Here is a 288,358-nt window from a genome sequence, read left to right on the forward strand (position 1 = left end):
TGTTAGAGAAATATATGTTTCAAATTTCCTGACTCTAAGAGGAGTCCTGGAGGTGTCCCCTGCAGTTACTTTGATAACAGTTTCTCTTTACAAATGATAATTGCACGATTCGAGCTTTTGTACAGTGTGGCCCTGTGAACTCTTCTCTCGTATCAAAGAACAATTTTCAGATCATTTCCATAGCAAAAAGAAAGTGATTATGGAGATAATCTGTTGGAAACACACATGCTGGATTTCAGTTTAAAACAATAAAATGCAGTCATGGAATGAGAAATCAAGTGTTACCTAGCTGACAATATACAGAGAATAAATTGCCTAAGCATTTTAGTTTACTGAGCTGTTAGGAGTTGAAAATTGGTCCCTATATTAGTCTGATTATCAGGATGCCTCTAGCAACAGGCACCGAAGGGGGAAGGGAATACTTTTCTACCCTGAATCTATGAAGAAATGTAAGAAGATTGAACAATGTCATTAACTGAGGGGGGTCTTTACAGTTCTTACAAAAAACTTCCATAAATGAATATCGCTTACATGTGTGCAGATGATCTGTCTGTGTGTGCCGCACTCCTCGAGCAGCATCCATCACAGAATCTCTCAGAGCCTTATAAGCTTTAATATATTTGTCTACTCATGAGGAGACTAATAACAGAAAAGCCCCAGATATTTTAGTCACATTAAATGTGTACTTAGGTGGCAAGTCGAACTTTTAATGGGATTGATGGTACAGTCACCCCCCTGCTTCATTTCCTGAATAGTTTGTCTTCACAACCCTGGAAAATGTCAGTTCGCCAACGCTCCCACTTTTCAAGTGGCCATGGGGGTGTTGGGGCGTGGGGGGAGAAAGTCAGAGAGAGTTACTGCCAGCACCTGTAATTTGTGAAGTGAGAAGCTCATGTTCAGTTGAAGCTCTACTGGCCAGTCGCGTTCCTGCCCATACTCTATTCATTTCTAACATGTTTTTACCTACAAAGAGAAGTCAGAAGCAAACGTACCCTGCTTTAAGTAGGCACACCTCCATTGAAGCCAACGGTATGACTGTAAGAAGTATGTAAATTGTGTGTTAAGTGATACATGTGGCTGGCGTGTGAAAGGTGTTCTGCCTTTCCCGGTGGAGTAATACTCATTCTCACCGTCTGACGAGTTTGATTTTTGTCTTTATCTGTGCACATCCTGGAAAGCCATTTCAGTGTATTGCACCTAATGTAGCAAAGGATTCCAGTGTCCTCCAGCATCATCTGAGAGCAGTGGAGGATTGTAGTGGGGTGCTACAAATGCTGTCTTCTTTCTTGCAAACTGGAAAGCTTGAGAAAGGACTGCCTTAACCGATGAGATTTCTTTGGGCTTAGGTTGGGGGTTTGGACAGTGAACTGGCCTGGAGACTAAGAAGGAAACTTTCAGATACAACCAGGAAAAAAGCCCTTTTCCACAGCAGGCCTGTCAGCACCTAAAAAGTGTCACCCAGAACTGTCACTCTGAGGGAAAAGAATCTTGGTTTGCCTCTCTGAGCTGGAGATACACAAACGCATGATGGTACCCGAGTTCTCCTGTTTGTTCCTAACTGGGGTCTGTTGCCTGTAGTGTTAGGAAAGCCCTGGTAATGGTACACAGAAGGACCATAGCCCTACTATCCTAGCTATTCCTCTCTAGAATAGCTGGCAGAAGTTCAGCCTTAAAAATAATTAACTGATTGGAAAAATATTTCTGCTGGAACATGTCAACTGAACAAAAAATAAAAGCATTTTCTTAAAAGGCTCGATTTTGGTGCTGTTCTTTCAGAAATCATTACGTTCTTCCAGAAAGCTGCCTGCGTGCCTCTGAGCCATGGACCCCCAGGCTTGTCCTGGTCCCCACTCCGGCTCTGCCAGCCACTGCAGTGCTCCAGAGCGGGGGAAACGAGCATCGCTGCTTCCCATTCATGGTGTCTTTTGAGATGGTGTCACCTTTCCGCACGCGGTGTTGCAGTTATTGCCAGAGGTAAGGAGGGATTTCTGCTGGAGCCAGGGGAGACGACACACATAGCTGACTGATCATTAAAGCTGGCTTTTTTTCTGCGGCCCTGATTTCTCCATGGTGCAATCATCATGCAGAAACAGCTTTCCTGACTGGCGGTCTGTCTGTAGTCCCCAGAGCACGAGCTTGTCACTCACAGGATTAGGGCTTGCGCCTGTAGTTGGGAGCGGCTGGATCTGATGCCTGACCCAAATGCTTGGGGGGCAAAACTGCAGACTGCAACGTGGAAACATGCTTCTCCAAAACACAGGCTGGTCTACTACGTGCTTCACTTTCTTTTGCTTCGATCCTCAGAAACTTACTCATTTAAGCTACTGCTAGCCCAGACACTAATGCCAACCTCCTCAAGCCTAATGTGAAATCAGGTTTTCTATCTTTCTGGTTTTTTCCTCTATTACATGGATTGTGTTCCCCAATACTGAATTGTACTCTCAAATTATTTCTGCACTTCAACCTCTAATTGCCTACAAAAGCAGTTTACAGCCTCTTACTCTTCTGCCATGAAAATTATCCCTTTAATTAATGGGACAATAAAAAGCAACTGTAAAACGCACCAAACTGCATCATCTTTAGTGTCTGAACTGGATTTCTGCAGCAGTCATGGAAGAGTCTTCGGATGGGTGGATTTTTGACACTTCACCCAAGAATTTCTTGACTCAAAGCTCTAAAAATAGTAAGGGCTGTGGTAAGGAACTTAGTTTTTCTGTTTCAAAAGCTTCCGAAGAAACATGTTCTCCCCCTGCTTCATCTGCCAGCGTTGTCTTTTTTATTTCCTATGTATTTGCCACCCCTTCAAAGCTGCATCCTCTGCCTATTGCCATTTACATCCCTCTTCATCTGCAGTCTGTCAGCAGTCTGCATAAGTTGGGGGATGGAGTTCACGCTCATGCACACACCCCCCACCGCGTTTTTGCGGGGATAGGAATGGTCTGAGGCTCTCGTGGCCGTTCTGCAGCTGGATAAAGTGAACTGGAACCACAAGAGGTTTGGTTCTGCGGCGAAGTTTCAGATTGCAATGTTGAGTGAGTGAAATTGCCCAAATCATGTTTCCCCCATCTCTGAAGCAGAAAGATGGTTATGCTTTTGATAACTAGATTGAGCTTTTATATCTAATAACCCAACACTTGTGATGAAGGGGAAAAGAAATTAGGAAGATCTTTTCCTTTCCCTATTTCCCACCACTCCCAGCCTTCCTCATCAGCCTCTATCTTTTGAAAAACTTACTATACTGGTGCATACATGCAGTGCAGCCACAGCTGATGTCCAGTAAAGCTAATACTGTATTTAATAACCATGCCCAGAATAGAAACAGCATCTCATCAGGCTGCGTAGCTCTCCACTCTGAACACGTGCATAGAGCTGAGCAAGGCACGGGCCGGTGTCGGTGTCTGCCTTGTTCCATGTTAGGGGTCGTAGAGAGGACTTGCTTCCCTCCTCCTGTTCCCTCTTGTACAGAAGCTCCCTCACACCCACTGGGCTACCAAACAGCAGCAGCCACTAGGCCCCAGATGCTTTCATCTCCATCTGCATGGAGTACTTGATGCTGCTGCGAAACAACAACACAAACAAGATGTCGAACTATCACAAACCACTTCCACCTTTGCAGAAGGATTAGCAGACCTACATTCTATTCCCATCCCCAGATTCTATTCTGAAGCTTGAATAAACCTCTTTTTTTCCTTATCTTTGGCTTGTGGCTGACCTCCCAAGCAATACTGCGGCGAAAATCCTTCCAGGGTCCAGAGTGCTGGACCCTGCCAGCCCTGATGGGTAAGTGGCCATGGCACAAGGACAAAACAAATCCATTCCATTACAAAATAACATTAAAATTCAGTAAGATAATATCACTATCTTCTGCACCAAAATAGCTTTTACAAAATAGTACGAATGAGACGATGAAAATAATGAGAGGCTTTGTAGAGCTTGCTCACAAGCCCTGACACCCGGCATGCTCCTGCCGGGAAGGCAATAAACACCCCATTCTCTGCATGTCACAGGATCACAACTTCTCTGTGTAAGTACTACTTGAAAGTTAATGGTCTCTGCTCCCAGTGTGACAGCTGTATTTTCTACAGTCGCTGCATGTCCTGTGTCCACGGCCGTCACTGGGGACCCAGCTGTGGAAGCACCATCTTGGAGGACGAGTTGGTTGAGGCTGCCCCAGAAATCAAGCAATTTCCCTATAGGAAACCCCGTTGCACCGAGGCACTGAAGATGATGGATAGTGCAGAGACGGAGAGGTGGTTCCTGCCCCTCGCAGGAGTCGTGATGGAAATGAAAAGCAGGAAAGGATGGGAGGGATAAGGAAACCAAAGCTACCCAGCTAACATCACAACCGGGGTGATAAACAAAACCAGTGGCAAACCCCTCAACCTCCTGAAACTCAGCCCAGCACCTCTTCACTGCTCTGTGCAGCTAACCACAGGCACTGACACCTTTCTGGTTCTTCTAAACAACCGATGTTTTGGTTGATAGGTACAGTGAAAACAAAATAAAGTGGTACATGCTGGCCAATGCAGATTACAGCAGGCCAGATACCGGTCTCTTAATGACCCTTTAATTCAGCCTTACCACAACTGCTGGAAAAATGCATTTTGGCCTAAGAATTGTTTTGAACGCCCTTGTGTGTCCAACTAAATTTAACAAAATGCAGTAAAATTGTATATGAGAAATGCCACCTGAAAAGTCATCACAGCAGTCATCAGATGGAGGATGAGGCATCGACACTGATGAAATGCGGTACCACAGGAGTGGATTGCTTTGGTGGGGTTGCCTGGGTGTCTGCTCCTGGTTAGCCTGGTAAATCAGACGGAGCTGATGTCTGTCACACACTGCTTATGCTCTGTGATCCCAGCGGTTTGGGTTGGGGAAGTTTTAGACTAAACATGATCTGGACAGAAAGCATTTCAACAGTAATACATTAAATCATTCTTAACCTGTTTAAATACGATTATTAGACTGAGTATCTGGATCGGTCTAAGTGGCCGTCTGCCACAGCAGACAGCCAAAGCTGCTCTGCTAGAATTGACTGTTGCCAAATCTGAGAACTGACTGTGTGTCAAGTATTAGTGGGTTGACGTTAGCTGTGGTATGTCAAGCTCTTCATACGCACATCTTGCATCACACCTCTTTTGGTCTTTCCATTAGGGGGTCCCAAAGTTGAACAGCAGAAGAAAAGACACCATTAAGCTAATGATGTGTATCAGAAGACGTACCATACACTTTTATACACCCAACACTTATGTCTTGGGCACATTCCTTTTGTCTTTGCGCACATGAGTATAGCCAAACGCAAATTAACTGTTCATTTGATTATCATGAGCGAATGATCAGCTGCTGGGAAGGATTTTTCAAAGGCACTTCTGCTTGTCCTTCATGTCAGCGAACTTCTCCATCTACCTGTAAGAGGTTTGCAGTGCCCTGCCCTGCCTCTTGCCAGTGAGAGCCCCGAAACTGGCCACAGGCTGTGCTTGCTGCTCACAGCCCCAGGCTGCTTCAACTTCTTAAGGAGAGGAGAAGGTGAGGTGGGAAAGGGAAAGCACCTGGACAGACGCATTTCTGGTGAATACACACTAAATGCTGTGAGTGGTAAACGTAACCATTTTATGACAGCTGGTTAGGTGTCTCCACCTGTGCTGTGCCAGATTTGGTCCCCTGCACACTAGCGCTTCCTGCTTTTGCCTTCATCGCAAGCATCCAACCAACCTCCTCCTCATGAAGCCAGCCTTGGTCTTTAAACCAGGCACTTTGTCTGAGCCTAGTCCCGTTTGCTCCACTCTTTGTCCATGGAGAGCAGGGCTGGCTGATAAGCTAATATCAGCACATTGGGAAATTTTTCATTCCCACATCTTCCCTTGCCCAGGACTTTGACAATCATTTTATTTGCCAAAGACTTCCTCCTTTATGTTATACAGAGAGAAATTAAAAGGATGACTGAAAATACCCAGAACTCATCTAGTAAAGAGAGTCAAATTAATTATTTTTAAAAAATTGAATTCCCTTTGTGGCTGGTTTTTCTCCGGCTGCACTATCAAAAATGAGCTATCAGAGGAAACTATCATTAGTTTTTAATTCAGGATGACTTCAGAGAGCGGCTCCAGCACAGCAGCTGATGGCTGCCTGAGAGCCTTCTCATCTCCGCCAGCTGCCGATGGGCACGGCAGCGGCGGCGGCTCAGCCTGGTGGTGCCCCCGCTCGCCAGCTGCAAGCACCCGGGGCAGCGGCACCACCTGCCCACCACAGGTACGCCTGTGCCCGCAGCCCCCGGGGGCTGGGGCCAGGGCTCTATTGTGCACTGGGAGCAGGGCTCAGAGCCAGGGCGGCAGTGCCTTGGGAAAGGACTGCTGCAAAATGGTGAGATACTTTCTCTGCACGGTTATTTAGGGGAGAGGGAGAGGCTGTGACAGGAGGGTCCCCAGTACATCCATCTTCACCAGGAGCCCTGAAGCCCTCCCGGCACAAGGTCCCTCCACCAGCCCAGCCTTGTGTACAGCCGCTGCCGACAGCAGGATGGTGCCGGCAGCCAAAGGGCATGACTCAAATCTCGCCTCCAACTGGGATTATCTGAACTCGGTGCCCAGAATTTAATATTTATTACATAGGAACAACTGAGATAAAACAACAGCCTAGCAGCTCGGGCCGGCACCTATGAGACAAGACCCACACCCACATGCACTGCTTAAATGCTTAATTTCTCCCTGGGCCTGGGAGGGGGCAGGGGACAAACATCGGAGCAAAGCTTTATGGACACAACAGGCATCTGCCTGGCAAAAATCCTTCTGTGCCACGGCCGTGGTGCCTAGCCAGCTGGCCAGGCTTGAACGGGCATTTCTCAGGCTGAAACGTCTGGTGTTAGCAGAGGGTGGCTTTGGTACTACACCGAGAGAGTCGATTAGTTACGCCTGCGGGCACAGGCGTACCTGTGGTGGGCAGGTGGTGCCGCTGCCCCGGGTGCTTGCAGCTGGCGAGCGGGGGCACCACCAGGCTGAGCCGCCGCTGCCACCGTGCCCATCGGCAGCCGGCAGAGATGAGAAGGCTCTCAGGCAGCCATCAGCTGCTGTGCTGGAGCCGCTCTCTGAAGTCATCCTCGATTGACCTAAGGGTCAATCCTGTCTCTGCCAGCACCAGTCCCAGGGTAACACTGGGGAGTCCTTGCACCCCTAGTATCTGCTGACCATATCACAATGCATACACCAAAGGAAACCAGGGCTTAAGCAGGTAAATTTATTTTTAGCTGTGATGTAATCATGATGATTTGGGGGCAATGATTTCTTTTTGTCTGGGCAGAGAAAAGCAAGTCTATGCCCTTTCTGTAGCTTTCCCCAGAGGTCCAAGTGTCTGCCCAGAGCTGCTAAAGGAGAAGCATAAAGCTCTCATGACCTCCTCCAACGCATGGCTGGGCATACCCAGCTCCTGGCACCGAAGCGTAGTGCTCTGTTGGTTGGGTTGTAATAAGGTTGATGCGTTCCTCCAGCTGTGCTAACAGCTGGCGAACGGGTCTTGATAGTTCAAGAAGAGTCAACTTCAGTCTTGGTGCTTCAAAACCTACCTGAATCAAAAATTCTGATGTTCATCATGAGCTTAGAGCAGCAGGGATGTGGGGAGATGCCACTGCTGGGAAGCACCACCAAAAACAGGGAGCAGCACCCTAAAAGCAGGGCTTTTAGGTTAGCACTCAATTATTTTCTGCACTATTTTCTTTGAAGATGCAAGTCTGTGGCACTGCTAGCATCGTTATTGTTGTTGTTGTTGTTGTTGTTGTTGTTGTTGTTATTATGCCCTGACAACACGTGAGATGTTGCTTTTTCTTTTCTTTTTGTAGAGTGCAGTTTATTTTTTCTAGGCTGTTAGCTGAGCTCAGAAACAAGGTCTGTCCAACCTGCCCCTGGCTGATACCCTTCAGGCTGGCACCATGTGGCCCCCTCATAGTATCACTGCAGAGAAACAACCCAGCTGGACTGCTGCTGGTGGCCGAGGAGTTATACCAGTGACCCAGCACTGCCCCATGCAACCTCATCTTCCGAAATTCAGGATAGTAAAGCCCCGTGGTGTGTTCTCGGCTCTCCTTGCAGCTGTGGGGAGTCCCACCACGATTCGGGCATCTCCTAGGGGCTGCGGCAGCTGGCGGTGGGTGAACCAGTGGCCCAGCTCCGGCGAGGGATGGAGGAAGACCCCCTTCTGCCCACTGGTCAGGGAAGCATGTTGGGCCATCCGTCCGTCTGTCCTCAGCCCTTTCTGCTCCCGGGGAGACCCCAATTACTTACAGACAGGCCAGCACTAGCATCTCTATGACATGACCTTTTCATATTCACGCTAACAACCTACTCACACATCAACACCCCCGTGCAGGTTGAGAGCCGCAGACATTCGGCGTCGCCACAGCAGCTCCTGCTCCTCTGGGCACATGCTGTTTTCATGCTCCCTGATGACGCTGTTGTGTTGACATGGTGACGCTGGTGGCAGAGGCCACCAGTCCAGCCTGCCGAGCCAGGACGAGCCTGGGGGATTTAAGGGGAAATGTCCCAAATTCAGGGTACCACCCCAGGTGACCTGCCCTTGCCCTGCTCCCAGCCGGCCCTTGCAATGCCAGTTCCGATAAACTATTACTTGTGTCTCTCCTTAAGTGAGCTTTTGACCGAGGAAGGCAATTCGATGACCAGAGGGGTAAAAGAGAAAACCAGACAAACCACCTCACATGAAAGCCCAGCAATCCCCACCTTCAACTCTGGAGAAAAAGGGACTAATGCAGGCTGAGCTCCAGCAGGAGTGGGTGCCCAGCCCACAGCACGGTGGGGCTGGGAGCACATTTTATTTAAAAACCTTGCGAACTCACTCCTGCCTAATATACAGCCCAAAAAGGAAGGCTTGTGCTAGCATTTTACCATGGAAATAAACGTTTATGTTACTTGATAATACTTCATCTTACCAGTACGCGGAGGCTTGATGGCATTTGCACAGGGATTTATTTGTATTTACAATTGTACAGCACTGAATCGGCGCTGGAAAGCCTTACCCAGCTCCACGGTGCTTTTAAATTTTGGCATGTGGTTTCACCACAGCAAAACCCAACAGTACTTTTACACCATAGGTCTCCGGTTTTGAAGGCAAATTTGTGGAGTGAATGCAAATTGGGAACCGCCAAGTTGAGACCCCTGGAGGCAGTGACATCTGCCTGTCTTTGATAAGAATTTCTGAGAGTGAGAGTAAAGTACTTAGAGTGAAATTAAAAGCTTTGATCTGGTTTTTTGTTTCATTATTATTTCATGTCTGAGGCCTTTACATGTGCCTTTCAATTCTTATTAGGCTGCGGTGTTTAGTTACTGCTCTGGCACTACGTGGGCAGGGCAGGAGCCAGCGGCTGCCTGGCAGGTGACGGGCATTGCCGGGGCTCACCTCCCAGCTCTGGTCTGAGCCCGGTTGAATGAAACAGGTCACAGACAGACACCCAGAGCAGCATTGCCTCAAAAAAAGTGCCCCTCTGGCCCCAGCACATTGGGTACCGCTGTGCGAGGCAGCCCCGTGGCAGCCCCGAATGCCCAGGGTGCAGGGGAGAGGTGATGATAGAATCACAGAATAATTTAGGTTGGAAAAGACCCTTAAGATCATCAAGTCCAACCGTAAACCTAGCACTGCAAAGTCCACCACTAAACCATGTCCAAAAAGCACCATATCTACACGTCTTTTAAATACCTCCAGGGATGGCGACTCAACCACTTCCCTGGGCAGCCTGTTCCAGTGCTTGACAACGCTTTCGGTGAAGAAACTATCGCTAGTTACTTGGGAGAAGAGACCAACCCCCACCTCGCTACAACCTCCTTTCAGGTAGTTGTAGAAAGTGATAAGGTCTCCCCTGAGCCTCCTTTTCTCCAAGCTAAACAACCCCAGTTCCTTCAGCTGCTCCTCATCAGAGTGGCTTTTTGGGTGAAAGCACAAAACCGTGGTGTAATGCTTGAGTATGGGAAGGTAACCCTGGGGGGTAAGGATTTTGGTGTTCCTGCCTCCTTGCCTGTAGCTTTTTCAGGAAGGGGATGGAGAGAAGCAGGTTGTGTGGTTGTTGAGCTGTCGGGGAGCAACGCGTTGGCAGTTCCCCTGTGGAGCCTGCAGAAGAGTCCCTTGTTGTGCTTGGGTATGCAGGCTGGCTGTCGTGATCCCCCAGTCAAGGGGGATCCAAAGGGTCCAAAGCAAGGGATCCAAGGGATCCAAAGCAAGGGCTTTTCCAAAGGCTTATAGCAAGAGCCAGCAATGTCTCTAAAACTGAGTACGGGATTTGATGGAGGATGGCAGCGTAGGGAAATTTGTGTGATAAAACTCAGTGTGACATTTTACGGAAGGGGAAGGTAATGCTGCTTTACCATAATCTCTCATCAGTTTTGTTTCATGCACTCGTGTGTTAGGCTCCCATAGTCAGTGGCACTGTGGCCGAGGCAGGGATCACTTGTGTGTGACACAGAGGAGAAGGGATGCCACCTGCCAGGTCCTTCCCTTGTCTCTTGACTGGTGAGGCAGGACTAGCTTTTGGGGAATCGGGCTTGTGGGTACTTTGTGTTTGTTTTTCCAGGTGGATTCTGTGGATTGTAAAGGTGAGTTCAAGCTTCATCCTGGCCGTGCACCAGAGGCCTTGAACAGAGAGTTCCTTCGTTGCCCCTCTGTTTCCGTGGTGCTTCCGGGTAGGCGTTGGCCGTGGGCCTTCCCTTCCCCGGCCAGACGTGGTTGGAACGGGCCCAGTGTTCAGAAGGAGCCGGGGGGGTTATGGTGGGAGATGTGTGCTCCTGGGAGCCTGTCTGGGGGCCGTGGAAGCAGAGGGCTCTGCAAGGAGAGGCCGTGGAGAAGGGGCCGGCTGGCGGCCTTGGGGCCCCGTGCCCAGGGCCTGAGGCCATGCCGGTGGCCGGTGTCACCGTGCCCATTTGCATGTGGAAGCCCATTGGCTGCTTGCGGCATTGCCCAGGAGCCTTTGCTCCCTGGCGCATCATCGGCGGGGCTGGTGTGTCACAGGGGCCTGGGCTGGCAGTTGTCCGCCCTCCTGGAGCGACCGCGGAGGTGGGAGGAGGCGGGAGAGGCAGCTCTCCGGTTCCCCCACCCCAGGAGCTGGAGGAGCACTTCCACGCCTTCCACGCGTCCTGTGGCATGGCATCTGCGTCTCCGAGTGGCCTTGGTAGGCATGCTGCGTAGGGAAGGGCAGAGGAACAGCCGCCCCAAGCAAGTCCGGTTCCAGCTCCCCACCAAGGACTGGCGGGAGGAGCGCGAGTGGGAGAGGAGAGAGGCTGCTGCCACCGAGCTCTCAGCCCCAGTGGGTCAGTTGACTGCTTCCCCGTGTGTCTTGGTGGAGCATGGGTGGATTGGCAAGGATGGCCGGCCACCCGTCAGGTGGAGTTGGAGGAGGAGGCGGCTTCTCGCTCGTCTGCATGGATGGGATGAACCCTGTAGAGCAAAGGCAGATCCCCCGACGCAGGCAGATCCCCAGGCAAAGGAAACGCCGCTTGCATAGCCTGTTAATTCTTACTTTGTTTTGACACCCCTACCCATGCTTGACAGATTGGGACATGGTTCCCAACTGGGGCCCTTTTGCTTTCGCTTAGGCAGGTGTTGGGCGCTGCCATGTGTCTCGGCCATGGGTGAAATAAGAAAGCACGGTTTGCATCAGTGAATCTGCAGGGCACAGCCGGAGAGCTGCCAGCAGCCATTGTACCGCGCCAGAGCATTTGGTAAGGGTTGTTCACATCCCACCATGAGTGTCCTCACCACGATCTTTCATTCCCCACCCAGCACAACCCAGTGGGAATCCCACCGGGTTAAGTGGCTTTGAGCTGTTTGTGCAACTTGGGGAGTAGGAGAGAGCTCACAGAGACTGAAGCACTTTTCCCCCTTCCCATGAGGTGTTAAGCCCATCCCAGGCAAGAGCTCAAAGACGGAGGTGACCATCCTGTGCAGGGGCTGCTCTGTGTGTGTGTCTGTTTGTCCCTTCTTCTGTCCAAAGCACCAACGCAAAACAAACTTCACCTTGTAGTGCCAGACACTGCCCTGCCTGGTCAGGGGCAGACACCTTTGCAGAGAGATCAGGTTGATGCATTGCTGCTTGTACACTTACTAATCCCGCCACTCTGAAAGCTGGTGGCCTTCAAAGAGCCCTTCATGCTCTGGGTTTGTAGATGGGGCTTGTTTTGTGGCTAATCAAACACTTTTTATTCTTAGTTAACCCAAGAATAAAAACAAAAGACTTGGCTTAATGTCCTTCAGCTATTAAAAAAGTGAGCGGTGGGGAAGGGATCCTGAGCTATCAAATAGATATTCCTAAGGGCCTGACAGCCTAAAGCATCTGAGATGCTTCTGCCTTGCATGGACTGCGTGGAGTGGAGGGACTGCCCGGAGACTGCCCGTTACAAACTTGGAGCCTGCCCAGAGCCAGGAGGGTTAGCATCCACAGACCATCACAATTTTGTTTAATTTTCTGCTGATTCCCCTTGCCCCTGCTCTCATCCCCCACCCCACCATGCTGGCACCTGCTGGTTTCTTCCCCTTGTTGCTATTTCTTGAAAGTGGACCTTCACCCCTGAAGTTTATGCCCCAGCCTGACTTAAAGATCAACACCCCTCGCACCAGGTCTGAACCCAGAAATCCCTCGTTCCCTGGGCCAACTCCAGGCTTTTCAATAAAGAGGGGAAAGAGGAGGAGATGGAGAGAGACCGCAAATGTTTGCTGGAAGCAACAGCCCTGACTCCCTGTACTGGAGTTAATGCTAGACATAAGGGATTTATAAAGCAAATTTCCTTTTGCCCAAGGGCCAAATCCTGCTGTCGCTCAGCCTCTTCCAACCCAATTGACTCAAGGAGGAGTGGGGAGAAGCAGGAGGTGGCTGTGCACCAGAGGGGCCTCTCCTTTCCTTTAAATATGTCATATTTGACCATGACAGTGGCTGGTTTTGCTTTGGAAAAAAATCAGTCAAACCAGTGTTGCCACCCCAGCCTTTTCTAGCCCCATTTCAACACTGCGCAGCGTGAAGCCACCAGATGGCTGACATCAAATCAAATCTCAGCCCAGGCGAATTTATGCAACCTGCGCTTGGCCGGTCGTGTCTCTCTCTTCCCCCCCCCGATGCTGGCTGGCTGAGGTGCCTGGAGCTCCTCAGCAGAGGGAGAGGGGAAGGGCAGCTGGGGCAGCGGTGCCCAGTGCGGTCCCAACTCTTCCCCACCTGCTTGGAGACCCTGAGACAAATTTCACTGGGAGGACAAAAAAACCATGTAGAAATATGTTGTGTGAAAAGTTCTTGGAATCAACCATTTCCATCAGGCTGGAGCCTCCCAGAGCTGAGCAGGGTCGGATAAATGAGCCTTGCCACTGGATATGGCCAATGGGGCTTGGTCACATCCCTATGTGGGCAAACCATCCCCACAGGTGATGGTGATGGAGCTACTGCTGCTTCTGTCAGTGTCCGTGAGGAAGAAAGGATGTGTTGGGCTCTCCCTTCCCCTCCCAGCTCAACACCTTGGCTTCAATGACAGAAAATAAACTTTACTCTTTCAAAGCACGATGGGGATGTCAGTTTGTAAGAATGGGCTGGGCTGGGCAAGTAAACTGGGGAACCCCTTGGGACCCCTGTGGTGAGTATAGTCCTTTTTAGAAAAACTTCTCAAGGTCAGCATTACACTGCGGTCCTGGGTAGCATTCAAAGCCATGTGCGAGGTAGAGCTTTAAAAAAACCCAAACAAACCAAGGAAGTAGAGACTTAAACCCGTTGGGAGCTCTTCCAAGGTGTCATCAGACCATCAGCTGGGAAGCCATTAAATGTTCCCTTGTCTAGCCATGAGCTTAAGAGAAGCCAGCTAAAACAGAGGAGCCATCATAGGTAAAGTACAAACACACGGATGTAAGCAAAAGCTCTCACTGGGATGGCTTAGAAGTACTTACCAGCATCATGTGGCAATAGCACAAGGATTAGCTCCTGAGCTGGTAAGACTCATGCTGACGTTCCCTAACACAGCTCTCTCTTCTGCGCCCACCGCCCAGCACAGACATGGAGTCCAGCCTTCAGCTGGCAACAGGGACGTGCTGCAGTGGCTGTCGCCCATCATCAGTCCCATGGCAAGGAACCTCCCCAGCCACAGAGAAGCTGGGTATTTAGTTTGCCTCAGAAAGTTTGCAGCTAGAGGTGATGCACCATCGACCTCCTCCACAGTCTAAGAACGGGACCCAGGAATAATGCTGCGATGATCCAGGTGGCACCCACAGATGAAGTGAACTATGTGAGTGGGACTTGGTTTATTTTTTGCAGTCGTGACATAATTGAGGAAGATAAGAAGAATGTAACACATAATCAGTGGCTCAACGCATATTTTTTTATGATGCAATTTCAAACCATTAGAAAATTTCTGAGTTATGCAAGTGCACTTTAAACAATAACATAATATCCACACCAGAATTTAGTTTTTTCTCAATTTGCTGCTTTGTGCACTTATTTCCAATGCCACTCCTTCTTAATTCTCCTTGGGTTTTTAACTAAGACAAAGCAATAATATTTCCATGGCCAAACAAAGCAGAAGTGGCCTCAAGAAGCAGATTAAGACAACTGGGAAGGGCTGCTGTGAAGGGACACGAAAGCCCTTCAGGGTGAAGGATGCTCATGTCCACATCCGACAATGGCATGACCACTTCTTATTCAGCAGCTACAGCTTAAAGCACAACCCTGGGTTTCAATAAAGTAGAGCATAATGGCAGTGGGACAAAGACATGCCGTGGATGACGGGGAGAGAGGGATTTGGGGTTTTTTCTCTTAAAGATCTCTTAACTCCTCTGGTACCTTAGAGGTTGCCTGTGCTTGGCTACCAAGGGAGGAGGGCTCACCACTGGTGCTGCCCAGCGCCTGTTGCTCACAGGCTTGGAGCTTTGCTCACCCGTGTGCAGGGACACAAAGTCCCTCCCCCGGGCTGCGCACGTCTCTCGTTCTCCCTTGTGCTGCTGCAGCAAACCTCCCCACTTCAGAAAATGAGGAGTGTGTGTAGAAGGGGGGGAGATGTAATTTTTAAAGAGATGTTGGACTCACTCATGAAATTATTGTTTCAAGCCTCCTCAAATGGAAAATAGTGAACCTAGCAACACACTGATTTTCAGGGCAATGCCTTAAGCCATGATTCTCGCTCGGCACCCTGGGCTCTCCTTACATTTCCCTTCGGCTTCCTGAGAGGGATGTAAGTGTGCGGGAGTTCAAGAGTGCAATGAGTGAGCCAGACCACCCACTTGCCGGGCCAGCCCACCTCCCCGGCAGGCGATGGAGAGCTGCAATCACGGGAGCACTTCTGCTCTGCAGTCTAGCCACAACTGTAGCAGCGGGCAGGAGTACACATGATCAACGAAATAGCACCGTTCCCACACGGAACGGACAAAGCACAAGCACCGAGATGTTCGCGGCGAAGTTTACATCTCAGCAACTGGAAGATTGCTTTGTCAACAGCAACTGGACTGCCAGTCAGCTATGTTTCCAGCATGAAAGTTGAGGGGAAAGGCTATTTAATGCTGCAGCTCAAGCCCAAAGATTAAATGCAAAAGTGAATTAAAATTTCTGTGGTAACTGCTTAATGAGCGAGGCTGATAATCAAAGGTTGGGGTGTAGCATTTCTGCTGCATTTAAACAGCACAGAAGTCATCTGCCATCCGCCGGTACAAATGCAAACAACAACTTCAAAGAGCAATGGCATCTTTTTTTTTTTCTTCTACCTGGCTAGAATCTCTATATGCCTGTGTACGCTTTGTAGTATTTTTTCTACCATGACAATTTAATTTTTTGTTTGCTTTTTTAAGGGAGGAAAAAAAAACCTTTTGCTTTAATGATATTCACCGTGGTGAACTTAAAAGTGGCTTACAGAAGCGGAGTCTGGCATTTTTCTGTTTGCACCAGTCAGTTGCTAGTGATTGATCTCAGAAGCCAGGTTTCATTTTCTAAGCAAAATAAGCTGCCGTTGGCAAAACCTGATTAAAGTGAGTGGAGTTTTATCTGATGTGGCTGTTGCCACTCATTTCAGTGTAATGTCTCTCTTTTCAACTACAGAGGACCTGCAGAACACAGAACAAAAAGTACACATCAGTTTATAATGCACTCTTCTAAAAGTTTAAGTGCTCCTAATAGGCCACCAAACTGCTAGGAAACCAGCATGCGATGGGTACATCGGCATGTAGGATAAACTCCTAATACAGCTGTTGTATTAGCCGTCATCCTTACATAGAGGTCTACCACAAGAGAAGCCGCTAGCTGGACTGACGCTACCATTAAATCCATTGCGCAAAAATTGCTGCCAGTGATCATGAACTAAACGTAAAAAAAAGTGAGGGGTCTTGACTTTGGTTCCTGATTTTTGAGCCTTTAGGGCATAATGGATCCATTGTGGCTTCTCCCTCAAAGAGTACGAAGCCCGAAAACATCTGAGGTCCTGACACAAACAAGCCATGCCAGCGTTCCTCATTCTGCTTGCTGGGAAGGGCTGGCATCGCCCCGTGTTACTTCCCAACAGACAGAAGAGTTCCCTTTCCTCTCATTTCTGAGGAAGGGGAGACAGTGAGAGAAGGAAGAGTAGGCGAAATTACATTTGAAGAGGTGCAAATATAAAACTGACAGGCTTGGAGACAAGACGTTTCATTCGAATGGCTATTTGCAGAGCAGCTCCTCTGCGAGATAACTAATGGCATGTGAAAAGGTCCTATGCACAGAAAACAGTCTGTCATGTTAAAATAAAGAGGTCTGAAGCTGTGAAGTCTGGCATAGCTGTAAAAATAACTTTCGCTTGGGAGGGGAGGCTGGGAACCCCGCAGCTCGCAATTCTTTTCAAAGGCAATGCCCGGTGCCACAGCAAGGAACACGGGAGGCTACCGTGGCTCCTACAAATCTCCACCAAAACCTTAATTTAAACTACTATCGAAGATTAAAGGCTAGCATAAGCCTACGCTTCCTTGCAACTGCATTAATTATTAAGGCAACACGCAGAGCTCTGTAATTGGCTCCTGTCTGTTAGCACAGTGCTGAGTTTATAGGTTAGGGTGGTGGCAGAACGATGATGATTACATACGATTTCTGGGTTTGCTGGTTTGGGGGAGAGGTGTCTTCTAAAATTGGAAGCAATGTTAGGAAAAATCAGGGTGCCCTTCCCGTAGCAGAGGCCAGGAGGGAGGAGGGGGCAGCCCAGCTGCAGGGGAAGCAAGGACGCAGTGCTGAGCTCCCCCTGCTAACTGCAGCCCGAAATTAAACAGTGACACTGCCAGGAGGTGAAGACAGGGCAACCCCTGCCCCCCGCCAACCAAACGAAAAAATACCCTTTCTCCCTACCCCCGGCACAAAAAAACCAACCCTGCTTCTGCTCTCCATAAGCATTAGCCACTGTGGTAGGTTTTATGCAGCTGTAACATTGTTTTGCTTTCATTCGGTTTGTTTTATTGGGAAGTTCTGTCCCTTCCACTGGCCAGAAATCAGACAACTCCTGCGAGGGACCTATCTCTCATTCTTTAATTACTAGACTTATACAGTGAGTTATAAACAACTTAACAAAATGGGCCCACCACACGTTTGAAGGGCACCTGAAAATGTGGGTCTGCCGGCAGATCTGCTGCAGCCAACTGTGTGTCCTCGGTCTACAGCATGTCTCTCTCCAGTAACCCACCGTAAGGAAAGCCCACGCTGCCTGCAATGTGCCCAAAGGATGTAAGGAGCACGCGCAGACAGCTTGTGGTAACCTGGGGTTACCCTGGGGTAACCTTTTTTCCACCTCAGAACCCTAGGCTTGCTCCCGAGCTGACTCAATTCATCTCCGTTTGGGCCAAGGCCACTGCAGTGTTTAAATCCTGGTGAACGCTTTAAAAAACGCAACCCATGAGAGATGCAAGAGGAAAAGGGAGAGATCGGCGGTACCGCCAACATCTCTGCGTACAGATCTGGGGAAGAGCGGGATGGGAAATTATTCCAAGAGGCGGGAAGCCAAGAAAGGGAGTGGACAAGATATCCCTGCCTGGGAGACGTGATGGCCTCAGGGAAGAGGCCATCTTCCTGGAAGAAGGAAAGCAGAAAGTATTGTAGTCATTCTGGCATCGTTTAAATCTGAAAATTGAAGACAGCGGTGGAGAAATCAGCACTGGTCACTTCCACCCCTCAGCCGGAGTCTGTCCTGGGAAGGGGTCACAGCAGTGCGCCCCGGGCAGGCCATGCTGCATCCCCTCAGCAGCGGGTATCACAACAATGACAACGCCATTAAATTGTCAATCAAGTTTAATGCATCATAAGAAGTAAAACTACATTGGCATATTTAAGACAAACACTTTTTTTTTTCTATGCACACTATCCACTGGACAGTTCCCTTTTCAAAATAACTACTTTTAACAGTCCAAGACACTTCTTCAGAAATTCTTCACATATTCAACCTTCCACGCTTTTCCTTTTTTTTTATTTGTCTGAGAAGGAAAAAAAATCATTAAATCTGAAAACATTTACATTGCAAGCCACGTTAGAATGCATAATTGGCATACAATAACCAATGTATAACAATTGTGTTTTACTTAGTTCACTTTGTTCATCAATAAAAGAATATAAAAATCTTGTTCAACCGAGTGTTGTGTATTAAAATAGATTTGTATAGTACTGCACAGTTTCTCCCGGAGTTGTGAAAATGGTTGAAGGGACCATGTGCTGCCTAGTGATGGGCGATGGAAAAAGCCAGTCCCTCATGGGTTATTTTATTTAAAAAAAAAAAAAGATATTCGGCACCATGTGATATGCTGATGTGAGAGACTAGCCTTGTGTCGTGCTCTGGCGGCTTCTTGCTTTCCTTAAGTACCTGTTGTGCTAATTGACGGAGAACTCATAAACGACAGAGACGATGGCGTCTGGTGTGTGTGTGTGTGACGTTGAGAAAAACCGGGGTGCCCATCACTACCTTCCCGGGCAGGCCGCAGGGTGACAGGGGGGCCTGTGGCCTACGGGGGGCCAGACGGACCCTTGCAGTATCAGGAAGACTAGCTAGCGAAACAAGCAGGTGCACTGGGGTTTTCTCAGGCTAACGCTAAACACTTCCCAAATGTGCTAAAATCCAACAAAATCTTAAAAAGGAATCAAGTTTCCAAAAATAAACCAACAAACCCTTAAAATTTTCCATTGCCTGTCCCTCCCCCAGAACTCTTGATATTATCCAGTATGAGAAACAACCCCTTGAGGCAGGTGGTTTTTTTCCTGTACCATTTCAGCAGATATTTCTGCAAGCAAAAAATAAAAATAAAAACAATAATAATAACAATAAAATCACGTTACATATTTTTAACAATAAAAATGCAGTACAAAAATGTAAAGTTATCTTTTTGGCATATTATCTGTACTGGCAAGAAACAAAAAACAGAATATTTATTTGCTTTTTTTCTTTAAAAAAAATCCAAAATTAACAAAAAAGAAAACCCCCAAAATAATCTCTCTAAAAAACGAAACCCAACCTGCCAAAGATAGCCACTATTATGGTTTATGCTAAATCTTGCACAAAAACTCCATGAGAAAAATACACGATAGCAAAATAAGTAAAAAGGACCTGCAAAAAAGTAAGGAGTTTTACAGTCATACTTTTTTAAATACTTCGGAACGCATATACAGAAGCATCAGCATGAAAATACTTCAATATTTTACTAGAAACGCTAACTTCATACAGTTTCTTTATTTAAATATCTGCAATTCTCAACTCTAATAATACTGAAAAAAAATGATCTTTTGTTTCGAAGGCTCTGTGAGTGTCCGTGACGCCGTTCTGGTCAAAACAGCCCCATCTCCAGGTCACCTGAATCAACGGGGCCAACTTTGTTCCTCTGATAAGAATCCATGTTGAGTCCTAAGTAGTTCAGTTTCTGGTTATATCTCAGCAATTTCCCTCCCACAAATAGCTTTCAGCCCAACTACTTCTCTACTAGCTCACTAACTCTTTGCATTGAAAATTTTCCCCTTAAAGCAGAACTGGAAACCTGTCTGCCCCCACAAAAGGATATCCCGCTCCCTATCGGCCGTACTTTTCCTCGTCATCCTTAGTCATAAATACATTAAGGCCAACATAACAAAAAAAATCTCATAAGCACTGAAGGTCTCGGCAAATACAAAACCGCAGCACGACCCGCTCCGTGGGAACCTGCTGCCACAGTGACCTACAAACTGGACAGATTGGTTTGCAAGTTTCTACGCGTATCAAAACTGAGATTGTTCCTTCTCTCCTTTGTTTCAGTTTAATCTCTCCTCTGCGCATGTGTATAAAGTTTTTTTCCCCCCCTTCCTTCGCTCTCTCGCAGCCGGCTCTGTCAGTTGTTACCCTGTGATTGCTGCAAGGCTTTGTGCATGGCAGCGGAGGCAGAGGAGGGTTTGATCCAGGGGACAGTTAGCAGGGAGGAGGTGGTGGTGGTCGTCATGGTAACCTGAATCATCTGCTCGTTTTGTATCAGTCTAATGAGGGTTTTGAGACGTTCCAGTGATGACTGAGTCCCTTTCTGCTGGGCCAACAGGCTGGTTTTTAGCTCTAAGCATTTCTGTCAAATAAAGAGAAGGGGAGAGAGAAGGAAAGACTGAGAATACATTCAAATTGGTGTCAAATATCTCTCCAAACATCCTTTTGTGTCTTGAGTGCACGTCCTGCTCAAATGAAGTATATTCTCCTTTGGGGATAGCAAAACCACAGCTTAACGAATGGAGTAATCACCAGTGCCGCATACACTGCAGCAGCTGTCTAAGGTAACAATCCAAATGCATTCAGAGGACGTTTCCGACCTCATCCTGTAGACAGCCTGGCAGAAATGCCTTCTGCGCTCCAAAGAGATTACTGGCACGGGATTGTAATAGCTGTATTAGCTGTGTTAGAAAGTACCGAAGCCACCAGTGAGGTCTCTAAATCTTACCAAACGGCACTGATAAACGCTTGAGGGATAAACCTCACCATGATGCATTTTGTACGTGCCACCAATTTTAGGGAGCTAGTACTGTGAAGATAAGTTGATCTCTCTGAACATGATGTCAATATCTTTCTGGCAGAAAACTTGATCTAGGACACTACTGTTATACCACTGCAGTCACAAGAAAGTCTTTTTCCTACGGGGTGGCCAAACTGCACCCCACAATCACTCGAAATGTTTCATACAAACCTACATGAAAATGACCGTGGCAGCAGGAGCCAAATGAAGGCATCCCAAATCTCCTTCTTAGAATCACAGAATCATTTAGGTTGGAAAAGACCTTTAAGATCATCGAGTCCAACCGTAAAATTAATACTGCCAAGTCCACCAGTAAACCATGTCCCTAAGTGCCACATCTACACCTCTTTTAAATACCTCCTCTTCTCCAAGAAGAGATAAGGAAGATTCGGTAATTCTCCTTTCCCTCCCCAACCCCGTACCGCTGCAGCTAACATCCCATCCTTTACACTATCAACGGGTCTGAGAGGGACTATGCGACAGACCAAAACCCTGAGCCTGCCTGCTAGACGGAAAGGGATGGTGTCCTCTCTAATATCTGAAACCTCCTGTTTCCTTTCTCACAGTGGGCCCAGGGGTCTGGCAAAACTGGTTACTTGTCTGCAGATTGCTCTTCTTTGGCTACGGTCTAGACTACCCGGGGTAGGGGGGTAGTCTCAAGTCCTGGGAAGGGGGAAACGCTCACTTGAAAGTCAAGTTGTCTGAAAAGCAACTGTGTGGAGCCGGGCAGAGGTTGGTTTAGACAGGCGAAATCTCAGAGGAAGGGTAAATCACATTCTGTTTTTCCAAATAATAGCATTCCCCCTGTAGTGTGTATGAAAGTTTTCTCTTTAATGTAAGTCTTTGTTAAGGCAAATGTCAGAAATGAAATTGCTCTGTGCTGGAATACCCTTAATTGCTATCCTCCTTTCAAGTGGATATATCTCCAACAAATATAATCATCAGCTGATATTACCATTTAAATAAGACAGTGTTGCCCACTGAAAGAACCTGGTTCTGCTTAGGTAGAAATATTACTGATTTTGACAGCTCTGACATACACCTGATAGCTGACTGCACCCCCAAAGGCTTTTCTTTTTCTGAACACCTCATCCCACTGCACTCTCCTACCGACTGAAGATATTCTGTACCCCAGAGTCACTTCTTCATACATATTTGTGTTTCCATTAGTGCTGATGGTGGCTATACACACTTACAGGGAATATTCCCCACTGTGATGTCTTTTAATAAGTTATTCCTTTTCCTTCCACTCTATTTTAAATGTGATAAATATTTTAACATGCCTCCTCTGGATAACTGTAGTGGTAAAACAACTAGTGACCAGTTACTCCTGTAGCTGCCACTTTGATTTTTCCAGGGTAAGGAAGTTTCAAATATTTATTGAGACTGCCATGCCAGCTACCCCGTAAGAGTGGGCCTGAGGTGAGGTAGCCCTAAGTAAGTTCCTTCACCCATGAAGGACAGGAATTACGGCTTTGAACTCAGCCCACTCATTACTGCCAGAGACTCGTCCTCATAGCACAGTATGTGTGGGAGACATCTCCAGCCAACATTTAACTTTGAAATGAGTTCACGGAGAAAAGGATTGCGAATCCGTTTCCAGTCATGAGGAGGTTACAACATTCAGCCTCTAAGACAACTAAAGATGGTTATTTCTACCTAATCTCAAGAGTTTTGAGCGAATGGACAAGCAGCTACCACTGGAGGACACGCTTGTGACTAAACTTTTCACCTGGAGAATGGAAGTGCCTTAAAGTCACTGGACAGGTGAGAGCTGTGTATGGCACTACAAGGAAGGCAGGCACAGCTATGTTGGGGGGGGGTTGCGAGCAACAGGAATTCAGTCACTGGTGATTTCTCCTCCTCAGCCTGCCAAAGCAGCTTGCTTTTGTGCATAAAGAGAACCCATGTTGTTTTCCTTGGAGAGAAACACACTCACACTTGAACATCTGTAGCTTGGGAGTATAAATCATTTTCTAGCCACAAAATATCAGGTTTTCAAGCATAAATTCTTTATAAGCACCTCTGCAGGAGACTCTGTGTCCCCAGTCAGGTGTCCTACCTTCACTGCATTGTTGAGAAGACGATCTTTTTCTTCTAGCTGTCTATGCTCACTCTTCAGCTCACTGCTTCTCTTTAATAACTTTCGCTTCTCTTCTTCTTTGACTGCAGAACAATAAGATTAAGGATGCAGAAGATAAGCAAAGGACATGCGGCAAAACTGTGCGTTTGACAACAGAAAGCAGAAACGTATTTTGAATGGTGAGTTTCAGGTCTCATTAGCCTTTTTTCAGCAGGTACAGCCAAATAAATCTGGAGTTTCTGCTTGCATGCATGCGTCTACGTCAACAGCTAGAACACAGGACAACCCAAAAGCTGTAGTGCACCTTTGAGATGAATTAAAATTAATCCTTGGACCACACATGGTCCTGAAGGTCTCCAAGAAAGAGGTGACTGGTATTTAAGGACAGGTCAGCCACCTGGAATGGCAATAGTTCAGCAACCTTCTGAAAAGCACAATCATAACAGTACCAGACCTCTGCAAAGCTCCTTACAAATATGATCTAATGCCCCAAACAGCCCATTCTAAGAGTGCAACAGGGAACTGAAAAAGAGTAACGGTCAATGCACAGATATCATACGACATCTGATGCTAATGACTGTGATATCAAATAACATCAAAACAATTAGGAGCTGATATTACTGTAGTATCTGAGACACCAGTCTGGCATCGTTCTACATACCCAATTACATGGCTCTGCCTAGCCTGTTTCTCTCTGCCTCCCAGCCTGATATGATTCTGCCTCAAAATCCCATTTTCAGCCCTGTTTTCAGGAAGGCACCACTTTGATGATAGCCACCTCCACAGACTAAAGTTCCTGAGAGATCAATCTCAGCTTCCTTAAAGAGAGAAGATCGTGAAGTAACAGACAGAGGGGAAGGGGAGAGAAAGTGACCTGCTGTTCGCAGCCACAGGCCCTTATGGCCCTTTGCTTAACAATGTCATGATACCTGGTGGCATTACACCACCACTTTAATATTAGTGCCATAAAGGACTCAAATGGCATTGCCCGTCATGAGCAGAGAATCCCTTGTCATTAGCTGTGTTAATTCCTACCTGTTTTATGAGTAACATAGGAGTGAACAATAGCCAGAGTTCCAGTCCATGGCACATTGTCATCTTTCTTTAACACCTATAAGCCCAGGAAACAATAAAAAGTTAGGACTCCACCAAGACAGACATTAATGTTTTTCTTCCTCCAGCCTCACAGCTCTGCAGGACCAGATCTAGGGTCCTTGTCTCAGAATTTGCAAGCTGAAAAGTAACAAGACAATAATTTGAGTAGCAATCTCCATTGGGGCTTACTCCTTTACACATGACTATAAACAGCACTGCCAAACAGTGCTAAAAGGGGGTTACAAATTCTCTGGTTCTTGTCGCCATGGCTGGAAGACATTTTTCAGCCCGACAAGCAGACCTCCACACTGTCAGGAGTGTTGTCTTCTCAGCGTGGGAGAAGTTGCTGGTCCATATGAAAACATGACTACGCAGATCTAATCCTGGGCTGCTCTGCTCTCTGCAACTGCGTGCTAGAATTTCCCCTTGACATTTTCAAAGGAATGTAACAGTGATCTCAATGCTAAACACGAAGAACTCTAAGACACAAAATCTAAGCCTCCACTCTACTATTTAGTGACACTGTACTGTTTTAGTAATTGTTTTCCTGTTCATGCAATCAGCATTATACACAGCAACTAGACAAATTAGCATTTCTGACATGACTATGATCAATAGCTGTGTGTAATAAACATGATTTAAAGAAAAGGAAGTGTTCTCCTCACAGCTTTCAGATCCACTGGTGAACAGTGTCTCCTTCTGACACTGTCGCCCTCATCTGTAAGATTTACATTACTTGTCTGGCAACCCTACGTGCTGGTGGCTTTATTGTAAAGAAGGGAAACAAAGGAAATGAAGAGACATTTTAAAAGTACAAATCTCAGCAGATGCGATTACAGGGAAGCTAAGGCACTCAGTGTATGTTCTAACTCCAGGACGATGAAAATACCAGAAACAAATGCTGCAAACTGTACTAAAAGCCTCTCAGTATTACTTTAGCTAATGTAGTCCCCTAAGCTGTGACCATAGGTTACATTAGTTTAGTGGTACACAAATTCGAGGTTTCTCCCATTTTCTTTTCTTTTCTTGGCGTGCTATGGTCCAGGTAGCTTACCTTCTGTTGGCACTTTGGACAGACCCAAACCCCCTTGGGGGCAGTTTTGAGGGGTGGGTCCAAGCAGTTGAGGTGATATGCTCTGGGACACGTGCCACAGGGCTGCAAGTTAACGCCACGCTTGCAAGCAGTGCAGTATTCATCGTGGTGGATCTCATTCTGCAAGAGAAGAAGGAGGATGGCTTGGGTAAAGTCAATCCATTGAGAACGCCTCTCTATACAGCATTCGAAGCCTCTATTGCAGCAGACAGGCTCATTCAAACGCAAAATCTAACTGTCAAAAGGACCCTGGCCGCTGTAGGAGAAGACAGAAATAATGATGTATGAGAGCAACAAATACAAACTAACAAACAAAAGAGCCAGAAGCAAGTTCCATAAATTGAAACAGATAGAAAAATAAAAACCAACTAATCAAACACAGGAGGGAGTCGACTAATATAGCCAGCTTGTGATGTAGGAATTATTTCACTTGTTTTTGATAATGTGTCACTCCAACACATGTATCACCATGCACAGCTCTATTCTGAAGCATGGGTCAAAGTCAACATGTGGATCACTTGTCCTTCAAGTCCAAAGCAGAAGGAAGCAAGCAAGGAAAAGTTTCTGAGGAAAAAGCACAGTTCCATGTTTTATGCCCATTGCCTCAAAGAGCAGCTAGGAAAACAGTACGCTTGAGTACAACCTTTTGCTACGTACCCTCTTTTGTGAACTCCTCTAGAGGGCTCCTCTGTCCCTCTATTCTCCCTAGCACTAATTGTTCTCTGTTCAGACTTGCTCTGACAACCTCTCTCCAACAAGACTGATTAGTACTTTGTCTGTAGCAATATATAAAATGAACTAAGACTCATCAACAAAGTTACAATGTCATGTAGTAAATTGCTATGCTAATCTGGTGGCAACGTTAATTACTCTTTGTATAATTAAGTGCATTTTAATAAAGGAGATACTGATTTTGAAACTCTCATGGCTTGTGAATCATTATAAAACCCCTAAATTTTCCTAGTGCTTTTCCACGAAGGAGAATAATAATTTTGTACCTTTGTTAATTCCAAAAGCATATTTTCATTTTTAGGGATATTAATTATAATGTTTCATGATAGTTTTAGTCAGGCTTGTATCTTGAATTCTAACTCAGTCCTGTCAAAAAATCGCTCTCGAAAATATTACTCTTTAGAAATTACCTGCTCAAAAAGTCTCAATTTTAACCTCAGTGTGAAGAGATCTAATCTATACAAACTAGAATGGTTACTCATTTTTCTTAAAATTTTCGTTAAAACCACAAATCCGGACTAGCAATTTCTCAATCAGTGGATTCTACAAAGGGATTAAACTCAAGCCCTGCCTATGAAAGCCCAAGAGTTCATCTCTCTGAAATTCTAACTTAGAGGCTCAAAGATTCAGTTAAGTGGGAAATGTTTCACACAAGCAGTATGAAAGGCGAAGAGCATACTGCAATTTTGTACCTTGATAGAGACTACAATAACCAGAAGCAAGCACTGAATTACACAGTGATGAGAAAGATACTGGTAATACACAAATTTTGCTACACATACCTTCCAGAATGGATCCTCATTTGCTAGCGTATGAAAGAAGGGCAGAGAACAGATTAGTGGGAAATACATTGCCGCAATGAATGCTAGTTCTCAGCTATGGGAGTAATTTTAGTCAAGCTGTGACACAGGAGATCAGGACATTGCCAAAATTAATGTGGGCAGGAAAGAATGCAACAGCAAGCAGTGGAATTAGCATGTGAGATTTAAAAATGTACGTTGTAGGAATCCTCTGTCTGAAGATCTGATGCTAAAAAGTCATAGTATGAGAAGCACAGACTCCATTTCAAATTTTCAAAAATTTTCATGAGGACCTCCTCTCTGTATGTCACTAGTCCAAAAGTCTTTCTTAAGGACTTCAGCCTGCTGGATGATGAACAGTCTGGCCATGAACCAGCAAGGCACTTAAGCAGGTGCTTAACTTGGAGTATGAAAGCGGTGCCACTGACTTACCGTTAAACACGTTTAAATGTTCAGCTGATTCATGGCCAAAATGGTCAGCTACTTGTGCAACTGAGCTTTATGTTATCATCAATTCTTTATCATCAAACTACTCCCACCTAAACCGCCAAGATTTTCTGACCTTCTGATGAACCGAGTCTGTAGTGATGGCATTCACAGCCTGGCAAGAACAAGCACCACCAGAGCTCACTGGAAAGCAGGCCAAGCCGTTCATAAAAGTATTTGTGAAATTCATCACGCTTTGGTCCAAAAATAAAAAGCCAGAAAATTTTAACAGCTTTATGGAAACCACACAGTGCGTTGCAATTTTTGCTGCTGATTTGTAAGGGGCTGGTGCACACTGTCTGAGTGACAAACAGCTGATGGAGAGGCCTTTCTTTGGACTAAAGCGGAGACAAACAAACTGATATTTCTGTCCTTCTTCAGCTCCCCCTCTGATCACAAATGGGAATATAGCTGCCACAGTGTGATCTCTCATACACAGACCAACCTGGGAGCTGCTTCCTGCTGTTACACATTCGTTTTATACACTGATGTACGCATACATGTGAAGATGCAGACACATTTGCACCACACACACATGTAAGAAGAGGAGAATAGGAATGAAGGAACAGCTTCACCTAAGTTAGACCAAAGGCTATAAAGCCCGGGGTCCTTTGCTAGCAGCACCCCGCGCTGCCATTCATGCACAGAGTGCAAGAACAGGGCAAGCACAGAGCAAATTTTTCTACTCCAGAATTATCCTTCCAGATGCTAGCAGTTTATGGGCTTCCCTAACCTGGAGTTCACATCTTCATTTTTATATTTAACATCCTTAGATAGATTTTTCTTCCATAAATTTGCCTACTTTTTCCAACAATTGTAGCATCCCTTGGCAATGAGTTCCATAAATAACCACAGACTTGTAAAATCTGTAGATGTCACTTCATATACACAAATACACACACACAGAGATCTACCGCGATATGACACTGTGATTACTCAGGGGATATAAATGTTATTCAGATAAACAGGGGCTTGATAATTGAAGAGTCTTTTCTACAAATGATACATGTCAGGGGATGTGACCTCATTTCAGGTAAGACATTTTCAGATAAATGAATCCTGATTAATTGACATTTTGCTGAAAATTTACAAGAATTGTTCTCTTCTGCATTTCTGGAAATGACAGTTATTTCCTGTACTTCATAGGGATTTTTTTAGTTTATTTCTCTTTTCAGCTCACTTTACAGTAAAAGTTTTAAACATTTTAAAATACGTCTACTTCTGCCTTCTAGTTGCTGAAAAATTAAACTGAAGACAATTTTTTTTAAACAAGCATTTTATAGGAGAAGGGGCCGTCAGCTCTGCACTGAAGGTGGACAACTACATCACTGCAGTGCCAAGCTGTCTGGGACAGCGTCCGCCTTCAGTTCAGAGCTTGCACAGCATCTAGCCCAATGGCACCTGGCGCACGTAGCTAATAAACCCCTACAGAGGTGGGGAGTTCTGCTATGAAGAAGTCCAGATTAAAATTGACAGAATATGCAGAATCCCAGCACAGATTCTGGATGCTGGAAAAACCAAAGATACAGGACTCAAAGAGTAATTAACAATTAAGGAGAGAGACTGCTGATTTCCAAGTGGTTCCGAGACAGCCGCGTTACTGAAACTCTGTCACCTGCCTACTTCCTTGCAAATAAAATGGGAAACACGTGGCGGAAAGAAGGTCAGAGATATCAAACCTGCACTTAAACAAAATCCACTGAGGGGCTAACAGCGCGGCTTGCTAACATTGCCATTCTCTCCTGTTTTTCCCATGTGTTTACATGGGAAAAACAAGTGCTATGATAAGACAAATAATAAATTACAATTTTAATTTTGAAGATAAAACTAAGCCAGGAATAATGTTCTTTCCACTGGGGCTCACATGAGCATGGGCTCCTGCTAAGAGGCATGTCATCATAGCTGTTTACCGTGTAATAACCTCTCATGTCCTCTGAGACCCTATGCATTAGAGGCATATGGTAAGTAGGCCAATTGTCTGCATCTAGCACATGAAGTTTTGAAAGTAGAGAGAAGCACCACTGCATTCCAGTTGGTGATCCTGTGGCGCAGGAATTCAAGGCAGGGCCAGAAAGGTGAATCTCAAGCACTAAACATGACACTTGACAGGGATATCAAGCAAACACTGAAAAACAGCCAAAACTTCATGTCTTAATTGAAATTACCCCTGTAAATGCTCCTAATACTGAAATAATATTTGGCGTAGAGAAAGGCCTGTCTTTCCTTACCTCTAACGCACCACAGTAGAGCCTAAGTTATAAAGGAAACACGAGGGCAGGGACATAATCACATTTCCTTACTGGCTTTCTCTCCTCTCCTGAAATGCAACTCAAGCTTCTTGCTTTCTCTCTTAAAATCCTATATGGGCCTCGTCTGAAGAATTAAACTGTACTCAGTGTTCTCCTTGTTTCATCTCCCACCTCCCAACTCTTTGCCTTCTTTATATGTTGCATGTTTTTCCTGGAATGGGCTTCTTCACATGAGCTAATCATCATCATCCCCAAATGGCTCCTCTGAGTTGTTCATTCTCGAGGCTTTTACCATGAAATTTTCAGCATTTGAAGTTCTTATAAATACAAGATTGGAAGGCATCTTCAAGGCCATCAAATCTAGATTTATGGCTCCAGCTCCTGGAGTCAGAAAAATCGTGTGGTTTTCAGCCATTGTTTTTAAAGCAAAAGGTATGGTAAAGTTGTAGCCCTTGAGGATGAACAGCAGTTTCTTAAAGCTGATGAAAAGAGGCAAATGAAAAGCCCAGAATAGTAATTATTTTTTAAATCCCAATTTTTCAATATATATTTTTAAGCACTTGAGGTTGGCAACACTGCCTTCTTCAATCAGTCCTCTCACTGCATGGTGCTTACGATACTAGAGATTGGATTTTCCACTGATTGCAGAGACTTTGGATCCGCTTCTACACAGTTTTGACCTTTAGCCTTATCCTTCAATTGGTTTTGCAGGAAAACCATCTGTTTTCACTGCACACTAAAAAGTGCAGGGAACTTACACAAAGTAATGCCCTATGGTACCCTAGCAGTAATTCATATGAAATCGTACTAATAAATATTTAACATGTCATTAGAATGGTAGTATATTCATTTTAAAATATGCTTACCTCTTGTTGAAAGGAACAAGGGGTTATTCAAATAATTTGATGCAAGGCGTTTCCGCTACAAGGGAAAAGAATGCAACCACAGTGTCATTGAAAAGTGCTCTGGTTGTCTCTTACCATTTCATATTAACAACCTCCATGAGTTTCCCTCATACATAACCAGCCATCCAGAAGCCAGTTCTGTGACTTAGAATATTCGTTGCTAACCCCTGAGACAGTCATACAAACAGCTGTATTATTTACCTTTCTAACAAGTTCTTCACAGAGCAGTTAGATGTGCATTAGATTTTATTAACAAGAGAGAAACGCAAATTGCAAATGTTATTGACTGAGTTTCAGGAGATGTTCCAGAGGTCAGTAAGAGCAAGGTAACAGCAACAGTAACTCCAAACCTAGCAGATAAACCACGTCCATAATGGAAAATTGGCATAGTAAATTGTTGCTGTGAGATGACATCTTTATTTGCGTATATAGAAATGGTGATGGACTTCCCACCTGCAGGAAAACATCCCTACCTTCTGTGACGCTTGCCTACAGTTCATAGGAACATACTTCATTTGCAAGCAATGTATTAGGGCCTAAGCAAAATATTTCTCGTTCAGAAGTTAATGTGTACGACCTCTAGGAGCTGGCAGTGATTTCAATCTTCTGAGGTCGCCAAAGATTTTCAAACTTGCAAACAGACCATTGGAAACCTGACTGAGATGTTTAACTAATTTAATGCAGCCCATCGCCGACTTGTCAGATGGTAAAAGCTGTTGGTCAATAGCAAGCCGGGCTTCATTAGCAGTCTATAGAACCCCTAATTGTTTCTCTGAGCCATCCAATACTTGTATAGCAGGACTGGAAACAGTACTATTTTCCTCCATTAGATGTTGTTAGGCTCTGCTTGGAGGAAAATTAGAGGGGTTTTGCTAATAAATGATTTATTCTGTGGTGAGTAAACTGTTCTTTTATACACGGGTGCCTGCCAGTCTGTTAATGAATTTTGAATAGATGTTTCTTCCTTCAAAAAATACCCAGCCTGAAACTTAACCCTTTCCTATGCAAACAAAAAAAAAAAAAAAAAAGAAAAAAGAAAAAAAAGCTACTGAGGGTGGGAAAACAGAATGGTATCTCAATTTTTTTTAAAGAAAAAAGCTTTGAAAAGCAAAAGCACAACATTCAAGTGAAGACATAAAACTGTGATCACATTTTTGTAATCAAGGAAGTTAGCATCACCACTACAGATGCTGAGCTCCTGCCGTTTTGAGGGGCGTTGGCAAATGAAAAGTCTAATTTATATGCAATTTCAATTTAAACAATCATGAATTAAAGATCATTCAGTAGACTAACCGTAAATTAAACTGCACCAAAATGCCTGAAATGCCACAAAATACCTCAACTCACTGATTAGCAAATCAATCTGAGCAGCTAATTGATCAGAGAAAAACCATCTGCCTCCATTTTACTTGAAAGGCATTCCCCATGGTCAGCACTTAATGACAACTCCTAATGAGGACACAGCTGATCAGCCACAGGACTCTTTCACAGACATTTCTTTCTCCATGCCATCTTTCACTTCAGGATATGCTTTTGAGAATAGATATAATGAGAAGTATGAACTAGGGGTGCAGCAGACCTCCACCATCACCTCTTCCATCCCTACTCAAAGATAATTGAGTTTCTCACGAACACCGATAAGACTACAGCCACAAAACTCTGCTGTAAGTATTTTAATAAACTCATCAGGATAAAAAGGTCTAAGAGAAGACACTACAAATTTAATGCTAGCAAGGCTAAGGTTCCTACTGTGTTAAATATTGGACGTATGGACATCAGTATTTGCTCTGAAGAGGTCGCTGGAGAAAAGTTGAGGAGTTCTGAAGAATTCAAGTGCCCAGAGCTGCTCTGGAGTATAAAAATCTCCAGTACTTTCAAAAAAAGAACAATCAAGCCACTAAGCAGCTTGACTACAGTGATGGGTTTCTTCTTAGCCTCATCTGTCTGCTGTCTGCCAACAAACACAGAAATCTGAAATATTGGCATACCAAAAATTCTGCATCGCTTGTACCTAAATAAAGAAAAATCACTTCCTTTAGGCTTAAAGAACTCAGAACACAGAGAAATCTTGCTTAAATGGAGAGCTGGCTGCAAATCAGTTTCATTCCTGTAGGAAGTTCAAATAGTAACCCTAAACTGTGGTGAAATTTTTAAGGTGGAATTTTAATAAGCCGAATAAATGCATATGTCAGTTCAGAAACAAAGTAACAAACAATCTCAGAAAAAGTTAAGTCTATTTATACGCTGCTTTTACACCAGGTTTGCAATCCAATATTATGTAGGACCAAATTTTGCTACTACTATAAATGTAACAGCATAAGTGTAACAGACAAACAGAGATTATCCAGAGCATTTTATTTTTAATTATGCATTATTGTATTTATTATGCAGGCTTCCATACCCCCTGCAGAGCACACTGATTCTTAAACCAACGCATCCCTTTTATGAATGTCACTAATAAAAAAAGCAAAGTTCTCCATTTATTATTTGGCACATAGGAAAAGAGAAATAGCAATGCAAGTTTGAACATAATGCAGCACTGCTGTTCTTCAGTTCTGACCTAAAGGGACTGTCTGCGTGGGTGAGAGAGTAATTAGGTCCCACATTAATTTCGTCCTTTTGGCCTTTATTAAAACTAAGGCGAATTCTAGTTTGAAGCAAGTGATATTGTGGGGTGAAAACCTGTTGCTTAGCTACTGAGATGAGATCTTTTCTTTTCCACATCAATATCTCTTTACAAGTAAATGTGTGGTTCTGCATTCATAGATACTTTTGTAATAAGAAGCACTTAAACCTTTTATTGACACAAAATAGAACTGTGGTAAAAAAAGTGAATGATAAAGTACCTCTGTTTCCAAGAGTCCACTGTAGGCTGGATTTGCTGTGCTTCTTCTCTTTCTTTCCTGACGCTTGCTCTGGATTTCTGTAACCATAGAAAGAAACATGAATTGTGCATTTCTCATTCATCAGGGAAAAATGTGGATCTAACTTGTTAAGCAAGATGCTCTTACCCTCAACCCCTTGGGCTTTGTGTTCAGTTTCAGTTTCTAAAGTATAATTGGGTTGCATCAGCATTGATATTTGCTGCAGTTCAAGGTTTGACATTAATAAGCTTTTCCTCGTAAGATTCAGAACACAGGCAATTTTTATTTTTTCCTTCCTACAAGGTGGACTTCTGCTGCCCTACAAGATTTTTATTATGATCCCTTCAGACACATATTCAGCAAGCATCAACAGAGAGCTTTCAAAATACTATCCATGCCTGCTATGAACAAAAATGAAGCATTTAAAGCAGTTAAGCCTTGCAATTCGTATCAGATGAAAGCATAGAGATCCTTTTAAATTTAATTTACATTACTTTTCCTCTGCGGAAGTTAGAAAAAGCATGGTCAGAATGGCATGGCTAGATTCAGTTCTAACTAGGGCGTGATAATTTATCCATCCAAAAATATACAACTTCACAATGCTGAGCATGCAAAATGTTGTTATGAGCCATACATGTACTTGTGTCACTGGAAACAGCAGCGCAAAGATAGGCTTATCAAATTGCAGTCCTGTTCGGAAAAGGGTGAAACACAAGAGAACTCCCTTCCACTAAATGCTAACACCTATTCAAGATGGTGCTTGCTGAGGACTTGCATTTAGCAACAATTAGCCATGTGCATACTTCCATAAACACACGCAGAAAGAGTGAGCGGATTCCTCAACCACTGAAATCTGCAGGTTTAATGCTACTTTTATCTGAGCTGGGATTTCATTTCTGTCATATGGAATTTCTTTTTCCAGCTCTTGACGTCAGTTCAGAATGGTGAGATTATTACAACCATGTATTTTAGAGCCTACTTTTTATTTTGATAATAAAGTAAGAGCAGACATACTTTAGCAAGGAGAACCACCCAGCATCCATCCCATGGCATGAAGTGTGCACAGCTGGGCTGATGCTCTGTTCCAAAATGTTTCCTACATGAATATTTTAAGGCAAAGTTTAGACTCTGCACTGAGGTGCCAGAGGAATCTTGTTAGTCAAAATGCCCCCACGATGGTGATACCTCCGTTCTGCCTTGCTCTAAGTAAATCTCTCAGAACAAGAGGAACTGGCAGGAGCACTAGCTCTTCAGCCCAGAGGACCAGGAGTACACCCAACAGAAACTCAGGACACCATCTGGTTCTGCAGAAGGTCTGGCATCTTTCATCAATGTCTGAGCTAAAGAGGTCTATCTCAGAGCACCCTCAGCACCAGAAAATCACCTTCAGGATATCGAGCACTATCTCCCACTTGCAATCCAACAGTAAGGTACAGTCCAGCATTCAGGATGTTTACAATACATGGGAATTGGCTTCCCAGGACATAGTTCTGGTTTCCAGGCACCCTTTCCAGATGTTGATCACTTCCCCACAGAGTACAAGGGGCCACGTACCACTTTAAGCATTGCTACAGTAAATGGTATTAGCATTGTCAGTCATGTCTTGGACACGATGTGCCTAGAGACGAGGCCAACACTTTGCACGGATTTTGTACTGGCCCGAGTTCCAAGATACTGATTTGAAACTTTTCATTCACAAAAGACTATCGGCTAAGCCGCCACTCTTGGGGTGATGGATGTATCGGAAGGAAACTGGATAGACAAGAAAAACAGAAGAGCAACTACTTGCATATTCTGGCTGGGTTTTCCCACTGGCACAGGAACATGACACCTCTCACGCTCAGAGGGTGTCTTCTCCTAGGGCAATTCAAAGAGTACAGGCAGGTCTGCATTCACAGTCTGACATGAGCTAGACATATGCTGCCATGTGACTCAGGGAGCTATACAGAATCTCACTACCAAGAAACGTGTGATCCGAGGCTGCACCGAGACGTGCGATAAACGCCATGGCTGCAACCACTGCCAGCATGTTGTTAACATCCTCGCTGCTACGCAGACTCCAAACCGGAGGATCTTGTATGGGTAACAGTTCTGTCCCAGTGTGAAAGTACTTCCTATGAAACGCTCGTCTGGCTATGCTGAAATCTCCATCCTGAAGCTTCCAGACCCTTTGGCATCCTCTAAAGGGAACTGGGCCTCAGCAGCAGGGTAAGTGCTAGACGCAGATCCAGTAGCCTGCCACAGAGCCGCCGGAAGAGTTGGTTGTTCTTGATGTCAGCATCAGTTCTTGTAAGGGAAGCGCTCTCAAGGCCAAAAGGTGACAGAGATGTCACAACAGAGGAACCACGTGCCTTGATGCTGGCAAAGAAATGGAGGAAGTGGCCCTCCACTGACTCTTTACTTTGGTCTCAACAGTGTGAGCTGGAGCCGTGGTTCTTGCAGCCAGGCTCAGTAACCCGCACTACGTGGTCAGTGAATCCAGGGCTTGCAGCATCTCGGCACCCTTGTGGCAGCGTAGTAAAAAGCTGGAGTTAGGGCAGCCCAGGCTTACTCTTTCAGAAGTGGTCACAGGGATACAAGATCATGACTTTTCACTGGCACAGAAAAAGAAACAAAGAATTCGACACAGCAGAGCTTTCTGTGTCCAAAACTGGGCCGAGTGTCTTCGCAAGAGGACTGTGATGGATCTGTAGCTCTCTGCCCTTTTAGGTCCCAGGTTTAAGAGAGAATTTGTTCGGTACATGCTCTCACCAAGGCAACAGAAATATTTGATGGAGTCTGAATCACACATGTGGTAGATACCTGGAATGCAGCTTTGGAAGAGGCATTGCTATGGTACAGATATAAAAGCTGGCTGGGGGGAAAAGTAATAGCAGTGGGAATAGATGGAAATAAAAAGAGAGAGAGAGAGAGTAATGAACTGAAACAGCTCTAGATGTACTCCACCCTACGCAGCCACCAGGGAGGGAGAGCACAATGTCAGCACTTTATTTATGGAAACTGTGAACAAAAAATACCCATGCTTGTGACATAAGGAGTATGTACATTAAAGAGTGTATCTGTCAATAATCACACCAAGATAGAACAAAAGCATACGCTGGTATACTACCTTTTGTTGTTGCTTCTGCTAAAAAGTATTGTGTACGTTTCAAAACAGGGCTTAATAAAGTAAAAATAAATAATTTGTTTTAACTGATTAAAACATTCCAGTCACCTAGATGGAAATATTTCAGAGTTTTTAAACTCTGAAACGGCAAAACAAGATGCGCATTTTTAGAATGACCCGAACTAAAGAATTCTTTTAAAGTTTTGCTTTCTATCTACTTTTTTTTTTTTTACACAATGGTAATGCTAAAAGGTGTTCTAATAGCCTAGAGAAAGAGATTTAATATGTTACAACCATGCACTGCATCACAGAATTGGGCTATCTTATTCCTTAGTTTATTAATTTAAAAAATATAACCCAAACAGAAAAAAACCCTCTAAACTGTAATACATTTGACAGATGAACAAATTTGAAGATAGCTTTATGTTGGAGGCAAAGCTTCAACAAGCTGCTGCTTTCATCAATAAACACTCTGTATGGTCATTCTATGAAGCCTGTAATGACAATTTATCTTCAGGGAAAGCCGCACCTTGCAGAATGTCAGTCAGTGGAAGCGGCTGTGTTCATTTACTGGTAAAGGCCTCAAAAGACGCTTCACACTCGGGCTCTGCAGAACAGAGCTCTTTTCCCAGTAAGGGGAAAGATGCTCCTCTGGACGTTAGGTGGAAAGGCTGCTAGGCTGATAGAGAAATCCATAGAGAAGTGGATCCATAGCCCTTCACCCCAAAATTAATGAATAAAATGAAGAAAAGCGGTAACACTGTGAATTAATGATACTGAGTGAATAAGCTTTTAATGACCCAATCTTGATACAGTTTAATTCCAAAAATGTGAAATTGAGAAATACATTAGAAGTACTAAAATAAACTGAACTGTGTAATGACCACTGCTTCCTGATAAATAGCAATGGCTGATAACCGTAAATATGACATAGCACTAAAATAATAACCTTTAGCATGTGAAAGCTATACGGGTATTTTTGACAGTTGTAATCACCAATATTCATGAAGAAATACCCCTTCCATAGTAAATAGCTCTTGGTGGGAGCCATTTATTTAAAGCTAGTAGGAATATAAAAAGTGAATTTGTCTGAAAGAATTGATTCTGCAGGATTAGTATTGTAGCAGTTTGGTTCAAAATGTGCGTCTCCGCACTTACTGTAGAACAAACAGAGCAGAGCGGTACTTGGCGTTTTGAACATAAGCGTTAAATCCACACAAACAATTTATTAGTTCCAATAAAATCAAAGGGTAAAGAATTATTCAAAATTAAGTTCGCTCTGTTGTAAGCATAATTTGCACTTCAGCATAATTTCAAATGTTGTCCTATTTTCCTTAGACAAAGAAAACAAGAACCAGTCATCATTTGCACTTTTTGGATTATAAATCTTCTCCCAAAATTGCTGTAGCTTTTTAATTTCCATTTCAATCCATTACCATTAAGGGATTAAAAAGGCCGATGGCTTAAAGTTTCTTTAAACTGCTTTCAAATTCTCAGTCACTGGGATATTAAATGATTTTCTAAAATGCAGATTTAAAGAGGAAAGACACTGAAAAAAGGCAATAAGACCCACAGAAAACCTGCTGCATATATTGAGGAGACCTTACAATTAAGATGCTATTTTCTCCCTAATTCACAACCTCTTTTAAAACCGAGGAACAGAAGAACAGGGAATCTCACTAAAAAGAAATCAAGCTGTAAAATGGTAGATACCTCTTGAGTCAGCAAGGTGTCTAAGCATGTGCCTAACTCTAAAGCACCTAAAACTTAAACTCAGTGCACTGGAAATTCCTAAGTATTTTGCTGATGATGGTCCATGGGATGGGTGGTAAATGTCAATTATCATTAACATTTTTTGTGATCAAGAATCATTGTCGGCTGACACAGGTACCAGATTTTTCTCCTTATACCGGTGGAACCACACCAACTTCTATTAGCTGAGCATGTAAGTAAAACACATCAAGCTGTAGACTTTTTCTTAAAAATAGCTGTATCTTCTCTGTCCACGAGAACTAACCCATTCTGCCAAGAAACCCCCAACTCATCTCACACCACTGGCAAATTTGCTGAACAAACTCATGTATGTTTTCAGAAAGACAAAGCTGAGGCAAAGAAAGGTTCAAATCTGCTAACTCTTGCAAGGTATTTTTGGAAGGTTGGAAAAGTAAACTGAACACTATGCGATACTGCATTTAGTTTACGTGCAATATTTGTTTGAACTCATACTCAGAAGCCTAGGAAGGCATGCTAGCAGCTCTCACACAAAAGCAGGATCAGACTGGAAGTTTATTTATTTTTTGGCTAAATGGGGGGAAATGGAGGGAAGGAAGTCTTTGCCAGAGGTAATTTTCTAATTTGCTTAAAATCTTATAAAGCAAATGCCAGATTTTCACCACTATTTTACACATTATTCTGTGAAACTCTAGAGATGACAGATGATTCATGCAAAAAAAGAAAGTCCGTCTCACATGGGGAAAGAGGAGAGGGCATGCTTGCTACAGAAGATCTGGGTAAACATCTTTGAACCTCGCTGATTCTTCAACCAGATCAGTGGTGGTCAGAGCTTTTGCAGGCTTTTTGCTTCATTATCGTCCTCCAGTTGTTAATGTCCTTTAAAGGACCATGATGACTCAGTGAGCCCAAATGCCAGCTTATGCCAAGCCTGCTGGTGCTGGCTGCAGAGCCAGTTCTCATGCCCCTTGAGCTGTGCAGTGGGGTGGGAGGCAGAGCAAAGTAAGGTCACCCATTATTTTGAGGTTGAAAAGCACAACTGTGCATAGATAACATTTCATCTGATTTTTCATTGCCCTTCAGAGGACAGAATCACCAATTCCTCTTGGCTGCAGAGCCAAGAGAAAAGATTTCACTCAAAAACTGAACTGTAAAACAACACATCTCATCTTACCTTCCAAATGTTCTGTTGTAACCAGTCCTAATGCTACCATGAAGGCAATTTTCTAAGGAAAAAATAAACAGGTGTTAGATTTTCTACTACAACAATCATGGTAGAAGTAAGTAAATAAATAAATCTAGCATTGACAGAATAAACCTGGTAAAGGTCTTTTAGAAAGGTATCTTATTTGAATGCATAGTAATATGAAGAACTTTAATTGAAGATATGCTTCAGATACGCCTGGTCAGTCACGTCCCACTTGTATGACTTTAGCAGTTCAGAGACTTATGAAGCCAGTGTTGTATGACTACTGATTTTATACAGCGCATGATCAAAATTCAGTCAATCCAATCAATTCAATTTCATATTACTAGCTGCTTTGTTACTCCACTCTTTAGAGAAGTAATTGCGTATTATTATTACTAACTGGACATGGCACTGCTTTTATTGAATGTGAGCAAGCTGTATGAAGTAAAACAAGATATGATACACTTCCACTGAACTTTACAACACTAAACAAGACATCCGAAGCATATTGAAAGTCCCCTCCCCCCAAAAAAACTTTCAGAAATTTCTCTTCCCAAGTTACAGAAAGAATATCGTGCATGAATTACGAAAAAGTACACTGAACCAGTATTTTCCCTCAATGGGGAGTGAACAAACATCTCCCACCGACAAACTCATTTTGCAGTGAGGAATCTGATCTAAAATATTACTCAGAACTCTTGTACACTACATATGCACAAAACACATCTTCATACTAACAAATCTTCAAAACACGCTGATGCGGTAATAGGGCAAGTACTAGAGCAGATTCTAAATTTTCTGTCAGTGATTTTTCATCGGGAAATTTTCCCTTGTGGAAGAAGTTTTGCTGAAGCTTTTATTCCATCTTTCTGATGGAAAAATGAAATTCTGCTGTGTTGTTCCAAGCCCAAACTGAACGGAACTCCTTGGTTTTGAGTTACATCTGTGATACTTTGGGGCCTCAGGGATCTCTTCCTCTTTCTGCTGTGCTGAACAATCTTGTTGGATCCTGTTACCCAAGTGGCATTTTCACGAGGTGCAATTCCACAGAAGAGACAACCTGACTACGAAATCCAAGCTATTAGGAAATCCAAGCGAGCAAAGCCCACAATCCAACTCTGATAAAGCATCCAAAGACCATAGGAAGATGCAATTATCATACTCATCCAAAATAAAATGTGTAGATTTAGGTCAAACTAAAATACAGTGTTTAAGTGGTAGAAGGTCAAAACATTCTGTTTCAATCAAAGATGTGTCAGGAGAACACGTTTCAACACTTCCAAGTCAAAATTAGTTTGACCTTCTTGTTTCGTGAAAAGCCTTTTCATTGTGAAATTTTGTGAAAAAACTTTTCATTTCAGTTCAGGATAAAATCAACTAGTCAGTCACCAGAATTACCATTTCCTTTGCAATTCTGACTTTCACACAGTGAAATTGGGAAAGCAAGCACATCCTCATTTTGTAGATGAAAAGATCTGTCTATGGGGTGGGTTCTTCAAAACCTGAGGGTCAGGACTGGACACCTATATCCCTCTTACATATGTGAAAATATCTCTGTCAAACAGGTGAACTAACAACATCACAGGACAGGAATATTTTCTTTCCACTATCTCCTAGTACGTAATTCTCTCTGTACATTAAAAAATGGACATGTCAAACCTCAACACTGGCAATTTAGATATATTCATGCTATGTTTCTGCCTTCCATAACTGTGGTAATGACAAGCACATGTGTTCATTTGCATGTCAGACCTTGATTTCAATAATATTCACTCCTTACATGTCTAAAACACCAGCTAGACACAGTGGGGGCTCCAAACCTGAAGGGAAAGATGAATATTTGATCCGAGATCCACTGTGCAGATCTGAGAAGAAAATTAGTCAATTGAGTAGAATTACAAGCTTCATCTCACCCCCACCAAAAAGCAACTTTGTGGCAGGATACGTCTTGGCGCTCTGAGCAGAGGTAATAACAACATTTAGGTATAGAATCAGAAAGCTGGAACGGTTCACGTGCGATTGTATTTTCCCAATGGAGCGCAGAATGCCTGTATTACCCAAAGATTAAACTGTAGGGGGAGCATACATTTTCTGACATCTAAACTAAAATTATTTGAGTACTGGAATGCTCGCTAAACAATTTCCTCTCTTCATACTAAAATTATTTGAATACATATCTAATTAAATGCAATGACAGCGTACTTGCTTAACATATGAAGAGCCTTCATAAATGGACTTGATAATTATCTCACTATTAAACACAGGAAGGGTTAGCTTTCATAGATATTTGAAAGATGGTTTCTTTTTAAAAAATCCCAGAAGAAGCTGTATTCTTTTTAACAAGCATATTATATTAACAGCATATTTGGTTTTATGGGTTTTGCTATTTCACACTCATGTAGCTTGTTGGATTCAACTCAAAATACTACTTCCACTGCAATGCTTTTCTTTCAAATACCGCAGAGTATATTGTTTCTCCTCCGTGCAGGAATCCACAAAACTGAGGCTTCAGTTTCTCCAGATTTTCAATCCAGGCCTAACACTAGCATTCGGTTCACAATTGCAATGTGTCTCTCTTGTCCTTCTTAGGCGGGATTAAAAACACTGTTAGCTAAATAACCAGCATTTATGGCAGTAATTTTTGTTTCAAATAAAAAACTGCTAGAATGTCCTGGAAAACGTTGCCAGAAATATGAAATTTTACTAATCTAAAATTTTAAAAAGGCAAAAAGTTTTGGGCAGAATTCTGTTTCTTTCTGTGCTGAAGTCAGGTCCTTTTAAGAAGAAAACAAAACAAAAAACCCCACCCCAAACCCCATGGCACTTGCTCCCCAGAGGAGCAGCTCCCTTGCGTAATCCCTTCATTTCTTTGCAGAAGTCATTCTGGTGGGTGGGAGAAGGCCCATCATTAGACGGGCAGTTATTGGCCTCCATCCCCAGCAGAGCCCCGCAGACAGCAGGGAGCGGGTGGCCCACTCCTCCAGACCCTCCTCAGCCCCGGAGGGGACTGAACCCTCATGGCTCATATCCCAGGAGAGGGCTCTGACCACTGGACCTGGGACACCCTGGGTGGCCGAGACCCTCCATCCCGCTTCTGGGAAAGCCGCTCCACAGCCAGGCGTCCAGGCATCCTGGCTGCAAGACAGTGGACGCAGGGAGGTTTGCTTTAGTCTAATGATGGCGTACTTGGGAACGGAGAGATCTTCGGGTTATGCAAAAGGCATATGTATTGCAGGGGGCTGTGTCCAGGATCGGCTTCACGGCTTCCCAGCAGAATGACCCAGCCAGGAACAAAAGACAGTAATTATCCTCAGTCTTTTCTGTTCGTTCAGGTACGATCAGTAACTGCATGTGGGGTTCCTGGCTACTGGTAAGTCTGGTGATTTCTGGTTTATTTGTTTTAAATTTTCAGTTTAATTTGTGAAATCCCAGTCTGTCACGACTAACGTTTATGTAGAGCCGTATTGGAGTTCCTGCCTCAGTTTTGTGCTTTGAAGATAAATAAAGGTGTGGAGAGACGTGCCTAGAGTGCTTTTTTTCTTTTTTAAAAAATCACGGTATCTTTGTTACTCTTTGCCTTAAATTTAATCACCTGTTTAAAAGCCATGAATGCTTTTAGAAATGCGCAGTATGTCTTTTCATGAAGCAAAACAAAAATTTTTACAAAACCATTTCATTTTGTAATTACATGTTCTATTTATGTCATTACATGTATTTACACTAATTATGCTGTTAGTTCTAATTACACTAATTGCATAAATACATGATAATCATCTAAAGTTTACTTTCAAAGAACAAAAGAAATTAACTCTAAACCTACATATTTACGGCCATGAAACAAATCTATGAAAAGAAAAGAACCGTCATACTTAAGGGCATAGCTTCAGCATCCTACCCAGAAAATTGTGCTTGCCGAGACCTCCAGTATACACGGTAGGAACAATATTCTTGGTTACAAAAAAGGTAGTCAGAATATTCTAGTTAGCAATTTAATGAAAATCACATTAAATTTATGAATGCTATACCAAAAAATGTGCCCAGTCCCATGGTCTCTTCCTGCATTTCTCTGGAAGATTTTTGCTCAATATTCTTTCCGTGGGGATAAGCTACAGGCAAAGAAAAATGGATGTTTCTTCTAGCATTCTGTTTTTAAGCAAGATCTACTAGCCTTTCTGCCCATGAAGTGCTACACAATAAATAATCTTTCGGAAATACCTCCCTAAACAAAACAGGACCCTACAGTCCCATCATTCAGTGGCAATGAAAATTCATATGAGGGTCAGATTTTAAACTTGGGAGGTTTCCTAAGTGTAGTTCTGCAGAGCTTCTGCATAAAGCTGTGATATTCTAGGCTAAAAGCCACTATTTATCCTTAACACTGTTTTAACTATAGGAACCTTTTAAAATGGTAAAACAAATGACCACCCACATGCCTCAAGTAACATTATAAATTTATATTGCAATAATCCTCTTAAACCTACAGCTCCAAGGATGCTTTCATGTTACACATTTATTAGACTAGTAAGGTTAAGACTTCACGAGCTGAGCATTTCCACAACAGAAGCAGATTCCATTTGTATAACTTCTCAAATCACCTCAAAAGTACACACAATCCAATGTGAATATGCCTAGTCAAAAACCAAAACGCTTGTTAAAGAGAGACCCCATTTCTACAAGGACTTCTGATTTATATTTTTAGTTTACATTGCAAATATAGTTCATGAAAGAGATTTAATCTTATAACCTGCTTTCTACTCTCCTACTCAATTTGAAGGATTTTAATGTATTTCAGACTAGAAAGAATCTGTGTACATGTGCGAAGACATGTACACAGCAAATGCAAGAAACTGTATTGTTAAATACAATCTAAAAATTGCAAGATTCATTACAAAGAAGATGTAAAAGCTCAGCTTACAAAGGAAATGTTAATTCAACCTCATAGGCAGCCTGTAAACCCAATGTTATGTATTTGATAACATAAAAGAAAATATCTTAAGCTTGTATACACCTTTCACAAGAAATACAACTATACCCACGCAAGGTGCCTAGATGATTATGAGACCTACAATTCTTACATTTTGTGACACTGGAAAATTCGAATGATGCAAACCAAATTTGTCAGAGCACCTCACTGGCGAGGAAATCACCCCGATTGCAGTGATCGGGTAGAGAGATGAACAGCTGGCAGAACCATGAGCACAAATGCAGTAACTACGTATGGACACAGAAGAATGTTTAGAATTGGCCCCCATAACTTAAGCATACTGTAGCTCACTTATTAAAAAAAAAAAAAAAGAAAAAAAGATCACCTCTGGATTTTCCTCCTTTTTCTTTTTGGTAGCAGGGGGTCCCTGAGCTGACTCTTCAGGAGGTTTCTTTGTCTCCACTTTACTTTCTGTCTGGGTTTGGACTTGAGGCTGAATAATGATAACCTAAAAGACAACGTACAAGTAAAAGAAGAGAATTCACTATATGAAACTGGATTTTTCTGCCTGAAACCTTTGATTCTTCTTTGAAGGATTACTTGATACCCCTACAGACAACAAATGCAAGTCACAAGCCAAAAATACAAAAAACTGGATACCTAGGTTAGGCTTCTAAATCCATACTTAAGTTTCTAAAAATTCATTTCTATTGGTGCATTATAAACCTACTGCAGCCTAAGGGAGCCACTTGATCAGTGCCTCTGAAAATTAGGGCACTTTCTATTTAGAGGACTTCTGAAGCTGACTCAGCAGCCTAGCTTTAGCGCTCGTGTTGTCAGTGATTTTAAGGTCTTTCCTTTGATTTTATTTTGCATACAGGTAAAAGAGATGGGATTACTACACATTCAAAACCACAGTCTGATCTCAGTCATACCAGTGTTATTTCAGAGTAAGCACATGTGGATGAGAAGGAAGATACTCCTCAGTACTGCTCATGTAACTGCGATCAGAGATCAGTCCTCAGCATTTATGTGTTATGAGCAGCGGATGTCTACTTTTGCATAAACAAAATAAACTATATGTGTTTTAAATTAAAATTAATTCTGGTTTAGAACCTATAGGAATTACTACACAGATCTCTTACATATGCATGTATGTTAGTATATCCAGCTGCTCATATTTGAATTACCACATGAAGATTTACACAGTGCAGATAACATTATCTCAGAAGCTATTAAATTAAAAGGAACGAAGGACAATTTCTGACCACAGAACTACACATGTGACTTTATACCCATAATCAAAGCTTCATGAAGGACTATGGAAGACCTTCCCAAGCTCACCTTCTTGATGAAGGGTATTGGATTTGAACGCTGGGCCTTTTCCATCTATTTCATTGCTAACTTTCAATCAATGTTATTTAATTGTTAGATCCTTTATCTCAACTCAGTCACTCCATGAGATTCAAGAGCATAAAAAGGGACTGTTTTCTTAAGCAGTAGCCGGTTTAAGTAAGAGAAAAATAAATTATGTTAGTGTCCTGGTTTCGGCAGGGATAGAGTTAATTTCCTTCCTAGTAGCTGGTACAGTGCTCTGTTTTGGATTTAGGGTGAGAACAAAGTTGATAATGCACTGATGTTTTAGTTGTTGCTGAGCAGTGCTTACACTAGCCAAGGACTTTTCAGCTTCCCACACTCTGCCGACTGAGAAGGCTGGAGGTGCACAAGAAGCTGGGAGGGGGCACAGCCAGGACAGCTGACCCAAACTGGCCAAAGGGATATTCCACACCATATGACGTCATGCTCAGTACATAAACTGGGGAAAGCTGGCCGGGGGGGCCGCTGCTCGGGGACTGGCTGGGCATCGGTCGGTGGGTGGTGAGCAATTGTACTGTGCAACACTTGTTTTGTGTATTATTATTATTATTATTATCATATTATTATTATTATCATTTTATTTCAATTATTAAACTGTTTTTATCTCAACCCACGAGTTTTTCTAACTTGTGCTCTTCCAATTCTCTCGCCCATCCCACCGGGTGGGGGGGAGTGAGCGAGCGGCTGCGTGGTGCTTAGTTGCCGACTGAAATTAAACCATGACAGTTAGAGAAGTGGGGAAGAGATGCCTGCTTTTGTTTACCTCAAAAGCCATCCTACACCCTGTATTCTTTTTTAGCACTGTGTGAGAACCTGTGCTGCCAACAAGACCCAAAGTAGCAGGATCCCAGTAGCAAATTACAGCAAATGTCTGCTGGGTACATTGGCAGCCTTTATTGAATCCGCTTCTGGTATAAGAGTGGTGCAGTTCTTTCATTTCAAAGCTGAAAAGTACAAAGAGGAAACAAGTAATTCATAATTTGATTTTTTCCTACTGGTTCATCTGCTGATCAGTTTTGAAACCCTGAGCTCTCATTTCATTTGGTCTTCCCCTGAAAGTGTAGAAGGGAATGCCTGATTATTTGATACACTCCCCTGGGGTCAGTCGATATAACTAGTATCACTGTATAATTGAAGAGGGAGTCCATAGGAAATTTGAGCCTGCACAGAATTAAGGGATATTATTAGTGAGGATTGGTTTAAGGAAATGGAAGATCATATGGTCCCATTAATGTCAGGCTACATAATGATGCATTTTGTTCCCACCAAAAAATATGCTTGTACACAGATAAATGTCTACCAGCGTCCATGTGTCCCCTTAAGAATTTTCCCATTGCTTTCTGATTATTTTCTTCAAAAGGAACCACTGACACCACTCTGCACAGGGCTGTGCACTCCCAGGGGAATGTTCTGCTTACATCTGCAATGTAATTCCTGTGTTTGATAACCAAAAAAAAATGCCGTGAAAAAAAAGAACCTACCTTGCTGTCGGCACTAATGAGGAGTGGTTGCACTTTAATGCTATCGTTGACCACAGAGACAGTCGTGCTGGTGCTGATAGGAGTTGCATTGTTGGGGGAGGTGGAAATGATGGCGTACGCCACACCTGCACTGCTCAGAGGTGACGAAATAGCTGTAGACTCGGTGACACTTTGTGACTGGCTGTTAGGCGGCTGTACATGGCTGACGGTGTTATTGGCAGTCGGGAGGGCAGGGCTGGGGTTTTTGATGCTGACTACGGTTGCCTTCTGGAAGGTAGGAGGCTGCTTGGAAGGTTGGTCTCTGCACGGGGAGATAGGGAGGCTGTCTGGAATCAGGGTCTTTGGCCTAACCTACAAACAGAGAGTTAGATGTCATCAGACACAGCCTCACACTGTAATGAACAAACACTGCATACCTGCACTCTCCCGGTAGAATCTCTAATTGTATTAACCACGGAACAGGAACATCTAGAAAAACATAATGTAGCAACTTGAAGTAGCCAGCCACTCATTTACTTGTAGACATATTCCCAGCACTCCTCAGTTGGGTCATTTTGGAGTCCTTAACTCATTGCAATGCTGAACAAGAAGGGAGGAAAAAGTCAATTCCTCACTTTTATTAGCACACATCCATACAAATGCTACTCAAGTCACATCCAGTTCTCAGTAGGGATGTTGAAGCCAAAGCCTTTGCAAAGAAAGGAAACCCCAGATGCAATAATTTCCTGTTCTGAAGGACACAACACTCTTGCTATGAATTAAGGAGTGGGAACTGAATCATTAAGGGAGCTGTGGGAAAGCATTTACAGGAAGAGTAAGCATATGCATTTATACTGGTGGATCAGTGAATGAAGATCCTCACATTTTTAAGATGTGCCGTGTCTAACGGAGAGGAGACCAATCACACAATCGCTCAGCTCACCAGAAAAAAAGAAGAGAGGGGAAGAAAAGAAACCCCCAACCATTGAACTTCATATTTTGTTGCTGTAAGTAAAGAGCTAGTTTGCAGTTGCAGGTGGATGCAGAAGGAGCTTCCACAGATGGAGGGGGAAAACTGTTTGCCAAGATGTGCAAAGGCTGCGGCTTTACCCAGAGCCATGAATGATAGCTGCAAACAATTGTTTCCAGCTAATGTGGTGTGTTTCCAGTGGGTAATTAACGTCACCCTGTCAACACGGCTCTGCCTGAACAACGTGTTAAGTACAGTTCCAGGATTGAAAATAAATAATTTAAACTGTTTCACATGAAGTTAACTTCACTCCCAGCTTATTCGTTAACACGGCCAGACAAAACAGTCGGTTCCCTCTGTGCTTATTTAGTCCTGTCACTTCTCGCACCTTCCATACTGTGAAACAAAATGACAAGTTGTACCAGACAGACGTGGGAAACAGCTGCCTGTGTCACCGCACCGTAGTCGACCGGAGCCCTTCCAATGATGCCGACTTTAATCTTGAGCCTAAGTAAGCAATTTAATGAAAACGCGGGGATTTACTGATATGCAGAAAATCATCTCTCAAGGCTGGCCATCATCCTCTGTCGCGTCAAGGAGGAGCCGTACCCATTTGTCCCCGCAGCGAATATGAAGCGCAGCAACACCCGTATTGTGAGTTCTTCGTGTTTTGATAACTCGGCCCTCAATTGCCGATAGGATCCTAACACCTACGAGCAGTGCAAACATGTATGAGGCACAGTCCTGCTCGGAAGTGTCTAAATTGTCAGTAGATGGAAAATTAAAGAGGAGCCACAGCCGAAGAAGAGCAAAGAGGAAGGTTCGCCTGAGGTCCTGCAGCAGACTTGTGACAAAGCCAGAAAGCCGCTGTGTTCGGCTCATGACTTCGGGGTAACACTGAAGGCCTCATAGGCCCACTGTGAAATGATGCAAAACTATGCTAAACCATGACTAACCGTATTCAAGATACACTGACGGTAACTGAAGGGTTTTTTGCTCTTTTTCCTCTATCCAATCATTTTATGTAATGATTATTTGATTGATTTAGTTAAGATACCAGACAAATACCCTGGCCAAGTTGCTTAAGAGAGGAGTCTATAATTAGCTTCATATCCGTAATTAGTTAATGGTCTTATTTTCAAAAGTAGTGCACAGAGGATTGGTTTAAACCTATCTTGGTCCAGGCATTCTGCAAAACTAAGGCTTCTAACATAAACAACAGCTCAGTGCAATGAGGAGACGTGATACTTAAAGCAACCCGTTCATGTCTGTATCAGAGTCAGTTATACAAGCAGATCTTGTAATATCTACCTTTATATTTTCATAATGCTATCCTTTCCCTCCAATGTTATATCTTATATATGTCTCTCATATGTAAGCCTGTAACAAATTGCTCATGCTCATGTGCTCAGAGACACGTTCACAGAAATAGTATCATTATTCAGAAAATAAAGTCTGAGAAGCTTGGCAAAATACAGTTAAAATGTAATACCATGGCTAAAAAATCCAAATTTAATTCTTAGCTGTTTGGCTAACATCTAAATTTTACCATCTCTCCTTAAAAAGAAATAATTTTCCTGTAAATTAATATAACATCTGTTACCAACAGAAATACTGTAAACACACAGATCAGCACATATATACAGGGAAAGAGAGAGAGCGAGAATAAGGAGTAGTTCAGATCAAAGACTCAATAGAACAGTCACTGAGATCTTTAGAAAAAATCAAGTCTGACAAAAAATCAGCTCAGGAGTTTTTCTAGCCAAATACTGTCATGCAGTCTATGAGGATCTACTGTATCTGTCACTCTTAATTGCACTTTTATATTTAATCAAAAGCCTAATTAAAACTAAATGCCTATATATATTCCAGCTATATAATTATCTTTTCTACACTATTACATATATATATGGACTGTCAGATGTAATACTCAGTGAATCCTATACACACCCTTAATACACATTCTGCAAGTTGTGGATGAATGTGTATTATTTCGCTATAAAATAAGCCCTTCCTGCACAGACAATTAAACAGACTTAATTTTCCAAAGTAACATATTCTCTATAAAGTTCTGCATACTGAAATAGCTGATACGATTTACCAGACTGGTGCAGCACAAGAACATATGCTGGGCGTTTTCTGCCACCGTGTGATACAAAGGAGGTATAGCGGTCTTCATAGTCAGCCTCTGCAAATTCCCTGGCAAGTTCAGCTAACGTTGTGAGAGCATTTTTATTTGCAATTATGGAATAATAAAAAGGGTTGACTACAGAAAAAGCTTCAGCTGCTCCTGAGTTAAGGCTAAAATAGGTTCAAGTTAAAATAACATTTATTTCTGCATCCCGCAGGCATGAATCCAGAACAGAAAGCAAGCATAGAAGCCCCTTGTGCTCTAACACCTATGAACCTTCCCCCCTTGAATATAAACACTAAGCGTAAGCACTTAATGAACAGCTAAGTGAAAGACCTTTAGCAGAGTTTCACATTAAAAACCAAACTGCTACAGTAATCTGTCAGAATAAATAGCGTCAGCTGGGAAGAAAAAAAATGAAGGAAAGAGCTAGTGTAAATTCCCTTTCCTCACGGCAAAACTGTAGCTTAAATTTGGGAGATGAAAGGAGGACAGTGGCACTAGCAGATGCTTGGCAGTTGACAGTCAGCGAAGAAGAACTGGAGAAAAACTAGGGCAGGGCACGGACTGCATTTCACATGCAAGGTATCAAGGAGACGTTTTCTACTGAAAGTAGCACAGGTTGGATGGCACCGGTCCCCATTACAAGAGCCACAGAAATAAAAGGCGCAAAAGTTTAGCAAAGGAGAAGAAAAGAGAAAGAATAACAGACAGCATGTATGTTACCAAGCGAAAACTGCAACTGTTGGCGAGCACTGCAAATAACAATTCTCCTGTAGCTCAACCCTCCTCTCCCCAAATATCTTTCATTTAACTTCTGACAGCTGTCAAAACAGAATGTGATACTACCAGGGCTCTAAATGCAGGAGAAGAGACAACTGCTTCTTGAATATAATGATTTCACAAACCCGTGTTGTTCTTGAGTTTCCTCAATACCCACAATAACAGAAACATTTGATTTTAGGCAGCAATATTCAGACACCCCTGGTACTTCTCAAATTGCCTGCAGGTGAGCACGCTGTTCCAGAAGATATTCCCAGACCTGAGAATTCACTAGGTGGGGGCTGTCTGCTTTTCAGACAGGGAAATAACAGGGAGCCCAATCCTGTGAGATGTGCAGAGGGCTCTTTTGTTCAGCAACCTCGAATTTCATATATTTTAAAGAGTTTCAGATCAGGAGGGAATCAGCTCCTGTGACCAATATGACTTCTTGCATATCCCATATCATTAAGCTCCATCCAGATGTCCCTCTATGAAGCCCAAAGGCTTCCATTACACCGAAACATCATTCCAGCTCTCAAGAGCACAAATTGTTGAATACTGCGGAGGTGAACGAACTGCTGAGTGGTGGAGGTGGGAGAGCCTGATGTGTGTCGCTATTGACAAAGGCAACTGTGATCATGGGCAATCTATTTCCTGAGCTACATCCCGTCAGGTGAGCCACTCCCATGCTGTAGTAAAGAAAAAGAAGGTAAAAAAGAAAAACTCTTACAAAATAAGCCTTCAAGATCCAACCCAAACAAGTACGGGGGAAAAGGAGGAGAAGGGAAGGAAAGCACGCAATTCCTCCCATCCCTGTGGGCAAGCCTATGTAGTCCTAAAGGACAGGATTTAATTAGAACAGTTACCTCTGTGCAGATCTGCAGGTGCTATGAGAATTGTTAAGGGCAATTCTGTAAATGTGTTCTCCTTACAGCCTAGCGAAGAAGGGACGTTAACAAGTGCACTTCAATTACAAAACCAAAAGGGATCACCATGATCCTCCAGCTCACAGACTGGCCATAGAACTTCTCCCAGAAACTGAAAACTGATTCTAAAAGAAAATACTAAAGACTTCTTAACGATGAATTTATCACGAGCCCCAATAAACTGTTATAATATTTTATTATGCTCGTGACTGGCATTTTATCGCGAGGTTGCATTTGCCTAACTTCAGCTTCCAGTCCGTGGATCTTGTTATAGCTTTGTCAGCAGCACCGAAGAGCCCTCCCCCTCCCCAATATCAGATATCAGCTGGATCGTGCTCAGCATCAATCAGCCCTTCATACTGGCAGGGCCGATCTGTATGAGAGTAAATTTTTCAGCTCAATGCAATATCACATTGCCTTTGAGAGAAAGACCATTATTCACACTTTATTTTCACTTCACCCTTGTACTCAGAGCTTAAAAACAAAAACTCAGAATGGATTTGGCACAATTCATATGTCACAGAGGCAAAGTGCTGGGAGCAGCAGACAGAGCTTTCATTCTTGAAAAGCTTTAGAGGATCACACAGAAAACATTAGCAATGGCTGATAAAATGAGTGCAATATGGGGTAATTATATCCTTCACCAGAATGAACAGATGCACACTGACTTCAGTAAAGCTGTGTCTATTTATGCCACCTGAGGACCGACTCTCTCCCTCTTCTTTTTTTAATCAATAAAAACTACGCAAAAGAAAAGGTTCTAAGTAACTGTACAGCAATGACACACCCTAAAATCCAGGTTGCCCAACTGACCTGGATACAAGTGTTTCCAGCTTGGTTGATTTTTGGTTCCTTTCCTGATAAGCTCCTATTATCTTCAGCCTGGTCTGAGACCACAGTCAAAATAAACACAGTTTTATTTTCTTGCCACAGGGGGAAGATTTAAAACCACACGTGACTATGGATGCGCATATACTTTTCTTCCTTCCCCTTGATGGGGCTACACAAAAAGGAAGTTACTCTTCAGTGTGTACCACGAGGAAACCCCAGGCGAGATGACCCGGCTCGGTGAATCCTGTGTTCACATACAACGTAAGCCTCTCCTTAGCGTCTACCTGGAATATCAGTCTGAGAAGCCACAGAAGAATGATATGAAATGCAGGGCAAAACCCAAGCAACTTCTCCAGCCCACGTTTCCGATCCTGCTGCTCTGGACAGTGAGGACCAGGGAAGTAATCTTAATCTGACTGAAACCAACAGCAAATTTGAATAGACTTCAGTAAGGCCAGAACTGCAACTAGCACCTCGACACAAGCCCTGGTCTCTCATTTTACATGCCATGCAACCCAAGAATCACTCCGTGGTATTTTCACACGTATTCAAATTACGTGCACTATATCAAACGTTTTCCACTGGACTGTATACCTACTGTGCTTTGGCATTTCAATTTGTTAGTCATGGACAGCCAACTTTAGTGTAAAGGTGACACACAGATAATATAACCCCTGTGCAATTTTTAAGAAGACAAAGCTATTTCATTTAGTTTTTCTTCTCCTTCAGCTTTGCTTGATGCTACAGCAATGGAAGTTTTGCCGAGAGGGGTGTTTGTGTGGGAATCCGCCAGCTCTGCTTTGTGTGGATGTTGGCATAAGGCAGTCAGGTGGGAGTTCTTCATTAAAAATGTTATCAGTGTTTTGAACACAAAACTGTATTTTCACAGGAACTTGACTGACTTTTGCTAATGAAACGTACATTTTCTCCTCAGCTATACTGCCTCTATTTTCTGGTTTGGCATTGCTGCTGTTGAGTTGATGATTCATTAAGTGGCTCTTTTCCATTTGCAGAGAGGAAAACTATCATTAAACTAGCAAATTAAAATCAATATTATTCCAAAAAATAACGAGTAGGGGTTGAAGTTGACAAGGATTTCTGGTTTTTTTCCTTCTGCACAATGATTCTGTCCTTGAATATGCAGTTATCTATGTGCCTCTGAGGAAAGAATTTAATCCTTATTGCTTAGGATTACAATAGAAATATAAAAGCTAGACTGTGATTATACACACCAGTCAATAACTTACTTCCCTTTCTACTCTTTTCAGCATTACAAGTCAGCTTGCTTCTCTCACAGATACTCATCTATGATTAACTTACTTCAATTTAAATATAAAGTGTCCATGAAGCCTTTAGGCACAAACGAGTGAACATCTGTCTGCTTTCCTCCTATCTGTATACTTTCATAGGTGGGCTCTCGGCTAATCCACGCAGCTGGGCATTCACTGGACTCCAACTCTGGTGTCACTTTAAAGACTGTGGATGTCACTGCTTTGTACTGTCCATCACTTTAAGAGCTCTTCCTGCTTCTAGACAACAATAACGGCACATTACAATAATTTGACCAGCCTCAACTCATTTACTAGCCAAAATCAAAAAACTTGGAAGACAAAATAATACTGAAAATAATGACAAAAATCATTTCTATCCGCTGACAGCCTGAGCAAGATGGAAGCACACAAAAAGCTCAGACATCAGGAGATGAAAATGAAGGTTTTTAGGGACAGGAAGCAGTACAGTGAATTCCTCCAAGTCTCTGCTGAGGTACTGCAGGCAGAGAAAACCTTCCTATCCGCCTGTCATTCAGCCAGAGGCCTACCGCAAGCTTGTACAACTGGCACGGAGGCTCGGAGACACAGCACAGTCCAGATCCAGTCCAGACATGGATCTGAAGCCACATCATTCGCATGGATGCAAATGGCATCAGTGGAGAGAGGGGACATTTCTTCTCATCTTACTGATATTCTGGAAAGCAGCATTTGACATGGAGAAACATGAGAGTTTTCACCTGGGAAAAAGGTACCATGTCAGGTGTTAAAATGGCTTGAATCTTTCCTGGGGGTTGTATGGATACTTTAGGCTCCTACGTGCAGACTGTCATGGAGATCTGACTTCCATGGAGGTCCTTTGCAAAATGTTCACGATACTGATTGGATCTGAAGGTCTTAAGCATCAGTAACAGCCAGTTGTGCTTCTCCTTCCCCACCACCCTGGATCAGTTCTCTCACTAAGAACAGACAACTGACACTGAAACTCAGAAAGGCAGAGGTAACAGAGGGAGGTACTCTGGAAAATTTGCATCTGGGTGTAGTCCCCCTTGATACACCATATGCGTTCATCTTTGTCCATACTGCAGAAGACGGGATTCCTCGTCACTGCCAACCTCTGGCATACCACCATCCACAAGGAACAGTTCTTATCGCAACACCTTAGTCATACCTTCATCTGTCTTGGCTGCACTACAGCAGTGTAAAATACATACCATGGAGCACTCCAGATGCTCCAACAAGCCCGTGCCTCTCTCAGCAACACAGGCTACCTACCCCACCTATCCACTAGTGCGTAACTGAGATTCCCACAGACTTTTCAATAAAGTACCGTGTTTTCATCCCAATCTTCAAAGCTCTCCCTGTAAAGACTTAGTATGAAAGGCCAAGGTGGCCACGTGTCTCTGGTGCAGGGATTCTCTACAGCGAGGCTGATGCTCATACAGGCAGGCGTCTCAACCTTCTTCTCTACGAATTAAGGGCAGAAACATCATCACTTTCTACAATAAACATTTTCTACGTTATACTCCTCTGACAAATATATAGTGGCATGCAATTAATAGTAGCATGCCTATTAAAAATAAGCAAACTGATAAAAAGGAACCCTAATCAGAACTTTCAGCTGCATACACTTCTTCCCAAAGGGCAAGGATGAGAGAAGAAATAGCTTACAACAGATGTTAATCTTTGTGCTTAGCACATTACCAGAAGGTGCTTCAAATACAGTGACAAGCACAGTATAAAAGCTTATATAGAATAAAACAGATTAACAACTATATTTATTAAGGGCTACATTTTCAGCTAGGCCTCTGCAAACCTTTCTTTTGAAAAAGCAATTTTGTTTCTGTTTTCTGCACGCATACAGCCAATGAATATTAAATACTGCTGCAAAACCCTTAGCTTGGTTATATACCATGCTGATTAAGTTACCTTGAATTAGATTATCTCTCTTCTCCTCCACTAGCATTCCAACACATCCCCCTGGAAGCGCTGAGGGTTATATACCAGAAAGGTGCATGACATCCCTTAGGGGATTATAGTCCTTTTCTCCTCTGATATTGTAATAACGACTTTACCCAATTCAATTATTCCTTACTCAAACAAACAATAAAGTGCTCTTGTCTCTCCATTGCACAATTCTGTGTAACTTTTTATACAAACATGTATACCTGCTAGCTTCTTTTCTAGTTTCACAAAAGGCTGACTTGCATTTAGTAATCTTTTTCCACTTTCTAATGGCTATGCTCAGTCTTAACACACTACCTTAAAAATAATGAATTTTTTTTTTTTTTTTTAAGACTTATGATGCAAACAGAGAGAGGCTTGGCCACAGACCAGTCTGTTAATACATTTCTTCTACAGTACACAGTGGCATCACACAACTTGGGTTCTGCCTATAGGAGTCGTTTTCCTTTCAAGAAATCTTCCAGAAGCCCTATCACCGGGGAAGCCAGAAGCAGTGGTTGGGTTTGGTACACAGGTGAAGAGAAGCAGCAGCTATCAGTGGAACTGTGCTCATGAGAACTATGACAAGGAATTTTAAAAATGAGAACGTGCGTTTAAGTTTTGGGAACATCTGGAGACCACAGCCCCTGGCTGGGCTCACACGGTACCCAGTGATGAACAAACACGCGGCAACAAAACAGCCTCCGTCCCAAAGCAGCCTGCAGCCCAGTGACCGAATTCAGACCCTACCGAATTATGCATATTAAAATCACTACAGAAGATAAAAAATAAGCAGCACTTGACAGCAGAACTGTCCAGAGTCGATTGAAAAACACGCACGTTTCATCTAAAGCGGTTGCGCGTACCTGTTTCTTTTCACCACTCACCTGCGCGATAGCTCCACCGCAGGCGTCTGCTACGCGACTCTGCTCTACTCTAATCGGCAGTGGCATGAGCAAAGTCATCTCAAACCCTGCCTTCAACCAGGACCGGAAAAATAGGTCAGGGAAATAGCATTATAATCTGATTTAACTGCTAGTCAAATCATCACAGTCTCTCCATTAATTTGAATGAGAATTGGATTGAGCCCAAATTACTGACAACAAAATGGGAGGTTTGTTTTAATATCTTCACCGTTTCATTTAAAATCTTCCATTCAAAGAACAGAAAATAAGATTTCCCACGTGCTGTCAGGTGGGTACAGCGTGACTTAAATTTTTATGTAAACCAGTTCAAAATAGACAGACTGTCTGCACTGCAGCTGGAAATTGGAGCCCCAACCTGACGTAAGGCCACCCCTTCCTTACAGCTGATGGGTGCCATAAAGCAGAGGAACAGCTCAAGAGTAAGAGAGTGCATCACCCATGTGTTTGAGTAGAAGACCTCCAGGATTTGCTTCTCAGAGTGCAGTGGAGAGTCTGCAGTTTCCAAACATCTCACCCAGCTGGAAACATCAAAGGCCAAAGTAAGAAGAGAAAGACTATCTGGAATTAACTTCCCAAACATCACAGCTCATAGCAGAAATTTTATTTATTTGATGAAAGCAAAAATAACTTCATATTCTGTAAAAAAAATTTTAAAAAAGAAAAGAAAAAAGGTCTGCCAAAGAGGCTTGTTTTGGCAAATAATGAATGCCTAAAGAAATATTGTTTGTATTATGCAATGAACTTGTAATTAATGTTTGTTTGCTCACCATTTAATAGCAGTTCAGCACTAAGTGATGGGATTTTGCTGCCTTTTGTGAATGTGCAGATTTTAAAACTTCATTCCCCATATGGAAGAGCTCCCAGGAGGTCATATCATAAACCCATTCAAATGAACAAAATAAATGACAGGTATCTGTATAAATGTGGAAAATGAGAAAGCTATATGTATTATTTTCCATAAGTATTGTTAAGTGCCTCAGTTTACTTGTGTGGTATTTTCCTGCTTGACTGCATAGAGGTAAATCAAAAAATGTCTAGATGAGGAGAACGAAAGCATCAAAAATATAAAACTCCTTTAGATGCGATGAGGGGCCCTTAAATGGAGGAGTCCCCTGTTTCTTTCCAGCCAGCCTTGCAACGTTTATGCCTCTCATGCCTACATCTAAATCTCAAGGGAGTCTGAAATCCCAAAGAAATGATGAGACTGGCCAAAAGGAGAAATGTCAGGTAGCAATCGGTGTGCTGGTCAAGAATGCAGACACTGACCTGGACTAATCCCACTTATCTACGTGCACCTGAAACCAAAGTGCAATCTGTCTGGCTAAGAGTGAAGCCACTTCCAGAGGGCAACTCGGAGACAAGTAGGCTCCTAACACGGCAGGGATCCCAGAAGGGATCCATCCAGGCTTTCCACCCCTCCATAGACAAGAAGAGAGGCGGCAGCACGTACAGACAAGATTAAGACAGCTTAGGTGATTGCCACTGTGCCTGCCACTGCACTTGCACAAACTACACCTAGACTTAGCTGCTTGAGTAAATAGGCAGGCATGCAGGTGGGCTTATTGAAGCCTTTGCTGCCATGGTTTCATTGCTATTAGGGCTCTACACAATTCACTGTTAAAGCTGGACTTCGCAGAGACAGAGGTCGGGGAAGGTGCAATACCTTGCAGAACAAGATTCAACTATAGCTAACATGCATGAGTACAGACATTGTACTGCTTTAATTCTTTGTGTGAAATACTATGGACTTCTTGGTAGAGGAGTGATGAATATTGTTTTGTTTTGAAAAAGCTGTCCCTTTAATTTGCTGCTACACAGGCACCCAAAGTAAAGGTTTTAGCAGATGCCAAACTTAGCTGGACCCTGCTTGTTAGTATTCTTGGGAGACGGTGGCAAAGCTGCCTCTCAGAAAGTCAGTCCTAGAACGGTAGGATTGTGCCGCTAACTCAGAGCAAGGTACAGGAGCCATGCCTGCCACCCAGGGGGGACAAAAGGGGGTTAGTAGCCAGCCTGCTCTGGAACCAAGTCTGATGCATAACAGCTGAGAGGACATGGACTGTGATAGGATTTAATTCTGCACATTTTCCAGCTCCTACTGGAAGATACTACAAGCCCCTTAATTTCCAAAATCATTTTTAATTTGGTGCTTGTTTTCTCAGAGCTATGAGGGAGAAGAGGGAAGGGATGTCCTTTACCATAATACCTTCCTTTTGTGGTATTACATGGCCTTGCTTCCTGGCATTTTTATATTTCCATCTGAAGATTCCAGCTCTCCTGGACCACAGATTCCTATCGACCCTCAAAGTTTGCCAGAGATGACTATGCACTCACCTACACTTATTACAAAGGAGAGCTTTCACAGTGATACAGTGCTGCAGCTCACTTACAGCGGCCTCCCAGATCACCTGTATCCAGCTGTATCTGGGGAATGACAGCTTTACATCACTCTGATTTACGGCTATATTAAATATATTTTGAAAGCATTTGACTATTTAGTTAGAAGCCAAACTTTCCACTTGTAGATGAAAACTTGATCTCTCTTAAGACGTCAAGCAGAAAGCTTTGATGGGTGGAGGGAGTTTCCCACTAGGAAACAATATGGAAATTTTAAATTTCACTGTAAGCTTTGAGTGGGAGAGGAACATCATGAGATGGTCTCATCATGAACTGCAAAGGAGGACACAGTCTGTAAATGGGGCAGGCTGTTGCTGAAGAAGGAGGTATTGGCCTGTGAAAAATCCAGAAAAAACTCAGAACATAAGACATACCTCTGATAATGAGGTCTCACATACAGCCGCCTACTTCATTTTCAGTTTTGACGAAAATGAGATTGCTATGTGGTTATTTCCCATGCTATCTACATGAAATAGAAAATTTAGTGAACTATGGCTTAGGGCTGCTGAGGAAGGGTTGGTGTTTCATTAGTATTAAGTATGATTGCATAAACAGGTCTGAAATTGAAGGCTGTGCTAGGAAAGGAGTGAAACAAAGTGAAATACGAACAAAAATATTGCCATGAGCTAAACAGCAAGACAGAAAGGATATGTGTTCTTTTCAAAAAGTTGATGCAATCAGCTTCCTCCACTTTTTCCAATTCTTCAAATTTGAATCTAACACTGAATGAAAATTTTTCTACTTAACAGAAGTGTAGAACATTGATGCTTCTTTAAGTGCAGCATTTGCAATGCCATCATCATTGCTGAAACATAACCTTAATGATAATTTAAGCCCCTGCTACAGGTCTTTCAGCTGCTCTTGAACCTCATCTACTTTCAGGAGCAATCTGCTCATCTTTGACACCCCAAAATGGCAGAAAACAATGTGTTATTATGCTGTAAGAACAACTGAAAAGCAAAGTCTTGAACTTGATAAGAAAACTATAACCTTCCTTTATGTTCACAACTTTGCCTTCCACAAAATGTAATTTAAAGAGAGAATTTAAGAACTTTATCTTGGAAATACTCCTTCCTCCGGGCAGATTTAGCTCACAGATCTTCTACTAGATTCTGCCACTAAGAAAATATTAGGAAAAAAATTAAGGAACAATAGGAAGACCCAACATCGACTTCAATGCTAGAAAAGACCTCTAAGGGCCACACAGGGAGACATATATTTATACTTAATAATCACGAATCCAAAAAGCAAACCATAGAACTGCAGCAAAACACTGGTTGAAAATGACATCTTCTGAGAAAGAGGGTTGAAATGGTTAATAAAGTGTATGGTTAGGGAAACAGTGATGGATATTCAGAAAAGAAAACACAGTTTGAAAAGATTTTAAAAATCTGTGAGTGTAACTCTCCTTTCACTCCTACCCAGCCAATCTTGCCTCAGTCTGGCACCTGGGTTAGCTGGGCAAAACTTTATACTGGGATAGACAGGGATGAGGCAAGTAAATTAGTAAAAGAATATGTGAGGCTAAATCTTGAACAGAAAGGTTAATATTTCCACCACTTTTTTTAATTACAGAATTGCAGATTTTAATTTCTGTGATTTGTGATTCATCTTATAAAGCATAAATTTACATTTCACCGTATGTACTTTGTTCTTCCACAATGAATCTTCAAGATTTTTTATAGCTTTTCATTGTTCTAACAGTATGCTCCCAGAATAAAACTGATCTATCTTTTTTTTCACGAATTGGAGAAAATAAGTCTACTGTTCAGCTCACAGAAGGTGAGTCTTTATTCAGCAAAATGAGTGCGCTGACCTACCCAGTCTAGGCACCAGACAGAAACAGAGTAGAATACATATAAAATGACACAAAACCCCCTTTGGAACTGTATTTTGTACCTGAGGTAGCACTGCTGGTCCTTGTCCTGCCAACCTCTGCAAGGAGCTGACCTGAGGAACCTTAATGGGCACTGCAGTGATAGTTCCCAAAGTCTGTTGGAAGAAAAACAGTTGAACACAGCTTAAAAGACTTGCACAGCTTCCCCAGATAGAATCTGCCTCACCCAGCGGTTCCCCTTCCAGCTCTTTGCTTGTCTCTTCCCGACTTATGATGGAAGGGTATAATACATCAGTCCATTTGAAGCTCTCTCTCTTCTGCCTAAAGAGTCAGAGATGCTTCCTTCTCTTTAACCTTCTCTACAAAGCACTGTTAACTGAAGTCTGTTGCCTCCTTAGAGCGTTTGGTAATACTGAGTGCAAAGGATACATCTCATCGTTGTGAAGTTTTTTTGGTACAAGTGTGCTGCCATGGCTGAAGGCTGTCTAGGCACTAGTTTATTTTCAAAAGAGCTGAAGAAAGGTGAAACGCACCACAGTGAAACTTAAAAAATGTGCATTGGTAAGATGATGCATTTCATGGTAGCCAGGGTCACAAGAGAAGTTCACTGTGTCTTAGTAAATAGTAAATACTGAATTATTAAAACTGAAAGCTACCTATAAATCTACTATAGTACACTGTAACACAACATTCAGCTAAGACGACATCCAGTTGGGTCAACACAGCAGCCATTACTACCCATGTTTATTTTCTCTACTCACTCTTCTCTTAGTTGTATAACAAATTTATTCAAAGCTTATTTAAGATAGAATAGAATAGAATAGAATAGAATAGAATAGAATAGAATAGAATAGAATAGAATAGAATAGAATAGAATAGAATAGAGACTATTTCAGTTGGAAGGGACCTACAATGATCACCTAGTCCAACTGCCTGACCACTTCAGGGCTGACTAAAAGTTAAAGCATGTTGTTAAGGGCATTGTCCAAATCCCTCTTAAACACTGACAGGGATGGGGCATCGACCACCTCTCTAGGAAGCCTGTCTCAGTGTTTGACCACCCTCTTGGTAAAGAAATGTTTCCTAATATCAAGTTTGAACCTCCCCTGGCGCAGCTTTGAACCATTCCCACATGTCCTCTCACTGGATACCAAGGAGAAGAGATCAGCACCTCCCTCTCCACTTCCCCTCCTCAGGAAGCTGTAGAGAGCCATGAGGTCACCCCTCAGCCTCCTTTTCTCCAAATTAGACAAGCCCAAAGTCCTTAGCCGCTTCTCATAGGACATACCTTCCAGCCCCTTCACCAGCTTTGTTGCCCTCCTCTGGATGCATTCAAGGACCTTCACATCCTTCTTAAATTGTGGGGCCCAGAACTGCACACAGTACTTGAGGTGAGGCTGCACCAACACTGAATAAAGCGGGATAATGAACTCTTTTCACTGGCTGGTTATGCTGTGTTTGATGCACCCCAGGATGCAGTTTGCCCTCCTGGCTGCCAGGGCACACTGCTGACTCATACGGAGCCTGCTGTCAACCAGCACCCCCAGATCCCTTTCTGCAGGGCTGCTCTCCAGCCACTCCTCTCCCAATTTATACTTGTGCCCAGCATTACTCTGTCCCAGGTGCAGAATCTGGCACTTGGACTTGTTCAATTTCATGCCGTTGATAATTGCCCAATGCTCCCGTCCATCTAGATCCCTCTGCAAGGCCTCTTGTCCCTCAAGAGAGTCAACAGCACCTCCCAGTTTGGTACCATCAGCGAAGTTGCTAATGGTGCATTCAACTCCTGCATCCAGATCATTGATAAATGTACTGAACAGAACTGGCCCTAGAATTGAGCCCTGAGGAACACCGCTGGTGACTGGTCGCCAGCCAGGTGTAGCCCCATTCACTACAACCCTTTGAGCTCTGCCCTTCAGCCAGTTCTTCACCCAGCACACCGTGAACCCGCTCATCCCACAAGTTGTCCACAAGTTGGACAACTTGTCCAGAAGGATGCTGTGAGGGACAGTATCAAAAGCCTTACTAAAATCCAGAAAAACTACATCCACTGCCTTCCCTTCATTCACTAGGTGGGTGACCTTATCATAGAAGGGTATCAAATTAGTTAAACAGGACTTTCCTTTTGTGAACCCATGTTGACTGTGCCTGATGATTGCATTATTCTTTAAATGCCTTTCAGTAGTACCCAGTATAAGATATTTGATTAGCTCCTTCTATGAGCAAATACATTGCTGCATTCTACATAAAGTTTACTTTGTAGATGAAGAAGCGATACTTGTTAACCCAGTATTTTCTTTAACCCTTAGGAATACAGTTGGATACCAAGAATAAGCAAATTATGTTTCCGTAATACAGTCAAGTACACACAAGTTTCCCTCCTGCCTAAAAATCTCTGTGTCTGTTTAGCTCCAATCCTTTGCTGACTTTTCATCTATCTGTAGTGATAGATATCTATAGATGTACATTTAACCGTTCTGTTATAGATGGTCTGAATGGCACCTCTTTTTCAAGCCTCACCCACAGAGGCTCCTAAAATACTGGATCTGAGATGTTGTAAATAACTTGTACTTTATTTTCTCCATTAAAAGGGACAGATAGCTTATAAATTTAAGATTGGGCCATAGGTCTAAAAAACATAGCTAACTTTTCCCCTTCAACCTTTTCATTCCTTCATCCCTGATTACAGTTCGTATTTTGGTTAGCTGGCCAATATTCTTAAGGCAAGTGTCCTGGTTTTGGCAGGGATAGAGTTAATTTCCTTTTTAGTAGCTGGTACAGTGTTTTGGATTTAGGAGGAGAACAAAGTTGATAACGCACCGATGTTTTAGTTGTTGCTAGGTAATGCTTACACTAGCCAAGGACTTTTTAGTTTTCCATGCTCTGCCGACTGAGAAGGCTGGAGGTGCACAAGAAGCTGGGAGGGGGCACAGCCAAACTGGCCACAGGGACATTCCATACCATGTGACGTCATGCTCAGTACATAAACTGGGGAAAGCTGGCCGGGGGGGGGCCGCTGCTCGGGGACTGGCTGGGCATCGGTCAGCGGGTGGTGAGCAATTGTACTGTGCATCACTTGTTTTGTGTATTATTATTATTATTATCATATTATTATTATTATTATTATCATTTTATTTCAATTATTAAACTGTTTTTATCTCAACCCACGAGTTTTTCTCATTTGTGCTCTTCCAATTCTCTCCCCCATCCCACCGGGTGGGGGGGAGTGAGCGAGCGGCTGCGTGGTGCTTAGTTGCTGACTGAGATTAAACCACGACAGCAAGGTTTTATAACTTTTATCTAACATTTCTTAATTGCTGTGGGGACGATATGGCAATATAAGCAAGCAGATGATTGTCATTATAACAGCAAGAGACAGTCACTGATCACAAAAACTTATCAGGCTGCTAGAAATAGCTAATAAGGAAAGAAAAATAGATTCGACTGAATTTCTCTAAATTTAACTCCCCTCAAAACAAAAGTATCGGATCACAGCCAGTAAGATAAAGTGTGCTAATATTACCCCAATCTGGTAATGAAATTTGTCAATAGAAAGGAAACTATAATGTAATCAGCTCAAGGAAAGCAAAACTGTGTCAGGTCCATGCCAATATATTCTCCTCAGACCTCAACAACAGAGTGGTAAAACAGTCTATTTCATTCTAACTACAGTGTTTGATAAGAATACCATGCATTTTCATGCAGAATATTTTTAATAAACTTGTCCTACAGAGTTTATATTTTTAACTCTGCTACTCCTCTTGGAGACATTTGGGGGTGTGATGTTATATATTCAGCAAAGATTAAAATTTGCATAAGATTTGCCTGAGTTAAAAACAAGGAGAGCTGTACAGTTATAAACATGCAAGACAATTTTTCCTGAGTACTCGTGGATAACCAGTGCCCTGGATTATCCATGGAAAAATATACTCCATTAAAATTCTGCCTTGAGCCAAGGACGGGGGGGGGGGGGGGGGGGGCGGGGCGGGGAGTGGGGCGGGGATGGAGAAAGCAACATTTCCACCCATGGATACCAGAACAAGTTATACCTTCCTGCAGAAGTAAAGGTATTGGCAGCAGAGTGAGGAACAGAAGGGGGTATTTCCACCACAGTTATCCTTATAGGGTGACACATGGAATAAAAACAATGGGAAGGATACTATAAACTATCTGAATGAATTACTTCTTTGCCCTGTCTACCATATCACAGCCTCAGACGTTGGGAAGGACAACGCGATGAATTCCTGCAGCCTGGAGAGAAGGAGAACTTGAGCTGCCACCTGCTGCTATTGCCACTTATTAGACATATCACAACTTCCTGCTTTACATTAGCATGAACTAGAATTAATTCAGCCCAGTTATTTGTTTTTTAAGGTGAATACCAAAGTGGACTTTCCAAGCCACACTAGAGGAACTGAAAGTTTATCACAAGTATGATCCGCATTTTCCCTCCATCCTAACACTGCTAATATATAGAATGAGATTTCTTTCACAATGCAGTGAAGCCTGAGTTTTCCCTGGAAACACCAGGAGCACCACAACTTCTCCTGGGCTACACATACACCCTCTACAGAAAGTTAAAACAAGAAGCTCTTCCTCCTGAAAGGTCGTGCTTAAAGCGTGGCTGCATCTCTCGTCATTTTTATATATGCTACCTCTGACCTTGAAAACACACATTCTGATATTCCTGTTCCAACAGATAGACGTGGATTTGCAAGGATTTTCAAACTGGCCAACAGAATACCATGTATTAAAATATGAAGTGCCGACACTGAGTGAAATTGGGAATTGACTATAAAGATAAGAATCAAATTACTCAGAAGTTAGATAAGATACAGTTATCAGTTGGTAGGATGCACAAAACCTCCATGTCTGAGCAAGAAACCTCTTTTCTTGTACTACTTCAAATATCAGTCACAAGGAAAAAAACCAACAAACCAACCCTGCCTAGAACAGAATGCCCCTGTCCTGTGAGGAAGGAGCTCATCTCAGCCTCTGGGTGCATGGTTGGGCCAATTCTATTTTATGTTTCAAAACACTGAACGATTGAGCCAAAAAAGAATGGGAATGAGAGAAGAAACAAGAAACGCCGTAAAACTACTCTGCACTGCTCTCTTAGCTTCACTGGAAGACAAAGCCAGGATGTATTGCCTGTGGGTATCAGGGAAATGAACTATCATTAGTTCTGTCACCTGCACTCTCAAAAAACTCATCAGATTTATTTTCCTGAAGTAGGAGTTCTGCAGCGATCTCGAGAGAACAAAAACAAATTATGGCATTCTTAGGTTATGAAATTTTCAGTGACGAAGATGCAGCCTCCTGTTTACAAATGGTTTTACAGAAAGGATCTGTTATTTAATATTCAAGGAAATAATCTCAGTATAAAAACCATATGGTCAAGGGAAAATTCGAAACTTTAATCTCACATTAATAATAGCACTAGAGTATGTTCAGACAGAGAGATATCTAAGAACCTGTTTTACTTTTCACTATTTACATTGTTTTGTTATTGTTTCGCAGCTTGGGCAATAAATAGTTCAAGCTGTTGTATCAGCAGAATTCAATGACAGAAACCTCTGTACTTTTCCTGTAACACATTTCATCTGTTATCTCAGGGTACTTCGCCTAGGTCAGTATTATTGTCTCCATTTTAGTGATGAAAAAAATCGAGATTTAGAGGTAAAATAATGTTGTCAGGGCTAGACTGTTGTGCAGGTGGAAATGCAAGCCAGACTTCTTCCTTCCAGTGTCTCATCCATGTGATTGATTAACCTCATCTCATCTGTTGATGTAGAGTCACACCTGAGTCGCCTAATTTTTAGGTCAGATTTTAATGATCAGACCAGGATGTCTCCATGATGACGGGCGAAAGAGGTGAAGCGTAAAACAGGGGGAATCGCAGTTGCGGTCTCTGCAATGAAGGAGGTGCAGGTGCTAGAATGGATGGTTGGGCAGTTTGGCTCTGGGTACGTTTTCCAGTGCATTTCAGAGCACTGCTTTGTTCCAGTCTAAGTGGTAAATAAACGAGCAGATAAAACCACTTGCCTGGCAAATAAAAAAGTAAACGACCTTATCTGATGTTCTTGGCCAGGCAATGAGAACTGGACAAACTCCCCATGGCTCAAGCTACAACAGGACAAATACTGCTCACACTCACCTTAATACTTCAGTTCTAGCTGGGTCCTCAGCTCAAGCCCATGGGCTGCAAGAGGTGAGTAATCAAGATACCTCCCCCCAGAAACGGAAATAAACTTTTTTTTCCTCCTGTTAGCAGTGCCACCTATTTTCACTCACAAACTGTCCAGGCTTGCCATGGCGAGCCTGGTGGATCAAAGACTCGTCACTCACTAATTCCACGCTATCATTTTCATCCATGTGGGCTTTTTTTTTCCCCTCCTTCCTTTTTTCCAATTTGCCCAAAGAGCAAGCTGGTGCACATTCTTATAAACCTTTAATTAACAAGCTGAAAAGACATTTTTCTGGCAATGCCTGACCTTTAAGCACTTTGTATTAATTTATCGATACCAGCAGAAACAATAATTTAAAAGGTTATTTTATGAGTGCTGAATAGTTTATGGCAGCACTTTTGTCAAGATAAATTAGTTTCTTATTTCTACATTTACAGCTCTAAGCATTTTAATAAAAAAGGTCCATAAAAGTCAAAGATAACTCCAAATCTCTCCTCTATCTAAGTCTATTTGGGCTTTTCTGGTGACGCCCTGAAACACCTACAATGTGGAGGGAGCACTGAAATGTGCAGTGATGGGGGAAAGTGAAGAGCCAAGTTTCAGTTTGCCTCAGAATTGTTTTGATTTGATTGTATGCATTTAAGCCAGATTTACCATCTTTATACTGAGGATTTTTTTTCAAAAAAACCCAAACAATCATCAGGTGTATTTCCTACTGTCTAATTCACTAAACTTTACATCCAGCAGCACTTCTTCTCCCAGGCAAGCATCTGGGAGCTCATGACCCCTTGCTAACTCCTACCTCAAGCACCAGCCCCAGCCCTGGCCTGGAACAGGAACCTCAGCCACTGCATCACCCACTGTAGGAGTTAATGGCTAATGAATGCATATGGCTGCAACACAAACCACTTACAAACCCCCGTCTTCAGTGACCTATACAGAGCAGACAGGTATCTGGCATGTCAGGGACACCTTTTTTGTTTGTGCAATCCACAGATGCCCTCGGACAGGAACCGCAGCAGGCCCACTGTGTAGGTGACCTGCAATCTCAGTTGTTGGGTAAATGTCATCCCGTAGCATGCTCCGAAGGGTCACATTTTGAATTGCAAAAACAGGTGAAGAGATGCAAACGAAATGATCTTTTTCAGTGGTCATTTTACTCACTAAGAAAATAATAATGATAAGAATTTAAAAAAAGAAAACCAACCCAAAAGCCCGGAAACAGGAGGACGCAGTTGCATTAAAAGACAAAAAAAGCAGTTCCTCCCATGTAACCAAAAGAAAATGAAAAATTTAGAAGACATTTCCAAGTGTAGTTAAAAAAGAAAATCACTTCTTGCCCTCAATTCTTCTATTAATACCCAATAGCATTGTAAGTATTTGCTGTATTTTCTCCTCCTATGCTTCTCCTGCATTAAATCAACACCATCCCTAGATCAAGGCTCTCAAAGACAACTGAGGGATAGAAGTGTGGGGACAGTGGCAAGTAGAAGACATAAAAAGTGAAACAAAGCAGTATGGGATGGACAAAGAATAAGAATTCAAAGGATGAAGGCTAGAGATGGTTAGAGGATGAAACGATGCTGAGGCAGAAACAAGGATGAGATTTGCATTGTCGATGATCAGACACTAAGGGCCATACATTCAGTTTCCACCTATTATGTTATGACTCCTTTAGTCAATGCCTGCATTTTTAAATCCATGACTTAAGCACATTTGTGATTTTAGTAAACTTCTGCATTTCAGCCCTGAATGAATACATATACATATACACACACAGATGTGTAGCTCTACTTTATTGAAAGATATTTACATTTTACTGAGTTTGGGTAAATATATTTGTCAGACCATTGCCATGTTTGCTTTGAATTACAAATTCCTTTCCCCCCTCATTTGGATGTACTAACGCTTAAGGACCTGTTCCTACAATTCATTATCCATGCAAACTCATTGTTGAGCTTGGGTACGTGAGCAGTTTAGGATTAGATCACAGACGTAAAACTGTTAGGGGACACAACTCTCCTCCCCTTCCAGAATTACACCAGTACAGATAAAATCACTGAAGTCAATCACTGAAGAGAATCAGACTCAACGAGTAACAGAAGGTTAAAAAGCCACATAGTCTCAAAAGCCTTTCACTACAGCTTGTTACCAAAATAAATACTTAACTCAGGAACACATGGGTTTGTTACATCTTAGCAGAACAGTTCAATTATTTGAGTTCAACTGACACTGCATTGCTGTATTATTTGCAAACTATTTTATACTGACATCAATACTGCAGCACAAATATTGTGTTCCTACAATGTATTATAGAAACACTAATCTTTTTCTTTTTAAAGTACATATGCATCTCTCTAAGATCTAGGTCGTCTTCGTGTTGCAAGTAAGACACCTAAGCTATTAAAAAAATGTTTTTGTCTGTTATGTGTTCAATATTGGCAACAACAGTTTTACAGAATGGATTTTTAATGTGGTAGTGACAGGGGAACAGATTGCTATGGCAACAGCAAAGATGAAAATTCTTAACCTGAATGGATCGTCACTGAAGTAATTGCAGGGTTTTTTTACCCATTCTACATCCATTTTACAACTTGAATGCTGCATTCAACCTTGAGCTTGCTTTGTATAAATGCCAAGCACTATATGCAACCTCCAAGTTCATTTGACTTAAAACTTGCTGCACCTTACCTCAATAATCTAGGATAGTTGCTGTCTTCTAGCTAACCTAAACATCTGAATGCTATTATTTTTCCATATAGGTCACCAGTAAAAGCACTGTGTGCTTGGATATAACTTTGAGGCTCCTGCAAGATGTGTACGCATACATATTTTTTCTTTCCTTCTAGACTTACCTTCTATAAAAATCTGTAGAAAACTGTCTTCATTTTCAAAATATGGTGAAATCACTGTGCATGGCATTTCTAATAATGGTGGAATAATGACATATTTCAGTTTCACACGCAGATCGTATCCCAAAGAGACTGCACTTCAGACACATATTTTGTGTAAATAGTAATTTAATTGGAATTTCATAGAAATTTAAAGATTTCTCTTGCAGCTTTTAAAAGTGTTTGTTTTCCCCACTTCCTTTCTCTTTACTCAGAATTCATTAATCATGCTCTTGTATGCACATTTATTATTGTTATGAAGTAGACAATCAGAAACACAACAAGTCCTGTTGCTTTTTTAAAATACCAGTATTTTTGAAACCATCCTTTCTTTGGGCACTAAAAATACCATTTAAACAAACCCTCATTATAGCCAGTCAACAACAACTCAAACTACACCAGATGCTCTTGCACTGAAACAGCCTACAACTGCTCTCACTGCCCGTTACAAGGCCCCGTACCGGGGTAGCAACAAGCGGCAGGAGCCAAGGTACCGCCTTAAATTCCAAACCTGCTTTGAAAACCACGGTGTGACCAAATTCTTAATCGCTGCTGAGATATTCATACTCATCCCTTTCAACACCACTTATCTGCAAGAAAACCCACAGTGGTATCAGAGCTCATGAGGGTATCGAGGAGTATATGCAGAGATAAAGCAAGCCATTTTCTGCTTTTACCGTGGCTCTTAGGCTTTTCAGAGCAGCATCTAATTTCTCTCTGCTTTTACCACGGCTCTCAGACTTTTCAGACCACTATCTCCACTTCTTGCCACTTGCACATTCCCATTTGGGTAAACTCAAAAATACAAACTCTGTTTGAACACACTGTGGGCACGTATTCTGGCAAAGGAAAAACATGATGAATAAAGTTCATGAGTTTCCCTGGTTCAGAAATCCCACTGGTTACTTACGCCAGAGGACAGATAGCTGTGCCAAATAACTGTTCTTAAACACAGCTTCCATCACATTATTTACTGGTTAGTATTTTTTTAAGGTACCATTATTTTTCTCAAAGGAAACAGGATTTTTCCACAGTCATTAGAACACACTCTAAATTTCTGAAAAGAAGGAAAAAAAAAAGTTTGGCTATGTGAACTGCATTAGTATGCACATACCTGTTCTGTGATTTGAAGCTTTATTCAGAAATCATATTCAATTAATTAAGTCTCCACCTCCTGCACAAATGAGTGTAGTCTCACTGAGTTGCAACAACAACACTCAGCAGCTGTGATCACACCTATAGTCTCTTGCTCAGCTGATTCATAAAAGATTTGCTGTTTAGCTACTAAACTGTTCCAGGTTGACACTGTTTTTAATGACTAACGTCTTCAAACTACTTATTCTCTGTTCACAGTCTGCGGAAATATTTCAGAGTAAAGGGAAAAATGCATGCACAGCGTGTCGCACAAAGCAGTTTCTAGCCTCTCCCTCAAGTGAGTTCGAGCATGAGTGAAAATCTTTCACAGAGCCCCACCAGCTGCTGAAGTTTTACTGCTCTACCCCAGTTGCAGGAGATGAGGATTAGGGTATGGAAAGAGAGGGCAGGGGGAGGAAAAATAAAGGAGGAAATGACCGTCATTCCTTAGTGATTTAGGAATCCTCACCTATCAGAATGGCCCATGCAGCCTATGAGCAGCTCCTGAAAAATGAAGATTATCTTCCAAATCATTCCACCTTAGCACCCATAGGGCTCAGAGCTGCTTTTGCAGTTTTTGTTCCGAGTTTTTATTATGCATTCTGCAGTCACTCTGAAGAACTGGAAAACACGAGGGAAGTGACAGCCTGAGATGATCTAATTGCTCGCTGCCACACAGCCCCTTTTGTCAGGTCCTGAGCTGAGCTAATGCAGCTTGCTAACCAGGATAAAGAAAGTTTTCTGCTAGTTGAATTAGCTTAGGAAAGTATCCAGCAAGCAACAGAATAAAGGCAAGGGAAAAAGCAATGTTTCTCAGCTGGCGGGGGCGGGGAAGGGAAGACAGGAACCACAAAGGTAGGGGAACAGAAAAATGGAATGATGGTTCCAACCTTTTTGGAGAAAAGAAGCTATTAGATCAGTTCTGCCATAATAACTGGATGTTGTTACCAAAAGTAACTTCCTTGAGCATAGACCTTCAGGAAGGAACATGAAGACTTTGCCTGAATTCCGTATAAAGGGTGTATAAATATGGCTGATCTTAAAATTCTACTGTTAATAAAATTAGGTAGAAAAAAGGAAGCAATAACTTTTCCAGGAAATGTTAATTTGAATGTGCAGAACATCCCATAAGCTTGCTTTATTTTTTTTTAGGCAGACTACTCGGCAATATTGAGCCACTTGCCCATCAACAAAACCCAGTGGAAAACACTGCTTTAGTACAGCATGGCTGAATTATCATTGCTATCGAATTCTTAACTTTGGTATTCCACAGTTCTAGGATTGCAGCTGTGAAAAATCATTGCAGATATCGCTACGTAGGTGCCTTCTTCTAATTAAAAGAAAATACTGAAATACAGCAGCACCTTATTTAGTTTTGGAGGGTGATAAACTCTACAGTATTCACTTACAAATGTAATTGATTCTTTGATGATCCAAATAAAAAGGCTGATCTTTTATGTTGATTTGTTCAGATAGTAACAGGATTTGGCAAATTTATGCTTATATAAATAAATTCACAAATACGTACATAAGATACATCTATATACACTGTATGTATGTGAATACACAAACACACACTTCAGAACACATAATAATATATTACGCATAATATTTTTCCAGGGTTGTAAATATACCAAAGTGACCACCAGTGTTTCCGTACAACGACAGAGCCAGGAAATTTTAGGTAGTAAGTAGAAAATCTCCTCTTCTTCCTGAGCTGCTGCATTAATATTAGCGCTAGCAGAACTAGCCTCATAAACACTGAAGTCAGCAAAGGTTCCTTTGTTTCCGAGCCTGGAAATTGTAGCTGTTTCTGGAGTGCAGAAATGATAAGACGAAAACCAGAAAAAAGTCAAACCACAACTCTGGTCTACTGTCTAGCCCGTGTGACTTTTTCTGGCTCCTACTTAGGATGTTTCATCCTGCTAGTCCCAGATAAATCTGGATACTGGGACATCTTCCAGGGTCCTACTAGGCTGTTTCAGAAAAAGCCCCAATATGCCTGTGTCCAACCTAACTCCAGCTAAAGAGTTGAAAATCACCTTCTCACCCCCCCCCCCCCCCCCCACACACACACACACTTAGCTGCTGTCAAGCCTTAAAGACAGTAAAATCCTCACGTGCTGCAGATTTAACTATTAATATTCTCTGGACACCTGAAGGCTTGCTTCTTGGCAAGCCTGGAAACATCACCTCTGAGGTGTCAACAACTCAGTACCTAGAACTGAATCCACAAATGCATGCAGGTACTGCACGGTACAATGTCCAGCTCTTTGGTGCCTTACTGCAGTTCTTAATTAGGCATCCAAGTTTCCCTGTGTAGGGTATCCAAAGAGTATGACAGGGCATCTTGGGAAGAAATTTGCAAACCAGCACCCTAGGGCAGAAGATAGATAGATGTGTTCAATATGTGTTCAATAGGAGTGTTTTACTGCGCTATTGACTCCAGACCTTGGTACTTTGCTCTGAAAGAGGAGACCTGCTTCATTCCCACTGGGATTCACCTCCCTGAGTCCCCTCCCAGAGACTAATCTGTGTTCAACCACTTTCATTCAAAACACAGTCCAAGAAAGTTGTGCTTTCTTTTCTTCCTCCTTCCCATCTTTCCCTTCAACCAGTTTCTCAGGAGTTCGATCACCTACTCCAGAGAAGGAAGATTTCAGTTCCTACACTCACACATGGATCTGTAAGCCAATTAACTATCAGAACATACTTGGGAGAAAGACTCTTCTTCTAAGCTTTTCTGCTAAACTAGTCAGTGAGAGAAGAAAGAATGTGGTCTCATGGCCCAGTGGTTAGAGAACGCTTGGGGGAAAAGACAACCGACAATTCCAGTCAACGCTTTGGCCACCTTGTTGTTCAACCCTGTTAACGTGATAGCAGTTCTTACAATGCCTCAATGCAAACATTTTGGCGCATAAGGAATATCACTAGTAGAAATAGAGGCATTTATGGATTTCACCTGGGTCCAGACGTGATAGCTACTGAGCAGAGTTTGAGGATCTGAGTTTTGAACTCCAGACAGCTAGGAGCACTTCAACACTGAAGTACTTCCAAAGATCTAGTCTAAATCTTTTTTGCTAGAAATAAAAGACATAGGGAGAAAATATGTCCTATGTTTTCAGCTTGCATACTTTGCAAATTAGACAGCACAACAATAATGTCTTCATAAAGGCAGAACCATGAACCTTTATGAGTCTTAACTCAGTTCAATGAAGGTCTGTGCAAGTATCCATACGGAGATCATTGCAGAGATCAGGACTTCAACCCAGCCATTCCCAGAGCTAAAAGGGGAAAAATTGTGTTCTTTTTTTTTTCTTTTTTTAATTGGACAATGGTATCTTAAATCCAAAATAATTGCCAGGGAGATACAAAGAGAACTTTACTACCTGAAATTTCTATTAAGTTTTCAGACTGACTGCCTCTTACTCAAACAGGGTTATTTATATCATGACTTTGACCCACAAAGCAAAATGTTGGTAAGGGATGCTACTCAGGTCTTCAGTTACCTTCTACTTGCAGACATGAAAGTTCTGTATAGTCTATACCCTGACACTGCAAATTGAAAAATCATAAAAATTAGGATGAACAGGTCACAAAGATGGTGTTTTTTTTAAATTAAAGGTTCCTTTTCAAAGAAAATGTAATAATAATAATAATTAATAGCATACTAAGCCTATTGTATTGTTATTAGGAAAATGGTTAGAGACATGCTAGTGATGTAATCTTGTCGATTAATTCTGCTGGTACGAATCTAGCTTCACTGTACTTGACTTCAGTGGAGATATTCCAAATTCACACATTTGAAAATGCTCATAAGATTTGTTGAGTAATACTTTGTTATTAAGAAGACTTATAAACTTAAACTTATTGAAGGACATCATGTATATCAAGACACAGGTTGATTCTGGTTCTATGTAATAACTTCTGAATTCAGAAACAATTTCTGGAGCTCAAATATGAGTTTGAGCTCATATTCCTCAAGACTTGAGAACAAAGTGTAAACACTTTGAGCCATCATAGTGGTGGTTCAAAGCCACTTACTCTGACTTTAAAGCCCACATTAAGAACACAGATGTAGCAGAAACCTGAAGCTTTTTATCTTCTCATACTTATTAGGGAGGTTGGGCTTTTCTTTTCCAGCAATAATAATAAATGCAGTGTCTAATTTCCTGTATAACAAGAAACATTAAAAAGTGAAACAAGTCGACAGAATATAGATTATTGGCTTATATTTTGAAAAGACAAGTGCAGGGGAAAATGAATATAGTAATGTCTGACTCTGAAGAAAACATTGTGAAATCAGCAAATAGGGTGGTGGGATTTTATTAGAGCAAATGCTAATTAATTACCACATACAGTCTTCTAAAATCATACCCCATAGTATCCCTGCCAATTTTCTACAATACTCTCATTACTATTATGCTAAAATAGCCGTCTTTTAAAAATATTTTAGTGTACTGATTCTTTAAAGAGAAATTAATATTACATTAAATTAAACAAGGCTGACTTGTGTTTTTATTTTACACCTGTAAGGGCAGTAAACATTTAAGGTAAGACCCTTAAATCATCATTACCACTTCAGCAAACTACAGGAAACACAATGTTACTTAAATCTTATCAAAGCTGTCATGCACTTTCTGGTATTACCTATTCAATCACTGTTAGTTCAGTGATCTTGTATGTAAAAATGAACTTATTTCCAATCCAGCCAGTCTCATTGTTTGATTCAGTGAGGGATGCAACAATCAAATTGTTTGTAATATCACAATCCATCACTATACGTGCAAATTTGATGACACAGTCACTGAACTGGGGTCTTAAAATCAAACACGAGAAACAGGCTAAACAGAGGTCTATAATAAGGATCTCGCCAAGAAAAAAAAAAAAGAAAACGTTGTACCCATTAACTAAATGTCTTGTATAAAAGCAGTGGGGACATGTTCTTGCTTTCACTGGTCAAATCTTCAAGGACAATATTTGGCCAAAGAATTAGAATAATCAAAAAGATTAAGACCCCAGCACAGAAAAGCAGGTAAATACAAACTCAGTTACAAGCACATGATTAATCCTACTGAAGACATGTGAATTATATACATGTTAAGCTCAGGGTTATGCTCAACTGAAGGATAAACTTGAACCCGTTTTCTGAAATTATTGACATTGAAGCCTGATTGTAAGATCAACAAAAAGAATTTTGGTTTGTCTTACCTTGCCTGGTACCTGGCTTATTTTAAAAGGGTCTATGTTTCAGTTTTCATAATGATAAAAGTCCAAGTCCAATGCAAGTCTTTCTACTCAGAGGGCAAAAACGTGACTCAAGACTACAGCGCACCTTCTGCACAAGAATTATCTGCGCTGAAGGAACATCAAGCCCAAGAGTGATTTAGAAGCAGTCAAAGAAGAAACAGGCTCATGATAAATAAAAGTTAGTAACTAGTCTTTTCCCACCCATACACACATATATGAGTATCAAAACCATACGATATAGCTGTTAACAGGCATCCGCCAACACTCCGTCCTTGTCACTGATGGAAACTGAAATATATCTGTCTTGCCATTCAGCTATTCCCTAAATTTAGAGATGAACAAATTTGGTTAAATTTGGATCAGATCACTTTCTGACTCACATTATCCTGCAAGTTAGCAATCCTTCACACGTCACACAAAAAAGGACGCTGAATGTTATACATAATCTCTTACCTTTATGAGGCACCGCACACAGTCAAAGCAAGGAATACAAAAATATATCGTTAAACAACAAGAAACCCATACAAACAATTCTGACGTAAACAGCAGCACAGTGCTTATCTGTTGAAACATGCATTCAGAGAGCCAAATCTTTAACTAGTGGAAACTCACATAACTCCATCATTCTGAGCACAACTCTCTAGATTCCTAGGCCGCGAGGGTCTGCCCTTCCGTATAGGAATATCTCCACAGACAGATTTTTTTTTTCCTCTCTCTCTCTCACATACACAAACACTTTTAATTGCTTATTGTGTAGCAATTTAACTTGAATTTTTATAAAATGGCTGTGATGTGAAGAAGATAACAACTAAACCCTAACATCAATAAGTGCTAATAAATATTAATATAACATAAGCACCAGTTTTATTGCAATGTGAAACCAGTTTATTATCCACAGATGAAATCAAATTGCTGCCTTTATTACTGTCAGGAATGACTTCTAAGATATTTCTATTTACTACTTGAGCATTCATCAGCACTCTGTATTTACAGCATCTAGTCTCTCTCTCTCCCTCCCCCTCCCCCCCACCATTTATACATAAAATAATTTAAAAGCAGTATTTTCTGAAACAGTTTTCCAATTAATTTAAATATAGACACAAATGCACATTATGAGATTAGTAGCAGACCAATTGCCAAATCCTGATACAGTTATAACACCAACAGGAAATCTTATCATGCTTGTATTTGCAATATGAACATTGAAAGATAAATACAGAGTTTGCAGTCTGGTATCAAACACTCAAATTCCTGCAAATTATTCAACTACCCCACAAACTCTGCGGATAATGAAAAAAGCCCACCTTTTGATGATAAATAGAACTAAGACGTTTGGCGATATTCCAAAGCCTTTCATTTCCTAAAGTGGTGCCTTTTATTAAAGTAACAGCACATGCAGAATAAGTGGATGTTTTTATGCATCCTGTAATTTAGAAAACCTAAGAGATGATTTCCCCACCCCCAAAGTTGATCATCTTTCATTATTACAAACTCCACTTCAAGTTTGAATCACACAGCCCTCAAATTTTCTATCCATCCCCTCACATTCTTGCTCCCCCATTTTAAATAGAACTAACTTGAAAATTCTGACATTTTCAAGAATGCTTGCCTGGTAATTTCCGTGAGGCACAGACAGCCTCCAATTACAATGAAATAGCGACAGTGTATTACCATTTTTAGAGCATTCTTTGGTTTTCTGAAGTGAATCAAAGCTCTCCATGGGAGCTGCTCTGATTAGCGTCAAAACAATAATGTGCTATAAACTCTCAGCATTAGAACAAGGGACTCGGAACTTTGTTTACATGGATGATACATAAGCATGTATAAAAATATCACAGAAACTTCCATAAGGGGATTGCCTATATAGTCCTACATTTTAAGACTTTCCTTATTAGGAAGTTAAAATAGCTCCCAAGAAAAGGCATGAAATTCAAGCAAATGCATTTTCCTCCTTTAACCTGGTCTCTTTTGTTTGGTTCTCTATACACAGGCCGATTAATTACTGCTGGCTATAAGGACCTAGATATACAAACAGGCTGAGAGCTCCGTTATTCTTCTGCGGTATCAGGAATCATTGACAAAACGAAAGTAGTTTTAGTTAATCCCCTTCCACTCGTGTTCCTCGGTAGAGACTCTTCCCAGATACTTGCAGGAGGACAATCCATTCCATAAACACCGAAGTAGCACATCCATACCTACATCCCACTTCACGCGAACCTGCAGAGGGGACGTTTAGTGACACAAAGGTTGCAGAGGACAGAACCACAGTACGGTCTCCAAAATTGGGACTTGCTGTTGTTTCCTGGTCGTTTACGTTCTTGCAGCGTGGTGTTTGTTTGCCAGTCCCCACAGAAACAAATTTGGAAATGTTGCTCCTAGATTCTTACAACGAAGCGTCAGACAGCCAGTGTGAGTCCACTTTCGCTTATCCTTTTGTGCTGAATACTCCACTGCCTTCCCTGGAAATTTTTGGCTATGTAAGGAATACCATGTTGGGCCTAATCAGGTGTTATTCAGCTGCTGAGAGTCTTTATTCAGTCTTTGATACCAGTGGGTGTTTGACCCTATTGTAGACCAAATGAAAATGCAGATTGAGAAAAGCAGAAATCCACGCACTTTAGATGTAGTGACCATATACGTACGTCTGGGATATTTAAAAGGAAGCCATTTATAATCAGGAAGCGTAAGTGCTTATTCTGAATCTGACATTTAAATATCCCATCAACAGCAACCAGCATTGCAAAACGGTTTAATTAACCTGAAAGGATGTAATTTTATGCTATTTAGCAAGAAATACAAATTTTAAAGTGCTTTTACGGGGTATGTATCAGAGTCATAAGGCCAAATCCTGCTCTTAGCTACCCATATTTAAATATGGAGTAAATTCATGTACCTCCCTTAATAAACCTGCAACTAAGATGCTGTAAATACAAGCAGAATCTGTCACACATACTCTATAATCCATTTCCTAAAATTACCATGCTCTTTACAACATTCTAATGGTAGACTTAAAAGTTAGCAAAGCCCCGATGACAGAATGGATCACTGGATGGTGTGTGAGGCTGTGAATACTTGGGGTTCCCCCTTTCCTTGTCTTTTTCTTTATTATTATTTTTAATTTAATTTGGCTGAGCCACCTCTCCTCTTCTACATCTACAAATATCTCCTGAAGATAACTTGCCTTAAAGCTATCACAGGATGATCCAGGAGACTGAATATGTGATATTGAATCCTTCGAGGTCCAAAACTAAGATCAGCCAATGTCTTTGTCTTACTCATACTCACAGTGTGGCTGACGTCCTTCTGAAAGCCTGAGAGGTGTGGTCCACTGGACGAAATGTAGGACTGTGATGGATGAATCCAGGCTCTCTCCTGCTGTGTGACCCCAGAAGTCACTTCATCTCTCTGCACTCTGATTCCCCCACAAATGTTGTCTTGCCTGCTTGCATTATATGCTCTTTAGCAGACGCTCCCTCCAACAGGTATGCCTTCAGTGTCTGCCATGGAGACCAAACAGGAAGGCTAATCAAGTAGTTAATATGCTAATAAGACTCCGCTTCAACTCTCTGCTCTATAAGGGCATCTGTGTGTCCCCAGGCAAGACACTTGGGCCCAGGTACCACAAGCAGAATTTCCAATGGGATTCAGGACAGGGAACACTTCAGAGAATCTCAGTCTCTACCTCTGCCTGTCATAATATCTGCAAAGTTCTTGACGCAAAATTCCCTATCTATGCTACTGTTCTTCACAGCAGCTCAAGTGGGATCCCAGAGAAGGATTTTGGTCCTTAGGAGCTCTTTGCAGGTTCCTCTAACACTGTCTAGTAGGACCATACTTCAGAATTCCTCTGTCTACAATAACTCTGGTTTATGAACCCATGGGCATGACAGCATGGGCAGTACCACAACCGTCTCATCCTTGGGCCTGCCTGTTCAAAATCTTCCTGCCACAGGCTTTCTGTGTAGTTCTCTCCTGTATTGTTATTTCTAACAGAACACTGTTACCACACCAAGTTGCCCTCACAAACTGGCAGAAGCAGATAGCTCAGAGTGCGAATTTGGACCTGGCAGGAGACCCAGCTTCCGTTTCACATTTGAGGAGATTGTAAAAAAACAGCTCAATTTGGGGAAATTGAGTAGGAACTGTCACCCACACAGAGCAATCATTGCTCTGTTCCTCCAGGAGAGACATCCAGAAACCAGCACAGTGCCAGATAAAATGAAGCTCAAGTAAGCCCTCAACAAAACTCTTCAACATCTTCGAATTCAGTTGAGCCACTGCTGATCAACCCATACCTGGAGAAAGATATAACTGGTGTGACGGTAAGATCAGAAGCCATGGACTCCAGAAACACAATGATTTCTTTGGTACATTACAGACAGTCCGGTACACTTCTGATGCCAACAAGACTGCCGGTCCTCCTGTAGATTGCCAAACTGACCATGGTAGTCATAATCCATAATTCAATGTCTTCATTTTTCCCCTCCCCTAGACCTACGTGGAGCCTCTGGATCTTTCTTTTGTCCTTCCCTGTGCTCACTGGTTATCATTTCCACCTGCATCTTGGCACAGCGAGATCAGCGTGGATGCTGAAGATTGAGCAGCAGATCAAGAAGTATGAGGCAGATGGGTAAAGAGCTATGGCAAGAGCTAAAAGGGGCCGTAGCTTGCTCCAAGGACTTGTGGGACAGTTCTTGTTCCCAAGGATGCCGTGTGCAGCACGGATATGTCTGAGGCATTCTCAAAATGACCGAAAAGGCCAGTAGTGTGGCTGCCAATACGGGGATCCTGCCTAAGGCAAGCCTTGGGAGCTTCCTGTGAAGAAGCATAAATGGATCCTTTATTTCTCAGTTTTCCAACAGCAAAATGTGGAATAATAGCACCTTAGTCATAATAACTCCATATTGTGAGCATAAATTAACTATTGCCATGTACTCAGACACCGTGGTAACATGGATCATAGAAAAAAGCCACATAACCAATACAGATAAATATATCTATAAATAAAACCTCTAAGTACTACTGCAATACAAATAATAAATAAAAGCCAAAAAGACTTAGTCATACACGCAGGTGGATTTCCAATTATGGAGGAAGCACTTTTACAGAGAGCAGAGTGGAGCACATTAAGTGGGATGGTGAAGAGAAAGGCAATAAATCATTCCACAAATAAATTATTCTGAAAAATGGCCATCACAGGCAGAGGTATGTTCTTAAACTTCTGGAATGCAGTTTTTTCTAGTAAATTGAATGCACAGATAGCTAAGAAGTATATATGAGCATCCTCCTACACGTATAAAAGCCACTTTTTCCTGAAAAAAAATGGATACCCATGTAGCCTGCTCAATCTAAACACGGATACAAGTAGTTCTTTGAGCTGTGGAGTTAATGAAGCATTTGTGGAGAACAGTTTACTATCCTGCCAAGAATTTATAGCACTATAAATCCTCATACTGTATTTTACTTTGAAATAACCTCCCTGTATAGACAAGCCCCAAGACGCAACAGCACATGTGCATGGGGAAGCTTGCCAAACTTTTCTCCGGCTGACCCAGGGAATACACGTGTGTGAAGGAAAGCACGGAAAGGAGCAGGAGGCAGACTTTACGCTGTTGATTGTGGAGTCCTGATGGACGGGGAGTCAGTGCCTTGCTAAGATGTCTTCTAAGAGCCGCATAGCGTAATAGGGGACAGAGCATCACATCAGGATCGCAGACAAGAGGCAGCTCTTTTATTACAGCAGTATCCAAATGTTCCTCCACCTAGTATCTACTTCGCACTTTAAAAACCTCTGGGACTTAACGGTAGGTGACCAGGGCACATACAGCACATGACAGGTATATACAGAGAATACTGTTTATGTTGACAAAGCGAGAGCCAGTTCTGGCAGCACTCTCACTCCAGCGTCACGGGTAAGTTTAAAGCCAGCAACGCCAGCCTGCGCAGAGATAGCTAAGCTAGCTGCAGACAACGTCTCCTGGAACTAGAGAAGGGGAGCTGCCGGAGAGGCAAAGGTTACCTTGAGCAGTACTGCTTCCAGGACACCGACTACCTCTGCAGAGCCACTCTGCACCACGTTTCTGTGGAGCAACTTTGTGTGTCCGTCTCATGGTGCTTCATGGCCCAGTGCAGATACGCCCTTCCAGTGCTTTTGTCTTTGACTACAGCTCCTGAAAAGCAGCCGAGTGGTCTGACAGCTGTATTCCCCCCTCTTTGCTTGCTCTCCCAATAGCTGGCTGATCCAACTGTCTTTCAAACGGCCAAAAGACTTTCTGCTTTCCCCAAACTAGGTTCTGCGATGCCTGCTGGCCCTCAGTTTTGCTATTTAGAAGAGAATGAGGAGGCAGCAGAGGGGCATTTTCTTTACCCGGTACATTGTTCCAGCACAGCAGATGGGACTTTGTCCTTCAGCAAAGCAACCTCAGATCCTGCTTTCAGTCAGGAAATGGTGGCTAGGATAGGAAATAGCAAATACCACATAAATACAATTACAATAAAAATATAATTTGAGAGGTTTATATTAAAATCTCTTTATACCAAGAGTACTTCGTAGGTACAGGCATGCTGATATCCTACAACTATCCAGTAGCTCTAGGGCATTCTCTATACAGAATAGCAATAGCTGTTCTCTGAAGGCAAAGCACTCCTAGCGTGTATACAGCATATGCCAGCAAAATTCAGCTTATGCCAGCAAAATTCTGCTTTTGCCAACCTAACTTGCTCCAGATCATCCAAATGAAGCTCTAAGCTTCATTTCTCTAAGCCGGAGAAAGAGCTATAGCCATGACATCCCTGCACGTACACTTTCATCAATGTAGCTCCATCAGTCATGTCTTCATACGCTGGATTGACACTGAAAGGCTGCCAAGGAATAGTGTTGACCCAGCGCTAGTTTCTGGAGCTCACAATTTCCAACGCTTACAGATTTCAATCTTTGTTAGTATCGCAACGTTTCCTGCTTCTAATAAAACGTGATAAATATCTAAACAATCGTCTAGTATCTGTTATGCGTGTATTTATTTAGATACTTTTTTCAATGCAGATATGGCTTCCATTACAGTCAACAACGTTTCAAAATCACTTTAAAAATCTGCTGGGTAAACAACAGCCTAAAATGAAAATGCTGACACGCAGTTGCCCAAATGAAAATTCTGTAACAAACTTACATTTAATCCTATCTATATTTGAAAGTTCTGTATTTAGATTATAGTGTTTGATGCCCTATTTTTTCTGCTGAGTTTCATTTCGCATTTCATTCTTCCTGCTGGATACCACTTGAGATGACCGTATACACATCCTGATCCCCTTAAATGCTTTCGAGCAGAAACCACTGTTCAGAAACTCATAACATTATATTTCATGCCCTTGCCCTTTCCCTCACTTTGCAGATGCAGAGGAATAGGCTACACTACACCAGTAATCTCATTTACTACTATCAGCTTGCCACCTTAACCCAGTTTGCAGAAAGCTGTCATTATCCTCCATCTCACAAACTTCATACATTTCAGCAGAAAAAAAATACTTTTCTGAGCCATAACAATGCCACAAAAAAGAAGAGAAATTAAATGCTTATTAATAAATGTCAGCAATGAAATTTCCCTCCGACACTACAGCACTAGTAGCTAAGGTGTTGCTGCTATTGATTTGTAATCACCACTCCGGGAACAATCAAGAATACTGAGCATGAAGCAAGAATAGATTTTTTTTTTTCATTGGACCTGAAAAAGAAACATTGCAAAACAAATTTAATTTGGGTAGAGGAGTGATAATTAACATGCAATCCAGCACTAAGCTTCCTGACAGCTTAGGACCAAAGGTCAGCTTGCATTTTTTTACATTTACAATTCAATATTTCTAATTGTTTTTATCCATGCCTGCTGACTATTCTCAAAAGATGAAACCACTATAGTCCTCTGCTTCAGAAACTTGCCATGACTCAGCTTCTTCTTCTATAAGTTACTAACATAATCAGAGATACTAAATCACAAAACTACAGCTGTTGAAAACTTGCAATGTGAAGACATTTCTAGAGAAAAACACTGGACCTCTTCCTCTAGCAAAACCAAGGCAAACCCCAAATGCTGGACAATATTCCCATGCTATTCCAATAACAGCAAGCTTCTGCTTAAAATGAAGCTGATCTTGGTGAGAAAAGTTGTAATGCCAGGACAAATACTGTTTCAGGTGGGAGAGAACATAGAACAGAAACATGCGCACGAGCGTCAGGGCTTTGCTCCAGCAGGTTGCAATACACTGCTGACCGCAGCGTGTTTGGGGATGTGGGAGGTGGAAGTGGGACCCGTGTGCCCTTTTGAAAAGGTAAATGGGAAGCACCACGGATAATTCAACAGCACACCAGCTTACCAGGTTAGAAAGTCTTTTTCTCTAACAACACTGGCAGAAGTTACAAGTTTGCAGCCAACTGTTCCAACCGGCACTGTTCTCCAGCACCTGGGACTGTTATTTCACTGTTCAGGCTAAATACATTAAATGTTATTTCAAGCTTCTTCCTTCGCTGTTTTGATTCTTTTCTTCCTATGGCTCCTGACAGTGACAGTAAAAGATAGTCCTTCACAAAATGATAGACCATTGAAATATTGAAACTTTTCTCTTTCATATGATTATCATTTATATAGTTATTTTCCAGGATTCTAAGAAATATCTACTGGGATAGCTTCAAGTATCTTTTCAATAAAGCATAAACAACACTTTCAAAAAAGGAAATTACCCAGCATGAATACAGAACGGAGATTCAAAATCGAATTCCCCACACAGCTACTTTAGTGTAACAGCTAAAGACAATGCCATTTCTCCAGAAAAAGTGACAGGACGATGTGGTTCCCAAAGTGGTTGGATGTGCTTTCCATTTGTTAGCGGATGCAGTAGGTGACGGTCATTCCCTGTCCGGTGTTCAGGAAGGGGCTTCCTGGGTATTAAAAAGCCTCGTGCATTCCAACATAACCTTGATTTACAAATGTCTTCAGGTACAGTTTGCCTGTTGCCCTTATCCATATTGTGTTCTTCTTTCCTGATTGTTAGAAATTCATATCCTGAGCTTGTGAAGGGGAATTAAAGTACAATAAAACCAGACTACCACAGCCTCTATGTGCAGAAAGTAGAAAAGAAATCCACATTTCCAATATTCGCAATAATAGTTTTCACCCTCTTCTCCAAAGTTTTAGGAAGGCTTTGTCACTTTCTTCACATTTTAACTTCATTAGCATCATTTCCCTCTCCTGACACACACCATGACTGGAGTAAAGACTTCTCTTTTGTGGCTATTAATGGACTGCACAAAACGATGCGTTCGGCAAACAGCACCCCTTCCTCTTTTGCCCTCCTTTCACTAATTCAATCCGTTGATTTCATATTTAGATTACCGTGAACATAAGCATGAAACATACCTATACACCTGGACCTGGAAGCAACAGCCTGGCAGCCTGCCAGCTCCCACACAGTTTGTGCTTTTGCTCCCTCTGCCTAAGTGAGGGAAGGTACCGGCACCGCACCAGGGATGCTTGAAGTGACGGCACAGCCAGGAGACCCTCCATCCCCACAAGCTCTACCTAAGCTCACAACGTGGCAACCCACATTTCTTTACATATACCTTGTCGTTTTTGAGAACCGCTTCTTAATCAGAAAAGTAGCCGCAGAAGGTGGGCGACTGGGGGCCAGCAACAATAGGTAGCCAAGTCCCCCCTGCTCAGCGCAGGTCTCCTCGACCAGGGCCCACGCCCCGTCCACGCTGTCACAGGTGAGGGGAGCTGCCTGTCCCCCAAACCTGCCGCGCACCCGCAGCCCCGTGCTTCAGCCCAGCTCCCCTGCCCGCTCTGCACCTGCTCTGCCCCGGGCGGGGCTGGGGAGTCCCCGTACCCCCAAGGGGGCAAATACCCACACTCGCTGGGGGGCGGATGGTCCCCAGGGCACCAGAGGGAGAAGCCCTCCCCCTTCCAGGGCAGCGAGGCGAGCCTCCGTACCCCGGCGGCACTTGCAGGAAGGGGCAAGTCCCCCGGCACCTCCCCTAGCCCCGACACCACCCGGAGCCCCCACACCCCCCCGCCCGCCATCCCCTCAACCCCCCGCCCCCGCCCAGCAGCCGCCCCTCCCCGCCCCGTCGGGGCGCCGGCCCCGCCCCCGCCCGCCCCCCGCGGCGGCGGAGCCCGCAGCGCGCCGCCCCCCGCCCGCCCGGCGTTACCTGGGCGTTGGAGCCGAGCTCGGGCGGCCGGCGGGCGCCGACCAGCTTGGCCGTGGTCTGCAGGTTGATGGGGGCGCTCTGCGGGGGCTCCACGCCCGCGGCGCTGCAGCCCAGCCCGCCGTTGAGGTGCGCCGTCACCATCGCGATGGGAGCCTTGGCCGGCAGGACGGAGATGGCCAGGCTCTGCCCGGGGCTGCCGCTGGGGCTCCCGCCGCCGCCGCCGCCGGGTGCCTTGAGGAGCGCCGGGACGCCGCCGGGCTTGGCGCTGCCGCTGGCGCCGCCGCCCACCAGCACGGCCGCGGGGCAGCTCCGCACCGCCAGCTTCTGCCGGGGGAGAGAAGGGGAGAGAGAAGCGGCACCGTCACCCGCCGGGCTGCCGCCGGACCCCGGCCCCCCGGCCCCCGCCGCCGCGCTGTCCCCGTCCCCCCCCCCCCGGCCGGTCTGCTCGCCCGCGGCTGGAGCTGCCCTGCCGGGCTCGGCCCCTGCCAACGCGGATTGGGGTTTATTTTATTTTCTGTTACGGTTTCCTTCTCGGAAGGAGGGGCGGGCGGGCGGGCAGGGGAAAGGCTGGGCGACCCCTGCTCCCTCGGGAACTCGCGGATGCGCTCGGGGTTTTCAAAGTCTTTTTTTTTTTTTTTTTTTTTTCCCCTTTGGTATCTGCTAATGCCCGGAACTCATGATCCCGGTGTAGGTCTAGATAATACCGCAGCTTTAATTAATAATAAAAGGCTTAAAGAATGCTATTTTCAACTTTCTCTTCCATTAGTCTGAAAATCCATTACACGTGCTCGCCTCGCCCCAGCGCTTGCTTACTTCTCGTATTCTGTCACCCTGACTTACTTTGGAGTCGGTTTCTGTTTTCCCTTTAACTCCCCCCCCCCCCCCCCTCCACTATTTTTCCAGTGTTTTGTTTTTTGTTTGTTTGTTTGGGGTTTTTTTTCAAGCTAACTTTTCTCCATAGCACCCATTTTAACTCGCAGTTCTCTGTTTTTCTTCACAGTTGTACTTTTAAATTGCTACAGAGTGGCTATTCCGTCATCTGTAATAGGAACACATTGACTATGATCTTGTTATAGTATCTCTTACAAGACTTGTATTTGAGATTTCTATAGGCGCTGTGAAGTTGCCATATGGTAAATGCCAGCGTCTGCGTAAAATGCTCACTTTTGAAAAGAAAAAAAACTTTTATAAAGTTGTTGCACTCTAAATAATCTCAGAAGCTGTTCTTATTACTGCCGTCTAGGCAGGTTAGGTATACGTGGAAAAAAACTGTGCTGGTTCAAGCCTCTTTTGATAAACATCTCACTTTTACAAGAGCCGACATCAGAGGTACTGAACCCTGCAAAGACTTCTGCCCGCGTTTAACTTTATTTGCTGACCGGTCCTATCGGCTTCAATGCAATTACATCTTAACGCGTAGCCTTTCAGGAAACTTCACTGCCTGTCTAGGTCTGCTGCTGTACTATTAAAGTCATTAAGAGTTTTGTTGTCAACTTCACTTGTTTAAAATGCAGTGTGTATATATATGTGTGTGTATGTATGTATAAAGTCACAGACATGCTTAGTTCTTTCCAGAATCAAGGCTGAAAATCTTACTTCCGGGCAGAAAGTAAAAGCCTTGTAATACAAAACTAACTGACTTTTAAGAAAATACCTTCCTTCTTACCTTTAAATCCACTATACGCTTTAAGGCTGTAAAGCCTCAATTGTCAAATATGTTTGCTCCAGGAACTGTAGGTTTTGTGTTTACATGAAATAGCAAGCATGCACTTTATCAGAGATACCTGCTTCATATTTTAATATAAAGAAATGACTTTTTTTATGTCAGCAGTATTCGAGTAATCGTGACTTCATATAAACTGTTTTAAGCTTTGTTCATTTTTGCCTTTACCTTCCATTCTCCATTATCCTAACAGTCATCCCAAGGAAGCACAGGCAATATTTTCCTTAAATTCTGCTGCTGGCGTGTCATTGATGTTTTGAAGAGGAAAGAACTTTTCTTTCAGTACAGAAATACACCTGTCTGTTAGCTGAAAAGTACTCAAGTGAAAGCCAAGAAGCTCAGGTGCGTTTTACGTAGGTGGAAAAAGTTGCTTACGACACAATTGTATAAAACTACTATTTCTCTGTTTCGTCGTAGTACAGTTTTCCACTGGTGTTCCTTGTACTGGTATGTTGCTACAGATGCAAAATGACTGCATGTAGGAGAGCTGAACACTACCCCTCCCCAGCTCTATCGAAAACCTCCTTGCGCAGTGCCTTATTAACCTGTACAGTAATACAAAGCTTTCAGATTAAGAGTTCAGCTCTGTGGTTGTGTTTTTGTTTTGATTTCTGTCATGTGAAAAACTCTAAAAGCTCACAGACTGTCAGAAAATGCTGTACTTGGTTACAGTGCTATAAATCCTTTACCTCACCAGACTTAGCCCAGGAGTGAAATCCTAGCTCTGCTGCAGACAACCAGAGGTTTGCTGCTGCTGTCAGTAGCGCCAGGGTTTCTTTTTTTGTGAAACTCAGAGCATTCGCTATCCCTGATAGGTGACTGTATCGATGAAGTGTCTTTTCATGTTTGTCCTCAGGCATGTGAACATTTGGATTACTGAATGAAAAACTTCTCGCAGAAATACTCAGTGTTACTGTACTGATTTTGTATTTTCACTTAAAAGAAATAAAATTCCTAATATGTAATATTCTAGTGGTATTAGTACAGCTTTACTTTTCTCTCAGGCAGTTCAGCAACAGAAAACATCCAAGCAAACGAAACCCCATGATCCCAAAAGATCTACAATCCTTGGTAGCTCAGTGGAAAAAGCAAGTAAATAAGTAGGAGTAGATTATGACTTTCCTGACAAAATTCAATAGGAAGTGATTGCTTTTTATCTTGTTCCAAAGGAGGAAATTGTGCCGAGAAGTAAAAAACCAGAAATTCTGCAAACAAAGACAAAAATTCACTACTCAAACTGCCATCCATCCCATTTCCACTGTCCTCCCTATATGCATTAACAGGGAGCTCGTTTTGTGTGTCTCTGCGTGTGATGCGTGCTAGTATTTTCCCAATAAACTGACGAACCTGTCTATTCATGTGTACGCGACAAAAAAAGCTAAGGAAATAAGGGTTACTGCTTGTTTCAGTCTAAGTTGAGATAAATACTAAATGCTTGTAAAATTGAACATTTATCTCCTAATAGAAAACTTTCATTTTAACTTAGGTTTTGGGGCTTTTGTAAGTAAATACAGGGAAAAAAATTGTGCCCCTGTGATAGGCTTGCAAGGACCAATTGGCCCATGCCAGCCACCTCCCCAGGGAACTGCTATGCTAAATTTATTTAAATAGCTGCAAATTTTAGAAACTAAATATGGAAGCATATACAAAGGATCAGGTGCTCAAGATTACCTTCCAAAAGAGAGTTACAGAAAAACTGTCTGTTTGGGGAAAAGCAGCGACAGTATCTCTTCTGTGTCTCATTTATTAATTTTCTGAAAATGTACCTACCAAAACTTTAAAAATACCCCCCTTAATCAGATTACGTTAGTTAGGAGATGAGCTATTATGTGGTTTTTCTTTGTAACAACCATTTTTATTTTATACCCCCGTGAAGACATTGATAAAGGAGTGTTGGCAGAAACAAAGATTATGATATGAAAGATTAAAAAAATCCTCAACAAAACCTACATCTGCTGTATTCTATTTCTGCCAGATTAATTAAAAGAATAGTCTTGGTTTTTAAAGAGAGATAAAATCTGCATTTTGAGAATCAGTCAGCATAACATATTCTCTGACACTTTTGGAATGATGAATAATAAGAAACTAAGCAAGCTTTGGACACTGCAGCTGAAAACACGCGCTGATATAATGGAAGAGGCAAAAGAGGGAAAAAAAAAAGAAAAAAATATTGGCTTTAAATGCTGGAAAGTAGGTCGCTGCTTCTCATCCACAGCACAACAGTCCTCACAATACACCAATTTTGAAGCAGTGCCTTTTCAATAGCAACACAACTTTCATTTTCACTGCAGGATGCCACAGGCAAACCGGAGTTTGAAATATGTATGCCAGTCACATGCAAACACACCACAATGTGCTGGAAAGCTGCTGCTTGTTTATGATTTCCCATCTTGTACGTGGCACGGTCTCAACTATTCAAAGCAGAGCTAATATTTTTTCCATATATATCAAAATAACTCTGGCCTTCCTATTTGTTTGTACACGAAAGCCCTCTCCCCAACCCCTCCTTTCTATCGAGGTCCATGCTGTAAAGGTTTGCGGCTGAGACGGCAACCGTGCAACAGTTTTAGCCTCCCCTACTAGCAGTTACTCAAACGCTACTTCTCCCATCACGTACCACGAATCATTCTGTGTAGTGAATAAAGAAATGGAAAGAGCAAAGGGAGAAAGGATTTGAAGGCGGCTGTGCTGTTGTGATACGCACACTGAGCAGTACGGTACACGTACGCACATACACGTGCGCACGTACTCCAGCCAGACTCAGCACGGACAGCATCACTTTTGGCTCCTCCATTTTTACTCTGCTGCAGCTTACATCACGTCTGCAAATCCTTACCGATCTGATGTCAACTTCACTTTGCACAGACATCTCAAATAAGAATGTGGTCATATTCTACAACGGAGGAATACTCGGCTACCGGCTGCTCTTCGCCACGGCAGTGATTTAAAATAGATGCATGCCTCTCAACAAACCTTCACGTTTTCCTAGTAAAATACAAGACCTGTTTAAAAAGGACCTAAAATTCACTGTCCATCACATTTACATTTTAACACCTACATGCTGTAGATAGAGACTTCAGTCCATTAATCTTTCTAGAACGATGCTCTCCTGACAAAGCAGTTTCGCTGTGAAAAACTGCAATTGTTTTCAGAGCAATATCGGTTCTTTTCCTTAGTGGCTCCATGGCTAAGAGAAAATATTTGGCATAACCCTGAGAGTTTATTTAGCTTGCAGAAGACTGGCAACCCACTTTCAAACCAAAATGATGGCTTGTCAATTAATAATTTAATATTCGGCACTAATCTAAGGCCCTGCATGCAAAACAGCTGAACAGACTTCTCCAGCGATGAGGGCCATGACCTCTGTTCATTTACTCAATTGTCACAATAAAATTCTCTTGAACGACGGAATATTTAATATTCAAAGAGTGACAACACACAAATGCATTGCGGACAGGCCACCAGCTACGGCACTTTAGTATAGCGTCTCAGGATTTCGGTACAATCCTATCAATTTCCGTGTGTTTCTCATGTATTTCCAAGTTGCTACTTATATACACGGCTGATCCTGCCTGATCTGCGCCTTAAGTCACGAACCAACCACCTGCACAACTTTCCACACCGGAACAGAAACGAGCAGGGCTTCGGCTGAGCATACATACGTACACATACATGGGCACCCACAGGAGTTTGGTGGATGTTTATAGAGGCGAAAGGCTCCGTAGTCTGCATTGTATCCCTGGACTCCCATAAAAAATGCTTCCCTTCGCATGCAACCCTCGGGCACCGGGTTGCCTGTACCCGAAGAGAAGACATTAGAACGTGTTTTCATACAACCAAGGATGAAGACCCTCGCATGGAGAAGTTTTATGCACTGTTCCTGAAACACTCTATTTCGATGTAGCAGTGTTCAAGACGTGCAACCGAGGAGGAGGAGGTGCAAGGAGGAGCGTTTTTAAGGACGGCTGGGGTAGTTCCTCCTGCCAATCTCTCGGTAAATGACCTGTCAGTTTGATGCAAGCGCTCTCCCTGCGACGCCCAAGCTGGGGCGGGGGAAGGGATGGGGAGGAAGGAGGGGAGGGAGGAGAAATTGCTCGACAGAAGTATTTTCATGGCCCCCAGGGAGGGGTCACCGCGGCGCGGGATGATGTGCGGTACCCGGGGGCAGGAAGCCTTCCTCCTCCTCCTCCTCCTCCTTCTCCTCCTCCTCCTCCTCCTTCTCCTCCTCCTCCTCCTCCAGGCCGGCGCTGCGCGGAGCTGAGGGGACACCCCCTCGGCTGCTCCCTGCAGCAAAACCCTGTCGTCCCCCCCGTCCCTCTCCTAAAGGAAGCCCCCAAAAGCGCAATTACTGAACGAGGGGGTAGTGACTGCCCGACTAGGTGGAACTCGGGTGTTAGTTTTTGTCGGGAGGATTAAAAAATATCTGAGGAAAATCTGGGACTCGATCGAAACAGCCTTTCCAGGGGCGGACTTTCAGCTCAAGGAGGCCGAGTGTGAAACACGGGCAGGGAGGTTTACGTGTGCTGAAGTACAATCTCAGCATTATCATTTTTTTAAAGGCTTCTTTTGTCTGTTGGTTTCTTCTTTTTCTTTTTTTTTTTTTTTTTTGACAACTTCCTGCCTGCCTGTCATTAGAAGTAAGAATGTATTCCTTTCTCTCTATCAGATCTCAGTTAATTAACCATCGCTGCAGCAGGCTCAAGGATTTAAATTCAAAGTGAAACTCATTCTAATCAAAACTGCAGCAAACTGGGGGTTTTGTTTGACTTTAACCTGAAAGTCAGTTATTGTACCACTGAGGTACATACCACATTACCAGCTGAGTGCTTTCAGCATCCCTCTATCAGTGTGAAATATTTAATCGGCACGAGGATCCAAACAGCACAGCAGAGGGGAATCTAGTGTGCGCATTAATTTACTTTCAGTTGAAAAGCAGTAAAGCAGGTCAGAAACATATAACCTTCTCCCTTCCCCTGCTCCTCTTTCCTCTCCCAAACAAATACACAGCACATCAGAAGAGTTTTGGTGTCAGGGGAGGGAACGAAAGCCACCCTCTATGAATCCAGATTGGAGAGTCAGACAATAAATTAGTCATTCCCGCCAAAGAATGACAAACACTGCCTGGAACAGAAGAGGGGAACAACCCCTCCCTCTAAACATACCCCTCAAAATCCCCTTTCAAATTAATTACATTGGGTAATTGTTTTTTTTTTAATCTTTGACTCTTTCTAAGCTAGAAAGATGGCTGAATGATTACCCCTTCTGTGTATGACATTAATTAGAAAGAAAGCAAATGCCAGGAAATAATGAAACAGTCTTTCTACTAAGGTGCAATGGCTTTGGATTTTCTGACCAGCCACGCTCTCCAGGAAAGGTTTCCATTAATATTATTGGTATTAAAAATCTGTTTTAGAAGCATTCCCAAGCTCTTCTACACATCAGCAATTTTATATATCGCAGAAGCATACTGCAGCGTACAAAAGCTAAACTTTTTCTGCTACCAAATCTACCCTTGTATTTCTTGCTTATTCCCTGAAGACAGTCAAGTTCCTTATCTCCTTGATATCGTAATGAGAATATTGACATGCAATTTTCTTTCACAAGGGATCATTTACAACGTGAACGTTACGTGAACAAACTTGTACAATCCTGGAAGCAAAACCACCACGCAGAAATGCGACGACAGGCAACAATTGAAGTTGCACCAAAAAACCCCACCCCAGCTCACCAGTCTGATGTGGCCAAAACTCTCAGTGTGGCTGCTTTCCAGGACAGGGCAGCAACGAAGAATTAGCAGATTTATGTAAAGAGAGAATTTTCCGAACTGGTAAATACCCTAATAATGGTAACAGTGGGCTTAGAAAAGCACATATTCACTCAAGTGCAATTAGCCTTTAATTTCTGAAACCATTAAACAGCTTGCTGACTGAAAAAAACAAGCCGTTTTCAACTGTATTACTAACTGGCAATCCGCTCGTCAAAGCTCGGAATTATCTGCTTAGTGACTTGTAAACAGCACTTTTTAACTAACAAGGAGTAGGGGGGAAAGAGGACGATATTTAATGAGAAAAGTCAGATTCATATTATGGAACATTCTGGAAGTGCCTGTGCATCTTGAAGGAGAGGAGGAGGGGGAGCTAGGGTGGGTTTTTTTTTTTTTAATAACCTCACAAATAATCCCTCCTCCTTTCTCTCTCTCAAACCATGTCAATGATCAAGGAAATGAGAACAAGGCGCTTGATTCACAGCTGACTCTCTCTTCTTGTTACATCAGATCAAGAAGGAGCAGTCTAACAGGGGGGCCGATTTCTGCAGGGGAAACAAATATACAAGCTGGCATTTTGTCTCCTACTCCTATTAATTAGCCCGCTTTTGTGTCAGAAACAGAGCTTTTAAAACTTGCAACGGAGTTACACATGTGCCCACTCGCACATACGCTGCATGTATGCATCCAGAAAATTAAATATTATGCATGTGGGATAAACCCCTCCCAAAAAAACCTTCAAGGAAAGAGCGGTTGGTTTCCGACTTTATTTGACGGATGGATCTCTATTCTTTGCCTTAACCCCAAGAAAAACTGCATAGTAAACTGCTAATAGTAAGATGCGGCCTGCGCTAAAGCCCCTGTTAACGACTGCCTTTAGATGGGGTGCATTGTGCTCTGGATCAGGTCTGTAGCGGCGAGAGTGCAGCTCAGTCTACACATCTGTGAAATGCTTCTTTTAAACCCAAACTTACAACAAAGGAAAACTTTGGCTTGATCTCACTTCAAATAAACCAGAAAGCATACAGGCATCCTCTTGGCAGGTCAGAGGAGGCTTTAAATGGCTCCCCGCTGTGTAACATGGGTTCTCCCCTAGCCCCAAAGCTGAAGTCCTACTTGCTATTAGCAACTCAAAATTTACATTCTTTTGCTGTTGCCAACTGAAGTTTCCCATGATTTGCCGTGTCCCGTGTATTCAAGAGGACCGCATTCATCTGGCTTATTTAATGTTAAAAACAAAAAACAACTCTCCGCAAACAAACACAAAAAACCAAAACCCGAGTGTACACCATATAAACACTAATGTGCTTCTAATTTAAGTTTTGAAAAAACAAAGGCAAGAGTGATTAAAGGCCAGGAGCGTGCAGCTCAGCATATGGAGCCACAGTAAGTGCCCTAGAACAAGTTGAATGTTTCCATTGTGTGAAAGACTCATTCATTATAGCTACAAGATGCAGCGCAGACATTTGCATTTTTAGAGGGGCATCTTGTCATTTTTAGATAAATCATGGGATCCAGACCCTTTCTAAATGGCATCAAAGCTCACATTTCTTGATATCCTGCCTCCCTTTGTTTCAGTATTCTGCCTCACTATTTTCTTTTCCTCTGCATGAATGTCATTAAAGTTTGCATCCTAGTGTCTCCAGACCAAGATGTGAACTCAGGGGCTTCCCGTTTTTGCTTAAAAATGCGCTGCTTCCTACGATAAAGCAAGGCAAAAAGAGATGCAACTGCATGCAATCAGGAAAATAAACAATAAATCAGAGTAATTTATTGTATCCAGTTTCAAAGCTGCTGCCTCCTGATTCACATTCCCTCCCCCTATTTTCCTCCCACCAGCCCCCCCACCCCAGACCTGATAATCATTTCTTTGATTTCTCCCTCCTTCACCCCAGCTTAAAATCAAATTTGGAAATGCACATCTTCGTTGGTGCGGCAGAAATAACTGGCAATACAATAAACTAAGCCAAATCCTCTTTTTTTTTCCCCCCTCTTTTTCCCAGATAACACAGAATCCTCCTGAAATGAACAAATGTAACTGTGAACAGATACAGACTTCCCATGGGATCAAACCATCAGTTCCTCGGTATACATATAAAGAAGAAAGAAGTTAAATGGTTGCATTTCCCCCAAGGGAAGGCAGAGATTCAGTTGTGAAGTATTCCCATCAGAAATTCTGGATAAGTTGCAAAGAAAAAAAAAAATCCCTGCCTCCTCTCCAGACCTTGTATAGACATTTCCCCAGCAATTCTACATATGCACATTTCATCCCGACAGCACAAGCTTTTAGTATTACTGTGTTACTCTGGAGTGATTACTGTTTTCCAACGACAGGCGTATTTGCATGGTAGTCATGAAACTGCTTGGAGCAACCTTTCAATTTTCCGACACTCCAAAGTATAGCTTTGGTGAAAGCAAACAAAGCGGAAGGGGAGATAAAGAGCCCAAACTGAGTGCCTACATCTGGGCACCTCAGTCCAAATCCAGGCTCTTGTGTCCACGCGGACAACTGCCAACTGGCACGGGGCAGCAGCGGCCAGAGGCAAAGTCACCCTGTGCTCATGCACCCTGAACCCGGGTGACCCTCCTCATTTTTGCAAATGAATGTTGGTACGTGAATGAAACCGAGCTCCAGCTTTTGTCACAAAACCTGAAGAGAGTGCTTAGTTCAGAGGACAGAAGAGGAAGGCAAGGTTACGAACAGGTTTTTTGCAAAACCCATCAGCTATTAGCACACCTTACTAACGAAAAACCCGTATGGCTTGGCAGCACAGTGAGTAGTGTCCTTCCACCCCAGCCTCTGGCTAGACCTGTGTCGTCTACTGGTTAAGCACATCAGAACTGAAATGTAGTCAGAGGTGTCTTCTAAGATTTAAGATAAATCCCTTTGCCTCAGTTTCCCAACTTGATAACATGTCTTCCTCGCAAAGGTATTGTGAAAATTAAGTGGCTAGCATCTATTAAATGCTGTTTGTTTGTTTGTTTGTTATTAAAGGCAAGTTAAGTCATACGATCTCCTCTTAAACCAAAAGGATTATGGCTGTCAAATCAAAGGTAGTGCGCTATTGCACTGTTTATCTAATCTTGCCTGCCGATATTTTCTAATGTCCTGCAAAGGAACCCTTGTGGTGATGAAGACGAGACTTCACAGCTCCCACGTATTTTTCTGCATCTGTGTGCACGGGCCTGGCCACATATTGAACTAAGTGGAGGACACAAAGTTAATTACGTGTCTTTTCCTTTCCACAAGTTGCACAAAAAGCAATCTACAGATCCAGAAACGTAGCAAAGCCCAGAGCCAGAGATGACAAACACACAACTGATAACTACACCTCTAAAAAGAGGTGCTACAAGTCTGAAGAAGAAAGGCGTTCAAGGAAGCTGGAAGGAATGGGAGAGGAGACACATAGGGGGCCAAATTTCTCACAAGAGCGCTCTTAGAGCTCTGCTTGTCAATGGACAGAAAAGGGTTGAAGTGGCAAGCCTCTGAGAGTTTTTGCTCCTGCATCGTAAGATAAACCAATTTATTATAAATTATGGAATGAGAACGATGAACAATTGTGCAGGTGCTTTGCAGAAGTAAATTAGAAGGATGAGTTGACAATGGACTTCCATCTCAAGACTTCCTACTTTCTAATACACCTTAATATACAGAGGATGACTGTCTCAATGCCTTTCTCTGTCCCTTCCCAGGATCTCCAAGAATCCCCGCATCATTCATAGAAACCCCTTTGAACCGATCAAACCCCTCCAGAGGTAGCAGCTCTGAGTACACCCGTGGAAGGAAGCTGCAGGAGCTAAAACTGAGGCCACAGAGACACACTCACATGACATACAAAGTCAAAGCTGGAAATTGAACCTTGACATCGCAAACCCAAAACTTTAGTCATCAAGACAGTACCCTCACTCCTCACTTCATTTTTCCTTCAGTTGCACCACTCCATTTGCCATGTGCCCTATCCAAAACATAAATTTGAATAGTCAAACCGCCTTGTTTATCCAACCTTATGGATGAAGGTGCAGGCAGGGTGGCTGCCGCAGCACTTGAGGCAGCAACAGCAGTGAGTGGTTTTTTTCTGTCTTTCGAGAAGTGGGTGTTCAAAAAGGTAGATTATCAAACAATGGATTACCAAAAACACAAGGTAATTTTCAAAACCTGGCTGAATGAATGCCACCTGATCAAATATCACCCGTTACAGAAGTAGGGGATACCAGAAATTAGGAACTCCAAGCCCTCTGTCATGTGCTCAGACCACTATGCAATGCGCTACTTTTTTTATGGGGGACATATAACGGCCTAGTTCCTCTAGGGACATGAGTGGTTTAGACAGATAAAAAAAAAAATTAACCTCCCCTCCCTAATCCCCCCAGTCTGACAAAGAATGCTGTGTAAGTACATACATGTGAAAAATCAAAAGCAAACTTTTACAGTTTGAGAATCACAAGTAATACCACTTGACTAGACACAGATAACTGATCAGTCATAATAAGAGGGGGATACAGCATGTAATATTTTTCTTTTAATAAGACTTCAGAGAATGCATGAAAAAACTATTTAGAATGACTGAACTGTACAAATATATTAGCAGATGTTGAAAATATTGGGTAAATTTAAGAAACAAGGGAATGATATGTTTTCACTCTAACTTAATGGAAATGCAAATGATAAGATAATGCTTAAAGGGAAAGAAAGGTATACAGCAGCAGTGTTGGGAAAGAATATTAAAAAGAGACAAAGGAGCTGCTAATGAAGGACTGTGTAGATCCTAGGATGAAACTAAGACACTACACAACCATTATTCCAGAGGCCAAAGAGAGAGTAACGAGCAATAAATAATGCAGATCATGCCAATGGCAGTAAATAAAACGGAACGTAGAAGAGAGATGAGAAAGAACAGACTGGGCCCACTTCAAAACAACAATAGGAAAGGAACACAATGGCTAAGGAGAAAGCAAGGACACACTACACAGTAACTCTGCCATTGCCTTCACACATAAAGATGGAGATGATTATATAACACACGGATAAAATGGAAATTATCTGCAAAATTTAGATGCTAGTCTGCAGTTGTGAGTGTCTGAACTAGTTTCTAAACTACTCCCATGAACAGCGACAGGAGAAAGAAAGACATTTTGTATGTTGATTTTCTTGCTATGGTAGTGGAAAGCACTTAGATACTTCAGCCATGAGAGCTATATAGGGTGCTGCACAGAGTGACACAGATCTGTGTGTACACTTAGAAAAGATTCAAGGGCACAAAAGAAAGGCGAGAAGAGAATGAGAGAAGCTTTAGCAAACTTTTTCACAATTTCGTTACATTTAAGGATCAGAATAAACAACATCTTCTTGGCCTTATTTCCCATTGTGTGCTATGGAGTGCAAAACATCATAGCCACTTAATACAAACTCTGCCTCAATCAGTCACTCAGATCCTTTGCCTGGAACATTTATCACAGCCAATAGCTTTTCTTCTGATAAAAGCCATTTTGCAAAGAAGCTGAACACAAAAAGTGGTCAGTAAAAACTGATGCTCTGGCTCTCCAGTTCTGCAGCGCACCCGATTTTTTTTACATTTCCATTTGGGCTAGCCTTTTCTTCTGCAAGAGTGGAACACGTTACATCTCTTCAGAGCAGAAGCCAAGGATTAGGACACGGCCACGGAGTTCTGTAGCAGGTTTGTGCAGCAGCCCCTAGAGATCCAAGTTCAAATACAGGTCAAGCCATAAGTGGGAAAGAAAAAGGAAGTCCTTGTTCCAGTCCCCACGTTCCAAAATCATCGGGGGTGCAATCCCTATCCTGGGATAAGATTGGGCTGCAGTTGTGTGAACTGCAAAGACATGATGTAGAAAAAGAATGGGGTAAATAAGGGGCAAAATTATGCTTTGCTCATTCCAGTAGATTCCAGCTGAGCAGGAGGTGAGGATGTTAACAACACTCGATGTGGAAGTAGCAGCTCTCTGCACAGCTTCTCTATCGATACTGTGACTGCATCCAGCCCCGTATCATCTTATTCCTGCTTTCGTCCCTGCTTTTATTCCTTTTTTTTCTGAAGAACCAAAGCCTTTAAAAGGAACTGCGGAAAAATAAAATAAAGCCTAATAATGATGGCCTTCTCCAGGAGGTGAGGGGAACAGGCCATGTTTTACCAAGCATTGTACGCCGATATAAATTCGCAGTGCTTCCAAAGGAAGCTGTCTCCTGGTCTCTTGATCTTCCTCCTGTGCCATCCCGACCTATGTGACTGCACCAGCATTCAGATAGCTGTGCAATAAACCAGTAGCTCTACTAAATAAAGCTAACCTGGCAAAGAAAAAAAATCTAGGTTTTAACGCAGATCGGTTACCCACCTCAGTTCACACCCTAGCGGCATAAACAACTGGGCCAACGCGGCAGGAGGAGGCAGTGAGGAGGAAGAGTGAAGCAGGAGGGAAAAGCACCCTTCCAGAAGAGTGCTGGCGTGGTGTTTGAGCAGCTGTGGGCGTAGGCTTGGCAACTTCACAATGAATTGTGAGGAAACCGGGAAACATAAAAGAAGGGATTAAAGAGCAAAAGAAAGAAACAGAACACACGCGAGAGCCCATTAGGACAATGCACCTCGGCCAAAGGAGCCAAGTAAAAAGCCACTGTGCCTTTCACGCTAGGCCAACAAGTTGTAGTAATACTACTTCCAGTAGTAATTAACACTCACTTTCTTCAGTTGGGTGTTCAGCAGCCTGCGTGGAAACAGTCCCGTTTCCATCAGACCGTTGCCAACAACATAACCCATGATAATATGCAGACTCAGCAAAGAGGCTAAAGACTGCATGGACACACTGAGTAAATTACCCTCTCAACCCTCAGAGGATTATAGGTCTCTGTCAAGTCATTCAGATCTAAAATTTGACCTGTCTTAAAGCATTTATAGCTTGCCAGGGAATTCATTCTGTGTTCTTAACAGCCATTTCAAGGAAAATAAATCTCTTGATTATAAAAATTCTTATATTGTTATATTTAATAATTCTAGTAACATTTTCTACCTACAAACAACCTTTACCAAAAAAGCTTATGCACTGCAAGTTCACACCTCAGCTTAATATACACTAACATCCCCATGTAGATACGTCCACCTACAAGACACTACCCTGAGTCTTACGCTGACATGAAAAATAAGAAATAAACCACAAGAACGGGAGCCATCCAAAAAAAACTCAACAAAAATGATTAAAAAAAAAATCAGTCAAATGCAAAGGGAGAGAGCAGACAAGAAACAGGACATTAAGGGAAAGGCATTCAAAAGTTAAGATTTTTTGACAGCATTCTTTCCAGGAACCAAAAGCAATATATGCTGGAATGCAGTGCTGTGCTAGGCTAAAGGCAAATGCATTCGATTTTTTAACTACAAGTTTCAGGAAGAAGTAAGTACAGCATCAGACATGTTTTCTTAATGTGAAGGTGGGCAAAGTGGCAAGAGACAAAGACTGCTGAATTCAGCAGTAGCTAAATCTATAAATGGGAAAAGCAATCTGTAAATGGAAACTTTTCCAAGCTGGAAAGAAAGTGAAGCTCCTAAGTATTTTAGCGGTGAGCATGACTGGATCTCCTGCTATTTATTTTACCAGTATCATCCATTAACATCACTGCACTTAAGGGCTTATCAGCATTTCCATTCTAAAACTCAACATGATAGAAGTTTATTAGTTGGTTGCTTATCTGGGGAGGGTGTGGATGAACAAAAGATGGCACGTATGTTGAAACAGGGCACATATGTTCTCAGCTGAGAGATTTGTGTTGTGTTTTTTTTTTAAAATGCGCTCTAAGACATGTGAGCAATTTCCTAAGAGAGTTTGCCGGTTAACGTACAGTCTGTGAGTATAATAGGACTTGCAGTGCCACCCATGCATAAGCTGCAGAAAAACAGGGCAAGCCCAGTCCAGAATGACTGGAGTACAGGGGAAAATAAAACCAGGCTTTTGCTCCTGACAAACACGGCTTCACAGCAGCCAGGGCAGTCTTTATGCTGTTCCAAGAGCAACTCTAGGTCTGAGGAAAACAAAAAACAACCCAACTGTTTTGGACTGGCACATGTGTATGTCCAGACTAGCCCCTCTGCCAGCACAAAGGGGAGATGAGGTGCCCACTCTCAGAGCAAGACAGCTATTGGGCCAAGGAGAAGAAAACAGGGCCTCAAATTTTGTGATACTTACTCCAAGATTTATGCCTCTGCAGTTCCCTCCTCACTGAACTTAGTAACTGCAGATTTAAAACTGGCACACCTCCAGCTCAGAGCACTGCTGGACTACAGAGTCAGAAGAAACTTCTACTTTAGTTTATGTGCTCACAGAGCTTTATTCTCTCCTACAGCAGACTAACACCCATCAACTTCAGCAGAATTAGTCTTGGTTCAAACTGGCGTAAGAGCAGAAAGAAATCCAATTGAATGTATTTAAATGATTCTGCTACTTTCTCTCTGGTCACTATTTTCATAAAGGGTAATTACAAGCAAGGGAGACTAGCTCTGTGAGGCTTTCTCCACTGTCGATTGTGGGAACTAGCTCAAACATGGAGCAAAGCATGAGGCTCCTCAGTCACGCCGTGGGGACCCTACAGACCCCACTGTGAGTTGATAGACCCACAGTCTCTCTGGGAACATCCTACGAGTGGCTTTACATGGAAAGAGACAAGCACCTCAGAGGGAAAATCACCCCACCTGACAGGAGAACTCTCCTCTGAGGAGGTCTGTCTCTCTCCATTGACACTGGGCATGTGGGCTTCTAATTTAATCACCCCTCTTAGGTGATGAAGGTTGGAGAATCAAGCCCAGAAAACTAAACAGTGCAACGTTTGGTCATGTAAATGCACTGTTCTTTATCTTGGGAGATGTATTTGTATAAAATAGGGATATCTCGGTGGGGAGTGAGCTGCAGGAATTCTGTTCCCAAACCACAAATCAGACTCACCTTGCCTTAGTCCAGGCCTTTATGCCTTAGACCTTGAACATCTCCTGATGTTCAGAGAAAACTCCTGAATAGCTGATGTTAGCGTTTAGTTCGGCTTCAAACATGTTAAGAATTAGCCTAAATGAGAAAAGCAGGAGAACTTGTGTATTGGTCTCAGGGACAGGCAATTTAGGTATAGACGTCTCCTGCCCAGGTGTTCAGGACCCAGACTGATGCAGCCATGATGGTGTATAACTTGCCATCTGACAAAATATCCTGCCATCCCTGAACTGGATCTGCTGTCACCATGCACCTGCAGCAGTAATCTCCCCCACAGATGGGTGGGCTGCTGACTAGCCAACATTCCCCAAGGGGGGACAACATTGCCTGTGAAGCTTGGTAACCTCACCTTCCCCCTTTCCGAGAGTGCCAGTTAGTTGTTTCTGCTTTTAAATTAAAGGCAAAATGCAAAACAGCTCTTAAGACGTACACGGCTCCCTTGGTACACAGACAACATGCACGTGTCTTTTTGGCACAGCCTTGCGTAGAAGTCCTCCTACCTTGGAAAGTTCTGGCTTTCCTTGAGAGGCTGCAATGTAATATGAGAACAACTTTGGTTAAGAGGTAGGCTGATACTGTTAAGGTTGCTCATGCTGAGCACTGAAGCTTGGGTGTGACCTTAACAACAAGGATTTTTACAGCTATGCAGGAGACAGAGCAAAATGACCTGGACAAACTCAGTGTCCTGGCAAAGAGCACAAGAACAAGCAAAAGTTGGCTCATGGCAACAAAAATCTGCCGTCACATCATTGTGACTAAACTATAATTAGATACCTCCATTATTTTTTAATCACTCATGATTTGTTTTAAGAGCTGGCGATATGAGAGTAAATGTCTTACAATTTTACACAGAAATATTGTTAAAGTGACTTTTAAACCCTTTTCATGCTGAAGTAAAAAAAAAAAAATCTCACAATGCCTAGTTTCTTTCAACTGACCGATAACTAACAGGACAGGTGCTGTAGGCTTTGGGCCTGATACAGTAAGAAAAGGTAAGTGAGTTTTAGGACAATTACTCTGCAATGTGTTATATTAAAATATCAAGAGGCATGTGTCTGCTGGACCACAAGCAACCATGGAAAATACATTGTTTATGAAAAAGACAAGCCCTTCAAGGGCAATAACAAACTTTCACGGCCATCTGCAGGAATGGGAATGCATTTAAGCATTGCCTGCCACCACGTTTGACTTCCAACACACGAGACAACAGAAGTTACAAGAGCATTTTTATTTTCCTTGGCCTCTCGCTATGTTTCCTAGCATGTGGGCAAGAATGAATGAGGGCTGCACAACTTCATTAGCACCTTGAGGAACTGTTGTCCCTGAAAAGCTGTCACATTTACCTTGGAGATTGGCCCAAGCACTCCAAAACTGGTTCCATTTTTCTTGGAACAAGCTCCAATGAAAGAGCATTTGCAATGACTGCTAGAGGAAGCCTGTCAGATCTGTAGGGCATTTCTTATTTGCTAATTGTCCACCAGTGCCTCAAGCCATTGGTGTGAGTCAGGTTCCAGCACAAAACTGCTTGACTAGACGTGCACAGTAATGCATGCCTACCAGAAAATCTGTTGAAGGGACAAAAGTCATTGGTGCAGGTACACACCAGAACTCCTTTGGACCACTGTTGGTTTCCATCTCACGGGCTATCACACCCTGCTGGTTATCACAGACTGGTCTGGACATGACTATATGCACAGCTAAATGTTTTAAGGCAACTTTAGGATTATTTAACTAACTTATCACATAGCACCAACCAGAAAACCTAACTCGGGAATTCTTGCATGAAGCTTACAATTTCTTCCCAGAAGCCATTCTGAAACCAAAGTTAAATCTCGATTTAAGGATTTCAAGTAATAGCACCTACTGCTTTACTAGGTTAATGACTTTCACTCTTAAAAATCCTCACCTTATTTCCAGCTTTAGCTTCTAGCCACTTACACCTTTTTCCCAGCTACAGAGAATAGCTGCCTGCTAACCCAGACGTTCCTTTCCCGGAAGACAGGGATGATGATTCTGGTTTTCTCCATGAGGATACCCATACCCACAGAGGGCACTGCAGGTGGGGTAGAAGATAAGGGAGCACTTTTGACTGCTTCAGCGTATGTCTGGGGCCAAATCAGCTTGTCGTATTCCTGGGAAATGCAATGCTTGCTCTACTGATCCCTGAACCCAGCTCAATACTAGGACAAAAATGAACAGGGCCAGAGGACCCACCAGAAAGTTATGTTTTACCTTCAGAATTTTGCGCACTGAAGCCAAATTCTCTTGATTCAGGTCAGGACATTTTCCCAGGACACAGTTGCCTCACATAAAATTAACCCATTATATTAACTAATGGTATGCAAATAAAACCCATTTCAGTTATACTAAATCTATATTCAATGAACAGTTATTCATAATAAAGAGCTGAGTCAGAGGGAAGCTCGCCTGTGGCACTGTGTTAAACTTTCAGTAAGATGCATTGCTCTGGTAAAATAGCTTTGCAAACTCTTCTATCACTGGTTTTGCTTTTAAACCTACTAATGTAATAATAATAATAATAATAATAATAATAATAATAATAATAACTAGGAGCAAATTAAAAGAACATAAGCACAGGTACCTGTAACATGCATACTCTGCAGACTTAGAAGATTTAGCAGTACTTACAGACCTATGCTGGAAGTAAATGAATTCCCATCCAAGCAAAGACCCAGTAGTAGTAGTAGTACAGCTGAAGGGAAGACAACCCAACACATTGCCATTCATAGATTCTCAGGCTACAAAGGATGATCCAGTTCACCTAGTCTGACATCTCATATAACACCACCATAGCATTCAACCAATTAGAGACTAATAACTTATTTTCAGGTAAAGCTTGACTTCCAGAGAAGGCATCCTGCCTTGATATGAGGCGCCCATGAAATAGCAAATCCTCTATTTCCTTTGGTCATCCCTTCAGACAGTTAAATCTCCCCCCCTCCCCCTTAAAGCCTTCAGCCTGGTTTCTGACTTGAATTGCTCAGGAGTTTTACCTGCAGTAGTTGCTAGGTTTGCTAGGGCTCCTGGGCCTCCAGTACGGCCAGAATTTCTAATGGTTGCCTTGTTGCTCTAGGATTTCTGTATTTTAATCAGACTTAGGGAGCCAAAGCGGGCTGAGTGTGCAGGAGCATGTGGTATTCATGTGCAATGCAGCATGCAATCCAGCCTTTCGCCTAGCTCTCAGCCATTGGCATTCTGGCAACATCTCTCTTTTAAGTCCCCAAATACCCCCAGCCCAACAAAGAACAAATACCAGCTTCTGTGAAGCTACAGCAGAGAGAAAATGGTAGCTAAAAAAATGCAAAAGGCCAACTTCAAAGTTGTTGAATTTGGTGCTTGGGCTTTGAAAAACCTGTCATTTGGGAGGAAGGGTGGGAGGCTGCTCTTTCCCCCTCCTTTTCATTAAACGGCTCTTCAGAACTTGGGAGAGCTACTGCTCTCATTACGCATTCCTCCTTCTGGAAATAAATACTTGTGTGGGTTGTCACATTAGTCAGTAGATAGATGTCAAAAACAAATTACAGCCTGGCATGGAGCCAAACCGTGTGTGTGTGTGTGTTATAATGGAGTATCTGCTATTAAGAAGGTGGTTGGTTCTGCATGTCAGAGGGTGGAGCCTTTTCCAGGAGCAGAAGTCTTATAATGAGGGACTTTCTAAAGAAGGAACAGAGAATCACGATCTTGTTTCATTCCTTTCCCCACAAGGAGATATTACACGAACTCCCCATATGGCTCATCGCTACACAGAGAAATCCTACTCCTTCAATGCTTCTTCCAGCTCTGTGAAGTTAAAAACAAGCTAAGCAGTTCCACAGCTCACTTCAGCCTTTAAATAAGCTGGGGCTCTCCAGAGGGATGGGAACCAAAAACTTATTTGACCTTTCAAGGTCCAGAGAATCTCTCTCTCCTCGCTGCCCCCCCTCCTCCCCACTTCTCTCTCTCTCATTTTACAGGTTTAAATCAGTTCTGGTGTCAGTTATGATGCCCCAATCAAATTCTTTTTCAAAACTAACAAGATTCAAAAAACATACCCAGCATCTAACCCTCTCTCTGAACCACTAGTTTTTTCGATCTGAGAGATCAGCATCCTGGATTATTACCAAACTGGTCCTCTGTGGATAAGATGAGCCATCCTGCACATTCCTGCCCCCACGTTTTGCATGTGGGTAGATATGAGCCAGGGAAGGTATTCAACAAATAGTCAAAATCCTGCACTAACCTTGATAAACAGAGGATTGCTTTTGAAAACCTAAAGGCAGAGGAGACCAAGTTCCATAATTAGATTATCTGATGATAATATTTCAATGAATAAATGGAGTTATTTCAGTTATTCCTGGAACAGTTTGAAGATCAGCTGTTGTTATGACATGCCTTCCCACTGCTGTGCTACCGTAACTCTGGAATCGTAGTGGAAACTAGAGTGCAGGGTCTACAACTGCATCGTTCTTCACCAGAGAGAGATGAGAAAGAAATGCATAGCCTTCCTTCCAGTTTAGCAGATACCATGCCTCTAATCTTAAGATACCGTTACACACTGCAGTGTAAAGACTACGTATGATTTTTGGTAGGACACCACCAGTAACATCACTGTTCAAATATTTCTGAACCAGGTCACTAGTAGTGAATGCAAATGAACAAAATTAAAAAAAAAAACAAAACAAAAAACTTTATATAATTTCATTTAAATTCAGAATATTGACAAAACTCATGTATTCAAATATTGTAACTCCAACTAATTACAGAAACAATTTAAAAATATGAGACTTGTAAAAAGCAATAAATTATAAGGTCTTTTTTCCCCCTCTAAGAATTCATTCCATAGCAGTGTTGTTGTCAAACTTTCAGGAATAATCACTAGAAATACAATTATTTATACAAATTAAAGTGGAAAATTTATACAATCACGTGATTCCAACAGCTAGGGCTTTAAAAATAAAGTCAAGTATTATGCGACACACAATATCCCTGCTACAGTTGGCGGTGCTTCATTTATATGCTGTATACTCAAACTGGACAATGAAACTAAATTTTCCAGCAGCATTTTACCTTATGCTGCTGTTCAAAACTTGTATTTCAGTCCTTACTCATTCTTGGTGAGTCACAAGCTTTTCAAGCTTTCAGACTTCACCCTTCTCACATTTGCGTATCAAAACAGACCAGGACTTCAATTACTGTAAGCAGTGACAGGGCACAAATGTTTCTCTGAATCATCAGTAACCACATGCACATTTGAAGGATTATGCATGAGGGTTAAGGACTAGGTATGGTTTATAAATGTGAATATTCAGGTGAATTAAGTAAACTGAAGCCAATTTTGCACCCCCTAAGGATCAATACTCTCATGCTACTCACAGTTTTAGAGACGATGCCTGGCAATGTTTGTCAGCTTATGACATTTCGGCAAGGACATCATGTCCTGGATTCACATAAAGGGGATCTTGAATTCCAAAGTCCTAAGTGCTTTTGTGACTCTGGGCCCAAGTTTTCTTACAGTGCTTAATACATAGAATTACCTGTTAGTGCTATTATGAAATACTAATATCATGTGATTAAAAAAAAAACCCTCAAAAACCTCAGTTTGAATCACTTCTTTGCTATAAGACACCCACACAGCATTGCAATATTTGTCTCACCAGCAACTCAGAGTAACAGAGGTATGTTTACTTGTGGGTTTCTTGTTTGTTTGTTTGAACAAAACTGCAATAATAAAAGAAAATATGGGCAGTAATGACCTTTTGTTTACAGAGATATAATATTGCCAGATTTTATGCTTTACAGAGTTTTGCTAACTGCAGCAAAGCTCAGAAAGAATACAAAACAGTTTCAAAACTCCTCTCCGTAAAAACAACAGAAAAACCCTAGCTAACATCTATGACAGGGAACTTGGAACCACCAGGTAAGAAAGTATTGGGTTTGTTACTGTTCTTTTATTTTTCAACTATCAGAAGAACTAACTCCTACAGCCCATTACTAGCACAAGCATATACAAAAGCACATTTAATAAGTGCCCTTGACTGCACCCATGTAGGTCTTTCTGTCTTAATGATTGGTTTCTAATGAAATATTTTAAGCCACTGGGCTGTCTCACAATATACTTCGCACGTAAACGCAAATCACGTAGGAAATACGAGCACTGTCTTTCAGAGAGCTGCAAGTCACTGTACAGTCTCCTGGTTTTTTTGGTGTGGTATTTTTTTACAAGAGTAGTTAATTATGACTGCTTACAGTGCACTTGTGATGATCTTCAAGCTCTCTCTTTTCTCCTCACGATATCCATTTCAAAGGCTCTAGACCAAATTCCTCAATATGCTTAAATTACGTGAGTATACTGGTGACTTTTAGCAGAGGACTAGGCCTGCAGGAGTCTTTTTCTGGGTGGCATTACTTTCAGCCGCTGGGGACAACTGCTGGGACTGAACTGCTCCCATGTCCGAACAACAAATAAGATTTGGGGATCTGGAATACGGTGAATCAGATTACACCTCTCACAATATCGTATTTGAAAAGGTATCTGGATGCTGGAATCAGGGTGGAGGAGTGAATGCCTTACTATATCTGGTTTAATAATGCTTTGAGTTCTATATTTTCCTTCTCATCTTTGTATGCATCAAAAATAACATCAGCTCCTGAACTATAAAATCAGGGAAAGTGCCTGCACTACTTCTGTTGGGTACCCTCCAAGCACTGTTCTAAAGGGACCAGCTTCAATGCTGAATAGCCAGTCTCAGTGCATAAGACCCAGGCTTTATCAGAAACGCTGAATCCGTTAATAAATAGCACACGGTGCTTTTGGTTTAGGTGACAGGTTCTCAACACTTTTTAGAAAAAGCTGGATAAGTATACATAAAATAAATTAAAGCAGACTGGATATATTAGATAGTCCAGTCTCTGCTGTGCATTGGATCTGTGGAACTGCTGCTTATAAAATGAGATTATTCGTATGGCTTCCAACTGTGGTTCTAATTCTGAAAACTTGGCAGGGAAGGCGAGACATCAGGAGGAGCATCTCACATGACTAAATATGTCAAATGAGGACATAGAGTGGGATTGGAAAATAATAAACTCCGCGAGACCAACCTAGAGGTGTGTCTTTATCTTTGAAGGCTTATCGATTTAACAGAAAAATTGGCTATATGGTTATCTTTCAAAGCACAGAGCCATGGCTTTGCTCGAGGGAGCGGTGTTTTAACAGGTATTGTGGAGAATCCTGATATGCCCATGTTTCATGCATCTGAAGTGCTTTTTTCATTCGATTGCCTCCTCCTTTCACTGAGGCTATCTTGGCATGTGTTAACAATTTGGGCATGATGAGGTTTTTTTCAGCTTTTTTCTTCTTTTAACAAACCATTCAGATTCTAACTTTCTAAATTTTTGTATTACCTAATGGGCACTTTATCTGGTTCTTAAAGTTGCGTACTAGGAAAAAACCTACAGATCCCAGTTTGTGAATATCTAGATAAAAAAGGTTCCTCCATGTCAAAAAAAAGGTTAAGGTGAAAGACAAATTTAAAAGAAGCTCAAGAAAAACTTGCAGACCGTTTCTATTCCAAATGTAAGTTTTGCAAAGAGGAAAGAGAAGAGAAATAATATATTTATATTATGTAACACTAAGCCATCCTCAGTCTCTGCTTTTCACTTTTTCAGCTCTTGTACCACGCCTTTCTCCTCCCTCCTCTTCCTAGGGAGCCTTGAATCCCTCTCCCTTCCTCCAAGTCCCACAATTTTAATTCTAAAGTTCTCCATATTTCCTAACTGGTGGGGTTTTTCTTTCTGAATTAGAAAAACAATTAAAGGGAAGGTTCTGCTGTAATCAGTTTAATTCTCTATATGATAGCCAAACACAAATGAAGGATATTATAGGTTAGAGAAGGAAGTCCTGACGTTCTGCACCCTGAGTACTGTTCTGATCCTACCATCGCAAAAGGTTACTGTTAGAAGTAGAAAAGCTTCAGAGGTCAATAAAGTACATCACGTATCATGACGAAAGGTAAGGAATACCTTTTATACAAGGAATGACTAGAATTATGATTCTTCAGTTTTGCATGGAGCTGACACAGGAGAGTATGACAGAGATTTACTAAATCTTGAATGGCTCGGAGAAAGTAGGTGGAGATTCAATGTTTATGTCTTGTCCAGTAAGAACAACGGGCCATCAAATGAAACCTGTGGAAGCCAGGTTCAAAACGGAAGAGCCTTTTGAAAGGACACTGTGGGTGCTGAAAGCTTACATGGGGTTAGGGGAAAACTAGACATGTCCATGATAAAGAATGCCACCCAGGGTGTCTAAATACATGAAGACTATGTTTGGCTCAGGAAACCTGAGATGAAATAGTTGATAGCTGGGGATTCTTCGAGAAAGTATCCCATATACTTGTCTTGCTCTTCTATTTGTCCCTCCACATTCACTTCTGGCCGCTAACGCAGACAGGATGCCGACCTGGATGGACATCCAGTCTGACTCAGTGCAACCATTATTATGTTCTTATAAAAGTAATCAGGCCTTTGGTTTTTAACTTGATTTTGTGGATGATATGTAATTGAGAAGAACTCAACTTGATTTGCAGAAAGCAGGATAGTTTTGAAGTTATAATGTTTAAGAACACCATTTTTTTCAAATGCAAACCTGATTTTGAATCAGTGAGAGCTAATAAGTATGGGACTTCATGGTGCCAATTACCCTGAATCATTTTCTAAGGATTAAAATGTGGGTATTTAAAAGATATATGAGGAGGAGGAAGAGTTCAGTCCTTGCTGATGATGAAAAAGAAAAATCAAAAGTATTTTGGGAGTCAATGGAACAACAGCTGCAATTTTCAGAAAGGCTTATTTCTGATTACGGTCAATCAGAAAAAAAAAATCAATGAATAATTTTTTTTTAAGGAAGACTTTTGTTTTCTAATTAATTTAATCCCTTTTGAAGAATCTTTCCCTTTCACTCAAATGCTGAGTTATCTATATTTTCTCTCATTGGTTACTGTGCTGCTTTCAGCCTAACCTCAGTGAGCAGAACTGAAAAAAAACCCAAAACAGCAAAAGAATCTGGCAGGACAGTGAACAATTCTCCAAGCACGTGCTATCTGAATTGGGAGTGTTAAAGTAACTGTAGGCTGGCAAAAGTTTTGAAGCCACTCCTGCACCTTCTGCAGGCTGACTGGGGTCACTGTTTTCTCTCCTACTGGATTGACATTTCTTTTGTTTCTGATAGAAACTGAAGTCAAAAACATAGTGGGCTGTCCACACAGTCTTTGAGCAGAAATAAACTGAATGTCCTTTCAGTATTATACAGCTGGCAGATGTCATATCTCTTCCTCATCTAAATTGGGGTTAAGTGACACAGTGGAGGTGGGGGGGACTTCTGTAACTACACAGTAAATGGTAACATTTCCTGCACAAGCTCTACCTTTGAATACTCCATTTTTTCCTCATTTTTTTTCCTGGTGAGTGCAAGCAACGTTCAACTCTGATCAAATGCCAACGAGATTGTCAAGAAGCCAACAGCCCCCACCACTTCTGCACACGACATTTAAACAAATTAAATCAAGATCAGGGAAGACTGAAATGTTTGACTTGTGCTGAATGGGGAGGTTGTAATCAATTAAAGCACTGGCTATGTCTTACATTCTGCTGTAGGACCCTGCTCTGCTTCTGCTGAAGTCAGAATTTCATCAATAACTGCAATCAGATGGGAACCTTCACCGGCGACATCTGCTTTTTTTCTCCCACAGAGTGATATATGTGATCGTTCAAAGGCCATTAGACAGGGCTCTGCTATTCTGCACCAGGGTGGTTAAAATTATAACACTTCAGGGTCAGTCTTTACTCCATTAAAAAGTTAATAAATATGTTTGTATTAGATTTGAACTACTACTAAAATGCATAGGGAGTTATACATGAAACAGCAAATGTGTATTATCCCTACAGTGTTGGCTAGTAGTTAAACACTCTCAATGTCCCATGTTTTTAGGTAATGTAATTATTAACAGGCATGCTAAGAAGTGAAGAGTCAGCAGCATCTGCTGTGCTCATCTTACATAGCCACATGCAACACATCATGGATTTTCTCTTGACGCTTTTCTAAAAGAAACATCAGTACATACCTGTGAGGTAAAATGACTTTCAGTAAGTGAAGGAATAGAAATTCAAGGAAAAGTGTGAAAAAGTCTGCATTATGTTTCTCATAACATCTCTATTGGAAACAAAAGACTTGTCTACACACGTGACTATTCCAGTGAGCTGTGGCAATTTAAATTTACATCCTAACTAAAACAAGTGTAAACAAGCTGAAATACTCTAACAGACATCAAATAATGAAATCAAGGAGATAAATACACACACACATACATATGAGAACATATATATATAGGTATAGGTATTTATGTGTATGCACATATATGCATGTATATGCTAAAATGAACCATGTAACTGATGTGTACTAGGATAGGGATTGCTTTTTTATTGTTCTAAGTACTTTTTATTCTTTTTTATTACAAACAAATTGTACAATGGAGCCTGACATGTTAAGTATTATTTCAGTAATTAGGTAGTAACTGCACCAGCCCCTCAATAAATGTCTCCCTACTTTGTCTTTGGCTGATTTTCTGATATTAATTTCTTACTCAAGCATCTTAAATACTATTCATATGAAAGGATAATGAAAGAAACCAAAAACTTCGTCTTCAAATACAAAGATTTTTTTTCCTATTTAATCTTCTAGAAATAAAAAGTTTGGATCTGTGGAATAAACCAGTGAGACTCGTGAAAGAAATGTTTCCTATTTCTATAGTATCTTTCCTCCAGAGGATCACTAAAAACCATAGAGGATGGACAAACTGTTGACTTTTCTTTTTGTCAAACTACCACTTTTCTAAAGGGCCCAACATATGTGTTATTTCTGACTCAGATTTTATACAGTGTTTTGAAAATGGACTGTGTATTTGTATTTTAAGAACATTCCAATCCAGGAAAACAACAGGCATAAAAATAGGCAATGCAATATGTCATTATACTTCTCAGTCTTCCTTTGGATACTACTGTCAGTGTAACATAACAAAAGTGATTCATTTTAAAGAATGACAGAGTCTCTCTCTGGCCTTTTAAATCTCTCCTTGGCCACACATCCATATAAAATTAGCGAGAGAGGGGAGGGGGGAAAGCAGCCTCCAAATGTCATGCCAAGAAAAATGCCAAGTTCATATACGACAGCATTACGAAAGAAGACGCGGTGCCACCATGGCAGTGACACACAAACCAAGCCTTCTAGTGCTCCTCTACTCTTTGCCTTTCTCCTTCAGTATTCATCCATTATTTTAAGCCTAACCCCATGAAAAAGCACTAACTTGTTTAATAGCCCACACTGAACCTTTCTCGAGCCACGAATCCAACTATATAACCAGCTTCAAACAGCATTCGCAGAAAGACATTTGTAGCAGGAGTTATGCACACAGCCAACTCCTGGCTAAGTGGTACTAAACATTCTGTTCTCCTCCAAGTCTGTATTTTTAGGAAGAACAGCACTTTTTACTGGAAATGTGTAGTAAGTTGAAAATCAGCTTCAGACTTTTAGTTAAAAGGTACCAAGAAAAAAAAAAAAATCTTACTACGCTAAATATAGTTAAAGATTACTTTTACAGTTTTAGTTTTACTGAAAGAACCTCCACTGTTTTTCCTCCACTGGAATGAATTGATTGGGCATTTTCTCCAGGGAGACCTAGAGTAGCACTGGCTGTTTCTTCCATTCTTTTCAAGTACTACACAGAAATGCCATCCAGGAACTGTCCTAAAGCTTTCTGAGAAAAAAAAATCACACTGCTGTGCTACAGGTACAAAAAAAGAATTCGGTAATCGGTATATTGATTAAAAGGTTTCTTGTGGATAGTATTTTTTTTTAAACTGTAGACTCAAATCTGTTCCTTCCACTCTGGAGACCAAGAAGATTTTCTTTGTGCATTATTCACGTTTATTCAAAGCCCTTGTTTCAGAAACATGTGCATCTTGTCAAACACTATTTTTTACAAATGATGCAATATAAATACTTCACTTTTCTGCCTTATTTAGACAAAAAGTAATGTAACTTCTAATTTTCTCTTCCCATGCAGAATGTCATTCTGCTCCACTCTCCAGGACCCAGATTATACTCACACTATTTTAAGTTTTACCGCATGACCTCCCACTGGAGAAGCATGCACTAAAACTGAGAATTGTTTCACATTTTAAGTGTGCTGTGTCCCTCTAATGATACTATCAGAGATTATTTTAACACACTCATTTTATACCTTTTAGCATACCTCTTTGACACCAAGCAATCTAAAAAATACATGAATTGGGGAAAATACTAAATCAGCGGCAACTGATCCAAACCAAAGAATGAAAAAAAAAACCTGCTGACTCTGGATCAAGATTCATTCATGCAAGCAAAGCAACAGTAGATTGATTATTTTTTCGCCTCTTGGCACATTTACAGTTAAATTGCTTCATTTGAAATGGAATCAATATTTCTAATTGTGTCAATTACAGTATTAAAAATATAATGCTCTACAGTAGAAGTGAAACCAGGATATAACCTGGTAAAGAATTCTGGATATATTCCAGTACCGTTTCGGATCAAGATGCATTCTTTATGCAAATAAAGAAATAGAAACACAGAAAATGTTGGGTCCCAGGGACCTTAGGCAGTCATCTCTGCACTCCTGCTCTGAGGCAGGCTCAAACGCACTCAAGCATATCTAGACGTTCCCCCACACGTTTGTTTAACCTAGCCACTGAAAGATTGATTCTACTGTCGCATTTAAATGACTGAGGCTTTTTAATGCTCATTAAAATAAATCCACCACCTTTTTCACCTCAGCGTCTGAACTGATGTTCCTAGTTTCCCGTGTTTTAGACAAGACAGTTTTTTGAAGTGATCTTGTGCAGCAGCCTTTTTTAATTGCTGTAACTTAAGCAGCCCTTGATTTCTAAATGCTAAAGTATACAGAAGCATTTGCTGTGCATGACGATGCCGGAGACTGCCTATGTAGAGCTCTGGTGTGCGTCATGAGATTGCTGTGTCACGGAGAGCCTGCCCTGTGCCGGCAGCACTTTTCCATGCATCTTCCAGCCTGCAGACAAGAAATGGCTGCTACATCTTGATGGCTCCACCTCAAGTGGTTTCACTTAAGGTGATGGAGTGGCTGAGGACTGAGAAAATCAGCCTGGCCGTACAGTATCTGCAGGGGATTGACTGACGGGGTTGGTTTGGGGGTTGTCTATAGTCTTCCCAGAAAAAAAGAAAGCCAGCGTAAAAGCTGGAGCTCAGAAAACTAGCCTGAGAAACACACATAGCATGAGCATATTGAGGAACAAAGTCATGCTGCCAAAACCAGAGAAACTGCAAGTACAGGTGAAGGGAATAAAAAACCAAAACAGTCAGAGAATAAGCCATACCCAGGCATGGGGATCCCTGACTCGCTAAGTAACATCCAAGAGCAGAGAGAGAACAGAACCAGGGGAAAAAAAATGTAAGTATTCATGATTTTGCCAAAACCTGTATATTTCCATGCTAGTTAAGGGGTGATTGCTTTTGTGATCCTTACAAAATCGATGTTTACTGCTTTATACAATGACAAATTCCCCAAGAAGAAAATCGTAAACAAGGTGTTCAATGCCCACAACTCTCCTGGAGACACGGATAGGAAATGTATGCATTCAGCACTGAAGAAAATTAAGACATACTTGTCTAATGGTAATGGCATTTACCGACCAGCTGGAAAAAAATGGGTATTCATCTGTACCTACTGAAAACTTTCCTCTGCCCAGCCCAGTGCTTTTCAATGCTGCAGCATTTTGAGCACAGTTTACAAGGATGGGCTGAGTATGTAAATGCAACTCCATAAACCCAGAATTGGGCAGTTCTGTTTCCCTTACACTTGCGGACAACAGCAGTTACGCCCTGTATTTAGTGGCACACCCTACACCCTACTCACTAACGCCTCGCGCTCTGTGTCCACATCGCTAGAATTCAAAATGAAGATCAATCCAAGGGACTGATCCCAGAGATAGCCTGATGGTGAAACACTTGGCTTGACATAATTATTTTCACACCATATAGATTAATCTGAGTACTTACATTCTGGTTGCGAGTTCCTAACTAACATTACTTGACTGCAGAATTTCTAATTACAAGTATTACCATTTCTATCTAATCTTCTGAAGCTCTGCCTGCTGTGTCTGCATCCGAGTCATCACATTACAAGGTCCTCTATTGTCTCACTGCATTCTTCTCAGGCCTTCAAATGTTAATAAACTAGAATAATGAAAAAGGAGGATAACAGTAGGTCTGAGTAGGATGATAGTACATTTTAATTTTAAATTTGGGGCCTTCTAGTAATGGGGGACAACTGAAGGCTAATGTGGGCTTAACATACGCAGACATCAGAAAATACTGAGATTTCCTGATCACACCACAAAGAACCTGAGCTGAAGCAAGCAGAGGAGGAAATAAAGGTGGAGATCACTGACAAATTTGGATTAAACATAGGCACTAGGAGTGCCACAAAAATAAATACAACATATACCAGGAGGAAAGAAGTCAAGGAGCAAAGATAACTGACCCAGGCATAACCGGCCTGATCTTCCTGCGGTAAATAACATCTCTGGCAGAAGTGGTATCACACAGGCGAGGGGGCCTCAGACAAGCAGCAGTAGGGACAGCTACGGCCATTGAATCAGAGCTTCAAACTCCTTGTCCTTGAGCTCCCTGCTCTTTGTCAGACTTTGAAGTGGCCTGTGTACTACCCAGGAGACACACATACCACCTTTTGGGTACTCCCAAACCCAACAGACAATGAAGTGATGTGGAACAGAAAGTATAAAATCATTTTGGAATTTGTGACAATGAAGCCTTGTGGTATCAATCCAACTATGAAAATGCAGTAAGGAAAGGTAATATAATTCCAGTACAAATCAATAGAGTATAACTGCAGGGGAAATATTAATGTTATTACACAGTTAATCCATGGCTGAATTTATCTTCGTGAATTCTTAATGTTCTGCCTCAGACAAACAGGCCAGGTCATTTTGCTCCTTTTTACCTTGGCAAGCTCCTTTCATTACATCTCAACATCCCTTTGAAATAAGCCACACCATGACTAGTTTTTAAATCTATATAGCTAAAAACCTCTACAGTGGGGAAAAGGAGCAGCAGAAAATTATAGTTCACATGAGTAAAGTACAGCCTGCCAAGAGAAAAAAAGTTTAATTTGTTGATGCTGGGTTGTGGATTTGGAGTGCCAAAATTATTAAGGTCAGAACGCTGCACTGAGTGGCAGGCATAACAGCTTCTCAGCGTACATCCATGAACCTGACTGTACACAGCACTGATCAAAGTCAGCTTTGAGAGGACATGGAACAATGAGATCGTCCTTCAAAGAGGAAAAGAAGAGATTTTGTGGAGGGGAACTGGCCAAATCCTCTATCATCAACAAGAGAGAAATGCCTGATCCCTTTGATAACAGGCCTACTTTAACAGGGAGGGAACTATCAGCTCATGTGGTGACTCTGCATTGCAGTCAGCTGGTGGGAACAATGCTGTCACTTCCACCCTCCATCTGTAACACTCAAGGTGAACCAGTCACCTCTGGGGACAGGTAACACTGGATCAAAACATATCTCTTCCACTTTCCTGACCCCACTTCAGTCCCCGCTGAAACGATTGCTAATACTGGAACTGCACATTCAATCACTGAAGCACGTCAAGCTTGGGGCCTCATCCTTAGACTAACCATGGCTACTAGCGAGTGGCTGGTTTTATGAACCACTCATCTTGTAATCGACAACCGGAGATAGAAAGCTCAGTCCGGAAGACTACAAAACTGACCTCTGGTGATATCAGGAGGAGGAAGAACTGGGGAAAAAAATGTCAGAGTCTGTGTAATTTAATTTGTTCTTACACATCCTGTAATATATAATTACTGAATGGTACCATGGGAGGGATAAGGTAAGGTTGTTTTGGCTTGCTTTAATTGTGCATCTCTATAACTAAATAAAGCTTTAGGTATTCTCTGAGTTGACCTTGGATTTCCTGATTTTACTGGTTTTATTTTCCAAGAGCAACATCCTGTAGTGATTTTTACTTTAAGATTACTTACACACGCTTTCAAGGTTTAAACCACTTTTCTATTCCCATCTGCAAGGGAATAACAGAGGGAGAAAATTTACACTTCAAAAATCTTGATAAAAAATAGTGAATATGTTCAAATTCCATCTTTCTTATTTTCTAACCAATAATAATAATAAAATCTACTGGTGTCCCTCCTGTCCCATATCTCATTTCTTTCCTCTGCCTACGAGATCTAACGTTATCACAGACCAATAATATAATGTATTCCAGCTCATGCAAACAAAAGCAGCACAAAGAACGCAAAGAAAAAAGTACACAGCAGTTTCAAATCATTCTTCACAAATAACACTAACAAATCATCTTCCAAATGAGCTTGATTTTCACTGGCACTTTGATTGCCTATTATGCTAGGTGGATTTTTGTTTGTTGCCCACCAATTGTTATTTCGGAGTCACATGGACGCCACTGTTCAACATTTACACGGCATTGTCTTCCCCTGATATATTCCTCTTCCCCCCTTCCTTTCCCACTTCAGATCATTCTTTGTTCTGCCTGTGCCGAGGGCCCAGGCACACAGAAACCCAGTGGGACATGACTGGAGGCAATAAGGATGGCAGTAAAGCAGCAGGGCTCTGCGTACTAAAGTCTGTTGCAAAGTCTATTGCTTACCCAGGTGCCACTTAGATTGGCTCGGAGAATTCCTCTCTCTCATCCTAAAGAAATCTCCCCGAAGACTGAGCCACCTGGCTCACCGGCAGCTCCCGAAACTCACGCGTGGCCGCTTTGGACTGAATTCTCATGGACTTTGCTCTGTTCATGAAAAGAGGCTTGAAGTGCAATGTAACACTCCTTTATAAGGGTTTTAAGACCTCCTCCAGCACGGACAGAGGGGAGTAAAGGAGCCCTTTGTATAAAAGAGACATCTTTTCTAAGTGCCCAGTTTAACTAACAATGCTTGTAATACCACTACAGGGTCTTAAAACCTTAATGCAAAGCAACAGAGCTTTTCCTATTTGTGCGCTCCTAAAATTTGCCCATGCATGTGTTAATATCAGGACAATAAATTTAAGCATAGCAATAATATGACTGGCTTCCTCAGACCTTCTGAGCCTTTTGTTACCTCTCCCAGACCCCTCAGGTCACGCTGAAAACCATTGATCTAGTTATAACCTTTTCCACGGGGAAGCGGAAGCACTGGTCACCATAAAGCACCAGTAATAAACTGAGTCCTAATGAAGCCAATTTCTTCCTGGGATCCCAAAGAATTTCTCAAACACTGATGAATTGCATCATACCTCATCCTTTACAAATACCCAGATATTACTGTGATTACTACTTCTATAGAGGAGACAGAGAACTAGGCTTAGGATTACCAACAGAGATATCTATAGGGTGAGGTGTATTTCCTAGACATTCCTAAATATGTTCTGAATAGCTACTGAGATCAAGCAGAACTAAGGACACTTGGCACTGTGTTGCATACGTGTCTTTTGCAACCTAGTAGAAAGAGCTGGTGACAGGGGCAGGAACTGAGCCAAGACTCTGCTGAGAAGTTAATTTATAAGAAATACACTATAGAAAATGGATCTGGAAAACCCATATCCAGTGAAAAACATTACTGAACTCGGGACACTTCACAAGACTGTTTCACTCATCCACTCTGATTTGGGAATTACAAAACTCTTTAAACCTCAGGTGGAGTAAATTCTGCCAATGTTCCACTGCATCTTAACTAAAGCAAAGGATCAGAAGAAATTAACTTAAATTCACTCAAATGCCTTTTCTAGCCATTTTACACTTATTTACACATTGTCCAGAAAGGATCTTTAAGCATCTGTGCTTTCCCTGCCTTAAAATGTGAAGACTAATGAGTGAAAGCTGATTTTTCTACTGTTCTGTTAAATCAGAGCTGACTTTGGACTCCAGCTGAAGATACAAGTGTGTGAATTACAACAGTCCCATTCTCATTCACATGCATAACAACACAGCTCCTATTAACCTCACTGGAAACACAAATGAGCTTGGAAAAGGAGAGTGTTTTCTTCAGCCAATATAAGGTCATGTAAATCTATTGCGTTTAATAGCTATAAGCAAAGCAATTCCAGTGGAGGATCTTTTACTTTAGACGTTCAAAATTACGGCTGAATAATACTCACACAGCCGTTTTAAAAAAGTAAAACATCTTACATAATTTTAAAGATGTTTTTCCTACTTGCTCCTTGCTGCATAAAAAGTGTAGCTACATTGCCCTGAACGCCTTTGAGAGCCTCCATGGCTACACTCACTTCTTCACGCTCCTAACGAAAGATATAGCAGAGCACACAGCCTTCTTTGTCTCTCATCGTCAGATTTTCAAAACTTACACACTTTAATTTCTGCTAGTTAAATCAGAATATCTAATAAAAACTGTGTTAGCAACCATAAAACCAGCGTGCGCTGGGAGGGGGAGGAGAGAAGGCTAGCTTGTCGGCAGCTGGCACTTTTATTATGAGGCATTTAAAAAGCCTGACAGCTAATGCACTTTACTAAGACACTGCGAACTACATACCTTCAGAAGAAATTATAATAGCTAATGAGGTTTGGATTTCCTTGCACATTATATTCCCTGCTTTTCAGGGAGACGGATGCGGCATTCTATATACCCTCTTTGTGCAATATGAATTCAGATGGTAGCTGACAGGGATAGATTTGGAAGTAAGATTTATCTCAAAGTATGTTTCCATGTTTACACACTCAGCATCGTTTTTCATATCCACCTTTAAACATTATTCCTCCTTGGCAGTAGAAGTCAGGTTCTTAATTATGTGAAATTTTTCATTGTAATGAAAGGAAACATAAAGATCCTTGTGAACACACTCACATTTATAACTTATTTACAATGTGTTTTCAGAGTTCCAATAATTCATGGTGCTAAAGGTGGAAGACTCCACACACTAGCTGCAGTATTAATGCTTTGAAAAATTATTAGCCAAACTAGGAATTTTATTAGTCAGCTTTTCATGTTAGATGTGCTCTGCTGGGATTTCGCTATACCAATGCTTACTTCATGTTCTGACAATTTTTCTAACTAGCCTAAGATATTATTGTATTAGATGATGATTTACTCATTCTATTAAGCCCTGACACTAAATACATTTTATGCTAAATTAGTTCTTTCTTAAAAAGAAAGACTTTCTTCCTGCTAGAGAAAAAAGAAAAAAGAACCCTGTTCCAATTAAGAGACAAAAGTAAACCTCTGCAAGATCTGAAAGATAATAAACTTACTAATCGTCCACCCTTTTCATGAAAGAAATACTTCACCTTCATGGAAAAAAAAATTGTGATGACAAGCTGCTTTTGAGGACAAACTCATAACAGGATCTATGTATCTGTAAGTTCTCCTGCCAAAGAGCTTAATGTTGCAGGAAAGTCTTGGTACCTCTTTTGTTTCTAATGTAAAAAGGAGCAGTACTTAACTGTTAGTTGTGTTGTCAGGAAGGCCATAGGAAATTTGGAGTCACGCTCTTGACTCTTGTGGTCTCCAATGAGTGGCAATAGGAGAGCAAGTCATAGCTCAATTAGTAAAGATTCTTACCTCTAGGCAAGCCCGTCAGGACCCTATTGCACTGGCCTCAAGGCTGCGCTGCAAAAACTGTGGGTTTTTGTCCATAGTAAGCCTTGGTCAAGTATCACAATAAACCAAGGGCCTAACACACTGAAAGCGGGGTAGAGCTCAGCTATGGTATCAATGACAGGTAGGATTTTGTACACATTCTCAAAGGACGAGGGCTTTAGCAAATACGGATCTAACGAAAACACTATTTCAGATCACTCTGCTCTTTTTTAAATGACAAATTCCTGACTGCCATTGAGAACTTAACTTGGTCTGAATGACTGTACTCATAAATGTTGATCATCCTATTGCAGCCAGGTCCATTTGTGGTAAAACTAAATACACGCTCCCTGATGAAATCGGTAAAAATCACAGTTATTCGTAAATTGTTTTCTAAGTGACTACTTCTATTGCACTAATTACATCATTTTCATGAGGAAAGTATTACTGGCTTCTATTTCAGACTACTAGCACGTAGATTCACTTTTTTTCTTATCAAAGAGAACATGGATCGATACCTCTCTTAATCTAGAAACAATAGAGAGAATGCCATGAAGTGTCTGGCAAGGTATTCATCTTCCTATCATATCAAGGTTCAGAAAGGAGGCTTTCATAGTCCGATGTGTAATTTCTACTTTTGAGTGATGGCTACCCAACAATAGATGTCTGACCCTGCTCTTCCTCGGTTGCTGATGTAAAACATTGCTGCCAGACTGCTTGTATAATGAGATTTTATTTGAATGCTGAATTTCTGAAGATCTAAGGACTCGCTTCCCCTTCAGGATATTTTGGCATAAGCACCTCAAAAATCAAGCACAAGAAACACAGATCTCTTGTACTTGTTCTTTGCATCCTCAGACAGGACAGACACATCTGCAGCCGTGACAAACTAAGGGTACAAGATCTGATCACACAAAGTCAGACATGCTATCAGAGAACAGAATCACATTATCACCATTTAGGGATACTTGGTTCTTTCCAGGGCACCTTGCTAGGTCCTCAACCTGAATAAATCAGTGCAACTCCACTGATACACCAATTTACACCTGCCAGCGCCCTGTATACTGCCTTTTGACCAAGCATCTCATAGAAACTTCTCACCTATAATTCTTGCCTCTGATTCTGGTTTATTCTCACAACCGTGAACATTTTATAATGCATTCTGATTAGATAAACTGATACTTTGAGTAACTTATGATGAATCTAAGGTCTGGTCTACACACACAGAAATTACACCGATTTAACTAAATCGGTTTCTAAATCAATTTAGTTAAATTGAAGCAGCTCCCAAGCGAGGACACATAAATTGGTTTAAGAATGGCTAATATCATGTTAGCTTAATTCAGTTTTAAGAATGTCCGCACAAGGGGGTTGCAATGATTTTATTAAATTGATTTAGAAACCAATTTATTTCAACCAGTACTATTTGTGTGTAGGCCAGGCTACAGAGACAAGCGCAAACTGCAAAATGTAACATTAATTGTAAGTATTATTGCTCCCAGGAACTAAAGAAGGAATTAGTTAGAATAAAGTTTTAACTTAATTTGTTAATGAACAGCACACGTGCCAGAATAAAGCTAACAAACAATGTTTTGTTTACATGATACTTCTCCTCAAGGCAGCTTATATGCCATTAGTAATTAAAAGTCACACGTTGTTACATTACAGTCATAGTGTGAAAAGGTTAAAATGTAAATATATTTAAACATCTTGGGGCTATTGTGATTATTGCTAATTTTTACTTATATTGCAACAGAGATGAAAAACAATCCTTCACTTTCCATTTGTAACCTTATTTTTTTTCCCTTAATTTTAGGTTTTGGATAAACTAATGCCTGTAGAATTTAATGCTTATTTATTTCAACAGACATGCTAAGAAATTAATCCTTTGTTTTAACTATAAACCCTACAGATTAGTTAATGCTGTGGTGATAAAAGATTGAGACGATTCCCCTTCCATCCTAATTGTCTACCACCAGCTAAAGGCATCTGAGTAGTGGTTGAAGATGTGTGTAAACTGAACAATATTCAAACGCTTCCAGTGCTAATTCCAAGGCAAAAGGCAGAACTTAAGTTTCCTGACACGAGGGCAGTCCCCTTAGTAACAGTGACCTGAGTTTGAAGAGAGGTCAAACGCCTTTTGATCTGGAGGATATCAGAAAATAGCCAGATTAGAAATCCCTTCTATTCTCTTTTAGGTAGCAGGGATGTAATCATGATGTCATCTAAGAGAAAGAAGACATTTCTGTGAAACGCTGCCTCACGTTCCACAGGCCTTAAAATCATTTCACACTAGGCAATTGGGAGTGAGTGCAGAAAAACTAATTTTGTACCTCTTTCTCCATAATATACAGGAAGCCACTGAACAGCGATGATCACAGGGCATTGAAGTGTAAATGTCACTTGAATAGCCTGGACAGATGGGTCTTTTCATGGAGAGATTAGACTATGGCTGTATGTCCTGGGGAGAGAGGCAGACAAGACTTCTGTGCATGTACGGTAGCACATGCAGTATCTTACGCCTTTTAGATTCATAGATATAAGCAGGTCTTGTTCCTTGCTCAGGATGCTTGCATCTCTTGCAGGTACTTTTTTTTGATCGCTGCATTTAGAAAATGCAAGGATTTCTTGACAAGCTCTAAGAGGGTCTTAGAGCTGAACAGCTGTTCACATCAGTCATGACATTCCCCCTCTCCTTTCCACCAGCCTCTCCCCAGCCCCCTCACGCACACCGTATCTTTCACGAGATTCCTTCCAGTGCAAGACAGGTCCCGGGGCCGTTCCCCTCCATCCTGCACACCTCCCAGCACTAATCCTAGTAGCTGCAGATTTTGTCGCTGCCATGTGTCTCAAATACTTACTGTACTTGGCTGTCTCACTGCCTTTCAAGGATCTGTTCAGAATCTGATTAATTTCTTAATGTTTACAAAGCATTTTGAAGATGAAAGGAACTGCAACATCAGTGGTAAGTACCATGATTATTTACTCTTCTGGCTTCCCTCTCTGTCTCCTAGTAGAGAAAAATTGGTGACCACCTAGATTTTGATCTATGAACAAAAAAAATTGCATTTGGCCTGTGGAATTTGGCAGCATGCGACACACACGCTCTGTGTGTTGTCAAACCAAGGAGGCTCACATTTAATTTCTGTCATCGCATTTTCATGTGGTGACCGAGACTGTTTCCAGATAGGCAGAATATTTCAGTGACATGTATTTAACAACTAAATATCGCTGCTATTTTTACAACTGTTTTCTCACTTGACTGAGGACAAGAATTAATTTCCAGCTCTTGAGGGGCTAATCAAGGAGGACACATAGGGTCCCTTATCAGCACACAAAAGCGAGCCTTGGTCCAAGCAGCCTTCAAAGCAACTGGAACAATCTGAAAAACTTGGGGATGAGACAGGGAGATACAACACAGATATGGTATCACCAAGAATGAGGAAGAAGCAAAATGATGTGAAAGACAAAGGAAGAACTTTTAAGCGGAGCTTAGAGGAACTCTCACTTCTGTGTGAACACTTTGTCCCAGGATGGGTGGTTGAAGGTGTTCAAAAGACTCCTACCCAAAAATGCAGTGTCCTCATCAGAAAAAGATACTGTAGTTGGTTTATGCTGCTTCACTCTCCTTCCCTAGCAGACCAGCCTGCAATCCACACCTGAAACAGCAGTCACGGAAACTTCTAGATGATTGCCATGATGACTTTAACATACTTGGGAATTACACTAAGCTTCCATTTCTTTTTGCAGCATTTAGTACACGGAATATGTAATTTGCTTCAAATAAAAAATATTCTTTTTCCAAATTTCAGCCTTAATCTGAGGTTTTCCAAACAGGCTGAAAGAGAGATATTGTCCCTTGCAAAATGAACACTTTCCTTGAGGCAATAAATGAGAACTTCGTTAAATCAACTCAGCTTTGAGCTTCCCAGGTAGTCTGGCACAGCCACTGGCTCTCTTGGCTGTGACTGCAAACCTCCTGATAGCTACTGAATGAGTGGAAAAATGTCAACTTTGATTAAAAAAAAAAAAACCAATAACAAACGGATCCTAACTACACAGCAGACTGAAACACAGGTGCCAGCATTAGCAATAAGTGAAAGAAATACTGTTTTCATATTATAAGGTGCTGACTGCTACACAGCTTAACTGTAAGCGTAAGATGTGATTAGCTGCAAACAGGTAGGACTGCGCTTGCTGAGTTCAATTATAAGAAAGAGCTGATGGATACACAAAGAAGTTTGGTATGACTGCACATGCAATGCACATTCAGCTTGCCTAGAGCCAAAAAGCCTTACCTATTTGAGCTATAAATCACTCCCCTGACACCACATTTAGACCCAGGGGTGTGGAAATATACTATAGACAGTCCTTGACTGCCTCTAAGATGTTTCACAATTAAAGTTCAGCAAGAGTTTCAGTCTGTAGTACTCCAGAATAACCTCTTCTGAATCAGATGGAAAGCCACGTTCCAAATGAATTTTTAAAGAAACCAGTTAAAACTCCCTGCTGGAAGAAGGGTGAGATTTTGCACCATTAAATGCAATTGTCTTTTAAGAAGTTCCATGCACCATACATGAAATTCAGAGTTCCATCTGCATGAGGGCAAGGAGGATGCAGGCATTTAAAGGACTTTTTTATTCGATTATGACTGAAGTGCATGCAGCTCCTTAACGACAAGTGCTTGTGGATGTGTTGTTTAGAGTTGCATCTGTCTTTGGTAATTGGGAGCAGAAGTCCGTCTGCCCGAATGTGTTTGGTATATCTTTTTCCAGGCTACCATTTTGTGAGCATGGATGTATACATCCCCCTGGGTGACCCCTCCCTAAAACCATTTGTATAACCTGCCAGCTGTTCCTTTCTCTAACTCTTCCTCCAATTATGCTTTAGGAGAGAGTGGAAAGGGGGATAAAACCCTGTACACACTTACACATATACATATGCATGCACAGCCATGAGGAAGATGAGGGGGACAAGAAGGCATCCCCTTGACAATGTAGACTGGCACTGTTCTGGTGAAGAAATGGCCAGGCAGCAAATCACACCTGCCACTGGGGGGTCTGCTGCAGCAGCAATGCAACCTGCAGCCTGGCTTTTTTCCCCTTACACTTCCCCTTCCCCTTTGCTTCATTCCTTCTAGAGCTGCCCAGCTTGAAAATCCATCCTCTGGGTTGAAGAAAGATAACATGCATGAAGGGAAGTAAAAGACACAAATCTCAGTGAACAACCTTCCCAGAATGAACTCGTGCAAAATTCCACTCTTAATTACATTAATATTAAAAGACTCGCTGGAAGATACTATAAGAACAATTCTTTCTGAACACTTCAATAGATGAGCATGGCTTTCCTTTTCCCACTTCAGAGTGCTCTTTATTAACTTTTAAAATGTCTTAATTGTTTCTAATGTTTCTTCTAAGAGGAATTTCTTGTAGTGGAGGAATAATGTTTGGTTGGGTTTTTCATGAGTAATTCTCAATGGAAATTCTCATCATTAGAAACCTGACCTTACATTTAAAGAGCTGCAAGGGAAAAAAGCATAATTAATTAGTCACATTATTTTTCCTCCAGCATATTTTAAAAATTAGCAACTGGAGAATGAAGGAGATGCAGGCTGATCCTGCAGCCCCTTCACACGATAGTTGTTGCACCGACACCTCTGGGAATGCACATAGGGACAGCAGGATCAGGCCCAGCGTAAGCCAGGCATTAGTAAGGCCTGCAGATAGGCACAGATCAGGCCTCCTGCCATAGTATCCTGAGCGCTCTCATTCCGCATTAAAATCAATAGGAATGAAAGAGGCTGTACGAGCACTTTAGCAGGTACCTGATTTAAAATCATCAGTGTTTTATGGCACGTGGACTTACCTTAGCAACTGGCAGCCCTCCTAAGAATGCAAGGCACTGATTCTCCACCCCCATATACACCAGTTCTATGCCTGCACAATTCTATTGATTTTAATTGTGTGTCATATCAGCTTACTCCAGCGTAACAGAGCTGAGAAGCAGGTCCTGAATATCTAATCCACAAGCAACTTTACTTCAAGTATCTCTTTATTTGCATTTCTACCCTGAGGCATCATTTATCATGAGAACTCTTCAGTACACAGGATTTTAGAGTTTTATGCTCCTGACATTTCATCATTCCAGTAACTACCTCTCCCAAAACAGAGAAAAACAGCATTTCATGATAGGAACCATGTTTGAGATTTTGATCTGAGCCTTAAGATTCAGTTGTGTTGTCTGCTCACTCCTAGTTCACACATACGGAAACACCTTCTATGCTTCAAAAATCATCAGTTTAGAGATCTCTGACTGTCATTTCATTCTCACTACTACAGAGATAGAATAGCAACTTTATGGCTGCCTAGCTCATGAAATCAGAGAATAATGATTCAAATTTAGGCCAAAACTCTATCTTAATTAAAGGTCTGGTGAGCAGAGCTCTAACTGGAAATCTGGATTAAGCGCTATCACTTTTTTGAAACCTAAGGTACACCCCCCTCTGCTTCACTTTCCCACGTGTAAAATGAGGATGATGCAACCCCCTTTCCTGCACCTTTTGTTGGCTTCATCTAACTCTTGAGGTCAGGAATTCTTTCAGTCCCAGGCATGGTCTAGCAACTCCAGCTTTAGCAGTCACTTTATTGCCCTCATCTGTCCTCACCCAGGTCTACCATTCCCTCAGCAGAGTTTTTGAATACAAGGTACATAGGTGTTCCCCCTGATTGTTTCAATGCAAAGTCCAGACTTAGATCAAACCCAATCTTCATCATTAGTTGAAGCAAAACTTTTGGACTTTATATCCAGGAGGCCGAGGTGAGTTCACACAATCTTAACCATTCCATAGAGGGCACTACTTCCAGCTCTGGCTTGGTGAGAGACTGCTACAAAGCAGTAACATCACTGCAACCTGTCCTGCTACCAACTGCCTTTCTGTATCTTGTGGATTTGAGATCTCATGTGGGGCATCTCTAGCGGCTACTCTGGTGAAACTGATATTATTTCTAACCCAGGCATCCAACAGAAGAGGTATTCTTTCTATCCTGGAAACTGTTCAAAAAGTTTTCGACATTTCTATTACCAATGAAGATTTTCTGGTTTTGGACCAGCTTATAAAATTAAAACATTTCAGTAAAAAATTTAATGTGCAGAAATAATTAAAAAAAAAAACAAAACAAAAAACCCACAACAAAAGTTTGCAACGTTCAACTGTGTTGAACAAAATAGCCCATGTGAGGGTACTAAAATGAAGATTAATCTAAAGTAACCATTTCAGAGTCTCTGATTCCAACTATCTACTATCAAGAAAAGAAGAGTGACGACAACAACAACAACAATCAATATTGTAATTATCTATTCTTCCTTTCCCTCTCTCTGGTGAACCTGTTTTATGTTTTCTTTCTTGACACTAGTAACTTTACTCACATTTTTGAATAGACACACATTTGTTGTCTGAGCTTCATATCTGGCCAATTACCAAAACGCAAAGAATTGTTACAGACTTTAAAAAAATCTATTCACTCTGAGGAACAGGAGGACAAGTCTTCAGATGATGTTAATCATCATAATTCCACTCACTCAAAAGGAATTACATAATCTACACCAGCTCAGGATGAGGTTCACCATTTTAAATTAGGATCTTGGTTTATTTAATGTCTTATTGCAGAGCTCTGAGACTCCAAAGCCAGTCTGTCTTCACTTTTATCTGTTTACAGATAAGCATGTTTCCTTAAAACAGCTTCAACTGCCACAGTTAAAATCTCAAAACCTGCTTAGGTCTAAAGTTATTACTTCCTGCCGGGAATGTCTGAAAGGAGTTGGAATATTAATCTCTTTAAATAGGTCTCCTGGGAATATATCAGTGTTTTTCCTCGATAGGATGGGTTTCTGTGGAATTTGATAATCCCTGGCATTTTCAGCATTTCACACAAAGCATCATTCTTAAGGAGTGTCTTACTATACGCTAGCTTTAAAATGTTCGGAAAGGACTGAGAGCCGGTTCTACCTTTACCCTGAAGACAAATTGTTTTTTCTTCATTCTCTAACAGCAATAAAGGTAGGATTTCTAAAAGAGCTGTTTAAAGGAAGGCTACCAATATGAAGTCTTCTGTTTGTTGGCTGTGTGTACTCAGCTTTTTTAAAAAAAAAAAAGGCTATAGTTTCTAGCTTCTCTTCTCACAGATTGTTTTGTGTATTTGGCCCCACGCTGTCTCTTCTTGGTTGCCATTTGTACCATACCAGAGCTCCTCCCAAACATGCAGCTATCCATCCTACTGTTGGAAACATAAAATCTCTTCTCTCCTGCAGAGTCATCGTTCTAAGAATTCGCAAGTCAAAAAATGGTCTGTGGTTCAAAGATTTCAAGGTCACCAGGGGTTGTTTAGTCTTATCTTCTACCTTCTGAGCAGGCATCAAGTCCCACTGAGGAAACTCCTATATCTGCTGAGTAACTTCTGATTGGGTTCTAGCTCTAATTCCCAAACAATTGGCCCAAATTCACGGTCCACTAGTTGTACCAGCAATCCACAGCTGCTCTGAAACCACACTCCTGAAATGTGTTTTCAGCTTGAAAACAACTAGAAGTCTGGAAACAGCAGCATCTGCTGAAGCCCCAAAATGTTCAGGGCTCATCATGGTAGGTGGTTCAATAAGGTATGGGGAACACTGAGAAGCAGCATGATTTTTAGAAAGACATTCAATCTCAAAGACAATGTTCAGAGATGTAAATGCCTTGTCCTGTAATCATAGCCAAAAGAGAAAGAAGTCTTTGCTCACTGAAGAGTACGATCTGGAGTTTTGCCTGAGCTGGCCATCGGCGCATTCTGTATAGAGGTTCTCACATACTGCCAGACATTCTCCTGTTTCTCAGCTGTGGTCATTTAAACTAGCAGCACTCAAGTACTGAACTGTTTGTTATCACTTTCAGCAATCCATATATTTCAGGCTAATGACAAAACTCACCCTTCTCACTTTATGCAAATTAAGACAGTAAATGTATTTCATTGTGTTCTAATTGTATGATAAGTTCACATTTTAATGCTTTTTTTTATATTCCCTTTCATTTCCTTTTAGCCCGATCTAATTTATTAATTAATCAGCTGCCTTGAAATATAATCCAGCCACAGTGTATTTCATTTAATGCAATTAAAAACCCTGAATGTTTTCTGGAGGGAATGTTTCTCAAATGGAGTAGGTCTTCCCTCTGGGAATCGCTGAACAATTTAGAGCAATGTAATCCAGAGAAGACCGTTCTCACTGATGAGTAATTTTGTTTGTCGATACTTTTCCCATACGGAAGCTCTTTTCTGGGCAAGACAAAGGACAAAATTCTGAAATTTTTACTCTGTTATTGAGTAAATCTTTCACCGAACTCATTCCTGACAGTCCTCAGTACTGTTATTTCCTTCTCAATTTACACTCAAACAAATTCTCAAGGAGTTCAAAGGGATTTCAGCTAAGTAAGGAAACAGTGAAATTCATCCCATGCAGGAGGCCAGCACCCAATCCAATCTACTATGTCAGTCTAATTTCAGCCCTCAAATCGTATTTTAAATTGGAACTGAGTGGTGGATTGGAGTCTCTTATTAAAGACATATGAAACAAATACCATTAAGTTGCCTTAACTGAGGGACCATGATCAAATGAAACTTCAAAAAAATTATGTATGTTTATCCAGACAAAACCACTGACTGTTGACAGACTCATCAGTTCAGCAGAACATTGTGATATCACAATGACTTACAATGCTGAGATTATGCCACAAACAGAGGGTTAGGGCCTCAGTTGTATAATAATAAATATCGGGATTAAATTGTGAAGTACGTAAGGGAAAGAAGGGAAAGAGAAAAGGGAAAGATATATTAGTCATGTACTATGCACATTTGTTCTGTCTGTTACTTGCCTATCATGAGTCACCAGGTAGTGAATGAATTTCAGATGAAATTGTCCCCAAAGAGCACAACTTTTTAGCTAACCTGTAGCCACCAGCATACACATAAACTGCAGCAAGCAGAAGGTCCAACCCTGCTTTTACTAAAGTGGGGGAATTTTTTATCCAAGATCAAGAATGGACCGATAAAAATAAACCTCCAATACCCACTTGCAGAAATCTGCAGCTGTTCAATTTGCTGCTCCAAATCAGGGCCTGCACAGTCTTTACTTACACTGGAAACAAACAGTTGGCAGGGTCACACTTTTTTTCTTGTCAGCCGGTAGCTGCATTGCTACCGGTAGATCTTTTAATTCCCAGGCATCATTAAGTCACAGAATGGCTGCTTCCAAATTGCATTAAATTGTTTAATAGATATTACCTGCTCTAGGAGAGGAAGGCACATTCTAGATTATCACGGGTATGGTTAGCATATTAGTTTTGCAGCCACTTAGTTTTCAAGTTACCATTTTCTCTGTATTACCTTGATTATCATCTTAAAAAGAAATCTAAACTGTGCCACTGCGGTCAAACTCGAAAAACATCCAACATGCAGAAGATTCACTTAGAACTGTTGAATACCGGGGAGGGAAAAAACAAAAAGTCTGATCCATCCTGCCCTGGACACATGAAATAATTATTTATCTGTTACACTTGCAAGCTTTCTGTCTTTCTGTTTTATTCCTGCAGTCATCACTAAGTTCCATCTAAATTTTAGCTGTCATCTCTAATACCTACCTTTGCAAACATAATTCATTTAATTAGCAAATTATCTAGTGGCTTTTTTACCTTTTTTTCCCCTCAAGGCTTATTAAACATTTGCCAGGAGCATCTTCACAGAAAGCACACCACATGGATGATAGTTATTTGAAGATCTCAGATCCACATTCCTTATTTCATAACCCACCTGGGCAAGCAAAGCCAGACAAAGGAAGTATCTCGCAAAAGTACTTCATTTAGCACCTTTGCCAACAGACTAAGATGGGGTTCACACACTGGACTCTTCTGTGCACTCAGTGGAACATGCAAAACTTTACAGCATGGTACCTCCATGGTGAGCATACTAGTTCAATTGACACAAGGAGATAATCTTAAGTAGTTCACAGTTTTAACTAGCAGCATGCCTTTAAATCCTCCACCACTTAAAGCACAAATTTCAATCCAAAGAGGATGCAGAGGGCTGTCCCAGCACATACTGGGCCTGAATTTGAGCTCCTTAACATTGTCTAAACCAAGCACAATTCTGCTGAAGTCATTGCCCAGGATGGGTGGTTACATGAAGGACTATCCCTAGAGCAGTGGGGCCACAGTCCTACAAAGGGCTTCGCAAAGCCACCCCGAAGACCAGACTCGCTGCCGCTGGAGACAGCAAACTTGGAAGCTCAGGCCCAGACATAGACTCTGGACCAATGTGCCCGCACGCTACCAGACCCACCTGGACAGGGCCTTGTGTGAAACAGCTTCAGGTCATCTGCAAAGCAGGACTCCCTTCATGGGACATACCACGTGCAGGAGACCACTCAACCACAAGGTCAAGGCAGCTGCTTTGATTGCAGCAGCCACCTTGTGCTTGTTCCAGCAGGTCCAGCCACATGAGGAAGTGTCCATGCAGGTGGCTAGCTAGCTGTCTGCCATCAACAAACTGCACAAATCAGGCCTGCCATGCTGCAGCAAGGCTGAAGGAATCTCAGTGCCTCTCGCAAAGCCCTGGATAGCAGGTAGGAGCAGCCACAGTCATACTGCAAAACTCGACACAGGATTTGTTTCCACCTCTCTCATCCCCCTCCCCTCAAAACAGCAGAGCAGAGAACTTTTCACATCAGCTCACTTTTTCGGATCTAGGAATAGGAGATGGAAAGTCTGGGCCTGCTGCTAGTCCTCTTCAAATAACAAACCAGAACTAAACCTAGGAACTAGGTCTAGCGGCAGCTGCCAAGTTTAACGCAATGCCGATTCCAAGGAATATCAGTGTCACTGTCCTCTCAAGAGCCAGCTGCCCTTTATTTTTACTGTCATTTCTCATAGATTGTAAGCACATTGCAAAAAAACTACAGACCTAATGGCTTAGCCTTAAAAGCCTCTAGATGGTATATGGCAACACAGACTGCCTATAATTACATTCAAAGTCAGATCATAGGTTGTTTAGCAAAGGGACCTCATTTACTGTATTCAATTCATTGAATCTTTTCTGTGCAGCTGAAGACTGGGATGCTACAGATGCATGGAAAGAGAGGTCAGGAGTTGACCACCTAGAGCTGAAGGCCTTACTTGCAGGAGAAAACAATTAAATAAGCAATAATGTAGCAAAGTTGAAAACCCAGAAGGCATTAAAAGCAAACAGAACTATTTTAATAGTTTTTTCTATGCTTGCCTGTACATGACAGCTGCTTTTTAAATTTAATCATCTTAGAGCAGACTTCTTCATCATAGATAGTAATGGTGGTATTCACCTGCAGAGAGCTACTAGTTTGAATGCACTGCTGAGAGACCCTCTATTTCATGAAGAAATGAGAATGCAAGGGAGAAAAATGTCAGCATTGTGCAAACAAGAACCTTTGTCTGTTCCACACTCCAGAAATATCCATTCAAATGAGAAGGATGAGAAAATTTTAAAAAATGAGTTCAATTGAAAAAAAAGATTTAAATTCTACCTGATCTCTGGGTTTTAAGCATGGGATAAGATCAACTTCCCATTCTTTGTAAAGAACACCCTTTGCTGTCCGTTAGAAACCTAACAATTCTGGGAGAGCAAAATCTGGAAAATGCCACTAGCGGTGGTGCTGTACATGACTTGTTTGGATGCTAAATAGTGGTGAGCTCCTGAAATGCCACTGATCTCAACGGGAGATGAGAGAGCTCAGCACTCCATGGGAACCAGGCTTTTTCTTTTTAAATGAGAGCGCAGTCCCCAGGAGACAACAAAGCTTTTTGCTAAGGAGGTGTGGATTTTGATAGAGTTGGCAAAGTAGTAAGTGAAAAGGAAAAAGAGGAGAAGACACTATACGTGTGTCTGAGTTGCATAATACTATCCCAGGCAAAACGCAGCAGGCCATATTACTTTCTAAGATAAGCTTGCAGAAGGCAATGTGGTTAATGAGAGCTGTATCTGGCCCCTAGGCACCGCTGTCCTCTGTGGCAGAGCACAGGCTCTCGAAAAAGCACCGATTCCCTCTGCTAGCTCATACAAACAGTTCTGCTGGAAAGAGAGTCAAGTTGGATCTCTTGTAGACAGAGTACTGAGGTTACCAAGTCCTGCCATGTTAAAAGGGAAGCAAGTGCTGCAACAACAGCTGTTCCTAACAGCTTTGTTACAAATTTATGAAGTGGAAGTCCTGACACAGAAACCCAAGATGAAGTCAACTCCCTTACTCTGTCAAGTGCATATTTTTCTCATTATTCAACACTTAACAGGGATGACAGCCAAGATTAAATAGTCACTCATCTTCTGCACTATTATAGCTCCTGCATGATTGCTTCAAATTAAATCTAACAGTCAATGAAATAGTCAATATTTAATTTACTCATTGCAGGTGGCGATTTAGCTCCAGTTACGATATCATTTAATGACAGAAATATTGGTATTTATCACTTTTTATGAGTCTTCAGAAGATATGGGGTTCCTTCATTAGGCAAAATGTCCATGCAGCTTTAAGTCATATGTCACTCTTACAAAGTGTGGATTTTGAACACTAAGGGCGTGTTCCTTTTCCTTGCTTTTCTGGGTGCTCACTATCAGTGAAGAGGCATAAGGTTGCTGTGTGAGTCTCCAGACTCCTAGTAAGCTAATCGTGACGGCACCTATGCTTCTGTTCTTCCAAGAGCACACCTATGCTTCTATTCTTCCAAGAGCACCCACTGACTAGCTAGTGGCGCAGAACATTTGGATTTAGAAGAACCTGATATACCAATGACAGTCTAGGGCAATCAGGGTTAATTCCTACTCTTTTGACCTCACTGGCTTACTTACACAAAAGCCATTACATAAGTAGGGGGAGTCCAACGAGAAACATTTTGGTGACATTCATTACTGACCTTTTGACCGCTTAAGAGTTCATCAACTGAAGACAGATCATTTTCGCCATGTTCCCAGAGGAGAAAACAAGCAGCAACTGTTTTGCCCCCTTTTAATGAACATGCTACAATTTTTTGCTTTTTGTTAGCACTATTTTGGGTGAACCGAAATATGCACTTCAGCTCCCTGATGAGACAGACTTTACGCTGAAACCCCTTCCCCCTGAAAAATGGAGCTTCTCCACAGATCATCAGTTTCTGCAATATAGGAAACCTCATCATACCTGCCATGAGCAGTTTAGTTCTTGCTTAAAGGTCAGAAATTAGAAAGAAAAGGCGCGACTAGGCTGAGCATTCAACTTTCTCTCATCCCCTCTCTTGCTGAGCGGGGACTGAGGGCCAAGTCTGCCTTAATCCCCACACACCTCAAAGGAGTATTTGCTTGTATAAAGACCCGTATTCAAGTGACTCCCGGGGGGGGGGGGGGGGGGGGGGGAGGGGGGGAGTGAGGAGGTATTTGCAGGGGAGGGGGAGGCTAGCGAGCACCAGCTGAAAGCTGGTACAGAGCATCAGCAGACAAGCACAAAGACTTCAGCCCTTTTCTCCCCCTGAAAAGCTACAGAAGCTCATCTGTGCTTTGGGACCAAGGCAGCTTTGTAGGGCAATGCCTGAGGATGGCCTCTACCACCCCCCTAGTCCCCTGCGAATTTCTGCGCGCAGAAAAATGCAGCTGAGTTTTTCCAACATTGCCTTGAACAGGGTCCCTTCTGCACTATGAATACTGGCAGCACATTATTTCTCCCCACACGCAGGCTCAGCTGCAGGAACTCACACACGAGGGGGCTCTGCACATCCCTCGCTCCTTGCTCCCCACTGGCTTGAAGTGAGAAATCCTGTGCTCACAGCAGCTGCTCGCAGGCAAGGCTCCCCAAACCGAGAGGCTAGTGCATAAAAAGGTGTCCCCTCTCTCTGCCTGCAAAGCAAGAAACAGCTCAGCCCTAAGACAACATTACAACCTGTGCAATTACATAGTCAATAAAGAAAGTTTCAGGAAATGGGCTTTTGTTTCCTGTAAGTGATTTAGTTAAAAATCTGCTTTGGGATTAATTTGGGTAACAATCTGCTTTGCTAATCATGTGTTTGCATATACTTGTTTGGAATTCCATGTGTTGTGTATGTCATTACGGAGTGCACAGTTATCATACTTTGCTTTCTGTTAATGTGTAAAGATCTGGTTGAAAACCAGGCACACTTCACAAAAATATATCTGAAGTTTTGTCCCTATTTTCCATCACAAACACTTCAATTGGTTGGTCCTGTCATACGCATTTGTACCAAACAAAAAACTTTTCTGGTTTTCATTTAGAAATTTCTCTCTTTAAATTTTTGAACCAGACAAAAAGTATTTCTAATCTTTATTAAATTGACATAACAGAATAATGAGCTTGATACTACAAAGATGTTTATGCTTCACAACGCCAGGAAATTCTAATAGGTTTTATGGTGCATTTAATTTCCAGGTCTAAACACAGACTGATTATCACTGGGGGGGGCGGTGCAGCAGAAGAAGGGAGAAAAAGATTTTTGTAGCCATATGCTCATTCTCATAAAGCTGCACAGTCAACTAATGAGTTGAATAATTTCATATTTGTAGCTATTTGGAAATAAAATTGTGCACATAGCCAAAGATCCTTCTTTCCACTTAGAGATCAATATTTATTTATCTGAACTTTGAATGTAAGTCCCTACAAATTGTGGGTGCGTTGTTTACATTTTTGTGTGTTAATGATTCCATGCAAAAACTACAGTGGTAACAATGGAAAGCCAGATTGTATCTTTGCCCCAAGCACCATGGATAACTCTGCCTCCTCAGCATCAGCATCGGAAGAGAATCAAATCTCTGCCTCCCCTTTGCTCCAAGGGATAGTAATTTGCTGCTGATCTACGGCAGCAGTAAATTACAATGCACCAACCCCACTCAGCAGCGCTTACTGATACCCTCGGGTGACTGAGCAAAACCCTCTCCCACTCCTCCATCCATCTGATCATGGCCATGGGAAGAGGCAGGAGGAGGTGCACCACACCTGCGTGGCTGGATAGAAGCACCGCTCCAGGGATTTGTAGGTCAAGTGATGATTTAGCAAGGGTTTCCTCTACATTCACCACACATACATTTGCAGTCTGACCTTGTGCTGGCCTACGGGTTGTTTGAGTGTTTACATTCACTCTATCTCAGGCCCAGTTCTGTCACCTCAAACTGCTCCAAGATGCCCCCATGCTTTCCAAATAGTCCTGCTGGCACACGAATCCCTCAGCAAGTCCGTGAATGGTGCACAGAAGTGTAGGAGGTGGAAAAATAGTTGGGCAAGAGAGTGTGTTAAGAATAGCGTACTATAAATTATCAGCCAGCTCTTCCAAGCTTCTAGCCACAAATAACAAGAAAAGCCCCACTGTGAGGAAAAGCACAGGTCTCCAGGCAGAAATGGCGTGCCCTTGGTTGGAAAAAGCATGAGGGCTGGTAAAGCAGCAGCAGTAGCAATAACCTGCTCACCCAGTGAGTGGCTCTGTGTCTTGTATGGGTCAATCACGCACAGGCTTACTTCGTCTGCCCTCAACCCCCTCAACTTGCTTCGCTCCCACACGGCCAGCCACCACTCCACCCGCGTCACCGCAACAGTTTGTGGCTCATTTGAAGAGCCCAAAAGCACTAGAAATGACATCTGAATGTCTGCCAGGGCTCCTCAGGGCGCAAACCTAAAGGCCAACCATTCAGAAACCCCTCACTAAGGGGCTAAGGCAGATTTTTGAAAGGGCTTCACATATTGGGCACTGAGCTGCTTAGAAAATCCAACTATCATCTTCCAGTGAGAGCTTCGGGTATTCAGTGCTTTGGAAAATCTGTCTGTAAATCCACAGTCCACTCCTTTTGTTTCATTAATTGGCTGTGGGGTTTAATTTCTTCATCTCACTTTCTCCCCTCAAGTGTAATACTATAATGAAGGCAGCTGATACGGGTTCATGTTTCTGAGCACAGCTAGATATGCTGCCTGTGGTGATTCACACTTAGAAATATATTCTGGGTTATCCAATGGGCCCCTGGCCTTCAATATAAATATGCCTCCAAAGTTATTTCAAGTCCAAGTAGGCAAATGATTACTTGAATTTTAAATAAAGACATTGCTAAGGACCATTACAGAGATGTTAGAAAAAGACCACCTCTGGCTCAGGAAGACCCTGAGCCACAAATTGTGGGAGGTTGAGTGAAGTACCCTTGTCTGCCTGCCCTGCTCTAATACCCTTCCCTTGTACCTGCTATGGGCCACTCCACTATCAGACATGGGATAGTGGGTTAAATGGACCTTTGATTTGACCTTGTAAGTCACTCTTAAGTTCTTATGGATATTTTTGTTTTTAAGAAGCCAGCATCAGTAAGAAGTGAGGATTGAAAAATTTCAACCGCAATGCTAACTGTTTCAAGTTACCATTGGCAGAATAAAAAATACCAACTTGGCAGGCACATGACAAACTCTGACATTAGGTTCCCATTTGACTGGCACCAGAAAGAATGCCTAACGTTGACTCTCCAATATTTCCTAGCGTTTCCAGAGCCAGAATGATTGCAGATACATTCGTCTACAAAGAGTAGTCTGGAAATTACATCTTAAAAGGAGTTTATTTCTCCAAACATCACAGGCAAAAATAGCAAGCTGGATCCACAGTAAATTGCTGTGGCTGTGACTGCAATTCGAAAATAAAAAGCTTCAGCTTATGTCTTCTCGCTAACTTACTTCCACTTCAGGGAAGCCTGTGGAATAGACAACATAGATGATTCTAAGTTCTTTCAGGGATTTTAGAAACTTTTCTTCCCTCCAAAAGAATTTGACCCCTACACTGCTTTCAAAGAAGTAACAACCTAGACTGTGAAGGTACAAGCTAGTATGAAGCTGGAGATCAAACTTTAAAAGGCATTTAGGTGTTTGTGCTCTCTCTGATTTCAATGAGAGTTAAAAGCTATCATATGCCTAAAAACCTGGGACTACAATCTTGCAGTGGCATATAAAAAGCAACACTGGCAGCTCCAAACGTTCCAAAACTCAAGACTTAGGCCCCTTCCCCCCCACATAAGAACAGAAATGAGCTTGAAAACTGTAAGATGTCAGCAAAATAATTCAGGTGGGCTCCTGTAAATGAGCTGAGTTTTCAAGCTTCTCTCCACCATCAGGTGAGCTAAAAACATTTCTTTTTTTAGAATGAAAGTTTAACATTTGCTGACCAAAGTTGAGCCTTCATCCAAAAAGTATTCACCACTGTGAGATCTGTGATAAAACCATGAGGGCTGCCAGCAACATAAGCCTCAAAGAGTCCCAGCGTTTTAAATTAGGACATCGGACTGGGTTTGAAGCCTGGGTTAAATCACAAGCAGTAAAATATGCATTTCATCTCATCCTAATCCCCATCTGTCAACATCCCAAAATCAGAAAACATAGTGGGACAACTAAGAGTATCTCTCCAAAAGACTCCTAGAATTGCAATAACAGGGTCTCTGTGCTCACATGAGCCCAGGGTGGAAGGGTACTTGCTAGGCATGTAGCCGTGTCCAAAGTAAACGTGACTTTTCCACTAGATCACTGCAACAAGAAACAGACCTTACATTAGAACAAAAATACAAAACCAAATAAAAAACCCGAGAGGGTCTTGTTGACGTCTGTAAACTACAGGAGGAAAAATCATGGGGGAAATGTCTGAAAAGGTTTGTACTGAAGCCAACGCTTTGGGTGTGTGCTGCGAGAATCCAAGCAGCACCACTGCCAAGTCGCCAAAGCAGCCAGTTGTGAGGTTATGCTGTCCCTCTTTGTAACAGGGCAACGCTGCCACAGAACAAGGAGGCAGGGGGAGACACAGGAAGAGCTACCCCACTGCTGACACCCCACTGCTGACAAACTTGAGCCAAAACTTCTCCAAATGAATTTTAGGTGATCAATAAACCATGGCGGAATTTGTTCTATTTCTAGTCCTGCCAAAAACTCAGATTAGAGACACTCACTTCTGGAATTGACCCTGAAAACGCAGAGAGAAGCAAAAGCTGATTCCACTCTCACCCGCCCCAATCTCTCACACATGCCATTATATCTTGTCGGGCTCCCCGGTAATCCTGCATCTCATGCCAATAGGACACAGGGTGATAATTGCACAGGAGTGTCTCCAAAAGTAAACCAGTAAATTCAGACAGAAAGAGTGACTAAACTCAGTGTGATTAACCAACACAATAAATTCTAATGACCAAGTAGCTCGGACCAATATTTACCAGCGCATGCTGTTGAGTTGATCAGAATACAGAACTCTTTGTGCATGGAAGAGATAGTCTGTTATCACGCTGCAGCTTGTCTTTCACACCACATGCACCACTTACTACACAACTGAAGCACAGCTTAGCAATTTTATTCAGCCGGTCTGCCACAAAAACTCAATTTAAAAACTGCATTATTGTAACTTGTGGATATGGATCCCATTAACTAGCTCCTTGTCACTTCATATAAGCACCATTTCTTCACATTTAAGGTACAATTTTAGTAGGAGCTTTTCTTTTTTTTACCCCTTCTCTCTCCCGTGTTATCTCAATCTGACTAAACTTTTTCTATCTGCTTCACTGTACTTTTGCCATACCTTTGGCATTTTAAGACAGAAGGTACATTTTTAGAAGCCTGTTCATTCACTGGAGAGGCACATCCTTGCTTAATATGAACAGAAAAGGGGAGGAATCCCTTCGGGTACCATAGAAGGGGTTTTAAGACGCTTTTCTTGCTCTCCAAGATTCTCCATTACTCAACAATATAACATGAACGCTAAATAGAAAACTCAAAACCTGGCATTTTAAGGTTCTTAGTTCCAGGCAGATAACTTCATACCATTGGAATGTGAGACACGAACCTCCTTTAGCATCAGGTAGCCTCTCCAGTGAGACGGGTGTATATACCTTGCTGGTCACCAGGCCATCCTGTTACCTCTGCTCCCCTATCTCCTTCTCATCTCTCCAGTCTTTTTTTGTAGGAGCTAAAGCTCAACTCCATCCTAAGTCCATTGTCAAAGCTCTGCCAGCCCTTCCCTTCCAAACCCTCTCTCTTTTTTGTCTTTTTTTAACCTGGGACTTCTCTTTCAGCTGATTTAAAAACAGACTGCTCTGAGCTGAAAACATGGGAAGCAGTATCAAACCTGTAATATTGTCATCCACCAAATATTAACTTATTTTGCGCTTTGAAAAATGCAGTTCAGCAGTTCCAATTCATACATACACTCAGCAAGGCAGAGTCTGGCCATTTTTATAGTCTTTATACTGTGCCCTTTTCAATTTCCAGCTGGGACAGTGGCCTGAAGGGTGCTTGAATTTGCACCACAGCCTGAAAGCCAGGGAGAAGCGGAGTGCCAAAGTGACCTACATTTCTCCTCACAATTCCTTAGCTTGACAGAAAATCAGCCAGACTTGAGGCAGGATCTCAAAATCCTTTGGCTTCACTCTGTGTTCTCTGAGAACTACAGTGCTGAGTGGGGAATAATAAATAAGCAAGGTGCTCTGATAAGGGGTGTCCTGGCAGGCAGGTTGCACAGGCCGGAGGGTTTGTGTGAAGGACAAGACTTAGTGCCAAATGGGATTTAGTCCCTAACAGGATACTGTTGGCATTTTTACAGGATCTGTAGCAAACTAAAAATAATGGAGTAACACAAGTATTTCTTTGTATTATAAGATTACAGCTTTCAAAACAAATGCCATTAGCTGAAAGCTGTGTGGGTATGGGGAATGCCTCATTCATCTTAATACACTGTCAAGGATAACAAGGCCAATAAGAAGTCAATTTTAAGTCAATAATATTCACTCTTCCTACTGTTTGCTTTTATTTCACTCAGCTTAAGCACTGACAGATCAGTTTCCAGTTATAGACAGGTTGTCATAATGCTGCTGGACACTGGAACATGCCATTAAAGCCATGTGAAGAGATGTCAACCCTGACAGTTGGCAATCCTGGCAACTTCAAAGTTGCCAATGTGACTACCTGTGTGCCTTAACCAAAACATCTACTGGGTGGAGCAATGCATCTTAAGTTTCGAGAGAAAAAAAAAAAAATGCAGAAAAGCATTAATAACTATGATACACTGTTCTAGGGAACCCCTTCTTTTTCATATCTTTGATCTCTCACAAATATAAATTAGTGCTTTCAACACTTGAGATCCCTCTTTTAAAAACACCAATAAACTGAATGATGCAACCAAGGCCATATATGACTTCTTTCTGAAGACGATGGGAATGCCTTCACTAGGAATTGGATAATGCCCACAGTGAAAAAGTCACAAGGCTGCAAGGAAGAACCCAATAGTCCTGGTTCCCACCCGTGTACTCTACTCATTAGACAGCATTTTCCATAAGCATTTGTGAACAGAGGATTTAAAGCACCCAGGCTGCAGGTCAATAGGCACATACCCTGGCTAGAGTAGAAGGTAAAATCAGTTAACAGTAAAATATTACACAAATGAAACTCACAGCAAGGTAGTTCTCTCTCAATCTGGTCATAGTATTTCCTTGACATTCAGAAGGTAACTTTTATATGGGACGAGTAAGTGAAAATAACATTCTGTGGAATAGAATTTGTGAAGTCTATCAAGATTATCTAGCCAAAGACAGTCTTAAATTGGTCAAATGGGCTTCTAAGTGATCCTCATCTCCTGGAATATCGCATCTCACATTGCTTGCAAAATTCCTTCCATTCTACAAAAAATCCTGCAGCAGTTGACCATCATAATGAAGTATCAAGGACTTCAGTATATCTGCTCAAGTTCTTCCACTACCAGTCTGTTTGGAATAAACTGCACATCTAACAGTGACAATTATTAGTGATACGTGTACATAGTTGTCTTACCCCATGCAATTCCTTTATGAAGTGTCTCATGTTTAAAAAAATTAAAAAAAAAAAATCTTTCTTGAACTTCGTTTGCTCATTTAATTACCATCAGTATGTGGAATTAAGTATCTCTCTCAAAAGGAAAAAAAAGACATTGTAGTACTTTTAAAAATAAACTCTCAGTATCCCATGCACTAAAAGACCATAGTTGAGCATAAATATTGCTTTTTGCAAAGCAAGAACTGCTTTGATCTCTTTGCTGCAGTTAATTGATACATTTTGGCATGTCAGAGCACCAGGGGGGAAAAAAAAAAAAAGACAAACAGCCTGAAATTCTAACAAAGGCCTAAGAAAACCTTTTCTCCTTCTACATCCTGTACTTATTCTTTCCACGCTGATCCTGAAAACAAAACCCCAATTTTCAAGGCAAAGGACACCTAGGGGGACTTTATAGGCAAAGTATTTATCTTCTTAAATTCCTCTTTCACAACATTAAACCAATGGGTAATGTTAATTAAGCCGTACAAAACCCCCTCCAAATCTATTCCCCTCATTAAAGCACTACAATAACAAACCATTGATATGTTCCACTGATCTTTAAGAATCAAAAGGCTGAGTCTTGATACAAAGTTTGCTGAGACTTTTACATCTTCCCCGTGTAAAAATTGCAGGGCTGGAGCCTCAGTTATCAGTGAAAGTCCCAGTTTGGAAGCTAATGATATGCAGGCTTGGGCTGCTAGAGGGAACATGCAGCAGTAATCACACTAAAGAACTGTTACCAAGGCAGATATATTGCTTTGCCATTGTATCTATTCAGCAGTTCTACCCTAGCCTGTCTCTACATTAAGACAGTTTAGAAAGGGAAAGCTCTCTGTTTTAATCAGCTTAATGCAGTGGGCAGTTAAGAGGATGCATAAAAATGTTGCTCTTCTAAAAAAAAAAAAAAAAAAAAAGTGTTACAGATTCTTTTCACTTAGCTTTTAATTAAAGGAAGGAGAGGTGAGTTCTTAGATGGGAATGAAGCAAGCCTGTGGGGATGCGCTCGGGACCCAGAGCGCAGCACTTAGATGATGTCTTCCACGCACCAAGCCTGAGGATGGACTGTGACCACTGGGGTGCTGCTGCACTGGCCTGATTTACTACGCCTTCTGCTTCAAGTGGTCGTCAAAGCAAGTTCAGGCACGGTTCATCATTATTATTTCATCAATTAAATGCACTATGCTCAGCTGGCAGCCAGTGAAGTAGGCTGTCACAGATGCATCCAAATCCAGGTCAAAGGGGGTCTTTGTTCTTCCAAAAAAAAAAAAAAAAAAATCCACTGTGGAATGAGATGTTCCATACTAATCAAAACAGAAATGGTGGAAAAAACAAAACCTTAAGATCCAGCAGAAGTTGACCAAGGGGAAAAAATAGCATACTTTTGTCTCTCTTGTTATTCACTGGAAACACTTTTATCTTCTTGGGTTCAAAGAAACTTCCATTAGGCAAAAATTCAATACTCGGCACTGCTTCAGCAAAATGCCCTTGCTGCAAAAGGCTCGGAAAAAATCCCAGGCACGTGAGGAATTTTTTTCTTCCCCAGAAATCTTATTGTTTTGTTTTGAATGCGGAAGACAAATGAACGATACTGCCGAGTCACTGGAATGCCCTCTAAACCTCGCTGCAATCCAAAGCCTCTGCTACAGGCAGCTTTGCTCTCCCAGGGTGCTGACAGAGGTGCGGTGACCTCAGCAGACCTGAGCCACACAGGTTTTCTTCTCCTCTGAAACAGCCACCCACAAAATTCCTTTACGAGCCATGTCACCACAACTGAAGAGTGACTCGGGCATTGCTGGTATTTTTAAAGCACACCTTTCTTTTGCTCCAGAATCTATTTTTATATAACCTCGAGCTTATGGATACATTGAATGGTCAGCAGCCTTTGAAATCTAGCAGCTTTGGAGCTGTTTAATGTTAGTGTAGTGTCTGTTCTTACAGGCCGATGGCGATTATTTGAGGCATCAGATGGATCGCAGAGACTTTTCAAAGGAGTTCTGTGTATTTTGTACCTCAGTTCTGTTAGCTCATATCATGGATATTCTCATTTGTTCCAAGTCATTATATGCATGGCTTTATACAACATTGATTGTAGGGGTGGGTGACAAATATGCTTTCTTTTCAGAGGTTATCAGCTGACAAATAACTACCATTAATCTTGGCTCTCCATCTAAGACGTAAGGATTTAGCCCCCATCTCCTTCAGAAATTCATATTGGAAAGCAGTTCAGAAAAGGAATGGGTGTATCCTTCCTCGAACAGCAGCCAATGAACTAAGATCCCGTGCGGGAGGAGGAGAGCGCAGCCAGCATCATTAAACTAAAAGCCCAACCCACACGGCTGACAGGACTTCATCTGATCATGAGCAGCAGCTTAATCTTCACTGCGACAGCAGAAAGGCAGGCCAAAGAGGCCCTGCTCTGCATTGCCGAGGAGTCTCGGTATTAGTTTTTTTCCAAGTGGTAAGATAATCGATACTGAAAATGACAATAATCAATAACGGTTCCAAACCTAATTATAAGCCATTCTCTACTCATACTAAACTGTCAGTATCATTAATAAAAGCATAAGTGCTCTGATCTTGCTCCCCTTTCAATCAACAGATTTCAATGGGTGCAGGTAGAGTTCCCGGTCATAACACGTTGTTGTTCATCCTTCATTCCTCTTCTTTTGTACAAAAGATGGCATTCACTGCCTTGCTTCTGCTAGCTACAGAAAAGGTCTGGCCACAAAAAATTGTGATACACTAGGCATCTCCCATATTTAAAGAGAAAATAGCACGTGCAGTAGCTTGGATGGAAGTGACAAGGCAGCCTTTTCTATGCATGCATCTCAAAGCATTTGCACATTAACTATCATATTAAGCAGAGTCTGACTATCTTCAACAACAGATGGGGACACTGAGGCCAGAGGCATGTAATGATTTGCCCACAGAGATGAGAAACTGGAAGTTGGACAGAGTGTTGGACTGCACAGTGTTTTGCTTGGGGTATTCTTTCAACCGCAAGAGCCACTTGAAAGCCCTGCCTTTTACGAACATACAGTACGCATTTATCTTCACATTTTCTGGAGCTTAAGGCAAAGATAAACATACGCTTTCCTCACAAAATCTGAGCATGTCCCCTCTGGTAAGGGAGTAAGGAAATCATCTTCTATTACTCTGGCTCCTAACAGAATAAGGGGTTATTCAACAACACCTACAGAATAGAATAGAATAGAATAGCATAGCATAGCATAGACTATCTCAGCTGGAAGGGACCTACAACGATCACCTAGTCCAACTGCCTGACCACTTCAGGGCTGACCAAAAGTTAAAGCATGTTATTAAGGGCATTATCCAAATGAGAGCCATCCCTGTGCCACCACTGCCTTGGTCCTGCTGGGGCATGGAGCAGCCTGTGGGCTGCCTGTGCCCACAGAAGTGGCCCTGCACACTGGATCTAGGAGACCTCAACTGAGACCGAGCCCCACATCAGAGGCACTGTACGAACTCAGCACCAGGCAGTCCATTGCCCCAAGGATTTCCTTATCAAGACAGATGAGAAAAGCCAGGCTGCTCAGAGGAAACGATGCACTGGCAGGACAACTGACTTGAGACCAAGCTGTAACTCAGGAGCAGAGCTAAAGGCACTGAAATCAGAGCGCCTTGCCTTTTTTTTTTTTTTTTTTTTTTTTTAAACACAGGAGTTTCAGCCCATGATTCTGATTCCTCACCAATTGTCCACAAACATCCCCCATCAAAGGGCTCGTTAAGCCTAACCTGCTGGTACAATTTACACATCTCTCTCCTTGCTTTCCCCTCATAGAAGTAACCACCCCAAAAATAAGATGTACTTCCTTTTGCACTTACACAATAATACACCATTGAAAACCTACTGTGGATATTGTGTAGTGAGAAAGGTGCTGTAATAATTAAAGATATAGACAGCTACCACTGGGCTGACCATGTACAGATGTCAGAAATAACCAAAAGCTTGATACAAAGGCAGCTGTAAACAAAGAGAGATGGATCTTCAAGGGATGTTGGGAGTTGTAGTCTCTGAAAAACAGTGATGCTTCTACATACAGTTTCCTAGCTGATCCCAACTTTTCTTGAGCTCCCAAGAGAAGCTACAGCTCTTGGTATGTCTGGAGACACCACCACTCTCCACTCCAGCTCAGCATCCTGGTATCCATTTCAGTTCCTACAGCTCTGACCACAATGGGAGCAGAGCAATACCAAGAAATACTTTCAAAAACTAGCTGAACATCACTCCTTGGATTTCAGCACCACCTTGAATGACGTGCCAGGAGAAGCAAGTACTTGAGAGAAGCACGTCTGTCAGGCAGTGCACTTTCTAGCAGCACTCCCGTCTCAAGCTCTCCCCAGCTCTGCAACTCCCTGCCGCAGCCAGCTGACCAGCAAAGCGTGAATTTGACTAACGTGCTGCATCTGGCAGAGATGATGCTGGAGCAGGACACTGGCCACTGTACACTGCTGCACTTGAGTGAGGCATCCAGTCTGTCTGCAGGGGAAAGGGAAATGAGAGGCAAACTCTGTTGAGACCCTTCTCTAAGCAAGAGACGTGACAGATCTGAACGTAACATGTGAGCCGAAAACCTCTGGAATCAATAGGATTGGCTTCCCAAGCTTTGAATCTCACCCACCCAGTGCAGCATCTCTTTTAACCTACTACTAATGTGTTCAAGAAAGGTATTAATGAACATTGTGCTCAGGACAAGTTTGTGACGTTAAGCTCTGTTTGCTTAAAACACGCTGTTTCAGCTAAGCTTACCCAGCTAGAGCTTGTTGTAGTACACACTGACTACAAACTCCCCAGTGGAGAGACAGCATGATAAAAAGTCACACAGCACAATTACCAGTCAGGATTTTCATGGCAAGCTACTACTCCTTGACAAAAGGCTCCAGAATACCTAAGAATTTACTGGAGTTTCAGTATTGGCATTTTCACAATGGCAAAGAACATGGTTCATTTTTCTTAATTTAAAATTCATTTTATTATTCACGTAAAAATACATTATCACAGTTGTCTAGAAGTCAGTTCATTATAAAAGTACCTCATTGCATTATTTCAGATCATAATAACACTGTGTGCTAATTTTTATTATAAATTAAGGTAACTTAGATTGCAAAATCTCAGCACTGGATCTATCCTTTTTGTTCTGCATTTCTGTAAAGAGCAGGAGAAAGGATCCTGAGCTGTGACTGACATTCATAGGAATTGCCACAATACTTACGAAGTAACAACAAGAAAGTACCGACTCTGTGCTCCCATTATTTGCGTTAAAATGCCACAGCTGATGCTATAGCATCTCCCTTGTACGTTTTAGCATGTTATATGACAGAAAATAAAGTCACCCTTACTCTGTCCTGAAGCGATAGCACAACACAAATATAAAAATAAGCAAAGGACAAAAGCCCTCCTGTGTTTTGAAACAAACTAGATCAATCAAAACTAGTGCTACAAACAGTAAACCGTAGTACACAATTGCATGGTTAAGGCCAGACACTGCTTGAATGCAGAGTTAAGAACATTCATGTGGCTAAATGTTGCAATTTCATATTAAAACATGCTTGATACACTTCCAAACTTTAATCTTTTCACTCTATTTCAGTGTCTGCATAATAGCTATTTCTGGGATAATTACAACCACCCTGTAATGTTTTACTGATTTTGAAATATGCACAAGATTACAGCATACATTAACTTGAACTGCAAAATACTAACATAATTAATCTGCATGAACACACTGAACTTTGTAACATTTAATAGACGTCCACAACCTTTAGCATTATTTAAGTAGCTGTACACACGCACTCAAGATAGTAAAGGACTATAAAATATGTATCTTGTCAGTGTTTAATTTCAGTTTACCCTAGAAAAAGAAATATCTGCTGGTTCAGAGTTCAACTGCTCCATGTTTTTCAAATTTCACAACAAACTATGCAAATGATAGTCTCAAATCAGAATATTCTGTCTTTTGACAAATTGCCCAAAACCCTCACGTATTCTTTTTTAACATAACTGAATTGTCTACTGCCCATTAATTTTGCAAAAGTAAAACAAAATTGAAACTCAATTAAAAAAAAGAGCTATTCCAATCTTCTAGAAGAAGCACACATATAATATATATGGAAACTGCAGTACTGCATATTAAACACAGAAGAACTGGAATTAAAATACACGTTAAATGTTCAACAAAATGGCTTCAAAGAAGCAACTCCTGTCTCCTGGATGAGGACACTCAGGTAACTACATTTAGTTAGGGACTTTTGTGGGCTTCCTGGGCAAATAATGGGCTCTAATCCTAGTTATTCATGATGAAAAGAAGGTGAAGTCATAAAATGTCATTAAAGGCACATTATCTGCCAATACAGACTGCTCCAAATGTGATTATTACTTGTAGAACATCAGCTTTAACAAGAAACCCATTTGAAATCACTAGATTTTTTTCATTAGTGTTTGTTCTGCCATAAGTCAGTTACTTGTGATTCCTACATCCCTCTTGTTCTTAATAGCATTAGAGAGGCCGCTGCCGCAGAGGGGACATGGGTGGTACAATACCTGGCAAATAGCTTGGGTGCTCCATTACTAGAGAGTAATGCATGGGGAGAGCTTTCCTGCTCATTTTACTCCTGAAGATGGGTCAAATTAAGGACTAATTCAAAAATGCCTGTTATTTACCAGAGAGGTTTCTTGGATATCAGATAAAAAGACACTTTTCTTTTCTTTTTTTTTTTTTAAATAACTCAAGAATATTCAGTTATCGTTCACATACTTATATAAATATATTATTTTAGTATTGTGGTTGTTATTTACATGTTTCCAGGCATACATCTAAATTCCTTTTCCAGGGAGCTCTCTCTACACAATCATTACTGGCCAGGACTGGAAGCTGAAGCTTTGGCAAGACAGATCTCTGGTTTGACCTCACTTGGCTCTTTTTATGAGGACATGTTACATGCAATAAATATGTGAAAGCTGCAAGTCTTGTATGGGCTGCCAAGCAAGGAGCTAGATAAGGCAAAATCTATATACAATAATAGAGGTTTACCCACTGCATCTTTATTTTGGGTGTAAGATTGTCACAGATTAAAGGGCCTGAGTTTTATAAACTGTCGAGTATCCACCCTTTCAAAATTAGGCACACAAGCAGGTTTCTGAAATCCGGCTGGGGCTGCAGTGAGGGCCTACTATCCAGCCAACGTGTGGGACCCAGCCTCCCCCAGCCTGTCTCCACCCTACACTACATGCACCCCTCCCTCACTTGCCCAGCACTCCAGTCAGTCAGCCTTATGGCCAGCAGACATGAATGCTGCACAACTGCAAAAGCTGATGGTCCTAAACTCACTGCTTCTGCAGATCACGCACATCATCCTCATACCATGCTGTTGGCAGAAGCTGAATGCAATAGCGTAACTATTAAAATACTTCATACACTGAAACATATTTCTTTTCACCTCTTTCCAAAATCCCAAGGGCCAGTAGATACTATTGTATGTTAAATGTTCCCCAAGTACAGGATGGACCAAGTTTTTACAGCCATGCACACGAAAAAGCCATTAGAAGAGGAGCATTCATGTGCTGACACACTTGGCCGTAACAGTGACCACATAAAGACAACCCTGCATTAACAAGACATTGAAAGTTCTGGAAGCCAACAAAGATCCCAAAGTGCAAGGAGAATTCTGACCAGCGCATGCCTAGGGGCAGCGGGACTTTGGGAAGTGGGGGATTGTTGGCTCGGGTTTTCTGAATGACATCCATAGGTGCAATGGCACCCAAGTACTGACCTTGCCAGCAAATTCTGGAAGCTTGCTTCTATTCACTTGACAGCAGCAGAAGTGTCCTGGGTCTTACCAACCCAACTGTGGTGTGGGATCCCAGGAATTCCCAAAATAGAAGCCAGTCTGCATGGTTGCATTTTGGAAAAAGACATAGGGTTTGGGATGACTGCTGTTATTCTTTTGATACGTTATCGTCTTAGCCAAAACAGAAAGACAAAACACAAAAAGCTGTCATGATATGACAGCATGGCTCTTACTTGCTCCCCTTTGCAGCTGGTACCATTTAAAGAAGCTGGATGGAGGCTGTGAGCCTTTTCTCTTGTTAGTAAATAAAAGCAGCATCTATTGGGACTCGATTATCCTGCATCAGGACTGGATTATTTTAATGAAACAAACTATGTAGAAAAAGATTCCTAATGACTACGATCACTCTGAAGTCTCAGTGCTGTCTTAGAGCAGATGAAACTCTGAAAGAAGTTTAGAGGACTTCACATAGCATCCTCACGCTGAGCTAGAGCGCTTTCTCTTTCTACACATTACATACACGCAAATGGAAAGGGACAGTCTATAAGAAAGCTGTAGGAAAGCAAGCGCAAGTGCACCACTCAGTAATGACACCAGGGTTACTGTCACTTTAACAAGCTTCTACTATAGTGCTATTATCATTCAAAGCTCCTTATCACGCCAAGTGCAAATATTATGACTAGCTGAACATCTAGAGTAATCATTGCCTTAACTGTGTACGTATATTTGTATTTAATATTGAGGGCTGTTGCTGTCACCAGGCTATAAAAACCAAACTGGCATTAACATCAGTGCTGAGGATTTGCATAACGCTGACAAGGATAAAGACTGGCACGTTGCTTGATGTGCGCTATGCAGGCAGCTTCTCGTTGCAACGCAGAGCAAATGGCTGACCAACACCGGCCAAGATTAGAGGGTTTTCTCAGCAGATGCCAACTTGACAGCCGACTGAATAAAAAGGGGCATAGCAAATAAGCATCATTCAAAACAGAGGGAGCCCCATCCACAAAGCTAGAAATGATCTTGTGGCTGCCTAACTTGACAATGATTAAACAGAATCTGGGTTGAAACTCCAACATGTCTGGCAAACGGGGGCCTTCTCATGGGGCTCTTTCAGGTGGAAGGCATGCTAGTGCAGGCACCCTTTGAGGATGGGCCGCTACCAGATCATATCTACTGAAGCTGCCAGGAAGAATCTGAGATAATACATACAGTCACCAGCTAGATGCTCAAAGATGAAGTGTAGGTTCTTATTTTCCAAAAAAAGATCTACCAGTTGGATTTTGGTAGATTTTCAGAGCATGAAAGCTTCCAAGCTGTGCCTTAGCCATGGCCCACTGACACTGGTTAACCCTTTGTGACATTACCTTGGGACTCAAGACGAGGGGTGCTGTGCTCACCTCTGCCACAAAGGGGTTCCCACTGACAAGAGTCAGGGAAAGTGCTGGGCATTCCTGAAAATCTCTCCATTGATCTCTCAGTGCCTCAGCATGTAAAACAGTAACATCTTACTGCCTGGGAGACTGCAAAGTTCAGACACCGGAGAAAAGGAGAAGAGGTACAGCGACTGCAGTGATCCCTCACTCTTACAACTACTTCTTTAATGAAAGCAGTGCAAAAGTGTCTTAAACATGCAGAGGTCTTGTATCACCGTTCAAATGTTAAAGTATTGGAAAGACTTGTGTCAAATTTATGTCCAAGTTAAATTCACTGCTTTACGTCAGAGGCAAACTTGGCTGCTGTCATTAAGTTAAGCTCTGGTCACCAATGAAGTGGATTTTTGCAGTTTCAATTTCTTACAGAACAAAAGTGGAATGTTCTGTGAATTAATGTAGAGTAGGATCACAGAAAACTATATCCACAAAGAAATCATGGACACATGATCACCTGTGCAACACCTACCATTACTGACAGCAGCACGTTACTACAGCTTCCATTTTGAGGAACTCAGTCTCCGGAAAGAAAAGTGCCCACAGTAAAACAGTCAGATTGAAACAGAAGAGGAAGGAGTGTATGCACTGCAGCACTGGGTGTCTGTAACAGAATACGGGCTCCGTGTCACAGAAACGTACACTTGTTTTGGCTGGATTGTTTCTATCTTGCTTTTCACTGGCACTAAATTCATCAATATGAACATACACAGCTGAGAGCCCTCAACAGTGGCACTAATTAATTTTTTTAAAGTGATGTTAAATCCTAAATCAGATTTTGCAAATTGCTACTTGGATCACTTTTGCTGGTACCAAACAAACTGAATGATTCACAACAATGGCACTAATCAAACTCTGAAAAGCCAAGTGACCCCCTGCTCTTGCTTGATAACTGGGAAACAGTGAGAGAGAGGGCAGGAGGCTGCAAGATTAAAGTTAAAGAGGTTCAGGAGGAAATTGAAGCCAGCGATGCTTTATGTTGCTACATTGTGCTAGGAAAGCAAGCCAGCAGATTTGCTGTCCTAGAAAAGGAGAGGGAATTTGCAGAAGTTTCCAGTGCACAACTTCCAGAAAGCAACTGCTCAGGTGTAATATAAAAAAAACCACAGCTATATTTTGCAAATGTTTTAATATACTCAACTCTTTTGGATATATACTTGGATGTTTGCAGTGCTAAAACACAACTATGTCATTTCTAATGATTTTGGGTTCATAATCCTGAGCATAGCAGTAACTAGCTCTAGAAAATAATCACCAGTGTAATATTCCCTATTCGTGAACAGCAGCAAATGTCTGCTCCAAGAGGTAACTTCAGACACTTCTAGATTTTTATTCTTTTGCAAGCAGATAGACAAATCTACATTGAATATAGGCCTCATTCAATTTTCTAATACGGCTGCACACAGACATCATAACGCACCTGGCTGCATCAGCTTATGTCTGTGTTCATTCAGTCTGTGATATTACCCAATGTGACCTAGCATAGGACACTGGGTTCAAAAAACACTAGACAGTACAAGAGAAAGAAAAATGGCTCTTTTAAATACTAGGCACTGTTCCATTCCACCTAGAAGGGCACTTTAAATCAGTATTTCCTAACTATGATAGTAATTGAAATTTAACAGGGCAAGTATTATATAGTGAACATCGCTAAGTATGTTTTATATAAAGATTAGATCTAATAAGACACTTGTCATATATTCCACAACTGCCAAATGATTTTTAAAAACAGATTTATTGAGGGTGACCAGCTGTAGAAAAGACTGTATGACCTGTAACACTCTAGTTAAAGAAACATTATCAGCTTCAAAAAACAGTGAAATTACTTTACCTATTATGGCTACAAATGGTGACTAACTCTGTTACAACTGAACTATACTAGCAAAGGGAAAACCATTCCCTGTATTTTTTTAAGTAAGCTTCATTGTACATTCGACAGCAGTTTGTGTCTACATGGGTTAAGAGTTTTGCTTTTGATTAGTTGTCACAGGCAGTAGCTATCTGGGGTTGCTATGCTCACATCCATTTACTTCCTCTTGGCAAAAAACTCTTCGAAGCATCACTGGGGATGCAGAATAAAGCTTTTATATTTTAAAATTACACATTTTAAAATAATTCAGTTGGGGCCTCTATTTTTAAGGACGTCCTGTAAGTCAGCTTCAAAGACTTAAAAATTTGCATTGACTAAGCTTTATGCTCACGCTGAGATTACATATATATATAAGTAAAAATACATGTATGTATATGTATACAGAAAAATTAATATACCTAATCAAGCTATGAAATCCAAATCCAACTTCAGACTTTGATTTTTAAGATACTGTCCTGAGTGGTAGAGGGACTGTCATTTGGCCAAGTAACTAAGAAAAATGTAGTTGTGAAGTTGGGCTCTGAGCTGATTTGGTTTCTCCAGGCTTTCTACCAGCTTTCTGCAGTGAGTACAGCAGGTCACGGCAGGCCCTTAATGCAACATTCTGATCAGTGCAAGAATCCAAGCAATGTTTTTTAAAAACACAGTTTTTAATTGCTTGGTATAAAGCTGTCTCTAATTTCATTTTTAGGCATGCCTCTAATTTTTTTTTTTTCATTAATGAAAATTCATGCTCTTATGTTTCAGAGTTTTCAAAGAAACAGTTGCCAGGGTTGATCGCTACAAATGTACACTGTCAGCATGATACCATTATCACCTCTTCTTAAATTAATATCAGGTAGTTTACTCCATCTCAAGCATATATCCTGAGACAATCAGTTTAATGGCCTACGCAGGTGCACTGCCAAAATCAAGACAGATAGAGCAAGACAGCCAGAAAGTTACCTTATGTCTTTTCTAATGCCTCATTTTAAGTCACCTTTAATTCTGCAAATCAAATTTTTCCATATTTGAAGCTCCTCGTAACAAGATTTATATCACCTACCCTTTTTCTCCTTCATTTAAACTTCCTGTTTCAGCTGACCAATAAATATGCCACCTTCTACGATTCCAGTAAAGGAAGTTTTCTATGGGCTGCTGTCATCACGTTGTAGTTTACATACAAATGCTCCTAGGAAACCATGCATTCACAGATGGCTTTCGACTCATTATGTCGACCAGCTAACTATAAGCCTGTAAGACTCAAGCTAGAGAAAAGTATTCCATTTGCACTGGGAACATGCAGGAAAGCTCATATACTATTTAAAGAGATACTGTGCAGTTCCTGTTTGCTACAGCTGCAAAGCCACATAAGCATAATTACTTCAGTGAAATCTCTTCTGCTGACTAGGTAGATACCACAAAGACGGTGCAGCTGTTAGAAATAAGGTCCAGATCCATAAACATATGTATAAGCTTTTGATTTCAAGGGGCTATTAGCTGCAAAATGCCTCTGTGGATCTGCACGCAAGTCAGATCTCTTCCCATCTTTGCCACGAACTCTTTAGCATGACCTTCATCACATCACTTAACCTCATCCTTTACCTCACCTACCTGTGAACAGGGGAAGGGGGGACAAGCATCTACAACAAGGGCTTGGGGAGTTTGGTATTAATTTGTGCTTATTAATTGCTTGGAGAGCTGAGGAAGAGAGGGAAGTGTAAAAGCAAAGTCTTTCTATTAAAGGAAGTTGGAAGACAAAAAGTGGGACAACTTATGTAATCCTGAAGGAAGGCTCCCAACTGGGAAAGGGCACACAGAGGGAGGCATCGATTGCGGGAGGGAGCACTGTGGCGCAGTTGCCATCAGGCTTGCAACTAGTCAGCCTCCTTCCTTCATTCCTGCCTTCTTCACACTCCCCCACTCTGTTTCTTATGTATTCCTCAAATTTATTTCATTTCACGTTTTGTGTACTTCTCCCAAACTCTGTGACTGTTTTCTCCTCGAACAAGACCAGAGCTGTCACTTTGCTCCTGCTGCAGCTCACTGCAAGGTCTGGGCTCAGTCCTGCCAGGTGCTGAGCTCCCCTGTGAAATGCCCCACAGCCAGAGAAGTCAGCAAGCACCGAGGGTGCTCAGAGCTTTGCAGAAGGGCAGGATCCCACCATCAGAGAAAAAACTCAGCAAACAAATCTCTCCTAACATTTCTTGACAACATAGGTTAGCTGATACTACCTTACTTCCTGTACAGTTACCCTGATTTTACAGCGCAAACTAACAACAGAGCTGGAGAACTGTACAAGGTACAAGTCACCCAGAATGATCCCAGGTACGTCACAATACAGGAAAACCCTTCAATGCTCAATGTTATCAGAGCACTGACAAGGGATAGGTGATCTGCCAAATGAAACATCCAGAAATACAGCCTTATTGATAGAGGACGTAAACATCTCATCTCTTGAATGATAAGACAGAGTCTACATTTGATATTTTCTAATTAAAATCTGACTCATAACTTCACCCGGCTGGAAATACGCACATATTTCTAAAAGAGTTGATAGGCACAAAGTGACTGGTCACGCAGTATTAGCAACCAAGACCTTTCTTACAGAGCTAGCTGTCCAGAAATCTGTTTTCCATGGGCAATTCCAGATGTTCAACCTCTGGCTTTTGCTACTATACTTTTAAGTAAGTAACTGTGTCACACATTTAAATGATCCCTTTTGCTGTGACATATCATGTCTGCCAACTGATAGAAGTACCGTGTAGAGTCTGTAGACCCCTGTTTTGAAACAACAAGCAAAACATGTGTACAATAACACAAGATGTATGTTTAGGAGAAACCCAGAAACATTTGGCTTGTACAAATTCATATTTCTAGCTTATCTGTCCCCAAACAGCTCACAGACGGTGCACGGGTCTATAGTAATACATACCATAATGCACTTTATTCTGGATGACTGATAATGGGATTATTGCTCGTACACCAAAAGCAAGACATCCAAAATTGTATCAGTTTATTCCTAAGGAACAGAATGATTGTCAGAGCCTAATATGTTTATCATCATGAGGCTGAGCCGGTGGGGTTAGCTCTATATAGTTCCTGGAAATTAGAGAATATGATTGTGTCACAGGATTCATAGTCAGCGTTTGACAAGAGCAACCGTCTATAAAAAAAGACACCCAATCTGAAAAGTTACTCTCTTTGGAGCAGTACCGGTAATTCACAGGAATGTTTCAGGACCTTGTAACTAACAAAGCAGTGAATACGAGGTGGTTTATAGACACATAAACTGTAGCTCCGGAATGCTCACTCTCCTCCCTGCTTGCTACGCAGTCTGAAAACGGCAATTTGGTTTCCATGTTTCTCTGCACAGGTGGGCCTGAGCCAGCCAGCCGAAGAGGTCATCTTCCTCCCTGTGGGATACGGTCCCCCAAAGGGTTTTACTCTACCTAATCCGACCCCAAGAAGGATCTTTTTGCTACTAATCCTGACAGCACCAGCCATCCCTACTGTGTTTTACAGAGACCGAGGGCTGAACAGACAGGGAAGCCAGATTCCTCTCTCACTGCAGGAATCTGATCCAAAGACTTCTGCAGTCAAAGGAGAGACTTGTGGTATTTAACGGGGTTTGGATCAGACTTTAAGGACAGGGCTGTTAGGCGGTAGCAGGGATGATGGGCTGGGCTGTAACCGTTTCCATGGAGAACAAGAGGCCTTCTCTAGGGCTGTCAAGCATCAATACGAGAAGACGCATCACTAAGATGTATTTTCCCAGTTTAAACTTTACTTTTAAAAGTAGAGTATTTGTATTTGCAAAGCCACAAATTACAGTAGCCACAGTGGAGACTTCGTTAGCAAAAAATGACGAGACAAAGGTATCACCAGAAGGAAAGCTAAGAACCACCACAAGGGTAAAGCACCCTCCTATTTCAATACTGTACCACAGAAAAACATCTGTCAAACAGTATTGCAGTCTGAAGTAATCAGTGCAACTAATTATCACTAATTGTAATATAGTTTCTGTCTTGCTGCTAATACATTTAGACTTGCTAATCAAATCAAACTATTCCACCTTGCCGTGCTGCTTTCAAATAAACATTTCAGCAAGGATAAAAAATGAAGCTTTGTTCTCATTTTTTTGTTATGGCTGTCTGGAGAGGCCAGTGGCTTTTTTCATTTATTTCACACTGCGACAAAAGTAGTAGAAAATGCCATCAGGAAGACTATTTGGCGCTCTGAATGTTTTCGTTTAAGAGCCAGAGCAGGTGAGCAGACGCGTGCACAGTACTGCGCTGCCTCTCAGCCTAACACAGCCACCGCTGCTGTTGCCTACAAAGAAGGGGAATGGCTCAGATCACCCCCAGCAGAAGTGCAGGAGGGCAGCGCCTTTAGAGGATGTCCACACATCCACTCTGCTAAGGAGCTATTGAGAAACACCTGATTTCAGTGGTAGAAGGCACTAACTGAAAGACAAGGCAGTGTTGTGGGTAAACCGATAAACTAGACACAGAAACCCTGGATTCAGTTTCCAGCTCTGCTGCAAACTTTCCAGCACAATCTTGGCTGCCTTGCTAAATACCTCTGTGCCTCAGTTGCCTGTCTGTGGAAGTGGGATTATAACATGTCTTTGTCTAAACTGAAAGCTCTTCAGATAGAAAATGTTCTCCACTGCATTTCTGTGCCTGGGTTAACACAAAGAGACCCCTAACAGGCTTCTGGAAGCTCTTTTAATAAAAATAATTAAAATGTGGTTTCCAGAAATGAAATTACATTTGCAAATATATGATTTTCCTTCTCCCTGAAAAACATTAATGGAACTTCTTCCTTTAAAAATTGCACCGTTCTATACATTTTTAATAGGTGACCATCCTACTGGGGACTTCACGGTGTACCAGAGATCTGCACATTCTGGAAAGGAGTTTCAGGCAGCTAAAATGTCAGTTCCAGCATACTGATGCTATTGAACTGAATTGAAGTCTACTATTCCACCCACAGTCCTGCACAACATATAGCACAAATTGCCACAGACACACACTTAACACTGAAGTAAGGTTGGATCTTATTCCCCAAAGTACCGATACAGCCCTTGGAAATCCTTAAGGTTCCTGAAAGATCAGACTCTCAAACCTTTCCTTTTTTTGAGGACTTTCTCCCAACCTAAATCCAACCACTACCATGTAAGCAGCCAACAGCTTTCTGAAGGAAAACAACAGCCAACTTTTTGTATCGTGTCACAACAGAAACACATGTCCTCAAAATGCTGTCATCAGTAAATGTGCAGTCACTCAACTCCTGCTCCAAAACGTTAGCCACTATTTTTACAAATGCAAATGCAGAAAAGACCACAGTTATTGTAACAGTGGATCTGTATTTGAATATTTAGCAGCGCCTTAAAAAGCAATAACCAAATTAACTCGCAGCTACCATGTTGCCAATTTAGCACAAACGTTTGACATTACTAACAAAGAAGAAAGAAAACAACTAAATATTTTATACTGAAGAATGCCTCAGATTTTAATTAATTTTTAGTCTTTGAACTTTGCAAACAGCTACTTGTAACAGAGTTTACAAAGGCCATTTAAAATTGTGATGTTGATCTAGAAATCAATGCACTTTCACAAAAGGCAACTCATTAGGAGTAAACATTCGTAACTGCCAAGTTTTCCACATACAAGAAGAAGCACCTGGAGGCTACTGAAGCAAACAGTAATCAGGGGGATTTAAAATTGTGACCAGATGATCAAAATTAGCCAAACATAGACATAAAAAAAATCTGACCTGCTTAAGAAGACTTTAGTATTCCTAAAAACCACAGCCTGTATCTGTTCTCCCCTGCATTCATTTAAAACAATTGTTTTGGAATGTGAAACCTCTGAGGAAGCCTGACTGTGCTGCGAGAGGCAGTGGCACTCCACTAAACGCAAGTCATGCACACCGCAGAGCAGAAATTGCCTGGCAAGCTGTAGACCAGTTCTGTAAGGCGCTTCCGAAGAGGTACTACACATCCTCAACTCCCTGCCGCTCAACAGGAGTGTGAGGCACACATCATCTTCCTGATGTTTGACATGAACAAGATAAAACCTGGGGTAGCGGACAGATGCGGCTGTGACTATCCTGCACTTCGGAGCACCTAAATTCCAACACCCAGACTAAGTATCCATTTGAAGAGATGCAGGGTGTATCTAAAAGGCTTTCTAAATGGCAACATTAGTGTCAGTTTGTGGATAGCTCGACCTACCATACTTACCTGCTGGTTCCAGTTAGGAAGCAGAAAAATCAATTTCTCGTGCTATCACCAAACAGAATATGCTTGGGAAGAAACCGAAGCTCAGAGAGGTACGAGGATGTGTGGTCAGTGCCTACTGGAAAGCTTTATCCCAGAACTACAGAAGCAAAGACAAAACTTCACCAGGACCTCCTTTTGGCCATGCAGTTCTTGCCTCCAGCCCACCAAAATCAAATAAAGTCTATGAAGCAAACCACGAGACCAATATTACACTTCAGCAAATCACATAACTTCCAGACAATGCATGCTTTTTACGTAGACTCTGTATCTTAACACTGCCTAACTATGCATGGTTAAGATTCAAGAAAGTTAGCAGGGAACCCTTTCAAACAATGTAAATCACAGAAAAAAAAAATCAAACTTTCTCCGGTGGAGGATCATGCACTACATCAGAAATGAATTTAACCTAAGGTGCGTTAATGAACTGGGGCTATTCCGGCTTTGAGAAGGAACCGATGCTGTGGATGAGAGTGCACAGATGAGTGAGTACAAAGAAACTGTGTGGGAAGGAACAAGGGCTTGCGCAGTACACATCTGTCAGCTCTATCAGATTTCCAGCTAAAACCCTAGCATCAATAGACACCCCGTGGATTTTGCATGACTTGTTGAAGGTCTATGCAACTGTAAATTACCACGCTGATTGCACCAATGTATACATGAAAATCTCTATTTATGGGAGACAGAATATGGATAATATTCCTCATCTGAATTTTTTTGTGATTATTCATGTAAGAATTGAAGCGTAATTTAATATTAGTTACTAACACAGTTATAAATAGTCTATAGTCAACTGCTACAGAACACCGTGTGAAAGAAAGCAACCAAATGGAAAGATTTTGTATGACAGGTCCGTGGGATTAATCCACTCTGCGGCAGGCTGCAAACCTATCAGTAAAATACCAGGCATGTCAGGTGTTTTCTGGTTGTAACAAAGTTGCCATTACATTACATGTGACATTGTCGATCCGTGTGCCGCCTGCCGCAGTTCTGCTTGCCTGAAGAACAGCCTGGGCCGAATGGCAGCCATAATCCCGCACAGGGCTCTTACCAGCCAATCCAGAGCCTGGGGGAAACAAACAACTTTATTTATTTTTTTTAAGGCTAGCTTTGGCTGAATCAGCTCCCTAAGCCGGCCCATCGCATCCCTGCAGGAGCATCATGCCAGGGCAAGGTAAAAGGTGGCCATTTCCTCGCTTAAAATAGCGCCCAAAAACGTGAACGCTTCTGATAACTGTGCCGTTGCTGAAGAAAAATGAAGTCTTGCCACTGATGTCAGTGACAGTAAGAACTGTAATTATCATGAAAACAGGATTCCTTTTCGGGCTTCTAGAACAAATGAGTCTGTCATGCGATGAAAATGTTTCTCCCAGCTTCATTTGGCCCTTGCCTGATGCATGAGTATAGAAAAAGCTCTTGACAATATATTGGCCTGAATTAGTCCACCAGGTTTTCAGACCTCTCCTCAAATCTTATTTCAAGACTGTCGACAGAAACAAACCAGTGAACAGCAGTGTGGTGGTACCATACCGAAGGGAAGAAGAGCTTCATTTCGTATTTTAAAGAGAGAACATTCTCACTTTCTCTGGGATTTCTGTGTTGTACACCTTTGAATTTAGATATTTAGATATCTTTGAATTCAGATATTTATACGACCATGGCAAAATTACAGTTATATCATTTATATGCACAAATGTATATACACTGTGATTGGACTACTCAGCATTCTGATGCTCAGCAATCTTGAAGGTATTTATTCTGAAAGTACTACGGTGATTATTTGAAACAAGAGTGATCTGCTCCTTCCATTTTAAAAAATGGGAAAGGAGGCTCAGGTGCCTTAAGGGACCGGCTAAATTACACACAGGAAGAAGCCACCAAAAGAAGGAACTGATTTTATGTCTCCAAAGACCCAAGCTAACAAGCCAGCCACTAGAATATTCTTTCCAAGTCACGTCAAATCTGGAGCCTTTCTATGCCTTCTTGTTCCTCCCTTTCTTTGTCACTGTCACAATTAAATTAAGCTTTTACCTAGCTACCAAGCGGTCAACTGCTCTGCTGCCCTTATTCTGAGTTAGTTGCTAGATGGGGGATGAAGATAATAAACTCTCTGCAGAACAGACAGTCTTTTAGACCCGTATCTGCAGCACGTTACAACTGTGCCTTCACTTCGGCTGATATATCGCTCTGCACCTAAATAATAACACCAAACCGAAGTCCTACAGGTTCCAGAAAACTTTTGCTTCATTCACGAGGTTCTTAAGAGTGTCCTTCTCTGAGAAGGAAAGCCAGCCTGGACCTCTGCAGGGGAGTAAAGCAGGGCGCTCAGCCCAGTCAATATGACGGGTTTCCTATAGCCGCTCTTACCCTCATAGCTGTCACCTAGACCCCAGAGGGGAAATTAAAAAGTTGTTCCATTTTAAAATTTTACCGCCCTGTGCAAATTCCAATTCAAAATGCAAAATACAGTTTTAGCTGCACAATCTGGTGGCAACAGCATAGACAGAACAAAAGCCAAGCTCTACTCCCGTTAGAGGGAGCAGGGACATGGCCAGCAACTCCTAGAGCAGGTGTCCTGGCCGAAGCCTTGTCCTGCAAGATTCTCAGCCCTTCCTGGGGACAGCTAAATGCCACTGCTGCCTAGTGAAATAAATGGGAAAGTAGAAATGTTGTTCACTAGTGCTGAAAAGGGTGAAAAGATTCTTCCTATGACTTGCTAAGTAGGAAAGAACACCGAGCTACTTATAGCAAGGGCACCTTTTCAGCTCAAAGAGTCCACCACTCCCACCAGATGGCTGATGAAACTCTTAGATAAGAGTGAGCTTAAAAAAAAAAAAAAGAATTTGTATCAAAAATATTTTAAGAAAACCATTTTAAAGCTCATTTCCTAAGGAAGTGATACTTACAAAACTACAATGCCTTTGTGTGTTACTTAGAACCTATTGTGCAATTTCAACAAAACTGGACAGAAGGGTAGACGTCCTGAGGATATTAAGTTACCAACGAGCTTCACAAAAACATGACATTCAGTATTTGGCCTAACTGAAGGTCAGGCACCAAAGACTACCCCTCAACAGGCACTAGATAATTAATATTTGAGAACACCTTTGTATGCCCCTGTCACTGCAAAACCTTGAATCAGAGTTTGTCTCTTCCTTAAGCACCAAGATAAGGCACAAAACCATCAAAAACCTGGTTTCCAAAGCATTTATGCTCACAGAACAATTTATTTAAGAGTGCAAAAATGCCATAGGACCATTAGGCCTAAATAACCACAGCTATGCATTTGCAGCAAGTTGAGACCCACACCATTTTGGCAGCCTGACTTAACTGAGCCATGTTTCTAAAGTGTTTTGACGGTCAACAATATTACAGAAAGCTTCCCGTAGTGTCTGTTAAAGAAGCAAAACACCTATTATAATTCCACTTCCACACATGCATAACTTGTCCTTGGAAACATCTGTTTGCAGAATTAATTCTGACTCCACGCTCCCAATCAGATGAAACCTCTCGTTGCTTTCCTTTGCTTTGCAGCACCAGTGTTTCACCCTCATCTGAAACTTTCCAGGTCACTGCTTGACTTCTGGCTTTAGCATTGGGGGTTTTCTTAATCTGAACCAAACCCGTTCAGATGTTTGGGGATTTCCGAGAGTGAATGTAAATACATTTTCTCTGTTTTAAACCCACATTGTCTCAGCTGTCAAGGACAGCAAGACTGATCTGTAGCCCACTGAAGGCAGTGAGAACTAGTCTAACTGGTAAAGAACTGGAACTGAATCCATGCTGTGTGCCAGGGACCTTTCAGTCAACTTTGAAATGGCTTTGGACCTGGCCCAGTCTCTACTGGTGACAGCAACACTGACTAAATCTGGAGAGGAAAGAACATGTTAAAGATAATTGGGAAAAAAAGTCACTTCTGAACACGTTCCTTGGGCAGTTCCTAAAAATTTAGTGAAGTTCAATGAGCATCAGTCCTACTGTTTATTGCCTCTTCCCAATCAGAAAACCCCAGGACTAAGGCTGACACTGGAGGCAGGAACTTCACCGATCAAGGGCTTGGGGACAGGGACCAGAGGTGCTGCTGTGATCAGTCCCTTCTGGGGCAACGTACACATGGGATTGTAGTTACAGATAGGTTTCAACAAAAGCTCTCACTGTAGAAGCACTTAGTCTGCTTCAGCTGAAGTCAATAGTAAAACTCCTATTGACTTCAGCAAGAGATAGTATAGGCCATTGTCGAGAGCTTTTGAAAATCCAATGCTGCGTCATTAAGCTACACAGCAAAAAGCAGATCTGTTGAGCAAGAAAAGTCTAGCTGTACACACTGACACTTCTCAGAGCAGAGCTGCACTTAACTGTACTACTCCTTATGCCATAAGGAATACACCAAAGAGCATACTGGAGAGGCAATGCAACTACAGATATAGAACTGCATTTAAAACGCAACTCCCTGTATTCCTTACAACCTTCAGACTGTCATCCTGTAATGTTAGCTTTATACATGCACAGCGTTTCCTCCCCCACTGTGGTTAGTGTAGTTTCAGTTTGAAAATTACATTTTGTTACATCATCTATAGACTCTTTATACTTGGAAGCATCCCATCTGCAAAGTGATTCACGTGATACTGCAGAGAGATAAAATTCCAGAATGATCCAACACAATGTTTACTTCTAACTACTAACTGGTCTAATAAAGCCAGAAAAAAAAAGAAAAAAGGAAAAAAATAGTCTGATGCAAACCTTTCTTCAGCTCTTTCAGACTGTGAAAATACATGGGCAGCTTCTCTAACCTGCCAACCACCCGGGAGTTCCAGCATCCTTAACAGATAGTCTGAGATCCCGGTTAAGATGAGTTACTCCAAAGAAGTTTGAAATAATTATCCAATGTCTAAAGGCTGTGGTCAACAATGTGAAACAATCACTGCCTCTTTACACTTCCACATACACACAGATTCTTTGTGAAATAAACACACACCTGGCTTTAGCATGAAAAACCAAACTATGCACCTTTGCAACTCGATGTGCTTATGTGTATCTCTGCATCAGAATACAGTAGTTACCACAGAAAATGAAAGATGGCACCTCAGGAGAGACAAAAAGAAGTTAACTGAGTGGACTTATCTGATAGTTCTGTTAAAATCCCACCTTTACTCATACTGAGCCAAGTTCCCCACTAGCGTAAACGTACTGATTTCAGAAAATTTTAAACCAGCAGAAAATATGACCCATCCCCCTGTACATCCCTGTTCATTCACATGTCCCATCTGCAGAAACAAGCCTACAGGATGTCTAAGAGCAAATTTCAAGTACCCTTGTAAGTATTGTGGTCAGTCTAAAAGCAGTTTCAATATTACAGCACTCGACCAACTTCTGCAGAGTTACTCCTGGCGTACATCAGAATCACACTCTGTATCAAGCTCTCTGCCTCAAAAATTCATAAAAGACCGAGTCACAGAGTTAAACTCAACCTGCCCTTAAAAAGGAAGTACCAGTCTCTGGATAGCCAATGATAAAAAAAATAAAAATCAAAGCGACTATGTACTATCAACTTTAACCACATAGTTCTCTGAATTTTACAATGCAGTGGTTATCAGCCACAGGATGTCACATGCTGAAACAATTATGGTAGGGGAGGTAGTTTTAACTGGTTCTTCTCCTGTCTAAATTCATATCTGTATTAATTAATTTTTAACTGAGAATTTGTATAATTCTTTGCATTTTGTAGTTCTTTATACTTTCAGAAGGCTAGAGAAATATTAACCAATTAGTCCATAATCTCGAACTGCTGCACTGAAGTACCCTTTCATTAAACTGGTAAAAACCTATATAACATACAGTTTCAGCTGTGTGAAAGCAAACTTTGGGTCCAGTAAAATACAGGCAATCCTTTTCTTCCTATATCTGATAAAAAGAAAAATTTCCTTTCAAATGTGCCCACATGCATTATTGCCTCTCAGTAGCCTCCCTGCTCAAGCTTTTCAAACACCAAAAAAAATAACGTGTTTATCTGCTGGCTCAGTTCATTAAAGTGAAATTAACAGCATCTTGTCCCTTCACACCATACACAGCTCCTCTCCTGTTCTCCTCTTCCTCCCATGGGAGAAAAGAAATACACTTCTGTCTCTATCTGTAAAAAGCAGATGATAATGTGCACTGGTCAGGCTATGGTGACTCAGAGAGCCAAAGCTCCACCAATTCTCCTCCCCCTGGATGGCAGCCGGGACCCCTGCGCGTGGAAAGGAGCAGCGTGAGGTGTGGAAGCCTCCTCCTCGCCTCAGTGAAAATGTCGGGAGGCCACACAGAGCCGGCTAATACTGCAGAATCCCACAAACACAGCTTTTTAAAATACACTCCTACTTTTTCTAACATTAGGATTGTTAAGATGAAACAAATACTTCTACACCCTGAATCTCCAAAGCTAGCAGACTCCAGCACTTCAGTTAAGATGGTAAAATAGTATCTTAATACCCTGTGCTCCTCACAGCCTTTTTTCTGGGAGCTGAGGGGAGAGAAGGGGAGAGGGATAAGTCTGTGCTTTTCAGGGTTGAACTGCCAGATACAGAGAGGATACAGAAAGTTTTACGTCAAAATTCTTGAGAGAAGGTGCCGTCTTTTCCAGTTACCATCAATACCCTCTTTTGTCAGGCTGACCTTTCTGCGTACGTTGCACCAAGATTACACCACACTTGCTTTCTTTTCACTTCTCCCTCCCCTTTTCTGTGCCATCCAAACTCAGAAAAGGATAGGGGGATAGGCTTGGACTTCACTGCTGTCCCTTACTGGCAGAAAGAAGAAGTAAGGATTAAAATACTGCATGTTGCTGCTTTTCTTTATGACGGTGTTTAACATCCTACCCAAGATTATTAATAGCAGTTTCACAAGCTCACTCATTCACTTTCAAGCATGCATCTGTACAAACCATGCCATCTTCTGGTGCTTCCTGGCAGCAAAAAAGAAATACCAGTGTCAGAACTGAAACTGTCACCCCCATCACTGACTCTGTAGGGAGTCCTCTCTTTACCACCCTGTATCTGAGTGCAACACCGCACTCCGGAAAAATGTTTCACAGCTCTTCCAGGTACCAAAATCACAACGAAAAATGAAGTGCCAGAAACATTCTCACTTACTGTGAGAATACCAACTCTGTCCTACAAACTTTGTCAGAAACCTCTGTCTTGAAAAGAACTCTGTATTCAAGTTATTATAAAGACACTCCTATGAACAGACAATAATTTTGAAATCAGTTTCTTAATATGACAAAAGCATCGGTACATCAGGAAATTTGTGACAGCTGGAACTGACTCCCCGTATGCGGTAAATAGAGATTGGCTAACATGTTGAGTTACGCTTTCAACCCCTAACATTTTTTTCTGTATCCTGCAGAAACAGTTCCAAACATTGTAGCTCATGTGTTTTCTTCCCTTGCAGCCAGCCAAGGCTCCTCAGTGCCTTTGCTGATTCCCCTGGATATTAAGAGACTGGTTGTTTGCTTCCACTTTCTCTATCGGAAAGTTGTTCCAGAACCTCATTCTTCTTGTCACTTCTTTGAGGCTAACACAAGACCCAACCTTCATTTCTATTGTAGCTGCAGTTAGAGGACCACTGTATAATTTACCTTTACGCACCATGTATCTCACAAAGTTTTAAAGAAACGTTTGTTACACACCAAGCACACCACTATACACTAATCGCTTAGTATACACAGTTCTCCATTTAATTGTGTGTGTAGTCATGTGTTTCTATGCAGACTCATTACTGTGGAGGAGGAGTGCCATGCCACTGAAAAACATCCTGACAGCATGAAATCATGACTGTGTGTCAGGCAAGAGTTGTATAAGGTCAACTACACCTGTGGTATCTGAGGACCTGCTGGGAAAAACAGAGTGCTCATTTACATTATGGCACAATCCTCATACCATTAGGTCAGTGAGACCTAGCCCGACCTATACAGCCCCTGGTCTGGTAAGACGAAGCACCATTGGCATTTTGATCCCCTACCAGGCTGCTTACACAGCTCCGAGTAGCACTGAAGGTCTGCAGTGCTAAAGTTTTGGGTGAAAGAACGCTACTTTTTTTTTAAAAAAGGAGTATTGGAAGACTACTCATTTGTTCCCTTGTTTTATAACAGCCAATATTATTTAACATTAAAGAATGGCGCTAGTATGCTTTCTTCCAATTTTGTTTGCTTACTTTTCTATAGTGAGCAAAATGTTAGGAGTAAACTAAGCCAAATAAGTTTCAACTGTGTTTATGAATCACATTGATTTTTCTGGGTCTCATGTACTGGATAATGCTCCAAACATTAGGAATCTGAAAAGAAGGGGACTACCTCCTGAAAAAGTGAACTGGTGGCATTTTATTCAAGAAATATAAGGAGTTCCAAGGTGTCCCTCTAATGTTATATCCAACCAAGGTAACAAAATTGACAGACACTAACGTCTGTTAATATAGATAAATTGATTGCAGACTGCAACCCAAAATACTGCTATGCCATGGAAGAGACTTTCTCCTTGAGGGACACTGTTCCCAGCCATAGTGAGGTATAGGTCTTACATATGAAATAAAATGAAAGCTTTAAGTCGGATTCCAGAATTCCATTAGACCTGAAATGGCCTAGAGTAAAACATGTCTAGCCCTCAAAATAATGTGGGAAAAGATAATAGGAGTTGGTTCTTCATTCCCTTTCCCTCCAGCATGCAGAATACAGAGGAATACAGCTGATACACCCATGCTTATGAGGAGGTCAACTGTCTTCCTCCCTCCTCTCTGTTCATGGCCTATGATATCATTATGAAGACAGAAGGGCTGGAGTTGAGTGGTGCTGTGTTAAGTGTGAGAGGAACCCATCAGCAAGGAATACACATTGGGTAAATCCATATTAATTACTACTTCCAAATCAAGAGCTCACTTCTGAAGCAGATCACCCAGTGATCTGCTCAAAGCAGATCTTGTACTTTTGTTCACATTACAAAGTCATCTTGGCGTAGACCAAGTGGATTCCTTTTGAATTAAACTCAATAGAAGAGTACACTTCTGGAGCACACTTAATGTGTTCCATACAGTCCCCGGGACCAGACTAGGGCTAGCCTGAACCCTCAGGATGTGTATGTACAGTGTCCTCAGCACCAACAGGTCCTCAGCACCAACTGTTCTGCTCTCCAGATCTCCTTCCGTTGCACTGCACTACTCGCTGATGTGGGCATAGCCACCATCTTCCTACGAACCCCAAGAGACTAAAGAAAAGGTTATCTTATCGCAAGAAAGTATGTTTTTATGTTTCAACCTAAAAATCCTTCAGGGTGAAGGAGCCAAGGCCATGCAGTAAAGATAGGAAGCCAGCTGGGAGCCAGTCCAACTACCAGTGACTAGCAGAAGTTCAGTTTTCACTGTATAATTACTTCCACTACTCAGAGAGCATTATAAACATCCACATTAGAAACAGATCATCTTAGTCATGGCAAGCGACAGCATCAGATGTGAACATCTCTCAGATAATGCTGATGTATTTTCTTATCTGCCCAACGAAAGCTGAGGTAGGTTTACCTACCCAAACAAAAAGAAAGAGGAGGTCTCTCATGCATTTTGCTAGATCAGCTTTATATTACCTCTTGGTACACAGTTAAGGTACGAAAACCGACTCATCCATTCTGGGAGTTAAGAGTAAGTTCAAATGAAATTATTTAGCTTTAAATGACTACACTGAGCAGAGACATCGTAACTCTAACTAGAGGGTTAATCAAACATTTTAACATAGACATCTGAATATAGAAAGGCTAGTAATGACACTCCAGTACAGGAAATCAATCATGCCTCCAGTTATAGCTGGTAATTAAAAAAAGATGGAGTATATTAGCCTTAAGAAATAAAAACGCACAGCATTTTGACAATTCCAACCACTACTGGTTTGAGGCACATTAAAACTCATCTCCCCGCACATTTCCTGCGTACACATTCAGCAAAAGTTTGTTCCATGCAAGAATGGATCAACTTCATGCAAATAAACAGAGTGAGACCGAAAAGTGTGCATAGGAGTATCAATCCGCATTTTAACTCCTCATCTAGCAGCAAACTTGCAGAACAGAATTTCTGCCTATCATCATTAGCTAATTAGTCTTAAAATGTTAACTTCTATTTCTTCTGGGAAAGGAGGAAATGTGGGAAGAGGAAACTGCTCAGACCTATGCCAGCTACAGGTATGCATACAGTCACAACCTGCCTGCTAGCAGTTCCTCCACAGAAACTCCTCAGCCTTCCCTTTGCCAGGAACTGGGAAAGACAATCATCTTCCCATCTCAAACTTTTACCTATTCCTCTTGATTTCCCATCCCAATACTGGGGCCTCCCTGTCCTGTCCACAAAGAACCCATAAGCTTAAACTTTACTCCCTTTGTTCTAGATATCATCTCTTACTCCTGTTTCTCATGCTCTTTGGGTGTTTTGATGTCCGTACCGTCTGGAAACCTCTTCTGCCAGGTGGAGGGGATTTTTTGTCCTTAAAATATGAAGGGTGCTTATGCCAAAGCCCTTGAGTTTGGCAGAATCTGACCCTTGAAACATAAATCTATGTGTCTACTTCTCCTTCTAAGCCACTTCCACTAAAAAAACATTTTGGATGCTCTTAGTCTAGACAGCAGACAGTTCTCTCAGAATAATGTTGGATAGGCTTTAAGTCTGATTCATTGCACATTCAGCATATCAAACCAAATTCCCGTGGAAGTCCAGTACTCCATTAATGCTAATTTCAAGCCTTTCTAAGTTGAAAATAGTGTAATGACTTTGGAGGAATTGTTCCTACCTAATGGATCCTTAACTGGGAAGGTAAAATTCCTTCAGTGGATCACAACTCAACAGACTATCAGAGCTCCGAGTGTCAAGAATATGCTTTTTAATAAACCTCGGGTCATGTATGTGTCCAAACTGGTGAGAAGCATGCACTTTAAAAACTTTATGTATTTATGTGATAGGTTGCAACAGCCCAGCTGACGTAAGTACCTGATGATCAAAAGATCTTTTTCAAGCAATAGTGAATCGTTAAGTAAATATGTAGCAATTTTCAGCTAGTTATTATTCGGACTTTGTTCTGGAAGAACATTTTTAAAGCTATTTTTTAAAGAAATAACTGCCAGTGACACCAAAATCTGAAGGTTTTGCCGCAGTCTTTAGAGAAAGACCATCAGCAAACTAACAGTGGCTTCAGTTGAAACTAGCTTAATGAAAGAGTAAAAATCTTAGGGATCAAGTCAAACATTGTATCAGTGCTGGCCAGTTTAGGACTTTTTTTTTTTTTTATAAAGAGTAGTTTGGGAATGGTGAGGGAAGTTATGTCCCCCTGGCCCAGATGCTTGGGAAGCATCAAGAGTCACAGGTCAACTGAACCCAACAAAACTACAAAATCTTAATCTCACTGATGTCATACCTTTTCCTCCTTTTTTTTTTTTTTTTTTTTTTTTTTTCAAATGGTGAAGCAAAATGGAGGACTGTCAGAAATTGTAATTATGGACAAAGCTTTTGCTCGCCACTGTGCCCAGCTAACACTAGTAGAACTAAAAGGTGCCATACAGTAGAAAGATCTTCAGGAAAAACATTAGTGGATTTCAGTCCAGCTTTCAGGACACTGGATCACCTTACAAAATCCATCATTACCATTTGAGAGAACTCAGTTTAATAGGTGGCAATTTCAAAGAGCAACCAGGGACTGAAAAAAACCCCAACAACTCAGCTTTAAGAAAATAACTACATATATTATTTTCTCTATTTTTCGTCTTTATAGGGTAGCAAATCCATAACAGTGGATGGCTCAGCCAGCCTAAGCCAGGAAAATTCCAGCTTGCTTGCTCTATATTTGTGACTTATTTGGCAAAAACACTCAAAGATGAGTTTTGGGGAAAGTTTATTCTGCCACTGTGTATGGCTAAACTTCAGCTACTATTGCCTTCAATTTATTACTCACTTTTTGCATTACTTTATCATCTGGGAGTCCTGGAAGAGAATCTCATTAAGCCAAACACTGAATGCACACAGGACAAAGACAGACCCAGGTCCAAGGAGCTTACAGTTCAGCACCTTTAGGAGAACGACTTTAATTAAGAAAATGCAAGAGGAAAAAAAGAGAAAATAACCAACTATAGCCAAAATTTTTCAACCAAGAGGCCTGAAATCCAGAGCTTAAATCCAGGTTTAGTCTCATAAATAAAAAAGATATATCTAAAGGTGCCAGAAATATGAGTTCATACTGAAGGCCTCGTAAGCTCTCTGACTTAAAAACTCACGAATGCAAACAAAATCAGACTCACGGCCAAGAATACAGACTGACGCTCAAACCCTCTTCTTAAACAAGTCTTTGGCCTTTCCTCCACCTACCTAAGGCATACATTAAAGCTAAATGTTGGCCTAGATTTCAACCTAAGTTCCATCAGTTTTATGAATTTACACCCGAGTCTCCACATCACTGCATAGGAGCTGCTGATGACTTCCCTCTTTAATCATCAGTGCTAGTCCTCTGTGTGTGTATGTTTGCATATACACGTGGGAGAAGGGATGAATCTCCAGTGTCGAAAAATCAGCTGAATGCTGCACTCCCACACTGAGTTTGGCATAGGAAAATCACAGGCTTTTCACAACCCTCAGTTATATTCATGCAGAATGCACTCAGCTTTCTATTGTTCCTGCTCTCATTGTTTATAAATGAGTCTTTGCTTCATCTGGGGATGGAAGTTCCTTTAAGTTTCCCTTAGTAAAAGCACTTCTGTAATGAGATGCAGTGCTAGCGCTCAGAGGGTTTAAGAAGTTTCTGGAAATGTTTGTGCTTCTGGAAAAAACAACACTTACTTTCTTTATTGAAAGAAATATGAACAACTGGAGCTGGTTGATTTGCTTTGGCCAATCTGATACACAGGTTCCTAATTGCTTCCTAAATGTTTCAGAAAGTAAGTTCTTCATTTTGTTCTCTGTTACCGCAACATTTGCAGAGCAAATTTATAAATATGTTAAGACTCTTGCTTTTACACCTCACTTAAATATTCCCAGCACTACCGTATTAAAAAAAATGATCCTGAGACATGGTCTTCAAATGTTGTGCGTGGCATAAATACTATTTCTCATGACAGGACATGAATTGTACCAGAAACTGCTGGTCCCTTCTGTTATGGCCAATACAGCTGCAGAAAAACATATAACCCCTTTGTCTAGCAATATTGTGAATTTCATGATTTAACTTGTTCGACAGTTCAGGCTGTCACCATTAATCCTGGTGATTGTGCAAGATTCTGATGCATTCCCCAGCTTAGAGTTTTTTCAATCCAATTTAAGTTAATAAACAGTGGACTGAATAGCAAAAGAAAAAAGGAAGTTAATCACATGGCAACTTAATCGCTTTTGGCTTCAGAGGACATCCTTCTGTTTTGGGTCTAATACCACAGCGTTTTAAAGGTAGGTAGGACTGTGTCATTTACTCCTCCATTTGTGGTACACCTTCTGTTTTTAAAGTTCAAAGGACTTCTTTTATGCTCTTATGAAGGCTGAGATACTGCAGTTGCAAAGGGGCCAACAGGCAGAGTGTCACGTGACATACTGAAAACAGAAAACTGGAGTCAAATCCATCCATCCATATTTTGGAGTGAAAAGAAACTTCTGTTTTGAACTAAGGACTCAAGAAACGTAACAGTTTGCCAGTTAATGGAAATACATTTACATTTAACTAACGTTAAGCAAAGAAACAATCTCTTTCAAAAACCATCTCCTGTCTACTTGCAAATATCAATGGACTTTATGAAATGCATGTTTTTCGTCATTTTAATATCAATCCCTAACATATTAGCTCTTAACAGAAGTTTAATGAAACCATCCCCAAGAGCAGTATCTTTAAGCCAACAATCTCCATCTTCTGTGGGTTTTCCTAATACTCTGGACTGCCTTCATCCACCCTCTCCTCTTCTCACCTGCTTTTCTCCCTCTGGCCAGATTCTGATTTTTATCACACCAGTGCAAACTCTGGGTAACTCCAGTGAACTCCAGGGAAATATATTTCTGGATTTACACCTGCCTAGCCAGCAGAAAATGTAAATTGAGCTGCACAGTATTTAGTTTGCTCATAAAAGGCATTTTCCCCTTTAATTTATGAAAAAAAAATAATGGTCTAGATTCTATTGCTCACACACATCTTCAGTAGTACCACATTCCTCAACAGACCCTGTTGAAAAAAGCTACTCACAGACTTTTTCACTCAAAACATACAAGCAGAACTTGGTCTGCAATTAGTAATGGAGAGAACAAAAAGTATTTCTTTCAACAAAGATAAACACTATAGGTCATTGGAAGGAGTGACAGTAGTGCAGTATTCCAATTGGTTTTACAACACCAGTTATCTTTATATATATTTGCAGTTTAAGTGCCAGGTTTTGTCTAAGAAAGAAAAAAGATTGCAAATGTTCCTGTCACTGCTATATTCCAATTAGTTTTAGAGGAGCAAAAGACGATAGATTAAAACAACGCCATGTAACAGCGGAGAGTAAATAACCTAAATAAATAACCTGGAAACTCGTCTGTGTGTGCAACAAGGACTAGCACTGAGTGGAACACATACAAGGAAAAAAGTGCATTGAAGGAAGCTGGGTTGTTTTTAATTTAAATCCATGCCTAGTCAAAACAGTCATATCTGAATTTCTAAGAGCAAGCAAAATCACTATGCATTTACCATACTAAATGCCTTTTTCATCAACTAACAAAACAGAACAGATACAAATGAACCAATCAGGGATTTCGAGTGAGCTATCAGTGTTAGAAAAACTACTCTGCACATTCCAGTTGAGTCACCACAGAGAAGCAGGAAAAAAAAAGGGGGGGAAAAAAAAGGGGGGGGGAAATAAATTACTGTGTGCAACTCCATCTGCAAACTGCTTCTCCCGCACTGGTATGTAATAAAATGTGTTGCTAAGATACAAGCTGCTAAAGAAGTTCATTAAAGGACACTTTAAACAAAGCTGCCAGACTCTTTTCCCTTTAAAGACTGCTTATTTGGTTCTGTCCCTTGTGTTTATAATTAGATCCTCTATATGAGAGATTGTGCTCCATTCAAGCCCACTCAGCAATGAATGTTAATAAAATAACGTAAATAAGGCACTGGCTTAGGTTGTATATATTTATGGGCTGTTGATAGAAATACATCTGGATTCCACTTGTATTTTTACATGCAAACTAAAGCTTTTCCAAGTAGCTTCTTCCCAAGCTGGAGAGAAGAAACGTCAGCTTCTGTACCCAGCACTGTAACCTAACTTTTAGAAAATACTTTCAGGCAAAGAAAACTGGCTTCTTGCCTAAGTTTGGAGTTTCTGAGATGCCTCTCTCGTGTAAGCTTTTATGTGCGAGCCTTTGTTATCTACACTGAAATAAAGGCCAAGATGTTTATGTCTTTCACCTGGCAATCTTTATCTTTCTCCATCTGTATATGAGTTCCGAGATGCGTGCTAACGATTTGCAGAATTTCCTTGATCTTAATATACTGACGACACAAGTAAGTCTATTTTGTCACATTTTATCGCCAGGAAAGATGTTATCAAAGAGGTCTTCATCTGACCTTATATAAAATACTTTTAGTCTCTGTAGTAACATTTTCCTGGTAGGTGTACTTTGGCTTTTGTTTTGGTTGAGGGGAAAAGAATGGGCAAGACATACTTTGCATTCACTCATTGTGGTGAAATTTTATCTTAAGAAATAATTCCAGCATTTATCCGTTTGGCACTTAATAACACATGAGATGCATAAATCACAGATGAGAGTTAGTATCAGTGATTATATAGGAAATGTTACTTGTCACTTCGTAACCTGCATCTCATATTAAATTCTGTATCACAGTCCCCAGTATGTATATATTTTTAATTACATTTTCAGGCTCATTTACATGCGCATATTGGCTTTCTGCCTGAATGATATCAAAGAGAAAGACCTTATGCTCACACCCAACCACACACGCACACACGCGAGCACATTTACACACAGAGACACTCGAGTCTCTACATTTCTGAGAATGGAAGCTTCTCTCGTCTTTCTCATTCTTAGAAAAGCTTCGGTTCGCCAATAAATCTTTAGGCAATCTTAACCGATTCAAAGCGCTTTAGAAAAACGGAAAAATTACAGAAAATGCAGGTTAATCTCTGCTGCATGTCAAAAGTATCAATGATTCTCACTTGACTCATGTTAATCAAAATGTAATAAACATTTTCACTCTCTGTAACCTTTTAAGATTTGTCATCAATAGCCGAGTTTGCGCAGAAAGGCTATTCCATTCCTTCTCTCTGGGTAAGAGGTAAGCTACATTACAAAGTACCAACACGATCAAGTTAAATCAATGTGGAAAGGAAAACGACCTATACACTATATAGATTTAACTTCTGTTTCAAGACTAATTGTATGCTTCTCTTGATTAAACGCAAGTAATCAGACAAACTTTCAGGTGAACACGCTGCTCTTGCCACAGCCTCAACGCCCAGGCTCTTAGGACTAAATTCCAACTCTGAAAATAAGATTGCCTCTCAAAAACTCAAATTAACACCACCCATCATACCTACAGAGTTCCCAGGTACTTATTGTTTTGATTTTACTGCAGCCGCATTTAGGGCCAGTTTACTTTCATTCAAGTCAAAAGGGTCATTTTGTACTTTAAACTCAGGCATATATTTAACCCCTCCATGGGTTAAAAAAAGAAGATACATCCTCCTATTTTTCCGCTGTCTCTGTATATTAACCAGAAGGGTCTGCCTGTACACGTGCAAAAAAGCCCTGTGGTACATATTAGATTTCAATAGATGCTTACTATTGGCAGTCGCAGGTTGTAGCTAGAACTAAGCCGCATCAGCAATTTCATATGACACTCTGGAAATTGCTACTACATAACAATAAGCAGCTGATTCAAAAAAGAGGGGGGGGGGGAGAAAGCATGTTTAAGGAAGTACATTTTGGCTCAAGAAGAACATTTCCAAATAAAAAAGTAGTACCACCTTAAGTTAAAAAAAAAAAAAAGATATACGTACATTTATATACATGCATATAAGGGAAGTGTGTTTAAGGTGATTCAACAATGAGGATTGGATAGACCAAATATGAGTCTGTTAGGTTGAAATAACTGTCTACTTTAATGGCAGAAAGACAAATTTGCATTTCAATTAGTCCAATTCTTTTTTTGTTCTTCTTTGTTCTTATCTTAAACTTGCAGCCCATTTTTACACTTCCCTTACCTCCAACCACTCTGTGTGTACAAATTGCCCTCTTTGACATCGTGGCCACACATACACCATTTACCACGGCCTTGTCTTATTGATTTGCAAACTTCTACCCTTTAACTCTATTGATTAGAAATTGTGTTGATGCTTCAGATTTTGTTTTGGGGGGTGGAGGGGAGAGGGAGGTATCATTTTATAATCAAGTACGAAAATACTGCATATTTATCTTTGATCACAAAGTGAAAGGCATAGAGGGAAAAGTTAAAAGTAACTCTGTATTAACGGGCCTTTATACGCCTTCATGCTTTCAACTTGAAAATCAAATCTGGAATGAGATGAAAAGGGATTTTCTCTACTCGAACATACCAGAAGGGTTTAGAGTGATGCAGTATCCCATTGGAAATGTGATTTAAAACCACCATTCAAAACGCCGTCTCTAGTGTTATGCTATGGAAAGAAGACATTTAGAGACATATTCTCCTTTTCTTCCACAAGCAGAATGAGTCAGTGGGCCAGATCCTGAAGCAAGGTGAACTGGTATGAACATCGGACACGATACACTGTTCTGGATGAGCTGCACACACAGCATGAACCAGTGGAGAATCTGTTCCATTAAACCAGAGCTCTGGACAAAGACTCCTGCAGAAGCACCGCTTTTAACTGTCCAAGCGTCTACTAAAAAATTAAAACAAATTCTAACTCCAAGATGTAGAGTTCCTATGCAGAACTAAAGTTTCTTTGAAAGGGTCTCCCTACCAAAGTATCGTGCACATCTGAACAAATATCTGTTTGCTGCAAGTATAAATTAGATATTTTACAATGTGTAACAGGTAGCAAGTACCGTTAGTGTAAAACCAGAAGTGAAATAAAAAGGTATTGTTGGCATAATTCCTTCTTCTGAATAGACAAAGGCATTGTAAGGAAAAAATTGCTAAATCACAGGGATAATCATCATAGCCAGCTCCTCTAATGAGGCATCATGGGATTACTGGAGTTATTATAAGAGTCATCTTATTGAAGAAATTCAAAGTTAATTGAAATCAATTGTACTGTTCTGACAGCAGGTGTTTTAAGTGGCTAAAATATCAAAGTGAACTCTTTAAAATGGTTAGAATGAATGTAACGTTCACTTTTCAACTCTTAGCCCTGCCAAGTGATATACTGTACTAGTACAGAAAAGTGTAGAGTCAAAGAAAAATGCTAGAATGAAATAGCATTTCACATGCCAGTCAAGCAGCTACCAAACAAAAGGTGGTTCTAACCTCCTCCAGTACACATTTTCATTACGGATGTGCAATTTCCATGAATCCTATAAGGGCAGCCTAATGGAAAGCAGAAAGCCACAAGTATACATATTTCCATTGTGTTTCACCTCTAATAAAATGTTCTTTATTACCCTTTTTCCCCAATATGAACAGGGAATCTCAATATGGTATTACCGAGAGCACAAACACAATGCTAGGATTGCCGTTATGCAAACTATATTCCCAAGTTTCTCCTCCAAGGAGCTGAAAGTAAATTCTTCCCTAGTTTTGTCACTTTTTCTACAGATGGCAAAGCAACCAATAAATTACTAGCTGATTCTAGCAAAAAAAAAAAAAAAAAAAAAAAGGAACTGAAGCTTTCTGAATCTTTACTTTGATCCAGTAAGTTCATCTGATTCTGCAGTAGTTGTTCAGGTTTCCCAGCAAAGTCAGCGGGACCTCAATGTGCGGAAGAACTGCAAAGTCAAGCCCATATTTAATACCAGTTGTCTTTGTGTTTAAAGACTTGACGCAGTGATTGAAAAGTTTAATACTTCAACTGGGAGCTCATCACCCTGTCTCCCTTGACTTCAGCGAGTGCTCAATAAGGTCCTTCGAACCAAATTCTGCTGGGATGAACATACATAGACGCAATTCTTGCCACAACAAACAGGAGTGCCGTGTGTACCTTGGGACGGAGTTTCACATTAGGTTCAACATGATTTGGAAATGCCTTTCAGGTTTTACCTCCGTTTTCACTGAAGCTTATAACCCTTATTTTACTTCAACAATTTTGAAAGTACCCAACCATATGAAATACTGAGCTTTGGCAAATGTCAATAATTTCCTCTTTAACATGTGTAAACAATGCTGCCATTTCCAGGCACAGCGCAGCATGAATTTCAACAAACTGAAAAAAACGCTTCCTCCTTTTCCCCAAAACAAAGATACAACATCAGTGAAACCAGACATCTTGAGCTAAATCGTTTCCAACAACTTGTGTAAGAACTGTACTTAAATTTTAAGAAGAGTAACACTTTCCACAAACAGGCTTTGCTGGTGATCACCACAGGCAAAATACAGTCAGCGATTTAATTTCAGATATGCTACCCAAAAATACAAACCAGCAATAACACAGGCTGGGAGAGTCTGCCTGAAACTAATGTTGATTTTCTGCATAGATAGTAAATTATGGTAAAGAAATGAGGCAGTGCACAAGCGAATGGCATATACATAATGTCTTTCAGGAAGACATATTTTTATTACTGCGCTCCAGGACAGGCTGTCTGAATTCAGAGTTCATCGCAGTTGAAAATATAGTAGCCCACACATGCTCATTGTTAATTTTTAAGACCTGGCTTACCACCTAATAATTATGTCAGTAACAAGTAACTTCCGACTGGAGGTTAAAGGTCTGTTTATTTGTTTATCTTGATCTATTAATTAATAAGAGACAACTTTCTAAAATTAAAAGACCCTTAATGACTCTTTAAGGACACAAAGAAAGCAAGAAACACAGGCAGCAGAGCACCTCTGGTGTGCTTTTAAGGCCAATGCTGGCTCTTATGATAGCTCTTTTATTTACATATAAATGCTTGTTGCTTGACAATTTAGATAAAAATGTTACCGCTGCTCTGCATGTGCTGTAGATTGAAGGTGTAAAACCACTGGACCAACTAATGGAGTCTTCACACATCATATCTTGTTAAAGAAGAGGTAACCCACTCTCAAATGCTATTACAATTCATCAAAACTATAGTATACAAAAGACACACTTCTAACAAAAGCCCAACTTTTGTCTTTCTGAGTAGGATGCCAAATTAACTATTGATTGGAGCTGCACCATTTCAACAATGAAAATGATGGCTCCACAGTACTTATTTGAAAACACTGGGAAAATATTAAAACTACACTTAATTCCATATTTCTCTAAGACACCAACATAAAAGAAACATCGATGACTGGCCAGGGATCTTTAATTAGGTTGCAACTTAAAATCCAACTGTGCATAAAAGTCTACGTTATACATTTACCTCATGCAGCAAAAGTTGAGTTTGTCATTCAGTTCTTTCCGTCATTATTTGTAACTTTCAAGAAAGGGAAATATTGCCACAAATGGCAACGGCTACAATGGAAAACGGATGAATAGGGGTACTGAAAGATAACACGCACTCCTGCTATATTTCTAACAGATGTGGATGATGTGATCATCCATTCATTTTACTATCTGTTTCATCATCCACATGTGCAGTTTAATTGAAATGCGATTTTAGCATCTTTTGTATTCAGTGCATGCACAATCAAAGGTATACATTATTGAATTATGAATTAGTTGTGCCTAAACAAATCTTCAGGGTGGCAAGGAGGGAAGGAATGTAAATACATATGTAAAAAATAACCTCCCTGCTTACACTGCCTACTTAAGTTTACATCAGTGTTTTGGTATAGCCACAAAAGTGAGAGCTTGAAACCACTAAATGGCTCCAACATTAGTCTATCTAATGTCTCAGTAGCCTTCAGTGCACCTTCTTCATGCCCTCAAGGACCGACAGTTCATTTATAAGCCATTACCTAAGGAGCGACTACTAATTATAGCGAGTCTGCAAAGTTACACGATGGTTTTGTGACTTGGTCAAAGGCTAAGACCTCCAAACTCATTTCACTTGTGACCCAAGAAAGATTTCAGTTTAGACCTCCAGAGGTGGCAGTCTGGAGCAAGAGGACACCACATCACCAGCTAGTCTCTTATTTATAAGCCCTTGTTGCACAGGATGTTGAAATCAGTAAGAGAAATCTAAAGCTAGGTTTTTGCCTAAAAATAGTAGGTTTCCCGCTAGGCCAAATTTGCCGTTTACAGAATTTTAGTATTTTATGTTTAATTACCTCACAGTTTATAGACTTATTTTTAAGATTATGAGAAGGGCAAGTCATAAATATACGATGATTGTTTACTAGTTAGTTTGGATTATACATAAATATGTTGTGCGAGCTTAGCAAAAACCTTTTTCACCAAGCTGAATCAGAACATTCAAACTGTATTTTCAAGTGTGTCTCTCTGCCTTATCTAAATTCCAACGTGACACGTAATAAATAGCTTCTCATTTACTATCATCATAAAAATTTAAACAGCCTTGAAATAGTTGCTACAATACAGGGGAAGATGATCAGATGTATGTTCTAAATACCCACTTAGAACAGTAAAACTATTTCGATATTGAAGAAAGAACACATAAAGATGCATTGTTGCAGTAAAGGCTGTTACCTTGTTTAAAAAAAAAAAATCTTCTACTCACTGTAGTAGTATTAGAGTCAACAACTTGCTGTTTTACACTGCGAAAAAGGACTAACAGCCCTTAGCTATCATGTGGTGTCAGATTTGCTTTAAAAAAGAAAGTATCTGATTTGATTCTATACAGTGATTAAACATCTTTGTGCTCTGCTGAGTAGGGTATTCTATCCCCTCCCCCCTCCAAAAATGGCATCAAAGCAATCAAAATGGTAATGTTCAGCATGAATGGGGCCCCATCCCCCACCTTCAAACTCTGCAGACTTTTCTCCATGTTAGAAGAAACCAACACCCCTTCCTCACAAAATGGAAGCTTCCACTACCAAATTGAGAGTGCTGACAAATTCTGATTACAATAAACTGGGAGGAAAAGGGTGGCAGAAAATCACCATCACCTATGGGCACAGATTATATATGCACAGACCACTTTTCAACTTTAACCGCAACTCCAGCAAAACAAAACAAAACAAGTCAGAAAAGGAAGGGAGAAAAGGGGTGGACTCGCACGCCTGCCCCCTGCCCCCTGCCCCTCTCCCCGGAGGTCCCTCGCCGGGAGGGAGGCGGCGGCGGCGGCGGCTTCGGGGCCGGCAGCCCGGCGCCCCGCGGGCGCTGTCCCCGGCCCTGGTGCTGAAAGGGCCGCTGCATTCCGGAGGAACCGCGCTCGCTCCCGCCGCCGGCGGGGCCGGGAGCCGAGGGACGGGGAGGGGAGCTCAGCGCCGCCGCGCCGGCCCCCCGGGGAGGGGGGGTGGGCATGAGGGTCAGGGGGGTGGAGAGGGAAAGTTCACCCCCGGGGGGGGCTCAAGCCGGCAGACCTCCTGCTGGCTTTGTCAACTGCCCCTGCTGCACTGGAAGTCCTGAAAGTGGGGACAGGGGCCCGGGGAGGGGGGGGCGGGGGGGGGGGGGGATAGTTCGGTGAGAGCGAGTGAGCGGGCGTGAGTGTGCGCCCGGCGGCGGCGGCCGCTGTCCGCGGTGCTGAAAGCCCGCCGCCCCCCGCCGCGCCCGGCAACTTTCCTCCCGGGGGGGGTGGGGGGGTACGGGGGGTGGGGGGAGCGGGTCACGGGCGGAGCAGCGGGCCCGGGGGTCACTCGGCACGAAAAGAGAGATGAGAAAGTTTGGGGAGGGCAGGGGGGAGAGGGAGGGGGAGGGAGGAAGGAAGGTTTCTGGTTTGTTTTGTTCCCCTCCTCCGGGTTTCTTTTCTTCCCCCCCCCCCTCTCCGGCAGCTGAAACAGGTTAATCTGTTTTTATTCGTATTTTTGGAAGGGGGAAAAAAGTGAAAGTGCCTAAGTGAACTCGAATCAAAAGCTAACACGTCAGATCAGACCAAAGGAAGAGAAAGGCAAGTGGGGAGGAAAAAAAAAAAAAAAAAAAAGAAGAAGAAAAGAAATAAAATAAAGTGATCGATAAAAATCAGTTTTGTAATCAAACCCAGAAATGGCTCCGAACTGGGCTCCAGCCTCCTCCCTCCCAACTCTTGCTCTGCACATTACACGGAAGTGCACAAAGTAGCCCAAGACAGGAGAATTTTCCATATTCCTAAAACATGTCGACCAACTCAAAATGGACGCCTCATTTTTTTTTTTTTTTACGTTTTAACTACTGCTTATCTTTTTACTACTAGTACTAAAATCATTCTTCCCCCCAGCAAGATATCCGAGAATCCGACCTCATTTTGAAAACATGCATTTTCTTACTTTACGCTTAGGAAAATGGATGTTATATTCTCTGCTGTCGGCATTTTTCAGCTAACGCAGACACTTTTCGGATGTTTAGAAAGTGCATTGTAAAAAACAAGAAGAAAAACCAAACACAACTGAATCGATCTGTTCCTTACTTGTTTCTCATTAAGAGCTGCTATTCTTGATTGCCTTTCATGGATTTGTTTCTTAAGATCCCCGTTCTGCAAAAACGGCAATAAGATGCATATTAAAGGCAAAGTGTAAACTAACCCCTGTAATGAATAAACTTGCGATCTAGAAATTGTTCAAAGGCAAAACCGTTCCACCAAAGCCGTACGAAAGCATGCACACACAAAACACCCTCCTTAGTAAGAAAGCTCAGTGCAGACTACAAAATGAGATCTCTTACTGATAAAGTTTCTCATCCTGCTGTCCCAGCACAACTGCGCTTATTACAGCAGGGATAAAATACTGAAGAAGAGGAAAAAAAAAAGATCTGCATTTACCTGTGGATCTTGCTTCATCTGTGCAACTAGTTTCTATAAAAAAAAAAAAAAAAAATCACCCCCAAAAAAGGAGGAATTAGAAACTGTTTCAAGTTTAATGGATTTTTTTAAATGTATGTATGTGTGTGGACGGGGGAGGGAGGGGGGTAAGGAACAAAGAGGCAAGTAAACACTGCGAGTCAGTTTCAAGCAAAGCTCATAAATATTCAAGTCTCGTCCTAATCTCTCCAACACACACACACACACACACACACTCGCGCACACACACTCACTCACACTCACGCACATACACACACACACACTCACACAAGCACCGACCGCAAGGCTAACTCCGCATCCCCACAACACACACACACACAAAAAAACTCAGCCAAACAAGCCGCAAAACTACTTTGGCGAAGTGCTCGCCATTGCCGCGGGGGGCCGGGGGGGGCCCGGGGGGGGGCCCCCGCCGCAGCCCCGGCCTCCCCCGCCGCCCCGGCCGCGGCCCCGGCCCCGCTCCCCCCCCCCCCCCCCCTTGATCGATAGACCCTGCGACAAGAAGCAAAGGCTACTTGATAAGCATGCAACACTGGCTCCCTTCCGATCCTCCTCTCCCTCTAAAAGGCACCGGGGATAGAAAAGCATTTTTTATTTGCTTATTATTTTATTTTTTTTTACCTGATGACACTGGATTTCCACTTTTAACGCCTCTTGCAAGCTGTGTAGCTCCATCCCTGCAACTTGCCAGGCACTTTCCTGCCACTTTCAGATCCGAATGAAGTTTTTTTGTTTGTTTGTTTGGTTTGGTTTTTGGTTTGGTTTTGTTTGGCTTGCTTTTTTTTTTTTTTTTTGCTCCCTTTCTTTTCGCTTTTTTTTTTTTTTGGCTTTTTTTTTTTTTCTCTCTCTCTCTCGCTTTTTGCAACCGACCCGCCAGCCAGTCAGGCAGCCACCCCTCCCTCCACGGAAAGAAAAAGGAAAAAAAAAAAAAAAAAAAGGAATTAAAAAAAAAAAGGAAGGAAAGAAAGAAAGGCCAGGAAAAATTAAAAAGAAAAAAGGAATGGCAGTAACAATAACAGTAATATTAAAAAAAAAAAGCGACAACAACAATCGAAAGAAACAACTACTCAGTCTGCAAAGCAAGTTCTTTGCCTCTTTGCTGGGGACACAGACTCATCACTCACTTTCCGCCAAAGTAGGGGGGCCCCTCCCCCCGCGCCCCCGCCCGCGCGCCCCCCGCGCCCCCCCCCCCCGCCGCCCCCGCTCCGCCCCGCAGCCGTTCCGCCGCCTCCCGCCGCCCCGCCGCCCCCGCCAATGGGGACGGCAAGAGCTGAAAACGGGAGGGACTATATTTCCTCGGAGTGCGCGCCTTGATTTCACTTTGCCTGGGGAAAAAGTTGTGCCTCGGCTGCAATGCTAATTCGGCGGTGCCCGGATGGAGCGGGGGGGGGGGAGGGGGGCGGTGGGGAGAGAGGGGAGGAGCGGGGGGAGTGAAGGCTTGCGGCCCGCGCATGCGCCCTGCCGCCGCCGCCGCCGCGGTAGGCGAGAGAACAACAAAGTGCCGGCGCGAGCGCGCGCGCGCGCTGCCCGGCGCGAGCGCCCGCGGGGAGAGGGGCGGGGCGAGGGCGGAGGCGCGGGCCGGGGCGGAGGAGGGGTCGACTCTCTCTGCCCCCCCCCCCCCCTCCCCCCCAGTCGTCGCCTCAGGGCGGGCGCCGCTGCCGGGGCTTCTCCGTGGCGGGGTAGCACGGCCTTCCCGCCCCGCGCCCGTGGGTGCCCGCTGGGGGCCGCCTTGGGGCGGGGGAGGGGACCCCTCCGAAGGGAACCCCCCTCCCAGCTTGGCGAGAGGCAGGTCCCAACGGCTGAGGAGGGGGAAGTTTCTTCCAGTTCCCCCCCCCTCCCCCGCCATCTTCTGCGCGCGCTCCCGTCCTGCTTCTCCCCGCTCTCTGCTCCCCTTCTCCCGTTGCTGGACCTCCTCTCCCCTTCCCCGCCGGCACGGGGTTAGCTGCCAGCCGCGGCAGCCCGCGAAGCCGTTCCTCACCCCGTCCCGCCACAGGCCGGTGGCGCCTCCCCCTGCCGCTACCGGGACTGCCCGGCGGCGAGCCGTCGGTAGGGGCTGTGAGGGATCCCTGCCCGCCCCCTGGGCGGCTGCGCGGCGCTGCCCCGCGGAGGGGCCCCTCCAAAAAACTTCCCCCAACGGCCCGGGGTTCTGCCCCCCTCCCGGCGTCCCGGCAGTGCAGGGGAACCCGGGCCGTGCGTGCAACAACCGGCACCTACAGCAGGTACCGGCTTCGACACCCACTCGAACTTCGGCTTCACCCACTTCAACGCACAACTTCGGCCTGGCGTCAGGGCGGGTTACTCTCCCCTCGGCAGCGCATCACGTTTAAATTGTTCCCCGCTCACCCCACCCTCGGCCGCCTGCTCCTCACCAGAAGCAGCTGCTGTAGCCCTGGCTTGTGCAGAGCCCGCTGCTGGGGTGCTCGCATACCGAAACGGGATGTCGAACCTGAGCCACGTTAAAAAGCAGGCAAAGGATTTTTAGGGGAGCTAAAGTTTTCTGGTGGGCGAGTTGTTTTCAGGTCTGCAGCTAGCTGAGAGCACAAGCACCCGAACAGCGAGTTGCAACCGCTAAAGGGGAAAGGGACCTGTGGGACGCCCGGGCATGCGACCCGTTCAAACGAACCTGCTGCCGAGGGATGGCAACATGGAACCACGGCCTCAGTTTAGCCACGAAGTAACAGCAGCAAGACTTTAAACCGGCACAGAAGGGTTGGCTTCAGTGGATACTCCAGTTCAACCCAGTCAAGCCGCAGTTCCTCGGCTGTCAGTAACAGAGATGTGTGCCACCGGGTCACCCTGCACCACAGATGTGGTCTAGATCGGGTGCAGACAGAAACACATCACCTTTATGTTTATGTCAGTTTTGTTCCACAAATATGTGACCCAGCTTCAGGTCATATGGACAGACACTACCTGATCAGCGTCAAGCCTGCTGTCAATTTTTTAGATACATGTAGACCAGCAGCACAAATTTATACAAAGTCAGTGTTTTGCCATGTAGCTGCAGTATTTTCAATGCAGTAATAGGAGCTGTGCAGTTAGATGTGCTCTCAACTTGACGCATGGCCGGAGTGGGGTTGGAAGCCGAAAATAATGCTCAGAATAATTTTATTGATGACAGTCAAAATTTAGGGCACATTTTAACAAGCAGTTAGATGGTAGGGTGCTGGGGACAAGAACTTTAATGCATCCATATTCCCATTCCTGCAATGATTGAACGCTGATATTTTATTTAAACTGCACTAAAACATCAAGTTGAAACTCACCCTAAATGATTAGTCAGTATTTAAAACACCACTGTGCTCCAGATGTGCTTGGATGCCAATTTTAATAACTAATCTCAAAACTAATTAAAGACACCAAAACCAACTTACATCAACTACACTGTAATTAAAGCTGTTTTGAGATGTAACATGCCGGGAGTCCAAAATATTGTATCCAATTTTCATTAAACTTCTCAAACATACCCTGTCCAAACATAACGCAACTTCTTACATTAAAATCATGTAAAGATTCATAGTGAAATATTCTCAGTCTGCCAAAATTAGGAATAAAGACTAAATTGAAAATTTCTATTAGCCTTACAATTAAACAAATTATTTTAGAAAAGCCTTATTCAAGTTAGTAATGTTTGTTATGGTAACGGACTACATTTACAGCATTCGTTTAATGTCTGCACATGGCTTGAACAGGTCAAATCAAGAAGCTAGTTTCACTCTTTTTCTCAAGGTAATGTCTAAGTCTGTTTTGGTGTCGATTGAAAATATCGGAGGGGGTGTTTAATTCTCAATCAATAAAATGGCTTTGCTGTATGGGGAATTTTTAAAATCTAAACTCTACTCACATTTGTAAGGACAACTAAGTCAATCCTGCAGATACTGATGAATATGAACCTGTTTCAATGTAGAATCAGTGCAACTTCTTACAGGTTCTGTACAAAGGTATGTTGTAGTGCTAGACCCAATAAAAGTAGGGCTTTGCAAGGTACATAAACACCTGATAAGATCCGACATCTAAAGTAAGGTGTGTGAGTAGGCTAGGCTTCTAAGCAGTTATTCAGAAATTTAAAGTGGCTCTAAACAAGGTAACGAAGCATTTGAACTGACTTTTGAAAAAGGAAAGCCTGAAGGTTTTTGTAAATTGGGAGTGTTACCTTTGTAACCTCTGGTTATATCAGTGCAAAATCCTGTGAGTTCAGAATCAGGCCATCAAGTAAAACTGACTAAACTAGTCAAGTATGGTTTCTTCATGTATTAGTTATTAATTCATTGACATTACGCCGGTTGATTTGTTTTAATGCATATTTCATTGGTAGAGCAAAGAGACTTTTTCTCGGCATTATAAAATAGTCACTTGTTCATCAGAATAAAAATAGGAATTACTGTTAGCCTAACTTCTTGCAAAGAAATGTACAGTTTCATGAAGTGTACAATTTTATGACCTTACCTGCAAGGGGCGAGGTTTATTGTGTTGTCCTTCCCACATCAGTGAGATGCCAACAGGAAAAGTTCAGAAATTTGTTTCAATCTGCCCGCCATTCAAAAATTGGTTTATACGTCTACAATGCTATGATGGGTCACAGATTTTAATATAAATATAAATTATAAAACATAATGAAGTACATTGCTTTTCATTTATTGATACTGCTCATATTGTTCCTAGGGACGTTGTGTAAAATACATTAATCTGTCAAATACTTTTATGCAATAACATGCAGTCACCTATAAAAATGTTAACAGCTTTGTGCAATTTACTTGGAGATTATGGTGGCAAAAGTCATCCTGCTTGCTGGAGGGGCATGAGAGCTCAGTGAGCTTCCCTTCCACTTCGACATCTGCATAAGGGACACTTACAGTTTAGCTGGAAAATGCAAAGGGAATGGGAGACCAAGTAGAGCGGCAGGCAGCCTTGCAAGAGGGGTCTGCTTAAGCATGGAAATTTACGGTCGGTGCTAACCGAAAGAAGTCATGTTATATGTCATGTGATTAGACACATTTTTCATTGACCCCTGGAAAGATTATCCTTGCTCATATAAGTTGTGGAACTTCAGAAGTCCTCCAGAAGAAACTGTATCCTTCCTTTCTCCTCGCAGTGGAGATCATGTTCAGACCCTGAATGGGGACTTTTACACACAAAAATACTCTGCAGTCCTGGAGTAAAGGTGTGTGTTCTACAGTGAAATATAAATGTAACCTCTCTGTTGCCAAAAGTTTTGTTCATTTCTGTATGACGTTGTTTGGATGAATAAGGACCAAGAGGCCAATTTTACAAACACTTCTGCTCATGCAAAGCTTTATGCATGTGAATCAATTTGATAGTCCTTGGTAATGAAGTTACTTACGTGCACAAGCGTTTCTAAATCAGACCCTTTTCCTGCAAAAAGCTATTGCAGAAATGTATTTGACAGAATGACCTACCTTATAGGATTACCTAAAAATGCACAGTACAGTATCAATAGAAGACCAATAAGTGACACTTTTTGTGACAATATTTCCTGCATACAGAGACTCAGGACCAATCGTCGTATCAAGAACACAAGACACCCAAAAGTTCTTGCTTCTAATGCAGCTAATTACAGGTAGCCAGGAATCCAACACCTGGGAGTCGAATCTCACACTTCGAATCCCCACAAGAGGTGATGATGTTCCTCCCTTATCAGATACTATTACTGGTTCAGGAGAAGACTTGCAAAGCTACAAAGGAGAACAAGGTGCTTAATTGCTTTTGATAATGCCATATTTCTATCACAATTAACTTGGAAAATCCACGTCCGCACATACCCTTGTGTAATACGCTCCCCCTCTTTCCTACAAAGAGTGCTACAAAGACGTGGAGGAATAAAGTAGCGGTCAGTGATTTGTAAAGACAATCAATGGCTTTATTGCAAATTCCATGCACTTCAAATCCCACTTCCCAAACTGGCAAGGAAAAGTGTCTGAAGGTAATAAGATCATGGGCAGCTGAACAAGAAGGGAGCAGCTGCTCAACAGGGGCTGAATTGGGAAAGTACATGAAGTGAATGGCAATGTACCACGCAGGTTCATCTTTCTACAAGCCACTATCAGCTTTTCTGCAAGAGCAAGGACTCTTTCTGCACATGGGAATAGCCAGTGGTAATAAAACTTAGGAACCATCCAGGTAAGAAAAAAGAAGAACGGAGCTTGAAGCCCCGTTGAGAGGCTTAAGGTTAGCTGATCTATCCAAGACGTGTAGTTTGTCCTGTATTTTCTGGATACCTCCATCCTGCAATATGTTCTTTCCCCTTTTAAGATCATCTTGCCAGCTTAACTGAGAAGATGCTTTGGAGAACTGGAATTATCTTATGGAAGTAACTTTTTCCTCTTCCTGAAGTCAACTTAAGTGGGGACTAGAGACAATGGCTATGTCAGTGAGATTGAGAGATGTAGCCAGCTCTTGTGTTTGGTGGAAAAACCTTTGGGAGAGGCAAAGTGAATCAGGAAATTCATTAGTTCCCTGTGATTATCAGAGGGAAGGGATGTGAAGAACAATGAAATGCTGATGTCTAAGATACGCAGGAGGCTGCAACATTCATCTAAAGAGCTGATCCTCTAGGTTCGTTTCTACGTCTTTGACATCCTCACTGCCTCATTACCTGGAGTGCCCATATCCCCACAGTTCCTTCACCAGAGTTGCAAATCATTCACTCTTCACAGGTTCATAAGTTAGCCCTTCCATGCAGTTGCAAGAGGAATTGTGTCCTTTCTCTTCCTTTACTTGAGTAAAATCAGGGTCACAGGAGCAGAACTTATTCTCCTTCGATTGCTTCTGCATCATGCTTTTGAAAGCTGAGAGGACCCCAACTATTAATGACGCATTGTTAGACAACAACAACGTCAGACTGCATTTCAATTCCTGTGGAGATTCAGCGTGGGAACAAAGAGCTTACCCTACCAACCATGATAAAGACCTCTGCTGAACTTTGGCAACCCCCACTCAACAGGAATTCCTCAAGCTATTATTCCCTTTCTGGGACTGCAGACTGCGTTCTGCAACTTTCTTCCTCATCTTGTTGTCGTCTTTGGTTCTTTTTCAGCACCCTTTCAATTCCCTCCAGCTGCTGCTCAAGTCACATACGCTATCCAACCTGATCCTGCTCCCTCAGATGGTTCTGGAAGTACAATCATACGGCAGCATCAGGTGCCTGCAGATGAGGCAAGCATTTAAGATACTTCAGCATGTCTCCAGTAGTGGTCTGATATCTAGTGATCTTCTGTCAATACAGACAAATCATTTCACCTACTCCCTTCCCCATCGCCTGCCAGAAAATCCTTGACTCCAGATAACATTTATTCCTCTAAGGTAGAATGGAAGAGAAGCAGCAAATCAGCATCTTACCAGATTTCTCACACTGTTGATTATAACTATGTAATTTTCTCATTTATGAACTATATGATGTAATGGAGAGTATTACATTTGGAGATAATCTGAAGTTTGGAGGGAATGTTAAAGGATAGGATGAGAGTTCAGAATGATTGTGATGAATTGGAGAAATGGTCTGGAAAAGTAATCTGCGGTTCCATATGAACAAGTGTTAGAGATTAAATTTAGGGAGATATAATCAATGTCACAAACACAGAGATAGGAACTAACTGCTTAGATAGTGGTTCTGCAGGAAAGGGATTTGAGTTTATAATGGATCACAAGCTGAATGAGAGTCAAAAATGTCACGTTGTTGCAAAAAGGGCTGAGATGCCCTTTTTGTGGGCGGAGTGAAGGAGTGAAGTCATTAAGAGACATGAAGTGATCCTTCTGCTCTACTCAGCACTGGCAAAGCCTCAGCTGGACAACTATGTCCAATTTTGAGTACCACACTTCAAGAAACATGTGGCTGAATTGGAGAGAAAGCAGAGGACATTAGTAAGAGCAATCAGAGGTCTGGAGAATCTGCAAAGAAAGAGTTAGTCAAAAGCTTAGAGTTACTTAGGCTAGCAGGAGGATGGGGAGAGACATATTAACAGTCTTCGGACATATGAAAAGAGGAAGGGAATAACTGGTTCTTCTCATCCGGGGGGAGAGAACAGGAAGCGTTAGATTTACATTGCAGTAAGGGAGATTCAGAGTAAACGTTACGAAAAACATATCTAAAGGCAGAAGTAGATAATGCTGGTACACATTCCCTTTGGAGATGCTGGAATCGTATGTATTGGAGATCTCTAAGAAGAGGTTAAACAAACAACCTCCAGAAAGGATAGGAGTATTGTTTGATACTCTCTTGGAGGAATGGGAGAGGCAAGATGACCTCTTAAGACCTTTTCTGGACCAGTATGATATTATCCCTCTGATAATACAGCTGATGCACCATATTAGGATACCCTAAATTGCATCTACTACCTTCTTCCTCACAGGGTTCCTCCTGTTGATACTCAGCTGTCCTGTCTTATGTTTCACTCTCTAACTGGCCACACACGACTCTTATTCCCAGTTACCAATTACAATAGATATTAACCTTATGCCTTGCAACCTATTGCTTCTGTTGTTAAAGCATCATAAACCTAAACTTCCCATTGATTGCTTGAATAGCAAAAGGAGAAAAAAAGTGATTTCCTCTGTCCATATTCCACTTACCAGGATTTTTAGACTTCCAGTCACCTTCACCGGGGGGGGGGGGGGAGGGGTGTAAAAGAAAGAGAACAGACACATTTTCTTTGTAATAATTCCAAATGTAAAACACAACTTGAAAGAAGTATCAAGATTTTTCTGAACATGTTCATCCTCTTGCTTTACTTTTTCCATATGCACAGAAATGATTTACGCATACTGACTTCTCAGAAATACTCTTAGTATCAGTTAGGACAAGCACAAGATCCTTCCTAACTCGAAGACTCTAGAGGCTAGTAGATATGAACACACTCTCCTGGCTTTCTTTGTGAGAGAAGGGTCACATCAAAAACTGTAGAAGCTACAGTATCAGTATAACAGAAGACAGCATGTTGCTTTAGGGTATTGTCATAATCTAAAAGCAGATATGCAGCAATTTTAGAGTGCAACCAAAAGACACTTTGGCCTGTCTCTAAAAGTTACTTCTACAAAACTGGCATCCACAATGGAACACCTTGAGGCTTTTCCACAGTCTTTGTCCTATCATTATAAGGGCAAATCTCCTTACCCTTGCTCTAGCGAGGCATTCAGGATTTGACTCGTGGGATTTTTCTGTCATGCTACATTCATTCATATCAGCTGCATCCCGGTTCTGGAACACAGATTTCCTCAACACAGAAGGTTTGGGGGCCCAGAAGACCAGGTGTAAAACACGAGGTGTTTGAAGGCTCAGGTGTAAAGGTATTTACACCTCTGACTTGGATCCCAAGCCACTTTAGAAGTCTGACTCCTCCTGCAAAGCACCAATTTGTTTGATTTCAGAAGATGTTAGGTGCCCATATACCTTTAAAGTCTGGCTTTTCCCTTGAGGCAGGAGCTCTTCATCTTGTAGTCTCAAGTCCATTGTTTGCAATTAAATGGTCTCCTTTCCATTATCAGCTCTAAGCATTTCTCTAGTTATAACACTGTCCCTTGTTCTCCCATTGTGTTATAAGCGCTTTCCTGTTCTGCCTTTCATCCTGTCCTTCCATCTCTCTCTTCTATTTCCCCTGATTTTTCCCAGCTATCTCATTTTAGCCTTCTATCTGGATCACAGGATCAGACCTACCAAGCAGACTATGAATCTCAAGGTAGGATGAAATTCTATTCTATGTGCAGACAACTCTTACTGACTTCAGTGGAAAATGCCTGATTACATCTGCAGAAAAGATTTGGCCCTTTAAATGCAAAATGCCACCAGTATTTTTATGCATTTGACAAACTACCAATGGGTTACATGACAGTGTAAATTATCAGCTGGGCTTTTGCTTTCATTTCAGTCCTTGGAAAGTCCCTCCCTGTGTTGTCATACCCACTTCTGAAAAATGCAGACATTCCAATGCAAGAAAAAAAATCTATTAAAATAAAAACTTTTGTCATATTTGCAAGTCTCAGCAGCACTGCCCCCACGCTGTTTTTACGAAAAACAGCTGCATCAGTAAGTGTAACATGGAACTTCAGGTAAAAGGGGTAAACAATACGTTTCTCTCTCTTGTCAGGAATGATCATGAAGAATTGACTTAAGTTCTGTCACTCATCCCCCCAAAATCACAAGCTAGGCACACACTCCTTATTTGGGGGCAAAAAGATAAAGTCAGCTCCATTCTTTACCCAATTCCTTTTTATTCTAAATACCAGACTTAGTTTTTTTATGCTGCTTCTCACATATCACATATCACATACTACTCTACAGTGCCTGGTAAAGGAAACGAGCTGCTTTTTGGAAGCATGATTCCTCATAGGGGATTTTTGTATTCATTTTCCCTGGGAAGAGTTAAAACAATAGTTCTCTTCTCAGTTGATTTTTTTTTTTGTTTTGAAAGAACAGCATTTTGAATCTCTCTACATAGACTTTTACATCCATGTAAATGACCATACAAAGTGCAATACTGTGAAAACCCAAGCTCCAGTACTGTCCCCATATTATAGAGCAGCCTGTGTGGAAAGGTAGCTAAGCTCCACATAGTCCTGGACATTTGGGAAAAGCTGGTCAAGAAAATGTTCTTTCTGGAAAAGGCAAGGAATGTCAAGGAATTGTACAGTGCAGCCAGTGCAGAAAGAACACCTAGCATCTTACTCAGAGGAGGAGATGTTCATGGGCAGAACTGCTGAAGCAAGTCCTGAGGGTGTAACACACCCCTGATTTACACCTGTGGTGTCAGTGCAAAGTATAATCGCTGCCCGTGAGATTTAAATCAGTGCAGTGTGATTTTTTAAAAGCTCTCATACTGGGCTAACATCACGAACTTTGAAGTGAAGGGTAAAATTCAAATGAGGTATAATAATGCTGAGCACTTCTGAAAATCCCTCCCATGACCTTGGGGCTCAAGGAATACTTTAAAATTCGATCAGCAAATTCTGGGTGTTTCTCTTCTCTTGTTGGAAAGGGTGCTATCTTTTTTTTTTCCCAGAGAATCAAGTCATTTTGAGACGTACCAAGTTACACACCTGAAAACAAAGCCAAATTCACTACCTTCTTAAAAAAAAAAAAAATTAGGCTAGAAGCATAAGAACTGGGGCATATAGCTAGTAAAGCATAACATTGTGCCAAAGTGTAAAAGGTTTAGAAAAGAAACGTACATCCTCCAAGTGACTTAGTCACTTGGACTTATGCTCCATCCCTTTCAGGATGTGTGCATTCACACTTGAGTCCCATTGACTCACTGAGATTGGGCTCCTAATCTCCTTCAAGAATCCTCTCTCTTCTGAATATCACCTACTCCCAGACATTTCACATTAATGAAGAATTCAACAGGATATTGAAGTTCATCGCAAGTTCTCTCCTCACTTTTAGTCGATCTGTCTCCTTCCTTGGGAACGAGCAGTCCGTACCTTCCAGCATCACTCTCCAGAGTGTGCCTTGACCTCCTTTTCAGGCAGGAGGTAGAGCCAACTGTTTCTACAAAATGCTTTCTGAACAGGTTCAGCTCCCAGTAGCACATGGGAAAACTTGGGCAGCTTGATACATAAACCTGGCTGAAAATCACAGTAATACAAAAACCGTCTCACACTAAGACTGAGGTTTCCCAAGCTGCCAGGGAGATTTAGAAGCCTCTTTCCAATAAGTGTTATGAATTTAAATCTCTTGGGAAGTTTGGAAAATCCTTTATTTAAGCTTTCTAGTAGGGAAAGATAGGAGAGAATAACCAACTGTCAGCCCAAGCCTACGCACGCTTCAGCCATACTGTTATGGAAGAGGTACCTGCGCCGCTGATGTCTTCAGTCTACCAAACAAGCCATCTGTCATGGGGGGAATTTTGTGTTTCTCCTAATACCCTAGGAACCAGGCCTGACTCTGGCAGAGGCCACAAACTTTCTGATCTTTGTCATCTTCTCATGGTCAGTGTCAAAAAAGCACTGACACCTGTCACCTTGGCTCCATCCTAATTGACTTAGCTGCCTGATGCCACATTTTGCTCTTATACAAAGTGCCTGCAAACGTATTGCCAAGGTTTTGTTCCCCCGTGTGCTGGCAGTGATTTAACCCAACGCCACTTTTACTTCAGATGAAAGTATTAAATTAATTTCTGTGGCAGAATGCGACAGGGCTTTGTAGTGCAATGAACAGACAGTGACCGAGCAGGAAGCAAGAGGAGTATTACAATGGAGCCTTCACCTCTGTTTGGCTCTGTGCAAAAGTCCCCAGCAGTACTGACAAACATTTTCATGGGACAGTCAAATTTCTGCTGAATAGGATGAAAAGATGAAGAAGCACATTTAACTGTATTCAGCAGGCTCCTGCACACAGAAGCCCTGCTTAACATTTCGGCTGAACAGAGCCCTAGGGCGGAAAATATATTGAACTCCCATAGCAGACTACCAATAATGGCTTTTTAAAATGACATCAATTTGTATCATTTGCAAAGCACGAATATTTAATCTGGTTTTAATTACAGAAACCTCCTAGATAGTGTATTTCTTTTTTCTCTTCCTCCCCACCCCCTTTTTCAATTTTGCTGTTGCTGCTGTTGTCCTGTGCTTCCAGCCTTGCTGTTTTGCAAGGCTGATCCAGCCACCAGAATCCTTTTATCGCTCTGCTTTGAAAAAAGAATTGAATTTCTTTTGTACATTGGGGTGAATTTGTAAATAACACTCGTTCAACAAATTTTGCTCCAAGGATCACTCTGGGAATATATTCAGATCAATATCCTCCCTGTTAATATCACTTGAAAGTAACACTGAACAGCACCACACCGAGGCTATGGGAATATCATCTTCAAAATAGGGGGTCTGAGAAAGCCAAATGAGAAGTGTTGAGCAACAGGATATTGTACATGCCGTCCATGCACTCATTCTCCGGAGCAGGAGTTACTAATTATCTCCTAGTATTGCAGCAGCACACACATACGCTCCCCGGTATGACAACTGTGCTAGGAGCTGTACATGCTGAGGTTAAAAAAATGAAATGAAATGAAATGAAATGAAATGAAATGAATAAAATAGTTATGACAGAAAGTCCCTGTCTTCAATGCAATTATTGGTCGTTTTGTCTTACTTAACACGTAATCATGGGGAACAGCTCCAAAGAATATTAAAATGTACGTTTCTGCATTCTCAGGGGTTTTTTCTCTTCTTTAAATAAACATACTGAGGTTCTTTAAATAGTCCTCTCTGCACTGAGCATAAGTGCAACAAAAGATGTGCAAAGGCTGCAAAACACAACAGAGCACCAGAAAAAATAGATTAAACCCTTGAGCGAATGAGTCTTTCTCTCCTGACCACCAATGTTCTGGCAGGGTATTAAAATGCTCTCACCTCACTCATAAGCTCTCCTCCAAAAGCTGGTAAAACAAAAGGCTTCTAAGCGCTTTCTAATAGTCACCAGGGCTGTCAAAATAAAGGAGGGACTGTATACACTAGGTATACACACCTTGCTCGTTCTCCTTTCCCAGTTGAACATAGAAAGACTTTAAGTGTCTCTGCAGGCCTCAGGTATAATGGTGTCTCCTGTGGGAAGATACTGTCCCCTAGCCATGGCCACGCTACATAGATAAGAACAAACAGATTGAATTACACACAGCCTGAAAGTTGATGCAAATCTCTGAGCTGCAATTCATCCAAGTTGAGCAAAAAAAGCCACCGGTGTCCTGATACTTCCTATGTATTTTCCACGCTAAATTCCCAGCTTATATGCTTTCCCTGTCTTTTTCTGGGCTAAATGTCAGCCTCCCTGTCCTCGTCCCAGTTAAATACTAGGTGAGTTGTATAAGGATGCCAAGCAACTCACACTACTGTGTTCTGTAATGCCTGTTTTACTCTGATTATATCTCTGCAGAAACCTTTTTTTTTTTTTATTTTGCCCATTCTTGCAAGACTGGAATTTGACTTGCTTTTTAAAAATACCCTTTGTTCTGGACTTAAATGCCCTTCCAGTCCTTTTATTTACTGGGAAAAACTTGAAAACACAGCCCAGGCACACAGGAAAACCAGAATCAGAAAGCGAGCAAAAGGAAGCTCAAATTTACTTTGAGAACATCTCATGATTTTTTTATTCAGTCTCATGATTAGCTAGGAACAGGCTGACTCATGACGTTTGAGTGCCCTGGCTCAGCAATACTGTTTTTGCTGTCAGAACGTCTGTGTACGTCCTCTGGTCCCCGCGCTCCTTCATCTCACCCTCGGCTGATTTGCATTGCTGGGGAAATACATGATTACAAAAGTTAAAGGAGAGTAATGAAAAATAATTTGGCTCTGAAGAACATGACTTGGAGGGGTCTCTCCTGTACTGGCTGGCTTCTGTTCCTAAAGGTTTCCCTTCAAATTCCCAGTCATAAACCTATACTGTAAAAAGGCATCATGAAAATAAATGTGATCTTACTAAAAGGGCTGGCCCAACGACTTTCTGTCCTCACTTCCCCTCAGCGGTGAATCCCTTTAGGACTACTTTGCAGCAACCAAGTTAAACAAGCAAACAAGTTTTGCTGGGATCCAAGTTTTCCCTCACTTGATTCTATGGGACTGGAAGTGAGCCTGTTGGGCTCTACTCTTCCCTTCCATTTCTCAACCTGTGTTGATTTGTTACAATGTCAGTGATACAATGCTTTGTGTTAATCTTTTTTTCTTAATTATCTTTATGTTAGGCTCTGAAACACATGACTTACCTTGCTGAATGCATTCCACACTCATCTGCTCTGAAGCGATAGGAAAATACAAAATGCATTTGCCACTAACAATATTTTTGCATCTATCTACCTGATGTAAAACATCCTCAGTTATTGGTTCAAATGTTATACATAAACTACTAACAGGAATCCAGCAGTAATCATAAGCAGAATAGCGACCAGAGATCTAGCTTCAGGTCAGGGCATCTGTTTTACAGCATGAAATACCATCACTTTTGAAACATGATTCTGCAGCTCACATGAATACATTTTGACACATGAGATTAGAACTACTGTAATCAATGAATTCCTTTATTCAGCCTTAATGCGCATTGACTTCAATGAGGCTTGCCTAAGGACACGCAGGGTTTGTTCCAGTGGTCCAGCTTGTTTGAGTGCCAACTGCAAGACTGGGCTTAGAGCTTGCCTTTCATGCAAACGGTAGTCCTGATCCTTCTTAAACCTAGGCGATCTTTACTTTCATCAAAGCCAGATCTGGGCTCAGTACACCAACAAGGCAGTAAAATTAGCTTTTTAGCTATATAATGACAAGAATTATAAATAAAATAATAGTAGAACAAGAGAGAAATTCAGTGAGAACGGGGTAAGAAGTCATGTTTTCATTAGCCACCTGTTGAAAGGGAAAAATTTATATTTGGGTCCAGTCTTGAACACCATAATAGAAACAACATACTCTCACTGAGCTCAGGAGGAATTCGGTGAACACAAATATGGGATGGATGTCTTGACAAGACGCAGCTACATAGAACAAAGAGCTGCAGAAAACACATTTGTGGCAAAGGTGTTAAACAGGAGGCCACAAAAGAAACTGTATAAACCAAGTTCACCTAACTCTTGCAATACAGAAGGTTGCAGTGGAGAAACTCCACTTCTACTCAATCCTGCACTCAGCTTTGGGAAATCAAAGAATTATAGAAATGAGCTCACTCTAATCAACAAATGGTTTAGCAAATGTACCCTCCTTCCTTCTTACCTTATATGTAATCTGAAGGCACCTGAATATCTGAACATAGAACCATAGAATCATTTAGGTTGGAAAAGACCCTTAGTATCATCAAGTCCCGCCGTAAACCTAACATTGCCAAGTCCACCGCTAAAACATGGCCCTAAGCACCATGTCTACACATACCTCCAGGGATGGTGCCTCAACCACTTCCCTGGGCAGCCTGTTCCAATGCTTGACAACCCTTTCAGTGAAGAAGTTTTTCCTAATATCCCATCTAAACCTCCCCTGGTGCAACTTGAGGCCATTTTCTCGTCCTATCGCTTGTTACTTGGGAGAAGAGACCGACACCCACCTCGCTACAACCTCCTTTCAGGTAGTTGTAGAGAGCAAGAAGGTCTCCCCTGACCCTCCTTTTCTCCAGGCTAAACAACTCCCGTTCCTTCAGCCGCTCCTCATCAGACTTGTGCTCTAGACCCTTCACCAGCTTCGCTGCTCATAGAATGAGCAGCGTTCATCATAGAATGGTTTGGTTTGGAATGGACCTTTAAAGTCTATCTAGTTCTACCCTCCTGCAATGAGCAGGGCCATCTTCAACATCTTCTAGCAAATGTGGAAAAATGTTCTTGATCTGGCTGTAATCCGTAGTTCCTATACCAGAGCTGAAGAAGCCCTTGAGCTTGTCCTATAGAGAGAGTATACCTAAAGCTAGCCTCAGGATGGACTAAAAAATGCAGTAGCTTTAAGGTTCACTGTTCAAGCAAACATCCTGGCAGATCTTTGTCACTACGAGATGACTAGACTGTGACTCATACTACAGCTCAGCCACAGGAATCTGAGCAAACCCACCATTACCACTACACATGCACACAAAACACACCAGAGCCTGGAGTTCAAACAGAAAATAGGAAGCTCAGACATTTCTTCACTGGAGCAGGTGGAAAGGTGAGGATGGACGCATGGAAAGAACCTGCCACCATCCCTCCACCACTCAGTGGATGGGACCAGGAGGTGTTTGGAAAAGGAAGGAGGTAGCAACACGCTGTTGGTGGAAATTGGTACTTGTTCTTAGGAACAAAGTGGATCTGGGGAAGAAAAATGACCCCAAGGGGCCCATCTGAGACTTAGTGCCTCCTTACCACCTCCTTCTCATGGCTGGGGCTTGAAGTCACAAATCTGGCTCAAAACTCTGTTTGTTACACCATGTGTGATAAAAATATAACAATCATCTAAGCCCTGCTTGGTTGATATAAATATACCACCTTGATATCGATTTTAATTTCAGTAAAAACAATGCTGGTTGTCAATATATTTTAACAATCCTCAGTAAGGTTGAAGCCCAGCCTTCAGAGAAAAAAGTGAAGGTATAATGGAGCGCAACAGCTTGGACTGTTACCTTTGTTACAATTCAAAAGTGAACAGAAAACACTAATGTGAAAACTGTAGATTTAAAATTATTCCCTCCAGGATGCTTATGTGCTATCAGCAGCACAGGCAAATATTTTTTTCATAGATACATGTAAAGATCTTTAAAATAAAATAATCATGACAAGGTATCCTAGGACACCAAGGACAAAATACCATGATGAAATCTACAGCTGAACAAGAATAATTTGCTCTGCCAAACCAGCCAGAGAAGTTAATCTAACTTACCATTTAAAATAAAATTCAAGCTCATGTATATTGACATTATATTTGTCTTTTATCACACAGACGATACACAGTGGATACATGGTATTTATATATCTATATATGTCTATGCACACACACACGCATACGTAAATATCTACACACACACACACTCGCACATAGATGCACGCACCCACATGCTTACATTTAAGGTCTACTACTAAGTTTTGCTTTAGTCATTCGAATCTGGCTTCTAAACACATGCACACACCGTAGTGCACAACTGTGTGAGTGGAATCAGCTCCCCAAGGAGCAGAGGCTTGGCGAGCAGCTTCCTTAGTTCATTATAATCACCGCTTCCAATCTCTCGTTAGAGAGAAACTCTGTCACCAGGATTCTTTAGAAACCTGAGGCCCACATCTCTTCATTTAAACTGGCGTCACTTTGCTGAAGTCAAAGGTATAACCGAGAGGGCAGTGTTTATAGGAAGATCACTTTAAACTAGCCATTTTTAACATTTTTTTTTAAAGCCTTGATAAGGTTTCAGCTTCCACCAGATCTGTGTTAGTACTAACCACTCTTACACCAACTTCAATATTAATTAAACAAACCTCTTTCTCCCTAGTGTAAAAACACAGGGACTAAAAATAAACCTGTTACAAAATATGCATTTTGTTTATACATGTTTACACAGACCTCAGATCTGAATATATGCAGTACCAGAAGGATAAAGCCATCTGATGCAGAAGATCAGTAAAGCAATCTGTAGGCTCTACAGGGGCCAGAAAAGAAACATTCGTATGGTGGCAAACAACATTATGCAAGACATGCGTGTGCTTTAGTTTGTGATGGAGAAATAGTTGCATAAGCTGTGTATCTGGACTGACTGGCAACGATCTTGTTCGTCCCTGCACACAAAAGAACAAAGTATCATCTTTCCTCTACGTATTTATTAAGATTTCAAAGCTCAGGGCTATGTCCTTCCTACTTCGGGATTAAACTGTTTTGGCTTCTTTTTTCCTTCCCCCCCCCCCCCTTTTTTTTTTCCTTTTTTTTTTCCCCTCCCCCCCCCCTCCTTTTTTTTTTAAATGTGTGTCTGGAGTTTGATTTTGGAGGCAGCAAGTTCCCCCTTATTTTCCATGATCTGCCTCTTGCAGCCCTGCCCCTCTTGCATGCTCGATGCACATGAAGTGTCAGCAAAGTGAATACGGTGGGGTTTTTTTTTTCCCCCCTCACTGAGGAGGAATGTGATGGGGGAGGAAGAAGGGTGGAAAAGCCTTTCTCCCCCCCCCCCCCCCCGCCCCGTAGAGCCTGCTGGGAAATGTAGTCCAGCTGCAGCTGCCTCGGAACAAAAGAGAGCCGGGGCTGCTGTGGGGAGGGTCTCGCTGCTGCGGCCCTTTCCCGCAGCCCCCGCGCAGGGGACCGGTGCAGGGCGACTTGCCAAGGGCACCGTGGCAAAGGGGGCGGGTGGGGGGGGAGAGAGAGAGGCCGCAGGAGAGCTCGCTCCCTCAGAGCGCCTTGGCTTCATTGTTCTTGGGGTTTGGCCAACTTCGTGGAAAAGCTTCGTCCGCGCACGCGAACTGCTGTGGGATGCTAGAACTGGGGCAGGGGTATGACACGCCACCCCGCTCGGCGTGTAAGGGCTGGAGCAACGGGAATTGCTGCTCCCAGCCCTAGGGCTGCCAAGCGGGAAAACTTTCGCCCTGCTTTTTGTTTGTATATAAGAGGTATTTAATTTAAACGGGAGCAGGAAAAATTCTCCCTTGGATTTGATTTCATTTTCATGCCTTCAACTTCGCATCTCGCCAGGACAACACAACATTCTTCTCAGCTTTTAACACATTCATTTAAATATTTCTAAACGAAAAATCAAGGGGGTGTTCTTTCACCTTATTGTTGGTATTTTTAAACTACACCCAATTGCATGATTACCCCCTACACCACTACTACCACTCGTCATCTCTTTATTTCTGTATTTATTTTCTAGCTAGGGAAAAAAACAAAGTGAAGCAATTTCTTCCTTTCAGCCTCCCGGGCAAGCAACTGTGGGGGTAGAAAATGCAAATTCTTGGAAGCCCTCTGGGATTTCTTTTTTTTAAGGAAATCAGGTGCTCAGCCTCGTGCTTTTAAAGGAGCGGGGCATTGGCTCTCGACAACGCAAAGGCTTTTGCTAACGTGTAGCCAGGAGTTTTCCTAGTGATTCTTTCCCTGCGATTGCAGCACATGCAAAGCAATAGCCCGGATCCCTTTCTCTCGCTCTCTCTTTTGCCTTGGTAATTTAAGTTTCAGCTCCCCATCCTCCCTCCCCCGTTAACCTTGGATCCATAGTTTCTGCTGATGACTCTCTGCTCCTTCCCTCCAGTACGTCAGCTGTTACTTTTCATTTCATGGCTCACTGGTGAAACTCTTGAACTCTTTTTCTCTTTACATGTCCAACCTGTTTTCTTCCCCAGATGCTTTTGACTTTTCTCAAGGTCTCGTCTTTTATCACATTAAAGCCGCTGGGTGCGCGTGTTTCAGCGGGGCGAGGGGAGGAGGAGGAGGAGGAAGGACAGCCAGCCGGGGATGCCAGATCCGCCGGGCAGCAGGAAAAGCGGCCGGGGGGAAGGGGAGGGATGCTCCGGCCTCTCCTCCTTGCCTTGCTGTGGGAGGTGGGAGAGGAAGGGGCGCATGGCCGCGGCTCGCCAGGACGGGGGCTTTGTTCTAAAGCCTGGGCTGGCAAAGTGCGCCCAAGTTCAGCCCTCCTTTTACGCACCGACACCGCAACCCTGGGCTTGCTCAGGACTGCTGCAACTCAAAGAAAGCAGAGAAAAGAAAGCTCCACCTCCTCCAGGTCCACAGGAATAATTTTACACCCACGCCCCTCCATCCTTCGGTCTCAGCCGGAGGGTGTGGATGGGTCGGGTAAACATTGCAGATCTCTGCTATTCGTATGTCTGAGGGCACCGCTCCGGCCATAAAGGCGGGAGCAGCAGTGGGCTTGCTTGGGTTTTTATTTTTTTTTTTTTTTTTTTTTTTTGGTCTTTTAATAACCGAAGCAGCAACCGGCAGAGACTACATGAAAGGAATGATCAGCAGGCACTCATCTTCACCCTGTCAGGTGGGGGAAGGGAGACACATCCGACTGATTTAGTGACTGGCTGGGGAAAACAGGCTTTGACTGGGGAAGGGGTCTGTTTGGGGGGAAGGGAGAGAGGGGAAGGGTTAAGGAAGGAGCATCTGCTGAGATGAGCAGGCAGCCCTGAAAAGCCACTCTGTCCTGCGGTCCCTGCTGCACAAGTAGCCCTGAAGCAGCTCTGCCTCTCGGTCACTGCTTGGGGGCAACCGGGAGCCCATGCCACCACAGAGGTCCTGGATCTCCAGCTCAGAAGAAACCATGAGGACTCCCACCGACTTTGTCCATCAGACAGAGCCCTGCTGCCACCAGCCTCGCTCAGAGCTCCTGAGAGCACCCAGCAGGTGGGGTGGGTGTGTGGGTACCGCCTCCTGTTCTCATTTCAGGACTGCCCCGATTTTTACATGAACTACAAACCCTGTAGTCAAAAATGAGATTAAGATTAGGATTACTCCATTTCCCACACACACGCACACTCTGAAAACCACTGCTGCCATTTTTAATGTGTACTTAGACACTTTTTCTGTTGTTAACTAGTATCCCTAGTCTTTCTCCTTTTTCCCAGCCAGCTTTAGTGACTCAGTGTTGCTTAGAGATGCAAGCCGAAGCCACGGCCTGTCCCTGGAGTACAGGGACATGGCGGTCACCGTGCTGCCCCCAACCACAGACTTTGGTCAGGAGAAGCATTGAACACACAACTGGGAAATCAGCTCCTTGTGGGGCGAAAGCCATATTGCAGTGGGGGAACAGAGCAGGAATAGGTCATTGCAGTGGGATTGTGGGAGAGGGTGGGTCATAAATCCATACGGAAATGGACTTCAGTATTTCTACCATCCAGTTTGCTGAAAGAGAGACTTTAGATGCCTGCCTCAAGGGGACACTTCCAAACTGAAGTCCAAAGGGTCCTTAATGCTGCCTGAGACATCCCGGACTCAGACAGGGATGGGACTTAAGAAGTGCCTTTCTCCGCAGAACTTCTTGTTAACCTTAAGCAGATTCTGCTCTGCTTGCTGACTTTGGTGGATTTTATTCAGAGGCTCCCTAGCTCTTCCACTCCATGTTGCATTTGTAACCCAGCATTGCACCTAAGAGGCTGCAAGTTCCACCCTGTAGCTGGGCCCATAGAAATGAGGTATGGCAGCACTTCACATCAGAGAGCCACCTCCACCACAGAGGTGGGTGCTGCACCGCAGCAGCACCTTAGCTGGGAGTACCATGCTCTGCTTTCTCTCCTGCGTCCATTCACATACTGCTGTTCCCCACCATCACTTTCCCTGCAGCAGCGGCACTCACGATTATGTGGTTAGCCAGTTCAGAAAGCTGATCCAGCCAACCACTACCCTTTCAGCAAAATAAATTGCTTTTCAAAGCAGATTTCCCGCCCCCCACCCCATTCTCATCCCTTTGAAGTGCCTAACATTAACACTAGCCATGGAAAGGTCGTAATCTGGGGAGTCACCAACTACAGGAAGAAATTACCGGTTACACTGAAGACGACATGTCCCTTGCTAGCATTAAAAGAATTTCAATCTCTTCCTTGTTCGTTCCTTTTATCCAGATGTGTAAAGCAGCACATTTCCACATACCAAGGTGTTGCTAAGTGTAGTGTGTATTAGCAACCTACAGTACTTCATTATACTTTATTCTAATTCTGTACCACCCTTAAGATACAGCTGTACTTTGGTGACAAAAATAAGAATTTCTGAACACAGTGTTCAGTACACACGGCTACAGCGTTCCAAATGGTGACAGCAAGCGCAACCTTTTCGCAGAAATAAATGATAAGAAAAACAGACTTCTCATGATTATAACTTAGAGTTAAGAAAAAACTAACAAGCTTGAATCCACTTGTCAAGTGGGTCCAATAAAGAGTCTCTGACATTTTTAAAAGGGGCAGAAAACCATCTTTCAACTAGTAGACCAGCTCTCTGCATGCTGTGGAAATAAGTGTGTATATGATAGATCCAATAATAGGTAGCTGTCACGGTGATAGGTGCCCAGAATAACTAATATACCCCCTCTGCCTCTCTCTCTGCTTTCCTCTCAATCTCCCACTTATGTAGCCTATATGTCCCCCCAACCTCTCCTCATCGAACTCAGTGGAGACCCTGGACTACCTCATCTGGCCCTGTTTGCACAACTGGATCCTAAAGGGTGATGTACTGGCAGCGAGCCTAGACTACCAAAATACATTGGGCACAGGCTGTCTGTACAGAGATAAGTCACGCTGGCACAGTAGCCGACGAAAGTCACAGAGCTGCTCCACTTGGATGAACACTCTGTGGATGCAAACTTGGCGGCGACCAGGTCAGGCTGACCAGCCCAGCCTCGCACTGGTGTTAGAGCAAGAGAAGGGACATGTGCTGTGGAAATAGGGGTGGGGAAACAAAAGAGAAAAGTGTAAGGTTTCCTCTGGCAATCCTAAGGAAACGTCTCCCCTGTGCCAAGACAAACTTCACTGTGATGTTTGCATTTTCCTACAAAATCACCCAACTCCTACTTCTCTCTCTGTCTCTCTCTGTTAAGGACATCAGTATTTTTCAGTCATAAAAGAGTCTTTGTAATGTACTCATTTTGTGAGGCCTTTTGTCACCTCCATATAATTCTCCCAGACAATTATTATCGCAGCCATTGTTACACAATCCAGTTAAAGTAGTTCTTCTGCGCCTCCGCCTCTTTCTCCTGCTACAAAATGAAATGTTTGAATGAAGAGTTACATTCCTCAACATAATGAACTCTCCAAAAGGAAGGTAATGGAAAGTACATATTCATTAACAAAGCTAAATTGTGGGATGGTATTTATATCACATTGAGGGATTAGGAATGGAGAAAAAAAGAGTTTAGTTTGTTTTCTCTGGCACAGGCCATCTTATTTAAAAAAAAAAAAAAAAGAAAAAACCCAACCCAAACCAGGAATACACAAACCTTTTCTCCTATTCAGCTTCTCTGCAGAAATGAGTAAGTGTACGCATTTCCTGTCAGTTGATGACTCCCTAGAGGATGCTGCGTCACTGACCACTGACAAGTGAGAAAATTTCAAATCCTCTGCTAGAAGTATCATAATATCCTGCCAAGGACATTGTACTTTGCTTTCTGCATCACTGGAATAGACACGAGAATTACAAAAGCTTCACTGCGTCTAGGTTTGAGGCAACACTGTCCCTTGTGGTTAGAATCGTAGGGGCAGAAGATACGCTCTTCCTCTGTGTTTGGATACCACTCTACACAAAGAGTGGTCCGAGACTGGCTCCAGGAGCAGCACAGTACAACCAGGTGCAAGCACAAGCCTTTTCAAATCACATTAATTACCTATACCTGCCATTTTCACTCCACATTTTCCAGGTGTCCCAGAAAGTCAGCTGCACCACTGCGGGCAAAACATCTTCCTCTTTCTGCGAGAAGACCAGTGCCTCCGAGGAGCATGTGAAGGGCATTTCAGGCTCTAGTCCAAAAGAGACTGCAGTCAATACAACTGTTAACTTCCAGAAGTTTAGATCAGATCAGTGCTTGAAAGCCTTGTCCACACCACAGAGCATTTTTTCATACTGCTCTGCCAGTGTAATCATATTGCTTGTGCTCTCTTGAGCAGAGACAGCATCCTGCCAAGGGAAAGAGTAGCTGCAACCACACCGGTAGTTTTGTCAGGACCGTTGGTGTCAACACCCCCCAGCATGCAAAGCAGTGTAACGTAAATGAGAATAAATTCATATTCATTTAGCATATTGAAAAACTTCCAGATGATGTCTTCAGAACCCAAAGTTGCCCTGTTTAGGCCATTTTAGGATTTCCGTTTCAGCTGCCATGAGCTCTTATTAGCCATCTCAACCTACAGGCTTTTTGAACATGGAAAACTTCGTTACTAGAGGTGTCTCAGTCTGGGACACACCTTCAGCTGTTTCTTTTTATTCAAGTTTGGCTTTTTTTACTAAGTTCTAAGCAAGCAACTATGTTAAAACATAACTCTAGCAAGAAAAGACTTTGAAAGCTTTAATGTCTTCCACATTTAAACTCAGCAATTTCTTAGCCAGAAAATTTTTTAAAAATTGAGGAAAGACTCATGTGCCAAAAACTTCCCTGTTTTTTCAATTATACCAATTATTCTGAACAAAGAATAATCAAGTATATCAAGTTTATATTCCCATACCATGTGACAATGCTATAGCTATAACATGGACAGAAGCCATCTTCTTCACGTTCACAAAACAGGTAACCATTTGTGGCTATACTTTAAAAACTGACATGGTTTCAACCTGGCTTAAACTCTACTTGAAGCCTTGTCTGAGCAGCAGGAAGCAGGTACTACTTTTCATTACACCAGGCAGGTTCTGTGATGTGACTCCTGATTCAATCCAGCAGGAAAGCAAGACTCTGGTTTGTTTGAATGCCGTAATTATAGTCTTTCTGACAGAGGATGATCCTGATGAGCGTAGCTGCTATAGACATCAATCTAAATATAGACAGGCTCCATGTGACTGTATGGCAGATGTCAATTTGCTATTTAAACCCTGCTCTCCCTGTGACTTGCAAAGAAGAAATAAATGATCAGAGGAAGAAGGAGACTCCACGATCATACCCATTTAATCATATGCAAAGTTAAATCTCCTTGCAAACGTTGCTAAAAATCAGTAACAGTAGTGGAATGGCATGGGGAATGCACATCTGAAGACCAGAGTGGAATTATGACTTTGATCGTGTCATCTTAATCTTAAAAGTATATTTGCCCCTCAAATAAAAGGAGAACAGGATCATGTGCAACCATCCACCTGGCGTTCACGTGGACCGGCTGACAGCTAGTGCCACTTAAAAGAGGAGCTGTCTCGCTCCTGTGGCATGACAGCATGGTTCAAATAGAGCAGAGACAGTGGAGATCATGCACGGCAGTATTAGGGCAGAAGTGAAGGTAGGGATAGAATGTTTCCGGTTTTACCACTATTATCTCCAAGATACATTGCAGCACATTGACTTAAATTAAAAATAAGTCTAATAGTAAATAAGCAGTAGGTTAAATACTGAAGAAAAGTGACCCTAAGTCTGATGCAATATGGTAGAATATACCAGTGATTTTTAATCTATGTGCCTTTTAACCTGAATTCCCCAAAACCATGTCTCTTACTAGAGACAGTAAGTAAAATAGATACTAAGGCAAATAGTAGAAGCCTGTTATTGAGCATCTTGATTTTTTTTTTGCTGCTAGGAAATACTGCCCTGAAGCAAATGTCCTCTGTAAAAGACATCCTATCTGCAGGTCAGTTTTAGAAAGAAATACATTGCTTTGCTGTAGAGAGGCAAATTTTGCACTGCCTTATATTTCATTCAAATATATTAATCTCAAAGGGGCACTAGTCTGGCAGAATTTTCTAGAGTAAGGGATCCCAAATCCGACTTGGCAAGAGGAGTGGAAGAGAGGATGGTATGGGAAGCCCTGTATCCCCTGTATCTCTGTGGTGAGAGCTGTGACCACTTATTTGAGACACCATGGGTAATAGTAGCAACAAAATGATGGAGATGAAGCTGTAATTCCTCCTGACAAGAGACCCGTGTATCCGCAGTGCCCGGGAAGACGGTTGCGCAGCTCTGAGATGGTGCCTGCTCTGGCTTCCTCTTAGTGGGCCAAGGAAACATGCCTGAGAGCAACACCCACCCACCCAGGTATCTCTATGGACAGTCTATTCCCCTTGTCTTTTTCACGCAAATAATCGCGTTGGCTGCATGAAGTAACCAAAAGGGTTTCATCAGTGATGTGCGATTCCCCCTGACAGTGTTGAAAAAGAAAGACAAAGGACCTTCTGCTTGCTGTTTATTCCCCAGAGTAGTAAAAAAAGTGTAGTGGCGTCATGGAAGTTATTTTAGGTTTACATCCAACAGGAATTCAATTAGAATCTGTTCCGTTGTATCAGATAACCTAATAAGCTACAGACAGTGTTGACATTTGTAATGCTTATTCTTTATAATTAATTTTTTTTATTAAGTTACCAGCCAATAAAACAGTTCCTCCATTGAAGAAATTGCCCAAAATTGTTTTCACTGATGACTCCATCATTTAAACTTATTTTCCAGCACTGATATAAAGTTACTATTTTCATTCGGATATATTTTCACTGCTTCTGTACAGTGTTACAACCTTAACAGTTTTCCTTGTATTCTAATGCATCATACCTGAGCCTTGCCCAGTTGCATGAATGCCGGAGCAAGAAATGCTTCTCTATGTACTTGACTCAGCTTTATTTCAAAGACTTCATCTGTTTTCTTTGACATAGCCTGGAACTGCAAATTTTAACAGGGGACCAGCTTTGACTTGTTATTGGACATACCTTAAATGTTAATATATGCTAGCAGAAAATATATGTTCTTTTTCCTTAAATGAAATTTTGCCTGTGAGCCTCTTTTTCTAAGTACAGAAGTTATATCGCTAGTGGGAATCAACACCACCAGACTTACAGCTTACCTAAACATGGAAATTCAATCACTTTAATTTAAAAACCAAATAATGGAGACATAATCACAAACAACTAAGTGAAAATATCTTAAGATGTTACCAGAAAGTAAATAGGATAAGCTCATTTTACTTTGCATTTGAAACAGGAAAATACACATGGTCAATTATCACATCTCAGCTGAGGGGTGGTAACTTGCTAAAGCACTTGAATTCAATTGCTGAGGATCATCTGACCACATCACACTGATTTCTTTTTTTTTTTTGCATGATAGGTAAAAAGAAAAGTCAGGTAAAAACTTATTTTGTGTTCCCCCAAATGAACGCTTTTTATTCATCAAACCGTGTCTCCAGAAAGAAAAACCCAAACTTCACAGAACTGAAAACTATATTTTGGGTACCAAACTAAATATTTAGCTCAATCTGAAATGTTTTGTTTTCCTGGCCTATTCATCTTTTAAAATGTGCTTAACAGCATTTTTAAAATGAAGCGTTATTTCTAAACACAAGATGGTAACTTCAGTAGTTAAAAAGATCCAGATTTTCCTATTTTTTCAAACAAACCCCCACTTTTCAATGAGTAAACTCTGTCTTTGAAAATTTTACTAGTTCTACCGCTGAGAGATCTTCTATAAAATACCATTTTTCTATGCAAACACTTTACCTCATTTATAATCAAAGGAACACTGGCCTGAGCTGTCAGTCAAACATAAAAGGGCCATTTGTGATAATATTAGAGAGACCACATGGGAAGATTTTGTCATTCTGGTAACAAAGGCCTTGAAGCGTGACTTTGCCTTAAGAATGGGTACTTTTAGGATTGAATTTGGGATACGCAGTCTCTCAGATGCATTTATCAGGAATGCTTTGTTTCAGGTAGAATAATCTTGGTTTCCATTTCTGTAACTAAAGAGAAATTATAAGGCCTGCCAATAATTTTTGCTATTTGCTTGTCTACTTTCTCAAAGGTATTTTTGTAGGGCTTTCAGTAGAGAAAAGCTAAGGAAGATTTAAAAGCATTGACGCTGAGCACACTGGTCATTATTCCTAAATTGCTTACACAGTTATTTAAGTGCTAAGTGCCAACTGTCAACATGAAAATTACCTAAACAGATTTACATAGCCTCACTCCTTAGTGTTTACAAACTTGACTTGCTCCATAACCTCCATACCTGTTTTTTGCTGGGATGGTTTTCAGTCAGAGCATAGGGAAGTGGCAGAAAAAAGGAGAGGCTGGAAGGGAGGTGAGTAAAATTGCAGAGACCCATTATGTAGCCTGTACGTCTCATAGGCTGCTCTTCCCCCGATGCTGTGGTAAACCCAGGAATAAGCAGGCCACAGCCACCAGCGGCAGGAAGAGAAGAACGTTTCCCACAGCCTGGAGATGACAAGTCCCTTCCCGGGTGTCTGCAGGTCTGGAACGAAGGATTCCTAAAGCACCTGTCAGGAGCAGCAGCCTCCAAGCCTCCAGGTGACATCCTCCGTGGGAAAAATGGGGAACGGTCTTACGCCATCTCAGGGGGTTGTGCAAGCACACCTGGGGACTCCTCACAAAACTGAATGAGAAGGTTCGAGAGTGTCGTAAGTAAAAAAAACCAGTGGAGAGAAGAGAGTTCAGACAGCATCAATGGGAGTGAAAGGAAGGGCCTGATCCGGCCCCCATGCACTCTGCTGCCAAAACTCCTGTCGACGCCAATGGGAGCAATGTTGGACTCAAAGGAGAAGAGTGACTCAGAGCACTCTCTGCTTTATGAAAACATTTTCCCTATCAGCAGTTTCACAGCCCATTTGCTTTGCCTTTTGGGGTGTTTTTTCCTATCTTCTTCTCTTTCATGTAATTTTTGGAGATTTTCCTACTTCAGCTGAATGGTACGAAGAGCTGAGGTTGCATTTTTTTCTTGCTTGCAAAACAGTTTAAAATATTGCAAGGCAGGAGCCAGTCAGAGCAGAGGGTTACAACAACCAGTCGAATGAGAGAGATTCACATATTTTCCATCTCATTAAAGAAATAGCAAATCCCTGTGCTCTGTCTGTCTGTTAAAGGTGCCAGAGCACCAGGCTGTCACTGGGAGCTACATAAATTAAATACAGAGCTACCTGCAAGGAAAAACGACCAACCTCAATGCCTTCGGTAGCATCATGGTCCCTGGAAGAGCCACAGCAATTCTGCTTCGGTGCAATCCTAGTTGTTCTTGCCTCTCCATCTTCCCTTTTCATTTTGTGTGGGAAACTGTACTTAGCTGGACTGCACATCTGACAGCCCTCCTACTCCAAGGGAGTTTACACAGCGGTGGCAGCATTGCCAGCTTTCAATCTCCCTGAAGAGCTGAGAAATGACACAACATCTGAGGTGCTCTGCCCTTCCAGTTGGTCCTCACGCTGCTGTCATCCACTTAGATTACAGGCAACTGGCAATTAACCTATTCCTTGATTTTACAAATACAGAATAACTTCTTCACCTCCCGGTGCTGCTGCAAAACATGTAGTGAAGTTGCGTGAGAATCCTCAAGACAACTTTTGGCCATAAAATGTCAGTCATCAAAATCAAAACTTTTCACAGCAATGTGCAAGTTGCAATGAAGGGAAAGACTTCTCAACTCTACAAGGAAATCCTGGGAGGACTCCGGCAAATCCAACAGAGCCTGGCAGACACCTGATGAGTGAAGGAGGAGCAGAACCAGGCTGAACTCCAGCCTCCCTCTTTCCAGGCATTGCTTCAGCTAGTGAGAAGTTGCAGGGAAGCATCATTCAGTCCCCTTACCTTTGCTCTCCCCTCCTGCTTCCAGCTCCCCTCAGCTATGAGGGGACAGGAGTTTTTCCTCAGGCACACTGAAAGCTCAGGCACCGTTAAAGTGAGAAACGATAGATGAGACCAGAAAAGCCAAAGACTGCCGGGGGCCGGGGCGGGGGGGAAGCCTGGAAGTAAACAGAGAGAGCTGGGGGGGGAATCTTTTGGAGACAGAGCTGGCTAGGAGAGGACTCAGAGCTGTGACCGAGGGCGTAGGTTGCTCATAACCTCCTATTGTTCCTGGTGTACTCGAGAAAAATTAGACATGGTTACAAAATTATGTAATGGTACTTTTGGTGTATAAACTTACTTATTTGCACAATTTCACTGATGGGGGAACACAACATGAGTCTTTAAATGCACTATTAAAATGTAGAGCACAGTCAAGGTCTCTTAAAAATAGGATCCTGAAGTACATCTTCAGTTTCGTTTACAGTGGTCTTTTTCTTCTGCACGGCTCTTCAGGACATCTATCATTAGTTACTTCTATTAAGTATTAGCACTGAAGTAATCCAAAAGAACATATTTGTGCCAGGTATTGTTCAAACACACCATGAAATCAGTCTTCCCTTAAGAAAGCTCCAGTGAGTTTAAAAAGTCATACACTCCCCAGTTAGAGACTGCCCTTTGAATGGGAGATTTTTGGAAAGATGTGCCTCCAAAACAATCTACAGACACTCTAACTGAAGATGGCTGGGGCCACAAACCCCATACTTGCTTCCAAACCATCAATATTGTCCACCTAGTTGTACAGGTCAGACCCCACACAGGGCTGCCACTGCTGCACTCTTCCCGCAAATACCTTGAAAATAACACCCATCCCTGTCCTGCTCTGCCAAACGCAGTTTCCCACCCCTCTGTTGGACTCATGCTTGCACCAACCTCCTAGGAAGGCACAGGAGATTGATAGCTGGTAGTCATCCTTCTAAGACTGGGGGGAAGGCTTTGAAGCTTTCCCCCTCAAAGCCACCTCGGCGCACCTCAGCTATGTGAGCAACATTGAATTTGCCACCCCAGTCATTACAAAGACACTCATTTTTAATCTCGGACAGCTATGGCAAAGCTCAGCATCAAGGCTATGGCACAGCAGGTCCCAGGGGCAGGCTGAGATGGTTTGGTTGGGCTCCTACGGTGGCACAGTGGGGTCCCGGGAGGTGTTGCTGGGGGCTGTGCATGAGAAGGGCTCTTTTTCCATCCTGTCCCCCTCTAGCACTGTGACTTCAGCGGAGGGACAACAGCTCCTGAAAGGCTGACACTGTGTTTCACTGTTAGGGACGGTAGGGAGAGGTACCTGCTCCTCTTGCTCTCCTCAAGCACTGCTGCCCCAGCCCCTTCCCTCCCACCTCATCGTCCTCTCATCCTCAGCTTTCCCTTGGCTCACAGCTCAGAGATCCCAAAAATTACTGGCATTATTACAAACCACCCGCCCTTCAGTATACCCCTGTAAGGCTGCAACACCCTTTGCTATGTGGACTTCTCTCTGTTAACTTTTTGTGTGTGTGTCCCTGAAACGTCTCTTTATTCTCTCTGTTATTATTTCTCTTTACCTCTCATTTCGCTTTGGTTTTTTCCCATCATTACTTCTGTGTTCCAGACTTCTGTACAGTTCTAAATTTGCCTACGCATAGTCTGTTTAAGCAGAGTATTTTTAAGGTGCTAAAATCATTTGAGTTCATTATTAGAAATGTAGGGGAAAATAATCAAGTGAAGTTTACCAGCTGCTCATACTTCTGGTCCTTCCAAATAATTTCTAGTTAAAATAAATAAATACACTTAGCAGAATTTTTTTTTCTCTAAAAAGTCTAATAGCATTTAGTAGTTTGAAAATGTCTTTCTACAGCAAATGAAGAGCAAATGCACATATGCAATAAAATAATTTTTCATATCTTTGTAACTATTATTTTTTTGCCTAAGGAGATATTTAGAGGACAGATTCTGTGGGTCTGGAGCCACTAATAAGCCACAGTTATTAAGTATGTATTTTTGTGCCTGCGTGGGCAAATATACACAAATAATAGAGATAGAGTGGAACTTTCTCACAGTGACATTGTCTCCCCTTCACAAAAAAATTCATTTAAAAAATATTTTCAAACCTGTCATTAAAAATCCTGTCACTGGGAGTTGAACGGAGATGGTATTCTTCCCCAGATCTGTTTGGTCTGGCTCAGAGGACAGACCACTGGGCAGGGACAGCCCAGTGCCGAGGGGGCTCTGTGCTGGCTGGCTGGGTGATTTGGAGAAAGCCATTTCACCTCATTTCCCTACATTTAATATGAGCGATGTGTTCCCTTTTGCTATCTACTGATGAGGAACGCCATGGAGGAGATGAGTAGTATTCTTATTACTGTTAGACTTGGATGTCTCAATAAATCTTCCCCACCCCCTGGAGTTTTGGCCCCCACATGCTGTTATACAACGCTACTATAAGCAGAAACTCCCAGACAGCCCAATCTTTCCCCACAAAGACAATAGCAGAAGCCTCTGGTCTCCCATAGTGTGACAAACAGATCTCACCATCTGAATTACAGTTTGTTCCCTCTGTGTACTGGTATGTGCCCTGCTTCTTCCCCCACCGTGGTGCACATAACCACACTGCTTCAGCTACCACTCCTGGGGACAAGGCAATTTGTCCGTGGGATTCCCCAGGATCCTTCAGCCTAGGCGATGGATTTTCTTCGGCTTTGATTTCCCCAAGTGTTACTTCTTGACACTAGCTGAGGGCTGGCATGGACACTGGAAGCGTCTCGTCTTTTATCCCTTTTGATTCTAGCTCAGGTTGTTTAAATAGCACAGGTTGCTCCTGGGACAGGAACTGCCAGGACCCCAGTCCAAAAGGAGAGGCTGTTTCAATTCCTATATTAGGTTCATGCTACAATGTAATCTCTGGCCTCCCAAACCTAGGACTTGGACCAGACTGTCCCATCTGATTACCCCTTTGCCGGGCTTCTCTTTTCAGCAAATGCACACTATAAGCATGTCACCTTTTGCTTAGTGAGCTCCATTTCCTCCCTCAAGGCTTGACGCTGGTGAGACCAAGCGGGGCATCCTCAAGTCTGGCTAGTGAGGCCGTGCCGGCAGTTCAGGGTCAGCTTTGCCCCCCGGCTCCTCTGGGCCTGGGAACTATAAAAATAAGAGCTCTCCATCTTTGAAATACATTTTGGTCTTTGATAAGACCCAGAGCAGTGCTTGCACTGGGGGAATGGTCTAGGTCAGCTCATGGGAAGAAATTGCCATCAGTGAGTTCATACGCATGCTGTCTGACATAGTATTGCCTTTCCTAAGTAAGCATGTTTTGGTAGTCCTTGATGAAGCACAGAGGACTTTTTAAGCATCAGGATGACAATTACTCATTAGGGGTAAAATCTGCCCTGTGTGTACAGAGCTGCTCCAGTGCCCGGCACACAATTTATCTCTTGCTTAGCCCCATTTTGAGAGCTCTGCTGGCACACAAGGTCTTCCAGCTGTTGGCACGGGGGTGATTTCCCTCTCTGCACTGAGTTTCTTTACCCGTGCAGTGATGACCTGTTGCTCTGAAAATCCAAATGCATGGAGCCAGATCCAGGCAAAAAGCAGAAGGGCAAATTGAAGGGGATGCAAGCAGACAGGTGCCTTCCCCAGAAACACCACACGTTCAGAGGGAAGCTTGTGCTCCTTGAACGCAGAGGAAAGATGGGGTGAAAGGTGTGCTAACCAAGGGTGTTGCTTTCACTGGTTTTGCCACTTGTTAGAGGAGTGGGGAGGCACTGGTTTCCAGTGGCAGCTGAGAGGCCCCCAGGGACCGAAACCCAGGACTGAAGGCAGAGGGGAGGGCAGAGAAGACGGGACAGGCAGCCAGCAAAGTCGTTGCAGGCACCAGCCCGTATCACCCTCACACCTCAGCTCAAATCTTGATTTAGCACACGGGTCGTTTTGCCCCTGTAATAATTTATTTAACCTCTCCTACCCTTATTTTAGAGAGGAACTGGCTTCTGACACCGTGAGGAAGCCCTTGCAGCATTGCAGACCTTTCACTCAGCCTGTCACACTGTTTTTCCTTCAATATGGGCCCATTTTTAATAAGGCCTGCAATCCCAATCCTGCAGTCTCTGTACAGTAAAAACACCCACTGATCCCTCTAGGATCAGGCTGCAAAACTAATACTTTCAGGTGCTTTTCCGAGTAGAATAGAAAAGCCAAACCTTTGAAGCCACATGGGATCCCTTATTGACCCAAATACATGACACGGCTGAACAAACACGGCCATTCATTTAGACTTTGCATGGTACATGTAAATACAATTGTCACTGGCTAGGTTTCCGAAATAACACCCTAATAGCTCTGAAAAAGTCAGCTTTTTTTCTTTCGCTTTTTTTTCCAGTTCATTATGGCCCAAATACTGCCAAGACTTAAGCAGGTGCATTATTTTAATTCTTTATTCATGCATTATTTTAATTCGTTTGACCTCAATGAGACTATTCACGTATGTAAAGTTATGCACAAGCTTAAACCTTTGCAGAATCAGGATTTGTGGGCTTAATCTAAATCCTACTGAAGATTTCAGTCAGGTTTGGATCAGGCCCCTTTCCCTGCCTGCAACAGAGCTGCCTTTCTAGCAAAACATATTGCGCCTGAGATGGGGGCTTGGCCGGGGTCAGCTAACCTGGGGTCAGTGCCTTTTGTGGCCCTTGGAGAAGACACTTGGGGAATGCTTACACTGCAAAATGGAGCATGGTTAAGCAGTGCCTGGAGCTAACAGAGGACAGGGACATGCCAGCTGGGGTCTGCCAGCGCTGCGCTGCCTTGGCCCCTTTCATTCCTACCCAGCTCTCACCAGTCAGCCCTGGAGCAGGTTCCCCATTTTTCCCATGGCAGAGCCGGCAGAGACAGAGCAAGCCCAGGTCTCTCTCTATGTGCTCCAGTGCAGATGTATCTCAGGCGTCTTGCAGCAAAACAAGCGTGGTGCTACTTTCCTTTTGGGGAAACTGGACACCTTAAAACCATGAATGACTGCAACAGGCATAGACCAGAGGCAGGTTTGGAGCAGAAGTGAGCGGTCAAATAGCATATCACAGTCCCTAGCTTGGGATCAGCGTATCTATAGGAATGTCGGAGTTATTCCTTTGCCCAGGCACTTCAGAAAGGCCATGCACATACATATAATAAGGAACAGATGAAAGTCTTGTGCTTATATACTTCCCTTGTTCCTTAAAATCTGTAACTGTATGTAAAATTTGTGAAATGTCAACTCAAAACTAACAGTAATTACGCAATCCAGTCACCACTGGGTTTCATTCTCCTACCACCCAAGTCCTTTTTAGTGGGGGATTAGAGACACACACCCCCCCCCAATGCCACCTAGAAATGTTATAGTCACAATAGTAAAGTTGTGGCTGTGGGTACCAGCCACCTCTGTCTCCTCCAGGCAGCCCAGGAACCCTCAGGGAGGTGGGTCTCCCGCCCTTGGACTCACCAGGATGATACCCTGACTTAATGTCAAGAAAACGCTGCCAACAGGATCCACTCCTAGTCCATGAGTCACCATTCTTCCTGCCTTCATAAGCCATATAGCAACCACTACCAAAAAGCTGAAAAAAGGGCAGATTCCAGAACTAGCTCAGAGATGATAGTGGTTCTCTGCAAGAGTCCCAAAACATGCCTGTGGGCCATGGCAACTCTGACTGTGCCTCTTGCTCCCATGGCAATGCATCACCTTCTGATGGCTTGCATCCTCCAAGAGTGAGGAATTCCCAGCCCTTGTGTCTGCACAGCCCTGCTGCCAGTGATAAGACACAGGCGCGGTATGGGATCCATATGTGAATTGCTCAGGAGCTTGAGAGCCACAGGATGGACACCATGCCTACGCTAGCCCCACTTCTGCACCTGACGCACAGAACCCCAAATCATTGTGAACTGAAACAAGCAGCAAATAACGGCACTGTACCAACAGGTGTGACTCAATTCAGAAGCATGGACAACCAAAGCAGATCTTCCAAAGTTATCAGTAACACTCTTTGGAGGTACAAACGAAAGTTCTCCTTAACCTGGGAAAGTCCCTATTGATTCAGTGAGAAATCTACCAAAAGAAGGTGTGTTTAGACAGTAAGGCACTTGGGATGTGATTTAAAGGCCTTAGAAGTCAATGCAAGAACTCCAGTTTATTTGAATAGATTTGGATCAGGTCCTAGGCATCACAGAGAAAGATTCTTTAAGAGTAAGTGTAGAATTCGTAGGTGAGATTTGACCTTAGAATATTTAGGAGGATATTCACATCTCTTCAGCAACTCCTTATGTTTCCCATAAGGCATCCTGACTTTCACCAGCAGTGAAGGCAATAAAGATGCAGTGTGGTTTCTATAAAACCTTATGTTTTCAAATGCTCAAACCTTTACCAAAAATACCTGCCTTTTACAGTCAAACATTGCAGGCATGGCCCTTAGCCCACAGCTGAGTTTTGGCTTGTTTTTAAAGAAACATCACTACATTGTTAAATACTAAAGCATGAACTATTTTTTTCTGTTTTAAAAAAAATTGTGGTGACTTTTTTCCCCCCTCTTGCTCCTGCAAAAATATAGTCCTGAAAGGATGGCATTCATTGGATCACAAAGGAGATAAAAGTGCTGTTTTGAAACAAGGAAACCTATGGAATTTTTCATTTATTAATTAAAACATGCAAAAGAGCCAGCATTATAGAAAAGAAACGCAGACAGAAACATACACAGCTGGCTCAGGAAAGCTCATGCATTTATATTAAGACACTTCAATAACATTAAGCACTTTGCACAAATCTAAATTTTGATTGCGCAAGTTCTTCAAAAGGGACTATTGTCCACAAAATAAATTGTTGACCTATAATAAGGCCTTTATGGCTGCTGGATCACTTAGGCCAAGCCATCTTTAAAGGGTCTCTACTGTATAATCCCATTAGTTAACGACTAGACATCTCATTTCTTTAAGTGTCTTCATGCTTTAACTCTTTTTAAGCATTATGGAAAATCCATCTGCTTATTAAAGCAACAACTTAAAATGAGCAGTTACGCTGAAAATGGGAGGAAATGTGGCCTGCTGACTCTGTTAGCACTATTTGTTTTACGTGGTGTTGGTGAAGAGAAGGAAGGCTCATCCAGCTAGAGCCTTTTCTATTCCAGCTGACGGGGAAAATGATCCTTTCTGACCTGATATCCTCTCTTGCGCTTGTGCTCTTCAAAAGAAACAAGCAAACAAAAAACCCATGAAGGAAACTGGAAGAAACTGCCCAGTCTTTTCTTAGAAGAAGATGGATTCGACTCCTTGCTCCTGAGGCACACCCCACTCTCCCTTCCTCCCCGTAGCTTTGCACCTGAAGAAGTCAACTTACTCTGCAGTTATTCAAGGTGCAATATTACAAACTCCAAATGTACAAAGATTCATTAGCTGGATCCCTAGAATAGCCAAAAATAGTTTACCAGGGACAGGATAAAAGAAGGGGAGAAAAAAAATAAAATCAATTGTGCATTCTTTTTCTTTACCTCCTCATTACTGAGAGTTTGGGCTCACTTTTCGTGTGCTAGAGTTTTGATATTGGCAAGGGACAAATTTACAATAAGCACCTTGGTGATTTAGGAGCCAAAAATCCCATCAGCTTTTGATTAGCTCAGGGCTCCTTGGGATCTTTGTGAAAATTAGAATTAGGCTCCTAAGGGCACTTCTGAATTTTTTTTTCCCCCTTAAAAGTTTTGGAAAAGGTGAGAAATGGAGCCCCATAACTCCCACATATGTTAGAGCTGGATTTTAATAACAGGAATGTATTTGTGGCTTAATCCACAATACATGCGCTATGAAGACATTTTAGAAGCTGTGCAATTAGTCTCAGCCACTGAAGTAATAAATTGTTTAATCTTTTGTCTTCTCCCCCAGAAGGGTACACAGCAGAAAAAAATTCTACTGGGCATGTCTACTTTGCCACATTTCCTCGCCGACATTGACTGTTCACCTCTACCCACATTAAAATACTCAACACGCATTCACTTCATCAGCCCTTTTGATGATCTTCGTGCTTCCCTGCAATATAACCTTCCTACAATTGTGGTTGTCTGACCGGGATCATGCAGAAGTGGCCACGTGCACACGTCGGGCTGGGGCAGGGCAGAGGAGAAACAAAACTGGGCGCTCAGTACTACAATACCGCAACAGCCATCGGACTCCACTGATGCTTTGCCTGGGCACAGACTACAGAACTGATGCTTATTCACCAATTCTCTGAGAAAAATTAAACCTGTTTAATTCTATAACCGCCACAGAGATCAAAAACCTACTGAGGCTGCGTGACAATCCCCATCTCAATCAATGCACTGGGGGTTGGTCAGGGGGTCCCCAGAGCTCGCCACAGACTTCTAGCCTCTGCACAAACTTAAATGTCTTACAGATTGATCGCAGAGGGGGACTCGTAACACACATCCATCAGTGGGATGGATGTAGTTTTGGAAGTTAAAGATAGGAGCAGTTTGCCCAGAGGAACACAGACAATTCCTCAGGGCTTTGGTATGTCACTGGAATAGATGGAGGAAGAACAATACTGGGAATATTTTAGTTACTCTCTGCAGGGCAGCAAAATTATTGTGCAAACATAAAAAGAGCGTGCACAGCCTGCGTTGCATGCAGTCATACCATGTTTTTCTGAAACCCTGCATTTCTGTCACGCTATGTTGCCTAAATGGTTGTTTTCCTAATAAATATGTACCTCCAGTGTGGATTCTTTAATACCTTCTGAAAAGTTTATAGTGCCAGCTCTGATAGCAGCAGATGACTAGGTTTCAAAGTATCATCTTAAAGAGTAAAGTGGGCATTAAACTAAGGCCTTGCAATGCAAATACTCATGATTTTTGTTCATTGACTGAACTAGAGAACACAGGGGAGAGTGTTTTGGGTTAATATGAAATATTTTTGGTTGATTGATTGTTTTTTCCAGGGGAAGTGGAAAAACTGCATATGGTGATCAAGTGAAAGCTGCTGTCCAAACTTTTGGTTTTCGACTTTAAAAATTATATGTAAGTGTCAAAACATTTAGAATATATCAAAACAAAAACATTTGGGTTTTTAAAATGAAATTTTTTGGATGCTAAAACAACTTAATAAATTCAGTACTAATCCACAGAGCATTTTGATGAATCGGGGTTTACATCTCCTAACAAGTGCAACGTGCCAGCAGGAGTTGTTACTCTGCTGTCATGTGTACATCCCAGGCACAGCTGGGGTCACTGCAGGCTTGATGCTCGGCATAGGCTTACACACTTCATTCAGTCAGGATTTGACTTGAGCCACTTCATTTCTGGCGGTGTGTTTTTCCAGACCAGCCGCAACCCTTGGGGACCTCTGCTGTTCACCATTACAAAAATTTTTTGTCATGGGCAACCTTACTTTTTTTCTGCTCAGGTGGGCATTTCACTTTACTTGTCCTACTCAGTAGAGACCAGCCCTCTCCATCCTCCATCTCTGCTCGGGAGGGTACAGCTACAGCCCCGTCAGCATGTACAAACCTCTGTGATGGCTAAAAACCTGAACATTTTGGCAAGATGCCTGCAAGGCTGAGTGTAGGGAGAGGTGGAGAAAAGTACAGTGACCACTAGATGGCTTTCTCTGGCAAACCTAGCTTTCCACTGTAGGATGACTTTTTTCCACCTTTGTGGTTTTTTTTCCCCCCCGATGATTTCAGTCTTAACATGGAAAAAAGCCGCAAAATAAGTTTAACCACCCTATCTCTAGAAAACATCACCCTGAAGTTTCAGAGCACCCTTCTTTGCTGTCTTTCTTCAGTGAGCTGCATGCAAGTGAAAGCTTCCCAGGTGTTTCCTTCAGAAAATCTTCCAGTCAGCCCAGAAACATTTTTACACTCTCCTGACAGCAAGACAGCTGAAACAGTGACAACCTGGATGTTAAGATGGGGCATATTGCATCAGCATTCAATACCTCCTCTCCTAAATAACTTACCCAGCTCTACCTCCCCTTCACATGATCAGCCTGTAAAATTAGCCAAATTGCAGACGTGGCTGTAATTATCAGACCTCAGTGATAGAAGGATTTTAGTCCATTCAAAAATCAGATAACTGTGTTGTGAAAACACTGTGGGAAAGGCAAAGACAACAACGTGATCTTCCTGGAGCAGCTTTATCCGTCACTCCGTTCTCAAGACATGGCAACCACACTTCATGCCGCAGCTGGCTCTGTGGCAGCCTCGCAGCTCTTCCCAGCAGTCAAAACGTTTGCCTGTATCACAGTCACCTTTTGCCTTGATTAATACCATTTCATTTACTCTGATGTCTATTCTGATTTGCTTTTGGCTCAGCCAAATTGCAGTTGTCAGTTACGATCCTCTCAGGTCCACAAGAAAAGGGAGGAAAAACAGATGTCTCCTCTGTACCAACATCTCACTGGTGTTAGTGTTGGCAATGATAGATATCTATATTCAAAAATAGATGAATATACAATTTAAGAGTTAAATCCAGTTGCCGACCAGTCACGAGCGGTGTTCCCCAGGGCTCAGTTTTGGGGCCGGTCTTGTTCAATGTCTTTATCAATGATCTGGATGAGGGGACCGAGTGCTCCCTCAGTCAGTTTGCAGACGACACCAAGTTGGGCGGGAGTGTTGATCTGCTCGAGGGTAGGAAGGCTCTGCAGAGGGACCTGGACAGGCTGGATCGATGGGCCCAGGCCAACTTGTGAGATTCAACAAGGCCAAGTGCTGGGTCCTGCACTTTGGCCACAACAACCCCATGCAACGCTACAGGCTTGGGGAAGAGTGGCTGGAAAGCTGCCTGGCAGAAAAGGACCTGGGGGTGTTGGTTGACAGCCGGCTGAACATGAGCCGGCAGTGTGCCCAGGCGGCCAAGAAGGCCAATGGCATCCTGGCCTGTATCAGAAATAGTGTGGCCAGGAGAAGTAGGGAAGTGATCGTGCCCCTGTACTCGGCACTGGTGAGGCCGCACCTCGACTACTGTGTTCAGTTTTGGGCCCCTCACTACAAGAAGGACATTGAGGTGCTGGAGCATGTCCAGAGAAGGGCAATGAGGCTGGTGAAGGGTCTGGAGAACAAGTCTGATGAGGACCGGCTGAGGGAACTGGGGTTGTTCAGCCTGGAGAAAAGGAGGCTGAGGGGAGACCTCATCGCTCTCTACAACTACCCGAAAGGAGGTTGTAGCGAGGTGGGTGTTGGTCTCTTCTCCCAAGTGACTAGCGATAGGACGAGGGGAAATGGCCTCAAGTTGTGCCGGGGGAGGTTTAGATTGGATATGAGGAAAAATTTCTTTACTGAAAGAGTGGTTAAACATTGGAACAGGCTGCCCAGGGAAGTGGTTGAGTCCCCATCCCTGGAGGTATTTAAAAGACGAGTAGATGAGGCACTTAGGGACGTGGTTTAGTGGGCATGGTGGTGTTGGGTTGACGGTTGGACTCGATGATCTTAGAGGTCTTTTCCAACCTTAATGATTCTATGATTCTAAGATTCTAAGAAAAGTTACTGCAGTAGGACAGTGCTGCAGACAGCGATAAGTTTGGAGAGAAAAGGTAAACATTGTAGTATTGTTAATACCATGCCTACTCTACATGGTATTTATTCAATCTTTCTTGTCTTTAAAGCCTAAATAGTAATATTTAAAGATTAAAAGGAACAGCTTCTGCAAGTAGGCAGAAAACTCAAACGCTCTGGAATCTAAAGTATTTTTCTTCATGTAACATTTTAGTACAAGTTCCTTGGTTCCACAAAATTTACTATTGCTTTACATTAGCTGAAGTGACTGATTGAGGTGACCCAGGTAACTCAGCTGAGCCAAACTTCCTCCTGGAGTCAGGAGGAACAGCTGGACCTGTGTAATCTCTACTGTCTACAGGCAAACACTTTTAGCTACATACCTGGGCTATTAAAATATATACGGTAATAGCAGGACAGTGACCCAAAATGGAGATGGAAATGACAGAAGATAAAGAAAATTGCACGCCACTTCAACTGTTTCTTTGCATCAGTGTTATCACAAGGGATGACGAGGTTTTACAAGGCTGATTCCTGCTGCTCCTACTCCTATTTTCCATAGTCTGATGCTCCACCCTCTCGCCCAATTTCAGCTGTTTCAGCAGAGATATGCCAGTTTCTGCCTGCTAAGATTTGGCCCAGTAGGATTATTGCCCGAGAAGACAGAGTAATTCTGGAGGATCAGGCTGTGCTGGTATAAAATAAATGAGTGATAACAACTTGGGTAACTTCCAGGCAATAAATCCCCACCACCAGACAGCACTCACCCAAGTATTCTCAGTACACTAAGAACCAGAGCATCTGAAGGTACCAGCAGATATCAGAGCCTCTTGGGTCTTAACCTTGTAGGTGCTTCCCACGAGAAATTAGCTGAACTCATGCATTGGGGTGGAACAGTTTAGAGGTTCTGTTATGAAGCTATAAAAAGTCACTGCAGAGGCACCGTGGTAAGTATTATGGAGAAGAAAAAGACCCAAAATAATAAATAAGAGCAGACAAATGTATCTTAGTAAGACTGTGGCTCTGCATACTTTTCTGCCAGTGACACTGGTTTAAGTTGCCCCAGGTTCCTATTTCTGCCCTTGTGCCTTTTCTTGAGTAGTAGAGGTAGATACATCCACAGTCTGAAACAAACCAAGGGGCCGCTCCTACTAAAGAAGCGGCCAGGCTTTTGGCAGGTTATTTTCAACCTGGATCAGTTCCCTGAGCCAGGGCACTTTACAGTGCAGACTTTTTTCGCTGGAAAAACTGAAAGCAGAATGTAGGGACAGAAAGGAGCTGCTTGTCTGCAGAGGGAAGGCAGTGTTTGGTAAATTGCTCTTGAGATTTCTTTGAGCAAATGTACTAATTGGTAAAAGAGACACGGGGTAGAAAAGGTACTGGGATCTTACAAACACCCTTTTAAAAGCTACTGAAAAGGGCATCTATCAGATGCACATTCGCTACCTGTAGGTAAAGACGTAACAGGATTTGAATGACCGAAATGATAAAAAGATAACATAGCAAACAAACAAGACTAAAAAGGTCCCAGCATTTGTTAGGAGATGATCAGCATGCTTCCTCCACGGAAGACCACTTGTTATATCTATTTCATATGATGTATTCCTCTACTGCCACAGGATTAAAGCAGGGAAATCTTTGGTCTCTAACAGCATATTTAACATTTACTGCTGACTACCCTGATTTTTAGAAGGCTGTCTCTGGCTTGTACTTCCCAGTGTTCCTCAGTGCCTCTTGTTCTCGCAGCCGCTGCACTGAGCAGACTGAAGTAGGTACCCAAGATTCATCCAGCCGTTCGAATTGCTGGCATCTGCTCTGTAATGTGCAGCTTTTCCATATGATAATAAGCAATTAGCCAGGCATTTATGAACATGGAGAATGGAAGATTTGTACATAGTGCAAGATTTTCTGCTGAACACACCAATAGATACTATAGGGATAATAACAGGCCAGGTACCTGGATCTCCAAATGTTTCAAACAGCAGCAAAAAGGGAGAGGTCATTGAGTTAAGTAAATTATCAGCCGCTATTTGATTGCCCAGTAGTTAACAAGAAGCACAATGATGTTTATTCACCTCTCCAGGTTTATATAAACGCCAACAATCTTAGGTTAACTTCCTTTCATGTCTCAGATGGAAAGCTTAAGCATAAGAGCTCCATTATATATTGTAAAAACAACAACAGAAAACAAACTATAAGAAAAGAAAGCCAAAGACATTATTCTGTTAGATAAGCTTATCCAAAGTGTTCTTTAATCAGAGCTGAGCAGTGCCAGCCAAGCCCACTTCATGATGTTTTCCAGTCTGAAACAACTTTTCTCCCCCTGGTTTCAACATTTTACAAAGGAAATGGAGGCCTGAAAGTCCATTATTTTATATATAACAAATATTTTTTTCGTAAGTGTACTGGTGCACTGCAACCCCACAGTAACCTGATGGGTCCAATAAGATGAACTCCTTAAGGGAACACCAGAGATGACCAGCCTGTCTCCCAGGGACTTTGGGCTTATACACAGAGGGCAGAAACACTAGCACAGGTCCCAAGAGCAGAGGAGCATTTTCATACAGTCCTGCCCCCAGGGTGATTAGCTCTACTGAGAGCACCACAAGGAGCAGAACAACTCCTAACACAAGCAGCACAGCACTGAAGCTGCGATGTGCTTTCTAGGATGCAAACTCACTTGTCCGCAGCCAACGAAGGACTCCCCATACTGCTGAACCTTGCTCAGTAGGGACATGCCTACAATCCCTCAAGAAAAAACATGTGATTTTGCCCCCAGAATAACGTTTGCAAGTCTGTGCCATCTCCACTATTCTACCCTACTTCCATGATGTGGAAGCCAAAACTAGATGCAGAATTCAAACACTGTTCCACAGCATGGAGAGATAGTATCACCACCCTGCTCCTACTCACTGCTCTCCCTTGCTAGGGCCATAAGGCCTCTGTTTTCCCTCTCTACAACATCACACTGGATGCTGGAGTTCATGATTTTCCATATCTCCCGTAAATCCTTTACAGAGTTTGTTCCATGGGGGAAATAAGGGTTATCCCCATCCCCTGGTCTTACACATTCAACCTAGTGTTTGCCCTTGGATGAAGACACAGGTCATTTAAATGAGCCCTTGCTACACAGCAACCCAGAGGAACCCAGCTGCCCTCTAGATCGTGTACTGCTGGTCCAGTCTTTTTTGCTACATGCAAGTTTTACCAGGAGGGATTTTACACTTCCTTCTGGTCATTAGTGAAAAGGAGCAATGACATTGGACTGACTGTACAAAACTAAGCATATTACATCAGGTTACTTCTATTAATCAAATTTGTAGTCAAATCAAGGACTACATGAGATTTGTTTGTTGAGCTGGGTTTAGCATAAAGTTTGGTTTACTAGCAATAACTATATTTGTATCCATGGATTTGTATTCTACATAAATTGAAAGTCTGATTTCAATGATTTTTCCTGGAATTCATCTTATTTTAACCAGCCTATAATCTTATATATCGGGTGTAGATGTCAAGGTATTGGTAGTGGGGGGGCTGCAGGGGCAGCCTTTGTGAGAAGAGGCCAGGGGCTTCTCCATGCCAGACACAGCTGCTTCCAGCCGGCTCCATAACAGACCCACCACAGGACATGGCTGAGGCTACCAGCCAAGCTGGTGGCACCTCTGTGAAAACATATAAGCAAGGGAAGAAAACAGAACAGGGAAAGAGGAGGAAGGAACAAGAAGTGAGAAACAGAGGGAAGATGGAGGTCAGAGGAGGAGGAAGAGGAGGTGCTCCATAGCCAAGCAGGTATTCCCAAAGGGACTGCAGCCCACGGAAGACCCATGCAGAGCAGAGGAAAAGAGTGAAGAGGAAGGAGCAGCAGAGGAACAGCAGTGTACTCACTGCAAATCCCTCCATATCCCTTGTGCCACTCATCTCCTCACTGAAGGGGCTGAGTGTGACCTCCAGCAATAACCAGGTCAGAGGAGAGGAGTCTGGAGTGAAATTGAGCCTGGGAAAGGGGGGGGAAAGGGGGAGGAAAAGTGTTTTCACCGACGGTTTTAATGTTTGTTGTGGTGATGTTTTGCTTTAGTTTTTGTTCTCCAATACCCAAATCAGTAATTAAATATATATTAACTGGCAATAAATACAGTTAATTTCTCCAAGTTGAAGCTGTTTTGCCTGCGATGGTAACTGGTAAGCAATATCCCTGTTTTTACCTCGACCCACAAGCTTTCCTGCTCTTGTTCTTCTTATTTTCTTCCTCCATCCTGCTAAAGCAGCAGGGGACCAAATGAGCAGCTGGGTGGGATTTTGGTTGCTGGCCAGAGCTGACCTGCCACACTTTGCTTTTTCCTTCCCCCCCTTTCTTTTTTTTTTTTTTATTAGCACACTGTGCTTACTTTTTCACTGTTCTGCAGTTTCTTTGGGGCTCAAGATATATTGAAAACTAATCAGTTGAGATGTCCCTTCAGAAATCCTGGGCAAAAGGTATTTCCGCTGGAATTTATATTTCCCTCAGAACAGAAGAGCCACAGCATGAGAACTGCTGGTGCAGTTTTACTTCCCACGTGCTTATGCCAGTGCTCCTTTCCCCAGCAGAAAGCCAGCATCTTCTCTTACATCTGAAACCACATAGAGACTATTCTAAAATCACTGAGGCTGATGGAAAGACCCTTTAGGTTCACTTCAGGTGGATTTAGGAACTGGCACATAGCTGCAGGCCTGCTTGTTCCTGGGGTTTCCTCACTGCCACTGACCATAGCACAAATCAGTGAAACTGGTAGGGGGCTAATTGTCATAATACTAAATAATATATGTATATATATGCATATGCATACACATACTGAACTTAAGAACTAGTACCTCTCTTCTAGTGATAGAACATGCACTGTTCATGTTCCTAGCGAAAAAAATTGTCCTAAGAGCTTATGAAATCCTCCATTACCATAATTGTAGACAGAAAAATATATATTAATGTACCAAATTTCAAACTAACTGAAGGAAAACGTGTGTTTAAGTGGATCTAGGATCTCAGATCCAGGTGTTAAACAACACCAGCACAAGGCCATATTGTAAGGTTTAAATGCTACACCAGTAAACACCAAACCTCCAGTCACAGAACTTCAATTAAGGAAACGATTATTATTGATTTATAAAGAGATGTTAGTGTACAACAAAATGGAACAACCACCGAGAGGAAGTGCTGAGACAGCAGCTCTGCCTGCTGTCAGAAGAGCATGTCAGCAAAGAGGAAGGCACCCTCAAGTCCTAGACAGTGGTACCTACAAGAATATTACTGTATAATTGAAGTGTAGCAAATGCAGTAAAAATAAATAACTTCTGCAATAGAGGAGAAGTGGTGGAGCTGCTGGGTAAGAGGCTGATGCTTTGAATTTACTGGATGAGAGTGTGGGGTCTGGTGTAATTACTGAATTACTATTAAAAGCAATAAGAATATTTTGTAACTGTGATTAAGCACAAATGCTTCATATCTTATTTTGGAAACAAAGCTGTTTTCATTTCTCCCAACTGAAGTTGTTATTGCAAGTTAGTGTGTATTTATAATGAAGATGTCAACATGAACAAAACCTTTCCTTTTAAAAGAGACCTTTGTACTGTTGTTTTATTTAAGTGATTTTGACATTGCTGTGGAACATGATGAAGCTGGTCTTTTAAAGGTGCTTGAAGAAATATGTTCTTAGATGGCCAGCCTCTCTCCTGTCTTTAGGTCATATCACAGCATTGATTTTAAAGTAGAAATCAATTGAGAACTTTAAAAAAAAAAAATCAATGCTACAATATGGTTTGTGAGCGGCTATCTTTTCCAATGTTTTCTCAGTCAGTACACTAGTTAGAGTCTATAAACTCACCCTCTTTCCAGGGATTTCATGTTATTAAGAAATAAATTAACAACAAGATAACAAATTAAACTCAAAATCCTGCTCAGTTTCCTCCAGGGCAGCTCTACGAGGGCTCATTTGTCCACTCAGTTCATGCCTTACATCTGTTCTACCACGATATTTCCTCACTTACCTCTCTTCAACGTGGGACCAAAGCTGGGTCGGTCACCAGTATCCCTGAACCCCTCCCAGCCAGAGCAATGCTTGTTAACAGGGTGCCACATCCGAGGCCATGACCACTAACCCTGTGGCTGTGACATACTTGGAGAGCAAAACGTGGCTTCTTGGTTGAAAAAAGCTGGTCTTAGGAATTTTATTCCCAAAGTGAATCACATTTTCAAGTGTGTCCTAAAAGGAAAGCCTTAAAGACAAAGAATTCTGTGGGTTTTCATCACCCATGAAAGTTTACTCCAGTACAAAATTTTATTTGAGATACAACTTAAGCATTTTGCTGGTTATTGCCTCAGCCACTGGAATCATGGGATTATGAAAGATTCCCAGCTTCTGTTTCCTAGCTTAAATTTACATCTTCCTATACCATTGCTACAGGTAAGCTTGGAAACAGAAGCTCCAAAAGCTTAAAACTTGTGAGACAAAAAGGCAGCTTTTTTTTGTTGTTTAAAAAGCACAATCTAAACTAATCATTTCACTTCAAATGCTTTTAAAATGTTGTTTGTTTCTGTTTGAAGAGTACTACAAGTACAATTTTGGAAAAAAATTGGTAGGAGTCCCACTTTATCTCAGTTTATTGAGCTGGATACAGCCAAAATAATTATTTGTTGCTTACATAGCATTTTGAGATACTTGGGGCTGTAGGAATGCAATATGTAGTTAAACAGCGCTTCTCATTTCTGTTCTCATAGGGCAATTCTCATTTATTCTAAGGGTGCTCTTGTACTACTCATAATTGAAAGAGCTTACAACAACTGTAAGTGCAAGTTATTCTCACTTTAACACCCCACAGCAAATGGACAACATCTGTGCCACCCTTCTCAAAGGGGTTTGAGAATAAAGGTAGAGAGTCCCATATCTGCCAACCGTTCAGGCTACGAGTTTACTTCCACATAAAATTCAACGTAATATTTTTCATGTTAAAACTCCTGCATATGTTGTGACCTGGATGTTGGGAAAAAATAGCCTTGTATCTCCTGCCACCCTGGCTGAACCTACTGGTGCAAGGCAGGGGCTTGAGTTGGGATTTTCATACTTTTGGCATGGTAAGAAGGCATCATCCCAGAGGCCTCGATTTAAGAATTTGTAGTATAATCACACTATTTAAACAGAGCCACTGTGAGAGTTGTGTTTCCTGAGCACATATGCATGGCATATTTTAAGTTCCTTAAACAGCTATCAGGGTGGTTAGCTAACTTTACTGCATGGTCACACAGGACACGTTCATGATCTCCATCACCAGCCGATAGCATGAGTATGCATTTAAGGTCCAACTGGGCTTTTACATCCTCTTCTGAGGTCCATTCCTGCACGTCTTTGTCACTTCTGACAACTGAGCTAGCTGGTTTAAAGCTAGCATATGCATGGCTACCCATGGTGTAGCTGCCCCTTTGACCTCTGCATAGCTCTACTCTGATCCCTTTAAATTATAAGAAGTAGCAAAAAAAAATTATTTTTAAAAATATATAGCAGATTTAGCTCCAGAGTTTCTCAGTCATCTCTGACTCCTGTAATGGCAACACATGTCTGTGCACGAAGAGTGTGAGTATCTTGACTCACTAAAGGGAGCTCCGAGTGAAATAGAGAAATAGTTCATGAATGCAGCCCAGGTGTCTTGCATGCCAGTAGCAAGAAGCTAGTAGAGATAGCTTAATAAGTCACCTCCATGGGCTCCGAGAAGCAATCATAATCAGCCTGTTTTGAATAACGTCCTGAAATGACAGGAGTGTTATAGGAGGAGGATTCACATACAAAAAAGCTTTATGTAACTGGCTTTTTTCTCTGGCAAATAGAATGCTCCAGGGTGTGAAAAGGGGAGTCATTAAGGCCCACTGGATGTTTAAGAAGAGACACCTCTAGCTTTCTACTCTGAGCATCAATGTAACTGCACTGCCTCTCTTTCAATGGAGCGATTTCTGCTCAAGCTGTTAAATCCTTCTCTGATCTGCCAGCCAGGGAGGGGGTTCAGAGCTCCTTTGTCTCCAGCAGTTTAACTTCATTCCACTGATGTCTCGCAGTTTATCAACTATCACCTCTGATCTGATCACCTGGATGAGCGATCAGAGCAGAGTCATCTAATTTATACCAAGAGTGGGAACAAAGCAAAAGGTAGATGCTTGCTGAGTCCTTACTACACAGAAGCTATTTTGCTATCGCAAAGAAGAGCTCCACAATCATTCAGATGCAGGGTCACCTGGGTTCAAGATTGGACTCTAACTTTGCATTCATGTTTGTTTTTTTAAAAAAAATAATCTAACATTGTTATAAGAGCTGGCAGCAGTTGCTGATGCACAAGAGCATCAACTAGGAGTAGTAACCATGGTTATCAGTCAAGTTTCCGGATCCCAGCACTCAAAGGGAAACCTGGAAGTTAAAGAACAAGCTCTCACATTGTCATAGGCTCATCTGCAAATAGCTCACAAGCCACCCCCAAATTTAACCCAATACAGGCTATTAGCAGGTTCCTCATCTAATAACATAAGATCACACCTGTGGCTCATGAGAGGGCTCTGGGAGCCCACTCCTGAGAAGAACAAAGCAACAGTCTGACAAGGTACATGGCTACAATTCCTAACAGACCTTGTTGCTGCTAAGGTACCTCATATAACCAGTGTGTGATTTTTAGAGAGGAGAGCCGCAACTATCTAACTCAGTAGGACAGCACTGCAAAACACCTACACGCAGAGACCCTTTCCTGGGGTATCTGGTGAGCACAGGTTAGTCCCTGTCTAGAAGACTTACACATTTCCTTTATAGCAGTGAGAAGAAAGGCATCTTCACCATGACCGGGGTTAAAATAATTAAAATTTATTTTACTTTGCTAACGGGCCACATTTCTAGCACACTCTTTAAAATATATCTATTACAGCAGCTGTGCAAACCAAACTGCCTGACCCTTTCTACAGGGGTGCAAACAGCTGTGAAGAACATTCTTGCCACCCAAGTCTTCAACTTCATTATCCCCAGGGACCATAACAAAATTTCTGCCCCAAAAACTTTGATGTTTCCCTTCTGCCACTTTTTCAGCAGGCAGATAAACATCTTGAACTCCCCTCCTGGTCTCAACCCCTGCCTGACCTCTCCTATTTTGCTTTGGGCCCAACAAGGCTGAATTCAAGTAAGGACATACAGTGAAATCAGGAAACGTATGAAATGGAAAGTGCTTATGCTCTGGCGTTAGTGAGAAATAATAGTTGTCCTCATGGGACTTATTCAGGAAGCAGGGCCTGGCAAGAACAGAAGAAAGACGTTCCAACTCTTCAGCAGCCTTCACGGATAAAATATTCTTGTACTTATTTTCTTGTGGAAAAAGTGTTTTAATTAAAAACTAATAAAAGCTAACAAAAATTGCTTCCACATCTCAGCATCCAGAAGTTTTCAGCCTGGTTTAGAAGAAAGTTTTTATCAGAAAAGCAAGCATATATCATAGAAATGTAAAAAGGGAAATCTGGAATTATTACCCTCAAAAGATGTTAGAACAGTCTTGCTACCAGCTCACAGGGATCAAGCGAGAGTTGGGAGGGGCCTGAAAAGAGGAGCCTGGGACAGTCTGAAAAGCTTCTCAAACAGCTTTGAGAAAGTCAGAACAGAATTCATATATTGGGACACTGCTTTAAACTGAAGCTCATTCTTGTCACTTAACTCATGAGAATTGCCAATCAATGTTGGTTTGCATTTTTCTATTGAGCTTTGCAAAATTTACTGATTAAATTTAGCAAGAGCTGAAGATTGTTTTATCTTCCCCTGTGCTTTCCAGGGCAGCAGAAAACAATCCCATCTTGAGCCTTCAAGCTAGTGCTATGCAAAAAGTCAGTAACAAAACAGTTAAATTTGTGTCTATTTACTGTTTCTTCAAATCTGTATCAGGAAGCTTGGGAAAATTCAAAGTATAATAAAGAGAGAAATATGCAATGGGAACATTGCATTTTTCTTGCACTAGTAGGTCCTTCTTCAGTCCTAGAAGGAGATTCCTTATCATCAAATCCAATCTAAAAAATAATTGCCCTGACAGCCTTGGCAGCCGGAGCTGCAGATACAGAAATACATACAAAATGGCAAGTCAAGCACACGTGCCAATTCAGCCAATGCCTCTCTCATACACAAGCTAGAAGGGCCACCTCTCTGCGTACAGAAAACATCACCCAAGTTTCAGTCCATCAGTCACTGGCAACTCGGCTTGGGATTGGTTGGGGATCCCACCCCAGGATGGGAAGTGGGACTGGCTGATGGCATCCAAAAAGGGCCAGCAGAGGTGGCAGGCTGGGCACCCCAGGCAAGGCTAAGAATGGGGCTGGTGGGGACCCCTCCTCACCTAAGTTGTATCATTTATGACTTTCTATGCCCCAGAAAACCTGTTCTTTTTCCCTTCGGCCATCACTTATTTGTATAAGCCACTTCTTCTACTTCGATAATTGAAAAAAAAAAAACCCTCTCCAGCACCATGAGCTTCCTAGCAGGCCCTGATTTCAAGTAACTAAGTCCTAGTGTAACCGTTATTATAATTTGTGCCATTCTTGCTGCGATAGTCCTTGCCCTAAACTGGATTGACATTGCTAATTTCATTTGTTACAGGAAGCCAGGAACACACCACGCTGTAACAGCTATTAGTTACTGCCAACCACGGTGGCCCCTGCCAGCTGCAGACCATCTCCTGCTATCCCAGGCACACACATGCTAACAGATCACATTTCTCACACCCTGCAATTGCCTGTGCAGCTCCCCTTGTCCAGCCATGACTCAACAAGGAAATAGAAGTTAACACATATTCTGGTAATCTTCCCCACTCCTGGTCTCCATCAAATAATTGCTACCCTACTTTACAGGTCAAACACAGTGTTTAAGCCTTTAACATCAAGGACAGGGCTCCCATTTGCTCCGTTAGGGAACAGGACTTCACCTTCTAGTTTCAACTTCAACAAACCATTTGATTTGCCAGTAGAAATGACCTTTACTGCCAACTGTAGTACCTCAGCAATAGTTGCTAACGTGCCTTCCCCTTCTCCTCCCCCCCCCCCATCTCAATGCTGTGCACATTTGCCCTTGTACGCGTCAGTGATGTGTTTTGGAAGAGGAAAACGAAACTTGAATTAAAGAGGCTGCTGCTTCTTCCCCCCCCACTCTGTCCCTCTCCCCCTTCCCTTTCTGATGTTCCAAGAGTTGCTTGCACTAATCACCATTGAGATCTGTTAGTTTATACAACCGTATTTTAAGATTCATGCTTTTGGAGGTCATTTGACTCATTTATATATCCACAGGGATGGCCTGATTTGCTCAGCTCAGCTTCACAGCTTTCACTTACAGCAGGGCTGCGTAATCGGCTTTGATGAGCTCATGAAAAGAGACAGAGCAAAAAATGTACAATCTTACAGAGAGAGAGAGAGAGAGAGAGAGAGAGAGGTAGAGAGAGAGAAGTTTCTGCTGGAATGAATCAGAAAGAGCTGACTGCTGCCTGTAGTTCCTGCCCTGGCTTTATTATGATTTAATGTCCCTGAGATTTCTTTATTTTATTTTATTCCCCACCCCCCCCTTCCAGGCCACTGCCACCTTATGGCCACAGGAAGCTGTTTCAGTGGAAGAAATACATGTACTGCTGCACCTTAGTATTTAGGGAGCCGGCAGCATACTAGGCAGTGCATTTTCCAAAGCACTCAAACCGTTCACTCTGAGAAGCATCTTGATAACAAATATTTTTAATGTATGGAAAATGAGAGGTTTCAAACAACTTTTAAAAAAGCCAATGGGGACAGTAGAGGTTGCGCTTATGTGATAATCACCTCATCATTAGCAGTCAAGGGGATTTGGTTAAACTAGCAAGGCTAAGAAAGTTGTTAGCATAAAGAATTATTCTTTTCTACAAATTTTCAGTCAAAGAAAGAATAAGCAAGAAGCAGAAAAGTGGAAAAAGGACCTTTTCTTGTTTTGAACCACTTGGCCATGACACACGTTACATTATAAGCAAAGCGAAGACAGTGGTGGGCAGGAACCACGGTCATTTTATGTCAGAATTAAAAGTATACCTGTAGCTACAGGTTAAGTGTCACCTTTGGAAAAAAAAACCCACAAACAAACCAAAACACAACCAAACTAATTTGTGTCTCTCAGGTGGCTATAGAGCTCCCATTGCTATATCAGCCGAAGGCCCTGCAATTTTAACATGTCCATCCACTGCACACGTCAGTGATGTGAGATGCTGTCATTATTCCTGGTTTTACAAACAGGAAACTGAGGCACAAAGGCAAAACCCTGTTTGGTATTGCCAGGGCTAAGCAATTCAGCTAAATGAATGAGACATTGCTTTTCTCAGTCAGTTGTTATCCTAGATGTTGGAAGACTCAGAGAGCTGACACTGGGAGTGTGGCAAGAGCCCAGGTGAGCCGATAAAGCTATGTAACGGGCATCCCTTTGCAAAACCCAGCCTGGCAATCACGCCTGGTGGAGGAGCTTCTCAGGAGGTTCAATTCAATGCTGCACAGATCAAATAATTTTGATTTGAGCTCATTCTGACTCATTTTGGGGATTCCTGTGGAAGTTCCGAACACTGGGGAGGGAGGTGATAGAAAACCAGCATCAAGCACTTCATGTCCACCTTTGCAGGGGTGATCTGAAATCTAATTTGGGCAAGGCTGGCTGAATCCAAACTAGCAAAGGTTGATGAAGTAGCATGTCGCTGTCTGGGTGAGCTCTATTGAAAACAGAATTCCCACCTCAGACAGCACCACTCAAACCCAGCAGAAGCTTTGATGGTGGTAGTGTTTAACACCAAACAAGTTTAAGGTAATTTTTGTACACCACTTCAATTTTCCACTACTTTGCCAGGAAAAGAAGTGGGAACAGACTTATTGTGCCATTACTGAAAATAAAGGTAGAAAGGATCATATTCTCAGACATCTAGAGCAGCTTGTAGGCTGTAAACATGCACGCAGTTTGTAGAACCATCAAGGTTTTTGGGTGTCTATTAATCCCGACAGTTTCACACATACAATTAGAAGTCAACAAACAAAAATAGAAACACTTCACCTTTGTGAGGAGCTATCAATTGCCTTATGGCTATGGTTGGTTTGTCAGCATGCAGTAGGTAAAGGGATTGCATAGCTTTGTGTCTACCATTTTCACACAGATTTCTCAACTGTGTGCTTACAGCATCTGTTTATCATCTATTAATATTTTTTTAAAAAATCACCTAATAGCATCTTAACAAGAATCCTATATTAGAGACAATCCACGGCCACCCATTATCCTGGCAGCCCTTCCAAGTAGTCAACAAGATTGTTCATAAGCAACAGCAATTGAGGGCTAGCTCTTATTCTGGCCAGCACCTTAATTCTCGAGGCACCTCAATGGATAAAGAAGTAACGGTCTTTGGCACAAGTAAGAAAGAAGATTCAAACACAGTTCTTGATTCAGAACAAAATGATGAAACCACTCTGCCTCCATGCTCAATAAAACCAGGATGGTAACTGCAAGGTCCATGGTTCAACACACGCTAATTTCCCCTTGAAAGATTTTTCGGTGAAAATTTCCTTTCTTGGTTGATTTTCTCTGCTGGACAATACCACCCATCAGAGTACCCAGTAGCTCCTACCTGGGCATTTACAGGAGTGACAAAATTTTCAGAATAACTTGGGACTTTCAGGATTGAGCTGTTTCAAGACTTCTAGGCTTACACATCTAAAGGAATCAGGAGAGCCTCCAAATGAATTTGGTGAACTCTCTTCATTGAAAGCGGATTATCTGCTCTGACTATTACAACAGTATAATATCGATGCAGTATAGTAAGGAGTCAGATCCATCACATGCTCATAATCCACGCAGAGCAGTTCTACACACAGGTTTTGAGTATGGATACCTACCTGGGATGTAATTTCTTTCAAAAGGCATTATCATACTGGTATACTCACAATTCTAGGATAAATGCAGTTAGAGCAGCATTAAGGCAATTTACACCAACATATCTTATTCTTTGTCTTTCTTGTATGAGAATAAACAATAGTTAAAAGAAACACTTCCACTACACCTGTATCAACAGGAAAAAGTCTACAGGAAGCCTTGTGATAGGAATTACCTTGTTGTTTAGTTGCTTAAAGGCTATACAAAGAGGTCTACTCCCAGGTACAGCTAATGCAGTAGAAGATCCCACACTCTATACCCTTAATCAGACATTAATATATTCCCTTACCTGCTAACAGAGTAGGCTTTATAAGTGCTTCCTAATTTGCTTCAGGCAAAACTTACCTGGATCAGCCTAAGCAGCTTAACCTGGTCTGAGTTATCAGCGTGATTTTGCCTGAAGCATTAGGGACAGCTGAGTGCAATCAAGGTATCTACCCTACCCTGGCAGAGGTCCTACCGAAGGCACTTTGGCTGATGCCTCAGCACATTACCTAGGCCATAGAGAGAACCAGCAATCTTGCGTCATAGAACCATAGAATCACAGAATCATAGAATCATTAAGGTTGGAAAAGACCTCTAAGATCATCGAGTCCAACCGTCAACCCAACACCACCATGCCCACTCAACCATGTCCCTAAGTGCCGCATCTACACGTCTTTTAAATGCTTCCAGAGATGGTGACTCAACCACTTCCCTGGGCAGCCTGTTCCAATGTTTCACCACTCTTTCACTAAGAAAATTTTTCCTCATGTCCAGTCTAAACCTCCCCTGGCGCAACTTGAGGCCATTTCCTCTTGTCCTATCGCTTGTTACTTGGGAGAAGAGACCGACACCCACCTCACTACAACCTCCTTTCAGGTAGTTGTAGAGAGCGATGAGGTCTCCCCTCAGCCTCCTTTTCTCCAGGCTGAACAACCCCAGTTCCCTCAGCTGCTCCCTATCAGACTTGTGCTCCAGACCCTTCACTGGCTTTGCTGCCCTTCTCTGGACACACTCCAGCACCTCAATGTCCTTCTTGTAGTGAGGGGCCCAAAACTGAACACAGTAGTCGAGGTGCGGCCTCACCAGTGCCGAGTAGAGGGGCACGATCACTTCCCTACTCCTCCTGGCCACACTATTTCTGATACAGGCCAGGATGCCATTGGCCTTCTTGGCCACCTGGGCACACTGCCGGCTCACATTCAGCCAGCTGTCGACCAACACCCCCAGGTCCTTTTCCAACAAGCAGCTTTCCAGCCACTCTTCCCCAAGCCTGTAGCGCTGCATGGGGTTGTTGTGGCCAAAGTGCAGGACCCGGCACTTGGCCTTGTTGAATCTCACAAGTTGGCCTGGGCCCATCGGTCCAGCCTGTCCAGGTCCCTCTGCAGAGCCTTCCTACCCTCGAGCAGATCAACACTCCCGCCCAACTTGGTGTCGTCTGCAAACTGACTGAGGGTGCACTCGATCCCCTCATCCAGATCATTGATAAAGACATTGAACAAGACCGGCCCCAAAACTGAGCCCTGGGGAACACCACTCGTGACCGGCCGCCAACTGGATTTAGCTCCATTCACCACAACTCTCTGGGCCCAGCTGTCCAGCCAGTTTTCTACCCAGCGCAGAGTACACCTGTCTAAGCTGTGAGCCGCCAGCTTCTCGAGGAGAATGCTGTGGGAGACAGTGTCAAAGGCCTTACTCAAGTCCAGGTAGACCACATCCACAGCCTTTCCCTCATCCACTAGGTGGGTCACCTGGTCATAGAAGGAGATCAGGTTGGTCAAGTAGGACCTGCCTCTCATAAATCCGTGCTGGCTGGGCCTGATCCTGTGGTTGTCCCGCACATGCCTTGTGAGCGCCCTCAAGATGAATCACTCCATAATCTTCCCCGGCACCGAGGTCAGGCTGACAGGCCTGTAGTTCCCTGGATCCTCCTTCCAGCCTTTCTTGTAGATGGGCGTCACATTGGCAAGCCTCCAGTCGTCCAGGACCTCCCCCGTTAACCAGGACTGCTGATAAATGATGGAGAGTGGCTTGGCGAGCTCCTCCGCCAGCTCCCTCAGCACTCTCGGGTGGATCCCATCCGGCCCCATAGACTTGTGAGTGTCCAGGTGGCGTAGCAGGTTGTTAACTGCTTCCTCTTGGATTATGGGGGGTTCATCCTGCTCGCCATCCCTGTCCTCCAGCTCAGGGGGCTGAGTACCCTGGGGAGAACTAGTCTGCCTGTTAAAGACTGAGGCAAAGAAGGCATTGAGTACCTCAGCCTTTTCCTCATCCTCGGTGACGATGTTCCCCCCCGCATCCAATAAAGGATGGAGATTCTCCTTGGCTCTCTTCTTGTCATTAATATATTTGTGAAAACATTTTTGTTGTCTCTAACGACAGCGGCCAGATTGCGTTCTAGCTGGGCTTTTGCCTTTCTCATTTCTTCTCTGCACGACCTAACGAGATCCCTGTACTCTTCTTGAGTTGCCTGCCCTTTCTTCCACAAGTGGTAAACTCTCTTTTTTTTCCTGAGTCCCAGCAAAAGCTCCCCATTCAGCCAGGCCAGTCGTCTTCCCCGCCCGTTCTTCTTAGAGCACATGGGGACAGCCTGGTCCTGCGCCTTTAAGACTTCCTTCTTGAAGAACGTCCAGCCTTCCTGGACCCCTTTGCCCTTCAGGACTGTCTCCCAAGGGACTCTCTCAACCAGCGTCCTGAACAGATCAAAGTCTGCCCTCTGGAAGTCCATAGTTGCGGTTTTGCTGCCCCCCCTCCTTACTTCACCAAGAATGGAGAATTCTACCATTTCATGGTTGCTAAGCCCAAGACGGCCTCCAACCACCACATCTCCCACCAGTCCTTCTCTGTTTGTAAACAGCAGGTTGAGCGAGGCACCTCCCCTGGTAGGCTCACTTACCAGCTGTGTCAGGAAGTTGTCTTCCACACACTCCAGGAACCTCCTAGACTGCTTCCTCTCTGCCGTGTTGTATTTCCAGCAGATGTCCGGGAAGTTGAAGTCCCCCACGAGAACAAGGGCTAGCAATTGAGAGACTTCTGCCAGCCGCTTGTAGAATGCTTCATCCGCCTCTTCATCCTGGTTGGGTGGTCTATAACAGACTCCCAGCAGGATAACTGCCTTGTTGGCCTTCCCCCTCATCCTTACCCATAAACATTCGACCTCATCATCATCACAATCGTTGAGCTCTAGACAATCGAAACACTCCCTAACATACAGGGCCACCCCACCACCTCTCCTTCCTTGCCTGTCCCTTCTGAAGAGTTTATAGCCATCCATTGCAGCACTCCAATCGTGGGAGTCACCCCACCATGTTTCTGTGATGGCAACTAAGCCATATCTATCCCGCTGCACAATGGCTTCCAGCTCCTCCTGTTTGCCGCCCATGCTGCGTGCATTGGTGTAGATGCACTTGAGCTGGGCTATCGATTTCGCCCCCGGCATTGGCATGCCACCCCATGGCTCATCTCTAGTGAGCCTCGTTTTATCCCCTTCCCCCTTCGAACCTAGTTTAAAGACCTCTCAATGAGCCCCACCAATTAATTCATGAGCGAGAATCCTTTTCCCCCTGTGAGACAGCTGAACTCCATCTGTCACCAGCAGGCCTGGTGCCGTGTAAACCTCCCCATGATCAAAAAAGCCAAAATTCCTCCGATGGCACCAGCCCCTGAGCCACGTGTTGATCAGGTGTGTTTTCCTGTTCCTTTCAGTATTCTTCCCTGCCACTGTAGGAATTGAGGAAAACACCACCTGTGCTCCTGACCCTTCAACCAGTTGCCCCAGTGCCCTGAAGTCCCTTTTCATCACTTCAGGACTTCTCTCTGCAACCTCATCACTGCCAGCCTGTATAACCAACAGTGGGTAGTAGTCAGAAGGCCGTACCAGACCAGGGACTTTCCTAGTAATGTCTCTACTCGGGCCCCAGGGAGGCATCCCCCTTCCCTGTGGGATGGGTCCGGTTGGCATATTGGGCCCTGTGTTCCCCTCAGAAGGGAATCGCTTACGACAATTACCCTCCTTTTTTTCTTAGCAGAGCGTCATGGCCATGGAGAGCCTCTCTTAAACCCAGTGCTACAGAAGTCTTACTACACACGTCAGCTGTTCGACAAAACCAGCTATGCTGTGCACAGGATCACTGCATCCAGCGCCTTCACCTTCTATCTGAGAGAAAGTTACCAAAGGTGGAGTGAATCTTTGAAACAAAACCACCAAACTGCTATTTCCCAGTCATCTGAATGGGTTATCCCAGAAAAATGTCAAAAGGAGCCTTTATCTCCACCACAGAAAGTACATTCTTGTTAGTATACTTAAATCTTAAAGGAAAATTGACACAGATAATTTCTGACAATGGTTTATAATCTCACAGCCAAGAAGTCCTAAGAAGCTTCTGAAGGAAAAAGAAAAGCATTAAATTACAAGAGATCTTCCATTTACCATCCTACACACTGGGCTGATGCAAACCTCACACAGACTTTCCTCCTGCCTGTACCATTGAATGCACTGGGATTCCTCTTTATTACTCAAGCTTTGACTAAAGTCAAAACCCTTAAAGAAGTGACAGTCTGCAACATTCTGTTGCATAAATGTTCATTAACTTTTTGGCTGGTTTTTTTGCATTGTTTGTGTTGCGGTCATTGCTTTTATGTTTTTTTTGTTAGAAACTCTCATCCCGGTCATTTTAATTTAATTATGCATCTGATTTTGAAGTCTGTCAAGGATTTAAATGTTTCTGAATCTCTGCTAAGAAAGAAGCAAAATGATTTGTGATGGTATTTTCCAAGTACATATGGGCTCTGGTGGCTTTGGATAGCTTCTAAGCACCCGCTGCCCTTGCCTGGCTGTGATGCTGACACAGCCCCTGCTATTATGGTATTGGCTTGACCTTCTCTCACCCACACAGGCTCCACAGAAAACAGAGTGTCAACTGTGGCTTTTACTCAAAAACATGGCCACAATGTAAGGGCTGAGTGGCAGTATCACGCTCTTTTCTAATTACGACCACTCAGTATTTGGAAGTGCCAATGGAGTACTACACCATATGTGAAAAACCCAGGTTTAGGTTTCTATTCTGAACTAGGAGCGACCTTCCCAATCTTCTACAAGAGTCCCACCACTGTTACATTTCTGTTCATTCTCTCTCACTCCCCACGGATTGTTTTTCTATGCCAGGTAAATCGGAAAGGTTGCAGAAAAAAACCCTGCTCCTGCCTCAGGCAAGTCTAACTTAAGGGCCCCTGCAGAGGTGGAGAATCAAACCCCCATTTAGACTGAAAAGGGTTAATGCCACTCATTTAAAACAGAGAAGTTTCTCCTCGAGTTTTGATAGAAAGCATGGGATTTCAAAACCAGCCTTGATCTCAGCATACCATTTTCCTTGCCTTGAAGTGGCAGCATGTGAGCTGGTCCTAGTCCCCACCTCTTACATGGACCCCATGAAAAACACCACCACTTATAACATATGTACAAAAGCATACATATGCACACACATATATGCATGCATATATATATATATGTATGCCCACACATATAGCTAGCATGTCTAACTTAGTATGGGGACATTACTCTGGAAACCTGCTGCCTACAAGCTAGGCACTGTAACTCAGAGATCAGAAAAAGCCTGTAGTCAAACATTCCCAAGAAAGGGAATGCCAGAGCTCACGAGGGCTGGGCAAACAGCCCCCTTTTCCCCCTGAGTTGGCAGACCTGGCAGGTAAGCTCCCAGAACGGCACCCCGTCTTGTGACCACAGGAGGTTGGGGTGAGGACAACGTGCTATTTAGTGTAAGGCTGAATGGCTTGGTTCATTTGCCTCAGAAAATTAAAAACATGAAAAATAACTAACACAAAAAATGTCAAGCCTCCGAGGGAGAAAAAGGAATGAGCAGTGAGAAGGAGACTCTACTTTGGTTTCCCAGAGAATATATTGATGCTGTCCCCAGGCAGTACCTGTCTTTAAATAACGTGAGGCATGACGTTGTCAGAAACCTGCTCCTGAGAGCATCCGCACCCGTTGGAGGATGCCAAGTTCAGTCGATGAAGACTAGAGCACTCCAAAAGCCTTAGCAGCCGCAAGCGAGGTCTCTCCATCCCCTTTGCTGTTTGCACCACCACCACCAGAGCGCATTCTTGGGGAGGGAGGTCAGAAGGAGACCAAGGAGCTGGAGCACAGTAACTCCTAGCCAGAAGGAAGGCTTTACAACCTCTGAGAGGTGCCTTCAAAATGTGCACCTTGGGACCAAAGCAGCTTCTCCCTCTCCGATGTAAAGGCACAGAGGAGAGCTGTGCCCGTGCTGGGGAGGGGTCCTTCAAAACCCAGATGAGATCCCTGCGAAGCAAGGTAATGAAGGTGATGGGAGCGCCATGCAATGGCAGTGAAAGATGAAAAGGGTTTCTCAGCTCTGAATAAGCACAAAGTAAACTGAGCACGAGGCAGGGAGCACTTCGGTGCTGAGAGTGCTTACAGGGCTCTGTGACTTGAAAATGGGGGCTTCACTGCGAGATGTAGGGTCACACGTCCACAGGACAAAGAGAGGTTTCCTTCACCCTTCACAGCTGGCGGTCACATTTTTTAAATTGTCCACATAGTGTAACTCTGTGTTCATTACCTATTAAAAACTCCTTTTCACATATTTTGCCACCAGTCTATAACTACCCGTTTTCACCGTTCTGTGCCTCCCTTCGCCTGCAACTGCAGTGCAAGCGAGTGTGGATCGATCGCAGCTATCTTCTTCAAGTGAACTGGAAATACAGTTATGCAAATTGCCCTGCATGGTAGCCAGATAGCACAAGAACTTTGAAAGACATGGGAGAAATGTGCGATCTAAACACTCAGTGTCATTATTTGCTCTTAATTACATAGTGCTTCCTAATAGCTGTTTGGCATGCAGTACCTGTTGTTTTAATGTTGCTGGAATAAAGGGTCTTTTAGCTGTTACGATGCCATTGCTTGGCCCTAATTACAGTTATTAACAAGGACCAGAACTTGACCCGGGCTATATGGCACGGCTGTGCAGAGAAACACCTTTGGACTAATGGTGTCTGCAATACTCCTAATATTTTTCCAGGATACATCCTTTTTCATTTGCATCACAAAGACTGTAAAGTACTTATACATGACACCTCTAAATCCTTTATAATGCATCATGTCAAACAGCCCATTTAGTAGCGACTCTGTGGTATAAAGTAGCACAATACACTGAAGTTACTATGCTGAATTGTGTCAAAAGATCTGCTTTTTTAATTCCCCCATAATCTTACAGATGGGAATAGCACATTGTAGCAGTTCAGAAGCTGTTCCAGTGTGGCACGTCAAATGTTACTGCAGCACTATTTTGACAGTGAGTCATCATGCAAGACAATGAATTGAGACAAATATTGATGTGCCACAAAGTTTTCTTATTTCTTTCCCCTCTCTCTTTCTCAAATCACCATGGTGGAGAAAGGAAATAAAGTGAGTGGGAGCAAAGTACAGTTCAGAAGCAGCTGACCTGCCGTTAACAAAATTGAAAAAAATTACGGACGCATTAAAGCTGCGACTTGCAGCAAGTAAAGGAAGAAGAGTTCCCACTGAGACGCCCTCTCCTCTGCTCTCCTTCTGCCAAAGCCTTGCGCTTACACAGCGTCTGCTCCAGCGTGGGGGAGTAAGCTGAAAGTAACAGAGCAGCTTTAATGCAGGATTTCCTCACCACTGTCGAGCCAAGAGAGACCTTTGACATTGCTTTGGAATATTCTCTGCACGTAGCCTGTAAGACTTGGCTGAAGAGGTGGGACAGGTTTCTCATGAAGACACTGAACCGGGGTGCAGGAGCTCTGGGCTCAGCTCCCAGTTCTCTCACTGGAACTGGCCTGTTCCAAGCCAGTGTCCGGACTGGAAGCTCGCTTTCACCTGGTACCTAGAAAAAACGCAGAAGAGCAGAAACATAGCACTCCACTCAAGAGACTAAAGGGACAAGGAAGTGAACGCAGTGTATCTAGACAGCAACCCCATCACCTGCAGAAAAGATTCAGGATAAAATCTTTGCTCCCTTCACAGGAAATTCACATTTTCTTTTATGTAGATATCACAGTTCAAGTTGGTTATGTAACTGGCAAACAAATTCACATGTTAAGACCCAATTCACATGTAAGGCACAAAAATAGAGCTGGCTTAGTGAGTTCGCTTATTCAAGAAGTATAGCATTCATGCAGATTTCAGTGTTTTGTATGCAACTCCTAGCAGCAGAGAGAATAAACGGATGTCCTGCGCATTATCTAGTTTAAATGAGAATGGGACTACTCTGGTTTACATGATATATCTGTCTGAAGAGAGTCGTGTTTCAGGCTAAACCCAAGCTAGTTCTAGAACTACCTACAAAGGGAAAGCAGAAAAACAGGAGTGACTGCAACATGCACATTATACCATTAACTAACGCTTCACATCCAGTTTCTCTTCTGCTTCTCTGCCCTCCTTTTCTTCAGCAGAAAGTGATTGTTGCCTGTTTGTAGCTAGTACAGTCAAATCTGTGCCAAGTGAAAGCAATCTAATTATATTTGTTGGCATGCAAATACAGCCTACTATTGCTTAAGCAGGTTTTAAAAATATAGTCATGCTAGTAATTAGTATATGCTATAAAGTGAGATAAAAGCCATATGACAGAGAACCTTGCGCTTATTACATGTTATACGCATTACTGGCACACAAATCTGAATCCTGATGTCCGCAGCCAGGTTTCTAAATGCCTTCCAAAGGTAAGCAATCAGCTACTCAGTCCACTTTCACCACAAGGGAAGAGGGTTAAATTAAGTTGAAATACATGAGCAGTGGGCTAAGCATGTGCACACAGTCAGTGACTGTGACTCAGCTGACACGCAGTTACTTATTGTGCTGCAGTAACTTGCTCATGCCTTTGAAGACCTCAGTGGAAATACAAGACCAGCTCAGATTTGGGATCAAAGCCCCTTTAACAAGAGTATCTACCTGAACAAGAATGGCAAGAGGTGTCTCTAGTGGCTGTCAAAGAGTTGGGCATTCACACACTGTTGCTGTTGCAGGGGTGACAGTAGGGTGCCGTCATGGCTGGGTGGTGCAGTGGCACTTGTGTTCCTGGTCTATGGGCAAAATTTAAGCATTGAATGGAAGAACCTGAATGCAAGGGGGTTTTTTTCAACACTTAGGACTTCCCCTCTCATTCCAGGACTGGACTTCCCCAAGCAGTTACCTTTCTACAGCATTAGCAGGTGCTTTTGAACTTGAGAGCTGCATATTTGCCCTCACCAATTGCCAAAATAAAATACATCTTGCAGTATTGGCTCAAGATAACCTATGCTGCTGCCCAGAGCAACAACAGCTGATGATCTGATCTTGTCAATCACTATCCATCATACGCTAGCACTGACATCATCTGTAGACATGGCATCCACATCTCAATTACACTGCACCATCTGACTGATGCAAGCCAAATTTTTCAAGTCATCTGAAATATCATCCAGAACGAAAGTGTGAGGAGCACAAAGCAAGCCTTTTGTAGAAGTGCTTTTTTTCCCCAAAGGCGTGCTAGCTACTCTCAGTGGTTTTACACGGTCTCCTGCAAAAGCCACTTGCCTAGCTGTGTAGGAGGATTGCCCTTCTGATAGCTAACAGCCTCTGGTCACACTGTCCACACAGGGGTTATAAATGCCTATTACACTAATACAATGAATGTTACCTTGGGATTTTCATTTGTGTGTGTAAACTTGTTTTCCTACTAACTGAATAGCTACTAATATTGTTGCATCTGTAAGATGTCGTCTTTTCAGTTTAGCATTGAATTTGTTCTGAGATAAATAGATGATTGCTGTCTCTTGTGCTGTCAGCTCAGTACTAAATCCACTTCCTGCGAACACAGGTATTTTATGGTTTTTTTTCATTTGTGGTGATTACTTTATTGTGTACTTATATCATGCCTTAAACTTCTTTCTAGGTACATTCTCTAGCAATATGTCTGTCCTTTTTCAGCTGAGACATTTTTACTATGACAAGATGCACATCCAAAGTGCAACTAGGTTTTGTATTCATTAGGAAAAAAGTTGATAAAAACATATGACCAAAAAAAAGAAAAAAACCCATGAAAATCTATAAAATAAGGATGAAAGAGCTAAACCATGGATCTCCATTTTCTTCTCAATAAACCTGCCCAATGAAATCTCTTGCTGACTCTGCCAAATCATTTTTGTACTTGATCAAGACATCAGACAGTTGTGGATTGAGAATAGGAAACATATTTCCTCCTCTCCCATAACAAATCACATGACTCTTTAAAATCAAATGATCTTTCAGGGAATCCACACTTCTGAGTCTAATTTCCTCGATAGCTGCTCTAATCCCATTGCCGTACCTTTGCCAATCTCTTATTCACAGTATTCAGTAGAGACTGGTGCCCCATCTGATGTATCTTCTTTCTCTCCTCTCTTGTAAATCAACGTGATTAGCTCTTCTTGGCTTATCGATCCTGTCAGCTTGCTTTTCCACAGTGCACGGTTATAGACTTCCAGCAGCTTCTTCCCCAAAACATCCCCCAAATTCCAATAAAACTCCTTGGGAAGCCCATCGCTCTGTCACTCCTTGCCAGCTCCGAGGCACATTAGAGGCTCGGATGCTGTTTTCTGCAGGCCAGATTGCAATCGTCTCACTTGTGCAGAATAGCATCCTCCGTCATGGTAATTCCCACTGAGCCCAGTGGGGCTATTCATGATATATAGCACTATTGTGATATTTAGCGTTATTCAGGAGAAGCAACCGTGTTGCAGTTTGGCCCCTTCCCCAGCCTTGGTTCCGTGATCAACCCAATGGCAGAAGCTCTGCATGTTTCACTGGACTAGGGAGCAGGACTCGGGTATCCTAACAGAGCTTATTTGTAGGCATTGTTCACTATATTGTGAACTACTCACTTGTAGTGAGCAGTTTGGGAATACTCACTTGTATCAAGTTTCTCACATACAAGAAGTTTTCTAAAATTTGGCGTTATTTTTTATCAAGTGTTCTGAACTGAAACCCAGTACTGTTTTTCCAGCTCCTCAGTTTTCCCTTTCTTTTATTCAAAGTACTGACATTTTTACTGTAGTTTCAATTACTCATTTCAACTCACTTGTAACCACAGGCTTTTCCTCACAGAGACAGCCAACTCTTCCCACTGTGGAAATTAATGGCAAAATCATTGTTGACTTCAGTAATACCAGATGAAGTGTTTAAAGTACCGGCTTCCTTGTAAAAAGAACAACTGGGTTTCGTGTCAGCTCTGATTTGTCTCTACTGTTCTGCATCAGATTTTTTAAATGTTTAACTTCTGTTAATCATGAACTTTATTTTTATTGCTGCCCTCTCCTTTCATTCCCACCTATATCAAGAGTCTCTGTTGACTTTTGGGAGCACAGACAATGTACTATCTTCTTTAGAGGCCAGAGGATGCCCCTTGGAGGAGATGCTCACAGAGGAAATGAAGTTAAGGAAACCTAGCAAGCAAAAAGGGCTTTAAAAGAGTAGAAATCATTAGGGCTTGTTAGAAGTGAGTAAATTAAAGGAAATTACATGCAAATGGGGCCCATTTAGGGGAATCATGAAGAGCATTTTGGAGAAGGGGTGCTAGCCTTGTCTGTGTTTGCTGACAGCAGGAAGAGTTGAAACCTGGGGATTGCTCACTGGGACATCCCCATCCCAGAGTTTTGCTGGACCAAGATTAAGTTCTGCAAAGGAGCATCTCCCTGTGCCCTCTTTCAAATAGACTTTCTTCTGAACATCAAAGACGTTTTCATGGTGACCTCTGCTCTGCTAACGTTGGCTCCCATTTTTAAATTTTCTCTTCAGTGAGCAGACACTTTCCAAAACCCAGGGTATTTTTCACCAGGACATCCCCACTCCCCACCTCAACTGCCCACCACAGTCCAGTGAGGAAGCGTTAACAAGACACCACAACACCTGGGCCACCCCTGCTTTTTCTCCTTTATTCCTTCAGACCCAGTTGCTCAAGTCAGAGTGAGAGTCCCACCGGTGCGGCATCATGTGAGGGACACGGTCATCTCCATCCACGCTGCTCCAGCTCTCTAGTTAAACAGAGGCCTTCCCTCTCCAAGCCTGCCAGTGCAGCCTCTTTCATGATTGCTAAGTTCATGCACACAAAAATGAACAACAATCAGAAAAGTCAGCTTGTCTCGACGGGAGGGAATTTAGCTCCACAAAAAGACAAGCAAGCCACGTGGAGCAAGAGCCACAGGGCTCCGGCTGCCAGACAACAGGGAAGCAGATCCAGCATGGAGGGAGCATGGCACGTTCTTGCTCCTCATCTGGGGGCAGAGCAGAGCCCCTGTGCCACCCCTCCCTTGAGACATTTATGTGCTGTGGGGAAAAGTAGCCTCCTGGGGCGGTTCTTAGCCTTCAAGGGGTAAATACAGATTATCAGCTAATCGCCCTAAGTCTTGAGGATTAATGGATGATCTAATCTCCAATGATCTAATTCAACGTGGAAAGGCCATCACCACCTGAAGCCTGGAGTGCATATATCCTTGCTGAATTTTGGCTCCAGTGGAGTATGATAAATCATTTTGTATTTTTTAAGCAGAGCTGTAAGACAGCAATAATGCTTCCATTTTAAGTGGTCACCACAGCACCAAGTAAATATTTTATCACTCTTTTACAAACCAGACTCTGTAACGGTACATATATTAACAGTGTTAGCAGTGCAATTATTAATTTTTCATATGCTCTTAAAGTGTAATTAATAAAGCCTTGCTTCTTCCCAGATGACAGCGGGCGTAGTTTCATGCTTTAGAACAAGTTTCCTGCAGAGGATGGGAGGAGGCCAGCTGCTCAGGGTAATCGCCACTTCCAGAGCTTGCAGCGTAGCTGATGAAGAGCATCGAAATGAACCCTTGGCTGGGGACCATCATGTTGAAAATTATCTTAAGTTTTACTGAATCTTTTTGTTTGGTTGTGAAACAATCAACTATAAGAACATCTTGATTTCAAGAAGTTAGCCTCTATGTTAGCGTTATGTATGGGTTGCTGTGTTACTTGTTATCCGAGGCTGTGTTGCTTGAAGTCCCTATTCTCTGGACCCTCTAGACCATAACCAGAGCACCTAGGTTCTATTGTATATAGGATGAGTTATGTGACAACCTGGGAAGGTAGATCTCTAGCTGGCCAACTTGGCAACAAAACTTACTTTTAAGGTATCCTGAAGTGAACTGCCTTCATTATAATACTAAAAAACACACCCACAGGTCAAGAAGACCCTTGCCCAGGTGAAGACCCTTCCCCTGCGCAAGCATACTAACAGAAGAGAATGACATAGCAGATATTATAATTATATGCAAATCACTAACCAATCACTGTAACTGGGCGTGTACTACCTTGTAATTGTTGTGTATAAATGTAACAGTGAACTCAGCATAGGTGTGCTTGATTTGTGGAAATTCCACCTAGCACCCGGTGCCACAATAAAGAATGCCTGCTTTCTAAAACTCCAAATTGAGTCTTAGAGAGTTTTTCATCTGCCGACTTACGGTAACAATCAGACTATAAATTTGGTGCACAGGTAAGTTGATCTGTCTGGCTTGAGGAAAAAGGGGCTTGTGTGAGCGTGTGCCACTAGCATCAGCCAAAAGGCTTGCAGCTTTTTCTTGCCCCATACAGACCCTCAGCTCCCGCTGCCCCACATCCCAGTGCGTGGCTGGCAGTGGAGTGAAGGTCAGGTACAAGTTTGCAGATTAGAAACCTCCTGTGTGGTCATCGTCCTGGGTAAAATCCAAACCCAGAAGAGGCTGCTGGGCTGAACGTGTTTGCAAATGTTGCTGGTGGTACAGCTATGTTTCACTCCTTGAGTGCTCAGCATCTGCTGGAGCACCAGGTGGCCTATAAGCCCACACCAGGTGGCCTATGAAGCAGATGCTGTGTGGAAAAGCGGAAAGATATCAAAAATTTTTTTAAAAACGGTTGAAGTAACTTTTCCTACATTGAGCCTTTCCTAACACTTTCCTTGTCTTAAAAAAAAAAAAAAAGAGGGAGAAAATGAGAATGCAAATAAATTGAAAACAGTGTTAAAACCAGGGCATCGAACCAAACACAAACACAGGCGGGATGAAGATTGGCTCAGACCATTTTTTTTTAATCTCAAAGTAAAACTGAACCATTAGTTTGAACTTTTTCTTGACACTGAATTGGAGTGGAACCAGGACACAGACGACACTAAATCTGACCTGAATAAAAAATGAAGTGATTCAGCTTCCAACATTCACAGGGAGGTTTTCAGAACCACCTAAGCAAGCTACACAAGTGAAATCTACTGAATCTCCAAAGGATGTGAATCACAGATCCTAAAAAACTATTAGGTACTTCACTAAGTTGGGTGATGAACTCCTATTAATGTAAAAATATGCCAGTAAAAGAGAGACGTGTAAGGATATCTGAACATCTGAACCAGGATGACTGGAGTTCTTTGAAGAAAGTTTAATTTATGTATGTGTGTATTTGCTCTGCTTGTCCTCAGAGTAAGCAGTCAAATACCTTTGCTCTTCTCTAACATTTATTTCCTTTTGTCAGAAAATTAAAGTTTTGACTGAAAACTGAAAAGAATGGTTATTGTAGCAATTGTCAGCTTTAGGTTTTTTTGTCAAAAATTGGTAGTAGCTGTTTTCCATGCGAAATTAAATCCTTTTTGTGATCAAGTCTGCTCTTGAATTCTGTACCAATGATTTCCTGGAGAGCACTTGCAATACCCTACAGCTCCCTGTCCCTCTGTTCACCCACCTATAAACCCATGCTAATAACAATATTTACCTCCCTCACTCAAGTTTTGTGAAGCTTCATTAAGGAACATTTTCAAAGCACTTTGAGATTCTTAAATGAAGGCTGCCCAGTCAGTATAAAATTCAATTACACTAGAAACTAAAAAGCCATGATTTAATCCTTAGCATCTGGGTAAAACACAACTCTAAAAAAATAAATATTATAATTGGAGACCAGAAACAAAAAACACAATACAAGAGGCAGAGCTGTGAGCACAGTTAATATGATAACTGCTTTCATATAATTTAGCTCCAATAAATTAGTTATGGCTTGTCAAACCAAATCTGCGACTAACCCTGTGGATAACAATGGAGAAGCGAGCCGCTAACATGCCTGTTTACAAACCCAGCAGCTTTTCTCAGCTAGAGGACTTGAGCCCAGCAAAATCCAGCACCTTGTGGCAGATGATGGAGGGTTAGAGAGCAGGAAGACAAATTTGTATCTAGGCAACATCAGGAAGCGTATGTGTGGAAAAAAACGTTCTTTGTCTCTTTAATGAAAAAGTGTGTTAGTAAGGACATGTAATTTGAGGTATAATTGGCCGAGAGATGTTAAAAACCTTCTCACCCCAACATAAAACGTAACTTCTGGATGATCACCAAACAGTAACAGGCAAGAAGATGAGAAAACGTACCTGTGCCAAAGCTTTGCCAAAGAAGCTACTGCCTACTCAAAGTTTGAAGTTTGCTGCTTTCCTTTGTGTTTCTTGCCACAGCTCTCCCAGGGAAATACGTGACTGCAACACATAAACCATTCAATCCGAAGATTTATGCCATGCTTCTATCGCTAGCGTGACAGTCAGTGGGCGCAGGGCCCCGGTTCAGTAATTTACTGTGAATCTGGCTTTTGGTCTTCTAACAGTAATCAAACCTGCCCTGGCTGCGTGACACAGCGGCGCTTATCTTGTATCAGCTCATCCCGCTGCTTCACAGCGTTTGGGGGTTAACGTTGCAGTAGGGTATAGGAAGGATCGGGTATCTTTGTAACTGACCTAAGCCCAGCATAAAAGGAAAAAGCCTGCAAAAACTCCAAATTGTGCATTTTGGTTAATTCAACAGAAATGAGATCGCTTGCCCTGCCTGCTCCTGATGAAGTATCTGTAGCGAGCTGATGTCTGAGCTCATAGATCTGGTGTTAATAGTCCTGAAAGTCTGGTCCCAGGTAATGGGCAGCTCAACGCAACAAACTTGCTACTTACCTACCGTCAGTACGGGTAGAGCTGGTGAACTTAACAGCACCGAGTGGTTTGCTATGCAGTCTAGGGCCTGATCCGGCAAACGCTTACATATACGAAGAGGGCTGCTGCTGTCCTTTAAGTTACTCAAGTGTGTAGGAGTTTGCATGACTGAAGGATGAACTCCTCGTCTTTCAGAGGTTTCTGAAGGATGAACTCCTCACGGCTTGCCTTTCTGTTTTCTAAAGGGTTAGAAAGAGCAGCAGAGGCAGCTTTCCACGTGCCGAAGACTTAGGTTTGTTTTAAGAATGATACAGACAGAGGTACGCCAACCTGCTAGATGGACTAAACAGCATGTCTTGGATATATACACAACTGCTTGTTGAGTGATGGAGTAGAGTACAATTCAGCCTCGGCAAATTACAGTTGGTGTTATGCATCAGATGACAATCATTTCAGCCATGACATAAGTTCAAATCAAATAAAATCAAATCAATTTTTTCCTTGATACTCTTACTTTCTGTTTCTCTGGTTTTTCAGAGATTGTTGGTATTTCTTGAGTCTACAAAGTGGAGAGCAGAGAGCTTTTTAAATGTGAGTTGTCAATTCCCGAGGGACCTGGGTTATTCCTCCTTTCAGTCGTTTTTGCGTTGAGCCCCATCCAGGGCAGAGGAAGGGGAGTGGAGCGTCACACACAGAGCACAGGCTACAGCCCGGCAAAAGGGCTACAGGCAAAGTCATCCTGTGTTATGTGGTAGGGTTCGGCTCTTCAGCGAAGAGTTTTATTCCTATGCCTTGACTGAATATTTTATAAGTTAGTGGCTGTTTTTTCTCTTGTACCCCAGAAATTTATTTCTGAGGACTGCTAGGTACCAGATGGGGTTTCGTGAAAAGGAGTACTTAAGTGATCATTTCCTGGTGTCCTATCTTTTAAGCACGAGTGTTATGAGTACATAAATACTCATACAGCTCAAAATTTCCGATGCAGTCTTAACCCTTCCTTATTGAAATGCTTATACTGTAGCTCACAGGCTAACGAAACCTTCCTGTGAACATGTGATGTTTGTGCTTTTTTTGGTTATTCTCCTATTTCGATCAGGTTATTTATGTGAAAGAAGCCTGCACAACTGCTTTTATTTAACCTTGAAACAGGAAGACTCAAGAGCATATTTATCATCATACCTACGCACAGAAAAAACTATTGAGTTCCTCTTTTTTAGCCAGCAAAATACACTAATAAAATCTTTTCCTCCACAGTATCCAGATAGAGATTAGGCAGACAATTCTTCCTCCCAGTCATAACATCATACAATTGTCTAAGTGCATTACTGCTTGTTTTAGGTTTTTTTCTGCAAACCCTTATGGACTACATGACAAAGCCAAAGATATCAGGCATGAAGCTGATTATGAGTTCTTAATTCAAGAACAATAATTAGCCAACTTACAAAAAAATCATAGTGGAACTAGGCTTGCAATCTCCGATTTTCCATCCATTTCAATGCTAAGCTTGTCTTGTCTTTTACCAGTGGGAGGTGATAATGAAGCTTCAGTTCGTGGATTTTCATGAGAAGTGGTCCCAATTATTATCTAGATAGTCAACTTGTAAGACATAAACTCAACATTTTTATCCTAAGCAGAAATGACTACCAAAAACATTGCAAGGTACAATTTTTTTTGAGAAGCCCTTCTCGTTAGAGACCTTCCTGGCGAGTTTGATGAGGAAAGGCATGGGTACCACAACTCATATGTGACTTCCTTGAGATGCCTCTTAGCAACAATGTTTATGGAGATGTACTGCCCTAGCAGCAGCCTACTCAGATGAAACAGTTTCTTCTTTATTTTACCACAGTTTACGGAGAAGGTGCTCTGTCATGGCTCTTGGCAAACAACCGGGTGCCTCCTGATGCCCAGGAGGCAGGACCACGGTCCCCCCTTTCGTTCCTCAGCTAGGCTGTGCACAGTGGGCAGGGGCGAAGCAGCCCTGCCCAGCCTCTCTCCTCCCAAAACAGGTGGCTGTTGCTGAAGGACCATGGATAGTCAGAATCAGCAGGTTTTCCTCACAGGAAAGGTTGGCAAGAATGAAAACAAGTGCTTCCTCAACTTTTTCCATGGAAAACTTCAACTTTTCACAGGCCAAAGCCTGAAGGCTCTCATCTGAAAAACCAGAGGCATCTACAATCAGCTCTCCACTGTCTACTGTGATGGAGGAGTGGATAACCTGCATACAGTCAAAACATTACCGGCAGCAAATTAAACCACACAGTGGCAGCATTAAGGAGAAAAGAAAGGCTGGATAGCCCATTGCTGCAATGCCTGAAGTTTCCTCGGTGAGGACCAAAGCAAGCAGCTGAGCCCATGCAATGCAGAGGCACTCAGACATAACCATGATTCTTTCAGAGCCAAGCTGCCTCACGCAGACAAAGTTGAAGTGCCTTTGTTCTCAAGGCACAGTTAATCCAAATATAGAATCATAGAATCATAGAATCATTGAGGTTGGAAAAGACCTCTAAGATCATCGAGTCCAACCATCGACCCAACACCACCATGCCCACTAAACCATGTCCCTAAGTGCCACATCTACACGTCTTTTAAATACCTCCAGGGATGGGGACTCAACCACTTCCCTGGGCAGCCTGTTCCAATGTTTCACCACTCTTTCACTAAGAAAATTTTTCCTCATGTCCAGTCTAAACCTCCCCTGGCACAACTTGAGGCCATTTCCTCTTGTCCTATTGCTAGTTACTTGGGAGAAGAGACCAACACCCACCTCGCTACAACCTCCTTTCAGGTAGTTGCAGAGAGCGATGAGGTCTCTCTCCCCTGAGCCTCCTTTTCTCCAGGCTAAACAACCCCAGTTCCCTCAGCCGCTCCTCAGAAGACTTGTTCTCCAGACCCTTCACCAGCCTCGTTGCCCTTCTCTGGACATGTTCCAGCACCTCAATGTCCTTCTTGTAGTGAGGGGCCCAAAACTGAACACGGTATTCGAGGTGCGGCCTCACCAGTGCCGAGTACAGGGGCACAATCACTTCCCTACTCCTGCTGGCCACACTATTTCTGATACAGCCATCTTTTGATTATTTATGGTAGGACTCATCTGAGTTTTGGAAAGGCTGCAAGGGAGCATCATGGGAAGTATAGTTCAGGTATTCCCATATTGCTGTTTTTCTCTGTGGGACAGACTCTACACCCCACCATGCAACATGGCCAGAGAATCCCATGGATCCCATCAATAAGTAGGTCAATATGAAAAATGTCTCTTCCCCCCCCCTCCATAAAGCTTGTTCTGCCAAGTACATTGTACAGTGCTAAACTGATCTCTGAACTCAATCTTCTGCAGGAAAACAGTGGATGGTGTTTTTACTTTTAATTTTTAGCCAATTCAGAGTGAGAAGAACATTTTGCCCTTGAAGACCCCATTTTCTGGGGCAAGCTCACCAGAAGGTAACTATGATTAAACATTTGCAGTGTAATTAGCAAGTACTCAGATGCAGTAAAATACATGTGAAGTGTTTCCCTGGTCTGATAGGGACCTAGATAAAAGAGAAGTATAGTTTTTCATATGACCCTGTTGTGGTTTAGCCTCAGTCAGCAACTGAGCACCACACAGCCGCTAGCTCACTCCCTGCCCTCCCGGTGGGATGGGGGAGAGAATTGGAGGAGTAAAAGTGAGAAAACTCGTGGGTTGAGATAAAACCAGTTTAATAATTGAAATAGAAAATAATAATAATAATAATAATAATAATAATAATAATAATAATAATAATAATATACAAAGCAAGTGATGCACAATGCAATTGCTCACCACCCACCAACCAATGCCCAGCCAGTCCCCGAGCAGCGGCCCCCCCTGCCAGCTTTCCCCAGTTTACGTACTGAGCATGACGTCACACGGTATGGAATGTCCCTTTGGCCAGTTGGGGTCAGCTGTCCTGGCTGTGCCCCCTCCCAGCTTCTTGTGCACCTCCAGCCTTCTCAGTCGGTAGAGCATGGGAAGCTGAAAAGTCCTTGACTAGTGCAAGCACTACCTAGCAACAACTAAAACATCGGTGCATTATCAACTTTGTTCTCACCCTAAATCCAAAACACAGCACTGTACCAGCTACTAGGAAGAAAATTAACTCCATCCCAACCAAAACCAGGACAGACCCCATCCCTGGCTCTCACAACAATAACCAGTTCTGTTCTCTAGACCCTGCCCCCAACTTTGCATCCATTTTTGAATGTTAACCTTGAACCTTTAATCATTTTACAATGTTCTAAGGAAATTCAGTCTTTCCCACCTGAAGGCTGGAAGGGTAAGACTCACTGACCCTTTTTGGATGCAGTTACATTTTGATATTTGCCTAATAAACTGACCCTTGGTTCATAGGTCATCTGCACAGTTTCAGACATCCTTGGTTTCTCCTAGGTCATCTGTCTGTAAATCCAGATGAACCTACAAATCAATGCAACTTTTTATCCTAAACTTTGGCATGTAACCATGCTAACAGTTTCCTTTTGTCTCAGGTCCCTGCTCACACTTCAACAAGAGTTTTGTCCTTGTAAAAGCAGTAGGCATAAATGACATCTTGCATGTCTCTCTTTGTGTATTCTGTAATACTGCGAGATTACTTGCTAGCAGATAAAGATTTGAAGATAGATACAGCATTTAACGTTAAGTTTGGATAATTTGGTCACACAGACAAACAGATGTGATCAAACTTAGCACTCACTAAATATATATCTTGCCTTGAATAGTTATTGAAGTCTAAAATTAAATTAAATCCTGCAGATACAAAAGAAAAGTGTAGTCTGGAAGCTGTAGTTTTTCTTCTCATACAGTAGTGAAATGGTTAAGGATTTTTTCTGAAGAACTTTAGAGGCACAATGGAGAAGCACAGAAGCACAAATCTGAAGGTTAAATTTGTATTGGCTTTGCTCCTCCTTCCCATAGGAGCACAGATGGTAAAAACCTTAAAGCTACCCCTGCTATTATCATGGAATAAATGAATTATCAGGTTTCTCCCTCACAATGCTAACTATGGAAGGCGCCTTCCTACTCACATCATGATCAAGATCATTTAAATGAAGAACTGCTGCTTGTTTGATCTGAAAAAAAGAAAAAAAGGGGGGGGGGGGGGGGGGGAAGAGATCTCTGAAACACCTGGATCACCCTTTGGACTTGGAGCAATCACTTCCACACAGTTGCCTAAAGCTGCAAAGCCAGCCAAGCCCACTGGATTTCTAAATTGATGCAAGGTGCTCTCTCCTCAGCTTCTGCTTCAAAGAGCTGCTGTTTGTTTGTTGTGGTGGCTGCAAGAGATGCGGATACCTGAGAAGGGGCATTCCTAGAGGGAAGGCAAAGGAAAAAAGAAATCAGCCTTGCATGTAGCTTCCTAGGAAGAGAGCGAGGCAACGTGAGGGATAATGAAAACAAGACAATACAAAGCACTAAGAAATGTACTGGAGGGAAATATTCTCTCTGATGCTATGATTAAAATTATCCATTGGAAAAGATGAACCCCACTCTGCTCATGCTTCTGCAAGCCTTCGTGCACAATTTAAGACCACTTTAACTAACATTAAGACTCTGATAGGTTTCAGAAAGCATCTCTCTTCACAGAGCACATAAGCAATTAAAGTAGATGAAACTGGGATTTCAGCTGATGTTCCAATGTTAAAGCATGGATGAAACACAATCAGGATTTAAATCTCTATGCCAATATTTTTGCTCAAATTCAGTGAGAAAAAGGAGAAGACTATGAGAACCCAGTGACATGGGTCTTAACTAAATAACATTACCATTTGAACCCCAGAGGTTAAAGTGAGCACTAGCTCTTGTGCACTACCTACAGTTACTTAGTGGTTCTTATAATCTGTTGTCAACCCTCTATATAGTGAAATTAAAAAAAAAAAATGCTGGAGTTTCACTGTTGAGTTTTGTGCTCTGGATTTCTAGGGGTTGTATTTTCAAGCTATTTTCCACCACCAAAAAAAAAAAAAAAGTATGCGACCAGCCAGCTAACCCCAGCTGAAATTCTTCGTAATCAGCTTCTTCCAAGAGCTGCGGCTTCAGGTGCGACTTGAAGAATCCCAGCTAAGCAGCAGGAGGTGGCAGCCAGGAAAACCTGCATATACGTTTGCTTTTCTACGTTCTGTGAAGGTGAGTGTTCTCAGTGAACACCAAACTTGATATTAATAGTGACAAAGAGTAACAGTTTGCTTCTCTTCAACTGCTGTTACTGTGTATGCCTGCAGATTATTGCTGCTGTACGGCGAGCGTGTGGGTAGGGCTGTACTCTGCTTTCTGGGTAGAGCTGCGCCCTGATGTGTCCTAATGTGTGAAATTAATGGGGTTGTGTTATGCAGGTAATTTATAGCTTGAGGTGTCAATGAGATATGTAGGAGCTTGAAGAAATGCAATTTTATTTTAAAAGGGGGGGTTAAACTAAAAAAAGATTTGTTTTTCTTCAGTCAAATCATATATAGGTCCCTTTTCCCTTTAATTGCCACGGTATGTAATTTGGAAAATATTAGTCATTCTTCTTTCAAAAATACAAGTAGGGAAATTACATGGGCACTGAAGCATTCAGATGTAAGTGATATCATTAAAAAACAGCAGATATACAGTAAGGAGAAAATTAACAGTTGTTCTTTTCAAAAAAGTTCAGCAAAATTATGAAATACTTCCTCTGAGTTACGAATTTAGTCATTTCTGCTGCATTATTTGTACAGATGAAAGCAGGCTATTGCATAATTGAATAACACAATTAGATTTTTATTGTTGAGATCTACCGAGCCATTTTACAGCCATTGTCTGCCGCACAGCAACTGTCCCCACCAAACACTGGTACCAGAAAATTTAGCCAAAACCCAGCAGGACTGGAGGGAGATCAGCCGCTGATGACCAGCACAGGTGAATTGATGAAGGGAAGCTAAGTATCTTTAGCACAACAGAGACTATTTTTTTCATCAAACACTCAAGTAGTAGGTGTGATTTTCGGCACTAGTGTTTTTTCCTTTGGGTGCTTAGTATGGCTGGCATAAGCTTTTGGCCAAGGCTTTTGCAGCCAACTGCTTATGCATGCCCACTGCCTGCTTTATTCAACACTGAGGTTTCCCTGGCTTGTAGAAACTGTCTCTCTGGTCCCTTCAAAATCCCAGAAGCCCAAAAAGGAGCTCCTAGTGGAGACAGCAAGAAAGCTACTTTTTCCAACTCTTCTGTCCTCAGATAAGGAGTACATTTTAATAAGTGCTTTTAAAATCATTGGGTCTCATGGACACCATGCAAAAAGTAGGATGGGTACAGAAACAGTCTCAGAAGTAGTGGCTTTTTGGATGTACTTCTTGTTCACACCTCTTTTTCGTGCAACTGAATTGGCAGGAAGCTCCCAGCCATCCTCCCTTTATGTTCTGCAGCCCCTAAAGCTAAAAAAGTGGCAAGGACAGTGGCTCTCCCCTCACATTTAGCTCCTCAGAAGCATGGCTGTTGCTACAGCTCTCTGAGAAACATGACCTGCTGGCTGGCAAACTGTAGCCGCTACACTAACGCGTATTGAGCACCACATCACTTAGTAGCTTTATTGCACAGAGCAACAGGGGAAAAAGCTTGCTGGAGAGAGGGCAAAAAATAGCAAGAGGGAGACAGTAGGAGCTTGGGGAATCACCATTTAACCCTGTGGGATGAAAACTCTTAATGGATAAAGAATAATATTGCATCTCTACCAATGGTGGAATTTCAGCAATGGAGCCAAAACAGCAACGGCAGAGCAGCAGCGCAATGGGGACAGAGGAGGGGTAACACGTGAAGGCAGTAAGAGGGAAGGAATACAGCTCACCCTGGTAGATCTCCCACGGATAGACAGGACAGTTTCCTCGTTTCCCACCTCCACATCTCACTCTGAACCCTACTGTAAAGGCTCATATAGGCAAAGATCTGCAACAAATGGCCGGGCACATGATTTGTATGGACAGCAGGTAAATATCGAGCACCTCCCACGCAACGAAACAGACCAAGAAAACAAAGACAACCTGAGGTGTGTTTAACTGAGCAGAAATTGTTCAAGCTGTTAGCTGCACCAGCACAGGGGAAGGCATAGGCCGCTTTGAATGGGAACAACAAGGTAAGGTATAAGGTATGGGGTATTGCTGCAGCAGCAGCAGTGCAGTGGGAGATCAGCTCCGGAGTGGAGCTGTGTTGCAAATTACACACTCAGTAGACATTTCACAGAACCAGAGTATCCTGAGTTGGAAGGGACCCACAATGATCATCGAGTCCAACTCTTGACTCCACACAGGGCAACCTAAAAGTTAAACCATGTATCTGTTGTCCAAATGCTTCTTGGACACTGACAGGCTTGGGGCCATGACCGCTTCCCTGGGAGTTTGTTCCAGTGCTTCACCATCCTCTCAGTGAAGAACTTTTTCCTAATATCCAATTTGAACTTTCTCTGATGCAGCCTTAAGCCATTCCCTCACATCCTACCACTGGACAACCAGAGAGAAGAGATCAGCACCTCCCTCTCCTCTCCCCATCATGAGGAAGTTGTAGGCAGCAGTGGGGTCACCCCTCAGTCTCCTCTAAGCTGAACAACCCTAGTATCCTCAGCCACTCCTCATAACTCATGCCCTCTAGTCCTTTCACCATCTTTGTTGCCATCCTTTGGACACATTCTAATATTTTTATATCATTCTTATATTGTGGAGCCCAAAACGGCATGCAGTACTCGAGGTGAGGCCGCACCAATGCTGGGACAATCAATTCTTTTGACCAGTTAGCTATACTGTGCTTAATGCACCCCAGGATACAGCTGGCCCTCTTGGGGGGGCACATTGTTGACTCCTATTGAGCTTACCATCAACCAAAACCCCCAGAGCTATTTCTATAAGGGCTGCACTCCAGCCTCTTGTCCCCCAATCTATATGTGCATCCAGGATTACACCGTCACAGGTACAGAATCCAGCATTTGTTCTTGTTAAACTTCATATCGTTACATTTGTCCATCTTAGACCCATGCCATCGCCTGTTCACGGAGGATGTATGAATAGCCCTTCTCCCACCAGCCACACCTGCAAGTCTATGATGACTAGGATTTACTTCAAGCTCAATTCTGACTCATTATTCAGATACTTCAATAGCAAACATTGTTATTCTCCAGCATCTAATGACATCTTTTTCTCTGAACAGTCAAAAATGAAATTCCCTCTGACCATGACTAACCAGCGTGTGAACTGCTGCATGCTATCTTTCATTTTCATAGTCCTGAGAATGAGCTTGCATGGGAGAGGAGTTTTAAGCCAATACAATCAGACAATAAAAGGGGGGGGGGAAAGCACAGGTTCCACCGGAGGACCACCGTACTTTGTACAGAAGCACTCCATTATGTTGAGCTGGGGGAAGAGAAAGTTAATCCCCAAAATAGAGATAATCTATCTTGAGCAAGACAGAGTATATGGAGGGTGATGAAGATTTCATTCATTTTCTCCTGAATATTAAAAACAAAAATGTAATAACCATAATAATGGCTTGTGGACAAAATTCCAGCTAAATGCATTCAGAATAGCTGCACTCTGAAACAATCTGACCAGAAGAGGTTACGTACAAAATAAACTGAAGGTTTGCATTAAGGTTGGTCAAGTAACAGGACAAAGAAGTATTCAAAGCATAGCAAATTTCATGGAGCACGTGAAATTATTTTTCCCTGAATATAATTCCCTAAAAGACAGAGGGGGCTCAGCCCTGTAACATTCACTCAACATTATGTTTGTCAAATGCTATTTGTCTGGTCCTTTGTTTCATGATGATGTCTTGCCCTGTCTGATTTTACGCTCTCTGTTTAATTAGCTTTCTGTGATAAATCCCGAAAAGGCATTTGTTGAGCATTTCGTGCAGACGTTCCTCACCTGCCTCTCCTACCAGGCTTGCGCTGCTGTGGGTCTCTGACTGGCACCGTTTACCCTTCAGCATCCACTCGAGTATGCTCTGGCATCCACGGGCTTAATGACAGCTATTATATAAGAAATTGTTTTAATTACTTGTTTGTCTAAAAGAGGGAAAGATGTGATCTAATAGCATGAACACTAGACTGGGGACGCTGATTTCTCAACAAAACACTAATATCAAATTCCTCTCTAGCCTTCAGCCAGTCATTTCAGTGCTTTGCTTCAAGTTTCCTATTTGTAAAACAGAAATGATATTTCCTTGCCTCATGGAGGTGTTGTGAACTGCATTCCCACTTCACTTCACCATGCTCACTTATCCCTCCAGATTGATAGCTACAGCTTTTAAAAGATAGTGCTCTTATTTAAGGAGGAAAGGGATTTCAGATTACTGGAAGTGATGGCTCTCTGAATTTGAAAGCAGGCTCTCCTTTTAGCTCCTGGCAGTGCTGATTTACCCTGGCAGCTTGTAAGCTTTACCTACAACAAAAAAGGGGATGCAGAAACCATGACAAATTATTTCTCTGACAGATCTTGGGGCAAATTGTGAAGCTGGCTGGTGAATTTCACACCCACCAGTATACCGAGCACAAAAAAGGGAAAGTGGTGGCAGAGTGTCCATATTCCTTCTGATTGCTGATCACCAGCGAGTGTTTGAAAACCCAGGAAAAGTTGCCGGAGGTTTGAACAACCCCACCAGAAGGCTCAGTGTGCGCACACATAAGCTGAGGCACCGGCAGGACCTCCCGAGTAGCAAAGACTGCGCTTGAATGCTTCAACTTGCATTGTGCCTTCATGAGCGAGGGCCTCTGTATTTTTCAGACCACAGTACTAAATGTCTCAAAAGAAATTTTGAATCCTTCTGTTCTTCTTTTACTCCCTGGCCACAGTCAACCTGAGGTGATGTGAGGTCCAAACAGGAGGACCCTGTCGTCATGTACATTGGACTGAGCAATTCATTGCATCAAGGAGAACTGAGCTTCCAGCTTCTCCCCCCACTACTTCACCTCCACCCCAATCAAAGGCCTGCTCCAATAGATCATCGGTAGATATTTGTCATTAGGGATTCATTACTGGGATTCCCCTTTGATATATAAATTGAAAAATCACTTTGCCTCCTTCTCCTACAATCAATTTGATATGCAGTTTTGGTTGAGCAGGCTGTGAGCCTCGTCGGCCTGGTGCATGAGAAGTAAGGTCGCTGCAATTATTCAGCTGTTGGTTGTGTGTTACTTTTCTGATTTTTTCCTCCCCCTTCTCCCTAAGTTGAATCTCAGAGAAGGTACACCACCTAAAAGTGCTTAATAATGGTCATCCATATATTGGATTTTTTTTCTGCCTGGTATCAAATGCATTGACCTCCTCCTTATCTCAGTCAATAGATCTTGATTTTAGTCTCCAGAGAAATTTGGGTATGCTAATTACGATCACCTTCCTCATGATGGAGACCTTGTTACGACACACTCAGATGCTGACTTCCAAAGAGAAGAGTGAAATTGTGCACAAGCAGACAAGGGGTTCCCCTTTGAAAACACACGGTGCCAATTTTCTGCAGATGAAGGGCAGCCCTAGCTGGAGACGCTTGCCTGGAAAAAATCAGCCCTGTACGGCTGTCAGCAGGGAGACCCACTTCCAGAGGCTTCCCTGCTCCTGGGCCTCAAAAACTGACCTGGAGAAACCCAGAGCTACTGCAGCTGCTAACAGGCTACTTGCAAATAGCAGCTGAGGTAGGAAGAAGTGAAGCCCTGCTAAAATCCTCCCACCCTCTGCAGCTCGGGTGCTGCAGGTGCAGTCCCACAGGGTCCTAGCTATGGGGCGAAGGAAGATGAGATGTTAACCAGAGGCAGATAGGGTGTACAGGAGAACGGGACGTGCTGCAGGTGGATACCTGCAGGATACTGCCGACACCGGTAGGCTTGGGGTAAATCTGCTTGGCTGCATGACACCGGGCCAGATGCGCTCAGCCGGCTTCGATACAAGAAAAGCTCCTTAGCATCTGCTTGCAAAAGCCACGTAGACATTCTCTAACGTCACCCACAGATGTCCACACATCTGTGACATGTCTATGCAGCATAAATCAGGGCTACGAAGACACCTGGGGTAGCTCTGGAAAAACCTGCCCACTAGTTGGAAGGACTTAGTTAAGACCTACACTAGCACCGCTGTATTACCTCTGGCACCTGTACAAACTCATTTAAATCGCACCTGGGTGTGCACGGTCTGGCATTGTGCTTTGCAAAGACATGCTTTAGGTTATTCCTAAAGAACAGAGGGGGAATCTAGTTCCTCGTGGCAGCAGTCAGGTCCTCCAGTCCATAAAGACTTCATTTCCCTTCCTAAATCTCCCACCCAAATAACAATAACTTGTTATTTCAATAGGAAATGATATGGACGTCCTATGAAAAAAAGCTTTCTGCATTATAAAGCCCTGAGTATACCACTGCTAACATCCGCTGTTGAAAGGGCCCCATGGAAAAGCGTAACACCCAGAGTTATTATTAAAGTTTATGTCATACTGCATACACAGGAAGGGCAACCTTAATACTGACATTTCACAACCTTTTTATGCTTTACTTTGTAACCTTCATGTCATTGTTTTAAATACAGTTGTTTGTAATGTCATGAAAAATGGCAAATATCTCACCTGACATGAGAAGTACCCTCTTAGCCTAGAAACACCTGTTTTCTTTCCTGGAATTACTATTTCTAGAAACTGACAATGAGAGATGAGTAGCAAACAGAGCTTTATAGGATTCCCGTGATTAGTGCCAAACCAGTGAACCTGGGTGTCGTGCAGCTCTCACCTCTCCCCCAAGGTGTGAACCCGTCTGGGTGGCACATCTAGGGGACATGTGGAGAGCCTGGGGCAAACTGAGGACACTGGCCAGGCACCACAGGGAGGGTGGGGAAGGAGATGCCCATGATAACCTCCCGCTGGCACCCATTCTCACCCTGCGGTATTTCACCGAGAGGTTGAGGTGCCATTACCTACGGCAAGGTAAGAGCAGACACGCAGATATACTCTTAATTTGCCGTGGTTGGGGCATGCCCAACCTTGGGGCAGAGTGATGGTACCCACATGGAGCCACGCAATGGCACAAATGCAGCTGCTGAGCTTTGGAGCTGGCTTGTACCCCGATGCAGAGGTGTATAGCAAGGGCTGCGTGAGAAGTGTTTCATTGACGAGCTTGATCAAACCATCTGGCGCCAAGGCCCCTCACTGCCAACAACACTGCAGTCACTCCCTAGCGAAGAGTGAAGCCACAGATGCTGGTTCAAGTAAGAGAAATGTACCAAGAGAACTTTTGCCCCCATCTGTCTTAATTATACTGAATTCAGTCATTTCTTTGAAGAAAGGAAACGGTGTTCCCTGCCCCCCTGCGTACTGAGTCACCTCCTCAGGTCCAACCCCACGCTGTAAGTCACTTGCAGATATTCCTCAGCGTTTATTACAGGAATTGTACCTTCTGAATAGATGCACATAAATTCATTTTGGACAAATAAGAAAAAAGCCCTCTCTGTGCAATCCCATTTTTGTTCTGTTTGACTAAGGAATGGCATTTTGTACTAAATTGTTGGTTGTGTTTTTCTCTATGCGCATGCAGCTTGTCCCAAAGTGTAACCTTAGCAGTGAACACAGTGACTCCAACACAACTGGCTGCTCTCCAGCATTTCCAGGCTGTAGAAAAAAAAGCCTTTATGAAAGAAAGAGACATGTTGTTCCTTCCTGCCCGAGGTCTGCTAGGTAGCAAAGGTTCACTGGCAAAGGGGTGTTTGGACATACGCGATGACTGAGAATAAAACTGTTGATTAGAGATGACTGGCTACTGGAAATAAGTGCTACTCATTTCTACCTACAGGCACTCAACAATAACTTCTAGTTGGTGGGCTACCTAGCTTTACTCGTAAGCTGAAAAAAATTTGGGGCGAGGGGGTGTCTTTGAACCACTTAATAATTAAACTAAGACTGAGCAAAGGAGGAAGTTGAGAAAAACTAATTACAGCAAATTTAACCTTGGCATAGCTCAGCTCATAGGTAGGTTCAATTTGGCTTGGTATTTTTAGAAAAAATGTAAAAGGTAGATAATCACATATCAGATTGAGAGGGGAAGAGATGAAGTTACCTAAAAGGTGAAGCTGTGGTTGGAATCTTTTTTTCCCCAGTGAAACTTAATCCTAGTTTCTACCTCAGATGACAACTGTACAGCCCTGTGTGTCCTGAGACCTGGAGGATGTGAAGATACGATTGGGTTTGAAAGATGAAGCTGTTGAATCCAGCTGAAAAGGAAACTGCAGTCACCACCCCTACCGACCCACCGGCGCACCATTGTGATGTGGTGTCCAGAACAGCCCGCCCCTGGTGCTCAGGGCAGCCTGCCACATCCAGCACGTAATTTACCTGCTCAGGAAGCCCTCCAAGGAGCCGGGTGAGCCGCAGACCTTCCCTCCCCCTGAACAGAGATAGAGCTTAAGATTCATGACATCTATTAAAAAAAGCCAAGCCAGAGGCAGACTGTCCCTAGGGTATCCCTGGGAATCCTCTCAGTTCGGCGCTTTGGTCTACATCAGGCGACCAAGCTGGGCTCACAGGAAACACCAGCCACAGCAGGTCGGTCCATCGGTCCCCGCCTCTGCTTGAGAGCCGGCAGTCAACACCAGAGCTCAGTTACCTCCTCAGGACACAAACCCGCCCCGGCTCCTCTGGCTCATTTGCACCAAGACGACACAACCACACCTCAAGCTGCTCTGTATCAGCTGTACCATCTTTTTCATCCACGCTTTGCAAACCGCATAGCAATTCAAGAGGGGGTCCTCAGCTTTAGAGTTTGGAGGGGGGGTATCTTTTTTTGTTTAATATATAACTCCTCTAAAATCCCGTATCAAACAGACACAAACCTTGAAAAATTTGCTTTCTTGCAGCCCTGCATTCCTGAGTTTCTAGAATAAATAAAGGGCAAAAAAGGAGGAGGGGGCAGGAGTGAAGCGTTAAGAACTGGGGAAAAAGGGAAATGGAAACAGATGAGCGACTTAAAAAAAACAATGGCCCCAAACCCAGTTTTCCACACAAGCTGTGACACAATCCTTAGCCTGGAGATGTTATGGGTATACCACCTACCTGCGTGACCGATGTGTCCTAGCAGCACGCAGCGCTTTCCCAGCCTGCAAATACTTGCATGCTCACACACCAGTTACATTTTATGGTCTGGAAACAATAGTAATGATGATAAGAGAAATGCCTATAATATAGCAAATTAATATTGCTAGCAAACTGTTCGATATTACCTTTTCCAACAATGTTGTAGAGATAGGGGAGAGCCCTAACAAATTATGTGCAGAGTATAAAAATAATAAATTAAATTACAAGTGAACTGCAACTCAATATTTTGCATGAAAAATCAATTTTCTCTCTCAGCTCTGTTATACAGCCAGCAAAAAAAAGAACCCAGCATATTATCTCCTCAGACTCCGAAACTGCCCAAGTAGAGACCTTGTTATTTTTCTAAGCCATTAAAGCTTCTTACTTTTGTACTGGGTTTTGTTTTGGGTTTCTCCATTCATCCTCCACCGACTCCATGATACAGTAACTTTATAGGTGGAGCTGATAGCACTGTCTAATTTTATGTCAGTTGATATTTGATATTGCGAGGCCTGTTTTCTCTGCTTATAACTTTGCCAAACTTGAAGCGTTTCGGGTGAATTTTACCATTCCAGTTATCAGGCTGAGACAGGCTGCAGGGTGTTTGCATTTGTTTAATTTCATTTCAGTCCAAGTGAATCCACTCTTCCTGTAAACAAAATGATGGGAAAAAGATGTAGCCCTACCCTGGTAAAAGTAAACACACAAACTTAGTGCTCCTTTTCTTGAGAAACTGTCGTGGTTTAACCTCAGTCAGCAACTGAGCACCACACAGCCGCTCGCTCACTCCCTGCCCTCCCGGTGGAATGGGCGAGAGAATTGGAAGAGCACAAGTGAGAAAAACTCGTGGGTTGAGATAAAAACAGTTTAATAATTGAAATAAAATAATAATAATAATAATGTAATAATAATAACGACAATACACAAAGCAAGTGATGCACAGTGCAACTGCTCACCACCTGCCGACTGATGCCCAGCCAGTCCCCGAGCAGTGGCCCCCCCGGCCAGCTTTCCCCAGTTTATGTACTGAGCATGACGTCACATGGTATGGAATGTCCCTTTGGCCAGTTTGGCTGTGCCCCCTCCCAGCTTCTTGTGCACCTCCAGCCTTCTCAGTCGGTAGAGCATGGGAAGCTGAAAAGTCCTCGACTAGTGCAAGCACTACTTAGCAACAACTAAAACATCGGTGCGTTATCAACTTTGTTCTCATCCTAAATCCAAAACACAGCACTGTACCAGCTACTAGGAAGGAAATTATCCCTGCCGAAACCAGGACAATATCCACCCCTTATTCTATACCATCTACGTCATGCTCAAGTCTTATATTTTCCAGTACATTTTCATTAATCACCACCCCTTTTTTTTTTTTTAATATATATATATACACACACACACACACACACACACAGAGATATCATTCCCTTAGTCTGTGGGCCATCCCTCTAAAATGTTCAGTGAGTTCATTTAGTCCATGACTTTGGGCTCCATCTGTCGTAATAACCTTCCAGGGCAGGAAAAATGGAGATGGTATGTGGTGTTGGATTGTTTCATGTTGAAGTCAGTTCTGGTACCATCATCACTGTGCTTTGCTTGGTTCCACTGAAGTTATTCTTCATTAGTCTGGGTGATTCTTACTGTAATAACATTAGTATGGTATATAATATTATGTAGTACTTAACATCACATAATTCAGATCATTGGCTATTCTCACCCAAAATCAAATCCCCTTGAGGTACACATTGGACTTCCCCATCCTCCCGCATTATCCACCAAGTGCACCCAGGTCCTTGAGCAAAAGCAATCCCATGGATGGGTCTGCCTCTGCCTGAGGCAGGAATAACCCAGACTGTCTTCTCCAACATATTTCTTATGTGCGCTACAGGGACTTTATTCCCATCTACAGTACGTAAAAGTTCTGACTGGGCAGGGCCAGCTCGATTGGCAGATCCCCTCATGTTGACTAACCAGGTGGCCTTTGCTAAATGCGTATCCCAATGTTTGAACGTCCCACCACCCATTGCTCTCAGCGTAGTCTTTAACAGTCCATTGTATCGTTCAATTTTCCCAGAGGCTGGTGCATGATAGGGGATGTGATACACCCACTCAATGCCGTGCTCTTTGGCCCAGGTGTCTATGAGGTTGTTTCGGAAATGGGTCCCGTTGTCTGACTCAATTCTTTCTGGGGTGGCATGTTGCCATAGGACTTGCTTTTCAAGGCCCAGGATAGTGTTCCGGGCAGTGGCATGGGGCACGGGATATGTTTCCAGCCATCCAGTGGTTGCCTCCACCATTGTAAGCACGTGGCGCTTGCCTTGGCGGGTTTGTGGGAGTGTGATATAATCGATCTGCCAGGCCTCCCCATATTTATATTTCAGCCATCGTCCTCCATACCAGAGGGGCTTTAACCGCTTGGCTTGCTTGATTGCAGCGCATGTTTCGCATTCATGGATAACCTGCGCAATAGTGTCCATGGTCAAGTCTACCCCTTGATCACGAGCCCATCTGTATGTTGCATCTCTTCCTTGGTGACCTGAGGTGTCATGGGCCCACCGAGCTAGAAATAATTCACCCTTATGTTGCCAGTCCAGATCCACCTGAGCCACTTCAATCTCAGCAGCCTGATCCACCTGCTGGTTGTTTTGTTGTTCTTCAGTGGCCCGACTCTTAGGTATGTGAGCATCTACATGACGGACTTTTACAAGCAGGTTCTCCACCCGGGCAGCAATATCTTGCCACAATGCGGCAGCCCAGATGGGTTTGCCTCTGCGCTGCCAGTTGCTCTGCTTCCATTGCTGCAACCACCCCCACAGGGCATTTGCCACCGTCCATGAGTCAGTATAGAGATAGAGCACTGGCCACTTTTCTCGGTCAGCAATGTCTAAAGCCAGCTGGATGGCCTTTACTTCTGCAAATTGGCTCGATTCACCTTCTCCTTCAGCCGTTTCTACAACTTGTCGCATAGGACTCCATACAGCAGCTTTCCACCTCCGATGCTTTCCCACAAGACGACAGGACCCATCAGTGAACAGGGCATATTGCTTCTCATTTTCTGGTAGTTCATTATACATTGGGGCCTCTTCAGCACGCGTTACCTCTTCCTCTGGCAATATTCCAAAATCTTTGCCCTCTGGCCAATCCATGATCACTTCCAGGATTCCTGGGCGACTGGGGTTTCCTATTCGAGCCCGTTGTGTGATCAGTGCGATCCACTTACTCCATGTAGCATCAGTTGCATGATGTGTACAGGGGATGCTCCCTCTGAACATCCAGCCCAGCACCGGCAGTCGGGGTGCCAGGAGGAGCTGTGCTTCAGTGCTGATCACTTCCGAAGCAGCTTGAACCCCTTCATAGGCTGCCAATATCTCTTTTTCAGTTGGAGTATAGCGGGCCTCAGATCCTCTGTATCCCCGACTCCAAAACCCTAGGGGTCGACCTCGAGTCTCCCCAGGTGCTTTCTGCCAGAGGCTCCAGGTAAGGCCATTCTCCCCGGCTGCGGTGTAGAGCACATTTTTTACCTCTTGCCCTGCCCGGACTGGCCCCAGGGCTACTGCATGAACTATCTCCTCTTTAATTTGTTCAAAAGCTTGTCGTTGCTCAGGGCCCCATTTGAAATTGTTCTTCTTCCAGGTCACTTGATAGAGAGGGCTTATGATCAGACTGTAATTTGGAATATATGTTCTCCAAAAACCCACGACACCTAAGAAAGCTTGTGTTTCCTTTTTGCTAGTTGGTGGAGACATGGCTGTTATTTTGTTGATCACATCCATTGGGATCTGACGACGTCCATCTTGCCATTTTATTCCTAAAAATTGGATCTCCTGTGCAGGTCCCTTGACTTGACTTTGTTTTATGGCAAAACCGGCCTTCAGCAGGATTTGGACTATTTTCTTCCCTTTTTCAAAAACTTCTCCTGCTGTGTTGCCCCACACAATGATGTCATCAATGTATTGCAGGTGTTCTGGAGCTCCACCCTGTTCTAGTGCAGCCTGGATCAGTCCATGGCAAATGGTGGGGCTGTGTTTCCACCCCTGGGGCAGCTGGTTCCAGGTGTACTGGATGCCCCTCCAAGTGAAAGCAAACTGTGGCGTGCACTCTGCTGCCAAAGGGATTGAGAAAAACGCATTAGCAATATCAATTGTGGCATACCACTTGGCTGCCTTTGACTCCAGTTCGTATTGAAGTTCTAGCATGTCTGGCACAGCAGCACTCAGCGGTGGCGTGACTTCATTTATGCCACGATAGTCTACTGTTAGTCTCCACTCTCCATTAGACTTCCGCACCGGCCATATGGGACTGTTAAAGGGTGAGCGAGTCTTGCTGATCACTCCTTGGCTCTCCAGTCAATGAATCAGCTCGTGGATGGGAATCAAGGAGTCTCGGTTGGTGCGATATTGCTGCTGGTGCACCGTGGTGGTAGCGATTGGCACCTGTTGGTCTTCGACCTTCAACAACCCCACAACAGAGGGGTCCTCCGAGAGACCAGGCAAGGTGGACAGCTGTTTAATTTCCTCTGTCACACGGGTCATGTGCACTTGGCTACATCTGGATCTTTTGATAGCTGTTCATTGCTCAGGTCACCATAAATCACCTCCAGCACAGCTAATTCTCTCAGAAACTGGATACCCTTCTCCATGGTGGTCCACTTGCTTGGGCGACATATGACATCTTCCTTAAAGGGATACCTTTCCTTCACACTCGACAAGAGTTGCCTCGAAAGGCTGAGGACTCGTGTCCCTTTTCCAATTACTTTGTCAATGCCCCCTTCCCTAGAAAGGGATCCCAGCTGCTTGGCTTCTTTACCCTCTAATTCCAGGCTACTGGCCCCATTATCCCATCATCGGAGCAGCCAGGTGACAATATGCTCACCTGGACGACGGCTGAAATCTTTTCGTATATCTCGCAGCTCACTCAGGGATAGAGATCGGGTGGTCACTGCCTCGTTTATGAGTTCTTCCTCTTCCTCCTCCCCGATCAGCAGCCGGCTCTCCTCCTCCCGTTCTCGTGATGGCCCTTCTCCAGGGTAGTCTGCCTCGTACACTTCTTCCTGTGGCTCCCTTTTAGAAGAAGTTTCTTCCTCCCTTACTAAACGAGCCGACTTCCGCTTCCAAAATTTCTTCTTGTGTACAGGGGCGACTGATACCGGCACAGGCTGGGTCTTTGGTTCAGCCACAGGGCCTGTCACCGGGGTCTGAGTGGCCACAGGGCCTGTCGCTGGGGTCGGAGTGGCCGTGGGGCCTGTTGCCAGAGTCTGAGTAGCCACAGTGCGTGTCACCGGGGTCTGAGTGGCTGCAGGGCCTGTCGCTGGGGTCTGAGTAGCCGCAGAGCATGTTGCTGGGGTCGGACTGGCCACAGAGCGTGTCGCCGGGGTCTGAGTGGCTGCACGGCGTGTCACTGGGGTCTGAGTGGCCGCAGTGCGTGTTGTTTTACCATCAGAGCCAGAGACCTTCTCTTCCCTTTGAGGGCACTGAATGGTGTTGAACAGGGCTCGGTAGGCATGGGCCAGGCCCCAGCACGTTGCAGTGATCTGTGTCTCTCTGGAGTTGCCAGGGTGACAGCACACCTTTTCCAAATATTCTACTAACTTTTCAGGATTCTGCACTTGCTCAGGGGTGAAGTTCCAAAACACTGGGGGTGCCCACTGGCCTAGGTACTTGCCCATGCTATCCCACACACCCTGCCACTCATAACTATTTGGCTTTGGGGCAGATCTCTGGATGATATTCTTAAATTGCTTACTAACTTTAGACAAAACCGAAACAATATTCCCAAGAAGTATTAATAGAAGTATCTTAACTGCCCAAGGATGTTCAAAATACTGAAAAGTTACTGTAATGAAGGAGGAAACATCATAGAAGAAGGTAGTGACACTGCCATTCTGTATTTCCTCCGTAAAAAAACTCTCAGGAAAGTTACCGTAATTGCTAGTTGTCTCCACGAAATGGTATCTGTGATACAGTAACGGCTTCATTGTGAAACTTACATACCACACTAAGGTCAAGGTCAATGTTCTAAAAACAAACCTCACAAGCGAAACATCACTAATCACTGCAGACCACAGCAAACTGCAAAAACCAACACCGATCTTTAACGTACAGCAAAAAAAAGAGCACGATGCAGATTACACAAATCAATATCGAGAACAGAGAAACCAACATTGTGACCCACAACTATTAACAGATATAAATTCCTTAATACATTCCAGTTAATCTGTTATTATGTCAAACCCTTCGAGCCCCACGTTGGGCACCAAAAAGGACTGTCGTGGTTTAACCTCAGTTGGCAACTGAGCACCACACAGCCGCTCGCTCGCTCACTGCCTGCCCCCCCGGTGGGATGGGGGAGAGAATTGGAAGAGCACAAGTGAGAAAAACTCGTGGGTTGAGATAAAAACAGTTTAATAACTGAAACAGAATAAAATAATAATAATAATAATAATAATAATAATAATAATAATAATAATAATAATTATACGCAAAGCAAGTGATGCACAGTACAATTGCTCACCACCCGCCAAATGATGCCCAGCCAGTCCCCGAGCAGCGGCCACCCCCCCCCCCCCCGGCCAGCTTTCCCCAGTTTATGTACTGAGCATGACGTCACATGGTATGGAACGTTTCTTTGGCCAGTTTGGCTGTGCCCCCTCCCAGCTTCTTGTGCACCTCCAGCCTTCTCAGTTGGTAGAGCATGGGAAGCTGAAAAGTCCTTGGCTAGCATAAGCACTACCTAGCAACAACTAAAACATCGGTGTGTTATCAACTTTGTTCTCACCCTAAATCCAAAACACAGCACTGTACCAGCTACTAGGAAGGAAATTAACTCTATCCCTGCCGAAACCAGGACAGAAACGTATCCTTCCTTACAAGTTGTATCCCAAAATTCATGAAAGACAGCTTGGTCAATGAAGGAAAAGCCTTTTGTGGGGAACATGAAATTTTGGCTAAATGTGGCCAAGTTGCAAGACCATTAAAAAAATGAGTTTGTACATGCACAGAAGACTCTTCTTAGGCTTCACATCTTATTTCTTTAACTATTTTATCCTCTCTGAGCTTGATGCAGGGGAGATTAAGCAGGATGTTCCCTGAAACTCCAAGTTTAAGTAAATATCTCAGGAAAGGTGTTTGGAAATGGCAGCCTGGAGCACACTTATCCAGCGTGACCGGAAACCCAGGTGGGAGAGGACACTGGCTGAGGAACCAGGAGATGGGAGCTGGGGCTCAGAAGCAGCCTGTGACTGGATTGAGGCGTGCAGAAAATAAGACTAATGCAGGCTGGGAAACAAAAATTAGGTGGAGATGGCTAAAAGACAAAGACTGGTGACGCAGAGACGGGAACAAGAAAGGAAAAAGGGTGTGACACTGTCTTCTATGATGGGGTGGGAATGAAGAGAGCTCTCCCCCTTTGAAAGCCAGCCAGGAAAAGTGGATCAAGAAGGTTCATCCTTGTTTATGATCAAACTGTCAACACAATGCTGAGCAATAGGATTTTTGTTTTGTTTTAATTTGCTACTAAAAAACCTTAGGGGATTTCATTAATGCATTAAAAGGACATTATTAAGGTTGAAAAATCTACCATTAAGAAGTCAGAAAAGTGCCCTTGAGTATACAACAGTGACACGGAATTATACTGCCTTTGTTTTTTCCTTTTATTATGCCTTTATTTGACTTTATAACCCCAGCGATGCTTTTTAAGCAAATACAAAACATGTATTTGTTTGTGTGTGTGCATGCAAACATCCAGAGATATTCGCCAGTGCAGATTTTACGTGGGTGGCCTCAGAAATATCCTCCGCCTCCCAGCGGAGACGGCAACCAGGCTGCACCTGAAATTCCACCACTGGGCTCCAGCAGGTCGGAGACAAAAAAAAAAATGAAAGCACAGTGGGTAAAACTTCTCCCACACAACTGGCCCCTCTAGAGCTCCATCCAAAATCCAATTAAGTCTTTGCAAAAGCATCGTTCTGTAGCCCTTTCACTAGGATTCATTTCAATTAGCTTTGGATCAGGTCATCAGTAATTTTTTTACCCAGTCAGGTGGTATTTTTTTTTACCAATGCAGATTTCACATTGAGAATATCAGAAAACCACTGAATAGCCATTGAGCAGGGAAAAGGGGCCATGCTGTAAATCAAAACTTACTCAGAGACTTTTTTCTTTGAATCTTTCACATTCCTGCTGAAGCTTTCATCTCATCACCGAGAGTGCAGTGCTCCCTATTTTTCTCTTCAAAGTCAGGAATAAGTTTACTGGTGCGGTCTTGTTAGGTTTTATTTTCAGGGGAGCTAATAAATGATGGTTCCAGTTGAAGGCCGTGCACAGCTGTAGGCATACGTTGCTGCTACTAGTTTTGGAAAGTTGCTTTTTAGGGGTCACGTACACATGAGCTTAATTGAAATATGTGTATCTGTCATTCTGAAGTTGATGGGATGTAAGCCCAGTTCCTAGAAGTATGGTATACCATACATATGGTACAGTATTTGGGGGAATAGGTGTCACCCACTTTCTTACCTTGATAAAAATTGGTAAGCTACAAAAACTTCTGCTGATGCTTGTGGAGGAAGAGCAGCAATGAAAGCACCACTGTCATGTTCACACCAGAAAATGCCCTGCTGTGTGAGACGAAAAAGAAAGGGTGTCATAGAAAAGGCAGAGTAGCCCCAAGAACCTGTAGGGTGAGGAACCGTGAGCATTGTCCTACCAGTGCCTGTAGGTAGGTCCGTCACCTGCCTCAGAGGTGACCTGTGCCTCCGGCAGCAGCTGCAGTGGGGTTACCTGCTGAGTCCCCTGTGTCCAGCCTCTTCCCTGCTGGGGCGCTTGGGTTTACTTTGTCACACTTTGGCTTGCTTCCAGCAGGGATGTCTCTGTGGGCATCAATCCAAGCTCACTTGGCATCCCTGGATTTTGTAGGCACCTGTCCCAAATCCACTGCTGCAGGATGGATTTTGGGGGAGGACTGGCTCTGTGCCTGGCAGATAACGGAGAAGGCACACGCATGTGTTCATCTCCCCCTTCTCCTCCAGCCGGATTTCGTGGAAGAAGTGAGATACACATCTCACACCAGCAAAGCAGCTGCAAAATCTGGAGGAAAAGGATGCTTGGAGGATGCCTTTATCCTCTGCATGCAGCAGGGGGGAGCTGCCCCACGGCAGCAAGGTAACACCACATCGGCAGGCTGTACTGCCATCTAGCCTGCGTATGCCGCGGTGGAGCGCTACAGATTTAGCTAGGAGGATATTAATGATCCAGACCTGCAATTTTCAACCTGCGGTGGAAATATCCCCACAGAGTAAGAACAGCTTCTAAGGGGTCCGTGACAGGTCATGCAGGGAAGCAAGCCTGTTGTCAATAACTTAAATCCGCTAGATAACAGGCTGCGCCGCCACTGGAAAATATTTAGGGGACTGCAATTAGAAAATGTTGAAAACTCACTGATTTAGACTTATCAAGCAATAGCTCAGCTTCTACAGCAAAACGAAAACCACAAAAGCGTTGTAGAAGAGGACAGTGATGCACTCACCGTGAGCAAAAGTATCTGTCAGGACAGATAAAGTCAAATGAGCCACTTCTAGAGTCTGTGTTGGGCCAGAAGATAAAGGCCTGTTTTTCCTAGCACCTTCGAGCATCATACTGCGCTGGTGTTGCTTCCCCTTTAGTGATGGCAGCTGTGGTCTCCTCGCTTTCTGGACATTTTTAATGAGAGCCACGAGGGTAATTTGAACCCTTAGGAAACTTGCATTCAACAAGTACAATTTTCTGGCCCCATCAGTATAGAATGCTCTTTGCAAAGGCGTGTCCATCATTCCAGGGTGGCTGTTAGAGGCACTCACCCTTCAGACTGTAGAAGAAATCCAGGTTGCTAACCCCCTTCAGAAGGCACCAGGGTGGTAACGAACGCAGTGTGGTAAAAGCATCACTACCTGTTTGCAAAGGTAATGGTTGCAGTCTCTGCCATCAAACTCCAGGCCACCAGCCTGGTGGTGGGTTCTATTGGTGGCATCTATTCCTGGGTTGTGCCAACAAATACCAGGCAGCTCCGTGGCTTGCAGAGAATGAGCATGTGAGATGAGTAGGAATGTCAGAGAAGGAGCTGCACACCCAGCTGAGATGCTGTGCTGCCCCGCTAAGAAGGTAACAGGGAGAAGTTGAACTGAATGGAGATGTTTTTTAATGCCCAGTTCAAAAGCTGGCTGTGCTTTACCTGGTTCTGTCAAACCCCCTCCAGCACAGCCCTAGCCTGTTCTTAACTAGGAGTAGTACATCTTCTGCTCAATATTGGGAGCAATGCTTGGAGAGAGAAGTGGGGAAATGCCTGCACTGTTGGCATCACGTCCATGCTGCCGTGACAGGTATGAGGATGACAAGTACAGTCCTGCTGTCGAGGCAAGGCCCCAGAGCGAAGCCTTCACAGGAGGCAGGGTTTTCAGAGCCTCCTTCAGCAAAGTCATCCCTCAACAACGCCACGCTCAGCAGCAGAGACCAAAAAAGTCCCGTGTCCATTCCAGAACACCTGCAGGCTTGGGACAGCCCAGCCAGTGATTCACTTCCAGCCTTTCTACTTATACAAAAAAAATAAACAAACAACTAATCCCACTTTTCCAAAAGTGGCATTTTTATAAATATCCCAGACAGATGCTTCATCTGTTCTGCAGCAATGTCATCTAGCTTATGTAAGTGAGCAGAAATGTCAGCACGAGAAATTTCCAAACAAAGGCACTTTGGGGCCAACATCACTTGGACAGTTCCTCCCTCCTTCAGAGTTTATATGGATTTGGGTTTTGTTACATTTTCGGGTTTAATTCGGTTGAACTGCAAGAAGAGGTGTGAACTATTTTACAGTGCTATGCTGTCGTAGTTTAACCTGTCAGCAACTGAGCACCACACAGCCGCTCGCTCACTCCCTGCCCTCCTGGTGGGATGGGGGAGAGAATTGGAAGAGCACAAGTGAGAAAAACTCGTGGGTTGAGATAAAAACAGTTTAATAATTGAAACAGAATAAATTCCTAATAACAATAAGAATATACAAAGCCAGTGATGCACAATGCAGTTGCTCACCACCCGCCAAATGATGCCCAGCCAGTCCCCGAGCAGTGGCTCCCCCCGGCCAGCTTTCCCCAGTTTATGTACTGAGCATGACATCACATGGTATGGAATGTCCCTTGGGCCAGTTTGGGTCAGCTGTCCTGGCTGTGCCCCCTCCCAGCTTCTTGTGCACCTCCAGCCTTCTCAGTTGGTAGAGCACGGGAAGCTGAGAAGTCCTCGACTAGTGCAAGCACTACCTAGCAACAACTAAAACATCGGTGCGTTATCAACTTTGTTCTCATCCTAAATCCAAAACACAGCACTGTACCAGCTACAAGGAAGGAAATTAACTCTATCCCAGCCAAAACCAGGACATATGCCCAAGTCTTTGTTTTGAAGGGGCCAAAGTGACCATATGTGAAAAACCAAGGGACTGGTAGGAGCAGATAGCTTCTCCTCACAATTAAGTGGCCCTTTCTGCATGAGAAAGAAAAATCATTTTTACCTCTCAAAGCAGCCAGCTAAGGTTTAATGAACACTCACAAGCCAGAATAAACTTAATAAGCCTGAACTGATAAGATAAAGACAATCACAAAAGAGAAAAGCTCTGCTCCCATGGCGAGATGAGCCCTGGTAGGATCACCATAGAACCAGCATCCAGCCGAAGCCAGCGGTAGGGAAGCCTCTCCCCAAAGCATCCTGTGGGCTGGAAGCGAGTCTTGCAGCTCTGGAGAGTTACAAGCTCCTCAGACGTGCCCTAAAACAGGTTGTACTCAATCAGCTCACAGCCCACCTCAGTGAGAACAAGAGTTTACTTGAGTTCACAGTTCAAGTTATAAAACTTCATGCTTCTGACAAAAATATTCCCCAGAATAATTCCTGGGGCCCTGCCACTTGGCAGGCCTCAGGCGCACGCTCCAGTGAAAACAATTTGTGGACATAAGGGAAGAGAAGAAGAAATCTGTTCATAATGTTATTTTTTTTTAAGGTGTCGATACCTGTTTCCTTATTTTAAGATTTGATTCCCGAACAGGCAAGGTGCAAGGTTTAAAATACAAGCATAGACCAATAGCCCATCAAAAAACCACTGTGTGGTAAGACCTCCTTGACTTTTGCTTTTCTCTGTTTGTCTTGCTGGAGCCCTGATCGGCCCCATCGTTTTGCCTTTTTATCCTCTTGCCAGTTGTGAGAAGAAATAATGGTGTTTCTGAAAAGGATCTTCCTTGTCACTGATGGAGACAAAGCTTTGGTGTGAAAGTTTACAAATCTTGGGCACGGGAGGGTGAACCTCTCAAGGCAGTAAACAGTAGTTTGTCACATCATTTTTCTTGGGATTGAATTTTCTTTTAATGCTGCCTATGTATTGGAATAGGTTCCTGAGAGTTGCCAACAGTAGGACGTTTCCTCACCCAAAGCAAAGAGCATTGACACGCGGAATAACTAGTAGCTGTGGTGATGCAAGCATCATTTTATCTTGTCCTATATAAACTCTTCCACAAAATGTAAATTCAATATGTTTTCATGATTGATTTGGACTTTTTCTTCTCACGGCCAAAACCAAATACATTTCAAATTTTCCTTAGGGAGGAAAACTTATTCTCTCTTTCAAGTCACACCAAAAATATAGCTGACCCAGTTACCACTGTATGCTTTAGAGCTGCTCGTCAGAAATCAGCTGGGGAAAGCAGGATGAATAAATGACATACTAGATCAAATACATAATTAAAGGGTACTAAATACAGCTGGCCATAATTTTTCAAAGGAAGAGGATATTTTTATAGTCTTCTGTAAATCAACATCTTTCAATGTTTTTCACATTGTCAAAATTTTTATTTTTTTAATTTCTCACATATTTTGAATATAGCTATTTCTACCAAAACAGCTAGGAACTATTACAAAAAAATAACTGAAGCTAGTTTTCACAAGAAATTAGTTTTTAGTTTTCTTTGTAGAATGTAACTCCTCTCCCCTGGAATTGCAACTTTATCAAAAAGGGAAAATTTGAATTTTGCTCTGAAAACTTTTTACCTAAAGGTATTTGCTTTTTTCCCTCCCAAAAACATCTGTAAAGTAACAACTATTTTGTTGTTATTAATTGATGATATCAATTAAGCACAAACTATTGATCATGTCGTCTTGCAAAGAGGTTATTTACAATTTTGAGGTGATCGCCAGTAATTTCCTTAAAACTCTACGATAAACTGTACTCTTCTGATTGTTATTCAATGACAATTTTCATAAAGACGTGAAAAGAAGCCTCTCTATTTCTCCACCTGCCAAATATAATGACACATTTTGAACTCTGCAAAATGAAAGAACTTTAAAATTTAAAAGATATCAGCCTTCTCCTCATGAAGAAAATACATAGAACCTATTTTTCAAGGGAACCAAGCATTTGTTACTTCCTTCTGTCAGTTTAAATCAATTTAGAGTAACTATACATGCACTTACATTGCTGCCTATTATATTATTTTTATTTGATCACGTAGCAGCTCTTCCCTTTCAAAGGCTTAACTGCTTCCAATAATAATCAAGGAAAAGTAACCTCAGAACTTTCTCACAGCATCTCTCCTCTCATTTTTCTTCCTCCTCCGACCTTCCTCTAAGCCTCCTCCCCCCCAGAAAGAGAAGAGGGGTGTGAAAGGCATTCATTAATTTATCTATCATACACATTGGTGGAAAGCGCATCCCCTGAACTGTTTCTTTGTTAGGAGTAAGTGCCTCATCAATCTCAAGCAGATCAACCCTCATACGCAATTAAAGCCAAACAGAGTAATGACGGCTGTGATTTGGGGGCACGCCGTATGACGTCCCAGGAACACATGCAGCCACGGCTTGTTCGCCATGAGCCTACGCACCTCCTCGCCTCCTGTAAGCAATCTTACAGGACAAAAACCCTTTCTCTAGCAAGCTAGAGATGGCTTTGGCCAATTTCCATAACCATCGCCTTGTTGGGGAAAGATGAAACCTGTGAGGGCAGGAACGAGGGAAGCAAAGACAGGGTGCTGGCGAGCATTTTCCAGGAAAGCTTTCCGGCCCGCTGTGGGAAATGGGCCATGGGAGGTCACCTCCCTCAGCAAGCGCTTTACCCCTGTAAAGGAGGTTTGCAAGCTCCTCAGCTGATGCTTGGGGATCCTCAGACTAATTAATATCCCAGGCTACTGCTTGATGTAAACACAGCTCAATCCCTACCTTGTACGCACCGTGCTTGTTCATGTGCTGCAGTAACAGGAGGGCGATAGTAAGATGTGCCAAGGTGAAAGTAGAGAAATTAGCATTTTGTAGCCTTTACTACATGTTTTTCTCATCTTTCCCTGGGCATAAAATTCAAATTCAGAAGTTTTCCTTGCCCTCCTTTACCTCTGGTTGCTATTTGGGTTTCCTTTTCTGTGTTTAGATCTCTCCAAGTCGTGTTTTGCAACTTGATTGCAACATGAACAGAGTAGATTATTTTTACTAATTCTTTCATTTAAGAAGCAAAAGTTCACATCGACTGAAGTGCTGATTACAATTAAGTTGTTTTAGTCGGAGCAAATTCCTAATAGAATTTCTTTTAATCAGTTCAGACCTGTTTTACTGTTTTGTTGGAAGTAAACTTAATCATGAAAACATGAAGTTACTTGCAGATGTTTTATATTGTTTTGACTAAAATATCTCCTCTTAACCTGGAAGACAGTTAGTGCCATCTTGGCATTAATGTTGCTTTGATTTTTTTTACGCCAAACTACTCTTTTTCATAGTTTGTTGGCACTTTGAGAAGGAAACATGTTATTTACGGAGCTCTAGCCTTTGTAGCATGTGTGTGTGTCTGCATGTCTGTGTGTTAATCCACAAGTGTTCATCTATTCTGGGAACTTGATCTTGGATCGAATCACAGAAATGCATGCCGCTGGGTACATGGCAACTGGAATAATTATATTCTTGCTAAGTTTCAAATTCATTTGGATGGGAAAGTCTTTTCCATCATTACATATTATTGCATTCCAGGAAAAGAGTTGCCCTGTTCCACCCCAGAGAGGAGGGCGTTTAGATCTAAATCTCATGAATAACTTTCATCCAGTAGGATGAAAGATATTAAACATTGAATTATCTTTATTTGTTTTATGGTCTTCCACCATAGCTTTATTTCACTATGAAGTTAGAAAAAAGGTAAGTAAATCTTACATCTTACACTTCCTAATGAAAAAGGCAGTCCTCCAAATCAAACAGGTTATAACAGAGGCACACACACAAGAAAAGCTGTCGAGGAAATGTGCAGTAAGGGACACATGCCAGAAAAACGGTGCAGTTTGTGCTTTGTAGGCACCAAAAGCAGTGCTCTTCTCCCTAGGCTATAGAGGTTTAATATGAACGGTCTTTGCCTGATTTGGTGGATCCTTTAAGGGCAGTGGAGAGAAACACACTCACAGAGCAAAATTTGTTTTAGACATCTACCTTACACGAGTCATTGTACTTCAGTAACGCTGCTTTCTTGCTGCTGACTAGATGGGGAATCCCAACCATACATCTAGACTGTAGAAAATTTAGATGTCTAAATGTGGACAGACAAAGCCCATCCAGATGCCTGCATACAACAGCAGAGAGGTTCCAATTCAAACAACCAGACTTAAACAGGAATCAAGTCTTTAAACTTTACAATTTACCTTCCTATCTCTGAATATGATAAGCTACAGATTTTATTGTAGAGAGTTCTGGCTTCTAGTCAAACTCTACACCATCAGCCTTATTGCCGCCCGTGTTGAGAATTAGTAAGTAACATCAGAAATAAGCAAAAGTGAGACTTACAGTCTCAGATAAATTAGGACAAAACTGTGTAAGTGTGATATTCAAACTAAACTTTTTCAGAAGACTTAAAAAATTCTGCCCATTTCTGTTTTCCCCTCTCTTGGGTGCAGCATAAGCATTCCAAGCTTCAGCAACTGATACAACAGAGAATCTGTTCAGAGGGTCCTTTAGTGCGTACAACAACATTGAACACAGAGCAGCAGAGTCCTATGGAAACGAAGCATTTCTCTAGCGCTGCAAGATGGATTGAAAAGGAATTTGGGAAACAGCGCTTGGAAGCAGAACAAGGGGACTAGGCAGGCTAAAAGAAATGAAGTTATCAAAACACGACAGTAAAGTAACACGAGGGATATACACTAAGCTGATGAAAAGCAATACAGAAATAGAAACGAAAGCTGCTTGTCAAATTTAACTAATCAGTAGGCAAGCA

General features: G+C 42.7%; 1 protein-coding gene across 1 annotated transcript; it reads right to left on the reverse strand.

Moving 5' to 3' along the window:
• Window positions 1-19,322: 19,322 nt before the first annotated feature.
• Window positions 19,323-186,889, reverse strand: PHF21B (PHD finger protein 21B). Its single transcript, XM_076344142.1, has 15 exons — window positions 186,704-186,889; window positions 186,044-186,076; window positions 185,693-185,758; window positions 86,706-87,029; window positions 61,110-61,202; window positions 47,080-47,430; window positions 44,607-44,729; window positions 39,283-39,334; window positions 33,254-33,330; window positions 30,369-30,423; window positions 26,750-26,772; window positions 25,197-25,355; window positions 24,083-24,158; window positions 23,027-23,130; window positions 19,323-20,526 (listed from the first exon to the last, which is right to left on the reverse strand). Exons 1-15 carry the CDS (start codon window positions 186,755-186,757, stop codon window positions 20,302-20,304), a joined length of 1,815 nt encoding a protein of 604 aa, XP_076200257.1. The 5' UTR covers window positions 186,758-186,889; the 3' UTR covers window positions 19,323-20,301.
• Between the last annotated feature and the right edge of the window lie 101,469 nt (window positions 186,890-288,358).

This window comes from Aptenodytes patagonicus, chromosome 1, assembly GCF_965638725.1.
Source record: "Aptenodytes patagonicus chromosome 1, bAptPat1.pri.cur, whole genome shotgun sequence".
Taxonomy (NCBI): Eukaryota; Metazoa; Chordata; class Aves; order Sphenisciformes; family Spheniscidae; genus Aptenodytes; species Aptenodytes patagonicus.

Coding starts and splice junctions, on each gene's coding strand:
- PHF21B (XM_076344142.1), bottom strand. CDS start 186,757: ATGGAGCTACACAGCTTGCAAGAGGCGTTAAAAGTGGAAATCCAGTGT. Junction 186,077..186,703: donor TGGAAATCCAGTGTCATCAG/GTAAAAAAAAAT, acceptor TTTTTTTTATAG/AAACTAGTTGCACAGATGAA. Junction 24,159..25,196: donor GTCCAAAGTGCCAACAGAAG/GTAAGCTACCTG, acceptor CTGGGCTTATAG/GTGTTAAAGAAAGATGACAA.